The sequence below is a fragment of the Lampetra fluviatilis genome, chromosome 16 (genome assembly GCF_964198595.1).
Source record: "Lampetra fluviatilis chromosome 16, kcLamFluv1.1, whole genome shotgun sequence".
Lineage (NCBI taxonomy): Eukaryota > Metazoa > Chordata > Hyperoartia > Petromyzontiformes > Petromyzontidae > Lampetra > Lampetra fluviatilis.
Window position 1 is genome coordinate 14004393 of NC_136290.1, and position 279954 is coordinate 14284346.

Here is a 279954-nt window from a genome sequence, read left to right on the forward strand (position 1 = left end):
CCACGTGTACACACTCGTGCGCGCAAGTGGTCCACGTGTACACACTGGTGTGCACGTGGAAAACGTGTATGCACACGCACACTGAGATCACAAGCTTAATTTCAATCCGCTCTAATCATTGCTTAGAGCGTCACATAGAGATTCATAAACTCACACCGGGACCCATGTGCTCACAAAGGCCCTAATTGAGGCCCATAGACTCATGAAAAAGATCCATAGACCCACACCGAGGCCCACAGACACACGCCGATACCTATAAACTCACACAGAGACCTATAGACTCACACAGAGACCCATAGACTCACACCGAGGCCCACAGACTCACACCGAGGCCCACAGACCCACACCGAGCCCTATAGACTCACACAGAGACCCATAGACTCACACCGAGGTCCACAGACTCACACATAGACCCACAGACTCACGCCGAGACCTATAGACTCACGCAGAGGGCCATGGGCTCAGGAAGCTCCCAGCACGTGGAGCGAAACATCGGACAACACACAACGGCTAAACACCGTGGGGAGTGCCGCCCAAATCCCGTGCTCTTCAGACCGTGCGTGTCTTCTGTCGAGAACGCCCATACGTGGCGGTGGCTGTTTTAAGAGGGTTTTTTTTAACCCATGGGAGTAAATAAATAAATACGTAAGTAGAATGCATCACGAGAGACGTGTGAGTGTGTGTGTGTGTGTTTTATGTAGAGCCTTGGCAACGGGTTCCAAGCGTTCGGGTTGCCACGGTAACACATTCCTGCTGAGGTGTGTGCGGCTGCAAAACCTCCTGGTCTCATCCATCCCAGATCAGAGAGTAACGATGTACGGTGGGGGGGGGGGGGGGGCAGGTGGGGGGGGGCAGGGGTTGGGTTTGTAATGGCCATGTCAGAAACTCAGAGTAGTCCGTCACCGCTGAGATGCTGGGCTCAAAATCCGTGTTATCAGCCCCCGCGCCGCCTGAGATTGAACTCGATTCTCAAGTGTCGAGAGCTGACGGTCTCTGCTTGTTGAGCAATGCTTTATCGTAGAGACCAATAGAGCTGCTACATAGAGGCGGGCCCATCAACTTACATAGGGACCCCATGGACTTACACAGAGACTTACTCCGAGATCAATGGATTTCAATAGAGACCGACGGACACGTGCATAGACCCGTAGTTGAACGGGGTTGTCTGGCCCTCGGGGGTAATGCCACGGCCATCCCGTGTCGGTGTCGTAATGTGGTAATGCAGCCCAAATCATCCACTCCTTGTCAGCTTGTGCCCAACATCGGTTGTACTCGCAGAACGATTTGTCGGAGAGAGCTGGGAAAGAGGGCTCTGGTGCAAAGCCAGATTGGAGGGTTGGTCACGAAGCCTTCCTTGCCCGAATCCTAATTCGACGCGACATCTCTATGCTACACAACACGGAACAATAACACGCGTGGCCGTGGGTAGTTTAAGTACACATGAAACGCCGTGTACATGATACAACGTTGATGCATTTGCAACGTTCCTCCGGTATTGCTGATACACCGAGTAAATAGGGGCGTATTTGAGCACGTGACAACTGGATTTGATTGGCTCTGTCGGGTGGTGGAGGGTTATGGCGAAATCATTGATATTATACCGAGACGATCTAACAATAAACTAATCCATAAGAGAGGTGTTTGGGTTAGATCGTGTAAATATATAAATGTGTCGTTTAAACCCGCTACCACCCGACACAGCCAATTTGTGAGGTTTGTCTGCGGATGAAGCTGTTGTCGTCACTGGCGTTCTTCAACAGATGCAGAGATTCAAGGCTGCGTGGTCACCACATCGACGTCTCTACATAAGGAACGCACCAGGTGGACTTCTCCACAAATCTGGCTGTTGCCTGATGAAGCTGGTTGTAATTACTGGCGAAAGGTCGTACTCAGATTGTAAATGTTGTGGCTTGGCTCTCCAACACACCGGCGTGCTGTGCTAGTGACGAATTGGCACCTTCTGTTCACGTGACAACCCTTACTAGTTGGCTGTGTCGGGTGGTGGCGGGTTTTAACGACACACTTATATATTTACGCGATCTAACCCAAAAACCATTATGATGAATTATATCGTTAGCGAAAGCCTACGTGTTAAATAAACGAATCGTTAATCATAATATTGGTCGCGAAAGCCTGCGTATGAAGAAACACACATCAAGTGTTTTTTTTTTACATCCCATCAACTCGATTGTCGAAACCGGTCCCAAGGTTGTGCTTGTGTTGAACTCAACGTTGTCGCTTGCGACAGTCCCCACCACGACGCTCGCGATGGTGTTGCGGCAGTGGTGGTGATGATGGTGGTGATTGTGCCGAGCGCGATGAGCCACTCGCCATCTGCTGGCCGCGACGCGGCACCGCGCCCCTTCACGCTGCCTCTTCTCCCCGCGAATGAAGCCACCCCCCACCCCCTCGCCACCCTCTCGCCAGACACGAGAGGCATTACATTTCTCGCTCCATATTGCAGAATCAGAATCTTTACTTAGACTGGATGGACACCATGAGCTATTAAGATCTTTCTCACTAATATGCAGCGCTGAACTATGAACTTTACCAGTTAAGGCACGCCGAGCTCTGTAGAGCTTTATCAGAAGCGACATTGCCACAAACGATGGCTCAGCGGAGCGGCTTATCACGTGAACAATTATAGCAGCCGAATACTCAGGAGGTTTCGCACATGTCCAGTAATATATTTCGCCGATATTCTCCGGAACGCTGCCGAGGCTGGCTTGAAGCAGGGAATATCGGCGTAAGGCACTACCACTCATTTATTTCAGGTAAGACCCAGTGATCTTAGAAGCTCTGTATTAATCGTGACCCGGCCAAACGGCTGATATTGTAGCATTATACAAGTCTAAGGGTATGTTCGTATTTTGGTGCATCTCTCTATAAACCGATTGGTCCGTATGCAGGTCTGATAGCCTTGTAAGTCTACTGGTCTGCTATGCTAGTCTCTGGATCGCCGTGTAATTCTGAGTCGGTCAATATTTCCGCGCGTGCGTTCCATACTCGAGGCGGTCTAATTGACGAACAACGCGGAGGCTCCCTTAACAGACTGCCTTGACCAGCTTGCTGTTTGTTCATATCAATAGCTAATTAAAGTTGTAATCGCCGATATAGAAGCCAGCTAATTGGGGGGAGACGGTTCCCGTGGGCACCGCTGACATCGCGTCTTTGCCCCGACGCTCCTAATTACAGATTAACGCGTGAATGTGTAATCATTATTTAATTAACGATTTAGTTATCCGCGCGCGTCCAAAACGTTACTCACAGCCAGGTGGCGAGATGAGGTGGGTCGAGCGCTCGGCCAGCAAATGACCGCATTCTGCTGATCATATATTTACTTAAAACCCTTATTCCTCAATGACACCGTGACCTTAACAATGGCTATAATCGGCGACATTTCGGGCAATGATCCTTCTTCACGGCACTTAGAGACCTTTCCGTGCCTCCGAGTGCTCCCTAAAAGTTCAGCGGTGAGCCGAGCTGATCCAATTTGAATGATATAGCGCGCGTTGGTCGTGAAAGACTAGGTCCATAAACACAAGTATTTGTGTCACACGTCTCAACAACTTGGATGTCGAAACCGGTGTGCAGTGTTGCTTTGTGTTGAGCCGATGCGGTTGAAACTGTGCACTCCCAGAAGACCTTCTGGCTGATGGGATGTGTAAAAAAAAATACTTTAAAAATTTATTGGACGGTCAGACATGGCAAGGCGCCATATCTTACAACGTGATTGACACCGGGCATACCTTTGGGGTGAGTCTTAATTTTCAGTGCGTCTTTTAATCCGGATAGTCTCTGATTGTGATCATTTATGCCGCGGTTGCTATCTCGAGTGTCGCGTCCTGGAGCAGCAGTGAAAGGGCCTGAATTCAACCCCCCCCCTCTTCCGCCCTCCGCCCCCGGCATTTTCACCCCCCATGGACTTGCTACGACACGCGGGGACCCACGTGTCAAGAGTGTTGATGGCGAGGGCTCGAGGTGACGTTTCCCGCAGGCCACGTTTGACGTCTGTCAAAGTCACAGTTCGACTGCAGAGACCGGTGAACGTGCATGGGGGAGGGAGGGTTACAATGCTCCGTGATTGTTTACCGCAGCCTCTAAATGAGTCGTTGGTATGTTTCTCCGCGAGTCTGAGTCTCTATGAGTCTATGGATTCGTGTGCGAGTATAGTGTATTGTTCTTTATGTCAGTCTATGGGTCTCGATGTAAGTATCTAGTTCGCTATGTAAGTCTGCGGGTATCTGTGAGCGTCTGCGGGTCTCTGTGAGAGTCTCTGGATCTCTGTATGTACAAGGTGTATGGCCAAACACAGCCCATTGACTGACAATACGTGGAGTTGATTATAACACAAACATATGCAGCAGGTAACATATACATCAATGCAGATAGACTTAAAAATCCATAGCTGTAATCCTCTGGCCATATTCCAGCCCGATCCTACAACAACCGCTCTTCCCAGACAGTCAAATGTCTCATCCATGTGCAGTGGATTCACTGAGAGGAACACACTAACTCAGGAGAGCAACACGTTTATTCTATGAACCACAACGGGATAACGACACAAACTGGGCCAGGACAGTCAGCGCACTGCCTGGCCCACTCTGCCGAGCACGAAGACCGAAGACCCAGGGGACGACGCAGCACGGAGTAACTCCATTCCAGCAGACAGCCCCGACCCAGCCTCGGGTCCTACCTTTTAAGCCCCCAGCGTGGCCTGGCTCCGCCCTCGGCCACGCCCCCTTCTGGAACCTACCAGAAGGTTCTGGGCCATACCCCACGTGTCGCTTATGTCACCGTTGGCCCACATCCTTACCCTGGCCTATCACGTGCCCTTGCCAGCCAACCGGGCTGCTACGTCCTCAGATGCCCCCTCTCTGCCAGCCACCAGAACTACGCCCCCTAGGGACCCGCTCCGTGACATTGCATGCCCTGCTGGCAGAGAGGGCTACTACACTCCCAGTGCCCCTCTCATCAGTAACTGGCGCTAGGTGCCGTCGTGACCCATTCAATGTCACTACACATGTATCAACCAACCAGGTTCAACATCTGCTTAGCGTGCGCGATATGACCAGGTCGGGCGCATTATGTGTGATAGGTAAAAGGTACAGCCCTGCAATGCCTGCTCACGCCACTGCTGGCGGAACAAAGGCGTTGGTCCACACTCCCCACGCTGGCCGCTCCGTCTTGGACGAGGTAGGAGTACCCACACTTTACCCCACCACGTGTCGCGAACGGCGGTGAGCCCGTTACAGGACTGCTGCTTGGACACCACAGAGCCGGCGAGGGGTGCGGGGCTGGGATGTGGAAGGAAATTTCGCATTGTATAATAAAGCACCGCACCCGGAGACTGAATCGTCACCGGTGACCTCGACAATGCAAGTCCAGTGTTGCCGACTGACCATTACCGCACGGCAGGGGTTAGCATGGAAATGAGGCTCACAAGACGCGTCACTCTGCTCCACGGGAACGACAAAGAGAATGATTTAACACCGTGGGGGATTGTGTGTGGAGGGGGTTAGGGGTAGCAGGCGAGAAGGGAATTGGGTGTGGGGGGGGGTGAAGAGGTGGTGGGGTGAAGAGGTGGGGGTGGAAGGGGGGGGACGAGGTCTGGATTGACCGGGGGGGGTAGTGGGGGAGGGGAGTTGATGAATCCACTGAGCCGAATCGATGTCCGCTTTTTTATTTCATTTCCGGCCTGACAAATTGAAAGCGGCGAATGCATTCAGAATTTAACGAAGCCGAGGAAGAAAAACCGCGTGCACGCACGGACCCCCCCCTCCCTCCCCGTCAGACCCTCCAGCTGCTGCACGCGTCCTCGGCGCTATGGAAGCCGATGGGGCCACCCGCCAGAACGATTCGCACGGATGCCGACGCACGGCGCGAAAGAAGTTCGACACGTGCACACACCCGTACGGACAACAAAAACGCGTTTGCAAATTCTTAGCACCTCCGTCCTCGGGATTGTACCTCCCATGGTTTTGGGCGACCCTTTCATCAACGTGACCGGTTTTGAATCGGGTAAAATTCCTCAAACTCCGAGTCAACTTTGGTTCGTACTGAAATCAGATGCACACGAGTCACAGTGCCCGGACAGAAGCCGGTAACTTAAACACCTTCAATGTAATTCGGGTGGCGTCTCGTTGAGTTGAATGCATTGTCTCTGGTGAGCGACTCACCACACTCGCCATACTCGTCATGAACATCGCATTACAATTACGGAAACATATATATTGCAGACCGACGTTTCGGGCAATGATCCTTCAGAGAAAAGGGAGCAGTGCTCCGCAATGGTCGAGGGTGATCGATGTCTAGATACTGTGTGTAAATATCGGCACTGGGAAGACAAAGGTGGACGGGTATGGTGCTGGCGGCCACCCACCCCTTCATGTGGCGTGCCGCACTACGTAGGTGCTCGACAACAGCACTTGCCACGCGTCTGATAGTGCTATACGGGGGCTCTTTGTCTTTGTATGAAGAGATGAATGCTTGGAATTGTACATACGAAGTGAAACGCATGGATCGGAGAACTGACGTAACTTAGAGACGAAAAATTTACTTTTAACTGAATACAAAAATATAATTGGCCTTTGGGCAGAACACACCACGGCTAGAAGGCGTGGGATGATCGGCGGTCGAGACGAAGGAGGGAGTGGGGGGGAGCCAATGGGAGCGAGCAAGTCCTGGAGCACACTCTGCGCGGAGAGAGATGGAGCGATGGATTCAGCTCGTGTGTGGCAGCTGCGGGTCGGATCGCATTTCGCAGTTGTTGCATCATCGCAAGACGGCTGGGAGATAGCTTCATGCAGCATGGCTGGCGGTGGTGATGATGGTTTTGATGTTGATCATGGCTGGCGGTGATGATGATGATGATGATCATGCCTGGCGGTGGCGATGATTTTGATGAGGGGTGAAGTGCACATGCACTGCGTGTCCATGAGTACGCGTGCGCCGCAACGAGCAATCAAGGCGCATGGATAATTCACGACTCTATTACGACCACAATCTGCTGCTCCGAGCTAATTGTCAGGTCCGGTCCATTCCGTGTCAATGTGTAAATCCTCACGGCGTGGGGACTGGGGGGCGGTGGTGTTGTGAGGGGGAGAGAGGGAGAGTAGGGGGTGGGTAGGTCTGTCAGGGGATGATGTAAATTCATCAAAAAATAATCTGGCAGCTCTTTCTGTTGGACATCAAAGGATTCATGTTCGTACCGATTGCCAATTAAGATAATCTTACAAGTAGAATATATATACACTTACACTGCATCTCATTGCCGTAGGGGCAAAGGCTGAATGTATGAAAACCCGTGTTTAATGCGAGATGAATGATGGAGATAACGCACCCGAGAGGACATCCACCGGGGAGATGGAACGATGAAATCGGCTCGTGTGCTACAGCTGCTGCTAGGGGTGGATTTGATGATTTTCATCGCCGGACCGCAAGACTAGTCGATGTCGCGGGGAGGCCCTTATCCAGCAGTGGATTGAGACCAAGGGCAGGGACGTGAACTCTTGGATGAGTATTACAGCCCCATCACTCCCTAGGAAGTCTGCTAAGTTGAGGGTGAGGGTTGTGCAGTGCTGATGAAGATGATGCTCCCGTTTAGATGATGATCATGATGATGGTCCTGTCTTGATGTTGATGGTCCCGTTTTGATGATGTTGATGATGATGATCCCGTTTTGATGTTAATGATGTTGCTGATGCCGCTTTGATGTTGATGATGTTGATGATGTTGATGATGCCGCTTTGATGTTGATGATGTTGATGATGTTGATGATGCCGCTTTGATGTTGATGATGTTGATGATGTTGATGATGCCACTTTGATGTTGATGATGTTGATGATGCCACTTTGATGTTGATGATGTTGATGATGCCACTTTGATGTTGATGATGTTGATGATGTTGATGATGCCACTTTGATGTTGATGATGTTGATGTTGATGATGCCACTTTGATGTTGATGATGTTGATGATGCCACTTTGATGTTGATGAGGTTGATGATGCCACTTTGATGTTGATGAGGTTGATGATGTTGATGATGCCACTTTGATGTTGATGAGGTTGATGATGTTGATGATGCCACTTTGATGTTGATGAGGTTGATGATGTTGATGATGCCACTTTGATGTTGATGAGGTTGATGATGTTGATGATGCCGATGATGTTGATGATGTTGATGAGGTTGATGATGATGATGATGTTGATGATGCCGTTGATGTCGCTCGATGTAAATGCGCGTTTGAGGTCAGCGGCGGCGGCGTTCTCTTGAAAGCCGCGTTGTCATGGACACCCCCCCCCCCCCAGAGCCCCCACCCCCTACCCCGCCCCGCCCCGCCCCTCCCTCCTCTTACATCCGCGTCCATCCCAGGTGGGGGGCGGGGGGAGGAGTGGAATGAGCGCAGGGAGGGGGGGGTGAAGGGTAGGGGGCTGGGGGGGGGGTAATTGGGGGGGGGGGGGGGTGAGCGGCTGTACAGAAGACCAGATTTAGAATCTGTATTTATTACTGGGTGAATTGGATGATCTATAAAGCCTTTTTCACAGACGTCCAGTAGGGCCAGGTGAGAATGTTACGACAAACAATACAAAAACACAACAGGAGTGCAAAGTATAGGCAAGGTAAACACATCACTGAATAAATATATACAAATAAAAACTAAACTTTAAAAAATATATTTCATTGCCAAAACAATACGTTTTTGGCACCCACATTCAACGTGCGTTTGGTTATAGCTCCATCTCCTCGCTCTGACGCATGGAGGGAACGCGCCCGGGAGACGAGAGGACGTCTAGCGCAGAGATGGAGCGACGGAGACAACGCGCGCGTGCAGGCGCTGCAATGCTCGATGGATCGTTGAGTCGACGACCGTGAGAGGTGACGATGACTCGAGGGAGGGTGAAGGCTTGCGTCCAGCTGTAGATAGATCATAGCTGCCGCCGCCGCCGCTGATGATTTTGAACTCAGGCCACCTCCTCCAGCATCCTCGACTCGTGGCTCCGAGAGCGCAATGTGGGACCATAACGAGTCTTAGGAGACCCCCCTCCCCTCCATCTCTCTCACCTCTCTCTTGTCACTCTCCCTGGTCTCTCTCTCTCTCTCAGTCTCCATCTCCCACGAGCCCATCCGACTTCTCCTGCGGACAGATGCCGTCTGTGGCTCAACCATTGAGGAGCGCCGAGCCGAAATCACCATTTTTCGTTTCTTTTTTTAACAAATATCGACCAGAAAGAGACATTGTCTATGAAGTTGCAACTCAGCTGGGATTGTACATGATGATGATGATGATTTGCATTCTGTTACTGAAACCCTTAGCAGGATCCTCCTGAAAAGAAGCCACGAGACTCGGTGAGCCTCTCCTAGGTTAACACGCGTAATAATACATTAACAAATGTGAATACATGTCTCGAAGGTGACAAGTATTGCTTCAAATAAGCGTGACTGCTGAGGAGACACTGCATGTCGAAACCGGCCTAGAGTGTTTGCTCGTGTTGAACTATCGTGGTTGAAATTATGCATTCCCAGAAGTGCGTCTAGCCGACTTGATGTGTAAAACATAATCACGTGGATGTACAGACATGTGAAAGTGACGTATTGTCTGCTTATTTAGTTTGTTCCACAAATGGTGCAAGCTTCATAAATCCCCCCGCGTGACCCTGTCTACCCAGCAGTGATAAAAATGGCACACCACAGGCAGAAACTCCTTGGCAGGGAGCATGTGGTGGGGTAAAGTGTGGGAAATCTTCCAAGACGTCTCTGGCCATTGGTGAAGAGCAGCCCATAATACATTACAGCAGAGGTTCTTCTCTTGAATGTATCGCCATCGCGGGCTCTTCTCCCAGCAATGGTAATTGCAGGGCTAAGCCTCTAATTGTGTTTGTAATATGTTACTCGTGAGCAAGACCGAGCTTCTCCACACACATATTCCCGCACTCTGAGCCTGAATCCACGTCCTAACCGCCTCGCGAAAAAACAAATTGCAATGCACTATAATGACACGTTGAGAAGAGGCGTAGGGGGGAAGAGGGGGGTAGGAGGGAGGTGCGTTTTTTGACATCTCTATAATCACTGACCATCATCCCGAGATACGGCAGCAGCAGCAGCAGTTGCAGCAGTCTGCACCGCGGAGTTATCGTCTCAATTATCCGAGCAGAGAAATTACTGTGCAGGTTAAAAAGTCGAAGAGCCATTGACCACAAAACGTTCGTTGCGAATAAGTGGCCTGGCGGCTCCGAGGTCACGAAGGTCACCGCCCAGATGCCGGGGAGTGACTCCAGGTGTCAGCCGTCGATGACACAACCGGATTTCATTCTTCTTGAATTTTTCTCTAAAAAAAATCCCCCCCGATGTTACCCCGATTGTGCTACCGGCGCCACGTCGCACCACGAGACGAAACCTTGATTCGGATCTCTCGCAGAGGACCGCAACCAACAACTCCTTCGTGTTGGAGAACGGCACACGGAAGCAGATGCCACAGAGCCACATCTCAGATCCCTTCACGTGACACTTTGGTGCATACACAGTAGGGGGCAGCGTCTCTCCCACCCGCTCTGCGTGAGAGCGACGTCCCTGCCGTGACGGTCACGCCGACGTGGGAGCATTGTCTGAGTGCTGCCATTACGAGATCATCAAGGTGGCTCGGAGGTCAGAGTGCAGAGTCAGCATCGCTGAGATGCTGGGTTCGTATCCAGACACGCATAGAGACCCATAGACTCACATAGAGACCCCATAGACCCACATAGAGTTCTGATTTAACAGCGTTCTCAAGTGTAGCAAGTTGGTGGTCTACACTCGGACACCAATGACTACGCGATAAAACCCATCACATTAACTTAAGTTATACATTCATTTAATTGAATTCCAGGTCTGAGATTTGTTTTAATCGGTTTGGCTGTTCTGCGACGAGCATTATTCTCTTATGACAGAGCGGATGTTGAGAAAGTGCTGCCCGCTGCTCTGCGTGTGGCCCAGAGGTATCACTTGAAGAAGAAGGGATCTCAGTGCGCTATGGTAGCGAGATGTTAAATACCGCGGCTGGCACGCAGAAGGTCGTGGGTTCGATCCCGTCCCTGACGCCTGTATATTTGGAGCTTGCATGTTCTCCCCGTGGTCGCGTGGATTTATGTCCGGGTCCCCTACTCGTTAGGCTGCAATACATTTCCACATGATAAGCCACTTCGTTGAGCTATTATGTGTGGTCAGGTCGCTTATATATATAAGCTGCATAGCTCAGTGGGGCTTACCTAATAAAATACAAAAAATGTTGAGTTTAGTCTTGCTCTGTCATGTCCGCTTCCGCGGGCCGTTCTCTGACACGAAGGAGCGTGGCACTTCACCGTCAACCGCCGAGTAAGACCGCGCGTGTCGCCGGCCGTAAGGTTCACGTGGGGCGCAATAACTCGGCTCCGCGGGTGACCGCACGGAGCGAGCGATCATCGCCTCTGGGGCCACGAATGTCAGAGACAGCTCGGAGCTGTTAAGGAAGAAATTCCCGCCGCCGCCTCCTCATCAGCATTCCTGCGGCGCCCGCGTGAATTCATTACGGACCGCCACGCGCAGAGGAAAGGGGAAGTGCCAATTTTGTGATTTATTTTTGGTCGGTCTGTGGAATTTTTTTGTTTTTTACGGAAAACAACTTTGTTTTCCCAATCACCTGATTGCTTCTGCTGCTGGTAGTGGTCGTTGTCCTAATGTGTGTGGGGCAGGGGGAGCATGGTATTTGTATTGGGTAGAGCGGTGGCACAGTGATTGGCGCACTGAGCCCTGAACGCGGATACCCACGTGGGGCCACCGGTATTCGAGCCACAGCAGTGGCGAGTGATATCGCCCAAGCGGCCCCGGACTGCATCCACTTCACCAAACACGGCGGTGCGCCTACTCACCCACCACACTGCCGCTCACGACAACACTCACCCACTCACCACCACACTGCAGCTCCACTTTGGAATTCCTTTCTCCCATCATCATCATCTTGTTCCCCCCAATATTTCACAATAACAAACTTAATTGTTCAATTCTACAAACGCTATGAGTTTGAGGGCCTTCGAGGCCCTCTGCCCAGCAACCCCGATACAAAATATATAATCATCAATCCCCCCCCCCCCAAGCCCCGCCACGTGGCATTTGAGACAAGTATAAAGACAAAGGCGCTCTTCGCGTCAAGCGGACCCATCCCGCTTCATAAACGATCCGTCGATCAGCGCATCTCACTGATGATGACCCTTCACGCGGGCATCAAAGCCGGTAAAGGTCAGCGCTAAAAGGACACTCTGCCCCGGGGGGGCTCCACTGGTTGGCGTCGTTTTGTTTCTGTGAGGTTATTTAGACGTGACCTATATATTAAAACACACACATTAGGCCGCAATCACTTGCAGGCCTTCTGTCAATCCACCGCTGAGTGAAGGGCCTCCCAAACCTCCCGAGCCCGCCGCCACCTGTCACGATCCCGCGATGTGATACAAAGAACAATTTTCATAACACGCAACCATTTTTTTTACAATCCACTCGGCTCCTGGGCGCGAGCCGGTTTCGCCGCTCCATCTCCCGCCGTTGGGCGTTCTGCTCTCGGACAGCATTCCATTCATTGGCTGCCGCTCCGTTATTAGTCTTGTACGCTATGTTGAACCTCTTTCGCACCGTACGTAGCTAACGGTGCTCATCGGAGAGTCTCGACCAGAGGCCATCACCACAGGACCTGCTGGTCGTGACGCGTCATGCCCAAGCCCCCCACCCCCGACTCGCCCCCCGCCCCCCACTCGCCCCCCACGTCTTTATTTAACTCGACAGTTTGGCTCTGTAAGCCACGCGTCCCTCCTGGCTCTCAATGTAATTCCAGGCGTGCACCTTTCCCCATGACCTACGCGTCACATTGATAATTCTCACTCGCCGTCCTTCTACATTCCACTGCTGGATGCATGAAGGCATCCCTCCCCACACCCTGTTGGTCACGTGATTGTTGAAGTGGGGGGGAGGGGTGCAACATTGGATAAGTTCGTCACTGATGTTAGCCTTGGCCGAGAATCAAACTCCGAGTGTGTACGAGCCGCTGTATGTGCGTGCATGTCTTTGTCTATGTGTGTGTGTGTATGTCGATCTACGTGTAGTGGGGAGCGGTGGTGTAGTGGGCTAGCGCACTGCGCTACGAACCCGGCGACTCCGGTTCGATTTCCGCTCACGGTAAACACCTGCGACAATTATCTGAACCGGTCCCGGACCTCCCCTAGATCGACTCAGCCTCAAATGAATATTTGGTACCATTGGGGAGACAAAGACGGTCGCGCGTGATGCTGGCCACCCACCCCCTCGTGTACCGTGCCGGCCTTCATTAGGTGCTCGCTAACAGCACTTGCCCCAACAGTCTCTTCAGGCTACACGGGGGATCTTTGTGTGTGCGATGATGTGTGCACGTTCGTCTATCTCTCTCTGTGCCCGTGTGAGCGAAATTGCCATCGCTCTGTTTGTGAAATCACATCACCACCCCGCGCTCGAATTAATGGTAAAGGGTAAAACAAGGGAAAGCGCAATAACACGGGGGGCTGCACGGCCAAGATGACAACAGGCTGCAGGGACGAGGAGGGGCGTCGCTCTGGCGAGGTGGCGAGTATCACTCACCATAGCACTCACCACGTCACTCTCTCTCTCTCTCCACGCAAAACGTTAAAAGGCTCACACGGCCTTCTAGGATCGCATCTTTGTTGCGATGTTTTGGTTGTATTACGTTAATGAAAGATGACCAGGAATAATAATAGTAATCATGGCTTGGCTTCGCGAACGAAGATCTAGGAAGGACATCCACGTCTTCTGCAGACAATCTGGTGGCTGAAGAGGCCTATGCGGGACAAGCAGGTCCTGCCACAACAGCTGCAAGTGAAGATCTGATCTGGGATGGGTGCGGAGGGATCATAGTTCTTCCTCCTTCTCATTTTGTCCTCCATACGGGCCCTGCGGGTATCTTCGAAGGAGGTGGCCTGGTCGACTGTGTGCCACCAGGAGTTGCGATCAGCTGCTTGTGTTGCCCACTGACGGTGATCGATGCAGCAAGCAGCGAGGGACTTCTTCAGGGAGACTTTGTATCGCTTTCGTGGTGCCCCTTTGTCGCGATGGCCAGAGGGCAGTTCCCCACACAGCACAATCTTAGGTAAGCGGTGGTTCTCCATCCTGGCGATGTGCCATGCCCAACGAAGCTGTATCCTCACCATGATCGTCCAGCTTCATGAAGACCAGCTTGGACAAGTCAGACATAGCAACGATCTCTCGCAGCCCTTCCCGATTGCAAACGGCGTGAAACAGGACTGTGTTCTTGCTCCCACGCTGTTCACCATGATGCTCCAGCAGGCCACAGAGGACCTCGACGACGCTGATGGCGTATACATCCGTTTTCGTCTCGACGGGAGCGTGTTCAACCTCAGGCGTTTGCAGGCCCACACAAATACCATATAGCAACTGATCAGGGAGCTGCTGTTTGCTGACGATGCCGCCCTCCTTGCTCACACAGAGGCAGCTATGCAGCTAACTACGTCCTGTTTCGCAAAAACAGCTCAGATCTTCGGTCTTGAAGTGAGCCTGAGGAAGACTGAAGTTCTTCATCAGCCCGCACCCCATGAGGAGCACCATCCACCAAGCATCTTCATTGAACAAACCGAACTGAAAGCTGTCCACCAGTTCAGCTACTTGGGATGCGTGATTTCGTCTGACGCCAAGATCGACAACGAAGTCGACAACAGGCTGGCCAAGGCAAACAGTGCATTCGGCAGACTATACAAACGTGTCTGGAACAACAGCAACCTTAAAAGAGACGCGAAGGTCAACGTCTACAAAGCTGTTGTGCTGACCACTCTCCTGTATGGCGCCGAGTCCTGGGTCATGTACCGTCGTCACCCTCCTCGAGCGTTTACATCAGCGCTGCCTCCGCACAATCTTCAACATTCACTGGAGTCAGCGGAGGTCATCAGCATCGAGGCCATGGTCCTCAAGATACAGCTTCCTCAAGAATAATATTAATATTGATAACGGATTGGCAGATACCTGTGTGTGTGTGTGTCTTTACGCCACGTGATGCAGGCCGCGAATATCAAGTCGGCTGATACTCACGACCCCTCCCAGCCTCTCCCCTCATCCCCTTATTACCTCAACCCCCCTTAGCCCCGCCCCCTCATCCCCACGCCCCTCCCTCCCCTGGGTGAATTACCGCTCGGAGCCGTCACAAGTCAGTAATTATGGTGGCGTCGGGAGATCGCCTCTGGGAGAGGAGTAATTAGCGGCTGGTAATTAGACAAGATTTGGGTGACTCCGGCAGAGACAGCGATACGCGCGTGTGTGTGTACACAGGCGAAGGCGCACACCAAATACAAAGGTCCCCCGTATAGCCTAGGCAGGCGCGTGGGGAAAGTGCTGTTAGCGAGCACCTGTGGAACCAGCCGCGGTGGCACGAGCAGATTGGGTTTGGTCAGAACCACTCCCTACCGCCTTTGTCTCCCCCCATTGCTGGTGTTTGCACACCGCGACAGGTGCTGGTTAAAGGCCGAGTAGACCTAGGGGAGCCCCGGGGCCTGTTCGGATATTCGTTTGCTGTGCCACGGATGTTGGCTGTGATCGCAGCTCGCTGACCGCTGCACTACCAAAAACAAAGATTCCCCGTATAGCCTCAGCAGACTGCTGGGGCAAGTGTTGTTAGCGAGCACCTACGAAGGTCGGCACAGCACACGAGGGAATTTGGTGGTCATCACCGCGCCCGGCCGCCTTTGTCTCCCTCGTCGCGATGTTCACACATTCACACGTGCATTCACTGCTTCTGATGGAGCTGTTACTCCTGCTGCCGCTGCGCTAAATAAACCGCGTATACGCAGAAGCCACCACAGCAAACCTGTTCTTACAGGGGAGGGGAGGGAGGGAAGGGAGACGCAGTCGGGCACATTTTTGGGGGGCTCGGTGGGGTGCAGAGCGCGTTGAGGGAGGGAGATAGCGGGGGGAGGTAGGGGGAGGGGGTGAGAGGTTGTAAAGAGGGAGAGAAAGAGAGGAGATGAAGGTTGGGAACAAGCGAAGCGAGCGAATGCGGAGCCAGTGATGACAATTCCACTCGCGCTCAATGCACGTGTGAGTTACCGAACGAATGAAATTGAAGGAGTTAATGAAGGAGTGGACGAATACACGAGTGAATGAGCCAACGATTGTGCTTGCGTGTCGGTATGTGCACGTGCTGATGTTGTGCCTGGGTGTGCGTGGTGGGGGTGGGAGCGGTGGAGCAGCGATTAGGGCGCTGCGCTCCAAAGTCGGCGATCCGGGTTCGATTCCCACTCACGGCCAACATCAGTGTTGATTATCTACACCGGACCTGAGCCTCGCGTAGGTCGACTCAGCCTTAAAGCGAGTACCTGGGACAGTGTGCGTATACACCAGCAATTGGGGTGCCAGGCGTGGTGCTGGCCACCCAATCCCCCCCCCCCCACCTCGTGAGCCGTGCCAGCCTTCATCGGTGCCACTTGCTAACAGCACTTGCCCCAACACGCAGTGAAGGTTATACGGGGTTCTTTGTTTGCGTACGTATAATTATAATTAGGAGAGTGAAGTGATGATGATGGTGGCGATGATGATGATGAAGCATAACTAGTTATTACTATTGCCATGAATATTCATGAATCGAAAATTTACTGTCAGAGTAGTTTTCATTATTAATATACCACCAGTGTTAATTATTTACGCACACACAATACAAAGATTCCCCATATAGCCTTCGCCTTGATTGAGGGCAAGTGCTGCTAGCGTGCACCCATGATGGCCGGAACGATACACGAGAGGCTGGGTGGCCAGCGCCATGCCCGACCGCCTTTGTCTCTCTAGTGGCTATGTTTACACACCAAACCAGGTACTCATTTGAGGCTGAGTCGACCTAAGAGGGCTCAGCACCGGTTCATATATTCGTCCCTCGTGTTGGCAATGAGCGGGAATCGAACTCGGGACGCGGGGTTCGTAGCGAAGCGTGCCAGCCGCTACACTACCGCTCCCCCTACACACGCGCGCGCACACACACACACACACACGCGCGCGCACACACACACACGCACGCGCGCACAACAGTAGCGAGGAGGAGAGCAGCTCCGACGGGCACACCTTACACAGTTTCGTTCCAGGCTAAATCCTGAATTAAAACAAATGCGTGTTTATTAGGCGATAATTGACCGCGAAAAATGACATCGCGGGAGCGGTGGCGCAGTGGTTGTCGCACGCTGCTACTGTTGCTGCTTCGCCCGCGGACCGCCGCGTTTGATAAAAGGAACCCGGCGAACCTGAGTTCGATTACGGACAACGCCGACCAGCGGTTGGGTAATTGAACCAGTTGCGGCATCACTCCACGCTCGCCCCCTCGCCCAAGCCGCTCACATTCACCAACCCGCATCATTGACCAGCGCGTGGGTGATGTATGGCGCCGACGACCGCCCCCCCCACTCGACCACAACCGACGACAACGGCGTTGGGGGGGGGGGCGGGGACGCGGGCTTCATGGCACCGACGATGTTCAACCGTCGACCCCTTCCGAATCTTTAAGAAGCCCACCACCTGGCCTAGAACTCTCCGGCATTCAATAGCAGCATGCACCCCGCGTCTCTCCTCCGCGCCGTTCAGTGGCCGATCCAGCCCTTCGTCGTCATCATCATCATCATCGTCGATTCATCCTTGAAACGAGCACCCCTGGAAGACAAAGGCCGTCGGGCGTGGTGCTGGCCACAATCACCGCCTCTCGTGTGTGTCGTCCCGGCCTTCATCGGGGCTACTCGCTAACAGCACTTGCCCCAACAGTCGATTTTGTTTCTCCGATGTATCTCTTTAGCTACACAATGCGTGCGCACACCGATGGCATGCCCTGCAAAGAGTGTTCATCGCACGTCCATCGTACTTACGAATCACTATTGGCGTGATGTTTGTTCTTCTTTGTGTGTATTTACGGAATGTGCGCTTGTTTGATGCACATTAGACAAGCCATGTCTATTATTAGAAGTAGTAGTATTATTATAACAGGCAGAGCTATCAATTATTTAACGCACAGCCAGTACGCTCTGGGATTACGCGCAGTAATAGTAATTAGTGTTATTAATCATACATGTGTGATGCAAAACAACATTTGTTGGCCGCAGTCGATAACGCGACCGACTCCCTGAAGCTTTGCGAACAACAACTTACATGGGTCTAACTCACATCGAGGGTTCGTTACACCTCCCCACTCCCATCACGGACGCGTTGTATCCAATTCCGGATTTCAAAAATCTCAAGTCCTCGCGATCCCTGCACCACGACGATCCGCCTTTCCTCGTTTAAATGTCTCTGTTGTGCGCACGCTACACGCGCCCGATAGTTGCTATACTCCACAACGACGCTCAACACTAGTTCGTGCCGCTTGCGATAGAGTTTAGCGTCGCACTTGGGATCCGTTTGTAATAGAGGGCGTTTGCCTCAAAGCACCTGCACGCTCACCAGCATCGCGTGGTTCAAACAAGGATCCCTCTGCTGATGAGACACTGCGTTTTTGTTGCGTTGAACCAATGCTGCTGAGTTTCTACCCTCCCCAGAAATCCGTGTGCGGCTGATAGGGTGTTCAGGAAACACGTGCACATTTGACGAACTATTGTGTTGTGGTTCCATCGTAGGCGCACTCACGAAGCGTCACGAAGTGTCACGATGTGCACGCCTAGGGAGCGGTGGCGCAGTGGTTAGCGCAATGCGCTGCGAAACCGACGACCCTAGTTCCGCTCGGGACCAATATGAAATAGCGAAGATTTGAACTGGTCCCGGGCCTCCCCTAGATGGGGAGGTCTTAAGCGAGTACCTGGTGCGGTGTCGAAACATCAGCACTGGGGAGACAAAGGCGGACGGGCGTGATGTTGGTCTCCCATCGCCTCTTGTGCCGTGCCGGCCTTAACTAGGTGTTCGCTAACAACACTTGCTCCAAAAGTGTGCGAAGGCTATACGGGCGATATTTGTCTTTTTTGTCTGTGTTCGTGACTGCACTCAAAAAAACCCATCACGTTAAATTTGATTTTGCACTTTGGTTGAATTCCAGCTCCGAGACTTCCCAACGCACGTTTACTCAATACAATGAAAATAAATAAATGTAGTTCCTGAAGGAGCTTCCCCTACGCGGAGCGAAACGTCGGACATCGTGCCAAACAACGCGCGGCACATCACAGAAGCACGTGGGAGATTTGCAGCAGAGCATCACATCCACCTAGTGGGGGGAATCCAGGGTGTAGCTGATATACGAGATGCGTCGCGCCTGTGATCCAGCACCGTGGAGAGTTGGTGGATCACACACAGATGGGCTGTGGAACTCCCTTATCGTCGGTGGTCATCGAGGAGGAGGAGCCGTACCCTGGCTCCGCCGGGAGAAGGCGGTACGGCGAAGATGTGGACTCCACCTGTTCAGTCTGCACGGGGTCGAGTGTTGAGCCCTGGCACGCGTGGGTTTTCTCCGGGTGCTCCAGTTTACTCCCACTCGTATGAACACTCATTGATTGGCCGATAACAATACCTTCATATATAGAGGATCGTAGAGCTTGGGGAAAGGGGCGTGAGGGAGGGGGGTTTAATGCCAGATCACTGCCTGAGAGGGAGTATTTGACTTATTTGGTATTTATTTATGCTGACAATAAGTCAGTGATATCCTTCTCAAGAGGCCATTGATGCTCATCTCCTGAACCAGTGGTGTAAATTCCACATTTAAATGGCGGGGGCGAGTCTTTACACAGGACAACTACTGTTGGCATCTCCATAAAGTGGTCCTCATGTTATCCACCCCGGAGAGATGATGATGATGGGCTGAGTCGACCCCGAACCAGGAGTGGAACTCGCAACCTTCCAATCGCCAGCCACTCGCCCTGCCCGAGCCACCTGGCCGATCGGCTTATACAATTACGCTCTGAAGTTTCGCAAATCCGGACGTGATCCACCAACCCCTTTCCTCCACGTCGTGAACTTCCTGCACCAAACACAAAGACTCCGCATATAACCTTTAGCAGACTGTTGGAGCCAAGTGCCGTTAGAGAGCACCTATTAAGGTCGGCAGGGTGTGGCCGGCACCACGCGTGGCAGCATTTTTCTCCCCCGTGCTGATGTATACACACCGCATCGGGTACTCGTTTAAGTCCGAGTCGACCTAGGCGATGCCCAGCACCTGTTCAGATATTCGTCACCGTGAGCGGGAATCGAACTCGGAACACTACCACCACCACATCTTGCCTTTCGAGGTCAATAGGTCAATGGAGTGACCATGGCTCGTGGGTGAGGGTGGCGATGGTTGGAGGCCGTGTTGTTGTTGTTGTTGGTGATGCCAGTTTGCTCTGGCCGTGTGCGTACGCACATACACACGTGTACAGAGGTAAAGGCGCAGCCCTGCAAGTGCTCGCTCGCGCCACTGCCGACGGAAGAGCCTTCCATACTACAGATAGTCCCACGTAGAGCGGCATTTGGCCTCCACGTCCACGTTGGCACAGAGGTCTTGAAAGCGCTGGGAGCACCCACACTTTACCCCACCGCTCGCCATCCGCCAATCGACGTCACTGTGATGCACACACAAACCCTGCTGGCGCTGGAGACGCGGAGGTGGATTTAAGAACCAAATTTTTCAACTTCCGCGCTGGGAGATCGAATCGAAGTTCTATACCTTCACACAACTGCAGCATCACACACATATACAAAGATCCCCCGTGTAGCATTAACAGACTGCTGGGGCAAGTGTTGTTATCGAGAAGCTATGGTGGACAGCACCACGCTCGGTCGCCTTTGTCTCTCCAGTGGTGATGTTTACACACAGCACCAGATACTAATTAGACGCCAAGTCGAGCTTGGTGAGGCCCAGGACCGGTTGAGATATCCTTCACTGGTGTTGGCCACAAGCGGGAATTCGCCACTAAGCGGCTGTGACGTCCCCAATGCACTTGTGCCAGGCTAGGTGCATCTAAAGCCCATCGTTAAAGTGTGGAAGGCTGTCTGTAAGAAGGTGACGGTACAGAGCCAGGGGTTATGGGTTCACCGAGACTACTGGCAGCTGCACCACTGCGCCAGTTGTATCTGGCCTTGTGTGTGTGTGTATACACAAACACAAATATTCCCCATATAGCCATCAACAGCCTGTTGGGACACAAACACACACATATATATACTGTGCACACACACACACGCGGGTCTGTCTCTCTCCAACTGCTGCTGCGATTACTTCAACCGCTGAACTTCCTCCAACTGCGCATCCTCTCTCGTCTGCCACACCACCTTCAACCGCTAGACAGCCTTCATCTGTTAAACCTCTTTCAACCGCTGCACAACCCTGCAACTGCTGCACTTGCTGCGCGTGATGGCTCCAAGGACACCACTGATTGTCGTCGCTTCTGCGCTTCTATGCGTCGCTTCCTTCGTCCCTGGACCCGGTAGGACTTGCCACTGCAGCGCTGTACTCACATCTGACGATACGTCGTCCCTCGATGCGTGTCCACGATAACAGTCCCGTCCGTTATGCACAACACCGTTATAGCGGGATGGTTATCGTAGCGTAATTTATCCGAAATATTTGGGTAGCTGACAATAAATATTCACGATGTCGATCTGATCTCTCAACAAACTTAAAGTTGTATATTTACGTGTGTGTATGTATACGTGTCATTGGGGGGAGCGGTCAACGCGAACCCGGCGACCCGCGTTCGATTCCCGCTCACGGCTAACACCAGTGACGAACATCTGAACCGTTCCTGAGCCTCCTCTAAGTCAACTCAACCTCAAATGAGTACCTGGTGCGGTGTGTAAAGACCGCCACTGGGGAGACAAAGGCGGTCGGGCGTGGTGCTGACCACCCACCCCCGTCTTGTACCCGGCCGATCATAGGTGCTCGCTAACAGCACTTGCCCCAAACGTATGTCGTTGTGTATTAATTGACACCCTGGGCATCCTATACAAAAGAGATGCTTCATCTGAATGGACCATCCGGGTGAAAGACATTCAACTAAAGTCCTTCCCCGGCGCGTGCAGGTGGCGTGTGCGGCTCGACTGAGATGAACGGCACCCAGACACCGCAGGCGGATTCCCTGCTGCAGCAATGCATAAGTAAGGACATGTTTGTCGCCTCCATCCCGTTCGTCAGTCCGTCCATCCGCTCCGTCACGGGCAAAACCTCGACACGACGCCGTCGCCAACGATGAAACAAACGTAGCGAGTTTAACACATCATTTACCCTGCTGCTACTGCTGATCTCCTGAACCAGTGGTGCACAAACGCAACACGTTCCGTGTCAATAACTCTGTGATATCATAATGCAGGAGTGAGGTGAAAAGAGATGGTGGTGATGGTCACGATGATGGTGGTGGTGATGGTCGCGTTGATGGTGGTGGTGATGGCGATGATGGTGGTGGTCATTGTAATTTCCCACGACCTATGCCAATACCACTACACCTCTGCAAGTAATCAGACGATGCTGATAACCTCTCCACCCAAATCCTGCTCCCTCCCCCTAGACATGACAACCATAAACGCGCAGTTCTGCAGCGTGTCCGAGGCGTGCTGCATTCTCGGCGTGGACCAGACCGGCTGGATCGCCGCCGCCGTGGGCTGGTCGCTGGCCTTCCTCGTGCTCATCGTGTCGTGCGCCTGCCAGCTCCACTCCATACACCCCGAGGCCTCCAAGCGAATTCGCCTGCGGGAAGGGGGCGCTACGAGCTAAGGAGAGAAAGGCCAGTCCCGTCTCCAGCAATTCCACCTTTCCCTCTGACAGTGCCGGATTATCCTCGTAGCAAAAGTGGCTACAAATGCTACGGGCCCCGCACTTTCAAGGGCCTGGCGTTAAATGCTTTCAAGCTATCAATTTCGATTCCGTGATTCTGCAATTGCTCTATTACTATAATACTATACCGCCTTCAAATTTTATGAATGACTGGATGTTTAAGGTAAGCGATTTGTCGTATTATCTGGCTGTATAGCAAATTAGGAAATGCAATTACGTTACTATGCAAGTTACAAATTTGTGCTTTAATATTTGTGATTTTGTTTTATTTAGGGCCTCTTTATAACATCATGCTACAGGCCACGCACTAGCTAAATCCGGCACTGACCTCTAACAGACCCCCCACCGCACCCCCCCCCCCCCACAAGCCCGCCGTGTTTGTGTCCACGTGTGTGTACATGTCAACAGACGCTGTTTTGACAATACGGTGGCTACACAACAGGCGAAGGCCTGCAACTGCTCGCTCACGTAAACGGTGGCAGAAGCGCTTCCACTAGAGGCCGCTCTAGAGAGCTCCCTCGAGCAGGAGGGTACTGGCCACACGTCTTAGAAGTGGCAGGAGGATTCACAATTTATCCCACCACGCGCGCAGCCTGCCGATCTGCATATACCTGTGATTACGCTATCAATTACAATTATACATGATGATGATGAATTATAGCAGCATCATTCGCTGAATTTACAATGGCACTGTGATTGAGACGCATGATGAGTGGCACCATCACAATTCTAATCGACTCCACCAGGTCCTATCTTGTAGTTATTTACCCAGGAAAGCCTCGCAGAGTCTCAAGACTCCTTTTCAAGAGGGTCCTGCCACACGTTGGTCGTTCGACATGTGGCGTGTGGTGGTCGGCTAATATTAAAAGCAATATGATGATGATAATTGATGACGATGTAAGTGTAAACACACACCCATGGCAATAAATCTACATCAGTGTGATGTGTCCATGAGTAGTAGAGTAATAATAATATTCATGTGTTGTTTTATATACCGTGTCGTCATTCGTGCAAATTGCATCCATCACAATCGCTGATAATCCATAAGGTTAAAAGGCAGCAGTAACCACGCTACAAAAAATTATCCAAGCTCTGCGATTCTCGAAACATCAATGAGTGTTTTACAGGTGGGAGAAAACCGGAGCACCTGAAAAAAAACCCAGGTGCTCGATCCCATACAGAAGGGGGCAGATGAAGATTAGGGCCACACACTTTGCTGCACCGCCTTCTCCTGGCTCGCCAGAGTACGGCTCCTCCTCGTCTCCCACCCACGGGGAAGGGAGTTTCGCGACGTTTGTAAGCGGTGATCCACCAACCCTGGCTGCTGCCTCCACAGCGCTGGACGAGAGGCAGTCACGCGCGGCGTCAGGCCGCCACCACCACCGCCCGGGATCTTATTCGTGCGCAACTGCAAACCAAGCGACCGCTCGATTTTAAATGCGTTTAGCTCGCTAGTCTAGGTCAGCTCACGCTGTCACTCAATGACAACACTTGCATTTTGATCTGGGGGCTCTATCGCTTCTCGTTGTCGTAACTCACGCTTTTGGTTATCAGGTTTGAACGCGCGATGACAATACATGTAAAAAAAATCAGTACCCGTACGGTGATGTTTTAGACGCCAATATCAGTTCACGCGTGCCTGTGTTGTACTATGTAACAGACATCGGCGGCCGGGCGTGGTGTTGGCCACCCACCCCCTTGTGTGCCGTGTCGGCCTTCATGTGCTACTCGCTAACAGCATCTGCCCCTAAAGTCTGTTGTGGCTTTCAGGGGGATCTTTGTATTTTGTGTGCGTGTGAGTGGGAGGTAAGGAGACCAGTTCATGTACAGGAATGAGATGGATAGAGAACATTCCCCACCATCATGGTGGTGGTGGTGGTGGTAATGTTGGCGGTGTGAGGCCTTCATCCAGCAGTTGAAAGTCCATGTCTGACAATGATTATTGTGATCATGGTGATGATGCTGATGGCGTGAGGAGGCAATCATCCAACATTGCTGTTACCATGGCTCACAACTATTAAATAAGGATCAGGACACGATGATTGTGGCATTGGGTAAGAATCAATTCATCAGCGGATAGACCATGGCCCATAATAATTATGAAGATGACGATAATAATGAGAGGATGAGCATGTGATGACAAAATGGGATCATGAAAATAATGGTGGTGGTGGTGGTGGTTATTATTAAGTGAATAAGAACCCAAGAGTATGGATTCCTGCAGTCACGAAAACTTCAAATCAAGATGATTATTAAGTTGTTGAGGCGGCTGGCGATGATTGCGCAATGCTACGCCCCCACTTTTCACCCAGGCAACCGGAGTGCAGCAGAGACTAACAATTTCATATTTAAGGATCACAGTTAAGCGGCAACACACTGCATATACTATTAAAACGAAGAGTAATGCCGGCATGAGGAGGCCTTCATATAACCATAATTACTAACCATAATTTCCACCTCTTCGCAATAACATCAATCTTAATTGTAATAGTTTTACACAACACACACACACACCACGCATGCGTTGTGGGCTGCCCGCGTGTTTGGGTGTTTGGTGTTTGCTGTACCTGGGGATCGCTGCTCTTGTAGCCAAAACGGCGTGTGCCAGATGTTCCCCGGTACCTTCCGACCTCAACCGGTCCTCCTCCCGCTCTCCCGACTTCGCCCCATGACGTCTCAATCGAGGCGAACGGGTTTTTTTTGTAATGTTGTTGTTCCTGTTGTTGGGCGATTCTGCAACACCGAATACGAAACTCGCAACCACCAAATCACCACGCGGGCATGCGCCGACCGATATCACGCGATTCATAATCGAGCCTTTGGTCAAATGCGTGTCGTTGGCACCTCCTCCATCCAACACAGCCAACGAATAAAGTTGTCGAGTGAACGAATGTGGCCAATTTATGTATTTCCGCTTCACCAGCAGCGCGAGCGGTGAGTTGGTGAGCAACCCACAAGGTTGATCATTGCTGATGACGACGACGACGATGATGCCAGGTGGTCGATGATTGCATCGCGGGATCGTGGGGCGGCTTTAGAAGTCGGGTGGGAGGGGCAGGAAGAGGGGAGAAGGCTTCATACAACAGTGGATTGATCATGGCTCACGATGTGGCCATGGCTTACGAGAGGCACGTGGGGTGGAGCCCCCGTCATCGATTGCAGATGAGTAATGCGTCCACTGCACACGTGGTATTAAAACTCAATTACGTGGCACGGACTGTGATGTATTCCTAATTGGGCATTGATTTAGTTGAATATTAAATTATCGCATTACCTTGTATTATCATGTTGCGTCTCCACTTATTGCAAAATGTTAAAACTCTGCACCCACGTGGCATTGTACGGTACTATCCTGCCCCCTATTTGACAATGTTGTGCACTGCACGTCGGTAAACAAAAACAGTACCACCGTCAAAGAAATATGGAATTTCCAACACTGGCCGTCTGTTATCATTCCCTTCGAACGACGCGTCCTGCGTTTTGGAGACTAATTATTGTTTCAATTCCCATCGTGTCCAGCTTTCGTAGACTATGACAACGTATTTGAAAAGTGCGATAATCTCCATATATATAAAAGTCAAAGTTGTGAATGTGTCTGTTCAAAATGTTTAGCGTACTTCCCGACATGCAACAAACTGGAAATTTGCCATGTGGGTACTTCCCAGACTGTACACCATGCAAACATTATAAAAGTACACTTTTTGGGGTGGGGGGGGCTCAAGAATGCATATATTTTTTGCACGGCAAGTGAGCTGACGTCAAATTTGTCACGTGACCCGCGCATGTGAAAGCGTAACGTATTGTAGTGTAGTGGTTAGCGCGCTGCGCTACGAATCCGGCGACCCGAGTTCGATTCCCGCTCACGGCCACCACCGATGAGGATTATTTTAACCGGTCCTGGGCCTCCCCTACGTCGACTCGGCCTCATACAATTAACTGGTGTGGTGTGTGAACATCGCCACTGGGGGGACAAAGGCGGCCGGGCGTGGTGAATTAAGTCCCGGGCGAAGCCGGGGTAGTAATTCTACATTTGAAGCTTTCGTGACTGCAAGGATTCATACTCTTAGGTTTTTTTCTGTAAAGTCACGTAGGTAAAAATAAATAATAGAAATAAAAATATTTTATTTTTATTTCTATTATTTTTTATTTATGTAAAAATTCATATTATATTTATATATTTTTTATTATTTATTTTTACCTACGTGACTTTACCGGGGTAGTAAAGCTAGTTATAAAGGAAAAGGCACAACGCAAGTTTTTTACATCTTTACTTATAAAGTATATTTTACTTTAAAACTGTAAACAACACACACACACTATTGCGAGCATCACGCGGGCGTGTTACACAGGCCAGGCCACAGTAAATATTGAGCTCAAGTGTACTGAGAGTGGAGCAGAATGCGATTCACACAGCCAGAGTAGACCCGCCTCTAGCCAGCATCATCATGATTGTTGTAGCCGGTTTGCTACGGGGGTACTACCAGCAGGCACCACGGGCAGCCTGCACCGCGGGCAGCAACAAATGTTATAACGATCGTCGTCAACCACATCATAGCCGTCATCTCATATATAATAAAGTGACTTTCATTAGAGCTTCACAGTGCTTAACACAACCACCGCTTCCATGCTGTGATATTAACAGTCGTAATAAAAAAACATTCAGGCAAAGCGCTCACTCATCCCCACAGATCGAAAGAGCGAAACTAACGAGCCAGCGTCACGTGATGGCTTTCTCCCCGGCTCGAGGCCAAGATGCCGGCGATCACCGAATTTCACCAAAAATGTTTTCCAGTTTCGCTGCGAGACAGACCGGAGGAGTAGGTGGCGTGACTATCAGTGACAACCGCCATGGCCAGAGGTATCCTGGACGTGATGTGCCGGTGGCAGGAACACTTTCCTGGGTTACCCACCGACTAGACCATGATGCAACAAATTATTTTATTGAACATTCTGCAATAACTTATGTCTTCGAGCAAATAAAAGCGACGTCATGCGACACCGTTTATATATTACACGCTAACGTGACATGTGGGGTCAGTTCCCGCTACGTTGTATTTTCAAATCGATCCGAACCAGACAATAAAGTTCGTATCCTAAATGTCGTTTCTAAGTCCAATTTGTCAGATTCTTCAGATTAATACAAAACTCGGGAACACAACCCTACAATGTCGTGCTTTCCCGATTAAACACATCTATTGCTCAACAACCGCACACGATGGATACGTAGACAGGCGACAGCGGTGGCCGTGCGGTGTAGCGTACGCAAGTTCACTGCTCCGAGCCCGTGACCGGGTCGGTGTGTGACCCGAGCATCACGCGGCGTCTCAGCTCAGTCCTCACGGCGTGTGCGTCACCGGCATTCGCGCGTTCAGGACTCGAACTGCCGCGCTTGTGATCGCCGTCATTGTCGCAGCTATCATCAAGGACACCGTGGTCACCATCATTATTGTCATCGCAATTGCGATCGCGATTGCGGTCATCACAGCGGGAGTTGCCGCCACCACCGTCACCACTGCCACCACTGCCACCACCGCCACCACCGCCACCACCGTCACCACCGTCACCACCACTGTCACCACCGTCGTCGAGGTCACAGCAAAGGTCGCTCTGATTAAATCCAAAATTCTCGGCAGCCACCAGCGGGTCGCTGTCCCAATCCACCGGCTCGTCGATGAGAGACGACGGAAAATCGGCCGCAGAAGAGAAGCCCCAAGCGCTGCGTGGCCAAGTCCCTCTGAGACGCGACGCCTTGCCGGTCAGCAGGCGTTCACCGACGTCCTCACCGCCGCCGCGATCGTCGCCACGGTCGCCAACATCCTCCCCTTGAGTCGTAATGAAGCGGCGATGGCTCCCGGGGATCGGCCCATCCGCCTCGCCCGGCCCACCTGCGTCGTCCGGCCAGTCGGGCGCCCAGTTCTCGGGCACGCGTTGCGCCGGCCGGCGAGAACTTGGGTGGCCGGTGGGATGGCCGTCGGGAGTTGGTGCAAAGCGGGAAGACGGAAGCACAAATGTCGGCATTTCTTCGGCATCATCGGCATCTACGAAAGAAAAATGACGTAAATGATCACACTTGTTTTATTTTTTCGCTAGTTTTACCCAGGGTAGCCTCACCCCTCTTTCTGGAGAATCCTGATAAGTCTTCACAGGACAGGGCAACGATTGCTATGTTTCCCAATTAACCGATTTAATAATGATGAAGTTATTTATTTAGTCAGTGAAGCCTCGGTGAGACTTGAGACTTCTGGACAGGAGAGTCCCGCTACACCGAGATGTTTGGCCAAGTCTATTATGGAGTGCTGATACGTGTGGGAGGAAACCAGAGTGCCCGGAGAGAACCCACGTATGCGAGGGGTTGGGCGGTGTGGTGAGTGGGGGGGGTGGTAACACTCAATCTCCAACAATTGCCCAATGCTCTGTGTCTGCTATATCGGGCTGGTTGTCAAACTCCACGAGTGTTGATGACTCAAGCGAGGGAGAGGAGTGGTCCTTGCCGAGTGAGAAGGGGGAGTCCTCGGCCTCCTGCTCGGCGCTCGTGGGCTCGGAGCCCTTGGCGGTGCGGGAGGTGAGAGTCATCTCCTGCAAGCGCCGCACCACCTGCTCCTGCCGCTCGGCCGTTGCGCCGATCCTGACCGGGGAATCGCACACGAGACGAGAGATAAAGAATCAGAATCTCTATTTATACTGGATGATTCCGATGAGCTATAATGATCTTTATGTCTAGTAAAAGATCAAAGATCCCCCAAATAGCCTGAACAGACTCTAGGGTGCAAGTGCCGTTAGCGAATACCTATGAAGTCCAGTACGGCACACGAGGGGGTGATGTGGTCAGCACCATACCCGGCCGCCATTGTCTCCCTAGTGGCAATGTTTACACACCTTACAAGGTACTAATTTGAGGCTGAGTCGTCCTAGAGGAGGCCCAGGAATGGTTAAGATAATGGTCACTGGTGTTGGTGGCCGTGAGCGGGAATTGTACTCGGGACGCTGGGCTCGTAGCGCAGCGCACTAATCACTGCGTCATCAGTTCCCAAACTCAGAAACATACAGACACACACAAGCCACATGGGCTAGAAAGACGACAACAATATCAGTCCCCTCGGGTGCCACAGACTCACCAGTCGTTCTCAAACAGGCTGCTGGTCCTCTGCACACTGAACGCAGGCAGCAGGAACAGCAAAGTCCCGCAAGGAAATGCGAGGAGAGAAGAACACACCGAGGAGTTAGGCAGGCATGCATTAGGCTTTGGCCAAAGAGAATGAGTAAGGTACTGTGACTGTGTATTTCTACGTGCAGTGTGATGTGGCAAACAAAACCCGGTCATATGTTTGTCAGCAGTGTTGGCTGTGGGCAGGAATCGAACCCGGTCCGCCGGGTTCGTAGCACGATGCGTTACCCACTGCGCTACCTTACGTGGGAGGTAGGAACACTCTACACCAAGTAGCTCCCAATGGCATGGGGTGGATAGCCAAACTTAACACACTGCTAAACCGTCACTTAATTTTAAAATTCCATATGAAGGAAAGACAGGAGAATGGAGCTCACGCATTGCCAAGCGGCTCTAAGTGGGAGGCCAGAGTCTTCAACGCCACCTCAGTCTCCGCCAAACGTCGCTCCAGCTCCTCCAGCTGCCGGTCAGCTGCTCACCAACACACTCAGAGATATTAATATGTATATAGGGATACACGCACACACATCACACAGATTGTTCGGGAAAGTGCTGTTAGTGAGCACCTATGAAGGCCGGCAAGGGACACGAGGGGGTGATGTGGTCAGCACCATGCCCGGCCACTGTTGTCTCCCTAGTGGCAATGTTTACACATCACACCAGGTACTCATTTGAGGCTGAGTTTACCTAGAAGAGGCCCAGGACTGGTTCAGATAAACCGTTACAGATTATATTTTCGACTCCCGATATCTTTGACTCCAAACATATACGTACATTTAGGTTTGCACACAAGCAAGCACATATTAGCATATACACATTCAGAATACCATGTCAACAAAAATACTTACATCACTAAAAAGTATTTTCATTCGTCAAATGCTGATATATGACAGAACATGTAATCCATGAGATTCAAAATTAAATGTAGCATCATCAGAGCCAAATGCCAAAATTGAACAAGCATCATTCAAAATCAGGACCTACTCAGATCAGTATTTACATATTGGTCTGAATTTGAAAAACAGTTGTGCAGTCACATAAATTATTGTGATGAAATGGATCTCAGGGATCACAAAACCGGATTGGGTCAGAAATTAAGGCACAAAGAAAAGGGCAAGAGTGGTATGCATCTCAGATAATCTGAACATCGAGTCCTGTATGGCTAGGAGGTGTCGTAAGAAGGGAAGAATCCCACATGAGAAGAAAGATGAACATTGGAAGCACCAGGGCAGAGACCGAGAGGTCAGTCCCAGAAAGAGATGGTTTGAAGTAGTGAAACAGCATATGAAGGACTGTGGAGTGGATGTGGAGATGATGGCCCAGGATTGGAATTGAGTGAAGAGGACCAGGGAGGGCAACATTCCAGAATGAAGAAAAGTGGGACTCACTTATTTTTCGCTGCGAATTTCCCTCCTTGTTCAGCACGGGTTTGATAATGCCCCGAGGCTCATTTTTCGAAGCGACCTGTGAATTCAATTTACACATGAAATCTCATATTGCATTGGCTATATACCACTGCTATAGGATTTATCAAAAGCCATCATTCTTAACACTGCTTTATAACAGAAATATATTTAGCAGGCTTACGTTAGGAAATTACAATGTTAGAGCAAGGACTTTTTAAGGCAGGGCAATTTGCAAAAAATGTTTACCTCCTACATATTTTTTGTTGTAAAGGGGAGCTTTTTGGTATGTGTTTACACATAGCTTCCATTGCTTTGCCTTGTTTAAATCGAATGCGTAATGGTTAATCGAGCTCCTGCAATATGAAAGTGTAATGCAACAAGTATTTTATACATAGGCTGATTTTTTTCAATTGCATTACTTGCATACACATACACACAGTGCATGTAATATGTGCAAGTGCCTCTACATTTGTAGGGGCATGCAACATTATCCGTTCGTATACAAGCATGTCTGTGTCTCTGTCTGTGTATTTATGTCTGTGTTTTTCTCTCTCCGTGTCTCTATCAATTTGTGTTCCGCCTCCCTCAGTCTATGCATGTCTCTGTCGCTGTGTATGTGTCTCAGTATCTCCATGTCTCGATCCGTGTGTCGTCTCCCTCAGTGTAACTTTCCACGTCTGCTGCCACTGTGCCTCCGTGTCTCTCTGTGTTTCTCTCTCCCAGTGTTTCTCTTCCCCGCATCTCAACTCTCCCACGATTCTCTCTGTGCTCGTGTCTCGTGACCTCTCTGACACCGGTCGGCCCCACGTAGTTGTCACATCTCCGCTCACACCCACCTTGAACAGAATGTAAACGATGTAGATGAGAATGCCAAACCCGTACACAGGCAGCACTTGCTTGATGAAACTGGTGCTCGGCCCAGAGTTGGTCCCTCGACTTTCCTTGGACCGCGAAGACCCCTTCGTGTTTTGGGGGGCCTTCGGGGTTTGGGGGGTTTGACGGGGAGAGGGGCCTTGAGTAGGAGGCATCCCCTGCGGCTGAAGGGACGCATCTGAAGAACGGGGATATGAGTGACGCAAACACAAACGTCGTCACCATCAACACCAGCTGTTCCAACTGTTAGAGACCGGCTTCTTCCTCTATGGTCCAGACCAGGAATTGATATCACCTGACATGACAAAAATATGTCATTAAATAGCCAATAAAAGCTAATATATTTTAAAATATTTTAAACGATTAACATAAATATTATTTCTGGCTTTAATGCCTGTTAAAAAAAGTTTTACCTACTCATGTCGTACTCAATTGTAAAATATCTGGCACGGGTCCATGGATTTGGGGTCACATGACCACAAGTGGGCAACTTCACAGTTCAAATTCACCTTAACGATGCAACGTGGCATTCGTAATATTGGCTGCGAAACCCTACGCGTTAATTACGTGCATAGTTTTTGAAAATGTGGCTTATGCATGGAGTTAGTCAACGGTTTGACAGACACCGAATATGCACCATCAAATCAAGTGTCAGCTCGTCCAAGAACCTCCGTCTCCACCGCGGTATTCTGAGTATGTCTCCTTTATCAAGCTAGTTGGGCACATTGTTATAGGCGTAATCGGTTCACACACATTGCTAAATTAAAAAAAAAACACGTTTTAATGAAATGTACGGTACTCGTAATGGCAGAACTCCACGACTCCAAGAAGTGGCCCCGCAGCTTGCCATAACGTAAGGGACCGTGGTGATTTACAGGCAACGTGAGTTGAGCGTGGACAATACGACCGGTAAAAAAGATTGTTTAATAATAGTTTTTTTACTTTAATGATAGAATATGGTATTGTCATCAGTATGACATACCTACACCAAGTTTGCAGTCGATACGACATTGGGAAGACAGTTGAAATAGAGTTACAAGATTTGAGGATACGACAACAGAGTTAAATAAAAGCGTGTACGATGTAAAAAAATATATATTTAATGATATAATATAGTCTTGTCATCAGTATGACACAAGTATACCAAGTTTGCAGTCGATATCACATTGTGAAGTGTGTAAAAATTGAGTTACAATATTTTTTTAAGGATACAACAGACGGAGTGAGTTAAATAAAATCTTGTAAAATAATAATAAATAAAAAGTGCCTCAGCATGACGATCTTCGTAAAGTCTCCGTGGAGTGTGTACGCTCGATGCTGTGGAAATGACGGGGTGGATTAAGGCTCTCAGTTGATTTATCGTCACAATATAAACAGTAAACAAAATAAAGTCATACCAATATTTCATATCGGCACTGATGGTAAAGAGGGAGCCCCCATTTAAGTGAATAATTAAACCTACGAATTCAACTTACGAAACCTTTCGTATTTACGAGATAATTAAGGAATGCCTTTGGGCGATGAGTGTGTGCGCACTGGTGGCGTTTACTGCGTGTACAGAGAACGTCTTGACATTTAAATATATTTGCATTTTATCTGCCTTGACACAAACCTGATTTAGCAAAAGCAAACTCGCGAATGCCACTGAAATAAACTAATAACAACGTTAGTAACAGTATCCAACACAACTCACTCACTCGCAGTGATTATTACAGTGCGAGACTAACATTTAAAGCACTGCAATTTCGTTTACAATTTACAGGACAAACACACAGCTTAGGATACACAATTCCCTTTAGTTTTCATTCTTCATCAATGCAAACCCGAAACAAATCTCACGCGAAGTGTTTGAATCGCACGACCCGAGGAGGATTTAGGTGCCTCTTAACAACGAGGCCTACTCCGCAAATCCCCTCACGTGACGCCTCGCCCTCGCCTGAAGCGGTCGCCCGAGCCGAGCGCTCAAAACCCGGGGGAGGGGGATAGCGCGCGGGGGGCGGTCGACCGCCACACTAACAACCCCGTAGACTCCCCCCCACACACGATCCCACGCACCAGCTCCTTCCCGCTGTCGGAGTCCCGGCAGGAACGTTCGCGCGACGATAACGTAGACAACGCAGCCCAGGAAGGAGGCTACCAGCATCGCGGGTCGACCCATGTCCACGCTCAGCTCGCCGGCCACCCTCGGCTGCGGGCCGTGACGTCGTCGAGGCAAATCGCGGGTACACCCCCCCCCATCACCCCCCCCACCTCACCCTCACCCCCCCTTACCCCCCTCACCCCCCCTCACCCCCCCTCACCTCACCCCCCCCTCACCTCACCCCCCCCTCACCTCAGCCCCCCCTCACCCCCCCCTCACCTCACCCACCGCCTCACCCCCCCCCTCACCTCACCCTCCCCCTCACCTCACCCCCCCCCTCACCTCACCCTCCCCCTCACCTCACCCCCCCCCTCACCTCACCCTCCCCCTCACCTCACCCTCCCCCTCACCTCACCCCCCTCACCCCTCCTTGGGAATGGGCGAATTTTATTAACTCACTCTGTCTGTTGTCGTTGTCGCATCCTCAAATCTTGTAAATCTAATTTTAACCCACTTCCCAATATAGTATCGACTGCAAACTTGGTATACTTATGTCATACTGATGACAATACTATATTCTAACATAAATATATATATATTTTTTTAAACATTATTTTTTATAAGTTATGTTTCGGCTTGGGTGTAATTGTACACGCACAACTGACGTTGGCTATAATTGACCACGGTCTCTTACGTTATGGCAAGCATCGGGGCCACTTGCTGGAGTCGTGGAGTTCTTCCATTACTAGCACGGTACTTTTCAGTAAAGCGTGTTTTTTTAAGTAAAAAAAAAAGCTTATTTAAAAGTTTTTTTTAAATATTAATCATTTTGTTATTTTAGTCAAGTCTGCGTCTAATTGACGAGGGCGGAAAGCCTGAGGTGGTTTTCCCCCAAGTGTCCCGTCATCTGCGAGGCTCTCTCTGATGAGCGTCGGCGATGAGCACTGAACCCGATGGGAGCCCGAGGCTGGCGTTCGACGTTTTTTATTTAAAGTTTAGTCGAAGCAACAATCTGCGGGATTTTAGTCACGTCCTACCTAGTCTGTGGATTGTATTCTGTTATTCTCTTTGTCTAGTCGACAAAAGTCACTCATTTATCTGCTCTTGGTTATTAAAAATACGCAGAACTCCATTCCAACTACCACAAACTGAAACGTTCGCATATTTATTTTTACATACAGAAATCGTCGCTGGACTTGACAAGGGTCAAGGAGCCGACAGCACCGGCGGCTGGGGAAGGGCCCATTAAACATGCATCGTCGGGCCAACGTTGACCCAACGTGTCGACCAACATTGGCCGAGAGTTCCATATTTACTGACAGGCGTTCCAGAATGTGGAGGGGCAGCAGAGGGGGATGAGCGACCTGCCACGGATGGGGACATCACGATGCGGAGATACTCAATGAGAGGCGACACACAGAAAGCGGCGTTTTAAATTGACGATTCGTCTCATCGCCAATGTATCATCTAACCCAGCAAGCAATGCACAGTTTCAGCATTTATTTCCAAACGGGCAGAGGAGGAACCAGGAGTAACAAAATCTTAATCTAGAAGTAAACACAATATCTACCACAGACACCAGATAACACGGGTTGACGGCTCACTAAACCTCATCTGGAAACACTGACGGTGATAACACTGATTATTATTATTAATATCATAAGGAACATGCGCACGCTCGTCACATCATTCAAATTGTTCAGAAAGGCGAGCGGGCTTGGACAGCAGCAAGCGGCGCGGCCACACGGAATGGTGCCCGCTGGTCGAGAATAACTACTGAGTGGCAGTCAAGGGATGGAGCGTGTCCGGATAGGATGGGAACGTACCCCGGGGAGACGGAGCGATGAAATCGATCCGTGTGCAGGTGCTCGGTGGGTTAGTACGTCTGCAGGATCTTGAGAGTGATGGTAGTGGTCGTGGCTTGGCGAGGTATTCATCCAGCAGTGGATTAACCATGGCTGCAAACAACGATGCTGACGGATAACGATGATGTCGTAGAGTCATCAAAAAAGAATTGTAACTGTTCTTATTTGAGTTAACTTTCATAATACTGTCCACTAAATTAACTCAGTTCACCCTTATCATAATGAACGTGTCCTACATCCAGTACATGAGTAGTGCCACCTTCCGCACCACTTCACAGACACAGCGACTGCAGTACATGATACTGGTATGAACCTCCTGGTTACACCAGCCCACAGGGGATTATTGTGTCCGTCCGTCGTGCAGGGAGGGGTTGGGTGGGGAGGGAGGGGCTGGGTGGGGAGGGGAGGGTGGGGAGGGGCTGGGTGGGGAGGGTGGGGCTGGGTGGGGGGTGGGAGGAGTGGGGCTGGGTGGGGAGGGGCTGGTCACCCCGTGGTGCCCTTATAAAACTCAACGTTTAACATACTCACACTGGCTTGTGCCCGCCCTCACAGTCGGGCATATTTGCGGAATACACCACGCCGCCGTTGACCCTGGCCATTGACCGAGCAACCCAACGTTCCTACCAGCTCTCTCCGCAGGAATGTGTTTTGGCGATGCAGTGGTGCACAAACAATATATTTTGTATGCGCTATGAAGGTCGCTTGCTCAAAACGTCGCCTCGTAAATTGCCATAGATCATCACTGCATACATATATGGCACACGACCATCGAGAAGAGTAGCGGGCGGCGCTGTGAGCTGGACCATTGGAGACTTCACGTCTCGTCTGGGCTGTAGACGCGGAGCAGCAACTAGACTCTCACATTCAGGGGTGTCGAGCCAGAAGACAACCGCGTCAGGAGCAGAGGAGTGAGTCGCCGTGATGTCTCCTTCGTATTTGTGGATGGGGCATTGCCATGGTTATACGTTGTACCGTCTGTTCTGGATGACCACAGTCGCACCACTACCGGAGAGTTTTTAATGTTTCCATTTGTGCATCGTCAGGACATCCTCATCTGCCACGGTCTGTGCAGTGGGTGCGCTGTACGGTGGACCACCGGGGATCTTCTTCTGCGTTGGCTCTTTCACGATGCTGTTGTGCTGTGGGCTGTCGGGGTGAACTGTGCCCAGTGGCGGGTGTCGTCGTCGTTGCGAGGAGCCACGAGACGGCGCTGTCGGCCTGGGTTCGCGGTCAGCGGGAGCTCTGGGAACTGCCAAATCGGCTGATGGATTATTAAAACGCTGCATTCAAAAGTGTCTCTTAACCTTTAACTGCAGTCTTGCACCCCATCGGTTCTCAATCCTTAACAGTTGTTACAACGTTAATAAACACGTAGAGGGTTTGATGAAACAAAGTAAGTTGAACTTCCGTGCCCGTGTTGAATTTGTGTTTCGATGATTTACCTTCTAAAACAAATCTGGCCATGTCTCAACACCCCTAGAAATGGCATCTCGCAACCCCAGGGGTGCGTGCACTCCAGGTTAAGAAGAACCACGGATTTAAAGGAATAACAATATGATAGACGACGTTTCGGGCAATTGCGCTCCTTCACAGCACGTGCCGAATGTGTTGATTTTGTTTTGGTTATTTGTGTTCCACTGTCAGCGCAGCATCAATAACATGTGATACTGCTCTGCCGAGTGATTGGCTCTGACACGTGCTTTTGGGTTATACCGCGTGTTGTTCGGCATGATGACCGACGTTTCACTCCGCGTGTTGGGGAGCTTCTTCAGGATCCGAATGCAGTTCGTCCCTTGACTGCCATCTGAATGTAGTTCGGTTCTTTATGAAGCTCCCAGCACATGGGGCGAAACGTCGGACATCGTGACGAACAACAAAACACGTGGTACAACTTCCGAACACGTGGGAGGAGCGTCATAGCAGCACAACCGAAGATGTATTCCAAATTAATGTTGTGATTATCGTTGTGGTCATCACTTTAGACAGCATCATCAGAGTGGTGGTCATTAAAATGATCATAATCAACATCGTTGTGATCATCATCACCATCATCGTGATACAAATCGTAATCTCATAGTCATCGTAAATATTGCAAAACGAACATTCGAATCGATTTCATCAATACACAGTTAATTGTATAAGAGTTACAATAATGCAGATGATCATCATAGGTGATGCTGTTAATGCTGCTGTTGCTGGTGATCATGATGATGATACATTTCCATGAGTTTGGACTTCTCTTCAACACATGATGAGTATCCCTTGAAGCGATACAAGCAACGTGTTCGCGCGGAGATAGAACCACTGCACCGTCAAGGAGGGATCTCGAGTTCCGGGCGTCACACGAAGCTTTCTCTAGTCTCGCTGCATAGCAGGAACGCGTCCCTCAGGCGCGGGGTCACGAGCTGCAGGGAGTCGAGAGGGCCCAGCGACCCAGGGCACGCGACGCCCAGCCGACGGACAGCTGCCTGCACACAGCGACAGCATCATCGACATCATCATGGTCATCATCATCGTCATCATCATCATCGTCGTCATCATCGTCATCATCATGGTCATCATCATGGTCATCATCATGGTCATCATCATGGTCATCATCGTCATCATCATGGTCATCATCGTCATCATCATCATCTTCATCATCAAGGTCATCATCATCATCATCGTCATCATCATCGTCATCATGGTCATCATCATCGTCGTCATCATCATCATCATCCTCATCATGGTCATCATCATCGTCATCATGATGGTCATCATCAGCGAGCTGTGGTGGCGAGATGTTGACTACCTCGCCTGGTATAGAGGAGGTCGTGGGTTGCGATACCGACCCTGACGCCTGCTGCTGTGTATTTGGACTTTGCCTGTCTCTCTCCCCGCAGCATCACAACTATCATCATCAGCAGCAGCACCAGAATGATCATCATCATTACGTTTGTCATCGTCATCAATGTCGACATTGTAAACATCATCATCAGCAGCAGCACTCATCACCTTCGTCATAATTTAGTAGCAGTAGCAGCATCACTTAAGCATCATCGTTATCGTTCGATGGTAGGAGGTTGGTTCGGTCAAAATCACGACTCTATTGTACTTTGCCCCTGAGTCTTGGGTCCCTGCGTGAAGGGGGTCTACAAAGGGGACCCTGTGTCCACGACTCCGCAACCCGGCTGGTCTCACCAGGCAGGCTAAGAGGACCCCGTCGCTGTGGCTCCGCTCTGCCGGCACCCGGCACATGACGGCGAGTCGCGACACACCTTGGCCAGCACACAGCCACGCACAGGCAGTGGGGTCAACAACAACAACAACAAACAGCACCGCCTACAGCAAACAACAACAACAAACAACACCACCTACAGCAAACAACAACAACACAGCCATGCACAGGCAACAAGGGCAGCAGCAACAACAAGCAGCACAAACAGCAGCAACAATAACAGAATCAGAATCTTGATTTAAAGCTTTCGTGACTGCAGGGATTCATATTCTTGGTTATTTCGGTAAAGTCACGTAGAAGGGAAAAATACAATAATAAAAATAAAACAATTAAATTCTCACGACGTTTCGACTGCAACACAAGCAATCATCATCAGGTGTGAAAACACAGCAAGATAATTGTTTTTCACACCTTATGATGATTGCTTGTGTTGCAGTCGAAACGTCGTGAGAATTTTATTGTTTTATATTTTTATTATTTTATTGTTTCCCTTCTACGTGACTTTACCGAAAAAAAAACAAGAATAAGAATCTGAATCTTTAGACTGCAGGAGGAATCCGATGAGCTATGAAGCTCTTTGTCGCAGATGCCAAGTAGGGGCGTGTCAGCAAGCTACAACAACCAACCCCGACCCACCCACCCACCCTCATTCACACTGTTCGCACGGCCACCGCTCATCCAGCAGTGGATCATACTAATGAATGATTATTGTCGACCATCGATTACATCCGAGATGAACGGCGGTGCGGCAGGCGCTGGGGCTGCGAGCGAGGCGCGCGAGTGCCACGGCTGCCCTCTGCTGCCCCCGCTCGCACGCCGCCGCCTCCCCCGGGCTCGCGCTCGCAGCCGGCTCCGCCTCCAGGCAGCTCATCAGCAGCACCAGGCCTGTTCTCACACACATAGGCACGTATGTTAATACGTACCGTGCGTGCGTGCGTGCACAGCCTGTTGGGGCAAGTGCTCTTGTTAGCCGAACAGCTCGGCCGCCTTTGTCTTCCCTGCTTACACATTGCACCAGATACTCATTTAAGTTGACCTACTGGAGGCCTTGGGGCGGTTCAGATATTCGTCGCCGATATTGGCCGTGAGTGGGAATCGAACCCTGCTCGCTGTGTTCCTAGCGCAGTGTGCTAACCACTGTGCCACAGCTCCAAAAAAAACACAGAATTACAGAGAGATCCACAGACGTACACAGAGACCCACAGGCTTGCACAGACACCCATGAACTATTAATTAAATATGAACCTGGCCCAATGCATCTCCCTCCAAGTTGAAAGCGGGGGGGGGGGGAGGTAATAACCGATCGTGGAGTAAAGATCACAGAGATGAGTGGGGTGCTTAGTTTGTAAGACAAAGCGAAATGCAGGACCCTCCCGAATCGGAGTTTGGAGACTCCCTCACCTTGGCAGCTCATGACCTCCGCGCGACCCCGCTCGGTCACGGCCAAGTTCGCCAGAACCGTCACCACCTGTGCAGCACAGGACGAAGGGGGCAGCACTCAAGAGGTCCGCACAGATGGATTCACGATCCAAATCGCTAAATGCCATCTCCCGTCACCGCCCACCCCAACCCCTGGGAAGCGTGCACTCTGTAAAGACGACTTTGCATTGTATTTGAACGGAAGTAGATTGGTAAGGGTGGAGAGGTGGCTACCCGAGTACGACTCCCGCTCACAGCCAACATCGGAGACTGAAATCTAAACCGGCCATGGGCCTCCCCTAGGTCAACTCAGCCTTAAATAATTACAGCACTGTACGGTACCTCGTGCGTTGTGTAAAACATCACCACTGGGGAGACAAAGGTGGCAGGGTTTGGTATTGGTCATCCAGCCCCTTTGCGTCCCGTGCAGTGCATAGTAGGTACTGTCTAACAGCACTTACTCCAACAGTCTGTTAAGGCTACACGGGGATCTTTGTATGTGTGTGTGTGTGTGATGGGGAGTGCACGTGTGAGTGTGCAGGGCTTTAGTTTTTCTGTGTGAGTGTGTGCGTGTTTTTGTGAATTTGTGCAGATTCGTGCGTGTGTGTCGGAGAGTTTCTATTCACAATCTATTTGGCTGCGTCGGGTGGCGGAGAGGGGTGGGGTACACGACACCATTCGGCATTCGTGCGATCTCCACTCACCTGGTCCTTGGCGTAAGGGGAACACGCGGAGCCGACGACAGGACCGCCCCCCTTGGCTTCGCGCGAGGAGTTGAACCCCGGATCGAGGTTGGTCTCTCCGCCTGATCCCGCGGACCCTGTAGGCGGCCCCCTCGCCCCGCCGGGCCCCCTCGCCGACGCGGGCACGAGTGGGTCACAGCGCATCGTGCGTCGGAGCAGCACGCGGGCCGTGCCGGCTTCGAGAATTGCGTCGCGGGCGGCAGGGCCCAGGAACGAGATGCTCGCCAGGGCTGCGGCGCCCAGCAGGAACACCTCCCCGCAGGAGGACTCCCCGCACAGCTCTGAGCGCGTGGGGCGGAACACGACGCGCGCTCGCCTCACTGGCACGGGGCCCTTCGCACCGCCAGGGCTCTCCAACGATGACCGGCGACATTGGAAAGCGTTTATCGGAATCGGTTACGGGTTCTCAAAGTCCGGAAACCGGGAACCAACCTTTCCAGTGGTGCGTGAGCGACGGATACACCGACTTATCGGGCACCGTGGCCAAACGTTCTAACCACACGGCGGCAGGCCAAAGTCACCGCTTGGTTAAATTTCTCAGATAAAAGATAAAGGCCCAGCCCTGTAAGTGCTCGCTTGCTCACGCCACTACGTATGTACGTTGAACTGTTTTCGCACCGTACGAAGTCAACCGTGACTGAGGGGTAGATTGGATAGTAAGAGTAGGATACCACGCTTTAGTCCATGGGGCCCGATGCGAATGAATGAATGTTCACGTGTCACCTGTGAGCGCCCGGACCACACGCAGCGCCTGGGCCCCGTCCAGACCGGGGCCCTTGACCGAGGGGCCCGAGGCCGCGTGCGGGGCCAGCACCTGGGCCAGCACCGCGGCCGCCTCGGCGCGCACCGCCTCCGAGTGCTGCCCGCGGCCCTCGAGGACGTGGGCGAGAGAGCCCACTCCGTCCTCCTGGGACACGTGGGTGAGACACGTGAGGGTGAGACGCGCGTGGGTGAGACAGGCTGGGGTGAGACGCGTGTGGGTGAGACACGTGTGGGTGAGATACGTGTGGGTGAGACAGGCTGGGGTGAGACCCGGGGGTGGAGCACGTGGGTGGAATCGAGACCACATCGTCCCACCTACTCCCATTGATTCACTGGCTGCCATGACGTTGCCCTAACAATGCAACACATTTATATTTACGCGATCTCACCCCCCCCCCCCCAATAAAAAAACATGTATTGTGGATGATATTGGCCGCGAAAGACTGCTACGTGTTAGACTGAATGTAATTCCGAGCTCGCATCTCTCAGTGCGCGCTTCCCCTATAGTCCCACGTGTTTTGTCAGTCCCCTACAGAACCGCGTGAGTGCCTCCCTAAGGGATCCCCTTTATATCCCCCTACAGACGCTGGGAAGTACCCCTCAGGAACCCCCACTCATATAGACCCCCCTGGAATATACCCCTAACCATGTGAACCGCCTCTCCCTTAAAGCATGCACATCCCCTTGAGCTATCCATCGCAGACCCCCCTCTCTGCGTGACCCATGACGGACCCCCTCTTTCAATATCTCGGGGGGGGAGGGGCGGGGCGTAAAACTCATCGAACTTCACCTTGATGAGTTCGTCCCGGCCCAGGGAGACGGAAGCGAGTGACGCGAGTGTGCGGAGCGAGGCGGCGAGCGCGTGCGGGGGGCAGTGGCGCGCGCGCACGAGGCGGACGAGCGCGCGCACCCCTCCCTCCTGAGGGGGGCGGGGGGAGGACAATGTGGTGGAGCGGGGGAGGGGTAAGAGGGGGGTGGGGGGTTGGCACCAACGCGCGCGCGCCCACATCCCTCCTGTGCATTGATTGATGATTATAATTGGCTCGCTCTGTGGATGGTAGCGACGGCAGTTGTTGTTGTAATCGCAATGATTGTTGCGATCATCGTTTATGTTCTCATCATCATCATCATTATGCGCATATGCACGAATACACGTGCGTGTACACAAATAAATATATAAAATACAAAGATAAAGATTCCCGTCTGGTCTTCATAAACTGTTGGGGCAAGTGTTGTAAGCGAGCAGCTATGAAGAGGTCGGCACGGCATACGATGGGGTGGGTAGCCAGCACCACGCCCGACCGCTTTTATCTCCCCAGTGCTGATGTTTGTACACACTGCACTAGGTATTCATTTAAGGCTGAGTCGACCTAGGGAATGCCCAGGAGCAATCGTCACTGGTGTTGGTCGTGAGCGGGAATCGAACTCAGTCACACAGCAGAGAGCCACACACACTGGGTCAGTCACACAGCAGTGAGCCACGCACACTGAGTGAGTCACACAGCAGAGAGCCACGCACCCGAGCCACGATGTGACACATGTGGTCGCCTCCTCTGGCCAGAGCAAGGAGATCTCCCAGGGAGGCGATGAGAGAGCGTGGCCGAGAGACGTCCCCAACCTTCCTCACCAGCTCCTGCAACACGCGCACAGCTCCCCGTCAACCCCGGACCCCTCGCATCGCGGTCCTGTACTCGCACACGCCCGTGAGGCTGCTGGCGCTCTCGGTTTACAAGTCGGGGGGCCACCACCGGCGCCGAAGCCGAGGGGACCGGACACACGAACGACGCGGGTTCCATTCCCAGCCTCAACACCTTTATCACCCCCACCCCCCCCCCCCCCCCCCCCAGTGCCGGATGAAGCTAATGCGGTTCTTGTAGCATATGGTGTTATAAATGTGCCCTAATTAAACGAAAAACACGTAAATATTAAAACGCACATTTTTTACTTGCATAGTAAAGTAATTGTATTTTTTCATTTGCTATACAGCCAGATAATATAACAAATCGCTAACCTTAAACACCCGGTCGTTCATAAAAGGCGAAGGCGGTATAGTACTATAGCAATATAGCAAGTGCAGAATCACTGCACCGGAATTGATAGCTTGAAAGCATTTAGCGCGGGGCCCTTGAAAGTGCGGGGCCCGTAGCTACTACATGTGAAGTAGCTACATGTGTAGTAGTTACTACTACATATTACATTTGTAGTAGATATTACATATGTAGTAGTAGCTGCTACTACATATGTAGTAGCTACGACATATGTAGCTACTTTTGCAACTAGGATCACCCGGCACTGCCCCCACCCCCATCATGTGGGGGAGGGGAAGCATGCGTCACCTAGGAGTTATGGAGGAGTTTCGGGGGGGGGGGCATCTCTTTAAGAGTGACTCACGCAACCGGGAATCAAACCGTACCTGATCGACTTAGGAGACTAACGCTCAGTCGTCCGCAAAATTATTAGTCACGGTTGTAACTTGGATGTCGTACCTATAAATACCGCATTGCATGCATCCTGATACTATTGGCATTTGTGTCCATCCGTGAAGCAGACGGCGCCTGTTTATAGCTTTAATCCCCCTCACCCCGCCCCCCGTGGTGTTTATCTCGGCGGCCGCGGGGTATCGAACCGCAAACCTCTGCAAAGAACGGCAAAGGCGCAACCGCTCGGCTCATGCCACCACATCCGCTATGCCCCTCGCTATGGCTGGGACCACGCGGGCGTGGAATGCTTTGATGTCGTCTGCCGGCAGAGTCGCCCTTGAAAAAAACCCCGATATACTTTAGCTGAATCGGCTTTGGTCGGGGAATGCACTGCTGGATATTGAGTGACACGAGGGCTGGTGAGTGGAGAACTCGGAGCAAAGGAGGAGGCTGAGAGAGCAAACTCGGGGCTCATTTAGCGTGGTCACAGTGGCTCGCTGATTCCCTCCTTCCTCTGTACACAAAGAGTTCTCCCGTTATCACCAAGCGCCTGCCAGATCTCGATATATTGATATACGGCAAAGATCCCCCGTATGGTGTCCACACGCTGTTTGTGGAAGTGCCACTGGCGAGCACCTACGAAGGCCGGCACGGCACACTAGCAGGTCGTGTGGTCAGAACCACGCCCGGCCGCCTTTGTCTCCCGAGTGGCGATCTTTACACATCGCACCAGGCACTCATTTGAGGCTTCGTTGACCTAGGAGAGGCCCATGATTGTTTTCAGATAATCGCCACAGGTATTGGTGGTCGTGAGCAAGAATCGGACTCGGGTCGCCGAGCTCGGAGCGCAGTGCCAACTGCAGCACGAAAAGTTGACATTATTAGAAAGCCACTGGAGCCATGCACTTTTAAATCATCCAGACTGAACACTCATTTCTTAAGAAGTGCTTTTTGTGTTTAGTTTGTTGTCCTTCCCCCACACCTCCGATTAGCACGGTTGGCTACGTACGGTGCGAAAGAAGTCCAACATGCATGCATAAATACACAACACACACGGAACACATAAAACACACACACAAAACAATAGATTGTTGGTGTCTGTTTCACCGGTGTAAGGTGAACATGATGGATTTTGAAAACGAATCTGTTGTTTCAGTAAAGTAATTGATTTTCAGAGTTGATTTACACGTGTGCATTGTTTTCTGTAACGCAAGGAGTTTTGAGCCGATTGCTATTTGCTTCACTTTGTCATAACTTAGTGTTTTTACTTTACGTATTTTTGCCAACTTAGTGACACCAGATGACTCGTGCGAGTGACACTCTTCGTGGCCTCCAGAGTCCTCGCCCGGCCAAACTAAATAGCCCTGAACTTGAACTGCTTATAGGGACCGAGGGGAGGGGCACCACGTGGAGCGAAATGTCGGACATCGTGACGAACAGCACGCGGGCACAGCCAGAAAACGATTCAGAAAGCTACACAGCAGCACAACACAGCAGCACAACACAGCAGCACAACACAGCAGCACAACACAGCAGCACAATACAGCAGCACAACCCAGCAGCACAACACAACACGCAGAAAATCAACGCGAGGGAGATCATGCAGACGAACACAGCACACAAAGCGCAGAGGAAGAACACACGAAGCGCACATGGGGAACAGCACGTACAGGGGGAACAGCACGCACGGCACGCAGGGGGAGCGGCACACACAGTGACACGGCACAGAGGAACACAGCACACACGGGACGCAGGAGGAACAGCACACACGTGGAACATGACCACCTGTATGAATGAGACCTGTTGCTTCGGGTGCTGCAGGGAATCAACGCGGGAGACACAGAGAGTGATCATCGAGCAACAGCGATACCGCGAGACACAGCCTCTGTTAACACGGGACAGCTGAGTACGCTTTGGGCCTGCTGTCCCTCTGTCCGTGTCCTTATATCTCACTCAGAGACCCATAGACTCGCAACGAGACCCGCAGACTCGCACCAAGACCCGCAGACTCGCATAGAGACCCAGAGAATTGCACAGAGACCCAGAGAATCGCACAGAGACTCGTACAGACTGCGTTTTGCAGCGATTCAGTCGTCTGAGCCCGGTTACGAATGACCGCAATGAAGAAAACAGCATCGAGTTAGAGGTGGCTCGCCACGTAACTCGACTAAATTCCCATTGCTGAGCGATTCAATACAAAGATCCCCCGTGTAGCCTGTAACAGACTTTTGGGGCAGGTGCTGTTAGCGAGCACCTATGAAGGCCAGCACGGCACATGATGGGGGGGGGGTGGCCAACACCACGCCCGGCCGCCTTTGTCTCCCCAGTGGCGATGTTTACACACCTCACCAGGTACTCATTTGAGGCTGAGTCGACCTAGGCGAGACCCATGACCGGTTCAGATAATCGTCACTGGTGTTGACCGTGAGCGGGATATCGAACTCGGGTCGCCGGGTTCCTAGCGCAGTACGCTAACCGCTCCCCACACTCACCCACCCGCACTCACGCGTGGGTGGAGTCGTACAGGAGAGGTGAAGCTTGCGAGCAGAATGTTTATTATTCTTATTGTCATTTTAAAATACATATTTCATTCATATTTGTTTTAACGAAAGCAAAATCCAGAGACATGGAACACGCGATACGGAGGGTTCGTTATCGCGCGAGCCGTGCGGACGAATTAATCTCGTTGGACTCGAGCCTGGTTTTTAAATGAAAAAGAAAGAAAGGTAGAGAGGAAGGGAAGGCAGACATAAGGAAGAGGGAGATACTGACGGTGAACAGAGAGTTTTCCTTTAAGTATCCGTTGTCATTTTTACTCAAGAATTCCATCCAGATTTGGCTATCGGCGTCACGAGACGAAGAATCCGTTCGTAAATCTCACAGAGCAGCTGCCAATCCTCCGCGTAGTTAGAGAACGGCCCGCGGAAGAGGACCTCAGAGAACCACATCTGAGATCGCTTCTTCTTCAAGTGGCCTCTGGACACGCAGTCGGCACCACACATTGTTGTTGACGTATTGATGATTGTTGTTGTTTTATTGTAACTCTCTGTTCACCTCCAAGGCGCGTCCACTACCCGGAGACAAATTATTAGGTCCACAACTCCCACGCTTCCACCCCCTCCCCTCCTACCCCACCCGCCTGCCCACCCCCTCCCTCACATCCCCCCCCCCCGACCCCTCCCCCCACGTGCGCGCACGCGAAAGGTCATGGAGCAGTGATTGAGGGGCCCAGGAACGGAGCGTGCGCGCTCAGGTGCGGAGCCGCTGATGCATGCGGACGCACACGCGCGCACGGGGAGGAAGTGGGAGGTGGAGGGGGGGTAATGGGGGAGAGGGGTGGAAGGAGATGTGTGTGGGTGTGTGTGTGTGGGTGTGTGGGTGGGTGTGGGGGGTGTGTGTGTGTGATGTAGTGTAGCGGGTAGCGCGCTGCGCTATAAACCTGGCGGCCTGGGTTCGATTCCCGCTCACGGCCAACACCAGTGACGATTATCTGAACCGGTCCTGGGCCTCCCCTAGGTCGACTCAGCCTTAAATGAGTACCTGGTGCGGTGTGTAAACATCACCCCTAGGGATACAAAGGCGGCCGGGCGTGGTGCTACCCACCAACCCCCTCGTGTGCTGTGCCGGTTTTCATAGGTTCTCGCTAACAGCACTTGCCCCAACAGTCTTTTAAGGGTACACGGGGGATATTTGTCTTTGTGTGCAATGCGGGTGGGGCGGTAGTGCAGCGTCAGCGCGCCGCGCTACGATTCCCCGCCACGGAGAACATCCCGAGCAAATTCCTCAAAAAAAAAGTTCCACTCAGCCTTAAGTGATTACCCGCTGCGCTGACACGGGTTATCAGTGCTGGAGGGAGGGAGGCAAAGGCGGTCGGTCGTGGTTGCTGGTGACCAACACCGCTCAATTCGTGCGCCGGGGCCGCTTTCGTAGGTGCTCGCTAACAGCACTTACCCCACAGGGTATGTAAGTCTATGCGGGGGATCTTTGTCTTTGCTTTGTATCGGGTGGTACTGGAAGAGCGCGCTGGGTGGAGGAGGACTCGTGCGTGGTTTGGTGTCCGTGTGCTCGGAGAGAGAGAGAGATGGGGGTGGGGTCGTTGTTTGTGAATTGTGAGAGATGCGAGATGTGTATGGAGGGGGGGGGGGATTCGTGAGGATGGGGGGGGTGTGGTTGGGGGGGGGTCACAACCAAATAAAACACGTGGTGGTGGTGGTGGGGGGGGGGTGTGCGGTTGGGGGGGGGGGGGTCACAACCGAATAAAACACGTGGTGGTGGTGGGGGGGGGGGGTGCGGTTGGGGGGGGGGTCACAACCGAATAAAACACGTGGTGGTGGTGGTGGTGGTGGTCTTTTGGCGTCTCCACTCGCCCAGAACGAGCACAAATAATTATCGACAAAGTTAAACTGGGAAACGAGTCCGAGTCCTTCCTGACGATGGGGCTAGCGTGAGTGCGGTCAAGAGGGAAGGCTGGGGGGGGGGGGGGGGGGGGGGGAGGTGGGGGGGGGGTTTTGTTGAGGTTATTGTTGTTATTTATAAAGGGGAGCTGTCCACCTGCTCGGGGTTGGCGAGTCGCGTTCCCCTGCACAGGCCGCGGAGTTCTCGTGCCCGGTGATGTTGGTGGTGGTGGTTGATGGTGATAGTGACGAGGAGGGTTCTGTTACGATGGGATGATGGTGTGCACACAGCGCGGTTATCATGATGACCCTTATGATGATGTGGTGATGAGGGTGTGAAGCGCGCCTTCACTTTGACCTCTCCACACCCCCCTACCACTCCCCCCCCCCACCGCTCCCCCCACCGTCAGGGCGAGGGGGGGCGGAGGGGGGCGGTGAGATGGGGTCAGGGGTGAGTCGCTTGACGCCGTGAGGCTGCCGCTGTAGATCACGTTCGCGCGTGAGAGACGGCGTCTTTACGAAGCATTACAACGCAGGCGCACGCGCTGTGTATATATATGACTCTCTCTCTCACACACAGGCGCACACGCAACGACAACGATCGCCCTATAGCCTGAAAAGACTGTTCGGGCAAGTGCTGTTTGCGAGCACCTATGAAGGCGGCACGGTACACGAGAGGGGGTGGATGGTCAGCAGCCACCCACGATGGCCGTGATCAGGAATCGAACTCGGGTCGCCGGTTTGGAACGCAGCGCGCTAACCGCTGCACCACCGTGCACGCGGTCACTCACAAGACAAAGACCCCCCCGAATAGCCTTAACAGACTTTTGGGGCAAGTGCTGTTCGCGAGCACCTATCAAGGCCGACACGGCACACGAGGGGGTGGGTGGCCAAGCATCACAGGCGGCCTCACGCACTCACGTACTCACACACTCACGCACTCACTCACGCACTCACTCACGCACTCACTCACGCACTCACGCACTCACTCACGCACTCACTCACGCACTCACTCACGCACTCACGCACTCACTCACGCACTCACGCACTCACGCACTCACGCACTCACGCACTCACGCACTCACTCACGCACTCACGCACTCACTCACGTACTCACGCACTCACTCACGCACTCACGCACTCACGCACTCACTCACGCACTCACGCACTCACGCACTCACTCACGCACTCACGCACTCACTCACGTACTCACGCACTCACTCACGCACTCACGCACTCACGCACTCACTCACGCACTCACGCACTCACGCACTCACTCACGCACTCACGCACTCACTCACGCACTCACTCACGCACTCACGCACACCCCTGACCATAACTCATGGCACAAGCGTGCAACACGAGCACGTGCAACTTGAGGAAAAAGCTCCACTTACGTGGCGATGCCGAGCCTACTGTCTGCTATGAAGAAGGACCATTGTACGAAACGTCGCCAAGTGTCTACTCTGTTTGCTTGAAGGGCCACACACGCACACTGTGTGTTGTTGACGAACGTGTTGAGTTGTTTGTTGCAACACCCATCCCACCCACTCCACCCCCTCCAGCCAATGCGAGAATTGTGAAGAGGGATGTTAATGGGCGCCAGTTCTATATTAACAACATTACTTATTTTAATTCCTGAGTACAAAAAATATAAATTCAAGAATTTATTTCATTGCAGAATATAAATAAATATGTTAAAGTTTTGACCAAACATTCAGGCCGTGGTGGTTGTGTTGGTGGCGGTGGTTAATGCGTCGTAATTACGGAGCGTTCGCCGCTGCGCCACTTAGGAATGTCATCACAGCATTGTTAAGTTGACAAAAAAAATTATTATGTATAAAACGCGATGAATTAAATAAATTAACAATTATCCGTAATAATTAAATAACCCCCCCCCCCCACGCCCCGGACTTCTAATTGAACTTATTACTCGGACGGATGAGGCGCGCGCGCGTTCTGTAGTCCGGCTGATGCTGATTGGACCCGGAGTAATTACAGCAATTATCTTCCTCGCCCCTTCTCCCACACAAAAGACAAATGCAAAGATCCCCCATATAGCCTTAGCGGACTGTTGGGACAAGTGTTGTAAGCGAGCACCTATCAAGGCCGGCATGGCACACGAGGGGGTGTGGAGGGCCAGCACCACGCCCGGTCGCCTTTGTCTCCCTGTTTTACACACCGCACCATCTACTTATTTGAGGCTGAGTCGACCTAGAGGAAGCCCAGGACTGATTCAGATAATCGTCACTGGTGTTGATGGCCGTGAGCAGGAATCTAACTCGGGTCGCCGGGTTCGTTGCGCAGCGCGCTAACCATGACACTATGCACACACCAAAGACAAAGATACCCCGTATAGCCTCAACAGACTGTCGGGGCAAGTGCTGTTAGAGAGCACCTATCAAGGCCACACACATATATATACACGCGTACAAAAAGGTTACGAACGTGGGATTGGGCAGGACGCGTCACGGCTATGAGCGCCGATGGTGAAGATGAATCACGGAGCGGCAGCCAAGGAATGGAACGGTATCCGAGAGGACGTGCGCCGGGGGAGATGGAGCGATGATGGAATCAGCTCGCGTGCAGCTGCTAAGACGCTGCAAGTTGGCACGGGAGGGAACGCAGGTGGTGCATCAGCCAGTCATCTCAATCACTGAGTGGCGGTGACATCGCCAAAGTTGTGCCACTTGCGCTTTGAAAGCAGTACGCTAAGCATGGAAGACTCTCTGGCAAGAGGACGTCACATGACGGATCCAGGTTCCGTGCGTTGACTTACTGAGATGACTAGCAGATGCCCCACCTGGACTTCACACTGTGCCAACTCTCTGCGTTTTACCCGCCCTCTGCTCCACTCGTTGTTCTGAGCGTCGCTCATCCGCCCTCCGTCGTTGCTGAAGGCCGACTGCCTCTAACTGCCCAGCAGCAGCATCCTTCACGAGCCTCCTCCACAGAGGTCGATCTTGACACCGCTCGTGCCGATTATCAGCAAGTTCACTCACACAAGCTCACAACTACATCGCTCCCCGTTCTCATCCTCTCTAACCTGTTCCGTCATTTCCACCTCCTTACATCGTCACACACAACATCATCATCATCATTATATCCGTATGAACACCATCAGCAGCATCAACTACACACCACTATTACCACCACCATCATAATAATCCGACTTCATAACGATATCATCACAAACATGACCATCATCATCACCGGAAGGTTAGCACGACCACCAACATCAGCTCCACACCAGCGTTAAAGTCCCAATGCGCGGGGTCACGGGGTCACGGTGACCCCCCCCCCACACCCCTCCCCGCTCTCACCTGCGCCAGGTGCGTGAGTGCCGAGGCGAGCATCCCACTGAAGTCTCTCCCCACCTGCGTAGCGACGCGACCCAACTCGGGCCCTAGGGGATCCGCACCTCCTTCTCGGGCACATCTTCAAGACAGGAAGAAGACGCGGAGGGGGAGCAGGTTGTGATGGGTGGGACACGTGCGCGGGGTGGAGGAGCAGGTTGTGATGGGTGGGACACGTGCGCAGGATGGAGGAGGAGGTTGTGATGGGTGGGACACGTGCGCGGGATGGAGGAGGAGGTGGTGATGGGTGGGACACGTGCGCAGGATGGAGGAGGAGGTTGTGATGGGTGGGACACGTGCGCGGGATGGAGGAGGAGGTTGTGATGGGTGGGACACGTGCGCAGGATGGAGGAGGAGGTTGTGATGGGTGGGACACGTGCGCGGAATGGAGGAGGAGGTGGTGATGGGTGGGACACGTGCGCGGGATGGAGGAGGAGGTTGTGATGGGTGGGACACGTGCGCGGGATGGAGGAGGAGGTGGTGATGGGTGGGACACGTGCGCGGGATGGAGGAGGAGGTGGTGATGGGTGGGACACGTGCGCGGGATGGAGGAGGAGGTGGTGATGGGTGGGACACGTGCGCGGGATAGAGGAGGAGGTGGTGATGGGTGGGACACGTGCGCGAGATGGAGGAGGAGGTGGTGATGGGTGGGACACGTGCGCGGGATGGAGGAGGAGGTGGTGATGGGTGGGACACGTGCGCGGGATGGAGGAGGAGGTGGTGATGGGTGGGACACGTGCGCGGGATGGAGGAGGAGGTGGTGATGGGTGGGACACGTGCACGGGATGGAGGAGGGGGAGGGGGGAGGACATTGGAGTGGCACCCAGAGGCATTTAAATGGTGCGTACTGACTTTGCAACTGCTTCCGGTTCGAGCAGAAGGAAGGAAGTGGTGGCGATGTGTGGTCGCATTATTAATGGCAGTGCATGTGGCCTCTAAACAAGGCGCCTCGTTGGCGGCGTGAGTCTCACTCACCTCAGCCCCAGGCTTTCTAGCTTCCGACACGAGTCCAGGAGGCGAATTTCATCCTAAACATACAGCATCATCATCACCTCCAAATAAGCGACACCAACATCACAATCAACTCCATGCCATTATCATTATCACCACCATATCAGCATATTTACTATTAACACCTCCATAATGGCATCATCACCATTATCATCGCCATCATCATGACGTTCTCATCAGTATCATCATCACTCGCATCATTGCAATCATTATCTCCATACCATCATTACCGCACACATCATCCCTTAAGCACCAGCATCATTACCATCACTATCACCTCCATAACAGCATCATGCCCTTAATTAACTCAATGTCAGCATCGTCATTATCATCACAATCATCATCACTCGCATCCTCACCAGCATCATCATCATCACCACCGTCATCCTCACCAACATCATCATCATCGTCATCTTCTCCAACACCATCATCATCACTTGCATCCTCACCAGCATCATCATCACCATCGTCATCCTCACCAACATCATCATCATCGTCATCCTCTCCAACACCATCATCATCACTTGCATCCTCACCAACATCATCATCATCGTCATCCTCTCCAACACCATCATCATCACTTGCATCCTCACCAACATCATCATCATCATCATCGTCATCCTCTCAAGCACCATCATCATCACTCGCATCCTCACCAGCACCATCACCGGCAGCTTCAGCACTAACATCATCACCGTAACCGAGGCGCTGCTTACTGCTCACCCACCTTTCCCTCCCTCCCCCCTCCCGCCATCGTCCTCTTTCACCCCCACCCCCCTCCTTCCCCCCTTCCCCCGCCCCCTCCCTCCCACTCACCTGGGCGCATTGACTCGACGCGGCTGGGGAGGTCGCGCGCATCTGCGTCACGGCGGCGCGCGCGTGACACGCGAGGCGAAGCGCGCCCGCGTGCACGCGCCTCCACGGGGCCCCTCCCCTGCTCGCCACCACGGCCCCCCCCACCACCACGGCCTCCACGGCGGGGGGGTGGTGACCCCCCCCCGTCCTGTGCGAGCGCGCCCCCTCGAGCCGACGGAAGAGGCGCGCGAGCTCGGCGCTCACGTGGCGCGCGCGACGCATGAGAGCGCAGCACGCGGGGGGCGCGCCTGAGCCCCCGACGAGACCCCCTGAGGAGCAAACCCCTAGGGGGTGGGAGGGGGGGGGCACGTGGTCTGTGATGTAACACTGCGTGTTGTGGTAGCAGCGAGGGTTGGTGGATCACACACAGATGTGTGTGTGTGTGTATCACTGCCACCGCAGCTGCAGCATCCCCAGAGCATTTGCTCTGAAATATTGGCTCAGGAAGGTGGACATGAACGAACAATGTGGAAGAAAAACTGAAAAATGTGCGAGGAAGCATGGAATGAGATGTGGGGCCTGCAATTTACATCGAAAGAGACAGAGAGATGAGCACGTGGATTCACAGCGCATGACCAAGCTGGAGACAATTTAGACTTCTCGTATAAAAAAAACCCACTAAGTCGGCTTGGGCAGGACACGTCATGGATAAAAGGGATGAATAGTGGCCGGTGGTCGAGACTAAAGATGGAGTGGCAGCAAGAGGAGGCAACTCGCCCGAGAAGGCGCCCGCGGCGGTTGTGATCAGCTGAGATCACGTGCGGGAGTCACGTGGTTAGTGGCACCGTCACAAGGCCGCAAAGGGTGACAACGACGCGGGGAGGTCTTCGTCGAGCAGTGGACAGAACATGGCGACTTATTATGAATGCAATAATCATCATAGTAACAATAATAATTCACTATAATCGTGTGTTGAAACAATAGTGATTTATAAATACAATGTATAATTATATATAATAACATTCACAATGTTTTTTATAACTTCTATAATGATATTTCCAATTGTATATATGGTATCAACACCTTCAGCATCACGATCATCGTCATCATCATTGTCCACTCTTCGTATGAATCGTCATCATTTGTTACCGCTGGTTGAGTCCGTCGAGCGGCAATGCCACTGACGACAGCCGCCCGGGTGATCGATGGCGAGAGAGATGAAGACAAACACCCACGATGAGAATGAAGGATGATGCCATCGATACAACAACGAGGTGACGACGGTGGTGAATGTATCCACGTGAAGACGAGATGAACGAATAGACAATGACTATGCCAATAGCGAAGGTGTCTATATGACATTGTTGATGACTATAACGAAACAATCCAGGTGAGGATCTAATGTTGATGATAACGATGATGTTGTTGCAATCGGTAGTGGTGGTGGGGTGGGGATGATAGGGAGGGAGTAGATATCCCCTCTACCCCTCTCTCCTCCTCCCCCCCTCCCCCACCCTGACCCCTCCTCTCAAATCCCCGCGGGTCACAGTGGGAGAAATCGATCCCGGGTAAGACTGGGTGAAACTCATCTTCCTCCCTCGGGGAACGGAATGTTGCGCAGTTATTGAAGAGCAGAACAATGGAGACAACTTAATATTGAGATTGGTTCTGCCCGGGGTGACGCCGCTGCCGTCACGTCGCCCCCCCCCCCCCTTAACCTTGTCCCCTCCACCCCGCATCACCCCCCCCCTCCTCCATCTCGCCCGAGCTTGGTGTGTGTGCTGGCAGGGAGGGGGGGGGCGCGCGTGAGTTGAGCCGAGGTCACCACAACTCACGAAGGTAATTCGTGCCCCCGCGATCCCACTTTGCCGAATTGGGCCGGGCAGGTGGGGTGGGTGGGTGGGGGGTAAACAAAAGACAATAGACCCGAGCCCCCACCCCCACCTCCTCTAATAGTTGTGGATTGACAGGGAGGAGGCAGGAGCGTTGTTTATTACCTCCACACACTCCCCTCGGCTGCAGCGTCGCTCGAAGTCACTGGTGCGGCACGCGTCGCGTATCGAACGTTCCGCTCCCATTCATTGTGGCCGCACGTGCTCCTCTCGCGCGGCCGCTGCTGATGATCATCATGATGATGATGATAAGGATAACTTCCTGAGTATGCAATGATGATGATGATGTTAATTATACCAATAATGACGATGATGGCGAAGATGATAACCACCGTTATGATATCAACAATGATGTCGACGACGATGATGGCGAAGATGCTCATTATTGAGTGCTACTACTGCTGCTGATAAACATGCTACTACTGACGATGCTGCTGCTGATGATGGCCACTCACCCGCCTGGATGTCCCCATCCTCCCAGCTCCGGGTTCCGTCTCCGCCCAGCGCCTTCCCGTCCATCGTGGCCATCGCCTCCGCCTGCGTCTCCACGCGCAGCTCCGCGAGCCACTGGCGAATGGGACTCGCCTCCGAGGGGGCCCTCTCGATCCCCTTCCCAACCCCCATCCCCCTCATGCCTGCAACGAGACGACGAGGGGGACGGGACCCAGTCTTAATCGGGGGGGATTCGGTAACCGCGGAACGCCGAGCCCATGAGCCCAGACAGGGCATCTCCCTCGTCACGGCCGCCACACACGGTTACGATGTCTCTGCGTGGCCACTAGCAGTGGATCATAATCAGATCAGAACTTGACACGTGTCGGGTTTATCGAGTGCTTTCCTCTTGGTGGCCGTGTCAATAGATCGGTGCGGCTCAGGTTGTTTTGCTACCTTAGGTGGCACCGATGCTTGGACTCACCCAAGAACCGCGTTGGCACCTCCTGAGATCTGGGTTCGAATCCAGGCAGCTGCCCGCCAATACAACGAGATTCCCATTACTGGTTGGTAATCAAGGAAAGCGCATTTAACATAATTTGTAATTTATATCTAAATTCTGGAGTGACTCTAGAGTGGGTGAGGTTTCAGAGTCCTGTGTGAGTTGAGGACTGCATAAAGTGGAAGCTGTTAGGGCGTGCTTTGTTTAATAAACAACAACCAACCGCTGGTCACCACAATAGCACAACCACTTACTCACCACCAAAGACAAATATTACCGGTATAGCCTTCACAGACTGTTGAGGCAAGTGCTGATAGTGAGCGCCTATGAAGGTCGGAATGACACACGAGGAGGTGGGTGGCCAGCACCACGCCCAGCCGCTTTTGTCTTCCAAGTAGCGATGTTTACACATCACACCAGGTACTCATTTGAGGCTGAGTCGACCTATGGAAGGCCCAGAATCGGTTCAAATAGTCGCCACTGGTGTGGGTTTTGAGCGGGAATCGAACTCAAGTCTCCGGGTTCGTAGCACATCGCGCTAATCGCTGCGCCACCGTTCCCTAGCACTACCACCACTATCACCAACACCACCCAGCGCTCTCGGGTCACCTACTATCGCAATCCACCACCACCACTATTCACGGTAAACACCACGACCACCACCTCTACTCTCAATCCACCACCACTGATACATCACCGACCAACATTCAACCATCTTCAACTCCTCACCACCACCACCGCCCCCTGGCCATCACCACGACTCACCAACACCTTGGCTGCCACCACCAACCACCCAACATTCACGACGGCACACTTCAACCATCCACCCTCCCACACATCTACCACTCACCCGCAAACTCACCCCCACGCTCACCCCACGCTCACCCTCATGCTCACCCGCACACTCACCCGCACACTCACCCGCACGTTCACCCGCACGCTCACCCGCACGCTCACCCGCACGCTCACCCGCATGCTCACCCACACGCTCACCCACCCGCACGCACGACCATACTCCCCGCATCTATATTCAGCCGCGGGCCGCTCGATACTCGGGTCGCGTCCAGAGGGCCGCGGAGAAGGGGAGTCAAGAAGAGTGCGGATTAAACTCCACATTGTTTGCATAAAAATGATTAATTTACAATCAAATCACGATGTTCCCTCTCCCTCCCCCATCACCATTCCACCTCTCCCCACTCCTGCCCCCCACCCCCCCCCATTGCCTTGTAGTTACTGACGATCGTATACTATTAATACGACTATTAATATTATAATTATTGTCTCAATTATCGTTATGAATTGTGTTTTTTTTTATTTTTCCGAGCGACGCGGCGCAGGCGCCTGATTTAGGTGACGATTTGATTTCTCTTCCACGGGGGAGGTCATGGGGGTCACGCAGCCACCTCCGTGCCGCTTCCATCCCATTCAGGATCTGCCATTGTGCGCGTGGGCGCGCGCGGCGTGCGTGGGATCTTTTGTTTTACACTCGATACGTCTATTTCGCAAAGCGCCGCGTGGAGTGATCCTGTTCATTTACATATCCCTATTCATCGTGGAGAGATATACACACACACACACGTGGAACATCATCTGAACGAGATCGTTGTGGGGTGAGGAGAGGGCTTTGTCCGGTTTTATCGGGCACAAAGTGCTCGACCTCCCAAACACGAGTGGGAGAAACAGAGAGAGAGGGAATCGCATAAAGACGCGAGGGAGACAAATTGAGTGGGCTAATTTTTTTCCGTGTGGATAAAAGGGGTTGTTGTTGTTGGTGTCAGCGTCGTCAGCGTCATTGTTGTTGTTATTATTAGAATATCGTCAACAACAGCATCATTATCATCAACAACAGAATCATCAACAACAACATCATCACCAACAACAGTATCATCATCAACAACATCATCATCATCAACAACGTCATGATTGGTGGCAGCCGCAGCAGCTGCAGCAGTCAGGATTGTGGCACCTGCATGCAAGATGATGATGATGATGATGTCTTTCGCTTCATCGTATCTGCGACGGAGTGGCTGTGACGTCATCGTGAGTCATGATCGATCCACTGCTGAATGAAGGCCTGCCCAAGCAGTCGACATCTCTTACGATCCTGCGATGCCAACGATCCACCTAACGCCAGCGCACACGAGCTGATTTGTCATCGCTCCATCTCCCCGGTGGACGTACTCCCAAGCGCCTTCCATCCTTTGGCATCCACTCCGCCGCCAATCTCGACCACCCCCTCTCGCCGTGACGCGTCCCGCCCAGAGCCCACTTAATCAACTCAATTCGACGTCTTCCCTAACCCCTGCTGCATCGATTTCGTTCGCAACAGAGGCTCTAAACTACACCGAAAAAGTTGGGTTCGTGACAGACTTAAATATATATTAACGACTCTGATCGTCTTATTAGCCAAGGCAAAGCGTTGTTCCATAGCTTGGCTGCTGCACTTGGCAACAGCCCGATCAGTCCACAGACAGAGCCTTGACCTCGGAGTCCTTAGAAGAAGGGGATTCGAAGATCTCAGGGACCACGTTACAGAGTCAACACGGATCTGTTCCTGTCGATATGTTGGGGCTCACCCATTATTGAGTGCCTTGTAGGTCAGCAGCAGCAGCGGGATCTTATAGTCCACTCGAAACTTCGCTGGTAGCCAATGCACGGTTGGCTACGTACGGCGCGAAAGAAGCTCAGCAAACATACAGAAACACATGCACGTGTGTGATGTGCTCCGAAACGGCGTGCGTGCAAGGCAGTGGTTTCAGACTCTGTCTACTTGACAGACCTGTTCTCCACCTGAAGACGGCTGCTGGCGTTGTGGCCGAAACGTCGTGAGAATTATTTTATTATGTTTTATTTTTATTATTTTATTCTTTTCCTTCTACGTGACTTTACCGAAAGAACGAAGGAGATGCAGTGGTTCCTCTTCTTCACCTGGGGGTGCGAGATGCCATTTCTGGGGGTGCGAGACGTGGCCAGATCTTGTTTTTAGAAGGTTAGTAATTGAAACAAAAAAATAATCACGGGCACGTAAGTGACAACGTACTTTTGTTTCATCGACCCCGATGTGGATTTTAACATTCTCAGTCGCTTTAGCGCTTTAGCGACTGAGCAGTCAAGGTGGTGAGCCGCTGGTGTCAGGACTCTAGCAGCTGCCTTCTGAACGCGCTGGAGTCTCCTCCACAGGCTGAGCTACTTTGTTCGTCGTGTTCTCCCGCAAGGGCGCCAACAACACATGTTATTTATTTATTATATTTTTCCTCTCCAAGCTAAGCGAGGCTGAATGATGACATCCGCAGCGAGGGACGATGCCAGCATCTCCCGGCAGCTGCCTCGTGCGCCACTGGGGAGGCTCTCATCATTATCCCCCAGCTTGCCCCCCCCCCCGCCCAGATAGGAGATCACTAAATAAATAAATAAGCTAACAAATAATCATCAATCAATCACTCGGCTAATCTCGCAACATCTAAAAGCCATCGAGCTCGAGCCTGCACAGAGGTCCGAGTTTTGTTAAACCATCATCGTGGTGAGCTGACACTTGGTCCACGCCATACTTGTAGAATATAGGCAGGTCGATTTATATAATATCATGATATTATTATGGATAGGTGAAACCTTGTTACTTTACCTTGTATTCTAGTGGTAGTGCCTTACGCCGACCATCCCTACTCTACGGCAGCCAGCGTTCTGGAAAACATCGAGTGGGAAATTAATCCCTACACAGACAAAGACAAAGATCGCCCCCGTATAGCCTTAACAGACTGTTGGGGCAAGTGCTGTTAGAGAGCATCACCTATGAAGCACACACACACACGCAGATTACTTATGTGTACTGTATATAGGAACAAAGAGATACACGCGAATAAAATTAACCCACGCTGGGAGCGACGCGCAAGGGTTAAGGCTTTGACACAGCAGCGACTCACGTGTCACGGCTACGGGAACGGAGTGGAGTTCGCGTTGAGCAGCAGCAGTAGCAGCAGAGGCGGGCACGCTCGTTTACTGCCACGATCTTCCAGGGCACGAAACAAAACTCGCCACGACGATCAGAGACGGAGCGGAGCCCCGAGTGGATCTTTGTCCCGTAGCGTCACGAGTTCGCCGCTGCGTAAAGCGATGGGAGCGCAGCGCAGAAGAGGGTGAAACCCCCCCACCCACGACCACCACGCGTCTCCTCTCTCTCTTTCTCGCGAGGACACGGGAGCCCCTCTCTTTGAATAATTAATTAATCTCCCCGGTAACCGGAAACCCGTCGGCCCGTGCAGCCGCTGATTCCCGAGTGGGGGTCCTCGCCCCGTGCCGCTCGCTCGCGACAAAGGCCTCGGCTCCGCTGGGAACACCGGGAGGCACGCGGCACACCCCGTCACTTGCGCGCCGCAGCGTGTTGCACCTCGGCGCCAGGTCTTCAAGGTCGCTATGGAGAGCCGTCAAATTTGCTTTTGCGTTGCGTGATCGCCTGGGCTGGAACGTATCCTTGGCACACAAGGGGGTCCGACTTGCGTGTGCGGGTTGTACCGCGCGTGTCCGACGTTTCGGAGCACTGCACGACGTCTCGCATCGGCCTCCTGTTGACGATGATTCTGATGCGGTTGACGATGTTTCTGATGCGGTTGACGATGTTTAGGATGTGGTTGACGATGTTTCTGATGCGGTTGACGATGTTTAGGATGTGGTTGACGATGGTTTCCAGCCTGGTGTCATCGAGGAGAAGGAGGAGGAGGGGGGGAGGAATGTCAAAGGCAGGAGGTGTGCGAGTTTTGGGTCCACCTGATGTGTGTGTTTGTGTCTGTGTTCCGGTCTTTCCCTAGGTCGACTCAGCTTCAAATGGCTACATGGTAAACATCTACACGAGAGAGAGAGACAAAGGCGGCCGGGCGTGGTGCTGGCCACCCACCCCCTGGCGTGCCGCGCCAGCCGTCGTAGGTGCTCGCTAACAGCACTTGCCCCCATAAAAGTTTGTTCAGACTATATGGGCGATCTTTGCCTTTTTGTGTCTGCATGCAGGGAACGTGGCCAGAATTGTTCATTTCAAAGCCAGGACAAGGACAGCAAGAGACGAGTGAATACAGACAAAGTAAACGCGTCCTCGTCATGTTTCACATCAAAACTAATGAAACAAATTAAATCGATGGGTCTTTTCGTTAATTCAATTAGCCGTGCGGGCATTCCAGCTCAGACGCATCGCGTCCAGAGCGGAGACGCAGGCGCCCCAACGCACAACCACCATCCCCTACACCACAACCACCACCATCCCCTACACCACAACCACCACAACCACCATCCCCTACACCACAACCACCACCATCCCCTACACCACAACCACCACAACCACCATCCCCTACACCACCACAACCACCATCCCCTCCACCACCACCACAACCACCACCACCATCCCCTACACCACCACCATCCCCTACACCACCACCACCATCCCCGACACCACCACCACTATTCCCTACACCACCACCCCACCATCCCCGACACCACCATCCCTCCACCACCACCACCATCCCTCCACCACCACCACTACCATCCCCTCCACCACAACCACCATCCCCTACACCACAACCACCATCCCCTACACCACAACCACCATCCCCTACACCACCACCACCACCATCCCCTCAACCACAACCACCATCTCCTACACCACCACCACAACCACCATCCCCTACACCACAACCACCATCTCCTACACCACCACCACCACCATCCCCTCAACCACAACCACCATCTCCTACACCACCACCACAACCACCATCCCCTACACCACAACCACCATCCCCTACACCACCACCACCACCATCCCCTCAACCACAACCACCATCTCCTACACCACCACCACAACCACCATCCCCTACACCACAACCACCATCTCCTACACCACCAGCACCACAACCACCATCCCCTACACCACTACCATCATCCCCTCCACCACCACCATCCCCTCCACCACCACCACCACCATCCCCTCCACCACCACCACCACCACCACCGCACCCATCCCCTCCATCTCCACCATCTCCACCACCATCCCTTCCACCACCATCCCCTACACCACCACCACCATCCCCTCCACCACCACCACCACCGCACCCATCTCCTCCACCACCACCGCACCCATCTCCTCCACCACCACCGCACCACTCATGCTGTTGTTTCCCATCCCCCAACTGGCCCCCACCCCTACTCCCGCAACCAGGCTGCTTTTAAAAGGGTAATGAGAGAAGAGAAGACCCCATGGCGCGAGTGATGCGCATCTCCTCGTCCTCCTCCTCTTCCTTCAACAGTGGCCGCGCCTCTCTTCCTGACAACGCCACCCCCCTCGCACCCCTACCACACACTCACCCCTACCACACACTCACCCCTACTACTCACTCACCCCTACCACACACTCACCCCTACTACTCACTCACCCCTACCACACACTCACCCCTACTACACACTCATACCTACTACTCACTCACCCCTACCACTCACTCACCCCTACTACACACTCACCCCTACTACACACTCACCCCTACCACACACTCACCCCTACTACTCACTCACCCCTACTACTCACTCACCCCTACCACTCACTCACCCATACTACTCACTCACCCATACTACTCACTCACCCCTACTACTCACCCCTACCACTCACTCACCCCTACCACACACTCACCCCTACTACTCACTCACCCCTACTACTCACTCACCCACCCCTACTACTCACTCACCCCTACTACTCACTCACTCACCCCTACTACTCACTCACCCCTACTACTCACTCACCCCTACCACACACTCACCCCTACCACACACTCACCCCTACCACACACTCACCCCTACTACTCACTCACCCCTACTACTCACTCACCCCTACCACTCACTCACCCCTACTACTCACTCACCCCTACTACTCACTCACCCCTACTACTCACCCCTACCACTCACTCACCCCTACCACACACTCACCCCTACTACTCACTCACCCCTACTACTCACTCACCCCTACTACACACTCACCCCTACCACTCACTCACCCCTACTACTCACTCACCCCTACACACTATCCCAACCCCTACACACTATCCCCTACACACTATCCCAACCCCTACACACTATCCCCTACACACTGTCCCCTACTCTCTATCCCCTACACACTGGTGCAACAAGGGCAGTCAACAATGACGTGGCCTTACACGGAACAATATATACATAATAGGTGACATTACGGGCAACGACTCTTCTCCATGTATGTGTTATGAATAAGGGTCGTAACCCGAAACGTCGCCTATCACATACGTTTCCTTCGAATGTGACACACGGTGACATTGAAGAATGTGTTGTCATTCCTTTGTATTAATCGTGAGCGAGAAATCGCCAAACGATTCGTTCGGTCACTCGCGACTCAACCTCAAATTCACTCATTCACTCACTAGTTACTCATTCGTTCACACCGTCACTATCTCATGAATGTATTCACTGTCATGAACTCACCACTCGGTCATTCATTCACTCACTAAAGCATTGTCCACGCATTCAGCCATTCAGCGATTGACTCGCCAGTAAAATATATATTTATTCGGTCATTCGCTCACATATTCCTCTGATTCACTCATATCATTCCCGTCAATCATTCACTCAAGCACTCGCTCATCCAGTGATTGACCCAGCCACTCACCCCTCACTCATTCAAGTCACGCTTTGCACTCACCGTTTCCGCAACTCGCTCACTCATTCACTCACCGTTTCCGTTACTCGCTCACTCATTCACTCACCGTTTCCGTAACTCGTTCACTCATTCACTCACCGTTTCCGCGACTCACTCACTCATTCACTCACCGTTTCCGCGACTCACTCACTCATTCACTCACCGTTTCCGTGACTCGCTCACTCATTCACTCACCGTTTCCGTGACTCGCTCACTCATTTACTCACCGTTTCCGTGACTCGCTCACTCATTCACTCACCGTTTCCGTGACTCGCTCACTCATTCACTCACCGTTTCCGTGACTCGCTCACTCATTCACTCACCGTTTCCGTGACTCGCTCACTCATTCACTCACCGTTTCCGTGACTCGCTCACTCATTCACTCACCGTTTCCGTGACTCGCTCACTCATTCACTCACCGTTTCCGCGACTCGCTCACTCATTCACTCACCGTTTCCGTGACTCACTCATTCACTCACCGTTTCCGTGACTCTCTCACTAATTCACTCACCGTTTCCGTGACTCTCTCACTAATTCACTCACCGTTTCCGTGACTCGCTCACTCATTCACTCACCGTTTCCGTGACTCGCTCACTCATTCACTCACCGTTTCCGCGACTCGCTCACTCATTCACTCACCGTTTCCGTGACTCACTCATTCACTCACCGTTTCCGTGACTCGCTCACTAATTCACTCACCGTTTCCGTGACTCGCTCACTCATTCACTCACCGTTTCCGTGACTCGCTCACTCATTTACTGACCGTTTCCGTGACTCGCTCACTCATTCACTCACCGTTTCCGTGACTCGCTCACTCATTCACTCACCGTTTCCGTGACTCGCTCACTCATTCACTCACCGTTTCCGTGACTCGCTCACTCATTCACTCACCGTTTCCGTGACTCGCTCACTCATTCACTCACCGTTTCCGTGACTCGCTCACTCATTTACTCACCGTTTCCGTGACTCGCTCACTCATTTACTCACCGTTTCCGTGACTCGCTCACTCATTCACTCACCGTTTCCCTGACTCGCTCACTCATTCACTCACCGACTCTCACCGCTTCCCAGTCCCAGGCCTCCGTGTGACCGCGACTCCCGGCGGAGAAAAAAAAACTCTTTACAGCCAGGAGTCCCGGGGGGGGTGGGGGAGACAGGGGGGGGGGGAGACAGGGGGGGGGGGGAGACGGGGGGACAGGGGGGGGCAGGGGGGGAGACAAAGCCTCCCTTGTTGTTGTTCCCGTGGCTGCTTTATCGACTGTCGGGCATGACGTTGTTGGTGAGCGCACATTGCGTTCGAGGGGATGGGCTGAGTGAGGAGAGGGGGGAGGGGCATGGGGGGGGGTGTTGAGGGGGGGGGGTGTTGAGGGGGGGGGGGTGCCACCACCTTTGTCTCACCAGATTGTGTACTTCCCCCGCGGACTGGGCAGTGGAAGTTAAACGGTGAAGGCGCAGCCCCTGCAATTGCTCGCTTCCGGCGGAAGGGACCTCCACTGGTGAGAGCTCCAGAGAGAGCCACGTGGCCCACTGCCCCACGCTGTCCCAGGCGTCTGGGACGAGGTGGGAGCTCTACCCACACTCTACCCTGGCGAACGCGACCTGCCGTGCTGCGCTTCGAACCCAGCCACCCGAGTTCGATTCCCGCTCACGGCCACTGACACCGGTGACGATTATCTGAACCGGTCCTGGGCGTCCCCTCGGTCGACTCAGCCTCAAACGAGTAGCTGGTGCGATGTGCAAACATCGCCACTGGGGAGACAAAGGCGGCCGAGCGTGGTGTTGACCACCCACACCCCATGCTTGTGCCGTGCCTGCCTTCATAGGTGCTCGCTAACAGCACTTGCCCCGCCAGTCTGCCCAAGGCTACACGGGGGACCTTTGTCTTTGTGTGTCTATGGAGAAGGTTAAGAACCATGGCTGAGGAGCAGATGTTGGGGCCCCTCACTCCCTCCCCTCCGCCCCCTCCCTCCGTCCTCTGCGCTACCCCCTTGACTCCCGGCTTATCCCCTCTTCTCTCCGAGCCCCGCATTCAGGGTTCCTGGCACCCATCCCACGCGCGGCGGCAGCCGACGCCACGACGCGCGTCTCGATACGCGCGGAATGTCACCGACTCGCCGCTCATTCATCCTCCACTCATTCAGTCGTTCTTTCAGCCACCGGCTCGTTTACAGTACTGGTGTATCCGTTCAGCGATTTATCCGCCTTTCAATCGCTAGCTCACGCGAGCGCGCATTCGCTAGCTTTCCACTTATTCAATAAATCAGTCACTCAACACGTGAATTCAGTAACTCATGACCGATTAATTAATTAGTTCAGTCACCAACTCGTTTGCTTGGCCACCAGCTCATTCACTCAGCCATTGACTCATTTGCTCAGCCGCTAAATCATTAATTCAGTTATTGACTCATTCACTCCAGTCAACCCACACAATTCCGCATTGGTTGATTATGATCATCTTGGCAACATAGACGTGAGACGGTTAGAGCATAGCACGACACAACAGTGAATACTACAACTGACAACGTTGGTGATGGTCACCCATCTAAGAGCTATCCAGGCTCAACCCCGCTCAGCTTCCGAGATGTTTGGAGGCGCGGACGCATTCCGATTGATGCTTGGCCAGGCCAGCACATCCGGAACGCCGTACGGTGCTTACAATTCAGGCGATAGAGATGAAACATATCAGACTCACTCACTCACTCGCCAGTCTCCGCGACTCACTGTGTATCCAAGAAGACCACGGCTCTTCGCTACAAGTAGCAGACACTCCCCAAAGTCCCGCCACATCGTCGTTCGGGCTACGCGCGCCTCCTTTGTCTCCCCGCGAGCCTCTCTCTCGTGTCCGTCTCCTGTGCGAAGTCAAAGCCCCCACGCGTAGCCGCGCCGTGTCCAGGGCGGTGTTAATTAGACGCCAATTAGCTCGGTGGCTGCGTGAGAACGGGAAGCTCCGCTCCCACGCTGATTTAACCCAACTGGCCTGCAAATGAGCAGCAGATACCGACTCAAAGCATATGCAAAATCACAAACATCGATCTGTCTTTCCAAAAACTGTACACATACATAAGACCATCGGCCTATTGGCTTTCCACGCCTATATCATATCAGAGCAGCATTTGCTCAAACAAGCAACTCCGGGGGGTTTATTTGGAGCGCCCTTGCCAATAACATCTGGGTAATCCAGGAGCATTTGTTTAACGAGCTGAACTATGCTGATTGCACCCAGATGGGTCGAATCCGGTCCAGAGTTTGCTGTACTGATGACACCTAGATCACGAGGTTCAACTGCAATTCGCTAACTACTGCGCCACCACTCCCCCGACATAATGATATATACGTGTTGCTGTGTGAGGGTGGCGTGTACTGTGTGTGTAGTGTGTCCATGTGTTCTGCGTGTCTTAGTGTGTCCTGCGTGTGAGTGTTGTGTACAATGCAGTAATGTGATGTGTGTCCTATATGCCTCTCTGACGAGCAGTATGGGGGGCATGGGGGGAGCAGTTCTCATCTTAATGTCTGGCCTGAGTCAGTGGCGAAATTCCACATTCCCATTACGGGGACAAGTCCATCCATCTCACAAATGATGACTTCCAAGTGCACTGGTGGGCGAGCTTGGGCAAGACGCGTGGCCAGAGGATGGGGCGATGACCCCGGCGGTCGAGACTGACGTCGGAGTGGCAGTCAAAGGAGAAAATCGCGCCCGTGAGGATCTCCTCCGCGGAGATGGAGCGATGAATTAAGCTGAGCTCTCATGGGCCATCGCTCGGCGGCTCACTGCATCGCAGTAGCGTGGTGAAGCTTTCATTCAGCAGTGGATTGAACGTGGCTGCTGCTGATGATGATGATGATGATGGATAACGATTGAGACGATCGTAGTGGCTTGCTGTTGATGGTGGTGGTGGTTGTGGTGGTGGTGGTGGTTGTGGGGGTAGCGATGCCAACTGGCCACACCCGGATTCCTGTGGCATGCAGCAAAGGTAGGGACTTCCGAAACGTGCGCTTCGCATGACTTTTGATAAATAAAATATTTATTGGATACTTTTAATTTACACGCAGCATCATCGTCGTCTTCTGTGTTCGCGCGCGTGCGTGCGCGTGCGTGCGCGTGTGTATTTGGAAGGCATGTGCATTAGACTCAGCATCATCAGCACACGTAGCCGTTTTATATAATCACCCGACACAGATACGACTATTCACAGTCTATGACATGTAGTATTGTTATTATCATAATTAATCATGATCTATATGCATGTAATAGCGATGCGCGTAATGCACCAATGCTGCACACATATTTGCACGGGACTACGGGTTTTATATATATAATTGCATGTCATATGCATACACAGAGAGAGAGGGGGGCAGGGCAAGCAAGCGAGAGATGGTGTACATCACATTCAGAACGGGGCACCGATTTTACACATGACACCTTCGCCAAAGTAAACACCGCAATCGCTGCAGGTGATCACGTGGAGAGGAGTGCACGTCTCGGAGTGACTTGGCGTTCGAGAACGGAGCTTACCCCGTGGCACGAGAGGTGGGACATTTTTGGCCAAATGACAATACCACCGGACACTTTATTTACCATTGAGGACGAACGAAATAAATAAAAACCTCACTGAGTCTCAAGACTCGCTATTTCAGGAGGGTCCTACCACATTGAAGACGTTTGACCTTGAATTCCGCTCTTTAGAGGTTTCATTTCGTGCAGCGGGTCAGGCCCTCACCCCACACTGCCGCCGGCTGGCCCACTGTTACGGCCATACCCCGATAACGCGGTGTAGCCTGAACAGACTGTTGGGGCAAGTGCTGTTAGCGAGCACATATGAAGGCCGGCACGGTACACGAGGGGGTGGGTGGCCAGCACCACGCCCGACCGCCCTTGTTTCCCCAGCGGCGATGTTTTGTATACACCTCACCAGGTACTCATTTGAGGCTGAGTCGACCTAGGGGAGGCTCAGGACCGGTTCAGATAATCGCCACTGGTGTTGGCCGTGAGCGGCAATCGAACTCGGGTCGCCGGATTCGTAGCGCAGCGTAGCGCTAACCGCTACACTACCGCTCCCCACCCTCAAAAACAGAGACACAGACACGCACAGACACACCACACAGACACGCACAGACACGCACAAACACGCGCTCGCCACGGCTCGGTGAGCACTCATGCCTCCGTGCTCTCATCCACGCGCCCGGACACGCGCGTGGATGATGATGATGAAGAGCCCCGCGCCTGCTGCATCTCTCACACGCGCACACTCCCATCGGGGACACGAGCTCGTGGCGGGTGGCGGGGGGCGGCTAGGGTGGTGTTGGTGGATGGTTGGGTGGGTGGGGCGCAGATAGAATAAAGTCGCAGATATTTAACAACAGAGAGAGAGAGAGACGGGAAGAAGGAGGCACGGAACGCAAACGACTTCAGCAGCCACCGCCCCCCCCCCCCCAGGTTCAGACCGCACGCGGTGGGAGCGACCCCGGCTTGAGGCTGGAGGCGGACGAGGAGGAGGAGGGGGAGGCGATCTCCCCCGGGCCCTGGGAGCCTCCCCGGGGGATCCCGGCGGGGGAGGAGGAGGAGGAAGAGGAGGAGGAGGAAGAGGGGGCCGCGCGTCGCTTTCGGCCAGGCGTCCCGACGCCCACGTTGGTGCGCGTGCCGCTGAGCCGATGGAGTTTGTCCGTGAGGTCCGCCAGGATGCACGTGCTGAGGCCCACGCAGCGCTTGGACACCGCGAGGTCCCGCTCGGGGCTGCGAGGAGGAGGGGGCGGCGGGGTGCGGGAGGGGATTAGGGGAACAGACGAAGTGACACTTGGAGGTGACACTGATATTGACTTTATGTTTTAAACGTGCTACACACTCGGCAATACCACTGTCTTAAAAGAAGGGCCATTGCCCGAAACGTCGTCGATTATAATTGTGGTTTGTGCTCGTGCACCACTGCCAACGCAGCAGCGTTTTTATACCTTGCACTCCAATCGTGGTGTTGTACTGTTTGTTATTGTAACGTTCGGACCTGCCCCTACTGGACGTCTGTGAAAAAGAGCTTTATAGCTCATCGGATTCCACCAGGATAGCGACATATTCTGCTTCTGATTCAGAGCGTTGGTTCTGAAAGAGGCGCCCTCGTCCGCAGAGCGCCCCACGCGCGTCACGCGACTTGCGTCTCATCTCAACACAGCCGAAGGGGGCACCCCCAGTGGCAGCTGTCCACGTGTCGGTAGGGGTATGGATCAGGGCCCGGCCTGCAAGGCGGGCTTTACTGCGCCACTGCTACTTCTGTGTGTGAACCCAATTGTGCCATTTGCGGATATTTTTTATTATTTGGCAAACTTGAACCGTGACGCCGGCACAACAGTGGCCTGCTCTGGCGAGTGACATCACGGAGAGAGGGGGGGGGGTCTTTAACGTCTGCTGTGAAACACACGGAGCTTCGTTTTTACGGTGAAGATACCCGCCAGTATTTTCCAGGGCGCGCCTACTGGTATCGAACTGCGAACCTCCGACGGAGGAAGACAGCGAGGTGTGGGCTTTCACCTGCCATCCCATCCCAGGGGCTCCGACTCCCACTGCCCCCCCTCCTCCTCATCGTTCTCTCGCTGCTGCTGCTGTTGCTGGTGCCCTCTGCCGTCGCTGGAGGAGGGACGGAGGTAGCCGCTCACGAGCGCGCCCAGCAGCCTGCCCGCCACACCCGGAGGGCCTCCCTGCTCCAGCACGAGCCTGGGTGGCGGAGCGGACGAGTGAGTTCGTGGGTGAGTTCGTGGTTGAGTGGGCGGGTGGGTGAGCGTTCGTGGATGGGTGGATGAATGAGTGGGTGGGTGGGTGGGTGGATGAGTGAGTGGGTGGGTGGGTGGGTGGATGAGTGAGTGGGTGGATGAATGAGTGGGTGGGTGGATGAATGAGTGTGTGACTTGGGTGAGCTTTCGTGAATACGTTAGTGAGTAAATGGGGTGAGTTTGTGAATGAGTGGGTGGGTGGGTGAGTGAGTGAGTAAGTGGTAGCGCTGCGGTTAGGGCACTTTGCTACGAACCCGGGTTTGATACACGCTCTGGGCCTCCCCTAGGTCGACTTAGCCTCAAATAGGCATCACAAGACCATGGTATGCTAATCTTCTCTGTATCATTCCAATTGTAGTATATATACTGCCGGAGCAAGAGAGGGAGAGACAGAGAGAGATACTGAGAGAGAGAAAGAGAGAGAGACGGAGAAAGAGACAGATACACACAGAGAGAGACAGAGTGACACAGAGAGAGAGACAGAGAGACACAGAGAGAGGCAGAGTGAGAGAGACACAGAGACAGAGTGAGAGAGACACAGAAACAGAGAGACACAGAGAGACACAGAGAGACACAGAGACAGAGAGAGACACAGAGAGACACAGAGAGAGGCAGAGTGAGACACAGCGAGACAGAGAGAGACAGCGCAACAGAGAGAGACACAGAGAGACACAGAGAGACACAGAGACAGAGAGAGACACAGAGAGACACAGAGAGACACAGAGAGACACAGAGAGACAGAGAGAGACACAGAGAGAGACACAGAGACAGAGAGAGACACAGAGAGAGCCGCACGCGCGCGTGTTGTGTGCACCTTGGAGGCGCGGCTCTGGAGCCGCTGAGCCGAGCCGAGAGGACGAGGCAGGCGAGGAGGAGCGACGCGTGGCGCGGAGACATCGTGAGCGGGGACGGCGGCTGCGGATGCTGCGGCGGCTGCTGCTGTTGCCGGAGTGATACAGCAGGGCTGTCGCGACACCAACAGGGCGATGCATTTGTGTGCGACGCGATTCGACGCGACCACGGTGCGACATCACGCGACATCACGCGACTTGGCGAGATGCGACGCTCAGTCAGTGAGATAGCGCGGTCGTGTGCCACGCGGTGCGACACCCATTGCGAAGTAGGCTCATTTCCCGAAACGTCGCGTATCATATACGTTACCTTTTTAAATGCCACGGTGTTTTCATTGCTAAGTGTGTGGGGGGTTGTGCTTTTGTGAATTGTGCACCGCTGCCAACGCAGCAGCAGCAGTAGCAGCAGCATCACCAGACGATGTGTTTAAGCGCAACGTAACGGCAGGTAGTGAGATAGTGCACGATCGGCTATGTACGGTGCCAAAGAAGTTCAACGCACGTTGCGACTGCCGTTGTCGGTCGACCCGAACGCACTCGCGGACTCCGTGGCTCGAGCGATGTGCTCGGCACGTGCTGCCCGCAGCGGCGAGGGTTGTTAGCGAGCGCGTGCGAAGGTTGGGACGGCGCACGAGGGAGTGACGCGGCTCGCAACCCGCACGGCCGCCTTTGTCTACCACAGGGCCAATGCTCACACTCCGCGCCCAGTTAAGGCTGAGTCGACCTAGCTGAAGGCCAGGATCGGTTCAGATATCACCCTTCACTCATTTCGGCCGAGGATGGGAAATTGTATCGCGATGCGCTAACCACTGAGCACACCGCTCTCTCTCTCCGAACACGCAGCGCACTCGGTGCGTTGGGCGCTGTCGAGGAATCGCCGCCAGCCCTCGACTGCGCGCGCACGGAGCGATGCGTGTCCGTGAATCTGGATGCGAGCCGTCACTTCGTTTTAAAGGGCACGGGTCGTGATTTACCGAGCAGGGGAGGGGGCAGTGTGGGTGGGGGGTGGGGGGTGGGGGGAAGGAGGTGGGCAGCGAAGGAGAAGGAGCGACCCCCTGGACATGTACAGCACGCTTGTCATCCACTGCTGGATGAGTGTCTCCCCCGCGCCGTGCCGGTTGGTTGGTCACAGAGCGCAGTCGCCGATAGCACGAACCAGGCTCACGAACCAGGCCCAGACCTGCTGAGCTTGCGAGATTGAGCGCGTTCCGGTGACTTGGTCATTCGCCTACTTATCCCTCTTCGAGCGCTACGACCGGAGCTGATATTGCCGTTAACTCCACTCATTGATTGCTCCTCCACTCGGGTCCACCACATCGACTCTTTCATCTCATCATCCACCACTGCGTTCAACCAGCACCACACTGCAGGTCACAACAACACACTCACTCAAGCACTCACTCACCCTCTCACTCAACCACTCACCCACTCACTCACCACACTGCAGGTCACAACAACACACTCACTCAAGCACTCATTCACTCACCCTCTCACTCAACCACTCACTCACCACACTGCAGCTCACAACAACACACTCACTCAAGCACTCACTCACTCACCCTCTCACTCAACCACTCACCCACTCACTCACCACACTGCAGGTCACAACAACACACTCACTCAAGCACTCACTCACTCACCCTCTCACTCAACCACTCACCCACTCACTCACCCACTCACCCACCACACTGCAGGTCACAACAACACACTCACTCAAGCACTCATTCACTCACCCTCCCACTCAACCACTCACCCACCCACTCAACCACTCACCCACCCACTCAGCCACCCACTCACCCACCCACTCAACCACCCACTCACCCACTCAACCACCCACTCACCCACCCACCCACCCACTCACCCACCCACCCACTCACTCACCACACTGCACCTCACTGCTCTCTCTCTGCTGTATTCCTCGCGCTGCTCCCCTCTGGGATTCCCTTCCCCCATCGTCGTCGTCATCACCATCGTCTCTGGCCCCCCAACTCTTACAGAAACAATAACCTCCGCTCAGTTCAAGAAACGCCTTACACTCTTTGTCGATTTCAACTATTATGATAACGGTGCTGTTTGTGACTGCCCGCTTGGCGTTTTGGGCTTTTGAGCCCTGTGCTCAGCGACTTTGAGTTTCAAACAACAGAAATGCACTAAGAGCGCTCCGCCTTCGTGCATTGTGCAAAACACGACTCCGCATTTGCTGGAGAACTGCGTCGTGGTCCTATCGTCTTCGAGAGGACCACGATGCTACGGTTGGCACGGTTGGCTGCGTACGGTGCGAAAGAAGTTCAACATACATCAATCTAACTATGCATACACACACATCTATATATACACACAGCTATACAGACACGCATCTATACGTACATCAAAATAATCTCGATGAAATATGACACCAACTGAGAGCAGCGGCAGCAGCAACAATGATGCGCACACGCTGGGCCGGTTTCGCTGTAATCAGGACTCATCAGCACAGATGCGGTCACCAATGCTCGCTGCTGCAAAGTGTGCCTCTGGGCGTGCGTTGGAGGCGTCCTCGCGCCCACACGGCTTGGGCCCGGTGGCTCCGGCTCATGCCAACGAGGGTCACGCCGCAAAGCGCGAGACGAGGTCAGCATCGCAGAGCAGGACAAGATCGCGCAGGGCCTCAAACCGCGAGTGCCGAACATCTACAATCCTTCCGTGGAAGCAGCGATGACAGATTCAGTGATCAGTGATTTAGCCGATCGACGGCTCGTTTTGGGAATCTGGTGAAGCTCTTTCGATATCGACTGATGCTGATGCACCGAGACGGACATTGAGAGGGTGAGAAAAATCACGGGGCTAGCGAGCAATGCCTCCTTCGCATCTCCGCCTCTCCACGTAAAGACCAAAATGAAAGTTAATTCTCACACATCCCATCAGCCGCACGCTCGAATACACAGCCCATCTTACACATCTGGGCGTGCGTAAATTCAACAAAATCGACTCATCAATTGTGTTACGTTCTTACCCGTCCCTTGCTGGACATCTGTGTTAAATAGCCTCGTAGCTCATCGGATTCCTGCAGTATGAATACAAATCTTGATTCTGATTCCCGACCGGTTTCGACACAGAGTCTCGACATCCGCAGCAGAGTCGGGCTCGCTCGAACCACCGCTGGCGAACTTCCGCTCTCACAGGCGAGGATCATCTTCTCATTACGCTACGGGGTCAATGGAAGGGGTCAGGATCATTGACCTATTGACAAAAAAAAGTCCGGGGTACTTTTAATTTTCTGAGAGATGTCCTCTGTGGCTGGAGGTGAGGGCATTTGCCACGTGCCTGCCAAAGATCCGACGGAAACATTTGATGTGGATGAATAAGAAGAGGCTTTACCCGTTCAAACACTAATTAGATGCCCTATTGCACGGCATCAAGCCTGCATTAACCAAACACACTTGCGGCAAAACGTACAACAAACATGCTCTGCTCATGTATGTATTGTTTTTAAAACTAATTGGCCTATCACCTGTTTCATTGCTAGCAAGGGCAAAGCCTATTCTTATTTTTCATCATTTTGAAACTGGCAAAGAGGTCCCATCGATATGGAAACCTTTGTTGTCAGAGACAGCACTGAGGGTCTGGACCGAGCGATCTCTTGCTGCTCAAACGAGCATCGGGGCATCGGTGATCGTCTCCTGTCCACAGCCCTGCCGAGCTCGTGGTGTAAATTCCACATTCCTATGACAGGAGGGGCGAGCCTATCCCATACGACAACCATACACTGCTGACTTCGCCACAACGTGGTACTTACTTTATCGATCGCGTAGGTTTGATGGGCTGAGACAACCCCCTGCCAACCAGGATTGTATTGTGTTATTATAATTCGCCTTTGGGATAATCATCGACTAACATCAGTGGCGACCATCCTGCACTTGACCCGCCTGGTGAAGTATGGCGAAACAACCCGTAGACCGACATGGCATGGCGTGGAGGAGGAAGATGCCTTCATCCAGCAGTGGATTACCCAAGCACTGAATGTTGATATCAGTAATATGAATTCATGCCGACGGTCAAATCACCCTGCATGCAACTCGTGGGATCTCGGCCGCTGAGCGGGGATGAGCCTGGTTCGATATCGCCACGGTTGACTCGAGTACACGCAGCGTCCAGGAGCTCGCACGAAGACGACGTGGAGACGCATCGAACGTTGTCGTTGTGACGGACACGCCACGTTGTGGCAGAAGAGACGTCGTAATAATAGATATATATATAGTTTTTTTGTATAAAATATATTCATGATATTTGCGATCCCATCTGTAAGTATACGGTAGAGCGAGCGGCTCGCAAGCGGAAGCCTGCGAGTAATCTCAGATCATCATCCTATCATGGTGGATAAAACGAGTAACTACTTTGCGCTACTTTTCAACAAGTGGTTGTCGCCTATGGAGGAAGGATAACCTCGCCCCCATCAAAGGAATGTGGAAATTCCATCACGAGTTGAGTGAACTGAAAACGGAGGGAGATGGCCAATGATTCACTGCTCAATGCGAGACAAGAAACCACTTTGGCTTACGTGGACCTGGGCTTAGAGATGTGCACAGGTGTGCACAGGTGTGCACAGGTGTGCACAGGTGTGCACAGGTGTGCACAGGTGTGCACAGGTGTGCACAGGTGTGCACAGGTGTGCACAGGTGTGCACAGGTGTGCACAGGTGTGGGGAGCGGTAGTGCAGCTGTTAGCCCGCTGCGCTACGAACCCGGCGACCCGGGTTCGATTCCCGCTCGCGATCAACATGATTACTATATTTAGCAGTCCTGGGCCTCCCCTATGTCGACTCAGCCTCACATGAGTAACAGGTGCAGTGTGTCAAGATCGCCACACAAGGGAAACGAAGGCGGCTGGACGTGTTACTGGCCACTCACCCCCTTGTGTCCCGCGCCGAACTTCCTCGGTGCTACTCGCTAACGGCACTTGCCCCAAGTCTGTGAAGGCTACACGGGTGGTCTTTGCTCAGGGGTGTGTACAGGTGTGTGTCAGTCTCACCTGATGGCTGGGCTCGGCTTGGGTGCTTCCTTCTCCCGCTTGCCCCAGGGCAGGCCGATCTCTCTGTCTCTGTCCCGCATCACGCCACGGGATATTTATACCGAGAGAGGCTGGGGCGTGGAGGGGCTGGATGGGTTGGGATGTTGGGGGGGGGGGGGTCGCTGGAGGAGATGTGGTTTTGTGGGGGGGGGGGGATGTTGGTGGTATTGGGGGGAGGGGGGTAAGGGGGGCTGCTAACATGATGCGGGGGAGGCATGGTATGCGCGGGCGAGGAGACACGTGTCTAATTCGCGTGTCTCTCTCGCGTGCGTGCGCATTGCGCTCCGAACACAGCCACTCCTGTTCCCTTCCGGGCCACGGCGAACATCACAGCCATACATCTGCACCGGCCCTGATCATCTCGCTATGTCGTCCTGCTACGATGTGTAAACTTCAGTACTGGGGAAACAAAGGCGGCCGATCGTGAGGACAGGAATATTCTCTGGTCCCTGCACTATTTAACATCTTCTTTCATCACGCCGTTCGAGAGGTTGCGCGTGGCTGTAAGAATCTCCATCTGATACAAAACGCACGGGAGGCTGATCGATGCCCGGGTGCGGTTAAGGGATGACTCCCCATTGATCAACCAGGTTACGCATGCGGATGATCTGGTAAATTGCTGCTTACTATGATAAAAGTCGGAGATTGCGCCGTTGAACCTGGAGCGTGACACTAAGAGATTGGGCCTTACCATCAGTCCCACAAAAATATAGCGCCTGCCTGGCGCACTTGATGTCATCAAACCCTCCACCACCTCAACTCCCCACGAGTGACGAGGCACGTGTGCAGAGAGTGGAGGAGTTTCCGTATCGGAGCAGTGTGCTCCTGACTCGCTACGGTTTGACAGCAGAGTTCTTATTCCGAATCAGTCGAGCGGAATTATCTTGTCATCGGTCGCGCGCGTAAATAACGCTGCTGCGTGGAAGCCACGCGGCCTGTCGCTCTCTGCGACGCTACGGGTCATCTCGGTCACGGTTATGTCCTCTCTTCTCTGTGCTTGCGAAATGTGGAGGAGCTCACAGATCTCTGAATTGATCTGGACGCAAACCCATCGATGAGCTCCTTCGGCGAACGAGGCTGCGTTGCCTGGGTCACGTAGCCCACAGAGCCAGCCACCGCGTGCCCAGTCAGATTCTGTTTGGCCCGTTACAGGGGGCTAAACGGGCGCGGCACGGGCTAGAGAAGAGATAGAGTGATGTGGTACAGGAGGATGAGGAGCTGAGTGGACTTGCCGATGACTGGTACCAGCGGTGTCAAGATCGGCCTCTGTAGAGGAGGCTCGTGAAGGACGCCGCTGGGGAGTTGGAGGCAGTCGCCCTCCAGCAGCAACGGAGAGCGACGCTGTTTTTGTGAGTGTGTGTCGCGGTTTCCATCGTATCAGTATGTTTATGTGCCACTGTCAATGATTGTGTCAGTGTAAAGCTGTTTAGTTTATTTCACGTGTATATTAATGTGCATATACATGTGTATATTCACGTATATATTCGTGTGTGCTACTCTCATTGTGTCACTGTGTGTGAAATTGTAGCTCGTTGTGCTGGTGTGTATATTAGTGCGTGACGATGTGTGTGTATATGTCACTGTCACTCTGTGTTAGTACGTATCTGTGTGTGTGTGTCACCGTGTCTAGAGTAGCGGTTAGCGCGCTTCGCTACGAACCCGGCGACTCGAGTTCGATTCCCGCTCACGGTCAACACCAGCGCCGATTATTTGAACCGGTCATGAGTCTCCCCTAGGTCGACTCAGCCTCAAATGAGTACCTGGTGCGATCTGTTAACATCCCCATTGGGGAGACAAAGGCGGCCGGGTGTGGTGCTGGCCACCCACCCCCTCGTGTGCCGTGCCGGCCTTCATATGTGCTCGCTAACAGCACTTGCCCCAACGGTCTGTTCAGGCTAGACGGGGGATCTTTGTCTTTTTTAGTCACCGTGTGTCACAAGAAGTCGTCTCGTGACGTCAAGTCGTTTAGACAATGCTCCCTCGCTCCCTCCCCCCTCGCTCCCTCCCCCCTCGCTCCCTCCCCCCTCGCTCCCTCCCCCCTCGCTCCCTCCCCCCTCGCTCCCTCCCCCTCGCTCCCTCCCCCCTCGCTCCCTCCCCCCTCGCCCCCTCCCCCCTCCCCCCTCGCTCCCTCCCCCCTCGCTCCCTCTCCCCTCGCTCTCTCCCCCCTCGCCCCCTCCCCCCTCGCCCCCTCCCCCCTCGCCCCCTCCCCCCTCGCCCCCTCCCCCCTCGCTCCCTCCCCCCTCGCTCCCTCCCCCCTCGCTCCCTCCCCCCTCGCTCCCTCCCCCCTCGCCCCCTCCCCCCCTCGCCCCCTCCCCCCTCGCTCCCTCCCCCCTCGCTCCCTCCCCCCTCGCTCCCTCCCCCTCGCTCCCTCCCCCCTCGCTCCCTCCCCCCTCGCTCCCCTCCCCCCTCGCCCCCTCCCCCCCTCGCTCCCTCCCCCCCTCGCCCCCTCCCCCTCGCCCCCTCCCCCCTCGCCCTCTCCCCCCTCGCTCCCTCCCGCCTCGCCCCCTCCCCCCTCGCTCCCTCCCGCCTCGCCCCCTCCCCCCTCCCCCCTCGCTCCTCCCCCCTCGCTCCCTCCCCCCTCGCTCCCTCCCCCCTCGCTCCCTCCCCCCTCGCTCCCTCCCCCCTCGCTCCCTCCCCCCTCGCTCTCTCCCCCCTCGCTCCCTCCCGCCTCGCTCTCTCCCCCCTCGCTCTCTCCCCCCTCGCTCCCTCCCGCCTCGCTCCCTCCCCCCTCGCTCCCTCCCCCCTCGCTCCCCTCCCCCCTCGCTCCCTCCCCCCTCGCCCCCTCCCCCCTCGCCCCCTCCCCCACCCAGCCATCAATCCTCATAACTATCGATTGACTCTCTAAATCAAATCGGCAACTGGCATAACTCCCCCCCCCACCCCCTCCTTCCCCTCTTTCCACGTTGCCCGCATCGAGACCGCACCGGCCAAAAGACCATGGGGCAACGTAATGACATTAGTCGCGCAGGAAATAAGATGACTTCTCTACGAGCCGGAGACATGTTTCCTCCTGCGACACTCTCATCCAGTTATATAACTCCTCTTCTCACTGCAGGATAGTTGCCGTTGCATAGACAGCAAATTCTACTTGGACGGTATTCTACAGATTTGAAGAGGGAACTTTTTTTAGTTTTTTTTGTTCTGTCGGTGCATTTAGAAACGCGCGCTGAGAGTATTTGCAGTATTCTTGGTTCTTTCGGTAAAGTCGCGTCGAAGGGAAATAATAAAATAATATTAATATTTAAAAAATCTCACGACGTTTCGACTGCAAATTTTTCAAATTTTCTTGCTGTGGATTTCACACCCTGATGATGATTGCTTGTGTTGCAGTCGAAACGTCGTGATAATTTGTATTGTTTATTTATATTATTTTATTATTTCCCTTCTACGTGACTTTACCGAAAGAACCAAGAATATGAATCCCTGCAGTCACGAAAGCTTTAAATCAAAAGTATTTGTAGTCTTTGGTTCGTTCGATGAAGTCACGTAGGTAGGAATAATAATAATAATAATAGTAGATCACGACGTTTCGATCGCGGCGCAAGTAATCGTCATCAGGTTTGCGTTGCGATCGAAACGTCGTGATCTATTATTATTTTTTCTACCGACGTGACTTTACCGAAAGAACCAAAGAGTATGGATTCCTGCAGTCACGAAAGCTTCAAATCAATATAGAAAATATTTGGTTGCGACACGTTCCCACGTGATAAGCCACTTCGTTGAACTATCATTTGTGGCCAGGTCGTTGTTGAAATAGCTCAGTGGGCCTTACCTGTTAAAATTAAAATAGTTTAGTAGTTTAGTTTAAAAGAAAGTTGGGGGTGCGTCTTATAATCCGGCATATATGTGCGCGTGTATTTGTGGACGTCTTATAATCCATCATCATCAGTACCATCATTAGCATCATCAGTATCATCATCAGAATCATCATCAGTATCATCAGCATCACCAGCATCACCAGCTGTTGCCTATCCGATGTTATTTTTGGTTGGTCCGCAATGCTGTTCCTGAAAAAGCTCACACACAGCACGTGGAGCGAACCGTTGGACAATGTGCCGAACAACAACAACAACAACAGGGGGCAAAATAAGAACACAGCCTACCAGCGAAAACACAATCAGCCATTGTCTATCCACTGCTGGTCAGTAGCTGAGATGGGAGACTGCACGGACACATTCCAGGCGTTGTAGTAGTTGGGAAGTGAGGTGGTCAGGAGTTGGCAGCGAAGCGGTGAATTCATGAATCTATCTGTGCGGAGTTTAGTATGTGTGTTAACCCCTCTCACTCACAGCCAACCTCTCGTCATGTAATACCGCAGTAGCAGCACCCTCTTGAACATGAATCTTGAGACTCGGCGACACTTTCCTGGGTAAACGAGGAGCCTTGTTATTGTATTATTATTATAATTATTAACTCGAGCAGTGAGTGGGCTGCGGCAGGCCCCTCGCTAGACGGTTGACGGTCGACGGCCAACACTCGTCACTGTTGCGTGGCAGCCAGGAACTGCGAATCGCGCAACAAGGAGATGGAGCGATGATTGCTCAGAGCGAGTCGCATGGCCTGGGTTTGATTACTGCATCGCAGGATCGCGAGAAGTGGCGACGGCCTGGGGAGGGGGGCATTCATCCAGCAGTGGATCGACCATGGCTGATGGTGATGTTCTTGATGATGGTGATGTTCTTGATGATGGTGATGAGAGATTGCGAGGTTGTCACGACAGTGATGTCCGTGAACTCCCACGTGCGTTTCTCGCCACTGGGCTGCCGCAGATCATTAACAGCAAATGCAGACCGAAGCTTTAAGCAAACGAGGAGTGATAATTAGACAGGGTCTGTTTCATTTTAACGTTTAACTCGAATGATGACACGAAGTGTACAGCTCCTTTCTCAATCCACTGCTATACGAAGGCCTCCCCACACGGCGTCGTCCGAGGATGGTTTGACCATACTTCACCTCGCTGGGTCAGTGCGGCTTGCTCGAAACGGTGCTGCAGGTATCAGCTCGCGACAACAACTTCGCCACCTCTCAGAGGCCCGGGCCCATCGCGCGGTGCTCCCAACCACTGCACCACCGCTCCTCCCAACTCCAACGCATTGGACTCGAGCGCAACAACGGTGACGAGCGAGTGGCAACTTCCTCGGGCGCCAGAGCTCATTGGGCGTGACTCTGCATTCACGCAGAGAGTCCTCCAGGGGTCTTAGGCCGAATATTAATTAAATAAATAAAGAGTATTTAAAGATTAATTCGAAATCAATGGAATCAGTCTCATCTGCACGTCACCGCGTGCGCCCCCAGACTTCCCATTGTCCCCTCCCCACCCTCACCCCCCACCCTCACTCACCACCCTCACCCCCCACCCTCACCCCCCACCCTCACCCCCCACCACCACCCCCACCCTCACCCCCCACCTTCACCCCCACCCTCACCCCCCACCACCACCCCCACCCTCACCGCCCACCCTGCGACTTGCTCAACCCATCCCCCATCCTCCACCACACAGCCCCCAGCCCCCCTAATTTGCTCAATGGAGTTCATCCTCGGCGAGAGGAACTTGCGCCGATGCGGATGATGATGACCGTGCTGATGATGACCGTGCTGATGATGGCCGTACTGATGATGATGATGACCGTGCTGATGATGACCGTGCTGATGATGACCGTGCCGCTGATGACCGTGCTGATGATGATGATGATGACCGTGCTGATGATGATGATGACCGTGCTGATGATGACCGTGCCGCTGATCATGATGATGTGCGTAATGTGAACGCGGTGTGGAAAACGCGAGCTGAGATTAGATGGATTTCCATTGCGATAGACGCAACGTCGATACAAAGGGATCGAATGAAAATGCGTTTGCATGGAACGTGACTTTTGCGAGTTAACGCGTCCGGGCAGCTATCCGCACGGACCGTGCGCGCGTGTAGGGGTAGTTGGGAGCGGTGGCGCAGCGGTTAACGCACGGTGTTACGAACCCGGCGACCCGAGTTCAATTCCTGCTCACGATAATCAACACCAGTGACGAGTATCTGTACCGATCGTGGGCCTCTTCTAGGTCGCCTCCGCCTCCAAAATTAGTTTATCTTGGTTTGACTCTCGCCACTCCACGAGTCTTGCTTAACGCCAATGCTCATCGATAGTATCGGTCTGGAGAGCCAATAGGTTGATGGGACTACAACGACCAGCAGTTCCTGAAGAACCGCGCCGTCTATAAATTGAGCAAATGTGAACAACCGATGGACAGCATTGAGACAGCTGTAGACCGGTTTCGCAGACATTGCAGCGGTGAGCATCGGTCACTGTACTTTAGTGAAGATTCTCCAATCAGGATGACACCGGTGCACGACCGTCTTTGTCTCGCCACTGCACGTGGGTTGGTCGCAATTGCTCGAGTCACGGATGGCGACTGAAGACAAGGTGACCGCAATGCACTTCTTCGGGAGCGTGTGGTTCCGCACAACGCGCAGCGCGTCGTGCGCATTGTGCACGTGGCTGTGGATTGTGGGAACTCCTACCCAGAATGCTTTACAGCATCGCATCGTTAGTTTGTTTGCGTTGACAAGCACACGGACACACAAAGGAAATAATTTCGCCATATAGCCTGAGCAGACTGTTGGATCAAGTGCTGCTAGTGAGCACCTATGAAAGCCGGAACGGCACACGAGGGAGTGGGAGGCCAACACCACGCCCGGCCGCCTTTGTCTCCCTAGCGGTGATTTTACACACCACACCAGGTACTCATTTGAGGCCCAGTCGACCTATGGGAGATTCATGACCAGTTCAAATAATTGGAAGTGCAGCGCGCTAACCACGACACTACCGCTCCCCACACGGGACAGACACACGGACACAGGCACACAGAGATGGACAACGACACGGACAGACCAACACGCAGACACACGCTGGCACGGAGGCAGACAGCTTGTCTGCAGGGAAACACATTGATAGAGTCGGCTATCGGTTTCCTTTATGAAATGGATTTACAATTTATTTCAGATTTATAGACAACGGACAATTGTAATAATACAAGTCCGATATAATCGCACCCTTCGCATGTTCACAGCATCTCATTTGTATAGCATTGTTCGTAATTAAATAAAAAACATATTTATATCCAAGGTTGAACTCATCAATCCACCATCGGATTAAGGCCTCCCCACGCCGTCACGTCGGTCCCGTGGGATTTTCGACCATACTTCACCACGCTGGTCAGTGCGAGCTAGTAACGAGAAGGGGGGGGGGAGTGTTGACACTATTTGCCACTGATGTGGGCCGCGGCCCGGGAATCGAATTGGAATCCGCCAGGTTATTAGCGCAGCGCGCTAACCACTGCGCCACCGCTCCCTCTTCCCCAAGGACCCCCCTCCCCAAACGTCACGGGGGACAACACTTCCAGGAGTTTCAATTGTCCCCAGACCAGGATGGCTCGCGAGCACTTATCAATGAGGCCTTGAGGCCGCCGCTAACACACGAGCCGGTGGTGTGGTCAGAAACACGTTCGCCAGGCCACCTTCACCTCACCTCCGCCGTTGTTCACACTACACACCAATTACTCACGTTATTTATTTTAGGCCGAGTCAACCTAATGGTTGAGGCCCGGGTTGTGCTGTTGTCGGTCAGCCCCGGGCCGCCACCTGAGCGATCAGTTGCGCAACCGAGTTGAACTCGAAGTCGCACAACTTCAACGTTGTCGCTTGCAACTGCTTTGTCCACGTCCAAGCGAGTGGTTGCACAACGCGGGAAATGAAACAGCGTGCTATGAAGGATCGTAACGACCAATCACAGGTGCGCAAGCGCGCAGCACGTGACGGTGAAACACGTGGTAACAAATTGCCGATGCGTTTCGATTGCGGTTGAAGAACTACTCGCAACAAGTTGCAGAGACGTCCTGCGTATAATCGATTAAGCTGCAATGCAACTCAATGTTGACCTGGCCATACAATTGCCAGTGACTGATTGCGGAACACATAACAATTATTGTGCCTTTCTGGAGGCAAATTGATGCCAATCCGAGCACACACAGGTTACACACGAAGACAAACAGCGCCCATATAGTCGTATACACTGCAAGGATAAACTTGTAAGTGCTGTCAGCGAGCATCTATAAAGGTCACACACAATCAAGGGGGACCCAGCAGCGGGAATCGAACTCGGATGTTTGTTGGTACCGAGCCTCAGAGCCTCTGCCCAGCGCACTGCGCCGGGTTCGTATACACAGCACGCACAACAAGACAAAGATCCCCCGTATAGCCTGTAATAGACGGTTGGGGCAAGTGTCATTCGCGAGCACCGATGAAGGTTGGCGTGGCACAAGAGGGGGTGGGTGGCCAGCACGACGCCCGGCCGCCTTTGTCTCCCGAGTGGCAATGATTTTCACACCGCACCATGTACTCATTTGAGGCTGAATCGACCTAGGGGAGGCCGATGACCGGTTCAGATAATTATCACTAATGCTGGCCACGAGCAAACATCGAACTCGAATCGACGAGATCATAGCACAGGCCGCGATCCGCTGCCCCCCCCCGCCCCCCCCCCCCTCCTCCACTCACACCACCGTCTCCCTGTGGGGATCAGCTTCCGGCAGCAGCAGTTTCTGCGGCTCCCTCAATCGGGGATCATCCCCCGTCTCGGCGGGGCAGGAGTCCCCGTCGCTTCGCGCCACCGTGAGGAGCTCCTCGTGGCCCCCCGCGCCTTTCCCTGCGCCCCGCGCGGCCGCGGCCTCCCTCCGAAGTTGTCGCCGCACGTTGAAGACGACGAGGACGCCGAGCGCCACGGCCGCGGTGCGGAAGCCCAGCATCAGCGACACTACTGTGTACCTGTGCGTCGCAGGGCCGAGGGGGGGGGGGGTAGGGGGGGTGAGGACCGGGGCATCGAGACACGGGGACCGCCCACACCCCCTCCTCCCCCCCGTTAGAGACAAGAACATCATGGCGAGCTCATGGCGCGGATGACCGTCGTGGTGAAGTATGGTCAAAACAATCCCCAAGCTGAACTGTTCTATCAAGCGGGCAACTCTTCCCGAGCTACGAGCCCTGTTTCAGAGGGCGGCCTGACCACACGCGTGGTGAGAGCTCCTCATTCAAGCGCCTCCTCCATCTCGTGTTCAGGTCCCGGCTCAAGAGCTTCTTCAACTCTTCCGACTGCGAGGGTTGGCAGCGGAGTGGCGTTTTGTCCGTTCCCGTGATGGCGTGGTTGCTGGTGATGGTGTAGCTGCGGTGATGGTGGTGTCCGATGATAAGAGGGGTTGGTTGTGTGGTTGTTGCCGCGTGGTTGTTGGTGGTGGTTGCCGCGTGGTTGCACGAGCGGGCCCAACCGGAGCGCGCGCGCTCCGCGCAGCACGGACGTTTCAATCAGAGCCAATGTCCTGCCCCGCATAATGAATCAACTCATGAAAATACATTTCTGTTCAATCAGCGAGCTTTAATTGAACCCGGCAAAGGAGCAGAGGTCATTGCGTGCTGCCAATTACAGGAGAGCGGAGCGCTTGAATACCGGGAAAATGGGGGGGGGGAGGGTACTTGTGGGGGGTGTGGATGCGGACGGGAGCGAGGGGAGGGAAAAGGGTGAAGGGGGGGGGGAGTCGGGGGCCGGGGGGAGGGCGAATGCGTCACAGAGTCATCATGCGCAGGGACACGGGGTCGCGATGCGCACCCACCCCCCCAGTCCCTGTCCCCCATCACCCAACCCCTCCCCTCCCCCTACATCAGCCAACCCCTCCCCTCCCTCCACATCACCACTACCCCCCCCCCCCCGTTCAGCTCCAACTCCAGACCTCACAAAACCAGCCGAGTCCTCGGCGTGCTAGAGACGCCACTTAAGATCGTCCGTGGAACCTGTCAAGGGTCACGAGATATCCATCGCTGACGATCATGGGTTAGGCACTGCTCACAATCAGGTTTTTTTAGGGGGTTGGAGCGCGTAAGAATAAATGTGTCCATTAGCCAGCCGCCACCCAACACAGCCAATGAGTAATTATTGTCACGTAAACAGAACGCGCCAATTGATTTGATTGCAGCCCACCGGTGTGTTGGAGAGCAAATCCACCACATTTACAAGTTCAGCACCACGTTGTGCTGGTAATTACAACCAGCATCATCGGGCGATTTTGCTAGAATTGTGCTGCTGCTGGTGGCAGTGGTACTGCTGATGATGATGATGATGAAGCCAGTGTCGCAGCTACAGAGTGATATAGTCCAACTCCTCATTAACCTCCTTACGTTCCTTTCTTGAAGCCTCATCACCACTTCCCTCCGCTCTCCCCTCCCCTCCTCCCGTCCCTCCCCTAACCCCGTCGTGTTCCCCAAGCACTCCTCCCCTAACCCCGTCGTGTTCCCCAAGCACTCCTCCCCTAACCCCTTCGTGTTCCCCAAGCACTCCTCCCCTAACCCCGTCGTGTTCCCCAAGCACTCCTCCCCTAACCCCTTCGTGTTCCCCAAGCACCCCTCCCCTAACCCCTTCGTGTTCCCCAAGCACCCCTCCCCTAACCCCTTCGTGTTCCCCAAGCACTCCTCCCCTAACCCCTTCGTGTTCCCCAAGCACCCCTCCCCTAACCCCTTCGTGTTCCCCAAGCACCCCTCCCCTAACCCCTTCGTGTTCCCCAAGCACCCTTCCCCTAACCCCTTCGTGTTCCCCAAGCACCCCTACCCTAACCACTTCGTGTTCCCCAAGCACCCCTCCCCTAACCCCTTCGTGTTCCCCAAGCACTCCTCCCCTAACCCCTTCGTGTTCCCCAAGCACCCCTCCCCTAACCCCTTCGTGTTCCCCAAGCACCCCTCCCCTAACCCCTTCGTGATCCCCAAGCACCCCTCCCCTAACCCCTTCGTGTTCCCCAAGCACCCCTCCCCTAACCCCTTCGTGTTCCCCAAGCACCCCTCCCCTAACCCCTTCGTGATCCCCAAGCACCCCTCCCCTAACCCCTTCGTGTTCCCCAAGCACTCCTCCCCTAACCCCGTCGTGATCCCCAAGCACCCCTCCCCTAACCCCGTCGTGTTCCCCAAGCACCCCTCCCCTAACCCCTTCGTGTTCCCCAAGCACCCCTCCCCTAACCCCGTCGTGATCCCCAAGCACCCCTCCCCTAACCCCGTCGTGATCCCCAAGCAATCCTCCCCTAACCCCTCCGTGTTCCCCAAGCACTCCTCCCCTAACCCCGTCGTGTTCCCCAAGCACCCCTCCCCTAACCCCTTCGTGTTCCCCAAGCACCCCTCCCCTAACCCCTTCGTGATCCCCAAGAACTCCTCCCCTAACCCCTTCGTGTTCCCCAAGCACCCCTCCCCTAACCCCTTCGTGTTCCCCAAGCACTCCTCCCCTAACCCCTTCGTGTTCCCCAAGCACTCCTCCCCTAACCCCTTCGTGTTCCCCAAGCACCCCTCCCCTAACCCCGTCGTGATCCCCAAGCACTCCTCCCCTAACCCCTTCGTGTTCCCCAAGCACTCCTCCCCTAACCCCTTCGTGTTCCCCAAGCACCCCTCCCCTAACCCCTTCGTGATCCCCAAGCACCCCTCCCCTAACCCCTTCGTGTTCCCCAAGCACCCCTCCCCTAACCCCGTCGTGATCCCCAAGCACCCCTCCCCTAACCCCTTCGTGTTCCCCAAGCACCCCTCCCCTAACCCCTTCGTGTTCCCCAAGCACCCCTCCCCTAACCCCTTCGTGTTCCCCAAGCACCCCTCCCCTAACCCCTTCGTGTTCCCCAAGCACCCCTCCCCTAACCCCTTCGTGTTCCCCAAGCACCCCTCCCCTAACCCCTTCGTGTTCCCCAAGCACCCCTCCCCTAACCCCTTCGTGTTCCCCAAGCACCCCTCCCCTAACCCCGTCGTGTTCCCCAAGCACCCCTCCCCTCGATCGCTACCCAGCAGCGTGTCCCCTGCCGACTCCATCATGGGACCTCCTCCCCTTGCCAGCATCAAATTATAAGAATAGGTGTTACCCTTTCTGGCAATAAAACAGTTGTGTTGAGATGTTAAACACTGCATTAAGATGTACTTGTGGTGAACATGCAAACAAATAAAAAACATGCTGTGGTAGTATATGCATTGTCTTTGAAACTGACTGTCTTCTCTCTCGCTCACCTGTCCCCTCCCTCTCTCACCTGTCTTCTCCCTTTCTCACCTGTCCCCTCCCTCTCTCACCTGTCTTCCCTGCCGCACCCCCCCCCCCCCCACCTGTAGGATTTGATGTCGTAGAGGCGGCAGGAGCCCCGACCGCTGCAGCCGCTGCTCGTCCACTTGAGGCACGTGGAGTCGATGGCGGCGCCGAAAAAGATGGGGGCAGGGATCCCGGCTGCATCGCACACGCGGCAAGTAGCTCAACACCCCCCCCCCTCAACAACCCCCCCCCCCACTCAACACCCCCCCCACTCAACACCCCCCCCACTCAACACCCCCCCCCCCACTCAACACCCCCCCCCCCTCAACACCTCCCCCCTCAACAACCCACCCCCCCCACTCAACACCCCCCCCCTCAACAACCCCCCCCCACTCAACACCCCCCCCACTCAACACCCCCCCCCCCCACTCAACAACCCCCCCCCACTCAACAACCCCCCCCACTCAACAACCCCCCCCACTCAACCCCCCCCCCCACTCAACCCCCCCCCCACTCAACCCCGCCCCCACTCAACACCCCCCCCCCCCACTCAACACCCCCCCCCCACTCAACAACCCCCCCTACTCAACAACCCCCCCCACTCAACCCCCCCCCCACTCAACCCCCCCCCCCACTCAACCCCGCCCCCACTCAACCCCCCCCCCCCACTCAACAACCCTCCCCCCACTCAACACCCCCCCCACTCAACACCCCCCCCCTCAAACCCCCCCCCCCACTCAACACCCCCCCCCACTCAACACCCCCCCCACTCAACAACCCCCCCCCACTCAACAACCCCCCCACTCAACAACCCCCCCCCACTCAACCCCTCCCCCCCACTCAACCCCCCCCCCCCCACTCAACCCCGCCCCCACTCAACCCCCCCCCCCACTCAACAACCCCTCCCCCACTCAACAACCCCCCCCACTCAACAACCCCCCCCACTCAACCCCTCCCCCCCACTCAACCCCCCCCCCCCCCCACTCAACCCCGCCCCCACTCAACCCCCCCGCCACTCAACAACCCCCCCCCCACTCAACAACCCCCCCCCCCCACTCAACAACCCCCTCCCCCACTCAACAACTCCCCCCCCCACTCAACACCCCCCCCCCACTAAACACCCCCCACCCCACTCAACAACCCCCCCCCCACTCAACAACCCCCTCCCCACTGGTGGTGAGGGGTGGTGGTGGTGAGGGGTGGTGGTGGGTGGTGGTGGGTGGTGGTGGGTGGTGGGTGGTGGTGGTGGTGAGGGGTGGTGGTGAGGGGTGGTGGTGGTGGGTGGTGGTGGGTGGTGGTGGGTGGTGGTGGGTGGTGGGTGGTGGTGGTGGTGAGGGGTGGTGGTGGTGAGGGGTGGTGGTGGGTGGTGGTGGTGGTGGGTGGTGGTGGTGGTGAGGGGTGGTGGTGGTGAGGGGTGGTGGTGGTGAGGGGTGGTGGTGGTGAGGGGTGGTGGTGGTGAGGGGTGGTGGTGGTGCGGCCCGAGTGGGGGGTGAGGGGAGGGCGGCACTCACCCAGGGTGCGAACCACGAGCATCTGGATCCCGATGGCGAACGCCTTCAACGACTTGGGGATGCAGCTGCAGAGCCACAGAACGAGGCCACCACGCGGTGAGCGGTGGTGGTAGTGGTGGTGGTAGTGGTGGTGGTAGTGGTGGTGGTAGTGGTGGTGGTGGTAGTGGTGGTGGTGGTTACACTGGTGGTGGTGGCTACACTGGTGGTGGTGGTCGTGATGTGGGTGACGAGGTTCGTGCTCGCTGAAGTGGTGACGACAAGTCACACCGCACGTAGCCGACCGTGCTCATCGGAGGTGCTGGGGCAGGACAACAAACCAAACGCAACAACAACAACAAGCAGTTTTAACGAAATTAGCATTCAATCTAGATGATTTAAAAGTGCATAAGCTCCCAAGGCAGAGCATTCCAGACGGCCGCAGAAGCGCGTCTGAAAGCGCCGCGCGATGCAGCGGTCTGTGACGACACCGGCGATGCTGACGATGATGCGGATGGCGCCTCGTCCATACCGCAAGAAGATGAGCTGCGTCGCGGTGAACCCCATGGAGCCGGCGAAAGAGGCGAGCACCGAGGCCACCATGAACTGGAGGAAGGCGGTGGGACACTCGGTGCCTCGCTGGCACTGCCCCAGCACGGCCGAGGCGTTCCCCCACGCGGCGCCGCCCACGCACGCGCACTGCTCGAACGCCTGCGTGCAACAATGACAGAGGATCTAAACCTTCACCCGCTCGCACGTGCAGCCTTGAACAGCGCGCCCGGGGAAAGTGCTGTTTGCGAGGAGCGGTGCTGTAGACATGCCCTGCCTGTGAAGGCCGACACGGCACACAAGGCGATGGTGGCGTGTGGCTAATATCACGTCCGGTCGCCTTTGTCTCCCGATTGGCGAATTTTTTTGGGGTTTGTTTACGAATCGTGCAAGGTTCTCGTTTTAAAGGCTGAGTCGACCTGTCCAGAGATTGGCCAGCTGGTCGAGGCTGTGAGTGGGAGCCGAACTCTGGCCGCCGGGTTAGCGCGCCTATTTCAATGTTTTATTCATTTCTCAATCATGGGCAGTCCTCTGCCTTGAACAGCCCAAAGGAACAGGAAAAAAAACCCGGAGAAAAACATGACCATAACCCGACCGGGTTAGCGCGCAGTGCGCTAACTGCTGCGCCACATATCCTCATCATCACAATCATGGAACCCACCTGCATTTATGGAACGCACCTGGGTGCGCGCACACACACAGGTCTCACTTGTACCAGCCACAATCATGGAACACAATTGGATTGATGCAACGCACACAAAAAACATACCTGGGTGCACACGGACTGCTGGAACACCTGGGTAAAGGGCCGAACACCTGACTCATTATATTTGTGTATGGCCTCGCTTATTTACCCAGACAAGTATCACTGAGCCTCAGTAGTCTTTCTCGGGAGGGTCCTGCCCAATATTGTTTGCAGTAGGGGGCGATAACTGCTGGGGTGAATCAAACCCCGATCGAGTAACCTGCGGGATCAAACGTTGCAAATCACATTTGCAAAAATGGTTGAATCAAAGCGCTAATCTTCTGCTTCAGCCGCCGTGACCGACGCGGCGTAGGGAAGCCTTCTCATCCAGCAGTGGATTGGCACAGCGCTGGCTGCACGAGGAGTCGTCGATGTACCACCACAGGACGAGCGTCCCCTCCTCGACCCATCCCGTCTCTCAGAGCCACGCGAATATCGCCACCTCGTGGCCACTCAGCCAAACCGCACCCCCCCCCCCCCCACCAGGACCCCCCCCCCCCCCCACAAGAACCCCCCCCCAGGACACCCCCCACCGCCCCCCAGGACACCCCCCCCCCCGCCCCCTCGCCATCAGTCATGGGCAGGGATCCGCAAACTTGCGGCTCTTCAGGACTGCTGCGTGACGTCATTTATTAAGGACCCCCGCCGTCACGTGTTGACCACCACCACCATCGTCTCGTGTTCACCACCACCGTCACGTGTTCACCACCACCATCGTCTCGTGTTCACCACCCACCCACTCACTCACCCACCCACCCACTCACCCACCCACTCACCCACCCACCCAGTCACCCACCCACTCACCCACCCACTCACTCACTCACCCACCCACCCACTCACCCACCCACCCACTCACCCACCCACCCAGTCACCCACCCACTCACTCACTCATCCACTCACTCACCCACCCACTCACTCACTCACCCACCCACCCAGTCACCCACCCACCCAGTCACCCACTCACTCACTCACCCACACACCCACCCACCCACTCACCCACCCACCCACTCACCCAACCACTCGCTCACCCACTCACTCACCCACTCACTCACCCACTCACTCACTCACTCACCCACCCACTCACTCACCGTGGCCTTGCCGCTGCCGGACATGGTGGCGCAGCCCGCGAGGCAGGGGGACACGTAGGTGAGGTTGTTGACCCCGCACACGGGGTCCCACTCCCCCAGGGGGCAGGGGCAGGCCGCGTTGCAGGGCTCCACCAGAGACTCCGCCAGCAGCGAGCGCATGGCCATGGGGACCCTGGGGGGCAGGCGGGAGGGGGGTGCGGGGGGAGCAGCACCATAAGCGGCGTGGTCATCATGAGTGGATAGACAAGGGGATCCTAGAGGAATTTACGCAGTCACCCACCCACTCACTCACCCATTCATTCACTCACTCACACACCCACTCACTCACCCACTCACTAACCTACCCACTCACCCATCCACTCAGTCACCCACTCACTCACCTACCCACCCACTCACTCACCCACCCACTCACCCACCACTCACCCACACACTCACTCACCCATTCATTCACGCACCCACTCATTCACCCACTCATCCACCCACTCAATCACTCACCCACTCACCCACCCACTCACTAACCTACCCACTCACCTATTCACTCACCCACTCACTCACTCACCCACCCACTCACCCACCACTCACCCACCCACTCACCCACCACTCACTCACCCACCCACCCACCACTCACCCACCCACCCACTCACTCACTCACCGACCCACCCACCCACCCACTCATCCACCCACTCACCCACCCACCTACTCACCCACTTACCCACTGCTTTTTGTGTGTTGTCCTTCCCCGCACCTCCGTATAGCACGGTTGGCGATGTACGGTGCGAAAGAAGTTCAACATACCCCCACCCTACTTGCCCACGCACCCACTCACCCCACCCACCTCCTGGACTCACCCTACTCACCCACCTCCCTCACTTGTCCACTCACTGCCCCTCCCCACTCACCCTACTCACCCCCAGGCCCACTCACCTAATACTCACCCACTCGTCCACTCACCCACTGTTGTCCACCGTGAGGCCCACGACCTGCGCCTCGCTGCACCCGAACAGGAAGTAGGTGAACACGAGGAGGTAGGCGGGCAGGTCGGTGAGCAGGCCCATGACGGAGAAGCCCATCAGTGAGAGCTTCAGCTTCTTGCTGATCATCCCGCCCGCGAAGATGCCCAGCGCCACCACGGGGATGTTCACGGCACCTACACGGGACAACACGGAGTGGTGGTGGTGTGGAGAGCGGTGGCGCAGCGGTTAGCGTACTGCGCTTCGAACCGGGCGACCGGAGTTCGATTCCCGTTCACTGACATGGACTCAGGCTGAAGTGAGTGGTGTTGCTTCAGCGGTGGCAACGGTTACGTGGTGGACCTGGGGGTGAGGATGATTGATGATGATGCCGGTGATGACGATGATGACGATGCTCGTGATGATGGCGTTGTTCATGAGAGTGACGATGACGGTGACGATGGCGAGGGTCGCACCGATCATGAAGTTGGCCTTGGAGGCGGTCTCGCCAAACTGCTGCTCGATGTACTTGGCCTTGAAGGTGTAGAATCCCACGAGCGCGTTCACGTTCATCACGGTCGTGACCATCATGCACACGTACACGCGGTTCCCCAGCAGCGTGCGCATCGACGGACCCAGCTCTGGGCACGCGCGCACAAAAGGCAAAGGTTCCCCGTATAGCCTTCACAGAGTGTTGGGGCGAGTGTTGTTAGCGAGTATGCGTTGTGCGCGGTACGTGCACGCGCGCGCGCACTGTGTTTACGCTCGAACTGGGGTCACGAGTCGATTGATCGACTCGTGACCCCTTCGCTATTGACCTCTGGATCGCAAGTTCAGTGCGTGAACCATTACACCACCACTGTTGTTCACAGTTCACGCAACTCTAGCGAGCTCTGTTACTCATTCCTTTACTTAGGCCAAGATGACCGGGTCACGTTCTTCTTGTTGTCGGTTCGACCGGGTCCACACCTCAACACGTAGATGATCGCTTGCGACTGATTTGTCCACATCCTAGCGCTTAGCTGCGCAGGAAGGAAATTAGACAGCGCGTAATTCAGGGTCTTGATGACCAACCATAGTCGCACACATGTGAGCAAGCACGTCATGGAACACGTGGCTCAAATCGTTGAGCAGACTTCCCTGATGGCTGTATACATGGTGACCTGTTTGCGCAACCGGTTGCAGAAAGCCATTGAGTTGCAGCGCAACCGATTGCTCCGACGTGGAACAACCCACCTTTCGCCATCGCTTTCACGCCGACGGATTCGGGGGCTTTGGTGTCACCCCTAGGTGGCCCGCGCAGGGGTTCGGCATCCGCTTTCTCATTGGAGGTTCCCGTAGCGGGGGGCTCCAGCTCCGCCTCGCGCGCCATGAAGCGAGGGAAGAACCAGAAGGGGATGGCAGTGGCCAGCACCACGGTGCCCGAGATGAGAAAGCCGAGCCACCAGGCGCCAACCCAGCGGGCATCGCGGGGCGAGATTGTCACGTCCGCTGTGAGGAGGAGGGAGCAGGGGCACGGGGGGTGATGGGTGGGGTGCCGAGGACGAGTTCAGTTCGCCAGGTTGAGAAGCAGGTGGCGTGTGTCTCAGACGGGTGAGAGCCCGAAGCGATTCGTTGTCCATTTATTTACCCCGAGTCAAGAGCCCACTTGGATGGACATTGGTCTGTGTCACGGACATGACAAAGGTTTTTGGGTTATTACCAGCGAAACGTCGTACTACTCAAAATGTTAAATGATGTTGATTCACTCTTCAACACACCGGTGGGCTAAAGTAGTGAACTATTTGTCTTTTGTAAACGTGACACTTGTTTTACTGTTTGGACGTGTCGGGTGGTGGAGGGTTACGACACATTTATAAATAACGCGATCTCACCCAAAAACCTTTATTATGAATAATATCGGTCGCGAAAGCCGACGTGATAAACTGTCTGTGTCTTGCTTAATCATGTGGAGGGGTCCATCAAGGTTAGTAATTCCTTGTGATTGACGTCCAGTTCATAGCCCATTGAGCTTCTAATTGCTGTCTGTGACAACCCGGCTGAGTGCCCGACGGTATTCAACCCCCGCGTGGGGATCGAGCTGTTTTATAGAGTCAGCTGAGCGCCCTCCAGGACCGTAGTCCCGTTTGTGAACCAGCGCCTTCAAATTTTACAACATCAAAAAAATCCCACGCTCGTGTGCCCCCCTCGGGAACAAGTACACAATGATCAGTGTCTCGGCGTGGCCACTGAATCGAGAACCACTTTATTGGGGAAGCCAACAGCGATACTTATCCTTGCCGTGGGAACGTGGATTATCTTGGCACAACGGAGACGATGGGAGGTGGGGGCATTGCACGGTGTGTGTGGCTCATCTCCCCCATTTGCTGCCAACCCGAGCCATTATCCACGTTCCTATGACGGGTCCAAGCGTGCGCGGCCCCCGTACCCATGTTGATGAAGCCGATGTCGACGAAGACGCGAGCACAGAACGCGCCGAGCATGAAGCCGAACGCGGGGCCCAGCAGCCCCACGGTGTTGACGCAGCCTGCGGGGGCAGGGCAGGAGGGCGACGAGGGCGGTGATGGTGATGATGACATCTCAACGTCTCAGTCAGCTCAAGCCTCCCGTGGCCACCACCACTCCGAACCCCTCCCCTCTCCCCGCCCCCTGTGAGAACAGACGTCGCTCCTCCTCCTCCGTGCAGCTCTCTTCTGCTCGCTCCTTCCGTCTCTCTTCTCCATCTCCTCTCACCACCACCACCACAGCCCTCTCATGATCACCAACACGTTGGCCCGTTCATCCCGTCTACTCATCCCCTCCTCCCTTCTCTCTCTCTCTCTGCCGCCGCTCATATTGAGCCGCACTCTCCTCTCTGTCCGTCTCGAGGACTTCCATCACGCCCCCCCACCCCCTTCCACTCCCCTTGCCTCTCGTGTCTGCTGCCCTTTTGCGCAAACGACTCCACTCCCCTCTACGTCGACTCAGCCTCGAAATGAGTCACACATGCGGTGTGCATCAAACATCATCATTGGGAAGACAAAGGCGGCCGGGCGTGACCGTTCGCGAGCCGTGCAGGCGGCCGTTCACACGTGCTCCTCGCTAACACCACTTGCCCCTACGGTCTGCTCGAGGCTATACGGGGGATCTTTGTCTCTGCGTGCGTGGCGTGGGAGTCACCGAGGTAGAATGCGGTGTTCTCCTCGCGTACGTGGTCGTCGAAGAAGGAGATGCCCAGGGGTCCGATGGGGGCCTCCCCAACCCCCCGGAGCGCGTTGCCGATGAGCACGAGAACCCAGAGGTAGGAGCCACTCTCGCGGTCGCACCCGGCTGGAAACATCATCACAATCATCACCACCATTATCACAATCATCACCACCATTATCACAATCATCACCACCATCATCACAATCATCACAATCATCACCAGCATCATCACAATCATCACCACCATCATCATCACAATCATCACCACCATCATAATCACCACCATCATCATCACCATCAACATCACAATCATCACCACCATCATCATCACAATCATCACCACCATCATTACAATCAACACAATCGCCACATTCATCATCACCATCAACACGATCATCACCACCATCAACACAATCATCACCACCATCACATTTATACCGTCATCACACTCATCATCACCATCGCCGTTAATACACAACTCAACACATTCGCCAATAACCCTGTGTGTGGCCTTAAAAGATAAATACGTATAATGATCGACGTTTCGGACGATGGCGTTTCCTCGCCACGGTACCTGGTGCAGGCCGCGTGGTTTCTTCCCGGGCCAAGGTGACTGAGAGGGGCTCTGATGGCAGGAGCGTCCCCTCGCCGCCTCCCTCGTGCTCGAGCGCACAGACGGCGCGCACGTGGCTAGAGTTTCCGCCGCCGGCGATGCTCTGGTAGGAGTACCTGGTGCACACGCGCACACACACAAAGATAAAGACAAAGATCTCCCATGTAGCCTTAGTAGACTGTAGCGGCAAGTGCTGTTAGCGAGCACCTATGAAGGCCGCAACGGTACACGAGGTGGTGGGTGGCCAGGACCACGCCGGACCGCCTTTGTCTCCCTAGTGGCGATGTTTACACCCTGCACCAGGTACTCATTTGAGGCTGAGTCGACCTTGGGGAGGCTCAAGACCGGTTCAGATAATCGTCACTGGTGTTGGCCGTGAGCGGGAATTGAACCCGTATCGCCGGGTTCATAGCGCAGCGCTCTAACCACTATACTATCTCTCCCCCACGCACACACACACACGCACACACACACGCACACATGCACGCACACACACACGCACACACAAACACACATACGCACATATACACATACGCACACACACGTGACCCGAGTTCCATTGCCGCTCGCGGTCAACACCGTTGTTGACAATGATCTGAATCGGTCCTGGTCCTCCCCTACATTGACTCAGCCTCAAATGAGTACCTGCAGAGATGTGTAAACATCGGCGCTAGGGAGACAAAGGCGGCCATGGGTGGTGCTGGCCAGCCACTCCCTCGTGTGCTGTGGCCGCCTTCACAGGTGCTACTCGCAAACAGCACTTGCCCCAACAGTCTGTTAAGGCTACACAGGGGGGGGGGTAATCTTTGTCTTTGTGTCAGAGCGGTGGCGCAGCAGTTAGCGTGCGCTGGACTATGAACCCGACAACCTCACCCTATACCCACGCACTTACCCACACACTACTTAGAACTTCATAACAGTTTAGTTTTTCGTCCTTCCCCCGCACCTCCGATTATCACGGTTGGCTACGTTCGGTGCAAAAACAAATACCTACAAATGGCCTCGAGTGGGAATCGCAGCGCGGCGCGCTAACCGCTGCACCACCGCTCCCCCCCCCCCCACCTCCATGCTAACCTGCCCATGAAGAAGTGCGGCATGGCCATGAGCAGGGTGCTGAGGCCCATGAGCGTGCTTCCCACCGCGATGATCCGGGGTCTGTGGAAGCGCGCGCCAAAGAAGCTCACGAAGGCCATGACCAGAAGATTCCCTGCACGCACACAGAGAGAGAGAGAGAGCGCGCAACAGGAGTCGGCTCCCTTCACCTGCCGAGGCAAACTCAACACGTTCGTCAATACCACTGTGTGGCCTTAAAGGGTACATTTATATATATAATAGGCAACGCTTTGGGCCGTGCCCCTTTCCACGGATCTATACGTTCCTCTTTGTGTACCTCTGTAATTCCGAGCATGCACCTTAGGCATGAGCTAAATATTAAATAAATCATCACTATCAATTGCAGCCCGTTGTCAATCCACGGCTGGACGACGGCTGACACCCCCCCCCCACACCCCCCCCAGCCCCCCCCCCCCTTTAATCTCAAGCAGCTCACCGAACTCAAATCCACCGTCAATCATCCCCGCCACGGAGCTGGGCAGGTCGAAGCGACGCTCGATGGAGGTGATGGAGCTCTTCATGTAGCTGCCAGCGAACGCCTTGGAGAAGTAGAGGAGAGACAGGCAGACCAGGAACACCTGGAGGGTTCGGGGCGGGGGGGGAGCACGCAGAGAAGAAGGGCCATTGCCCGAAGCGTCGCCTATTATACATTTGTTTATTTTAAATCACAATAAACGCATGTTCGGGTTAGATCGCGTAAAAATAACCGACCACCACCCAATACAGCGAATAAGTCTGATTTGTCACGTAAACAAAACACCTTTATCATGAATAATATTGGTCACGTAAGTGTTATTTTAAGTCCGCATGGTGCTGTTGATGAATGTTGTCGAGATGGTTGTTGTTGGTTGTTGTTGGTTGTGCATGTTGCACCACCACTGCCAACACAGCCGCAGCATCACCACCACGACCACCAGAGGCACAAACTGTGAATGTTTGTATGTTGAATTTCTTTTGCACCGTACGTAACCAACCGTGCTAATTGTTAACTGCATTGTAATTCATCTTCTTCTCGACGACTCCAATAGTTGTGATTTCACGTTTTGTAGTATTGCCTTGCTTCCAACTTGAACCAGTATCTCACGGAGAGAGGAAGATTCTTGCCCAAATGGCAGCTGACCAGCAATGTTCCAAGCGAGCCGGACTCAAGCCTGCGAGCTTACGAGACAATGATTGTCGAATTCGGGTCACAGTGCTGCTTGCGTTGAGCCAATGCTGAAGAAGACAAAAAAATGCGTCCGCAGAAAGAATGCCGTGCCGCTGATGGGATGCGTAAAACAATACTCGTCTGTGTTTAGATAGGAGCGGCACATGTGGGAAGTAAGCGTTGTTTAATGTTTAACGGACATGCCGCTGAGTGCCCGACCTGACACGGCGTGCAGGAGCGAGGGTGAATGGTAATAATGGTGAATGATTAAAGTCATTAAAATGCAATGGAGTGAAATCCTGGGGAAGAGACCTCCCGACTCGAGTGAGAGGCACCGCGGACGAGCCAAGAGGGCGGCAGCCGCAGCAGTCGCTGGAAGCGACATCCTCCGGGGGGCGTGGGATGAGTTGGGAGAGGCCACGGAGAGGAACTCCTGGGCAGCGTCAAAGCTGTTCTGGCAAGACATCCGACGCCTCAGGAGGGGCCGACGGGACGTGACCGAGGCTGTTCTCAGCGCGGGTGGCGGCGTAACATTTACCTCGACTGAAGGAGATAGTCGGGAGGTGGAAGGAGCACTTTGAGGAGCTCCTCAGTCCGGTGGACATGCCCTCGTCTCAGGAGGCAGCCCTGAAACAGCAGCTGGGGGGGGGGGGTCAGATCCACCACGGGGGCCGTCGTAGCGGCAAAGTTGCCGGGGTGAACGAGATTCGCCCAGAGTTGTTGAAAGCGCAGGGCAGTGTAGGAGTGTCGTGGTTAACGCGCCTCTTCGATGTTGCATGGAAGACAGGTACAGCACCTCTGGATTGGCAAACTGGGGTCGTGGTCCCCACTTTTTTAAGAAAGGGGACCAGAGTGTGTGCTCCAACTACAGAGGGATCACACTGCTCAGCGTCGCAGGTAACGCCGATGCCAGAGCGCTGGAGAGGGGGCTTCGTCCGGTGATCGAGCATCAGAATCAGGAGGAACGATGCGGATTCCGTCATGGTCGCGGGACAATGGACCAGTGTTTGTTCCCTCTCACAGATATTCGAGGGATCATGTGAGTATGCTTCTGCAGTCGACCTCTGCTTTGTAGACTTGTAGAAGGCATGTGACCTTGTTCCCCGCAGTGGCTTGTGGGAGGTGCTGCGGGATGACGATGCAAAGGTGCCGCTTGTGTTCCCGGAGTGAGAGCCGTGTCCGTGTTCTCAAAGTCGTTCGCCGTGGTGGTTTTACTCCGCCAGGGGTGCGTCTTGTCTCCACTCCTGTTTGTGGTTTTCATGGACAGGACATCAAGGCGCAGCCCCAGGTATGGAGAGTGTCTGGTACGGGGGGGCATGGAGGTGGGGACGCTGCTTTTGTCAGACGACGTTGTCCTCTTCGCCTCGTCAGTCTGGGATCTCAGCGGGCACTCGAGCGGTTCGATGCCGAGTGCGAAGCGGCTGGGATGAGGATCTGCGCCTCCGAATCTGAGGTCGTGGTTCACTCCTGCAGATCGAGAAGAGCCAGTTGAGGTGGTTCAGTCGCCTGGTAAGGAAGCCACCCGGTAGTCTCCCTCTGGAACTCTTCTGGGCAGCAGCAGCAGCAACGTCCCACTGGGCGAAGAGCCCGCGGCCGGCCCAGGACCACGACGATGCTGCTGCTGCTGGCGGGATGACGTCGCTCGGCTGGCCTGGACACGCCTGGGAGTTCCCCAGGAAGAGCTACAGTCTGTGTATAGTAGTGTATAGTGTAGTGTATAGTAGTGTATAGTGTATAGTGTAGTGTATAGTAGTGTGTAGTGTATAGTAGTGTATAGTGTATAGTAGCTTAGTGTATAGTAGTGTAGTGTATAGTAGTGTGGGGTGTTGTAGTGTATAGTAGTGTAGTGTGTAATGTATAGTAGTGTGTAGTATTGTATAGTGTATAGGAGTGTATAGTGTAGTGTATAGTAGTGTATAGTAGTGTATAGTAGTGTATAGTGTAGTGTATTGTAGTGTATAGTGTGTAGTAGCTTCGTGTATAGTAGTGTAGTGCATAGTAGTGTGGGGTGTTGTAGTGTATAGTAGTGTATTGTGTAGTGTATAGTAGAGTGTAGTAGTGTATAGTGTAGTGTAAAGTAGTGTAGTAGTGTATCGTATTGTTGTGCTGGAGTCCATCGCCAGGGGAAGGGAGGAGTGGACCCCCACTACTCAACAAGCTGCTGTAGTGTATAGTAGTGTATAGTAGTGTATAGTGTAGTGTATAGTAGTATATAGTAGTGTATAGTGTAGTGTTTAATGTAGTGTGTAGTGCTGTAGGGAGGTTTGGACCCCCACGACTCAACAAGCTGCTGCCGCGACCCTCACCAGGATAAGCGAATTGAGAAACGAACGAATCAAATTAAACACAATGAATGCCACTTGATTTATTTACTTTGTCGAGATTATTTATCTAGTGATCAGGATGAATCAATGGAACGGAACGGGTCCGAGAGGTCTTACACCGCGCGGAGATGGAGTGATGGAATCATCAGTCCCGTGTGCAGGGTGGATCCTCACACACGGGGGATCCGTGAGACATTGCGACGGCGTGGGCAGGAGGCGTACATCCAGCAGTGGATTGACCATGGCTGCTGCCGCTGCCGCTGATGATGATGGTGGTGATGATACAATGGATGGCGGCACTGGGAACGCGACCGTTCGAGTTGGAATCCCGACCACGGCTACCATCAGTGGCGAGTATTATCGGAACGGGTTGTGAGCCTCATCCCCTAGGTCGATTCAGCCTTAAATGAGTGGACGGCGGGGCGTGTATATATGCTACAAACTTCACTACTGGGGAGACAAAGGCGGACGGCCGTGGTATTGGCCACACCACCCCCACGTGTCCCGTGCCGGCCTTCATAGGTTCTCGCCAACAGCACTCTGCCCACAAGCCTGTGAAAGGCTATACGGGTGATCTTTGTCTGTGTTCGTCGGTGCATCAGCTGTGGAGTGTTCCGCTGAGTTCGTCCCCGTGTCACCGCGACCAGACGAGACACCAATGAAGCGGAGACATGCACACCTATAGCCTGTGGCAATGATTAATGATGGCGAGGAATGGGGTGGGGGTGAGGGAAGGGGTGGCGAGGAGGCGGGGGTCGCGTGGCGCGAGAGTTCAATCTCCCGAACCCGATGATCCCAGTTCGATTCCGAAGCAAGGATTGGTAACGCATTAAAAAGAAGTGGAAAATTCGCCTCCTTTCCCGTGTCTGTCCCTCCAAATGACTACACGTCTGCAAAGTAGTGTTTGTTCTACTGGACATCTGTGAAAAAAGAGCTCCACAGGTCATCGGATTCCTCCAGTCTAAATAAAGAGTTTGAGTCTGCTTTAAACGACCCCATCAGACAAACGGCTGTCTTCTCTGGGAGTGCATAACTTGAGCAGCATGGGTTCAACACAAGCACAACTCCACACCGGTTTCGACATTCAGCGCCTCATCAGCGTGGCCACATTCGCTTGAGCCAATGAATGTCCCGGTGACCTGCCAGATGGCCACAGCCAAGCGTGCTCTGCGTGAGATGGTATAGATGGTAGCGGAATAGAGTAACAGATAAAAACAGGCGATTGAAGGAAAACAATCTCAACACAGATGTCGATAACACTGCAGCCATAAAAGGAAAAAAAGATATAAAGTGACGTTTCGGACAATAACCCCTTTCACAGAGCACAGTAATTCACAGCACCGGAGTCATTCGTGTGCTTTACTGCACCGGCATTGCTACCTCCACCCCATTTGCCCGCCATCCCCACAATAAAAACCACGCACACAACATCACAGACATGAGTTTCATTCCAGGGGTCATTGACTCCAGACGAAGAGCTATTGGGCATTGGTTAGCCCACTGCGATGTGAACTCGGAGACCTGAGTTGAATTACCCACGACAACTAAACATCAGCGGCGAGTGATGGATCTCGATGTCGAATTCAAAAGACGCACACGAACTCAACAAAGACAAAGGCCCCCCGTGCACCCTGCACATACTGTTGGAGCAAGTGCTGTCCGGGGGAGCACCTATTGAGGCCGGAACGACACACGGGGGGGTTGAGTGTGGCCATCACACCACCCGGCCGTCTTTGTTTCCCATATTTACACACAGCACCCGGTACTCATTTAAGGCTGAGTCTACCTAGGGGATCCCCAGGACCAGTTCTGGTATCACTCGCCACTGACGTTTTCCCTTGACGAGAATTCGAACTCGAGTCGCCGGCGCTAACCACTGCGCCACGACTCCGCCCCTTTCAAATCCCCAACAACGACCTTCAATCGGACTGGGTAATGACTCGACAATAGGCGACGTTTCGGGCAATGACCCTTGCTCACGGCATAAAGAGCAGCCTGTCTCGGGACGAACCCCCGTACGACTCGACATCGTATTGTGACGGTATTGTTATGAACAACATTATTGGCCATTCTCTCGCCACTGCTGGATGAGGACCCCCTTCCTGCTCCCACGAGGCACGTGGTGTCCTCACTGCTCCAATCTGCGAGGTCGACGTGTCTCTCGTCAGCGACTTCACCCGTGAGCCACTCGTGACACCGTCTCTCACCACGAGATGATTTGCCCGTTTGCCACTGCCCAATTGGGGCGCCGATGGCCTTCGTTCATTTCTTTAGAACCGCCCGTGGCTGTTGCTGTTGTTGTTGTGTTTACTTTGCTGGCATTCCCTCCGCACCTCAGCTTAACACGCTTGGATACGTGCGGTGCGAAAGAAGTTCAACATACGTACCGTTACACTTTTTTTCCAAAATATAGGTCTTTTTGGGGTTGGATCGCGTAAATGTATAAATGTGTCGTTAAACCCGCCACCACCAGACACAGCCAACTAGTAAGTGTTGTCACGTAAACAGAACGTGCCAATTCGTCACGAGTACAGCACACCGGTGTGTTGGAGAGCAAAGCCACAACATTTACAATCTGAGTACAAACACACCGGTGTTACTGTACTAGTAATGAATTGGCATGTTGCATTTACGTGACAGACCTCACTAATTGGCTGTGTCGGGTGGTGGCGGGTTTAACGACACATTTATACATTTACACGATCAAACCCCAAAAACACCCTCTATTACGGATGATATTGGTCGCGAAAGCCTGCAATTTTTCGTTTAGTCACGAGCTGCGGTGGCGTTGTCGTGGCTGTCGCCACTCTGCACTTGCAATGTGGCAGAGGTCAAGGGTTCGGTTCGATCTCCCGGCACGGCTGCTTTGGCGAATGGTGCAAGAATCTCAAATCTCTCCCCCACCACCACGACCGCGACCGCGAGGCGGTGTCGGCCAATTAATGAGTGTTTACATGCGGGAGGAAAGCGGAGGATCCGGAGAACTCCCCCGCGTGTGAGGGGGCAACGCGCTATCCCATACAGACCTCGTGGCGAGACAGCGCACGGGAAAGGAGTTTCACAAATGTTGTGCAGTGATGTGAGTTACCAACCCTCGCTGTTGCCCCACAGTGCCACGTGCATAGCCACCACTGCCCGACAAATGGCAGACCATAAATGTATATACATTCCATCGATGTATAAATATAAAAGAGACACATATAGAACTTATATCCACGCACACATCATAAACACAGACACACACGGACTTACACAAATACACACTGACGCACACAAATACAAATATCTCCCATGTAGCCTGCACAGACTGTTGCGGCAAGTGCTGTTAGCGAGCACCTATGAAAGCCGGCACGGCACACAAGGGGGTGGGTGGCCAGCACCACGCCCGGCCGCCTTTGTCTCCCCAGTTGCGATGTTTACACACCCCACCAGGAACTCATGTGAGGCCGAGTCGACTTAGGGGAGGCCCAGGACCGGTTCAGATAATCGTCACTGGTGTTGACCGTGAGCGGGAATCGAACTTGGGTCGCCGGGTTCGTAGCGCAGCGTAGCGCAGCGTAGCGCTAACCGCTGCACCACCGCTCCCAACATACTAGAATTGACAGACACACATATAAAGATATAGACCCCAGTTTATAATCACCTTTGCACAGGTAACACAGTCTGATAAGGGCTGTAAATATAAATCAGGGGTGAGATCGCTTACGCAGTCAATTACAATGAGACTGTGTCCACGGCTTATGCAACATGAATTTTATAAACGAACACTCAGGTGCCATAGGTCGACCAACAAAACAAACATTAACAGGCTACTATTACCATCAGCACATTTGTCTTAATGAGAAAATAAAGATAATATAAACCTGGTGTGCTCCGTGTGGTGCAATCAAGTACGGACTGATTACGGTCGACATCTTCATCATCAGCAGCAGCAGCCGCCGCCACCACCATGGTCAATCCACTGCTGGATGGAGGCCTCCCCAAGCACCATGATCCACCCCAATATACGTGACAAACATGAGGTGCCTCTGACCCAAATCGTACCAGAATCACAACACGTGATCACAACACGCAACCTGCAACACGAAATTACCAAGCGTCCCCCACTCCATGGAATACTGCAAGTGCAGCCTCCAACTCTCATCATTCACTCTGTCTCTATTCTGGCCTCTCTGCGTGCAATGCAGAAGGGCCCGTTGCCCGAAACGTCGCCTCTTATATGCGTTTCACTTCAAGGCCACACACACGCGGTGTTGTTATTGACACGGAGTTGTTGTTGTTGTTGTTGTTTGTGCACCATCACTGCCACAGCAAGAGCAGCCGCATCAGCAGGCAATCTCTTTAATATCGATGACAACTGTGGCTCACCATCGACGGGTTTCGAGTTCAACTCCCGAGTAGGCAGTTGACTAAGCCCATAATCCTTCTTGGGGGTCGATACAATAAGTAACACTTAGCATCAACAACGGAAACAGAAGTTGCCCTTTGGATAGAGTCGCTCCCGCCACAGTAACGTGGAATTTCCATCACTGGTTCTGCAGGGCTGTTAACAAGAGATGAGCAACACAGCCTCAATGCTCATTGGAGCAGCAGAGCATCGCGTTGACCTTTGACGATGACCAGATCTCGGAAGCTAAGCAGGAGTTGAGTGCTTGAGAGGACGCTGGCCATGCATAACAGGTGTTACAGGCTTCGGGGCTCCGCTGTGGGCATCCGAGGGCGTTGCAGCGAAATCCACGTGAGCCGGGAATCGAACTGGGTTCACCAGGTTCGTAACCACGTAACGGCTCACCGCTGTTTTATACGATGTGTATGTATATATACAGTACACACAGATCGCCAGTATCGCCTTTCATTGAGTGGGAACGCAAGTGTTGTTAGCGAGCACCTATTAACGCGGGCTGTGCACAAGATGTGGAGCAGTTCCCCACTACTTGGCCCGGCCGACTTTGTTTCCCCAGTGCTCATTTAAGGCTGAGTCGACCTAGGGGTCGGGCAAAGAGTGGTTCAGATATCACTCAGCTATTGCTCGAAAGGAGCGACGCAGAAGAACCCTGGGATTTGGTCTCCCACGAAGCTGCTCGTGGTCCACCCTAAGCCGCGTCCACCGCACAAACCACGGTAGCAGAAGCGGGCCCCTGACGATGCACAAACGGAGCATTAAAAACTCTCCAGTCGTGGTGCGGCTGTGGTCATCCAGCACAGAGACGGCGCGACATCTAACGACGCCCGATCCGCAAACCCGAAGGAGACCTCGCAGCGGACCACTCCGCCACCGCTCCTGACGCGGTCGTCTGGCTCGGCCACCTGGATGTGACGTTGGGGTCGACGCCCTGCATCGACACCAGCCACGCGCAAGAAGAGAAGTCTGCTGGGTAGCCGTGGCCGGGATTAGAACTGAAGGGGGCTGCAGTGTGGGGGAGATGGGGGGGATCTGGGTTACGGTGGCGGGGGGGGGGGTCAGGGCTACGGTGGGGGTCACATCCCGGGAGCTCGCGGCCTCACCCGCACGGAGGCGAAGCGCCGTGTCCTCTCTGCGCCAGGCGAGCCGACGCTCTTCTCCTCGTGCGCCGCCTTCATCTCGCTGCTCACGCAAAGACAAAGATACCGACAGGGAGGCTTCAACAGACTGTTGGGGCAAATGCTGTTAGCGAGCACCTGACTGATACATCAATGTCATCGTCATCATCACGGTGTTGATCATTGTTCCCGAGACGATCATCGTTGCTTTTGGGAATGCTCATAGACATCGTCCTCATCATCATCGTTGTCGTCATTATCTTGAAGGGATTTAAAATCAAGACATGCCTGACGCGTCATCAGCAGCAGGGTCATTGTCATCATTGTTTCTGACAACACACTCATCATCATCAAGTTGTAAAATCATTATTCACATGATCATCGTCTGGGCAATGTGAAAAATCAACCCATTCTGACTCACCATCGATATCGTCATCTTCAAAATCATTGTCATCATCGTCATATTATTATTTCATTTTCCACTGACACAATACTCAGCATCATCATCGACATCGTAGTGGGAAAATAAAACTGGCATCATCATCAACAGCCATCATCGTCCACATCCATCACCATCGTCACCATCATCATTCACATGTTCACCAGCTAGATGCCCAACATGGAGGTCTGCTGCTACTGCTGCTGCTGCTGGCCACGACGGGACGACCTCAGCAGACAGACAGAGTTTGTGTCGTGTCGCTGTTCCTCCTCCTCCGTGAAGAAGCGCACACCACAGTATGTTCACTGTGCGGCCCATAGGTTGATTTTCACGTGCTCAGTCGCACTGCCACGGCTCGACTTCGATGCATCTCCGTGGGTGTTTGTCTGTGTCGGTCGAGATGTATCGGTGCGTCTCGTGGCGTAGCTCTGTGTATCTCTGTTCGTGCAGGTGATGCGGGCGGTATTCAAGCGAGGAAGTATAAGAGAACAGAAGATTTAATAATTGCTCATCTGGTTAATAATTAGGAAGTGTAAAGAAACTACATTGCCATCAATCTCGCACCAGCATCCACCTGATTGCATGTGAGTGTACAGGCGAGTGAGTGTACAGGCGAGTGAAAGTACAGGTGAGTGTACAGGTGAGTGAGTGTACAGGCGAGTGAAAGTACAGGTGAGTGTACAGGTGAGTGAGTGTACAGGCGAGTGAGTGTACAGGCGAGTGAAAGTACAGGTGAGTGTACAGGTGAGTGATTGTACAGGTGAGTGAGTGTACAGGTGAATGAGTGTACAGGTGAGTGAGTGTACAGGTGAGTGAGTGCACAGGTAACAACAACAAACACAGCTTAGTGCCGAAGGTATCAAGATCGGCCTCGAAGCCAAGTTCTTTAGCACAGTACTTGTTATACATTTGTTTATGATACTACAATTTGCAACCACTTTTTTAGGTTAAGATGTGAATAAATGCGTGGGCTTGTGTAAATGTGTTTGTTATTTAATTTATCAATAATTTAAAAAACATAACGGATTCTTTCGTTTTTAACGGATTTTAGAAACTGTTATTTTAGCGTTTTTTTAAGATTCTCAGTTTTGAACGGATTTTGTATACAGGCTTTTTTGTTATTTATTTATCATGCGTATTTATGTTTGTGTTTATCTGTTTTTGTGTTTGTGTGCATGTCCATTGTGTGTTTGTGTGCATGTCCATTGTGTGTATCATTTAATTAAGAGTACTGTACACTGCCGTAATGTTTAGTTGGACTTTGATGGGTAGAGTATAAATGTGTGGTATAGTAGAGAAGTGTTTGATGAATATTGAAGTGTGCGGTGCAGCTTGCTCTGTGTGTGTCGCAGCGAGCCGTAGTGCACTGTGTGCAATCTATTGTGCGGACCCCCTTGGCACCCCCAGCAGCCCGTGGCGTGCTGTTCAGCGGGGCCACCCCGTGAACAGCAAGAAGAGCACGGAACAGACTTCCACGCCCTGCGTCTGCAGCACCGTGCGCGTCGCCTCTGCCATCTTCGGCTGGGCCGACAACCCCCAGCTGCTCGGCTGCCTCGGCAACTGCTCTGGGAGGTCGCTGCATGAAGTCTCCGTGCAGTGGCCATGACATTCAAGATGGGCTCCTCCTGCTGGTGTGTGTGGAGCGGACTCACGCTCCTGCTGCCACCCACTAACTCTGTTCTATTGTTTTTACCCATTGTCACTCGGCCCATCCAGCTCACTCAGTCACCTCATCCATCGCACACAACACCCTCCTTCCCCCCCCCCACCTCCCATAATTTCTCAAATAATTGCACTTCCCGTATTCTGTGCATTCTCTTCCTCCAATCTACAGAATTCTACAATTTCATATTGTTCGCTTCAAAGCTTAAAAAATACTCATAGCCACGCCTCACTACGTTTAGGACAGCACTATTATAAATACATTTTAAAACTATTCATATTAATATTGTTGATTTGGTCAGGTGTTAAAACCAATCCTGGCTCCATTACTGCCACATCTTCTGCATCACTCACCTTTAACTCAGACAGACGTGGTCTTGGCATTGTCCAGGTCAACATGAGAGACCTCACAGCTAAATTTAAATAATAAAAATTGAATTGGCTGTCTGAAACATGGCTCACCTCGCATATAACTCATAGCCTCGGGGAAAATGAAGGATATCATGAAGAGGAGGAGGAGGTGTGGCAGGACATGTGAAAAATAACCTACCTTGCATACAACTAACTACTGTATCCGACCCGGGTTCATTTGAATATATCACACTCATGATTTATTCGCCAGGTAACCGACATTTTACTTTGATGTGTTGCTATCGACCACAAAATAGTACATTTCTAATTAATCCCCGGATAAAATTACGTTACCCATTCCAAAAGGTGAATTATTAATCAGAGGTGACCTGAATTATAATTGGCTAAACGTACCACATGATGCATTCGACTTTGCAAACGCGTACAATCTACATCAATTGAGTTGCTTCAACCACGAGACCCAATATAAACAACTCGGATCGTTTGTCCATACTTGATGTCCTATACTAACACATCTACCCAGTACATCTTCAAAAGTGGGAGTCGTCGGTAATCATCTCAGTGATCGTGCCATTATATTTGGCATTCGGCGTCCAAACATAAGTAAAATAAACTCATAACATTATCATAAAACGGTCTTTAAAACATTTAGACCTTCAAGCATCTAAACACGACGCTCTCCATTCTGACTGGGATACGGCGAGAAAAATCCCAGTTTTTGAAAGTGCCTGGACATATTTAAGAGCCAATTCCAAAAAATAATTGACAAATATGCCACTTAAAATAGTTCAGATTAAAGGATGATAGTCCACGTTGGTTTTAATCGAACATTCCTGAATGAACGAAAGCTCTAGATATAGCCTGGAATAAAATCTCCCTGATTGGATTAGCTACAGAACAATAAGACATGTATGCGTACTCGCTAAGGAAAAAATGCAACATTTTCTTACCACCAAACTTTGCTAAATTCACAAAAACCACAAGACTTGTCTACAAAACGTTCAACTCGGTTGAACACTAAAGGGAAGCTAAGTACTACTCTTTGTTTTTTTCGGTAAAGTCACGTAGGTCAAAAATGTAATACAATAAATGAAAACAACTAAATTAAATCACGAAGTTTTGGGCGCAACACAAGCGTCCGTCATCAGGTGGGAAAGCATGGCCTACTGCTGATGCTGTTTTACCTACATGGTGACTTTACCGACAAACCTAAGAGTATGAATCCTTGCAGTCACGAAAGCTTCAAATCTAGAAGCGAAATACTCTTCCAAAAAAACCCTGATGGGATGACAAAACAAGACCTTGTCAATGGATTTCATTCTCATTGTGGATCAGCAGGGCACATCTTTGACAGAACAAGTCAGAGTGAAATATCTCCGAATACACCACCGCTGTTCACACCACTCACTCCTTCCTCTTCACACCCCAACCCTAACGACGTGTAAGTGAGAAGTCATCGTCCATACGTCTCCTGCAATCCCATATCTGAATGGGACGTATTACACGAGTTGGCATCAATTACGACATCGTCATCCGCGGAAGCAGTTGTCTGCATGCATTTGCAGTTGTGGCTGTGGGTAAATCTCATTCGTAAACCTCTCACACGCATTTGCGAGCTCTCACCGAAGGTACATTTCCCCTGGTGGAAAGCATATTTTATTCCTCCAGTACATATATAAATGGCTCAGAAGAAGACCCTAATAATTAGAGGGCAATCTATATGATTTCACAAATTACTAAAATATTCGAACAAAAATACTAAATTCACGAATCTACTGCTACCCAAAGAGTCACAATCTCCTTCCCGGTAAAATTAGAGCGACACGATCGTGGCTCTAATTTCCAATGTGTGACGTAGATGCGCGCATCCGCCTGCTGACGATGTTTCTGAGACAGTTAATGGTTCTAGATTTGAAGCTTTCATGACTGCAAGGATTCATACTCTTAGTTCTTTCGGTAAAGTCACGTAGGTAAAAAATTAAATAAAAATTAATAAAAATTTAAAACAATAAAATCACGACGTTTCGGACGCAACACAAGCCTCCGTCTTCAGGTGAAATTGTCACACTTGATACAGATTTTTTGCTGTGACAGTTTCACCTGAAGACGGAGGCTTGTGTTGCTTCCGAAACGTCGTCATTTTTTATTTTTTATTTTATTAATTTTTATTTACGTGACTTTACCGAAAGAACTAAGAGTACAGATAATGGTTGCAGCGGTGACTTCGAGGAGGAGGAGGAGGAATGATGAATGGGTCTCAAATGAGGAGGGCTTCATTCTGAGCACCGCTGCGTGGGGAATGGTGCACACGCGCACACTCAACACCAACAACTCAACGCCTTCATTCGCGACACTGCGTGTGTGCGTGTGCGTGTGTGTGACCTTAACATGAGCAATTATTTAATAGGCGACGAATCGGGCAATGGCCCCTTTTCAAAGCACGTACATTGAACTGATTACAAGGACTACAGTGATCATTATTACATGTTGTTTCTACTCTGCAGGAATGTGTAGCAACACAATGATTACATTCATACGAAATTATTACAGATTAAGGTCTTAATTACAAACGGCAATGGCTAAGCTGAGGATTTGCATGCAGCAAACAATGCGACCTCCACACCCTCCCTCCCTGCGAGTTCCACCACGCGGGCCCTTCACTCGCCAAGGTAAGAGGAGCGGTGTGCGATCTTCATCGCCACTGTCCACCTCGTTAGATTGTGATGGTGGTGATGACGACTGTTCCATCTACGTGTGTCGAGGTGCATTTGTTGATGGCCGAGGAGCCTGATCCTCGAAACAGCCAGATCCACCCCTGCACGTGGACACTCAGTCGTGCTTCTCATAGTGGGACTTATCACTCACTCACCCACCCACTCACTCACCCACCCGATCACTCACCCACCCACTCACTCACCCACCCACTCACTAACCCACCCGCTCACTCACCCACCCCCTCACTCAACCACCTGCTCACTCACCCACCCGATCACTCACCCACCCACTCACTCACCCACCCGATCACTCACCCACCCACTCACTCACCCACCCGATCACTCACCCACCCACTCACTCACCCACCCACTCACTAACCCATCCGCTCACTCACCCACCCGCTCACTCACCCACGCGCTCACTCACCCACCCACCCGCTCACTCACCCACCCACTCACTAACCCACCCACTCACTCACCCACCCGCTCACTAACCCACTCACCCGCTCACTGACTCAGCCACCCACTCACTCACCCAATCAACGAACCACTCACTCATTCACTCAATCAAATAACCAAATTCCGACATTCAACGTATTTTCTCTGGTAAATATAAATATAAATTAAGGACCAATATCTGGGTTTTCAGACGTCACTGGAAGAAAGGATCTCAGAGGTAGCTCTGTGATATCAGCTTCCGCGGCACGAAGGGCGGCAGTGCTCTGCGTGGAGAGCGATGCCTTCCCCCGCCCTGGTGTCCTCTGCTTCGGTAGTCGGGTGTCTGTTCATTGCTCCGGTATTTACAACCTGTTTGTTTGTAGTAGCCGAGTGGTGAAGAAGATGCCACCATCGCCACCGCATTCACGATCCCTTTTACGACCCCCCCCCCCCGTCTGTTGACGTTGGCTCTCGATTCGTGCCCAAGGTTCGGGACGAACGTTTACGCGATATTGAAAAAAAAGGCATAAAAAAAGAAATGATACCATAAACGCACCCGTCAGAGACGTTCGACACAACAGGCACGCACGCTCATTCCCGCGGAGGTGCAGATATAAAACGTCGCACCTTGATACCATCGGCCTTGAAACATCAGCGAATTTAATCTGTTAAGCAAACACGTGCGCGTTTGCGGAATAGTCAGACACTCCCCATTCATTCCATCCGGACGAGGTCGCGCAGCCTGTGGCATGGATGCCGTGCAGGAGAAGTCCCTCCGTGTAAACACGCGAGCGGCGACTCGCTACAACACTCGGTCAAGGTCGAGCCCGCGCGTGGAATGTACGAGAGGGACATGTGTCTGTGTGTGTGTCAGTGTGTGTGTGTGTCAGTGTGTCTGTGAGTGTGTGTCAGTGTGTGAGTGTGGAGCCAGCAGTGGGGAGCGGTGGCACAGCGGTTAGCGCGTCGCAATACGAACCCGGCGACCCGAGTTCGTTTCCTGCTCACGGCCAACACCCGTGACGATTATCTGAACTGGTCATGGGCCTCCCCTAAGGTTGACTGAGCCTTAAATGAGTACGATGTGTAAATCTCGCCACGAGGGAGACAAATGCGGCCGGGCGTGATGCTGGCCACCCACCCTATATTGTGCCGTGCCTTCATCGGTGCTACTCGCCAGCAGCACTGGCCCCGGCCGTCTGTTCACAGGCGATACGGGGGGGGGGTCTTTGTTTTTTTGCGTGCAGCCTAGTGGCGATATTGGGCCGGGCGATATCACTCCCAGATTTGCGATCAACTCCAGCAGCAGTGGAAGTGCGGCAGCTGCCACCAATGCCCCGTTGTGTCCTGCTGTGGTTTCTTCCGTCTGTTGGTCAACCCGTGCCTTCCACGCAATAGCGGGCGCATGGGGGGGGGCGGGGTAGGCGGCCCCCTTCCAAATCTAACAGCGACTTTCCAAGAACGGTCAAATGCCCTTTGCTTTTCTTGTTTTAGTTTTGATCTTCGAAAGCTCGGAGAGCGGGGTGGTTTGAAATCGTCGGACGATGACACAAGGCGAGTGGCATGGCCACAAGGGGGCCGAGGGTGGCCGCTGCTCGAGGCTGGCGATGGAGCGGCAGGCCACGGCAGGCCACGGAGCCACGGAGTGAATAATCGCGCGCGCCGATACAAACTTCAATTCAACGATATTTGATTTGTATTTTAACCAGTTAAGGCCCACTGGGCAATAGCTAACATTTCGTCACCAAGTGTGATGAGTGAGTCTAGTTGGTGGGGGGGGGGGGGTACAGGACATTGTGGTCTTAATTGGGGGGCCGCTATACCAACAATATACACGATCGTGGTGGTGCCAGGCTCGGTGCACGACTTGCGATGAGAGAACACAACAACACAATAGACGCACGCACGCACATACTGATGGACGCATCATACGCAAGTGCATATATATATACCGTGCGCAATACATGCTGCGTAATCGTCATGAGCCATTGTCTATCCGCTGCTAGATGAGAACCTGGAGGAAAATCCACGCGACCACGGAGAGAGAGACATCCAAACTCCAAATACGCAGGTGTCAGGGTCGGGATTAAACCTCGAAGCTCCTCTATACCAGGCGAGGTAGCTAACATCTCGCCACCTGACCGCTTATCTCGCATCTCACTTCCCCTCCCACTTCGCACTTTACCATTCGCCCCTCACCTCACAACTCTCATCTCACAACTCTCAGCTCACACTCTCACCCATCACCTCACTTCTCACCCCCCCTCCCCCCCCCCCCAACATATCTCACATCGCACTTACTGTGCCCTCGGCTCACCGCTCACCCGGTGAGGCTCACCTCCCTTCTCGGCTCACCTGGCCCCGTCGCTGTTGCTGCCTGTCCGGTCTTTATCGTCTCATCAGCGGCTCGACTCGCTCCTGTGTGTCGTTCGCTCTCGGAGCGCCCACGTGAGCGATGTGGCTCTTGTATTAAGGCGGGGTTGGGGAGGGGCGGGGGAGGGAGCGAGGGAGGGAGGGATCAGAGGCAGGGGTTGGGGGTTAGGAATTTTGTGTCCAATCTTTGGACCTTCGTGTGTCGCGAGTTCTGTTTGTCGCGTGCCGAGGATCGGTGAGCGAGGTACCGGGGTGGCAGAGATGCGCTGCTGCGGCCGTCTGGAACGCTCTTCCTTCCGATATTCGGTGGCCACTGGAGTTACGCACTTATAAATCATCTATATTGACAACTTATTTCTTTAGAACTGCATCTTGTGTCAAGTTTGATGTCCTTTCCCCGCACCTCCGATTTGCGCAGTTGGGCACGTGCAGTGCCAAAGAAGTTCAACAAACATGCATACAACGAGGAGCCGATAAATCAATCAGTCATGATCATTGTTCGTGTATGTGCCATTATATATATGTGCCGTTTACATCCGCCGCAAGCGATATTGACCGATGAACTATTTTTATTAATAAAATCGTCATGAATCAACAGTCATAGTAACCATCAAATACTTAATTCCATTGTCATCATCATAATCATTAATCATTCTTATTCATTCAATCGTGATCATCATACATAATATAAATGTGTCATTAAACCCTCCACCACCCGACACAGCCAATTAGTAAGGGTTGTCACGTAAACAGAACATGCCAATTCGTTACTAGTACAGCATACCGGTGTGTTAGACAGCAAATCCACAACATTTACAATCATCGTAATTATTTATCAATAACTCAGCATCATCCTCATGCGATCAACATCGTTCAGTGTCATTCATCAGTCATCATTGAATCAGCAACCATTGCCAATTATGATCCTCATTCAATCATCATCATAATCAGCGTCATTCATTAGCCACCGTCGTCATCATCCATCGCTGATGTGAATGGGACGCGTTCGTCACTCGTTGTCGCGAAGGTTCGCGGTTAGATCCCAGCGGCCACCCCGATTAATACTGCGGTGGTGTAATAACCGTAAAAATAAAGCAGTACGCGCCATTCGCTCACAGTGGACGTTACAGATCCCGTGGCGCATTTGGCAAGAGTATGAGATTGTGTGCGGGGAGTCGTCCTCGGTGATGACCTCTGTTTGTGTGACTGTCCAAATTTAAAACGCAACCCACAAATTACGTAGCTGGGATGATGAACAATCGTCGACGTGAGAACACTTAATCTAAGTTGTATTGTGGTTGTTGTTGTTGTTGTTTGACTTGCATCCCACTGGTATTTTTGCACACATCGTTGGTGTACGGTGCTTTTTCTGCAATATTTTGCCGTCTTTTCTTGGATTTTCTGTTTGCACATAGTCACTTTAAGATGTTTTCTTGTTCATGTTTTTGTTTTTTGTTTATTGCGGTTACACCCGATTCAAGAGCCGAATGGCTCACAGGGCTATACCTTATAAGTTAACTTGAACTTGAACTTGGCAGGACCCGCCTGAATAGGGGTCCTGAGTCTCTGCGAGGATTTCCAGAGTGTAGCAAGCATCATGGCCAATTATCATCTTCATTATCATTAAATCAATCACTTTATACATTAATTTTCTATGCAATCATCAAACGATCATCAGCATCATCCATTATCAATAATCGATTTTAATCGATGACTGATGACGCGCCTTCCATTCCTTATCCATACCCCCCGCCCCACCACTCCCCACCGCCCGCCCCCACCCCTGCTTCAGAAAAACACCCAAAAACACACTCGTCTCTGCTATGGAGAAGAGCCATTGCCCGAAACGTCGCCTTCAATATATACATGCATATACTCCACTTTGAGGGCGCTATTCTTGTCGACTGTGTGGATGTTGTGCTGCTATTGCTGGTGCCCGCGCGGCACCGCCAACGCAGCAGCGTCACAGACAATCTGTGTCCAAACGGAACACGAAATACTGACCACAGGCACGGGCCCTGACCTCCTGACCCCAGGGCTGAGACACGACGGGGCGGGTTGGGGCGAGAGGGGACACGGCAAGACCGCCGCACTATTGACTCTCGAACGACGACTATTATCGCCTCCTCGTGTCCACGAGCCACGACATGAACAACGATTTGCCTCTCTCGATGAGACACTGAAAGTCGAAAACCGGCGCCAAAGTTTCCTTTCTGTTAAACCAATGCTGCTGAAGACAATTCACTCCCCCACGAGGAAGCGCGGCTGATGGAACGTGTTAAGAACAGTTTTAAGTGAATGCGTGTTGAACTTGTCGCGCATCGTACGTATCCAACCGTGCTAATCGAAGCGAAGGGACAGCGATGGGAAGTTGGGAGGCAAATTGTCTGATTATATATTTGTTTGAAGATACTTTCATCCAGCAGTGGATCGACCATTGCTGCGTAGATAACGATGGTGAGGAGCGCTTGCCACCGACTATAACGACAGCTGGGAGTGGGGGCGGGGGGAGGGGGGGGGGGTTGAGTTGTTTGACCATATTTCACCACGCTGGCCAGCTGTTGCGGGGGCCTGGGTTGGCTCTGACGTCACTGTAAGCCACCATCGTTATCGTTAGTCCGGGAATCGAACTCATGGTGGAGCCGAGTGGGGGGGCGGGGCCCCGTTATTGTAATTGTAAAACAGTAGAAGATTGCTAATCACAGTTGATTAGCATATGTTGGCTTTACATGGAATGCAATTGCAAGGTGTATTACTTAGTAATATGCGTCCAGGCCGCACTAAGCCTGTAGCTGTCAGAGTGGTCACAATAAGTTTTTATTTCTCTCAATGTAAATCGATCACACTGCTCTACAATGTTAAGACGACGTCTGCTTCAGAGATGAGATGTGCTGTTTGTTATGAATTTTGATGTGCTGACTTCAAACATTGACAATGAAAACAACTGATTGGCTACTGTTCCCAAGCTATTTAAGTTTTTACATTTTGCGTCTATGTATGTTGTGTAGATAGTAGAGTTTTACTCATAAATGCTAAACCTAGGTCTTTTCATGTGTTTATGGTTGCTTTGCATGATAACACGTCACCTGTCCTGTTCATGTGACACTTACAAAAATCAGAAAAAGGGTTATATAAATCAAATGTATTATGAAACAAAAGGCAAAAAACTATTATGTATATATAAGTATATTTCAATTTAAAGCTTTCGTGACTGCAGGTATTCATATTCTTGGTTCTTTCGGTAAAGTCACGTAGAAGGGGAATAAAATAATAATAATAATTTATTAGGACGCTGTCTTTATGACAGCCCTGTTCTTCACCTGAGGACGGCTACTTGCGTTGTGGCCGAAACGTCGTGAGAATTTTATCTTATTACGTTTTATTTTTATTATTTTATTATTTCCCTTCTACGTGACTTTACCGAAAGAACCAAGAATATATAAGTACATTGTTTAGTCCTTATTCAGTGTCTACTCAGTGCTTCCTGGCTTGTCTCTTGTATTAATTTAACGGAGCATCTCCTGTCACTGTCCAGCAATAGTCTGCAAGCAATTGTCGTGTCAGTGATTCGGAGACGAAGGTTTCCGGGAGTCACCTACTTTATGAACACCTTCACACTTCACAGGTTCGCCCTCGCACTCTCCCGAGTCGTCTAGCCTAGCCTAGACACAACCCTGACCGTGTGACACCGACAGCGCTGACCGAGACAGCCAACAACTCTCCGGCCGTGCAATATCCAGCGAAGACGACAGCGACGACGAGACGAGTCCACTCCCAGAACCAGCAGCGCTGAGCTCCGGCTCTCAGCTGCTTTTATGCGCCCAGCGCGGCCTGGATCCGCCCTGACCACGCCTCCCTTCTGGAACCCACTAGCAGGTTCCAGGGGCTTCCAGATGGGGTCTTCCATGACCCTTACCCCAGTTCCTCCGCCCTGCCGACACACAGCCGTGTATATGCTCACCGGCGTGTCCACTGTTTGTCCACCGCAGTTGCCGCTGCTGGACAGCAGCCGGCGCTATTACACTACACATTGATGGGCTCCATTTGCCCTCGTAGCGTGTCTCCATTGTTGCAATGTCCTGGTGACATCGCTCGCCATGCTCGTCGCTCACTGCTCCACACTTCGCTGGGAAATATCTAGATGAGAGTGCAAAAAATATATATCTAGTGACATACTCTTTGGTTCAACGAAGTCTACGTAAGATAAGGGCAAACACGTGGTAGGACCCTGCTGGAAAAAAAAGTCTAGAGGCTCGGTGAGGCTTTCCTGTGTTAACAAGTGGAACAATATGAATATTAATAACGATTTAAATGCCGCACCGTGGCGCTCTCTGTGTCCCAAGACACCATGCAGGCTGGACGCTGACTTACACATGCTGACTTACACATGCTGACTCACACATGCTGACTTACATATGCTGACTCACACATGCTGACTTACACATGCTGACTTACACATGCTGACTTACACATGCTGACTTACACATGCTGACTCACACTTGCTGACTCACACTTGCTGACTTACACATGCTGACTTACGCATGCTGACTCATACATGCTGACTTACACATGCTGATTTACACATGCTGATTTACACATGCTGACAGCGATTGTGGCCACAGGGAATGGTCACGGAGGAGAGAGAGAGACGGGGAAGGGGAGGGCGCGGTAAAGTGGCGTGACCGATGAGAGCGCGAGCAACTGCTCGAGTCGTTCAATTTGGACGTTTTGGCCTTGCCGGCGATGGCACCAAAATAAAATGCGGTGAACGTTCTCACCCCGAGAAACAAAGGGTGCTGCGGTGATGTATCGTGGCGAGCGTGTGGGCGAGTATTCACATCGCACCTGCGATCGGCACGGTTGGCTGCGGATGCTGCGTAAAGCAGTCCAGCGTACTCACTTTATGCAGCAAATCTGGCTGTGACGGTCCCACCTGATGACGGAGACTTGTGTTGCCTCCGAAACGTCGTGATTTTTATTATTTTATTTTTTATTAATTTTAATTACATTTTTTACCTACGTGGCTTTACCGAAAGAACTAAGAGTATCAGTCCAGCGTACATAATTGCAATCCAGAGCTCCGCCAGTTCAGCCTCCATTGTCTCGACTGCCGCGCCCGGAGATTGAACCCTCAACCTTTGGTTTGCAGCGAGCCCAGTGTGGAACTCGTTTCTCCGCGGTGTCGTCTCGACACGGATTTTTAAACGACCTCCTCCACATCTCAAGCGGCCTCCTCTCGACGGGCGCGCGTCTCTCGGCCGCCGAACTCACGGGACAAGGGATTTTCAAAAGCTGCGGGGCGAGGTGAGAGGTGTCGGCTACGTCGGCGTCACACGCAAGCTGCCTCTTGCAGTGCTGATTTGACCGTCTTGTTTGAATTTCCGTCTCCCGTAAGCAATCTAGATTTGAAGTTTTCGTGACTGCAGGGATCCATACTCTTTGGTTCTTTCGGTAAAGTCACGTGGGTATAAAATAAAATACAATAAATGAAAACAACTAAATTAAATCACGACATTTCGGGCGCAACACAAGCGTCCGTCATCAGGTGGGAAAGCATGGCCTACTGCTGATGCTGTTTTACCTACATGGTGACTTTACCGACAAACCAAAGAGTATGAATCCTTGCAGTCACGAAAGCTTCAAATCTAGAAGCGAAATACTCTTCCAAAAAAACCCTGATTGGATGGCAAAGAACTATTGACAAAACAAGACCTTGTCAATGGATTTAATTCTCATTGTGGATCAGCAGGGCACGCCGGCTATCGTGGTGGATCTCGCGATTTCCCATCGGGTGCCGGAGGGCCGTTCCGAAATGTAAAGCTTCGTCTTTAAATAGGTGGCGGGGGGGGGAGGATCGCCCTCATTGCCGCCAGCCATCCACTCCTCACCTTCGATCCGCCACTGTGCGAAAGTTTCAATTTTAGTTTCAGCTGCTGCGGTGTAAACACCGAACCCCGTCTCGGGATTATGTTGAACTTCTCCGCGCCACCGTCCGCAGCCCACCGTGGTAATCGGTGGTGCGAGGCAAAGACAACAAACAAGGACACCCTCTAGACAAATTTACCCCCCACCCCCCCTCTTTAAAATTCCCTATCGCCCCCAGCGCCTGCCACGCCTTGGATCTGCCACCGCACCGGCGTCGTCTTACGACGCAGCGATGTTTCCATGGAGCGGATCTCAGAGCGAAGCGCTCATCGAGTTTTTCCAGAGAAAGACCACGGGGTGGGGGGGGGTAAATGACGTCGCAGAACTACTCCCGAACCCTGAACTCGCTCCGGTCAACTCCTTGTTTACCACTGCGGAGTACACGTCACATATTGTGACGTGCCACGCGCACGGGGTTCCATCGCGTGCCGATCAAAGCAAATACACGTGTTGTGTTCTCAGAGCCAGAATTAAATAGCAGCATTTAAAACACGAACGAGATATGACGACCCGTTTGTTTGTGTGTCTGCGTGTGCAGTCATAGTGGGGAGCGGTGGTGTAGCGGTTAGCGCGCCACGCTACGAACCCGGCGATCCGAGTTCGTTTGCCGCTCACGGCCAACACCGGTGACGATTATTGGATCTGGTACTGGGCCTCCCCTAGGTCGACTCAGCCCCAAGTGAGTACCTGGTGCGTGTGTAAACATCGCCACTTGGGAGACAAAGGCGGTCGGGAGTGGTGCTGGCCACAGAGCTCGCTTCGAGTGGGACTTTGGATTTTCGGCTTTAAAAAAGATCACAATTGACAAAATAAATGCTGACGTACATATCAACGAGACACGGCACGTGGTTGTTGTTTGTTGCTAAAACGATGACAGTGGCATGGGCAGCGTGTGACGATCGGGCTGGCTGATCCGGGTCCAAAGACGAGTTGTCTTGTTCGGGAGTCAAGCTGCCCGATACGGGTGAGCGTGTGGGCGAGGCACCCTCCCCCACCAAAGACAAAAGATCCCCCGTATAGCCTTCAACAGACTGTTGGGACAAGTGCAGTTCACGCGGAGCACCTATAAAGGCCGGTACGGCACACGAGGGGGTCGGTGCCCAGCGCCACGCCCGGCCGCCTTTGTCTGCCGAGTAGCGATGTTTACACACCGCACCAGGCACTCACTTTAAGCTGAGTCGACCTAGGTGAGGCCCAGGACCGGTTCAGATAATCGTCACGGGTGACTGAGTTCGTAGTGCAGCGTAACCCCCCCCCCACCCCGCTCCAGCCCCCCCCATCCCCCACGTCCGTGGTGCTGCTCACTCAGCATCACGCCTCGCATCGTCTCCTGGCCGCTTGATGCCAGCCGGCGAGTCGGTGACGAGTCGGCGAGCTGGAATTTAGCCAAATTAAGCGTTAAATCGAATTTCACACCTCCGATTGGCACAGTTGGTTATGTACGGTGCGAAATAAGTTCAGCATACATTCCGTGACGATTGTGCTTGTGCAGTCATTGGTGACCGCTTTGTGGGGCGCTTGCTTACAATGCCCCGGCATCTTAACGGCACTTCACATCGCCTCTCATCTCTGCCATTGCCACGCCCTGCGGCAGTTTAGCCTAGGGGACCCCCAGTGGCAAAACAGTCCCAACATAGCAGCAGCGGATGTGATTTTGCCCGTGTGCTTTTACCCAAACAAGTAATTTGGAGATTATGTTTCCATTATTAGAACAGATTCGTGTTCACACGTGGGCTTTCCCAACGGACATTACACAGCACGCAATCGGTTTCTTTATCGTTAGATCGTGTGGGTATAATGCCGACCCGATTTGGAACCCGTGTGCCCTCCACTCACCTGACACAGGCAAACACATGCAAGCACCCCAATTGTTTCGGGTTTCCCGTAAACAAAAACGCCCGTCAAGTTGAAAATCGAGCGAAAAAAGTTGACAATGTTGTGCAACGTTTCGCCGGAGGTAACCACCGGCAATCATCAGGTGACCGTGACACGGGCACACGCGACGTCTGGTTGCCAAACTGTGCCAGACGTCCTCCCGAGCGTGGCCTCGTGGATGAAGTTATTTCTCACCTACATTTTTACTTCCAAATCCTAAGACGTTACGCGTGCGTCATCGGAATGGGGAAGGGTTCATTAAGTCCTGGCGCCGCTGCGCCACACCGCACCGTCGGCAGACCCCCACCACCCACCCCCCGTTCGATTCCGCGCCCCGCACGGACGAGTGCCCCGTGCCACGTGCGTGGTGTCGGTCCTGGGACGGGATGCGTCTCGGGAGTGCGTCCAGCAGGGGCGATGTGTTGTGTGCTTGCTACTTACAGCTCAACGAAACGACGATCGCAGAGCGGAGGGGCAACAGAAACACCGCATGACAACGAGCCGATGTCGGCGCGACAAGGGCCCCGTGAAGGGGGAGGGGAGGATTGGGCTCGCTGACCCACCCAGGTGGGGACCACGTGCAGGAGGCATGAAGAGTTATATTGGGAGGGTAAGGGGGAAGATAACGAGTATGTACGTCAGTTGAATTTCTTTCGTACAGTACGTAGCCAAACGTGCTCATCGGAGGCGCGATGGACGTGGCCCAGCGGTAGCGCGTTCACCGCTCGTTGCAGAGGTTCGAGCCCGGCGTCCGCCCTGGTTAATACAGCCTCGGAGAGCGTATGAGCCGTGTTTCGACCCGCAGTGTTGTTGGTCGAACGGATCGACGAGACGGAACAATCGGTCCTCAACTTGCGCGGCGGAGGGATCGACGGCCTAAGCCACCGTGGTGCCGGATCGCACGCCACCACGTGCAGCAGCTGCCACCCAACGGCGCCCGGTGACATGGGAGGAGGACCAGGGCCTGCGTCGCTCGCTCTCTCCGCCCGCTGAGCCGCGGCGAAGGATTCGCGTCACCGTTGATGTTCCGAGGGTGCCGTTCGCTCCGCGCTCAAAGCAGCGGTGGGTGGGGTGTGGGGCGTGTGCGCTTGCCTGTGATGTTCATTAAAGCCACCTCTCAGGCAGCAGAGAAAGAACGCGGAAATATTTAATCGGAGTGGCAGGCGCTTCCGAAAAGTGTCCGCTGTTGCCAATGCGTACGTTGCCTTCTGGTGTGTGCGTGTCGAAGAGACGGAGAGAGGTAGGGAGGCTAGCGACTGAGATTCTTCTCGAATTTCCTGGTCTTCGCTCGCGATGACGGAAGGGTTGCCACCTGTCCAGGTTTGACCTGGTACATTTTGAGTATCGGCGTCTGCGTTCGGGTGGCAACAGGAATTGAATTGTACCGAGATGGAACGTTGCTGCTGCAGTCGACTGCACAGTGTTGGCAAGGCCCATGCTCACTGCGAAGTTTGTCCGGATTTTGCGCGACGGACGATAGTTTATAGGAGGAGAGTCCCCGAATTGCTTGGCCACTTCTATTATCGAATTAGACTCGGCCAGTAATAATTCGTTTAACACAACACCTAAACGTCATCAAAATCATTTGAATGTCCTTGTTGGCACGCATGTTCTGCTACTGCCGACAGTTGTGTTTGTGAGTATTTAATATTTTGTGCTACTTTAGTCTCCCACCAATGTTACATCTCGTCTGTTCAACGTAGCATTTAAAACACCAGCAAATAATCCCATACACACCTGTAGATAACGTTGGGAATTCACCTTTATTTAAAGATACTGTTTAAGTTTTTTTTTACCGTTCCAAATCTTACTCTGATTTTTAGTTTTTTTCAAAACTCTAGCAAGTGTGTCAGTTACTCCCGCAATGCATGGTGTTTCATTGTTTTAATAACATGATCGTTTTCACCATTATTTCTGGTCGGTCTTGGTTTTTACATTCAATGCTCTGTTAATTCGCGCATCATTGTAGCCATTTAATCCTATAGCTTCTTTTACATGTTTAAACTCGCTCCTCAGACTTGCACCATCTGACACTGTTTTATCCCGATGTATGCGCGTCTTGATGAAAGAGGATTTATGTGCGGGGCGATGATGCGAATCTGCATTCGGACAGGCATCAGTGTGCGTTCCCTTTCGGTAAACGCTGCCTGTTAGTTTATCGTTTAGGCCGCATCCGAGTAAAATATCCATAAACGGGAGGTGACCATAATACAGGGGGGGTGGGGTTGTTGGGTTAGGTGGAGTTTGCATCTAACCCCCTCAAACCCCCCCCCCCCCCGTATTATGGATGATATTGGTCGTGAAGCCTCCTGCGTGTTAAACCAAACGGGAGCCATTCACCTCCCCGTCCACGGTGAACTCCGGCGCGGGGGGAGTTTGGTTGTCATTGTGATCCTCACTCGGCCCCTGGTGGACAGAGCCTGCAACGAGAGCCCTTGTTGCAGGGCAGGCGGGGGCGACGGACACGACACGGGACGGACGATGGTGTTAGCGACGCAAGTGTGGGTTGAAGCGACGCAAATCAGAGAGCCGTGTTAATAGCGGGACGACGTATATTTGCGAAACGACGTAAAACGGGGAAGACGTAAATGTGGCTATGACTGTGTTATAGCAATGGGTGTTGTGAATCTTGCGTTGTGAAACAATGAGTCTCAGTGGGGCTGACATAGTTGAGGGTTCACGCTGCCCTCCCGACTGTAGGGGTCGCTCCACTCCACGCGTTCCACTCATCCTCTCGCAACCCGCGTCTCTGATTGCGCGATGAGTGAGCCGCGCTTCCAGTGTACAGCGTCGCTTCGAATAGCCCATCCTGGTACAGACTTACCCCTCACCCAGGTCATCCGAACTGTCGATCCTCTCCACGCACTCTCACGTCTCTCCCCTCTCGTCTCATCTCTGCCCCCCTCTCCAATCGCTCTTGCCTCTCCCCCTCCCCTCTCACTCAACCTCCTCTCCCCTCTGGTCTCACTCAGCCTCCCTCCATGTACCCTGCGACGTCTCATCTCACTCTACTCCCCTCCTCCTGCCACTCGCCTACATCTCCCCTCTCATCTCTCCGCTCCGGTCAACCTCCGCCCGGTAGGAGGTTGCTCATCCCCCTCTGCTGGCCCCAGTGTCTGGAACTCCCTCTCGCCCTCCCTCCCCAGCACACCGTGCTGCCGACTCCATGCCCCCCTGCTCACGTCAAGACTCGAGGCCAAATGGGATGCAGCGGTGATGCAGTGGAACCCGGCCACCTGAGCTCGATTCCTGGCCACGGCTAACATCACTGGTGAGTGATATCAGCAGCGCAACACCCCTACACTTTTACAACACCTCTGAACTTTTATATCTGAACTTTTATATCAACATAAGTGACAGTGAGGGGAGACATTCTCCAAACTAAACATTTTATTTTATTTTACCAGATAAGGCTCACGAAGCTCTATAGGTCTTTTTTATAAGCGACCTGACCACACATGATAGGTCAACAGAGTGGCTCATCACGTGGAAATGTGTTGCAACCAAATACTCTCAACGCGCGTTTCTAAATGTGGAGAGAAAAACCGGAAGATCCGGAACAAAAATCCACGCGTCAAGGTCGAGCCCGAACCCACGAGCTCCTGTACTCCAGGCCAGAGAGTGAACATCTCATAGCCACCGTGGCGCCACATTGACCCAGCAGTGGATCGATCATGGGAGCGTGATGGGGACCTGGGGGGCAGCCGATCCTCCCACGGCTTGAGGGGGGGTGTCAATCTGAACGCTGCCACCCTAAAGAATATTCATAATGGACCCCCACGACGACTGGACCCCCGCAAAGTGGCAATCGCTTCCAGTGCGGTATCGTAGCCCCCCCCCAACGTCGCCACTCAGACCCACACGGCAATGGCCTTGGTGGTCTCGCGTGCCTGTGCGCGTGTGTGCGTGTGTGCGTGTGTGCGTGTGTGCGTGTGTGCGTGTGTGTGCCTGTGAGCGTGTGCGTGCCTGTGCGTGTGTGTACGTGTGTGAGTGTGCACGTGTGTGTGAGTGTGTGCGTGCGTGTGTGTGCGTGCGTGTGTGCGCGTGGGGAGCGGGAAAGCAACAGTTAGCGCGTGCCTGCGCGTGTGTGTGAGTGTGCACGTGTGTGTATGCTTGTGTGTGCGCGTGCTTGTGTGTGTCATGTGTGTGTGTGTGTGTGTTGGAGGGGAGCGGTAGGTAGTGCAACGGTGAGCGAACCCGGCAACCCGTGTCCGATTCCCGCTCACAGCCAACATCAGTGACGATTATCTAAACCGGTCCTGGGCCTCCCCTAGGTCGACTCAACCTCAGATGAGTACCTGGTGCGGTGTGTAAAAACATCGCCATTGGGGAGACAAAGGTGGTCGGGCGTGGTGCTGGCCACCTACCCTCTCGTGTGCCGTGCCAGCCTTCATGGTGTGCACCTCGTAAGCAGCACTTACCCCAATAGTCTGTTAAGGCTACACGGGGGATCTTTGTCTTTGTGCGCGCGTGTGTCGTATAGCCGTTAAGGGCTCTTATCTTAGCGTGCGACGTGATTGGGGCCTATTGAGTGAAACGCCGATCTATTTATGAAGACCAAACAATGGGATTAACCCTCGAACTCGTCTCGCGCGGTCTGACGCTCCCGCCGCACGCGAGGTGACCGTGCCAAGGGAGCTGAGGGGGCGGATGAACGGGGGGGGGGGGCATGACCGGCTGAAACGTTGTTGCGCAATCGTGGTGGTTATAAGGGGGTGGTGGTCGTGGTGGTGGTTACAAGGGTTGGTGGTCGTGGTAGGTTGATGAGAATCGTATTGAGTGATAATATGGGTGGTGTTCGAGGTTTGTGGTGGTGGTAAGGGGATCGTGGTCGTGGGTTGGCTGTAGGGGTGAGAGCAAGGGGGTGATGGTCGTGGCGGAGTTTGTGATCAGAGAGGTGGTGGTGGTGATGCTTAGTGGGAACATCGGGGATTGTGGTGGTGGTGGTGGTCCGTTGTTGAACACGTGTCTGCATAGACACGGGTGTCTCTCTCCCCGCATCTCTCCACCCTCTCCGTGCCAATCAGACAATATCTTGCTGTCCTTCCCCACACCTCCAATTATCACGGTTTGGCTACGTACGGTGCGAAAGAAGTCCAACATACATACGGACATTATCCCACCCCATTTGGCTCTTCGGACAAATGCGTAACAGTTCCTGTGCGTGCAGTGCGCTCCGGCGGTTGGAGAGTGACAATGGGGGGGGGGGGGACGCCGCGGGAGGGAGGGATATGATCCGTGAGACCGCAAATTAACCCCCCTCCACCCCCCCCTCTCCTGCTCGCCCCACAACTCTAACAGATCGCACGCCTTCTGCGGAGCAACGTTAACTCGGGCATACGAGACAGAGACGCGTAGACATCAAGAGGCGCATTCGTAGAGACGCACAGTGATATGCGCACACAGACACACACGCTTACCCAAACGCAACATACACCAACGATGTCACGCACGAAGAGCCGACGCACACTGTAATATAGCCAAACACTAACACACACAGAACTACGCAAATACACACACTGGTGCATCAGCAACACAGACGAATACACACCAACAAAACAGACACGCATTTTTGACCCAAACACATTGACAAACACACACTTTGACCCACACACCGACACGCGCACACATATCAAACCGCACACACACTCACGCATAGTCGCGAACACACACAGATAGCCAACCACACACGCAGACACTGACACCCACGCTTTGACCTACACGGACAACCAACTACACTCGCACGGATAGCCACCCACACGCGCAGAGCCACACACACGGAGAGAGGCACATACACACAGAGATACACACAGAGAGCCACACACACGCACGCAGAGATCCACACACACACAGAGCCACACACACACATAGCCACACACACAGAGAGCCACACACACGCACGCAGAGATCCACACACACACACAGAGACACACACAGAGAGCCACACACACAGAGAGCCACACACACGCACGCACAACCATGGCGTGCCATCTCGCGGAGGGCCCCGGCCAGTCGTGTCCGGCCCCCGCGCGTCTCCCCGCTGCGGCCTCGCCCCCCTCGTCCCTGGGGCTCTCCGCGCTCTCCGTGGCCCTGCTGCTGCTGCTGTTGCTGCTGCTCGTGGCGCTGCGATTGTGGAGGGGACCCCGGCGCCTTCCCGAGGGGTTCCCGCCGGGACCCCGGGCGCTGCCCTTGGTCGGGAACCTCCTCTCGCTGGGGGAGCAGCCGCACGTGACGCTGACGGAGCTGGCGAGCCAGCACGGAGCGGTGAGTCGAGCCGGTGGGGAGGGAGAGTCGCGTCGGTCGACACACTGGTCAACGAAGACGGAGTCGTCGTCATCGCCATCATCATTATCATCATCACCATCATCACCATCAACAACCGCCATTCGCCACTAAGTGGCGGTGACGTCACTACGACGCTTGTGCCAGGCTATGTGCACGTTGAGACCACGTGAAATGTCGAACGCCCGCTTGCAGGAGGTCATGGGACAGACCCAGGTGCCACGGGTCGACTGACTGAGATGACTGGCTGATGCACCACCTGTGCCCCCTACTGTGCCAACTTGCTGTGATTTTATCTACCCGGTGCTCCGCTCGTTGTTGTGAGCGTCGCTCCTCCACCCTCCGTTGTTGTTAGAGGGCGACTGTCTCCAACTGCCCAGTAGCGTCCTTCACGAGCCTCCTCCACAGAGTCCGATCTTGACACCGCTGGTACCAGTCATCGGCAAGTCCACTCAGCTCCACGTCCTCCTGTACCACATCACTCCATCTCTTCTCTAGCCCCTGCCGCGCCCGTTTAGCGCCCTCAATCCGGCCAAACAAAAGCTGTTTAGGCATGCGGTGGCTGGGCATGCGGGCTACATTACCAAGCCAAAGCAGCCTTGCCTGCCGGAGGAGCTCACCGATGGAACTTTGTCCACATCTTTCAAGGATTTGTGAGCCCCTCACACAATCCAGCCTGGTTAAACCCAGGATAGATCGTAGGCAGGCCAGCCTACATGTTTCTATCCGGCGAAGATGTTCCATTAGGGGGGTCCACGTTTCGCAAGCGTAGAGAAGGGAGATAATGACTGTGGCCGAGAAGACCTGAAGCTTTGCGCGGAATGACAGACCAGGTAGCTTCCACACAGTGTTTCACAACTGGTCATGGGAAACTCTCCACTCTCTCCACAACTGCCCCGTCACCAATTGGGAGTTGTGGGGGTGGAGTGTCCGATGGTACAAAATACCCAGGCAGGTGCTTAGTTTTGATGGGGCTGATGGTAAGGCCCACCTCTTAGTGGCAAGCTCCAGGTTCAGTAGCAGCGCCTCCAACTCCTCCTCTGAGTGAGCAGCAATTACCAGATCATCGGCATACATAACATGGTTGAGCAATAGGGAGCCATCCCTTGATCGCACCCGGGCATCGATCAGCCTCCCATTCTATCTGTACCAGATAGAAATTCCTCCGGTACAGCTATGGAAGGCTTCACGAACTACGTGGTCGAAATATGTGTTAAATAATGTGGGAGCCAGAGGACATCCCTGTCGCACCACAAGGTGTACAGGGAATGGCTCCGACTCCTGGCCACGTAGTTTACCTGGGCCCGCTCACCATCATGAAGGTCCTTAATGATCGTGAGCAGAGGGTCAGGGACTCCGAAAGCACGAAAAACCCAGAGCTCAGACCTACTGATGGTATCGTCCTTGACCAAGTCAATAAAGCAGAGATGTAGGTCTTGTTGGAATTCCCTACACCTCTGCTGTAGCAGATAGACAGAAGATATGGCATCTGTACAGGACCACCCTTTTCTGAAACCGCATTGGGGCTCCGCAAGCCCCTCGTCAGCGTGCCTAGCAAGGCGATATTGAATAATAATTCTTGAAGAGTGAGATGCCCCCTGTAGTTGTTACAGTCTGTGCGGTCCTCCTTCTTAAAGAGGGGGACCACCAGGGCATCCTTACAATCCTGCGGAAACCGTCCAGTGGTCCAGACTCTTGTTATGATGTCATGTAGGGTAGTCTGTGCACAAACGCCACGCTCCCTCAGCATTTTTCTTGGGAGATCATCTCTGCCCGGTGCCTTTCCTGGTCTCAGGCTCTCGATCGCCTTCAGTGCTTCCTCAATAGATGGCACCTCAGCCAGCCACTCACAGGGGGTGACGACTTCTTCCGATATTTGAGGCACCGCAGCCTCGGCAGGGTCATCCCCACTTTGTCCCACGATGTTTTCCATGTCGAGGGATTTCCCCTTCCCCAGGACCTCACAGAAACGCTCAGCAAATCTGCAAACCTGTTCCTGGGGATCAGATATTGGATCGCCGTTCTTTCCCCTATGGATGGCAATAGGTATGGTGCTGCAGGTTGCTCTTTGATGGAGTTAAAGAGCGATTTGTGATCGCGGGCCATTGAGGCAGACTCCATCTCCTCAGCAAATCGCGACCACCACCCACCCTTGCAGCGCCTCACGGCTCTCCGAACCTCCGAGCGAAGGCTGCGGTAAGCCTCCTCATTTTCTGACGTGGGATGCTGTAGACGATGAGAGTGGGTCTGTCGCTTTTTCTCAGCCAGCTTAAACACCTCCTCTGTCAGCCAGGGTCTCTGAGGAGGTCTGGACCGCGTACCCAAAGCAGCCATTGCAGCTGCATGAGCCACAGTCCTAAATCTCGCCCATTTCCCCTCGACATCAGGAGGAGTGGGGGACGATGCCAACCCCAGCCGCAAGCAATGATGAAATTCTCGCTTTCAACGTTCATAAGCATAGCTGAAACCAGGCCACTATGGGTTTGAATGTGGTCCAGGGTGTACACCCACCACTGGAGTGGAAGAATGGCAGGCGCATCTTACAGATGACAAGTCGATGGTCAGTGGGCAGATCAGCTCCAGGGTAGGTTCTGGTGTCAAGGACATGGGCCCGCATCTGCTGTTCCATCACTATGTGGTCCAGCAGATGGTCTTGCATATCACCATCATCATCACCATCATCACCATCGTCATCACCATCACCATCATCACCACCATCACCACCATCACCATCATCACCATCATCATCTGACGAGATGGACAGCCACGACGAAGACCGCAGACTTCTCTAAGCGCCGCGAACAGAAGAACCCCGCTCCTCTCTCCGCTCGGCGAGTGGAGAGGGCGCGTGGTCGTGGGACTGGGAGGGAGGGAGGGGAGTTGCGTTCATTTTTTCAAATATTAAAATCAGAGGCGCCACCGCTTGTGTTTGTTAGTGCGCAAAGAAGCGACGCTGCCGGAATCTCGCGGAGAGACTGGGAAGGGGAACCACGTGGACTGGAGAACGATGTCATTCTGAACGTCGTCAGGCCGTCGTCAGGCCAACGTCGTCAAGAACGGTGACGGAGGTAGCAGCCAAAGAACGGAACGCGTCCGAGAGGACGTGAGCTGTGGAGATGGTGCCATGATAATTACGATGATGATGACGATATCAGCAGCTGCAATAGTGCTCCAGGTGCTAGGGGTGGATGGATCGTGACATCGCAGGATCGTAAGAGGTGGCGGTAGCTACGTTGCGTCCTTCATCCAACAGTGGATTGGCCATGGCTGGTGATGAGGAGGGGGGGGGGTGAGATGTGTATGCGCGCGTCGCGCGTGGCCACGAGCCACAGCCGCTCAGTGCTGACGTCATAAAGACCGCGTTGTTGTGGGCCATTATTTAATTATTTAGATTATTACTTTGTTATTTTATTGGGGGTGGGGGGTGTAAGTTCCGGGGCTGTGGTGGGAGTCTGTTTCTGACGATGGGCATGGTCACCGCGACCTATCGGAAGTGAGGGAGGGGGGGGTATGGCGGAAGGGTGGGGGAGGGGCGGAACGGGTGATGTGAGGTTAGGAGACCCGGAACATTGGGGGGGAGGGGGGGGGAGACGACGTTGATTATGTAGACAATGGGGTGATAGTGATGTTGATGATGCAGGTGGTGATATTGACGACGATACCGGTGTGAATGGAAAGGGTCGTGACATCCACACGATGAGTGATGATGATGACCACGATGGAGATAACACGGGGCACAAGTCCAGTCTGGTGGCAGAACACGCAGACAGACGGACACGCGCACGCACGCGCACAGACAACAGCCGCCGTTCGCCACTAAGTGCCGGTGACGTCACCACGACGCTTGTGCCAGGCTAGGTGCACTTTGAGGCCACGTGCAGTTTCGAAGGTCCGCTAGCAGGAGGTCACGGAACATAACCAGGTGCCATGGGTTGACTGAGATGACTGTCAGATGCACCACCTGAGCGACTCCCTCCAACTTCCCCAGCAGCATCCTTCACGAACCTCCTCCACAGTGGCCGATCTTGACACTGCTGGTACCACTCATCGGCAAGTCCAATCAGATCCATATCCTCCTGTACCACATCAGCCCATCTCTTCTCTAGCCCGCACCGCGCCGGTTTAGCCCCATCTAGCCGGTAAAACAGGAGCTGCTTGGGCATGCGGTTGATGGGCATGCGGGCTCCATGTCCCAAGCCAACTCAGCCGAGCTTGTCTGTAGGAGCGCACTGACAGGACTGTGCCCACATCTTTCAGGGATCTGTGTTGCTCCTCGCACAATCAAGTCTGGTTGAGCCCAGGATGGCTCAGGCTAGCCTCAATGTTTCAAGCTGGCGCAGACATCTCGCAAGCGTAGAGGAGGGAAAACCGTGGCCGAGAAGAACCGAAGCTTCGAATGGAGCGACAGGCCAGGTAGCTTCCACACAGCGGTGCGCAGCTGATGGAAATATAATGCCACTCGACTTATTCGGAGTGTGACCTCGGCTGCCAAACCGGAGCTGGTCATATGCACACTGCTCAAGTACAGAAACGTCTCCACTCTCTCCCCCGCTGCCTTGTCACTCGTGGGGAAGTTGAGGGAGGGGAGCATGTGATTACGCAAAATACCCAGCCAGGTGCTTGTTTTTGTGGGACTGGTGGTAAGGCTCCAGCAGTTGCATGCTCCAGGTTCAGAAGTAGCAGCATTCGCCAGTTCATCCGCATACATAACGTGGTTGATCAAAAGGGAGCCATCCTTTGACCGCACCCGGGCGTCGATCAGCCTCCCATTCTATCTATGCCAGATGGAAATTCCACGAGTATATCCATGTAACTCGTCTCAAACTAGGCGGTCAAAGAAGATGTTAAATAGCGTAGGGGCCAGATGACATCCCTGTTGCACGCCACGGTTAACAGAACATGGCTCCGACGCCCAGCCAGGCAACTTTACACGGGCCTGCCCACCCTCATGAAGGCCCTTCGTGAGCACAGAGGCGCGCACACACATCACACACAGTCACACACACAGACACTTAACCCAGTGAATGCTGTAATGTTTCATAACTCGTGACATGACCCAGACGGACGAGGAATGTACGCAATGCCCACACTGTGATGAGCGCGCGTGTGTGTCCGTGTGTGTGTCCGTGTGTGTGTCCGTGTATGTGTGCTCGAGTGTGTTTCTGTGTCTGTTTGGCTGTCTGTTTTTGCTTTCATCCCTGTGTGCGCATGTTCGTGTGTGTCTTTGTTTGATGCCCGCTCACGACCAAGATCAGTGACGCTTATCTGAACCGGTCCTCGGTCTCCCCTAGGTCGACTCAGCCTCAAATGAGTGCCTGGTGGGGCGTGAAATCAGCATTCTGGGAGACAAATACGGCCGTGCGTGGTGCTGGCCACCCACCCCCTCGTGTGCCGTGCCGGACTTTATAGGTGCTCGCTAACAGCACTTGCTCCTACAGTCTGTTAAGGCTATACGGGGCATCTTTGTCTTTGTGCCTTCATAGCGGTTAGCGCACTGCACTCGGAACCCGGCGACACGGGTTCGATTCCCGCTTACGGCCAACACCAGTGCCGGTCGTGGGCCTCCCCTAAGGCGACTCCGTCTTGAATGAATACCTGGCGCGGCGTGCCGGCACGTGCCGACATTCACAGTTGCTACTCGCAGAAAACATTCCCCAAACAGTCGCTCAAAGGCTCCACCGGGCGATATTTACATTTGCCATTCTGTCTGCGCCAGTCAACCTCGTTAACCATTAACCCTTGCGCCTGTCCGATGACCTGCCAGCGAACCCTCGACACTTAACACGATGGCTTCAAAGTACACCTAGCCTGGCACAAGCTCTGTGATGACGTCAGTGAATAGCACCTGTTGTCGTTTAGCGGTGTGTGATAGTCTGTGTTGGACTATGGGGAGCTGTAGCGTAGTGGCTAGCGCACTGCACTACGAAACTGGCGTTGGATTATCTGGCCACAGTTAATTATCGGAACCAGTCCTGTACCGAGCCTTAACAGCGACCCAGCCTTAAATGAGTCCCTGGTGCCTGTGTGTAAATATGAACACTGGGGAGGCAAAGGCGGCTGGGCGTGGTGTTGCCCACTCACCCCCGTGCCGTTCCGGCCTTTATAGGTGCTCGCTAACAGGACTTTCCCCAAAAGCCTGCCAAGCCTATTCGGGGGATCTTTGTCTTTGTGTCCGACCGATCACCGTGCCAGCTACCCGACGCGAGAATTCAGTAACCCCCTCATGCTTCAGATGCAGTGGTGTGAAGATGGTTCATCGCACTCTCTGGCCCATATACAAATACACACAGAGACAGACTCTAAAAACTCCCAAATACACAAAGATACCTGACCAGATTGAGAGGAGCAAGTGCTTTTAGCGAACACCAATGAAGGCTGAAATGACATAACAGCCTTTGTTTCCTGAGTGGCGATGTTTACACAGTTACTTATTTGAGTCTGAGTCGACCTAGGGGAGGCCCAGGATCGGTGCAGATAAACGTCACTGATGAATCGAGATGCACGAACCCACACGTCACACACGCCAACACACACGATACACAACACACAACTCACACACTCGTACACGCCACACGCAGCCTCGCAGGCAGCCTCACTCGCACACACGTACACCAACCAACACATTCATACATTCACACGAATACTCTCTCACAACCTCAGTAACGACTGTACGCCATCATCATCATCGTCATCGTCTCGTCCGTCCCCAGGGACGACGATGACCACATGTGCATCGAGAGTCAGTAACCATCGTCACCTCGCGGGGTTGTTCTGTTTGATTCCTGTCGGTTCGCTTCTAAGCGACACACCATGCCGCATAGCTCACACGCACTGTGGGCTCAGGGCAACTCCTGAGATTCAGACGCACTGGTCGACACCGTAACCACTTCGAGCCCGCCAACATACCCACCAACTTAAACACACGCTCAAACACACACAGCAACCGTACCTCTCTATTTGGTGGCATTGATATCAACACAGCGCATGCATCAGGCTAGGTGCACTTTGAGTGAACATGAAGGCCCCTCTCTATCCGGCCAAATCAAAAGCAGCTTGGGCATGCGGTGGCTGGGCATGAGGGCTGCATGACCCAGCCAACGCAGCCTCAGTCGCCTGCCAGAGCAGCTCGCCGATGATGGAGACTGTCCAGATGATGCCGTAAATGGATGGGCGAGTTACTAACGCAGCCCAAAAACCGACGGTGGATCGTGGGCAGGCTGCTGGTGAGCCCCTTCCCGTGGGGCTTCTCGCTCATCCTGCTCCCCCCTCTGCCCCCCCACCCCCCTCTGCCCCCACCCACCCCCCGGGGCAGGTGTACTCGGTGTGGCTGGCCACCATCCCGGCCGTGGTGGTGTGCGGCTACGAGGCCGTGCGCGAGTGCCTGCAGCTGCGCGCCACCGACTTCGCCGATCGCCCGTGCCTCCCGCTCTTCCAGCGCCTCACGGGCATGCGTGGTGGGTCACCGGGGTGGGTCACCGGGGTGGGTCATCGGGGTGGGTCACCGGGGTGGGTCACCGGGGTGGGTCACCGGGGTGGGTCACCAGGGTGGGTCATCGGGGTGGGTCACCGGGATGGGTCACCGGGGTGGGTCACCAGGGTGGGTCACTGGGGTGGGTCACCGGGGTGGGTCACCGGCGTGGGTCACCTGGTCACCGGGGTGGGTCACCGGGGTGGGTCACCGGGTAGGTCACCGGGGTGGGTCACCGGGGTGGGTCACCTGGTCACCAGGGTGGGTCACCGGGGTGGGTCACCGGGGTGGGTCACCGGGTGGGTCACCGGGGTGGGTCACCGGGGTGGGTCACTGGGGTGGGTCACCGGGGTGGGTCACCGGGGTGGGTCACCGGGTGGGTCACCAGGGTGGGTCACCGGGGTGGGTCACTGGGGTGGGTCACCGGGGTGGGTCACCGGGTGGGTCACCAGGGTGGGTCACCGGGGTGGTTCACCGGGGCGGATCACCGGGTCACAGCAATCATCGTGTCCCTCCGATTGCGCAAAAAAAACCCGGCAGGACCCTCCTGAAAATGAGTCTTGAGGACTCGGCCAGGTTTTCCTGGGAAATTACACGGAAAAGTGAAATCGTGTTCTTGGCCACGCAGATGAATGGGCACCACCAACACCGCTGGTTAATGTATCTGCTCTGGGCTTATGGGACTATCCGCTCTCCCGCTTACGAATGCGAACCCAGGCCTCCTGAACGCGCGGTTCGGCCCGGGCTGGGCCGAGCAGAGGCGCCTGGCGGTGTGGAGCGTCCACGCGTTCGGCACGGCGAAGCCCGACTTCGAGAGTCTCCTCCAGGAGGAATGCGCCCACCTGCTGGAGGCTATGGACAAAGCCTTCGAGGCAGCCGATACAGAATCACCATCGTCGTCGTCATCGCATTCATCATCATCAGCAGCAACATCCAGATCACCAACAGCAAACGCGTCGTCATTATGTGATCTATCATCATCAGTAACAGCATGTGCTTCAGTAACACCATCAAAATCCCGAAAATCATCCGATGCTTCACCACCACAATTATCGTCAGCAGCAGCAGCGTCGTCAGCAGCAGCAGCATCGTCGTCAGCAGCAGCATCGTCGTCAGCAGCAGCATCGTCGTCAGCAGCAGCATCGTCGTCAGCAGCAGCATCGTCGTCAGCAGCAGCATCGTCGTCAGCAGCAGCATCGTCGTCAGCAGCAGCATCGTCGTCAGCAGCAGCATCGTCGTCAGCAGCAGCAGCATCCCCTTCATCTTCAACACCGCCGCCAAAGCGAGACCCAAGCGCGGCCGCCGCCGGTGGCATCGACCCGGGCCCTCTCATCACGAGCGCGGTGTCGAACGTCACCAACCTGGTGATCTTCGGCGAGCGCTTCGAGTACGGCGACACGGAGTTCGAGGGCATGGTGCAGATGTTCAGCGAGAACGTGGCGCTGGCGGCGAGCGCCTGGTCCTTCCTTTACAGCGCCTTCCCGCGCCTCGTGGGGGCGCTGCCCTTTGGCTCGCACCGCCGCCTCTTCGCCAACGCGGAGCGCGTGCGCGAGTGCCTCGTGAGCCTCACCGAGAAGTTCTCGCGCGGCCGCGTGCCCGGCGAGCCGAGGCACATGGTGGACGCCTACCTCGACCAGGTGGACGCGGCCGAAGAGGCGGCGGCGTTGGAGGCGTCGTCGTCATCATCAAGAACAATGGCATCAGGATCAACAGAAACTACATCATCATCATCAATGTCATCGTCTAGGTTATCACCGCCACCATCATTGTCGTCTTTATCGCCATTATCACCGCCATCACCTACATCATCACCTACTTCACTACAACCACCATCATCATCCCCACCATCATCATCATCACCTACATCCTCACCACCCCCACCACCATCATCGTTCACGCGAGACAACATGATCTTCACGATCGGCGAACTCTTCATCGCTGGAACCGAGACGAGCAGCAACACTCTGCGCTGGGCCATCCTCTACATGTGCCTCTACCCGGAGCTGCAAGGTGAGCGGGAGGGGTGATGGGGGAGGGGTGGCGGAGGGGAGGGAGCGAGGGGGCCGTGATGCAAACAACAGCGGTCTGATTTGAGTCTCAAGCGCTTGAGACTCAAATTGACACGGCGTGGAGAGGAGACCTTAATACAGCAGTGGATTGAACATTGGCTGTAAACCCATTCGTTAACTGTGTTTTTTTTTATTAATTGAATGACCGATTAAATCTGTGTGTTCTGCTCACGATGCATGAATCGAATCGTGCGTCCAGGTATAGCTCTGGTGGTTGCCTCTGGGCTGATGAAGCGAACACCACGATACCAACGATACCAACGATACCAACATACCAACATACCACGATACCAACGATACCAACGAGAGAGACGTCCATGACGCGTAATAATTACCCAGGAGTTGAACGCGTCCGTGAAGATATCCGCCCCCTTCCTAAATCACCTCCCCCCCCAAATCTGTCCACCCCCACTTCATTCCCCCATCACCCCAAATTATCTCTCCCGTAATCCCGCCTTCTCGCAAATCACACGACACCCCCATCCACCCCGTCCCGAAACCACTCTCTACTCAACCCCGCCCCCCACCCCGGGTCCTCCATGCACCCCCCCCCCGGCGCCCCTCTCCCAATGTTGATGATGACTGTTACAGTTTAGCAGGAGTCAGGCTAACAAATACAAGCGGCGGTGCTTCTGAATATTCTGAATATTTATAAATAAAAGGTCAAAAATAAATGTGGGTACACCTCCCCCTCCCTTCCTCCCCCGTCTCCACTCCCCCAATATCTCCCTGCACATCATCCGCTCCCCCTTCTCTCCATCCCTCCCCTCCCCAGACGATCTGCACGCGGAGCTGACGCGTGCGCTGCGCGGCGAGCGTCGCGCGCTCCGCCTGTCGGACCGCGCGCGCACCCCGCTGCTCGAGGCCACGCTCCACGAGGTCATGCGACACGCCACCATCGCGCCCCTCGGCATCTTCCGCGCGGCGACGCGCGACACCTCCCTCCGCGGCTTCGCGGTGCCCCGCGGCACCGTGGTGGTGGCCAACCTCCACTCGGCGCACCGCGATCCGAGCGCCTGGGCCCGCGCGCACGAGTTCCTGCCGCAACGCTTCCTCGACGCAGACGGCAGATTCGTGCGTCGCAAGGCGTTCGTGGCCTTCTCCATCGGTGGGTGGAGAGGGGAGGGGGGTGGGGTGGGGGACTGCTCGATAGGGGAGGGGAGGGGTGGGTGTGTGTAGTGACTCTTCACTCCTCGCTCTGCTCCACCTCTCTGCATTCCCCAGCATCTCCCTCTCCTCGCCCATCTTCCTCTCTCCTCCCGTCTTCTGTAACCTCACCCCCTCATCGCTTCCTCACCCCGTACCCCTCGCCTCCTCTCTGTTCACCTCATCGCTCACCTCCCACTCTCCTGCCATCGCCCTCCATCCCGTACTCCCTTCCTCTTAACTCCCCGTTACCTTCCCCTTACCTCCACCCGCCCCCCTGGCCCCCGACCGCACTCGCCCTTCCATCCCCCCCCACCTCTTCTCTTCTAACCCTTTCCACTCGCTCTATTCTCCCAGTCTCCCTCTCCACTCTTATTCCTCTCCTCTTTCCATTTTCATCACCGTGCATCTCTCATCTCACGTCATCTTCTTCCCTCATCACCCCCCCCCCCTCTACATCCCTCTCAAAATCCTCCTCCGTCTCTCGACCCAACCCCATCCTCTCTAACCCCCTCCTCACCCCCAGGCCGCCGTCACTGCGTGGGAGAGAAGCTGGCGCTCATGGAACTCTTCCTGTTCCTCGCCTCCATGCTGCACAGGTTCCGCTTCAGCCTGGCCGGGGGTGGCGCGCCCGACCTGCGGCCCCGCCTCGGCTTTACCCTCCAGCCGCGACCCTACCGCGTGAGCGCCACGCGGCGTTAGCGCGGGTGGCGCGGGTGGCCGCTTTTCGGGGTGGCGTGGAGCGGGCGTGGGGTGGGACAGCCACCATCACCCAAAGGGCATCCGTGGCGGAGACTCGGGAACCGTCGCGTTCGGAACGTGGCCAACCGCCAAGGATGGAACGGCCACCCGCTGTGAAATGGGGAACATCTCTTGGGGGGCCACCGGAGTAGGTTCGAGTGAAGGTGCGAGGTGCCAGTCACAGGGTGGCAACCGCGAAGAACTGAACTCTTGCCCGAGTGAGGATGACTGGAGACTCGAGAGAGAGAGAACGCCACCCTTTCTGCGGCGGTCACCGACGACTCCAAGGAGATGGGGTGGCAACCAGGGAGACGGAGCAGTCATCTGTGAAATGGGAACTACCTCCTGGGTGGCCACGGTCGAATAGAGAGACAAGAGGGGTTCCATGTATAGGGTGGCCACCCGGGTGGCAACCGGGGATATGGAACTCTCTATCCCAGAGATGCATTGGGGTTCCACTGAAGACAGAACGACAATTTATACAACTGAACTCTGGTCGCCGGGGACATAACGCAGTTCGCTAACCGCTGCGCCACCGCTCCCCCGCCCCATGTAATAAAGCACACGGGTGCACTTTAGCTGAACGCCCGCGTTGGGCTTGTTCCGCGTAAACTCGGCGTGCATCCGACAGGCAGATGGCTCTTTCATGGAATTTGCCAAACATCCCCGTGGAGCAGGGGGGCCCTCCAGACAAACACGACGCCTCTCGAGACCCGGCAAGTGTCCGTCACGGGACGGCTGCTTCGTGGATGTCTGCAGTCAATTCGCTTCCATGGCAGGCGCGCGTCCTGATTGACGAATGGGCACGTCAGTCGACAGAGGCCACGTCTCGGATACTTGTATTGAACCCCACGCTCGGCACATCGTCTCCCTCGTCAGCCCACTCCTTTATTTACAAGCCGCGACGCGCCGTGCCGCACCCTAAGGCAGGGGTTCTCACACCGCTGTCATTCGGTAATTACTGCATTACCCCCCGCCCCCCCCCCCCATTGGGGCACGATCTATCCACTGCTGGATGGAGGACTCCACAAACCATCATCACGAGCGATGCTGCGACGCCACGATACATTCGCTCCTCCCTCATCGCTCCATCTCCTCCGCGGTAGTGGCGGCCACCCTCGCGGGCGAGTTCCCTCCTTCGGCTGCCATTCCATCACTGATCTCGTCCATCGCCCTTCATCCCTTCTAAGTCGCGCTGTCCCCTGAACCAATCTCGCTGAACTTTCCTCACAGTCGCTATTACATCCGGTCGGCATAAATTATAAAATTATATATAGATACATCTGACGACTGTGTCCCTGTCTCTCTCGCTCTCCCTGCCGCTCGGTGTAAAGCTCATCGTGCTCGCATCGCAACTTTCGTTCGCGCGGCTCACGCCTCCACGACGCTCCGACTGGCACCCTTCTCCAGGCGCCGACGGTGCGCGGGTAGCCGCGCGGCGGCTCAGTGTGGGAGTCGGACAGTGGTGGGGGTGGTGGTGGTGGTGGCGATGCACGCGGCTCAGTGTGGGAGCCGGACAGTGGCGGTGGCGGTGGTGGTGGTGGCGATGCACGCGGCTCAGTGTGGGAGTCGGACAGTGGTGGGGGTGGTGGTGGTGGCGATGCACGCGGCTCAGTGTGGGAGTCGGACAGTGGTTGCGGTGGTGGTGGTGGCGATGCACGCGGCTCAGTGTGGGAGTCGGACAGTGGTGGGGGTGGTGGTGGTGGTGGCGATGCACGCGGCTCAGTGTAATCGCGCACCAGGGAGGCAGCAGCGAGGGTTGGTGGATCACCGCATACCAACGCTGTGACAATCCCCGGTGCCACTGGGGAGGAGCCGTGCCCTGGCTCTGCCAGGAGGAAAACAGGACAGCAAGGGTGCGCCGGCTGTTTCCATCTGTACGGGGATATTATTTCCCCCTCGCACGCAAGGCGCGGGGTTCCTCCTCCCCACGTGAATAATACTAATAATAATAACCACACTAAACGCGACTCGTCATCCATTGGCTTGTTACAAATCAACACCCGCAGAGTCCTGCTACTCCTTGCTGTGTGGCCTCGATCGGGCCCGGCAGACCACTGAGATCCACATCAATTATGGGGGGGGGGGGGTGGTCCTGTGCCCCCCCCCCCCCCAGTGTAACCTAAGAGGCACTATTACAATCGCTATCATCATTACAATCAGAATACAATCGTTAATGTTGTTGTTACAGCAGTTTTGAGTTTAGAGAAATCTGTTATAAAAGCTTAAAAAACGGACACATTTTCATCATCATCATTGTCGCCGTCGTCTTGACATCAGCGTCACTGTTATTGTTTTTTCGTCGTGAACATCGTTCTTGCACCCGACGTTAAAAAACAACCTGGGTTGTAGATTTGGCACGGTGCTGCTGGTACGGGTTCCCCGATTGTATAACCCCACCCCCCCACCATCACTGCTCTCAACAACACGTGGAACACACACACACACACAAGTTCTCTCTCAGTTCTCAACAGCGCTGTCACGCGTTTATCAATCATCAGGCGCGTGAAAGCGTGTAACGATTTAAAATATACATTTAAAAAAAATAATTATCGTTTTAGTTCACAGACGAGATTGGGTAAATGCTGGAGCGTCGCTCGCACACGTGTGGAAGCGTTCTGCACAACCGGTCACTGGTTCCTCGTTTTTCACTGCACAACCGAGCCGTGCCAGTATTGTTTTTCCCACTCTGTAGGAGCCGAGTCGTGCCCCTGACGTCACACGCAATGCGCACATTATCAGCCCCGTCCCTGGTCCTGTTTGGCCTGCCAGCCAGATCCAGTCGTTTTCTCGTGATGCCAGCAGCGCACATGTCACGATTTTGGTTTCGTCTCAGCTTTGCCAACTGATCCAGTGGGGGAAAAAAAAACTACCACCCGTGCCATGCTGGCCCCGTGCTGGCTCGGCTCGGATGTACAAGTGGAAACGGGGTATTGTTGCTGGAAACAATGTGCGACCGCTTGCCAGCACGCACGCCAGTGTGAATTTGGTGAGCTCCCTTTTATTTAGCCATGTTCGCAGTCAACGATGCCCGCTGTAGTGGTCAATGGCCACATCGAGTCCAGTCTGTGGCCCCCCATGTGGTCATTCTCTTAGCCTCGTCCACTGTAAGGGGAATTCCCCCCCCCTCCCCCAATTTATGATCAGTTCAGGCAATCAATGAACTCGGTAAATCTTCAACACGTTTGTAGCCAATGACCGCGTGCAATGCCACTATGAGATCATCTCGGACCGCGTATTCATTCAGACTCTATAGCCTCGTCTCGTCACAGTCAGGCATGTTCGCTCTGTGGTGGTGATGGTGGTGGTGATGGTGGTGGTGATGGTGGTGATGGTGGTGGTAGTGGTGGTTGTGCTGGTAAGTGGTGGTGGTGGTGATGATGGTAGTGATGGTGGTGGTGATTGTGGTAGTGGTGGTTATGCTGGTAAGTGGTGGTGGTGGTGATGATGGTAGTGATGGTGAAAATGATGGTATGATAGTGGTGGTGGTGATGATGGTTGTGGTTATAATGATTGTGATAGTGGTGATGGAGATGATGATGGTTGTGATGGTGGTGGTAATGATGGTGATGATGATGGCAGTGTCGATGGTGGTGATAGTGGCGATGTTGAGTGGGCAGCAGTCGCAGTCCTCGTCACGTGAGTCGACCATCTTCGTTCACTCGTGGCCCTGACGGCGAGCACTCGAGAGCAACCCGACACCCCGCGGCCCATCAACGTGCAAGCGGCCGCACACCGCTGCTGCCTCCTTCAATGTCCAGCAACGTCCACGCGGCCGCACGCTTCAACGTCCACGCGGCCGCACGCTTCAACGTCCACGCGGCCGCACGCTTCAACGTCCACGCGCCGCACGCTTCAACGTCCACGCGGCCGCACGCTTCAACGTCCACGCGGCCGCACGCTTCAACGTCCACGCGGCCGCACGCTTCAACGTCCACGCGGCCGCACGCTTCAACGTCCACGCGGCCGCACGCTTCAACGTCCACGCGGCCGCACGCTTCAACGTCCACGCGGCCGCACGCTTCAACGTCCACGCGGCCGCACGCTTCAACGTCCAGCAACGTCCGTGATAAAAAATAAAATAGAGAAGTCAAACGGAGCTCGCTCGCACACCCGGAGTGCCGTCCGCTGGATGCGTTGCTGCTCGCTTAACCCCTTTGCTTGCTTTTCCTTTCGACATTTTTATTAAAAATAGACCTCTGTGTGTGTGTATTTGTTTGTAATTAGTAAGCAAGTTGTTTTTAATAATGTTATTATTAATAATATCTAGAAAAAATAGTAATCAAAGAAAAACGATGGTGGTAATCAGAGGAATATCAAACGGTATTGCTATTATCGTAGGCGGTATTTATAGGAGGAAGTCATCGTCGTCTTTTGAAGTCATCAGCAGTGCCCGGACGCTGCTCCCACTGCCGACGCTGTTCCTCAAGGCTTGGGCTGCTCCGGGTCGAGATCGAGGTTGGGGTCGCGGTAAGCGATGAGGTCAAGGGGGGGGGGGATCGGGAAGAAAAGCGAGAGCGTAGGATGAGCGGGTGAGCACCGAGGGAGGTCGCTCCTTCTGCTCTGCTGCTCCCATAGCCTCGAACTGGGATGTCTCTCCCAGACATCCCGTGCTGTCGGCTCATTTTGGCCGGGAATCCAACTTGGGTCTAGCTGGGTTTGTGAGCACAGTGTCAAAAACCACAATACTGCCGCTCTCCACGAACTCGGCGAGTTCCGGGTTTTTTTTTTTAACGAGGTGAGAAATCGAGAGACCAGCACAGTCTCAAAAGGCAAGTGACCTCATATACAGACAAATATTCCCCATATAGCCTTTAACAGACTGTTGGGGCAAGTGTTGTTAGCGAGCACCTTTGAAGGCCCCCACGGCATGTAAGAGGATGAGTAGGAAGCACCAATCCCAGCCGCCTTTGTCTCCCCAATGATGATGCACCAGGTGCTCATTTGAGGCTTAGTCAACTTAGGGGAGGCCCAGGAACCGGTTTGGTTAATTAGTCACTACTTTTGACCGCGAGCGGAAACCAAACTTGGGTCACCGGGGTTGTTGCACATCGCCAACCACTGCACCACCACCCCCCGCATGCACACGCGCACACGCGCACACGCGCACACAAACACGCGCACATGCGTACACAGACACGTGCACACAGACACAAACACGCGCACACGCGCACACGCGCACACAGACACGCGCACACAGACACGCGCACACAGACACGCGTACACAGACACGCGCACACAAACACGCATGCAGCGCGGTCCCTTACTGGAAGACGCACGCGTGTGTGCGCGAGCGCGCAATCGGCGCGTCACACGAAAACGTCGTTCGCCTCTTCGCTGAGCGAGGCGCATCGCTTCCTGGCTGCCATTCCCCCGCGGCGATCGCCGGATTGGCAAAGCCAACACGTCGGGCGGGGGGGGCGGGGGGGGGCAGCGTGGGGGACACACGCGGGAGGGATGGCGTACGAGACGGGGAGAGATAGCACGGGAGATGGGGAGAGGGAGATGGACAGAGAGCACAGGTAGCAGCTGGTTAGCTGGGCATGCATTAAAAGCGCAAACACAAATGTTCCGCAAACATGAGGTTGTCATGTTTGGCTTTGCAGGGTCAAGAGTGAAGGGAGGCATGCTCACACCATCATTTCAGCGGAAGCTGTCCGGGTCTGAGTGTGTGCAGGAATGTGTTCGTGTGTGCGTGCCTGTGTGTGCGTGTGTATGTGCATGTGTACGTGTGTGCGTGCGTAAACGTGTGTGTGTGTGCGTGCGTGTGCGTACCGGCCACGGCCTTGCTGCGGCGTGACGCCTCACTAGCGAGTGCGTGTGACATGCTGATGATCCGCTCCTGGTCCTCGCTCACACCGGGGCCCTCCACCTCGCCGCCTGGCGCCACCGCCACCGGCACCGCGTGCCCGCTGCGTCGCGCACATGGGAACGCACGGGAACACACGCACACGCAGGAACACATGCACAGGAACCGCACACGCGTGTGAGTATGAGCGAGTGTTAGTGAGCGGCTGCGAGCGAGCAAGTGTGAGTGTGTGCAAGCGAGCAAGTGTGAGTGTGTGCAAGTGTGAGTGTGTGCGAGTGTGAGCGAGCGAGCGAGTGTGAGTGAGCGAGTGCGAGTGCGAGCAAGTGTGAGTGTGTGAACGAGCGTGACACCTCGAACGAGCCAGCAGGTTTTGGATCTTGGCGACCGTGCGTCTCCGCGCCTCCATCTCCTCCGGGCCCAGGGCCTCCTCCGGCTCCATCTCCATGTAACGTTCCGGGATCACCACCTTGTCTGGCCGGCCCAGCTGGGGGAGGAGAGAGCATCACCAGTACCATCATCGTCGTTATCATCAACAGCATCAACATCATCGTCATATTACCAACACTGTTGTCACCTATACATCATCGCCATCGTTATTATAATATGAGCATTGCCATTCTGGTAATCACAAAGAGACTTATATAAGTATACGGTCCATGGGCTATATCTTACTCGATTATCCTTATGTGAGACTACGGATCCTACGCGAGTCTGCGGGTCTCACCCCGAGTCTACAAGTCATATGGGCCGAGCGGTTTGAGCTGCCGCTGAGCGAAGCCCACACGGACGAGCGGTGCGTGAGCGCAGCTGTTAGAAACAGCGCCACCGCGTCTATTGTGGCAAGCCGTTACGCAACCGCCACGGTGGCCAGAGGGGTCGGTGGGTCAGCCGGCGGGAGATAAGAGGGGGAGCGGTAGCCTCTGTGACCTGGCGGGGGCTCGGGGGGGGGTCAGTGGTCTGAGCGTCTGTCGCGGGCGTGATCCGCGTACTCACCAACTCTGCCCCCCCCACCCCCGGTCGCACGGTACCCGCCCGGAGACGCTGGCCGGTGGACCAATCACGCACTTGCAGCGTGAACCAACATTACTAAAGTGTTTCAATAAAGTGATCTCCCGCTCAGCATTGATCTCCCGCTGCGGATCCATCTCCTGGTTAGGGTCCTGCAGAGCCAGCGGTGAAATTCCACATTCCAATGGAAAGGGGGGGGGCGAGTCTCTCCAAAGGCCACAGCGCCGACACCAAATGTATTTAATTAAGATTAATTACTAATTAAGGTCAAAGGCCGTGGCACGGCACCGGAAGGCGGTCAGCAGCGACCGCGAGTGAGGGCCGAGAGGTCACGGTGGAGCTCACCTCCTTGAAGAGGTCGACCTCGTAACTGTCCGGCTCCACGTCGATCTCCGTGACCCCGTCGCGACCCCGCGGCGCCGAGCTCGCCAGGGTCGAGCTCCTCTCGGCCCTGGGGGGGGCTGCTGGGGGGGCTGCGGGGGCGGGGGGGGCCGAGGAGGAGGAGGACCGGGGGGGGGCACCACCGTCCCACCCCCAGCTGACCGCCGAGCCCCCCGACGGGCGAAGCTCCGACTCCTCGGGGTCCCAGTGCTGCTGCGAGGGGGGAGGGGGGGGGGGGGGACCGGTGGCGTAGCTGTTGAGTGCGCAGGCGGCGCTACGGCACCGGGGCGCCTAGCGGGCCGGAGGGGCCAGCCCCCGGGCTACGAAGGAAGGGGGCGCGGGGGGGGATTGGCGAGGGCCCCACCGTGTCGTTGCTCACGCCAGGGCCCGTGCCAACCGCGTTGTGCCACCTGCACGAACCAACTCCCCCGCCCCTCCAACCCCCCCCGCAACAAACAATCACAAGCCTGTGATAGGTACTGACCGGCGTGGTGAAGTATGGTCAAATAACCCCCGACAACCCACGCGGCGTGGGGAGGCACTCATCCACCAGCAGAGCATCGCGAGTGCCACAAATGGCAATCTTCCGATAGAGCGACGCACAGATGGATTTCGGGAACGTGTGTGTGTGTGTGCATGTGTGTGTGTGCGTGCGTGTGCGCGTGTGCGTGCGTGTGCGTGCGTGTGCTACTTATCTGGGACGGCTTGCTCAACCAACCCCGGGTCACATGACCTCTGCTTGCCTGACCCGCACGGCATCGTGGGTAAGCTTGCATCTCTCTCCGCAAGATGACGCCAATGCGGCGGGGACGGGCCCCCGTCCCCATGGCCGGCACCGGGAATCGAACCGTCAGACTCACGTGTGTGGCACTGTGACCGCATAACCACCGTATAACCACCTGTGCATGCACCACTTGTTGGGGTAGTAGGACAGAGGAGGAGGGGGGGGGAGGGCTGGGTGCTTTGAATGCAAATGCCGAGTCACGAAGTTGACGCTGCGAGTTGATTATTAAACAGGGGTGATGCGATCCCGTGTCGCAATGGGGCAAATGGTAGTGGCTGCAGGCGAATCGATCGGTTGATGCGTAGTGGCGTGAGCGATTCCATGAGTGTAATCGCGATGATTAATCATCGATGAATAGATAAACAAACCAATATATATCAAGAGACAATGAGCGCGTCGAAGCCCTCCATTTGTAAATCCACTGCAAGACGAAACGTGGCGGTACGTCAGGGACCGATAAACCTCGCTGTGACGATCGATGCAGGACGCGCCGCCCGCTATTTAATCCGTTTGGCCGCTTCGGGTGGCGGTGGTGGTGACTGGTGGTGGAGGGTTCCACGACACAATAGCAAAAACGTTGGGCCAGATCATTACGCGGAACGAACCTAAGAAGCGATCCAATAACAAAAAACGTCGCGTCGTTCGACCCCCGATTAATAAAACGCGCCAGCGAACTCGGACGTAACAGAGCAGGAGGGCGCAGCGCCAGGCCGGAGTGGCGGCGCGGAGGAAGACGCGGGAAGGACCGCAGATCCGGATCCTGGATCAGAGGACCCCGGGGGATCGGAGGCTCCACATGCAGGAACAAAGACAATGGAGACACGCAGGGCGGCCGCGTCACTCGCGTCAGAGTCTCACAACACGGGAGGCGTCAAAAACCGTCGCGGTTTCAAAGAAGGAATGAGCAGCGGTGGCACCGCGACAACGGGTCACAGACCATCGCCAAAACAAAAGAAAACAAACAAAAGAAAACAAACAAAAGAAAACTAAATAAAACAAAAGAAACAAACAGGAGGCAGCGGCGGAGCGCAGGCAGACGAACCGTCCTCCTCGCGTTTATTTTGATCATCAGCATGCCCGACGACGCGTTAAGGCTGAGCGGGGGAGGGAGCGAGCGAGCGGGTGGGGAGGGAGGGAGGGCAAGAAATGAGCGGCCGGCTATCTCAGGACACCTCGTTAGGTCGCATAATTAGGCAACATGATTTGGTCGCCTAATTAGGTTGCATAATGAGGTCACCCCTCACCTCCTCTCCCTGCCCTGGCTGCCAGAGGGGGGTGAAAAGGCGGGTGAAGGAGGGGGGTGGGGTTGGACTCAGTGGGGATAATTTGCCAGCAGAGCACACTACGGTCCACAGCTGTGTGCCCCCGGTCGTCACCAACCAGCCGCACCGACCAGCGTGGTGAAGTATGGTCAATAAAGTCCACATGAAGCCGCAGGGTCTGGGGCAAGCGAATATGCCGCCCGTCGCAGAAGTTTCACGGCCCTGGTTGATCCTGCGGCTGCCAGGGCAGTGGGCAGTGACCGGAGGGCAGCGAGGGGCAGCAAGGGGCAGGGGCGTGGCCTCGCCCGCCCAGACGCGCGCTCTAATCGTGAGCCTTGGCTCGACGCTTTAAACCGCAGTGAGAGTCACTGCTTACAAACAGAGGTACAGCCGTGGACGAGCCTGGATGACGGACGGGTGAGAGAGGGGACGGGGGAGAGCGGGGAAGGAAGACGAGGCCAGAGAGAGGGGAGGAGGGAAGAGGGTGCACGGGAGGAGGGGAGGGACAGGACAGGGAAGAAAGATGGGGAGGAAAGAAGGCATGGAGAGAGAAGGGGGAGTTTCGGGAGGGCAGGAAGATGAAGGCAGTTGACAAGTAGAGAGAAGGGCAGCACCAGGGCAGGGCAGTTAAGGGGTCTGGGTCATTGGTTGGAGGCGCGTACGTGATCGCCAATTCACCGCGCTGCTCTCACCCCCCCCCCCCCCCCCGCTTCCCGCTTGCTCTAACCACCTCGGGCGGGAGCTGCGGAGAAGCGGGCGGCAGACCCCGTGCCCACCCCGTGCCCCCGCCTGGGGCCGCTGGCGCTACCCGACACGCGCCGAGGCCGGGCGGTGGCCGGCGCTCTCGCCCTACCATGCCCGGCCAGGCGGAGGGGACCGTCACCCCGGCGTGGGTCTCCCGGTTCGGTGGATCGGTCCGACTGTCGCCGGGGTCGGCGTGCCGAACGGCGACGCGACGTCCCGTCCGGAGTTTAGTCCGTCTCGGGAAATATCGACGAGAAGTTATCGAACCGCCACGCCCCACCACCCCCGTCACGACGGACGACGACGCACGAACGCTTTCAAACCGGCGTCGGGAAGCGCAGGCGAAGAAAAACAACAAGGGCATCACACGGCGGTGACGACGACAACAGCGGTGACGACAAATACAATCGGAGGCCAAAGCACGGGGAGCGCGCGGCGCATGGGGGGGGTGGGGGGGGGGGTGTTTGAGGGCGCAGTCTCGGCCGGGGCGGCTACACTCCGGGGCGGCTACGCGACAGGATCGCAGGAGAAGGGGCGGTGCACGGCTCAGACGCACCGGAGGCCCCGGCTACGGTCCCGGTCCCCCGCCGGAGTCGGACCGATCACACGTTACCGCTCGCAGACCGGTGTCGGTTGTGGCCCCGCCGCATTTTGAAGGCTGCACGCCAAAGGCCACCTGGCTTGAACAATGGCGGTGCCGCGTGGGCTCACGGAGCGGCGGCGCTTCCGTTGTTATTGTTGTGAGGCTCATGGGGTTAATGTCATCAACCGCTGAGAGAGGTGAAATCATCGGGACCGCGAGCCGCTTGGCAACCGGCGCTGCGCGGCTCCCCGCTGGGTTAGGGGTCGTCCGACCCACGACGTCCGACGTTTCGTGCCCCGCGTGCTCGGGAGTCGATTCGGGCAATTTTTTTGTTCTGTTTCGGTTCCGCCCGGCGAGCGCTGCGAAACGTCGGACATCGCGCCCAGCGACGCGCGGCACGATCCTAGAAGCACGTGGGCAGCGCAAACCGCGAGAGCCGGGGCCACAGCGCCAGTGGAGTTAGTAGGGCAGCTGTGTCCTCTACGCCGGCGTTAGTCCGATCGATGTGGAACTCACTCGTCAATAACGCCGTGCGTGGCCTTCGAAGCCGACGGCACGACAACCGACGTTTCGGGCAATGGCCCATATTCACAGCGCGTTATTGACGAACGTGTTGAGTTTTATTTTGGTGTTAGTTTTTGCGAGCGCACCACTACCGACACAGCATTGCCACTAAATGATTTGTCGAATCGCGGCGGAGATGATTTGCAGCGACTGCAGGTTAGGGCAGGACGAAGACCACACGCACGGACGGACAGGCGGGACGGACGGAGGGCAGAGTGGATTGTGGGAAAGCAGAGGTGGTGTGTTATGGGAAGGGTTAGCGGTCACCAGTGCAAACACCAGAGCATCGACCCCGATTCCCAAACCCCAAGCGTGGCCGCATGGGATGGACGGCAGCCCATGATGGACAGTGAACCGAGCGGTAGCGCATCTACCCACTGGTCTACTCGTCAATCTACCCACCTATCTACCCGCCAGTCTATCCACTGACCAGACTACCTACTAATCTACCTGTCAATCAACCCACTGGGCTACCCCCCCCCCCCGTCACCCCCAGTTCACGTGGATCGAGTCAGGCACGTGGATCGCGTCAGGCAAAGGTTCAAATATAGGACCGCAGAGCTCGGGCAACCGGTTTTTCAGCTGCCCTCCTCTGCGCGGCGCGGTCACCCACGGCCTCCCACCCCTCTGCTCGGAGTCTGACATGCAAATTATTTAATTGGGTACAACTGCCCCCCCCAACCCCCGCCCCCCCCCCTTCCCCCCAACCCCCCTACTGCTAACACGACTTGACCTGTCTGTGAAATAGCGGCGGGTTGCTGCGCGATGGCCCTTGAAGGACGATCGCGCGACGACAGCACGGGGGCCAAATGGCGCTAACCTTACAATCCTTCAATCCCACCACCACCACCAGCACCATGCCCGGTGACATTTTAAACCGCCGCCAGGCAGCGTGAAACAAAAACGTGGTTGGGTGAACGCCCGAGTTAGAAACCACGTGACGTGGCCGCACGGCGCGGCACGGCATCGAGGGGGCTCGCCACCCAGACCATTTCATTTGAAGCTCTCACAACATCTCCTGAGCCATCGCTCTCCCTGCAAGCTTCAATCTCTTACATCTCCACCACGTCTCGTGAACCACTCTCTTAAATCCCCCTCTCTCTCTCTCTCCACCATCTCTCACGAACCTCCCTCCCTCCCTCTGACACGTCGCTCGCAAACATTCCCAGGCCTCTGCCTTCGTCTCAGTTCAACGATTCTCACCTCCATGAGACTAACACAACGACCACACTTAGCCAGCGTCATTATCGTATCATCACCTTGACTCCACATCACCCACGCTCTCCCCTCCACTTATCCATCTCTCTTCCTCAAACCCTTCATTACATGCTACATCTTCCCGTCTGTCTGTCTTTATCGTCTCTCTCCGTCTCTCTCCGTCTCTCTCCGTCTCTCTCCCTCCGTCTGTCTGTATCGTCCGTCTCTCTACGCTCAGGCGACCCCCCCCCCCCCCCCGTGCCGCAGTGCAAAGGTCACGATCGCGCGCACTCAAGAGCTGGCGCGGAGACAATGAGTGAACCGAGATCCCAACACAGCGGCAATCATCTCTCCAGCGTCAGTGACACCGATCACAATAGTCGTTAATAATAATTAATAATAATGATAATCAATCATTAATAGTGGTTATGATTATAGATCCCAGACGGGAGTTCTACAGTGAAGGCACCGTGACCCTAACCCCCCCCCCCCGCCGACTCTCTCTCCCCATCACTCCCACCACTCTCTCTGCAACACTCCAAATAATCTCTCCCCAACACTACGAACATTCTCTCTCCAAAACACTCTCTGCAACACTCCCAATAATCTCTCCCCAACACTACGAACACTCTCTCTCCAACACAACCAATAATCTCTCCCCAACACTACGAACACTCTCTCTCCAAAACACTCTCTCTGCAACACTCCCAATAATCTCTCCCCAACACTACGAACACTCTCTCTCCAAAACACTCTCTCTGCAACACTCCCAATAATCTCTCCCCATCACTCCCACCACTCTCTCTCCAACACACCGAATAATCTCTCCCCATCACTCCGAACGCTCTCTCCCCCCCCTCAACACTCCAACAACGCTGGAACCCCTCTCTCTCTCTCCCGCGTACCGCGAGCGAGTGAGCGAGCGAGCGCGTCATCACCAACGTACGTATGCGAACGAGGCGGAGTGCGGGCGTGCGGGGAGCGTGGCCGTGCCACCGGCGGCAGCCCTGCTGTTCGCCAGCGCGCCACCGCCGCCAGCTGCGGTTGCAGCGCTAGCGCCACCGCCGCGCTTGTCCGACGCCGAGCTGAGCGAGCGCTTGCGCTGCCGCTGCAGGGTTCGCTGGTTCCGCTTCATCCGCGCCAGCTGCTCCTCAGCACTCATGCGGCCGCCGCCGCCGCCGCCGGAATAGAGACGCTCCAGGGCGCTGCGGGGTCGGTCCCGCTGGGCGGGCACGCGCAGGGGGGGGACACGTGTGTGAGCGTGAGTGTGTGTGTTGGTGCGGTAGTGTAGCGGTTAGCGCACTGTGCGATGAACCTGGCGACCCGGGTTCGATTCCCCCTCACGACCAACACCAGTGACGATTATCTGAACCGGTACTGGGCCTCCCCTAGGTCGACTCAGCCTCAAATGAGTACCTGGTGCGGTGTGTAAACATCGCCACTGGGGAGACAAAGGCGGTCGGGCGTGGTGCTGGCCACCCACCCCCTCGTGTACCGTTCCAGCCTTAATAGGTGCTCGCTAACAGCACTTACAGTCTGTTAAGGCTATACGGGGGATCTTTGTCTTTGTGTTGGTGTGTGTGTGCGTGGCGAGTGGTGGCGCAGCGGTTAACTCACCGCACCACAAACCCAGCGACCCGAGTCGGACTCCCGCTGACAGCACAACATCGGTGACGATGATAATTATCTGGACTGGCACTGAGCCTCGCCCCTACGTCAAACCAACCTCGAACGCGTCACCGGTGCGGTGTGTAAACCTCGAACGCGTCACCGGTGCGGTGTGTAAACCTCGAACGCGTCACCGGTGCGGTGTGTAAACAACAGGAGCACTGGGGAGACAAAGGCGGCCGAACGTGGTTGCTGACCACACAACCCCCTTGTGTGCCGTGTCGGCTTTAATAGGTGCTCGCTAACAGTCCCCACAGCCTGTTAAACGCTCTACTTGGGGTATTTGTGTCTGTGTGTGGTGAACCCGTTAACACTGCTGCGTGGAGCAGAAATTGCTCCTGAAACTGAACACCGGCACCGGTTATGGAGTTATCAAGTTACGGTGTTGCTGGTTACGGGTTACCGGTTTTTAGGATTATCGGTTACGGGTTACCGGTTACAGGTTACCGGTTACAGGTTACGGGTTTACCGGTTCACAGCCCTGGGCACAACCCCGTACCTGTGACGAGACGTTTGCCTCCGTCTGGCTCCGTCGGAGCGTCACGAAGGAGGAGACGGAGAGCATCTGCGATTGGCCTGCAAGCACACCGACAACCGTCATGGTGCAGCCAGGATCTCTCCACTGCTGGACGGAGACTTCAACCCCAAAGTCGTCGCCATCTCTCTCTCTCTCTCGCGGTCGAGGATTCATCTTCAGCCGAGTTCATTCAGAGTCTGCTAAGACCCGAAATATATTTCTGTTCCCGGCACACCACGTCGAGGAGACCGTTGTGGCTGCTACGAGCGAGGGGAGGTTGCAGGGTACCTGGGAGTGTCGATCTGTAGAGGGAGGACGAGGGATCACTGCTGGCTCCGATGGAGAGCTCGGGCTCACTCTGGGGTGGAGAGAGCACGGACCGGAGACTTGGATCAAACATCGTCATCGTCATCATCGTCGTCGTCATCGTCACCGTCATCATCATCATCATCATCGTCATCATCGTCATCATCGTCATCATCATCATCGTTGTCGTCACCGTCATCATCATTATCATCATCGTCATCATCAACATCGTCATCATCGTCATCATCATCATCATCGTCGTCATCATCTTCACTGTCATCGTCATCTTCATCATCGTCACCGTCGTCATCATCATCATCGTGACTGGCCTCAACAGAACACAGAGTGGGGGACGGACGGTGGGGGGGGCCCTCACGTGGTACTGGTAGTCCCCATTGGTGAGTCCGCCGTGCTCCCGGTCTCTCCGCCGCTCGCCCGACTGCCGCTTGAGCTCGCGCACAGACGTGTGGCGCAGCGCCTGCGTCTCCCTGGGGAGGGGCGGCACGTCGGGGGGGCGCCCCCCCTCGGCCGACGGTGATGGAGGCTGCTCCCCCCCCATGGCCGCGGCGTCGTCGGGGGAGTAGGCGCGGGGGAGGGGGGGCCGTGGGGGGGCGCGCTCCTCCTCCTCCTCCAGGTAGCGCTGAGACGGAGGGAGGGGGAGGGGGGCACGGGCGCTCATTCACCTCTACACACTCACCTCTACACTCACCTGTCAACACTCACCTGTCGACACACTCACCTCTATAAATTCACGTAAAAGCCACCATAGGGTTCAGTGTTAATCACCGAGGCTCACCGAGCCAGACTAAGGCCGAGAAGGAGTGAACCCGGCCGGCCAGGCCGTCCCCGGCGTGCGTGTCGCGCCGTACCTCGTAGTTGCGAGGCGGCGGGGGGGGCTCGTACCCCCGGTCCACGGGTGCCCCCCCGCGGGGCTGGGGGGCTCCGTCGCGGGTCGACCCATCTGTGCGGCGGCGGAAACACGCAGACGGAATCAGCGAGACCTTTCCCTTAAACTCCAGGGTTTCCCGAACACCTCCAATCTCGCAAGATCGAGCTTGGCTCCATCGAACCCTCCCACCAAGGCCCCCCCCCTCTCTCTCCCTGCCGCTGGGTGGTGTTGCTAGCGGTCGCGCGGTGCGATGCTGTGCCATGTGGTGTTGTGCCGTGCTGTGCTGTGCCGAGCGGCGTTGTGCTGTGCGAACGATTTCCCCCGCAAACCACAGATCTGCGCGGCTCAACAATCCTGGTGTGCAGCGTGATGTGGTGGCTGCCCTTCCTGTACAGCAACGACTCCTCCTGGCCCCCGTACGGCCGCCCCCCCCCCCTCCCGCCACCATCCCCATGCTCACCTCGCTGCCCCGCGCTGCCCACGTACTGCAGCCCGCGCAGCACGTCCTCCATGCGCCACAGCTGCTTCTGCAGGCGGGCGGCCGCGGGCGCTCCCGCCGCGGGCCCCAGCCGGGCAAGCTGGGCCGAGGCGGCATCCTGCAGGCCCCGCGCCTCCCTCTCCAGGCCGCGGCGCTCCTGCATGACGCGCTCCCACTCCTGGGGGGGTCACGGCGAGGTCAGGGCACGGTCGCGGCGTGCTCACGGTGGTGGTGACAGTGGTCGTGCTTGTGGGTGCGTGTGGGTGCGTGTGGGTGCTTGTGGGTGAGTGTGAGTGAGTGTGGGTGCTTGTGGGTGCGTGTGGGTGCATGTGGGTGAGTGTGGGTGAGTGGGTGTGTGTGGGTGCTTGTGGGTGAGTGTGGGTGCTTGTGGGTGAGTGTGGGTGAGTGTGGGTGCTTGTGGGTGCGTGTGGGTGCGTGTGGGTGATTGAGAGTGCGTGTGGGTGAGTAAGGGTGCGTGTCCCCGTACCGAGTTGGAAAGCGAGATCTGAGCCAGCAGTTGCACCAGGTCCTCCTGCAGCAGCCTCTGCTGGTACAGGATCTTCTGCTGGTGGGCCGGCTGGCCCCGGAACTCCTGCATCTGCCGGTGCGTGGTCTCCAGCGCCTCCTCCAGCCGCGCCTGCCACGGCGCACGGAGTCACGCTCGGTTTACGCGCAACCGAATTGCCCCCCCCCGGGTCTCCGCAACGCGCAACCGGTTGCTCGCGCGAGGGTCGCTCTCGACTGCCGAGCGTTGGGCTGACGATTGATTTGTTTACCCAGGAAAGCCACGCTGAGCCCAGAGACCCCCACTTTCACGAGGGGCCCACGTTGGGCTGTTTGGGCAATGTCGGTGGGGCCCGTCGGATGGAACGACCTCCCTCCGTAGCCGACGCCGCGTGCGTGCGGGAGGCCTCCATCCAGCAGTGGATCGACCAAGGGGCTCTGCATTCCTCCAGTCGGGCCTTACAGGAAATGCAGACACCCCCTCCCCACACCACCGTTTGGCGAACAAAGCAAAACGGCCCCTTGCAGAAAAAAATGTCGACGATGTGGAGCGGTTGGAAAACAACCGCGGCCGAAACAATCCGTGGACTGTGATTCGGTGTTTGTTTTATTTCTCAAATTGCTTTCGCGACGACGCAATGGATATTTTGCCGGGGCTTTCACTCATTTGTCCCACACGACAGCTCGGTATTTATTCAATATACGCGCATGTGTGTGTGTGTGAAAACGTATGAATTATATTACACACGTGTGTGTATTTATAATTATATACTGCTCACTGTAACCGCTGCTCAATGTGGTCTTGCATTCATCTATTTGGCCTGAAACCAAATCCACTCTCAATACGTCCGTGTTTCTTTGCAAAGCTAGGACCGAGCGCAATCCTTTATTCTGTTAATTTTTTTATTTCTTGCTGTTCTGCTCGTTCTAGCATTGCTTAGTCTCAAGACTCGTTTACAGGAGGGTCCTGCCAGGTGTTTTCAGGCGAGGAGGGCAATGTTGTTTTTGTTGCTGCTGCTGCTGCTGTGAAATCCCACACGGAGTGATCTGTAGGTGGATTTTCAGCACTGGGATGTTTTGGACAATACCGGTGACATTGGGAGGGCGCTCGTTCCGTAGCTATGGGAGGAATGCGGAGAACCCAGAGGAAAGCCGTGCCGAACAGGGGGAGAGAATGTACAAACTCCACGCACTCACTCACACTCTCACGTATATTTTCACTCACTCACACTCATAGCTTGCAGACCATCGGGAGAACATAGAAACTCCACGCAGAAATGCACCCAGGTCAGGAGTCGAACCCACGAGACTTGCTTATCGCATGCACTCTTCGCTGCAACAGTCGCCGTTTTGATGGGCGACGAGGGTTGCGTTGAGACCGGAGCGCGTGCCTGGAGGAAGGTTTCTGTGACAGGGTGCCCCCGCCCCCCCCCCCCCCACGTTCCCTACGCTGACGCCGGTGGCCTTGTGGCGGCGGCGCCGAGTTGGCGGGCGGCAGTGCGGTGAGCAGCGCTCACCTTGTCATCCTGCAGCTGCTGGAGGTGAGTGGTGAGCGAGCGCAGTGACTGGTCCTCCTCGCACAGACGCCCCAGCCGCAGCTGTCGAAGGCACACGGCGTTACCAGAGGTCGAGGGGGAGGAGGGTTACGTGGGGTCACCAGGGGGTCAACCAGGGAATAACATGAGGTAGCCCCTGCCGCGGTGGTGGTGATGTTGACGGTGGTGGTGATGTTAGCGGTGGTGGTGGTGATGTTGGCAGTGGTGGTGGTGGTAGTGGCGGTGGTGGTGGTGGTGGTGATGTTGGCGGTGGTGGTGGTGGTGGTGATGTTGGCAGTGGTGGTGATGTTGGCGGTGGTGGTGTGCATCTGTGGTGCGTATATTTTTTGGTTGTTTCAGAGGCGAGGGTTGGTGGACCGCGTGGAAGTTCACGAGGCTCACGCCTGCTGCTGGGTTGCGTGCGATCTGGCCAGGAGGTGGCGGTACAGCAAGACATTTAGACACCGGCCCAGATTTAGAGCAGAGTTTGAATAGACATTTTTCTGCAGGAGCTTTGAGTGCGTTGTGAAGACCGATAATGACGCTGATAGCGATGACGATGACAATTTTGATTTGAAGCTTTCGTGACTGCAGGAATCCATAGTCTTTCGGTAAAGTCACCCACGTGACTTTACCGAAAGAGTACGATGACAATTATTTCAACTCAACAACGATTACAATTATTCAACCACCCATCCCATGCTGACTAGGAACAATAGCACAAAAAAATGCCTCAGACATTCCAATCTCGTTGCATCGCATCTTGTCTCGACACGTTCTCCAAGGGCACCCCCCGGTAGTAGCTGTCCAGCAAGCGGGTGTGAATCCTGCTCGGAGGGGGCGACGATTCCTCCCGTGCATAACCCCAATTGAGCGGATGTAGGAATAAGTACAATGATGACGATAATGACGATGACGACGACGAAGATGATGATGATCATGGCGTTGATGACGATCATGGCGTTGATGACGGCGATGATGATAATGGCGATGACGATGATGACGATGATGATCATGGCGATGATGATGATGATGACGGTGACGATGATGACGACGATGATGATGATGACGATGATGACGATGATGGCGATGATAATGATGATGGTGTTGAACAGTGGCGATTGCTGTTGACGAACGCCGCCTGTAACCGGCCACGCGGCGGCCCTCACCTCGATCTCCTTGTCGTCCGGGAGGTGGACGCCGGTGGGCGAGGAGGGCGCCGCGGACATCTGCGGGGCGACGCCAACAGAATGCAGCCATGAGGACAACCGGTCAACCCTCGCGGACCGGGAATCGGTACGGCCCGCGAAGTCTCACGGCGACTCACCGAGCCTCACCGAGCCTCACCGAGCCTCGCAGCTCACGTGCAGCAGCGCATTGTGTGCATGAATGCGTATGTGTGTGTTTGCATGTGTGCACATGGCCTGGCACAAGCGTCGTGGTGACGTCACCGCCACTTAGTGGCGAATGGCGGTTGTTGTTGTTGTTGCGTGTGTGAGCTCCTCCGGCAGGCAAGGCTGCGTTGGCTGGGTCATGTAGCCCGCATGGCCCAATCACCGCATACCCAAACAGCTTTTGTTCGGCCGGATCGAGGGGGCTAAACGGGCGCGGCATGGGCTAGAGATGAGATGGAGCGACGTGGTACAGGAGGATGAGGAGCTGAGTGGACTTGCCAATGACTGGTACCAGCAGTGTCAAGATCGGCCTCAGTGGAGGAGGCTCGTGAAGGACGTTACTGGGCAGTTGGAGGCAGTCGCCCTCCAACAACAACAGAGGGCGGAGGAGCGACGCTCACAATAACGAGCGGAGCGCCGGGTGGCTAAAGCACAGCAAGTTGGCACAGTAGGGGGCACAGGTGGTGCAACAGCCAGTCATCTCGGTCATCTCAGTCAGTTGACCCGTGGCACCTGGATCTGCCCCGTGACCTCCTGCCAGCGGGCGTTCGACACTTCACGAGGCCTCAAGGTGCATATGGCCTGGCACAAGCGTCGTGGTGACGTCACCGCCACTTAGTGGCGAATGGCGGTTGTTGTTGTTGCGTGCGTGCTTGTGTGTGCGTACACGTGTGCGTGCGTGTATGTACCGGTTTGCTGGAGAGCGAGTAGGTGGTGACTGAGTGGGGGAGGGAGCTGTAGGCACCCGGGAGGGAACGACGGTCCTGGCTCTCTGGACTCTGCGATGGCCGCACATGATGACAAAGACAAAGATCCCCCATATAGCCTTAACAGTCTTTTTGGGCAAGTGCTGTTCGCGAGCACCTATGAAGGCTAGCGATGTTGCAGCATCGCATCAGGAACGGTCCAGATTATCTCTGCTGGTATTGGCCCTGAGCGCAGCGTGCTAACCACTACACCACCGCTCCCCCACACTCGTTCACCCATGAGTCATCAGTTGCGCTTGATGTTCAAACGCTCACACTAGGACCTGTGAATCAAGCGGTGAGTGCCGACTCTGCTGGCACTGGAGGTACAACATTCACCACAACGGGGAATTAAACTGCAATGAAATAGCAACCTCTCATCTATTTAAATCTGTCCACATCTGTCTAGGTTTCCAGACAATCCTGTTTTCATGTCTGGCTTCAATCCAACAGAATTATAATCAGACTCTCTCCCGTTCTCTCCACACCCTCTAATCTCCCCTGACACACTGTCCCTCCCCACACTCCACCTTGGAAGTGGAAATTAAAGACACGAGCCACAGTGCTGCGATTGTGGCCGTGCAACGAAAACGACGGACCCATATAGTAACCCCAACGAGACGCATATAGATACACAGAGACCCATAGAGACTCACATATACATAGAGACCCACAGAGACTCGTAAATAAACATTAAAGACGAGCCGTCAGTGGCTCATGGAGTGCGGCAATCGGTCAGGTGGGGACAACGATCATTTTTAAAACAAATCTCACTGGGGTTGTCAAGGGGGCCCCAACTTGTAGCATTGGCCACCAGGCTCGTCATGCTACTGCAGGCCGTGGCAGTGCGACTGTGGCCATCCAACTCAAGTTGTCGACCCACACAGTAAACGCCCTGCGGTCTGCGCTCCTTCAACAGACAAGAAGGAACGGCGACAACGACACCAACTCTCTGTTTGCTGAAGCCCTCCCTTTCTTCATGGCCTGCAGCAGCAGCAGCAGCAGGACCTCCGCATTGAGCGTCCAGCTTCCGGACATCCCACCGCCCCCACCGCCTGTGCCGCGGGTGCGCCGTGCGCGTGCGAGAGCAGCGTCGAACCTTGTAGGCCGCCCCCGCGGGCGCCCTCCTCGCCGGGCCGGCGTCGTCCTGGCTGTAACGGCCGGCGGCCACCGCCACCCTCCCCACGGGGGCGTGCGGGGACGTGACGCCGCGCGACGACCTCGCGGCCGCTCCCACAAAGGGCCCGGCGCCCCGCTCGACGCCGGGGGATGCGGGCACCTCCGTGGGCGAGCGAGAGGGGGGCGCGATGCCCTGGCGGAAGAGCTGGCGCTGCTGCCACTCGTAGAGGCGCCAGACGGTTCCCTCCTTGCTCGAGCGCTTGTCCTCGTCGTTCATGCCGCGCAGAAGGACGCGGTCCTGCGCCAGGGGGGTCGGCGGGTCGGAGGCCACCGTGGGGTCAGAGGTGCGGGAAGAGCGAGGGGTCGAGAGGTCAAGACGGCCGAGTCGAGGGTGCGGTGGCGGTGCAGGCTGTGAGCAAACCAAGCAGGGCGTAGGGCCCCAAGGAGCTTTTGGGGGGGAGGGGGGGTGGTGGGGGGGCTCCAGATTCTCAAAGAATAAAGAGGGGAGCTGAGTGAATATCGAATGGACACCGTTCTAAGAACACGGCCTGTGATTGGTAGATTAGCTTCGTGAATTCCGTACGCCACCAAGTTGTGCAGCTCGTCCCGCGCGTCACACTGGTCGCCCCCACAATGGTGACGGTGGTGATGATGGTGGTGGTGGCGATGATATGGATAATGGCGTTGATTATGAAGGTGATGATGGTAGCGATGATGATGATGGTGTTGGGTGGGCAGCAGTCATCATCACCGCAAACGAAATGCATCGGCCGCGTCGCACCCGCTCAACGAATCCATCTGTGCGGCGTGCGCGGGCGGACTCTGACCTGGGCGTACTTGTAGTCGCCCGGCCGGGCGGCCGCGTTGGCTCCGTGCTGCGCCGCGTGCCGCTGCCCCCTCCCGCCCCCCCCCGCCGCCTCGGGGGCGCCCCCCACGGCCCCCCGCACCGGCAGCGTGCGGGTGCTGTAGGCCGGCGCCGTCGAGGCCGGGGCGGCAGGGCCGGGGCCGGCCGCCAGGCGCGACGGGAGCGCCGGCTGGGATGGTCGGGCCTGGTCGGTCATGTCCGGCCTCACCTCCCGGCGCAGCCTCGGCATCGTCTGGGTCTGGGGGCCGCTGTGGGGGGGGCGGGAGGGGGGGGGCGGTCAGGATAGAATGGAGAAGAACCCGCCGCCAACTTCTGTGGTGACGTTGACGGTTTGTCCGTTGCGAATGACACCACGAGATCCGTAACGTCCACTGCGAATGGAGGAGACGGGCGCGTAGCACCCCCGCGATTACAACCAGGGCGGCCGCTGGATTCGAACTGCAACGAGCGAGAGATTCGCCGACGGTGAGGATTCACTGGGCGGCCGCGTCCCCTGAACTCTGACCCCTCAAGCCTCGTCATCGACCCTACCTCTGCCGGGCTGGGTTGGGGCCCTGGCCGTGGTTGCTCCGCGGAGGCCGCGACACGATGACGGGCTGGTGGGGCTGCCTGGGGTCGGGGCCACGGGGGGGGTGGGCCCCCTCGGAGGAGTAGGGGCCCCGGGCCACCGTGCCGGCGGCCCTGGGACCCTCGCCGTGGCGGGGCTGCACGCGGACGTACGCGCAAACGCACACGCGCACACATCCACACAGGCACACACACGCAGAAATAACCACGCAAGCACACGCAGGCACCGGCCGTACAAGCACATACCTGCGGGTAATTGACAGAATTCAGAGGCAGGCCATCAGGATGACGAGTGCTCGCTGGTTCACTTCAGCCACCCGCTCACTGGCGGGCAGTCAATTCCTTTCCGCTCTTCTCTCGCTACGACTGCCATGGTCACCGTTCACTAAACTTTACTGATTCTGCGTCGTCTCATCCACCACCACACTGCAGATGGATGAACTTCTTTTGCACCGTACGTAGCCAACCGTGCTAATCGGAGGTGCAATTAGCACGGTTGGCTAATCACATCATAAAAATACACTCAACACCCACCCACCCCCTCACCCACCCACTCACTCCCTCACCCACCCACCGACCCCCTCACCCACCCACTCACCCACCCCCTCACCCACCCCCTCACCCACCCACTCACCCCCTCACCCACCCACTCACCCCCTCACCCACCCCCTCACCCACCCTCTCACCCACCCACCCTCCCACTCACCCCGTCACCCACCCACTCACCACCCTGCTGGACTCCTCACTCCGCTTTCTGCTTCTTCCCCTACACCGCTGCACTTTGGAATCCCCTCCTCCCATCGTCACCATCCCCCAAGCCCTCACTGTCCAGAACGCTAATCTATTATCTATTGCCACAACCACTCTGACAGTCCTCTGACAGGAGGTGCCGTACCCTGCCTTACCAGGAGAAGGCAGTACAGCAAATGTGGATTAATCTACCCTCTAACGTGTGGGTTTTCTCTGGGTGCTCCAGTTCCCTCCTACCTGCAAACATGCATTGACCAATAACACCTTCATCATTATAAGCCTGCAGAGCTTGGGCAATTGTTGCTACTGTCAGCTCAGGCTACTGTGAGAGTCCGAGCCAGAGGGGACGAGAAAGGCCTTGAGCCTGGACTTGAAACAGGGGCTGCTCGTTGGCCACCGATCCCAACTGCTCGCCCGCCTGCTCACCCGCATGCTCTCTCGCTCACCCACACGCTCGCTCGCTCTCTCGCTCACCCACTCTCCCGCCCGCTCTCCCACCCGCTCTCCCGCCCGCTCTCCCGCTCTCCCGCCTGCTCTCACCTGCGCCACCGTCACCCTGACATCGCCACCGCCGCTGTCGCTGTCCGAGAGCCGCAGCTCCCTGCGGCCCCCCCCCACCGCCCCCGGCCCCCGGCCCCGCCGCGGGGGCCCCCCCTCCCCCGTTGGAGCGCGGCGCCCTGCGGGGGCTGCGCGGCCCCTCCCCCCGGCCCGCGCCCCCCCCCGCTCGCGCCGCCGAGCCCGTGGTGGTCCCCCCTCCCGTTGCGCGCCGGCTCCTCGTGGTGAAGCCGCTCCGCGTGCTGGTTGGGGCCGCCGCCGCCCTGGCCGTTCCTGCGTGGGCGGAGCGGCGCGCGTCGCGAGATGCTCTCCGTGGTGCCGATGGTTGGGGACGGTGCGGGTGGTGTTGGCGGTGGCGTGGGTCGTGGCGGCGGTGGTGGTGTGGGTGGTGATGGTGTGGGCCTTGGTGGTGTGTGCACGTATCCTTCACAGGTGCTGCTCGCTGACAGGACTTGTTTAAGGCTATCGAAGGGACCTTTGTCTTTGTGGCAGTCAGTCGGGGGGCTGTGTGCTGTGGGTAACATCTGGCGCTGGGTGAGTTGGGGGGTCGACTCGGCCCATCATCCATCCATCCCTCCAGGGCCCATAAAACGACGGCCATTGTGTGGGGAACTCAACGATGGCGTTGTCCTATGGATATACACATCCCCGGCATAGGAATGTGGCTCTACGGGGCTGTGAACAGGAGATGAGCACCGGTGCCTCGACGCTCAGTTGAGTCGGAATGATCGCTCCCACTCGGGCCGCGTCGGGTTTGTGCAACAAACTATACTTGCGTCATCGTCATCATCATCGTCATCATCATCGTCGTCGTCATCGTTGTCGTCGTCATCGTAATTCTCATCACCGTCACCATCGTCATCATCATCACCGTCACCGATTGCCTTCATCATCGTCGTCGTCAAAGTCGTTGTTATCAACATCATCATCGTCGTCGTCGTCATCGTTGTTGTCATCATCGTCATCATCGTCATCATCATCATCATCATCGTCATCATCATCATCATCGTCGTCGTCATCGTCGTTGCTGTCATCATCATCATCGCCGTCGTCGTTGTTGTCATCATCATCATCATCGACATCATCGTCATCATCATCATCGTCATCATCATCATCGTCGTCATCATCATCGTCGTCGTCATCATCATCGTCGTCGTCATCGTCGTTGTTGTCATCATCATCATCGTCGTCGTCATCGTCGTTGTTGTCATCATCATTATCGTCATCATCATCATCAACGTCATCAACATCGTCATCGTTATCATCATCGTCGTCATCACCGTCGTCGTCGTTGTCATCATAATCGTCGTCGTCGTCATCACCACCGTCGTCATCGTCGTCACACCGTCTCGCGAGGTACGGCGACCGGTGTCTCTCACCGGCGTGGCTGAGACAGTGCCGTGTGCCCCAGCGCCGCCATCCAGTCCTCGGCGTCCCTCTGGCTCTCAGCCGCCAGGAAGTACGTCCGCCTGCCCGTCTGCTGCGCCTGATAGTGCATCACAAAGTCGCGGCTGTAGTAGTAGGCGCGCTGGCCCGTGGGGCTCATCTGGGGGGGGGGGGGGGGGGGAGATTGACGGCGTCACACGTGGAGACTTGATTCCCACGCACGCACATGGCCAAAACGTAAATCTCATTTGCAATTTTTTTGTGAAAAAAATTAATTATTTCTGTTAGAATCAGGGATTCATGTTTGTGGGGTCGCTGTGTAGATTAGGTGGCACGTGACTATCACCAGTAGCCGAAGTCGCATCGGGAGGTCTACTTGACGTGGCTTGCCGGATTATATTAATATCCCCGGTTATAATCGGAGTCGTAGCAATGATAGCAGCAACAGCGGCGGCTCTCTAGCCGGGCCGGTGGTGTCAGGGGCAGCGTCTGTGAGTTTCACTTCCACGTGGCAGCCAACTCCCAAGAGGGGTGGATAACATTGAGTACCACGTTGTGCGAGCCAAGTCGACGGGCGAGTTTATCGTACGGATGGACATCCCTCTGCCAAATGAAAGTGGAAACGCTCTAAAGTCGTCTGGCCGAATCCTCCACTGTGAGCGTCTCTGCGTGTGGGAGGAAACCGGGGAGCTCGCAGAAGCCCCGGCACCACGCGCACCGATGGGGATACTTGCTGTACTGCCCACTGTCGGCATCATTGGCCGTCAGGTGTGAAGAAGTTCGTGTGTCGCACGGCTTCCCATCTCAGAGTGACCCACCAACCCCGGACGGCAGCCGGCAATGGCTACCCCGACCGGCACGAGTGATTCTTATCCCTGTGTCGCTGCTGCTGCTGCTGTCGTTATTATCATCATCATTAGCATTGCCATCAATCGTCATCATTGCGAGCGCGAGCGGAGCGATCGCGACCTCAGCCCTCGTCGCGCACGATCCCCGGGTGGAGGAGGCTACAGTGTCCAGCCCCGGGTTTTGTCTCAGGCGGAGTCACTGGTTGAGTCACTGGAATGCGATGATCGTCACATCGTCGAAAGTAATACCGTGGCCAATCCGATGCACACAGTGAGACTAGGAAACCCGGACTGGAGCGTGTAGCCTCCTCAACCTCTCCAATAACAACCACGTTGAGCGACGATCAGAGACGTCACGTGGACACCCACTGTCCCACCGCACCACCACCACCAGCTACCACCACCCAGGTTCCCCACCACCAACACGACCACAACGAACCTCGGCTCCCCACACGAACCAAGCGCATGCAATCACGCCACCCAACGGAAATCACGCAACGCACACGCGTGTACAAACGCAATGTGACAACACGCAGGCGCGCGAACCACACACGTGTGCGCAAGCACGGCAACTCCCAAGCATGCGTGGAGTGGAGCAGAAACCACCAGGCCCAAGCACCGGAAGCGCCGCGGTCGATCCATCGATGATTTTTGCCGCGGGGCGCGCTCGTGGTTGAATGGCCGTCCATTGATTCGCTGCGGGAATTTCCGTGCGGTGAGGTTGCTTCGTCACACTCGCGATGGTTTTGTTTTAAAACAGGGAAGGCGTCGGGGGTCAGAGGACCCATTCATTCTTGAAGAGACACCTCTAGCGGGCATGCGCACGCGAACACGCTCGCCCGGGCCGCTCCCGTCACCACGAACCGGGACGCGCGGCGCCGCTGTTTGCCTGCCGGGCCAAAAAAATATTCTCCCTCCAGTGACCGATTAGTGCCGCTATGATGCGGGCAAGCGACCGATTTATTTCGTTTGCATGCCGCTTAGAAGCGGTGGGCGTCGCGTGGCCGCGGGCCGCGTAACGGGAGGAAGCAGTGAGCCGATATCTGGCTGGCGAGTCGGAGGTCTCTCAGACTTCGCGGTCAAAAGGTCAAAAATCGGGAACGGGTCAGGAACGGACAAACTGTGGGGTTCAACTCCTGGTTGGGGAAACGGGGAGGGGGGGGTCGACTCAGCCCATCATCCTTCCTTCCCCTTGGGTCGATAAAATTAGCACCACTTTGTTGGCAAGTCAACAGTGGTTTTCTTACGGCAAGACTTTCCCCCTGCCATAAGAATATGGAATCTTCACCACTGGCTCAGGGATGTGAACGGAGGATGAGCCGGAAGGATGTTGACTTCGTGTGACTGGCGGAACGGCCGCCACCATCGGCGAGTGTGACGTAGCGACGGCGATGGACGTGCGGGATGGGAGGATGGGGGGATGGGAGGATGACGATGGTGATGGGGGTTGCATCTGCAGCCCGGGCGTTACCTATGGCCCCACGGAGACTCCGTGGCGGCACTCACACAGACAGCCGGGGTCGACGGCTCGGCAAAGGAGTGCAGGACCGCCCGAGGAACACACGCGCACACACACGCGTACATGCACACGCACACATATATGCACACACGTACACATGTGTAGGGACATCGCAGACACCACTCACATGAGGGTGCAGTACCGGCCCTAGAGGGCTCGGTAAGCGCTGTCCGACAGTGCTGAGTGGCACCACGCTCTGCGTGCAGTGCCGACCCCTACAGGATAAGGTGAGGAGTGCCGGCCATGGGAATGGGGTTACTAAGGGCCGTGGCACTCTGCTTGACCCTGAAGGACACGTGACCGGTAAAGTCAACACAGGGCCCCCAGGTGGGGGCTAGGGGTGGTCACGTGTCAGGGTTGAGAGCCTGCTAGAGGATTCTATAAGGTGGTCGTGGCTAAGGGCGGAGCCAGCCACGCCACGGAGGATAGAAGCCGGGTGCCCGAGCAGGACCGGCTGCTGTTGTTCATCCTGAAGAATCTACGTCCTACAAGAGTCACCAACACGTGGACAAGGACCCAGGCCAGGGTCCGGTCCGTCGTAGCTGCTCCAGTGTAATTAGAGGAGTTAACCTGGTGGGCCACCACCATATGTTGTTAATGTGTTCAGGGGTAGTACCCCGTGTGTTGGTTTTAATAAATGTGTTGCCTCCAAGAAGTGTGTCTGCAACTCAGTTGAACCCACTCCACATGTACATACACACGTGCTCATACACACTCACGTACATACACACACACGCGCACGCACATGACAAACAAATTGCCCACCGATGGTAGAACAATTTGAATCAAGAGAAAACAAAGTCTTGTGCGGTATATTCGTGTGTGTGAGCGTGTGTGAGCGTGTGTGTGTGCGGACGTGTGCATGAGCATGTGCGTATGCGTACTATGTGTAACATGTCTAGACTGTCATCTCATGTCTGCATGGGGAGCGGTGGTGCACCAGAGTTCGATTCCCGCTCACAGCCACCAACCCCAGTGACGATTATCTGAACTGGTCCTGGGCTTCCTCAAATGAGTACCTGGTGCGGTGTGTAAACATCGCCACTGGGAAGACAAAGGCGGCCGGGCGTGGTGTTGGCCACCCACCCCCTCGTGTGCCGTGCCGGCCTTCATAGGTGCCACTCGCACACAGCACTTGCCCCAATGGTCTGTTAAGGCTATACGAGGGATCTTTGCCTTTGTGAGCAGAGGTGGGGGGAGGGAGGCATCTCTAAGCGGAATGGGGGGCTACCCCCCCACCCTGCCCCCCGCGCCGAGCTCGAGGGTGGCTCACCTTGAAGGCATACTTCCTCGTCACGTTGTCCGGGAGCTCCACGGGGGAGATCTCGTAGCTGGGCAGGAGAATGCTGCCCTGGAGCTGCTCCTCTTTGCTGTCTGTGCGTGGGGAGAGGAGGAGGAGGAATAGGGTATGGGGGGAGGAGGAGACACAAGGAGGAGGAGGAGGAGGTGCAGGGAAAAAGAAGAGGGGGAGGGATGAGGAGGTGAGAGTTGCATCGTTTGCAGGAGCACGTGACTATAGCGGGGCTTGGTCACTCATCGTCAAACTCCCTCACCCCCCTCCCCCCCCAGTGTCACCACTGAGATACGGAGGTGGTGGCATGGGAAGACGATCTCGCGACACTGGAAGAGTGGAGAACTACACGTGGTGCACATCATCATCAAACGGGTCTGAGGGCGACAAGGAGGGCGCTAGCAAGGGACTAGGAGGGCGATGAGAAGGGTGATAGCAGGCGATGAGGAGGCGTTAGCGGGCCGTGGGACAGTGGGGGATTGTGCGGTGGCTGGCACTTGCTACCTTTGTAGTAGAAGAGGCAAAGGTCAGACAGCACGAACCATCGCCTCTTCCACAACTTCATCCCGGCGCTGTCCTGCAAGACAAAGCAAAGATCCCCCGTGTAGCCTTCACAGACTTTTTGGGGCAAGTGCTGTTAGCGAGCAGCACCTGTGAAGGACGGCACGGCACGAGAAGTGAATGGGTGGCCAGCACCGCGCCCGGTCGCCTTTGTCTCCCCGGTGCTGATGTTCTCACAATGCACCAGGCACTCATTTAAGGCTAAGTCGACCTAAGGAAGGGAGGTCCAGTTCCGGTTTAAACATTCATCAGCGATGTTGATCATGAGCGGGATTCGAACCCGGGTCACCGGGGTTCGAGAAGAGCGGTGCGCTAACCGCTGCGCCACAGTGCCGACGCTCCCAGTGGCCCACACGGCCCGCGAGAGCCGGGGGGTGCGGGAGGGTGCCACTCACCTGCTTGAAGAGCCACCCATACTTCACCACAGGAGCCTTGGGGTTTCTCGCTATCACGGCGGAGCCCTTCCCAAAGGGCTGGGCCTTCTTGGAGATCTGGGAGAAGAAAGGGGGGGGGGGGGAGAAAAAGTCTTGTGACTCTTATCTAAATGTGAGGATGAATCGAGTGACGAGGCAATACAGGTGATGGCGATGGTGATGATGTTGATGATTGTGATGATGATGTGATCGTGGTGGTGATCTTGATGGTGGTGGCGTGCTCTCACCGCGCTGTTGGTGTGGGTGGTGGTGGTGGTGTGTGGTGGTGGTGGTGGTGGTGATGATGGTGATGGTGGTAGTGGTGGTGTGCTCTCACCGTGCTGGTGGTGTGGGTGGTGGTGGTGGTGGTGGTGGTGATGGTGGTGGTGGTGGTGATGATGGTGATGGTGGTAGTGGTGGCGTGCTCTCACCGTGCTGGTGGTGTGGGTGGTGGTGGTGGTGGTGATGGTGGTGGTGGTGATGGTGGTAGTGGTGGCGTGCTCTCACCGTGCTGGTGGTGTGGGTGGTGGTGGTGAGCGTCGTGTTCGTGGTGTCGCTGACCAGACTTCCCGGCCGCTCCCCTCCCCTCTCTTCGTATGGCCTACACAAAGACAAAGATCCTCCGTATAGCCTGAGCACACTTTTTGGGGCAAGTGCCACCAGTGAGAACCTCCAAAGGCCGACACGGCACACAAGGAGGAGTGGGGGGGGGGTTGGTGGCCAGCACCACGCCCGACCACCTTTGTCTCCCCAGTGCTGATGCTTTTGCACATCGCACCAGGCACTCATTTTAGTCCACCTAGACCCAGTACTGGTTCACATATTTCGTCACTGATGTTGGCCGTGGGCAGGAATCGAACTCAGGTACCGGGTTCGTAGCACAGTGCATTAAGCCCTGTGCTGCTGATACACCCACACAAGCACGCACGCACATTACACACAGGTGTAGCTGAGACCCACTCTCACACAAAGATCAAACATAAAAATCCCCGTATCGCTTTCACAGACTGTAGGGGCAAGTGCTGTTAGCAAGCCGCCTTTGTCTCCCCAGTGGCGATGTTTACACACCGCACCAGGTACTCATTTGAGGCTGTGTCGACCTAGGGGAGGCCCAGTACCGGTTCAGATAATCGTCACTGGTGTTGGCCGTGAGCGGGAATTAAACTCGGGTCGCCAGGTTCGTAGTGCAGCGCGCTAACCGCTACATGACCGCTCCCCACTCTCACACACACACACGCACACACTCACGCACACACACACACAGGCGTACCTGAGACCCACTCGCACACTCACGCACGCACACACACACTCACGCACGCACACACACAGGCGTCAGTGTTCCAGCGCGCGTTCCCCAGGTATCAGTTTCTGCGGCCCGGCCAGAGCTTTCAGCACAAGCAACAATGGGCGATTTGTGGGGGTCTCGTTACGCAAAGCATCCCCCCCACTCCGCGTCAGGGAGCGCGAGAGAGAGACACAGAGAGAGTAACAGAGAGAGACACAGAGAGACACAGAGAGACAGAGAGACACAGAGGGAGTGACAGAGAGAGACTCAGAGAGAGAGAGACACAGAGAGACAGAGACACAGAGAGAGAGACACAGAGAGACTCGGAGAGAGTGACAGAGAGAGACACAGAGAGACAGAGAGAGACACAGAGAGAGACAGAGACAGAGAGAGACTCAGAGAGAGAGACACACAGAGAGAGACACAGAGAGAGACACAGAGAGACTCGGAGAGAGTGACAGAGAGAGACACAAAGAGACAGAGAGAGACACAGAGATAGACACAGAGACACAGAGGGAGTGACAGAGAGACACAGAGAGAGACAAAGAGAAACAGACAGGCAGAGAGACAGAGAATCAAAATCTTGATTTAAACTGCAGGAAGAATCTGATGAGCTATGAAGCTCTTTTTCACAGATGTCCCGTAGGGGCGTGTCAGCAAGTTGCAACAACACAGAGAGACAGGCAGAGGGAGATGATTATAATGATTATGGTGATGATTATGATGATTCTTCACTTAAAGCTTTCGTGACTTCAGGAATTCATATTCTTTGGGTCTTTCGGTAAAGTCACGTAGATAGAACAATATTTTATTGTTCTATCTACGTGTTCTATCTACGTAACTTTACCGAAATTCCCAAATATATATGATTATGATGATGATGGAGATGATGGCGCTGATGATGGTGCCGCTGATGGTGCTGATGGTGCTGATGGTGCTGCTGATGATGATGGTGAGTGACGGTGGCGACGTACATGGTGTCGTTGAGGAGGAACCCCGCGTTCTCCTCCGCTGCGTGCCCCGTCTCCGGGTGGAAGAACGTCGTCACGCGCTCATTGTGGCTGTCGCACACGCAGCAGACAGACGCAGCAGACACACGCAGCAGACACACGCAGCAGACACACGCGGCAGACACGTGAGTATACACGGAGACACAGAAACATGGAGACACAGAGACACGGAGACACAGAGACACGGAGACACGTGAGTATGCACAGAGACAAGACTGGGCAGCAAGTTAGACATCTCCATGACACTGCTGGGAGACCACTCAGTGTCCACCACTCACCCACACACCTACTCACTCGCCCAACCACTCACTCACGCACTCACCCACACACCTACTCACTCGCCCAACCACTCACTCACGCACTCACCCACACACCTACTCACTCGCCCAACCACTCACTCACGCACTCACCCACACACCTACTCACTCGCCCAACCACTCACTCACGCACTCACCCACACACCTACTCACTCGCCCAACCACTCACTCACGCACTCACCCACACACCTACTCACTCGCCCAACCACTCACTCACGCACTCACCCACACACCTACTCACTCGCCCAACCACTCACTCACGCACTCACCCACACACCTACTCACTCGCCCAACCACTCACTCACGCACTCACCCACACACCTACTCACTCGCCCAACCACTCACTCACCCACTCACCCACACACCTACTCACTCGCCCAACCACTCACTCACGCACTCACCCACACACCTACTCACTCGCCCAACCACTCACTCACGCACTCACCCACACACCTACTCACTCGTCCAACCACTCACTCACGCACTCACCCACACACCTACTCACTCGCCCAACCACTCACTCACGCACTCACCCACACACCTACTCACTCGCCCAACCACTCACTCACGCACTCACCCACACACCTACTCACTCGCCCAACCACTCACTCACGCACTCACCCACACACCTACTCACTCGCCCAACCACTCACTCACGCACTCACCCACACACCTACTCACTCGCCCAACCACTCACTCACGCACTCACCCACACACCTACTCACTCGCCCAACCACTCACTCACGCACTCACCCACACACCTACTCACTCGCCCAACCACTCACTCATGCACTCACCCACACACCTACTCACTCGCCCAACCACTCACTCACGCACTCACCCACACACCTACTCACTCACCCACACACTTACTCACTCGCCCACTCACCCACACACCTACTCACTCGCCCAACCACTCACTCGCACACTCACCCACACATCTACTCACTTGCTCAACCACTCACTCACGCACTCACCCACACACCTACTCGCTCGCGCTCTCAGTCGCTTCCTCCTTCGCTCGACCGCTCAATAGCTTGGACGGACGAATGCCAACCCCACATCATCCCCCCTGGCACTCTCTCTCTCACTCGCTCGCTCACTCCCTCCCTGTCATTCACTCGCACACTCCCTGGCCACCCTTACACTCCGACACGACACTAATGAACTCGCGCGCACGACCACTCACTCACTCCCTCACGAACTCGCTCGCCCGCCTCTCACTCCCATCACCACCCTCCGTCATCCACCACTCAGCCCCGGCGCCCATCAACTCAGGTGCACGATCGCTCGCTCGCTCTCTCTCTCCATCTCTCTCTCCCTCTCGCTCCCCCATCTCACTCCACCGCCCCTGCCACCCCCATCTCCCCCCCCCCGCCGTCACCACCCTCCATCACCCCCGCTCAGCCCCGGCACCGGTGAGCTGGCCGTCTCGCCCGGTGACAAATCCTCCGCGTGAATAATTGAGACGGCGGGAGGCTCGCCACCCGATCCCGAACGAGCGGCTAAACGGCGCGACCGCCGCGGCGGCGCACTGCGGTGATGGCACCCCCCCCCCCCCCAGCAAGACGAGCGGGCACGGAGAGAACAGGGGGGGGGCACGGAGAGAACAGGGAAGGGGGCACGGAGAGAACAGGGGGGGGGCACGGAGAGAACGGGGGGGGGGGCACGGAGAGAACGGGGGGGGGGGGCACGGAGAGAACGGGGGGGGGCACGGAGAGAACGGGGGGGGGGGGCACGGAGAGAACAGGGGGGGGGGGGCACGGAGAGAACGGGGGGGGGCACGGGGGTCGCGTTGTGCCGCGCGTCGTGGTGTGTGCACCACCCTACACACTCCACCCTGCACACTCCACCCTGCACACTCCACCTGCACCCTACACACTCCACCCTGCACCCTCCACCCTGCACACTCCACCATGCACACTCCACCCTGCACACTCCACCCTGCACACTCCACCCTGCACAGTCCACCATGCACCCTACTCACGCTACCGTGCGTGCTCGTTTTGGTTGGATTCCCGGGGAGACCCGGCCCGACCGGCCCCGCGCCAACCCCGCGGGGAGACGCACCTCACACACAAAGACAAAGATCCCCCACGTAGTCTTCAACAGACTGGTGGGGCAAGTGCTGTTAGCGAGCAACCAACGAGGGGCTGGGGTGGTGCTAGTGGTTAGCACCACGCTCGGCCGCCTTTGTTTACCGAGGGTTGATGTTTACACACCGTACTAGATACTCATTAAAGGCTGAGTTGACCTAGGGGAGGACCAGTACACGTTCAGATATTCACCACTGATGTTATCCATAGCCGGGATTTTGCCTCTGGTCGCTGGGTTCGAACCGAAGCACGCTAACCACTATGCCACCTCTCACCCTACACACGCATATGCTCAGACACATCAGCGAGCACTGCAGTTCGCAACTAAGTGACGGTGACATCCCCACGGCGCTTGTGCCTGGCTAGGTGCACTTTGAGGCCACCATAAATGTCGGGAGGCTTGCTGGCAGGAGGTCATGGAACAGACTCAGATGCCAAGCGTTGACTGAGATGGCTGGCAGATGAACCAACTGTGCTCCCCACTGTGCCAACTTTTTACGTTTTAGCCACCCGGAGCTCCGCTCGTTGTTGTGAGCGTCGTTCCTCTGCCCTCCGTTGTTGCCGGAGGGCGACTGCCTCCAACTGCCCAGTAGCGTCCTTCACTAACTTCCTCTAAACAGGCCGATCTTGACACCACTGGTACCGGTCATCGGCAAGTCTAATCAGCTCCACATCCTCCTGTACCGCATCAGTCCATCTCTTCTCTAGCCCGTGCCGCGTTCGTTTAACCCCCCTCTATCCGGCCAAACGGAAACGTCTTGGGCATGCGGTAGCTGGGCATGCGGTGGCTGGGCATGCGGGCTCCATGGCCAAGCCAACGCAGCTCACTGATGATGGGACTGTGTCCAGATCTCTCAAAAGGTATGTGAGCTCCTCACAATCCCGTCTGGTTAAACCCAGGATGCATCGTAGGCAGGCCAGCCTGGACCTTTAAAACGTGAACAGATGTTAATTTAAAGGGCTCGAGATTTTGCAAGCATGGAAAGGGAGGGCCACATAACTGTGGCCAAGAAAACCCGCATGATAGTTTGAAGTAACCGGTCAGGTGGCTTCCACGCAGCGTTACGCAGCTGATGAATAGATGGTACCGCTCCACTGACTCCGAGTGCTGCCAAACCAGAGCTGGTCGTAAGCGTACCCGAGACCCAGGTACCGCATAACCACACACATACAGAGGTAAGACACACACGTGTCCGCGCAGAGGTAAAGAGGAGAGAGACACAGACAGAGGCAGAGGAAAGACGTACCCACACAGACACGCTGAGACATGAAGATAAAAGGTTTCACCCTTTTTGGCAATAAAACAGGTAATTAGATGTTCAAACACCAACTAGAAACCTTTTACAAGGAACAAAAAAGATGTATCTATTTGTTATTTGAACATGTTAACGCCTACTTTATTGCCAAAAATGGTAAAACATTTTCATACCTTGATTCTGGCAAAAAACATCACAAAGTCGAAGATCTCCCTGAACAGACTTGTGGGGGAAGTTCCTATGGCGAGCACCTAAGAAGGCCGGCACGGCACACTTGGGGTGTGTGTGACCAGCACCACGCTTGCCCCCCTTTGTCTCCCAAGCGGCGATGTTTACACAGCGCACCAGGCACTCATTTGAGGCTGAGTCGACCTAGGGAGGCCCAGAACCGGTTCAGACCGTGAGAAGCAGGAATATAAACTCGGGTCGGCCGGGTTCGTCGGGCAACTGTGCCACCGCTCCCCACAATACACACAAAGACAAAAGTCCCCCGTATAGCCTGAACAGACTTTTGGGACAAGTGCTGTAAGCGAGCACCTCCGACACACGAGGGAGTGGGTGGCCAGCCCCACGCCAGGCCGCCTCTGTCTCCCCAGTGGCGATGTTTACACACCGAACCAGGTACTCATTTGAGGCGGAGTCGACCTAGGGGAGTCCCAGGACCGTTTCAGATAATCATCACTGGTATTGGCCGTGAGCGGGAATCGAACTCGTGTCGCCAGGTTCGTAGCGTAGCGTAGCACTAACCACTCCCCAACACACACACAGACACACACACACAGACACACGCAGTCACAGACACACATGCACGCACAGACACGCACAGACACACGCGCAGACACACATGCACGCACAGACACGCACAGACACACACACAGACACACACACAGACACACACGCCCAGACACACACGCACGCACAGACACGCACAGACACACACACAGACACACGCACGCACCCACGCACGCACCCACGCACGCACGGACCCAGACAGAACCACACTGGTGAGCTCGCAACCCGCCCAACCGGTTTCACGAGGCAAGACAAACACAGAGAGAAGCACACAGACACACACACACTCCGGCCACCACTACACCCCATCATCACATCCTCACCATCACATCCTCATCATCACATCCACATCTTTATATCCACATCGTCGCATCCTCGTCATGACGTCAACGTCATCACGTCTCCATCATCAGCATCGTCCACTTATCCAGATGATCAACTGAAACACACTCGCACAACATGCACACAACTCTGTGTGCTGACCGGAACGCTGAGTCCTCCCAGCTCGCCCCCTACAGGCAGCGCTGCGCCGCGGGTCACTCTTGCACGGTGACACCTCCTGCGAGCCCAGCAGGTCTCCCCCCCCCCCCCCCCCCGTTCGCAGCTGGTTACACAATCCGTGTGGAGACACCAACAACGACGACACGAAGTGGCGGTGACATCACCACGGCGCGTTGTGCCAGGCTAGGTGCACTTTGAGCCCACGTGAAGTGTCGAAGCTCCCCACTGCGCACCGCTCCTCTGCCCTCCGTTGTTGCTGGAGAGAGACTCTGCCACCCCCCCCCCCCCCACAGTAGGAGGATGGTGTTGAGACACCACACCCTCCATTACCGCCAAACACAACACAAACAGAACACACTGACCAAATATTTAACGCAGTCGATTCTCAAATAAGCATCGTTTACAGAGAACGCCAGGGAGTTAGTGGAGAGGGTAGAGACGGATGAGAGGGTATAGGGAGGTGTGGGGAGAGGGAGGAGGTGGTACGAGAGGGTACAGAGAGAGGGAGGAGAAGGTACGAGGGATAGCAGAGAGTACGAGAGGGAGGAGGGAGTACAGGGAGAGAACGGGAGAGAGTACGCAGAGTTGAGGGTACGAGTTGAGAGGAGGGCTACGGTGAAAGGGGTGCAAGGGATTAGGAGGAGAGAGCAGAGGGATGAGATGTCCAGGGACCCCAATGGATGTGAGTCATTCACTCGGGCGCCTGTACAGCAGCGGACAGGAACTAACTCAAGAGACGCAGACAACACGCGCGTGTCTGTGTCTCCTCTGCGCACAGACACGCGTGCGTGTGTGTCTAAGCGTGTTTCTTTGTCTTGTTTCTGTGCGTGCGTGTGTCTGCGTGAGTCTGCGTGTGAGTCTGTGTGTGAGAGTCTACGTGTGAGTCTGTGTGTGAGAGTCTACGTGTGAGTCTGTGTGAGTCTGTGTGAGTCTGTGTGTGAGAGAATCTGCGTGTCTGCGTGTGAGTCTGTGTGTGTGAGTCTGCGTGTGAGTATGTGTGTGAGGTCTGCGTGTGGGTCTGTGTGAGTCTGTGTGTGTGAGAGTCTGCGTGTGAGTCTGTGTGTGTGAGAGTCTGCGTGTGAGTATGTGTATGAGGTTTGCGTGTCAGTCTGCGTGTGAGTCTGTGTGTGTGAGGTCTGCGTGTGGGTCTGTGTGAGCCTGTGTGTGTGAGAGTCTGCGTGTGAGTCTATACAACGACGCCCGAACACGACCTTTACGATACTGCTATGACGCACTCATACACACACAAACACACTCATACACAAACACACTCATACGTACACAAAGACAAAAATCCCCCGTATAGCCTTAACATACTGTTGGGGCAAGTACTGTTAGCGAGCACCTATGAAGGCCGGAACGGTACACGAGGGGGTGGGTGGCCAGCACCCCTTTGTGTCCCCAGTTGCGATATTTACACACCGCAACAGGTACTCATTTAAGGCTGAGTCGACCTAGGGGTGGCCCAGGACCGGTTCAGATAATCGTCACTGGTGTTGACCGTGAGCGGGAATCGAACCTGGGTCGCCGGGTTCATAGCGCAGCACTACCGCTCCCCACATACATACACACACACATACACACACAAACACACGCTCATACATACACACATACATACACACACATACACACAAACAGACACTCATTCACACAGAAACACAGAACCACAAACGCACGTTCAAGATAACAAGAACAACGATCTCCCCCATGTCCTGACACAACATGAGCTGCTGCTGCTGCGTTGGTAGCGGGGCACACGCAGCAGTCGACACTCAACAATACTGCGATAGGCGACGTTTCGGGCAATGACCCTTCTTCACGACGCTACGAAGGGGAGTGGAGTGGTCACCGCACACCATGCCCGGCCGCCTTGGTCTCCCCAAACCCATTCTCACACTCACTCACCACTCTCACTCACTCACCACTCTCACTCACTCACCACACACACTCACCACTCACCAGTCTCACTCACCACTCACACACACCCACTCACCACTCACACTCACTCACTCACACTCACCACTCACACACACTCACCACTCACACACACTCACCACTCACACACACTCACCACTCTCACTCACACACTCACCACTCTCACTCACTCACCACTCCCTCACCACTCTCACACACTCACCACTCACACACACTCACTCACCACTCACTCACACACACTCACTCACCACTCACGAACCTGTTCACCACCAGCCGCTGACGCTCCTCTCATTCCAAGCATTCGCTCCGAGTCGTCACGGCCCCTCGTGTCGAGTCGTCACGGCCCCTCGTATCGAGTCGTGTCGAGTATCGACTCAGGAAACGACCTGCTCAGCGCCGCTGCTGTGCCCAGTGACTCTCGCTCGCTGCCTTCACTGACTCGGGCTGCCCAAAGCGATGGAAGTCCCCGTCCCCCACCCCGCTCCCTCCCCCCTCTCGGTGGGTGGGAAGGGGGAGGGGAGAGGGAGCCAAGGGGCGGATGATGCTGCTGCTGATACTGCTATTGTGACCACAAGTCATTGTTCAGCTTCTTCATTCATCAGGGGCTGCTGCTACTGGTGCTGTTGCCGTTACGGATGCGGCTGCGCTTACCGATGTTTAACAGCCTTACTGCTGCTGCTCTTACTGATGCAGATGACGCTTACTCGTACACACACGGCTGGTGATGGGGGTCGGGGGGCGAGTGATGGTGGTTCGTAATGGGGTGGGGGGGTGCGGTGGGCAGTGATGGGGGTTGGTCGGGGGAGGGTGATGGGGAGGGTGATGGGGAGGGTGATGGGGAGGGTGATGGGGAGGGTGATGGGGAGGGTGATGGGGAGGGTGATGGGGAGGGTGATGGGGAGGGTGATGGGGAGGGTGATGGGGAGGGTGATGGGGAGGGTGATGGAGGTCGTTGTTATTGGGTGGGGGTGAGTGATGGGTGGTGATCGGGGTGATAGAGGAGAGAAGAGTGATGGAGTGGGAGATGCGGTGGACGTGAGTGATGGGGGAGGGTGATGGGGAGCGGTGGCGCAGTGGTTAACGCGACGCGCTACGAACACCCGGTTTCCCGAGTTCGATTCCCGCTGACGGCCAACACCGGTGGCGATTATCTACAACGGTCCTGCGCATCTCCGAGTACCTAGTGCGGTGTGTAGTACACATTGTAGTGTGTGGTACACATCATAGTGTCATGGTAAGCCTTTTCGGGAGGCGGCGGGTGGGGTGCCCGGGTATTCGCGTCCCCACGAGATGCACGCGACCCGGGGAAGGAGAGGCCTGCCTGTCTACTCGTGTGTCTGCCCGTCTGCCACTGTTTTATTTTATATTTTAGCAGGTGAGGCCCACTGAACTATGTAGCTCCTTTTCAGAAGCGACATGGCCACAAATAATATCTCAACCAAGTGGCATCATCACGAGGATATGTAGAGTGGACACATTCTCTAAACGCGCGATGTTGATTATAAATGTGCAGGGAAAACCCGGAGGGCCCAGAGAAAAATCCACGCGACCACGGGAAGAGGGAGAGAGAGACACGCAAACTCGAATATATACAGCAGCAGGCGTCAGGGTCGAAATAGAACCCACGACCTCCTGCACACCAGGCGAGGTAGTTAACATCTCCTAGCCACCGTGATGATGAGAGAGACACACGCGCAAACTCCAAATATACATCAGCAGGCGTCAGGGTCGAATCCACGGCCTCCTGTACACCATGCGAGGTAGTTAACATCTCCTAGCCACCGTGATGATGAGAGAGACACACGCGCAAACTCCAAATATACAGCAGCAGGCGACATGGTCGGGATCGAACCCACGACCTCCTGTACACCAGGCGAGGGAGTAAACATCTCGCCAACGCGCCGCCCTTCGTCTCCTTGTCTCTGCACCTCCCTGTGTTTCTGTTTCTCTATCGATACGTATATGTCTATGTATATCATTGTCTGCCTATCTACATGTATTTGTATATATGTGTATGTCTCTACAGCCGTCTGTCTACTCCTCACAGATAGATTCATTAATCCGTTGCTCTAGTGCCATCTCTCGGCCGCCTCGTAGCCCAAGCTGACTCATCACACTCGGCTGATGGGATGTGTAAAAAGAACACTTACACAGGGATAGGAATGAGAAGGAGACAGAGTGTCTATTTAACCTGCGACTTATATTCACCACAAGGCAGTAAATGAGTATTGCGCCTGTTTATAATTGAAGCACCAACTCGAACCAGGCTGAAATCTGCTTAGCTTTCCAGATCCCACGAGTCCAAGCAGAGTGACTAAGTCTCCATGTCAAACCACACACACACACGTGTACAGCACACACAGGTGTACAACACACACGTGTACAACACACACAAACACACGTGTACATCACACACACACGGCCATTGTGAAGTATGCAAAAGTAATTCCACCAGCAGTTCCTGCAGAACTGCCATTGTGTGCCTCCTCTTGCCTTGGAGGCCACCATTCCTCATCGATCTGAGCGCAACGTGACCCACTCACACCGGCAGCAGCAGCAGCAGCAGCTGCGATGCAGCGACAGACACACTGTGGGCCGGCTTCACCCGAGTGAAGACTCATCAGCAACAGCCGCGGTCTCCATCCGGCCTCGTTGTCAAGGTGTGTGTCCGCGTTCATCGCCGCCACCGCACCGCCCGTCTCACGATGTGCGTCGCGGGGTTTCTTTCGTCTCTCGCGGCGCCTCCGCCGTGCACGCGACCCAAGTCGCCAGCGAGCGAGCGAGCGAAAGTGCCCAGGCGAGAGGCGGCAGCTGACGCAGTGGGGGGGGGGGGGGCGGAGATTGACAGCAGCGCTCATCCGCACTCTCTCCCGTCCAGGTGGTTTACCAAACGGCCTCGTTCCAGGTCGCACCCAGTCATGAGACTTCTCTCCCCTCTGTCTCTCCCCTCTGTCTCTCTCCCCTGTCTCTCCCCTCTGTCTCTCTCCCCTGTTTCTCTCTCTGTCTCTCTCCCCTGTCTCTCCCCTCTGTCTCTCTGTCTGAGACACTTGGAGGATGTCGAATCCGCTTCTGTTGAACCGGTGGTTCGAGCGAGCCTCACTGCTGATGAGGCACTGAAAGAGGAAGCTGGACCAATTGCTGGCTGATAGAGTGCACCCTCTAGAAGAAGGAAGGCCGTGCGGCTGATGGGATGTGCGAACGTATTCATATAAAAATATATACGCGTTTATTTAATCATTTACTCGGAGGGAAATATGAAGGTAAAGTGTGACACGAGGCAGGGAATGCCGGCGCGGATGAGGTAGGAGTCCAGTGTCCAGTGGGTCCCGGTGGGGGTGAAGCTGGGTACGTGTGGAGGTCCCGGTGGGGGGTGAGAGAGGGGGATCATCGGTGTTGCGTGTAGGGGGGGTGGGAGGGAGGGGGTTCATTACACGATCTGCCCGTGTCCCGTGATGCTCACAGAGCGCCGTTGTTTCTCTCCGGTGAGGGAAGCAGATAAATCACGAGGGGGTAGAGACGCGAATTCTCACTCGGCCACTCTCGGCATCCAGGCTCCCCCGTGAAGGACGACCCCGGCACCCCGTTCAGCCATTCACACCCCGGGGGGTGGGGGGGGGCTCAAGTTTGGGGGGGGGGGCTCAGGTTTGGGGGAGGGTCATACACAAATTTTTAATTTACATTGTGCACAGTTTTCTTTTACTCTCAAAGAGAGAAAGAATGATGCGAGTGATTTGAATGGGTGTGTGAGTTCGTGGGTAAGTGGTTGTGGTTGGTGGGTGGGTGAGTCGGTATATGAGTTTCGCGTGTAGGTGAGTGATTGGGTGAGCGAGTGTGCGGGTGAGTGTGTGCACGACGGAGTGAGTTGATTGGTTGTATGGGTGAGTGGGTGATATCTTGTGCCCTGCAGTGTGGTGGTTGAATGAGCTAAGTGGTTGTGTGAGTGAGTGTGTGGGTGAGTGTGCGCGCTATTGAGTGGGTTCAGTGGGTGAGTGAGTGTGTGGTGGTGGTGGTGGTGTTGGAACACAGTGCGGATGAGATACGTGACGACCGGCGAGGAGAGGTATGGTCACGGAGCCAAGGGTAGCGGGAGAGACCAATCACGGATTCACGAACACGCGCCGTGAGATCGCTCGCCCCTAACTCACTCGCGGGCATCCTGGCTGGCTCGTCACCGCGGATCTCAATGGCACCTGATTTACCGCTCGCTGCCCCGGTGGAGTTTGGCTTTCGCGAGGTTAAGAAGACTGCACAATGCTCCGTTTTAGCGGCGGCAGCAGCAGCAGCAACGAGCGAAGTGAACTCACGCGGAGCGCCGTGAGCCAAGCGAAACCTCGGTGCCAATGTTTTTCAGCAGCGTTCGTTTACAAGTTGCGAGTTCGATTTACAACGCGGATTTGTGCGGCGTGTAAATGAGACCGCATCCCAAGAGAGAGAGAGCGAGAGGACGTCTGTGTGATTCCTACGGCTCTCTGCGTGACCCCTAAGGCTCTCTGTGTGAATCTAAGGGGTTCTGTGCGAGTCTACGCGCCTCTACGTTGCCCGAGCACTGTGCTGCTGTACGCACAGCACTTTAGTGATGCCTTGACAAGTGCCAAACCCTTTCCCATCACCAGGAGACCCGCCCCCGCCCCCACCGCAACACCTGACTGCTTCTGCAGTTCAAACAAAGCTCCTTCGCTCAGTGCCGCCCCTTGAGATGAACACCCCTCAACGGCTCTCTCCCTCTCCCCCTCCCCCTCTCTCTCTCCCCCTCGCTCTCTCCCTCCCAACGGCCCGCACCGTCCTGGGGCTTCCAGCACACACAGCTCATCAGCGAGCCCACCACCTCCAGCACCAGCACCATGCCCCCGGGCTTCCAGCACACACAGCTCATCAGCGGGCCCACCACCTCCAGCACCAGCACCATGCCCCGGGCTTCCAGCACACACAGCTCATCAGCGGGCCCACCACCTCCAGCACCAGCACCATGCCCCCGGGCTTCCAGCACACACAGCTCATCAGCGAGCCCACCAACAGACCGAGTCATCGACACGGGTGGAGGAATGAACGAGTGAAGTTCACGGCAACAGGAGCCGCGCTAGTGGCTCTAGGAGAGTGACAGGGAGGTGACTGGCAGCCGGAGAAGCTGCGAACCTCCCAGGCTCATCGAGGTCACGGCAGTTCCTGCACCCCCCCCGCCACCTCCAGACCGTTACCCAGGTAGCCCCCTCCACCCCCCCCTTGCCCCCTCCACCTGCCCCCTCCCCATAATGGGGGGGGGGGGGTCTGTCGGAATCTCGTCCGCTAACGACGACTTCGCACAGCCGCATTAGGGGCGACCTCCCCGCCCGCTGACAGCAGCAGCAGCGGGGACACAACAGCAGCGGTAATGATCTGGCAGGCGGCAGCGGACATTCCTCACCGACTTTACCGGAGCGAGGCCGTCAGCGCCAGCTACGGCCCCCCACGCCCCCCCCCCCACCCCATGGGCCCTCACGGCGCGCACGGCGAACCCCGAGAACTCAATCCGCCAGGGCTTCATACGGACCCACAGACTCGCTCAGAGACCCACAGACTCGCTCAGAGACCCACATACTCGCATAGAGACCCACAGACTCGCATAGAAACCCACAGACTCGCTCAGAGACCCACAGACTCGCATAGAGACCCACAGACTCGCATAGAGACCCACAGACTCGCTCAGAGACCCACAGACTCGCATAGAGACCCACAGACTCGCTCAGAGACCCACAGACTCGCATAGAGACCCACAGACTCGCTCAGAGACCCACAGACTCGCATAGAGACCCACATAGTCGCATAGAGACCCACAGACTCGCTCAGAGACCCACAGACTCGCATAGAGACCCACAGACTCGCATAGAGACCCACAGACTCGCATAGAGACCCACAGACTCGCATAGAGACCCACAGACTCGCATAGAGACCCACAGACTCGCATAGAGACCCACAGACTCGCTCAGAGACCCATAGACTCACTCAGAGACCCACAGACTCGCATAGAGACCCACAGACTCGCATAGAGACCCATATACTTCCATAGAGCCCCGTAGATTCACATCGAGACATATACACTTAAAGAGACCCATCACACGGGACACCCATACACACCCGCATCGAGAACCACATACTCGCATAGACACCCGAATACTCAGAGACTCGCATAGAGACAGACTTAGAGTCTCGCCCAGAGGGAGGCCTTCACGTCAGAGACCCACACAGTCCCGCACACGCGTGGCCTAGTTGCTGGGTCTCTGCGTAGGCCGGTGACTGGAGCGTGGACTGTGGGCAGCCACAGCTCTGGATGTGGGGCCGTCTCGCCACACTCTCAGCGCTAGCCAACGCTACAATCAGTGGGGTGGCTACCGAGTGTGCAGGCGGTGCAACTGCGCTGGGAACCACAGGGCGGGCTACAAAGAGAGGCGGGGTGAGCGGGGGGGTAGTTCATACTTCTGTCGTGTGTAAATAGCAGCATCTACAAGGGCAGGTCGTACAAAGATCCCCCATATAGCCTCAATAGACTATTTGGGGCAAGTGCTGTCAGCGAGTAGCACCTATGAAGGCTATTGGCACTGTGGCACAGGAGGGGGCGGGTGGCCCAGCACCACGCCCGTCTGCCTTTGTCTCCCCAGTGGCGATGTTTACTAGACACCGCACCAGGTACTCGTTTGAGGCCGAGTCGACCTAGGAGGAGGCCCAGGACCGGTTCGGATGAGTCCGTGACTCGCCGGGTTCGTAGGTGTTCTCAGCTCGGTCACAGATGACTGCACAAACAACAACAACAACAGTTTAACACGTAGAAGGATTTCGCGACCAATATTATCCACAATAGAGGCTTTTGAGTGAGATCGCGTAAGTGTTGTGTCGTTAAACCCGCCACCACGCGACACAGCCAATTCGTAAACAACAACCCCACCGTGATATTTAGTTGAGGCTTTTATCCTTAACTTGATTCCCAAAATCCCACCTCCGAGAACGGGACACCACCTCCGTGTGGATGGCATGCGACATCTACCCTGTAACAGGGTACACGAAGGCCCAACCTTATCCAGCGGTAGGGCGAGCGGCTCGCGATGCCAAGGACACAAGTTCAAACCCTGGTCAGGGGCGGTTGTCACGGGACAGACCAATGTGCTATGAGTTGGTAGAACCGCCCCCGTCATAGGAATGTGGAAAATCCGCCGCTCGCTCTCTGCAGGGCTGACTCCGACGCGTTGTGTTGAGGCTACACACTCCAGGCCACACTCTGAAACTGAAACATTCAACTGAAACTAAACATAGCTGGGCACTGGCTCGCACCCAAATGTAAACACCTGAGGAGCCCAGAGGAGCCCAGTGGAGCCCACAGGAACCCAGCAGCCGCGGGATTCAATCCCCACTTCGAGAGCCAAACACAAACATCGCCGTGCAGCATCCCACTCGCAGAGAAACCACCACCATCGCCACCACCATCGCCACCACCATCGCCACCACCACCACCATCGCCACCACCACCACCATCGCCACCACCCAGGGCGTATTCTCTCATGCACCCCTCGAGGAGGGGGGTACATATATTCCAGAACCTTGCCACCACCACAACCACCACCACAACAACAACAACATCCGTTATTCACCACAAAGTGGCGGAGATGTCACCACAGCGCTTGTGCCAGGCTAGGTGCCGTCACGTCAAGTGTTGACGGCTCACTGCCGACCGGAGGTCACGGTGAAAAAAACCCTGGTGTTACGGGTTTCCTACCCGAGATGATTGGCAGATGCACCACCTGTACGATTTGTGCTCCCAACTAAAACCACCACCACCGCCGCCACCATCACCAGCACCACCAGCACCACCACCAGCACCACCACCACCATCACCACCACCATCACCACCAGCACCACCAGCACCACCACCACCACACGTGTGCACAGTGCACAGCGCGTCTCCACGGAGCGGGGGGAATCAATAGAGCGGCTTTTGTGCGTGTCGAGTGAGTGGCGCGTTATTCACGACACAACGACCCTCGCTCACTCGCTCGCTCTCTCCCCAGGCACTCTCAGCCTCCCATCCCCCACGCCAGCATCACCTCTCTGGCTCGCCATCACCGCGCCATCACCTTCCCAATCACCACACCATCACATCCCCATTCACCTTCACCACACCATCGCATCACCTTCACCGCGCAATACCACCTTCACTGCATCATCACCATCACATTACCATCACCCTACCATCACCCATCACCTTCACCGAATCATCAGCCGTCATCCCGCCATCACCTATCATCTCGCTATCACCGTCTCATCACTTCGACATCATCTCGGCAGCTCTGTCCGCCTGTCTGTCACGCGGGAGGTCACGATCATTCTCGTCAAGTTGATCCGATACGAGAACATAACTTCACACTAAAATTCCGTTTGTGTCGCACCGTCTTTATAAACCTCCCGAGCGCTTTGATCGAGTCCATGAGGCATCGCTCGGCAACCCCGCAGGGTGCGACCCCGCACCTCCGATGAGCACGTTTGCCTACGTGCGGTGCGAAAGAAGTTCAACTTCGACACACGCGCACGCATCCGGAACAGCGTCCTTCTGCTTGCGTGGGCCCGACCCTGTGGACGTCCAACCTCGTCACAATAACGAGGGGACCTCCGGACCGCCCAACGCAACACAAACAGAACTTCAATCGGCACATCAGCAGCCCGGCATTTACAGCTGGAAGATTAGTATCGCGTCACAATAGCGCGCGGTTGTTGTTATTGTTGTTGTTGTTGACGTTGTTTACATTGCATGCTTTTGTATGTACCGTACATGGGACTTGATTTGAGAAATTCAGGCCTCGAAGATCGATTCATTGAGCGCGGTCACAGGGGGGAGCCGTACGCAGGCGTGGCTCTTCGTTCCATTGCACCAGGTAAGGCCCACTGAGCCACGTGGCTCTTTTTTCAGAAACGACCTGGTCATCACAAACATCATAGCTCAACGAAGTGGCTTATCGTTTGGAAATGTATAGCAGCCAAATACTCTAAATTTTATTTCCTAAATGTGTGTGGGGAGGGGTGGGGGAAACTGGAGGACCCGGAGGAAAATCCACGCGACCACGGGGATAACATTCAAACTACAAATATACTGGTATCGGGGTCGAAATCGAACCCACGACCTCCTGTATCCCAAGCGAGGTAGTTAACATCTCCTAGCCACCGCGGCGCCCCTTCTCCCTCGGCTCGGGCTACATCGTCTCTCTCTCTCTCTCTGGCGGGGGGCTCCGGCTAACGAGAAATATTCATCGCTTGACACGAGGGGCGACCGCTCGGGCGGTCACGCAAGGTGACATCGCGCGGTGCTGAGCGGAGAGCCGTGGCCAAGTCTACCGCGCCAGCAGCAGCAGCAGCGGAGAGAGAATTAGAGAGAGAGAGGGAGGGAGTGAGAGGAAGGGGTAGAAAGAGAATTATAGGGAGAGGGGGAGAGAGGGAGAGATAAAGAAAGAGAATTATAGAGAATGAGAGAGAGGGAGAGATAGAGAGAGGGAGAGATAGGGAGAGGGATGAACGGAGAAAGAGAGGGAGGGGGGGCCTCATTAACCGCGAGTGGCCAAATCGCCGAGCTTCATTCGGCCCCCGCGATGCCAGGAGGGGGTGACAAAAGGGTGAGGTATGGAGCGGGGCCCGGGGTAGGATGTGCATCTGCTGCAAGGTTGGCCTGGGGTCAGTGTCGCTGGGAAGGCAGCGATGGAAGTCCAGCCGAAGCGGGTTCCCCATCGCTGTCCCGGGGATCATCAGAATCTATTTTTATACTGGAGGAATCCGATGAGCTATAAAGCTCTTTTCAAAGAGCATCAGAACGTTACAATAGTGATTCGGCAAGCCACCTCCACCTCGCCTGGATTTGTAAATCCATGCCTCTACATTTAAGTTTTTTTTTATATTATTAATGTATGATTTTGATTCGTGATGATGATCAACAGCCAGGGTCCAACCACGGCTGGACGAAGACCCCCCCCCCTGAATCCGCTTTTATATACAATGTCCCGGATCGCTGTGTGGACTGTGGAGTGGGTGACTCGTGACTCGTAGTAGCCACAGCCCACGACGAGAGATAAACTGGATAGACGACGTTTCGGGCAATGGCCCTTCAGAAGTCTTATAAACCTGTTTATAGACTATAGGATTACCGGGTACAATGATTTAGGGTTATCATGGATGGGCGTACCCCGGTCATGCATTACTACCAACCCCGCTTGGCAGCGTTCCGAGTGAGAAAGTAAGACCTGGGTGTGTGTGTGTGAGCGTAAATGCCTGTGTGCACCTAGCCTGGCACGAGCGCCGTAGAGACATCACCGCCACGAATAAGCGAATGGTGGCTGGTGCGTGTGTGTGTGGTGAGCGCACTGCCTTTGAACCTGGCAACCTGAGTTCGATTCCAGGCCATGGCTAATATCAGCGGCGAATATCTGAACGGTTCCCGTAGCGCACATCGGTCAATTCTGTCTCAAACAAGTTCCTGCTCAGTGTCACGAGGGCACTGACATTAGCCGTGAGCCGGAATCGAACTCGCGTCGCCGGGTTCAAAGTGCAGCGACCTAATCGCCCCACCACCGCTCCCCACACACAAAGATAAAGGCCCCCCGTGGAGTCTACACAGGCTGAGGGAGCAAGTGCTCTCAGCGAGGACCTATGAAGGCCTTGACGGGGCACGGGGTTACAGTGTGGCTAGCACCACGCCCGGCCGACTTTGTCTTCCCCATCCCGATACTTACACACCGCACCAGGTAAACTTGGGCAAGGTCGAGTCGACCTGCGGGGGAGGCCCAGGACCGCTTCAGATATTCGTCCCTGAAGTTTGGCGGCCGCGAGCGGCAACTGAACTCGGGTCGCCGGGTTCGTAGCGCCAGGCGCTAACCACAGCGCCACCGCTCCCCATTCACGCGTTCACCTTATCGACCCGTGACGCAGGGAGGAATGGCGGGAGAGGAGGTGGAGTGCCGCTCTTTTTAAGGAGACCCGGTGTGGATCCCTCCCTGTGCACCCTCACACCCTGACTCACTCACTCACGTAGTCACTCACTCACGTAGTCACTCACGTAGTCACTCATACACTCACTCACGTAGTCACTCACTCACGTAGTCACTCACGTAGTCACTCACGCAGTCACTCACGTAGTTACTCACACACTCACTCACACACTCACTCACACACTCACTCACACACTCACTCACACACTCACGTAGTCACTCACTCACGTAGTCACTCACGTAGTCACTCACACACTCACTCACACACACACTCACACACTCACACACTCACTCACACACTCACTCACACACTCACTTACACACTCACTTACACACTCACTCACTCACGTAGTCACTCACTCACGTAGTCACTCACGTAGTCACTCACGCAGTCACTCACACACACACTCACACACTCACTCACACACTCACTCACACACTCACACACTCACTCACACACTCACTCACACACTCACTCACACACTCATACACTCACACGCTCACTCACTCATACACTCACTCACACAGTCACACACTCAGGGTTCGGCCTGCCCGTGACGCGTGCTCTCTCACTGTGTGCGTACGCCGGGGCCACTATAAATAGCAGCCGTGTACCCAGGTCCAATCGTACTCACGTCTACGCACTCATAGATATGTGGATGTGTGTATATACATACAAATATAAAAAATACACACAATCCGAGTCTCGCTCTCTCATCATTCACGCGCATTCACACCGGGACGTGAATGCAATCGCGCACATATTCCTGCCCACATGTGCGCGCACACACACTCAGACAAAGACCCCTATAGACATAACAGACTGTTGGGACAAGTGCTGCTAGCGTGCACCTATGAAGGAGGAGATGGGTGGCCACCACCACGCCCGGCCGCCTTTGTCCCCCCAGTGGCGATGTTTACGACACACCGCACCAGATACTAATTTGAGGCTGAGTCGACGTGGGGGAGGCCCAGGACCGGTTCAAGTATCCACTGTGATTGTTGGTCGTGAGCGGGAATTGAACTCGGATCGCCGGGTTTGTAGCAGAGTGTGCTAACCACTGCGCCACCGCTCCTCATATACATCCACACAAAGAGCTTCTATAATAGCCTTCGCAGACTTTTGGACGCACTCATTTACGCACTCACTTACGCACTCACGCACTCACTTACGCACTCACGCACGCACGCACTCACGCACTCACTCACGTACTCACGCACGCACTCACGCACGCACTCACTCACTCACGCACGCACTTACGCACTCACTCACGTACTCACGCACTCACGCACTCACTCACGCACTCACTCACTCACTCACGCACTCACTCACTCACTCACGCACTCACGCACGCACGCACGCACTCACTCACTCGCTCTTTGTCCCGTATCTTGACGGGGCGCGTGAGATTGTCCACGTGCTATTTTCACAGCGCTCGGGAACACTGTCACGCACGCACTCCAACACTCACGCACGCGCAAAGACAAAGATCCCCCAAGTAGCCCACACAGGCTCAGGGGCAAGCGCTGCTGAGGGAGGAATCACCGATGAAGCCAGGCACGACATGGTGGTGTGGCTCGGAATCACGCCCGGCCACATTTGTCTCCCCAGTGCTGGTATGTACACGCCGCACCAGCTACTCATTTGAAGCTGAGACGATCTAGGGGATGTTGGTCGTAAGCGGGAATGGAACTCTGATCGCCGGGTTCGCGGCGCAGTGCGCTAACCACTGCGCCCACCGCTCCCCGTTAGAAACGCACACGGACATGCAAACTCATAGACACTCACACCGCATCTGTGTGTGCGAGCAGATCTCAATTTCAGCCGCGTGTGTCGGAGTCAGCGATCTGTAACAATCTTTACGCATCCGGCACATCACATCCAGTATACTTCTTACGATGATTGTGGCTACGAGTCACCAGGATTAGTTAAGCCTACAACCAAATAAAACCGGTAACCGTTTTCGCAATCAATTACCGGCTTGGGGAGGCCTATATCCAGCAGTGGATTGACCATGGCTGCTGATGATGATGATGACATTGAAAGAGCGGTTTGTGTTTTCGCAGCGATGACCTCACTGACGCGACTGTGAATGTGGACTTTGCTCTTCATTTGGAGAAGAAACCTTTGCTGTTGGACCCACGGACTTGCCGGGAGGCCCATAAACGAGTAAACAGCCAATAGAATGGCATGGAGACTATGTCACGCTTTGCATAGATACAAAGGCTCACCCTGGTCGCTTGGATTTACACCTGGTTAAACAAGTAAACTTAACTTGGCTTACATTGAGACCCATATATTTTAATTGAGAACCATAGACTTCCATGGAGCTTATAGATTTGCAAAGGGCTCGTAGACTTATATAGCGACTCATAGGCTTGTATCGACAACCATGAACTTTGCAAGAAGAACCATAGAGACCCATAGACTTGCATAGTGACCCATAGACTTGCATAGAGACTCATCGATTTGCACAGTGCGCTAACCGCCGCACCTCCTCCTGGCTTTCGAAGACACCGCTAGAACCACCATCACCCGCATCAGAAACATCGTCAACAGCAGGCAGATGCCGCACAGCTCCCTCGTGAATGGAATATTGAAGACGGAGCCACAGTGGTGCGATTGTGGCCATGCAGCCCAAACTATGAACCCGACGGTAACCCCACAGAGATCCACAGACTCATCGAGATACACAGAGATCCACAGACTCCTAGAGATACACAGAGATCCACAGACTCCCTCCCACCTGATGACGGAGACTTGTGTTGCCTCCGAAACGTCGTGATTTTTATTTTATTTTTTATTAATTTTGATGTTTTACCTACGTGACTTTACCGAAAAAACCTAAGAATATGAATCATTGCAGTCACGAAAGCTTCAAATCTAGAATCCAGGCAAAGTAGTTAACATCTCGCCACCTCTCCCCTCCCCCTCTAAGACCCCCGGATTACCGACGCCCCCCCCCCCGTGCTCGATTCACGTTGCTCGAGAGACAGCGAGACACGCCCAGAGCTCCATTCCATGCATTCCTCACCTGGGTGAGAGCGAGAGAGCGGCCTGGGGCTCAGTGAGCCAAACTAAGGCAGCTTCTCATGAATGCCGCTCTGGGCATCGCGACTGTCGATATTCGCTGGGGACTACAGCTCTCTCTCTCTCTCTTGCAATGTGTGCACGCCTCGAACGAGAACTCTGCGTGGTGGTGCGTAAACATCCACACTCGGGAGGCAAAGGGCGGCCGGATATGACGCTGGCCAACAACCCCCTCGTGTGCCGTGCAGATAGGTGCTCGCTTACAGCACTTACCCCTCAAGTCCGTTAAGGCTATACGGGGGATCTTTGTCTTTGTACATTTGTACAGACCTTTGTCAGTCCCCTGCTGGATGAGTGGCCACCCCACGCCGTGGACTTGCAGAATAGAGACCCATAGACTTGCATAGAGACCCATAGACTTGCATAGAGACCCATAGACTTGCATAGAGACCCATAGACTAGCGCAGAGCCAATATCATTGCATAGAGACTCATAAACTTGCATAGAGATCCATAGACTTGCATAGAGACCCATAGACTAGTGCAGAGCCAATATAATTTCATAGAGACCTACCCACGTCCATTTCTCTCCTCCGATTAGACGGTTGGCTTCGTGCGGTGGGACAGAAGTTCAACATCCACACGTTGCGGTAGTTTGACGACATTTCACCACGGCGATGAAGGCGTGGGTGCAGGGAGAGAGATGCGGGACCATAGAAGGACACGGTCCAACAATTTATTTTGCTGCACCGTCTTCTGCTGCTGCAAGGCCCCGCAGCAGCCTATAGCACCTGTTTTGCACGGTGGCCACCCATCCGAGCGCTTTGCAGGCTGAAGGTTGCTCGGCTTACGCGATCACGTTTCAGCCGAGTCGATCCGGGGATCAACGACCATGGGAAATATATTCCACATCTGTAACACCGCATCCAACGTGCACCTTCGCCGTGGCTGCTGGGCACGTGACACCTACTACCCCAGTCGAGTGTTCACGTTGGGATGTTGTTGAACTCGAGGAACCAGCGTACGAATCTCACTCGCAAGCGTGACCTGGGGCGTGAGGCTGTCAGCAGCGTGGCTATGATCGCTGCTGCTGCTGCTGCTAAGTGATCCCAATGGAGCAATTTGCGGTGTTGTTTTCGAATTTGGCAAATTTGGACCCTGCTGCCGGCACATGGTGGGCGACTCTTTCGAATACTTACACAGAGCCACTTACCACCACATACACCTACCTACACACAGACTCCTACCTACACACAGCCAACTACCTACACACAGCCACCTACCTAGACACAACCACCTACCTACACACAGACTCCTCCCTACACACAACCACCTACCTACACACAGACTCCTCCCTACACACAGCCACCTACCTACACACAGCCAGCTCCACACTCAGCCAGCCCCACACTTATCCAGCCAATGTTGATGCATTCGAAGGGATTCTGTAAGCCCTACAGAATCCCTTCTACAGCTGTGCCCATGGAGATGGGTTATGGGTGGGGAGAGATTTACGGGGCCGGGGTCGGGGGAGTGGGAGACGGAGGGCGAGAGGGAGGGGGGAGACGTGGGGTAGTGGGAGACGGAGGGCGAGAGGGAGGGGGGGGAGACGTGGGGTAGTGGGAGACGGAGGGCGAGAGGGAGGGGGGGAGACGTGGGGGAGGGGGAGAGAGGGCGCGGCGCAACGACCACGCCGTGCGAGACGGCGAGCGGAGCGCCCGGGAGCTCCACGGCAACAGATCCGAGTGCCCCGAGATCGCACCGAGCCACTGCTGGTGAACACAGCCACCACGCAGACACGACGCCTCCTTCTCATCGTCGTCGTCGTCATAATAATAATAGTATTACGTATTTATTTACACATCCCATCAGCCACGCGGCCTTCCTTGTGCAAGTGCATCTTGTTAGCGCCGTTGGTTCAATGCGAACAGAACTCCGAACCAGTTTCGACAGTGTATCGTCGGCGTTTAAGGCTGAGTCGACATAGGGGAAGGTCGGCCCGCGAACGGTTGTCACTGATGATCGCCGTTCACGTGAATCTATCGCGGGTTGGGGTGTTCAAAGCGCGGTTCACACACACACAGGTGCGCGTGTGTGTGTATATACCCACGCGTGCACACACACGCGTGCACATACTTGTACAAAAACAGCATAAAGATCCCCTGTATAGCCTATACAGTCAGCTGGTGCAAGTGCTGCTCGTGAACATACATGCACAGACACGCACATACGTGCACACACACGTGATACGTGCACACACACGTGCACACTCACACGTGCGCACTCACACGTGCACACACACACGTGCACACGCACACGTGCGCACTCGCACGTGCACACGCACACGTGCATACGTGATCCGTGCACACGCACACGTGATACGTGCACACACACACGTGCGCACACGCACACACGTGCACACACACACGTGCACACGCACCTCGACGGCACTTGCGCGCTCCCTCACCGTCTTCACGCGACTCACGGCTCCGCGTCTTTTGCACCCCCCAAAAAAAAATCTCTCAACATTCCACTCGGGACTCGACAATGATGGGGGAGGAGGAGGAGGAGCAGGAGGAGGGAGGCACAGAGAGAGAGAGAGAGGCGAAACACACAGAGAGAGAAAAGAGAGAGCGCGAGAGGGATGGAGGCGAGGGCGAGCGAGAGAGACGCGTACACTCTCTGGCAGAAAGCAGAGAGAGGGAGAGCTACTGGCCAATTGGGAGAGAGTGCGATGGGAGTTGTTCTGGACAAAGGGTCTCGGAGATGGGGCCCCAGGCATGGATCATGAATATTGACGATGCCCGCGTGGGTAGGTGGGTGGGTGGGGGTGGATGTGGGGGTAGGGTGGTGGGTATGTGGCCGGGCGGGGGGGTATTGTGTGAGCCGGGGTCGGGGTGTGGTGGCACGACAATTTAACAACAACTGCTCCCGCTGCAGGAGAGAAGGCGACGTTTTCAAAAACAAGAAGGGGAAGAAGCGTGGAGAGGATGGCGCCGTGGAGCCATCCCTCTCGCGCGAGACGCACTGGCTTGACTGCTAAGCAAAGTGTAGAATGTTCAAAACTACATCGGGTTTGATGAAACAAAGTAAGTTGTCAATTATGTTTTTGTTTCGATGATGTACCCTCTAAAATAAAGTCTGGCCGTGTCTCGCACCCCCAGGGGATGCAGCGTGCACCCCCAGGGGATGCAGCGTGCACCCCCAGGGGATGCAGCGTGCACCCCCGGGGGATGCAGCGTGCACCCCCGGGGGATGCAGCGTGCACCCCCGGGGGATGCAGCGTGCACCCCCGGGGGATGCAGCGTGCACCCCCGGGGGATGCAGCGTGCACCCCCGGGGGATGCAGCGTGCACCCCCAGGGGATGCAGCGTGCACCCCCAGGGGATGCAGCGTGCACCCCCAGGGGATGCAGCGTGCACCCCCAGGGGATGCAGCGTGCACCCCCAGGGGATGCAGCGTGCACCCCCAGGGGATGCAGCGTGCACCCCCAGGTTAAGAAGAGGAACCACTGCTCCAAGAGACGAGGTGTTCCAGCAGAACACGCGTGTCGGATTACACGCGTGTTCTGGTGGAACAAGCAGACGACTTCACTCAGCTAACCCAATACCACCACGCGTGGTCAAGCGGAACACGGCTAACATCAGTGGCGAGCGACATCGATGTATCACTGAGCGGCATTGATACGTCTATGAGTTCAACCTCAGCTCCGTTGCATTAAATAGAGCATGATGAGTAAGAACAATCGTGCACACGCAGTGATTCTGTGAGGCGTTCTACGGCGTTAAGGTAGCGCTCATGCCAGACACGCAGGGAGCAGTGCATCCACAACCGAAGAGCCAACCAGACACTCACCATCATCTCTACCCCTCACCAAACTCGCCATCATCTCCATCCCTCACCAAACTAGCCAGCCAGACACTCACCATCATCTCTACCCTTCACCAAACTCGCCATCATCTCCATCCCTCACCAAACTAGCCAGCCAGACACTCACCATCATCTCCATTCCTCACCAAACTCGCCATCATCTCCATCCCTCACCAAACTAGCCAGCCAGACACTCGCCATCATCTCCATCCCTCACCAAACTCGCCATCATCTCCATCCCTCACCAAACTAGCCAGCCAGCCACTCACCATCATCTGTACCCCTCACCAAACTCGCTATCATCTCCATCCCTCACCAAACTCGCCATCATCTCCATCCCTCACCAAACTAGCCAGCCAGCCACTCACCATCATCTGTACCCCTCACCAAACTCGCCATCATCTCCATCCCTCACCAAACTAGCCAGCCAGACACTCGCCATCATCTCCATCCCTCACCAAACTAGCCAGCCAGACACTCACCATCATCTCTACCCCTCACCAAACTCGCCATCATCTCCATCCCTCACCAAACTAGCCAGCCAGACACTCACCATCATCTCTACCCCTCACCAAACTCGCCATCATCTCCATCCCTCACCAAACTAGCCAGCCAGACACTCACCATCATCTCCATTCCTCACCAAACTAGCCAGACACTCGCCATCATCTCCATCCCTCACCAAACTCGCCATCATCTCCATCCCTCACCAAACTAGCCAGCCAGACACTCGCCATCATCTCTACCCCTCACCAAACTCGCCATCATCTCCATCCCTCACCAAACTAGCCAGCCAGACACTCACCATCGTCTCTACCCCTCACCAAACTCGCCATCATCTCCATCCCTCACCAAACTAGCCAGCCAGACACTCACCATCATCTCCATTCCTCACCAAACTAGCCAGACACTCGCCATCATCTCCATCCCTCACCAAACTCGCCATCATCTCCATCCCTCACCAAACTAGCCAGCCAGACACTCGCCATCATCTCCATCCCTCACCAAACTAGCCAGCCAGCCACTCACCATCATCTGTACCCCTCACCAAACTCGCCATCATCTCCATCCCTCACCAAACTAGCCAGCCAGACACTCGCCATCATCTCCATCCCTCACCAAACTAGCCAGCCAGACACTCACCATCATCTCTACCCCTCACCAAACTCGCCATCATCTCCATCCCTCACCAAACTAGCCAGCCAGACACTCACCATCATCTCTACCCCTCACCAAACTCGCCATCATCTCCATCCCTCACCAAACTAGCCAGCCAGACACTCACCATCATCTCCATTCCTCACCAAACTAGCCAGACACTCGCCATCATCTCCATCCCTCACCAAACTCCCCATCATCTCCATCCCTCACCAAACTAGCAAGCCAGACACTCGCCATCATCTCTACCCCTCACCAAACTCGCCATCATCTCCATCCCTCACCAAACTAGCCAGCCAGACACTCACCATCGTCTCTACCCCTCACCAAACTCGCCATCATCTCCATCCCTCACCAAACTAGCCAGCCAGACACTCACCATCATCTCCATTCCTCACCAAACTAGCCAGACACTCGCCATCATCTCCATCCCTCACCAAACTCGCCATCATCTCCATCCCTCACCAAACTAGCCAGCCAGACACTCGCCATCATCTCCATCCCTCACCAAACTAGCCAGCCAGACACTCACCATCATCTCTACCCCTCACCAAACTCGCCATCATCTCCATCCCTCACCAAACTAGCCAGCCAGACACTCACCATCATCTCTACCCCTCACCAAACTCGCCATCATCTCCATCCCTCACCAAACTAGCCAGCCAGACACTCACCATCATCTCCATTCCTCACCAAACTAGCCATACACTCGCCATCATCTCCATCCCTCACCAAACTCGCCATCATCTCCATCCCTCACCAAACTAGCCAGCCAGACACTCGCCATCATCTCTACCCCTCACCAAACTCGCCATCATCTCCATCCCTCACCAAACTAGCCAGCCAGACACTCACCATCATCTCTACCCCTCACCAAACTCGCCATCATCTCCATCCCTCACCAAACTAGCCAGCCAGACACTCACCATCATCTCCATTCCTCACCAAACTAGCCAGACACTCGCCATCATCTCCATCCCTCACCAAACTCGCCATCATCTCCATCCCTCACCAAACTAGCCAGCCAGACACTCGCCATCATCTCCACCCCTCACCAGCCAGCCACTCGTGCCAGCTCCACCCCCTGAACGTCACCGCGCCCCCTTCTCCCCTCCCAGTGTTGGGCCTTGAGGCTCAGCGACGCGTGACTCATCGCTGGCGAGGATCCACCTGTCCTTGACGGACACGTGGAGTGGGGGGGGGCTGTTTATTCCGTGCCCCCCACTCCACCTGTCCTTGACGGACACGTGGAGTGGGGGGGGGCTGTTTATTCCGTGCCCCCCACTCCACCTGTCCTTGACGGACACGTGGAGTGGGGGGGGGCTGTTTATTCCGTGCCCCCCACTCCACCTGTCCTTGACTGACACGTGGAGTGGGGGGGGGCTGTTTATTCCGTGCCCCCCACTCCACCTGTCCTTGACTGACACGGGGCTGTTTATTCCGTGCCCCCCACCCCACCCTCCTTCCTCTCCCCACCCCCCTCCCCTTCACTCCTCCCCACCGACCATGCTCTGCACCGCTAAGGCGCAGCACCTGCAGGTCGTTACGAGCGGAACGCGATTTCTTCACGGGGCGTTGCCAGAATGGATCGGGTTGGTGGATCTCAGGAGGAGGAGGCGGAGGCGGTAGTGGTCATGGGAGAGGATGAGTGGACAAGAGGAGGAGGATGGGGTGAGGAGGGAGGAGTAGGAGGAGGTAGTGGTCATGGGAGAGGATGAGTGGACAAGAGGAGGAGGATGGAGTGAGGAGTGAGGAGTAGGAGGCGGTAGTGGTAGTGATGGAGGAGGAGCTGCAGGAGGATGATGAGGTGGTAGTGGTGGTGATTGGGGAGGAGGAAGGGGGTGGGAGGTTGGGGGTGAGGTGTCATTGTTTCTCCTGCTGGTGAATCTCAGGGTGAGTCAAACTCACTGATTATTTGTAAACACCCACTACTCGGATTCCATTAAGAATGAAACCCAGAGACTCAACGCCTAATACATAGCGATCCAGAGACTTTAGTAGATTTTCTTAACATACTCATTAAATGCTGAGTCGATCTAGGGGAGATCCATGAACTGGTTCAGATATCAATCGTCACGATTATCATTCATGGCGGCTGGGAATCCATCTCGAGTAGTCAGGTACGTAACGCAAACAGTAACACACAACACGTACACAAATGTAGAGATCCGCCGTGTAGGATAACAGGCTGAGTCAACCTCTAGAGGCCCAGGACCGGTTCAGATAATCGTCACTGGTGTTAGCCATGAGCGGGAATCGAACTCGGGTCGCCGGGTTCTTAGCGCAGCGCGCGAACCACTGCACCACCGCTCCCCACGATGTACACAACAACAACAACAACAACCGCCATTCGCCACGAAGTGGCGGTGACGTCACCACGGCGCTTGTGCCAGGCTGTGTGCACTTTATGGCCACGTGAAGTGTCGAACTCCCGCTGGCAGGAGGTCACGGGACAGACCCAGGTGCCATGGGTTGACTGAGATGACTGAGATGACTGGCCGATGCACCACCTGTGCCCTCTACTGTGCCAACTTGCTGCGCTTTACCCGCCCGGCGCTCCGCTCGTTGTGAGCGTCGCTCCTCTTGCCCTCCGTTGTCGCTGTATATACAAGACAAAGACAAAGATCCCTAGTAAAGCCTTAACGGACTGTTGGGGCAAGTGCTGTTAGCGAGCACCTATGAAGTTCGGCACGGCACACGAGGGGGTGGGTGGCCAGCACCACGCCCACACATCCATGCCTATTCCACTGCCCTCTCTCCTACGAACAGCCAACAACATAACTTGGCACAACCACGTGAGTTCAATAGAAAGCCCCCTGGCCCCCCACCTCCTGCACCCCCCACTCTCCACCTTTACAGACGCCCCCCCCCCTTCCTCGCTACACGTGGCCCGACTTAGAGCCACGTCTCAGCCGATTGGTTCACGACTTCAAAGTTGTTGATGCGTAAAACGCATAATAAATCTACAGCCCTTCGCCCATCCACTGCTGGATAAAGAAGACTTCACCTCCCCACGCCGTGTCGGCCGTTGGTGGGTGACGAAGGTGGGGGGGGGGCGTTGTTTGACTCTACTTCACCGCGCTGGTCGGTCAGTGTGCGGGTCGAGTCTAGAACCGATGTAAGAAGCCCGTGGCCGGGAATTGAACTCGTCCGTGAGCTGGCTCGCAGTGCAGTGCGCCAACCGCTGCGCCACCGCTCCGGCCAGGAACAACAGCAGGTCAGGGTAACAACAACAGCGGACGGAATGCGCCCTCGGAGCTGGGAGCGTTTCATGTGGAGCGCTGCGTCTCAGCGAGAGTCCGTGACGACACAAACACGAACCACGTGCACACACACCTCGCCCCTCTCCCCACCCCGAAACCCACCACCCACCAACAATAGATCACCACAGAACTCTGCCCCCCTAACTCGACCCCCACCATACCAACGTTGAGCCAGGTGGTGGTGGTGGTGGTGTTTTTTACGCTGCACGTGGCTGCCTGTAACCCGGCACTGTGGATGTTGTTGAGAAACTCTCTTCCCGCGGGCATGCCTCGAGGATGAGCCGTGCCCCTGCTCGCGAGGAGAATGCGGTGCAGCAACGTGTGGACGACTTTCCATCCGTACAATCTGTGTGGGTGCTCCGGTTTCCTCCCACATGCATACACACTCATTGATTGGCCGATAAGAAAAACTGAATAACCCACAGAGGGGAACGCAGAGCTTGGGCAATCGTCGGTAGCGCCGGCTCGTCACCGCGTGGCTGCTGCTGCCTTCCCGCTCGTCTGTGATTCCTCCTCCTGGAGCCTCTGAGTCGTCCCCTCTCTCTCTATGAGTCGCCGTCTCTCTCTATGAGTCGTCCTCTGTCTCTGAGTCGTCCTCTCTCTCTGAGTCGTCTTCTCTCTCCCTGAGTCGCCCTCTCTCTCTGAGTCGTCCTCTCTCTCTGAGTCGTCTTCTCTCTGAGTCGTCCTCTCTCTCTCCGAGTCATCCTCTCTCTCTCCGAGTCATCCTCTCTCTCTGAGTCGTCCTCTCTCTCTCTGAGTCATCCTCTCTCTCTGAGTCATCCTCTCTCTCTGAGTCGTCCTCTCTCTCCCTGAGTCGTCCTCTCTCTCCCTGAGTCGTCCTCTCTCTCTCTGTCTCTACGAGAGCGAGTGGTGGATCCCGTGCGGCGGTGGCGGCGCAGCGCGGTGTGACGAGTCAACATCATCACTACACTCTCCTGAGTGTGATTATAATTACTACACACTCCTGAGTGTGAGTGTGTGTGATTATAACCACTACACACTCCTGAGTGTGAGTGTGTGTGATTATAATCACTCACACTCAGCAGAGGCGACGTCGTGTTGGGCACACGCGCTTTAGTAAACGCTGCACGGCGATAGAGAGACGTGGGGGGGGGGGGAGTTGGGTTTCCAAGCGGCCAGCGAGGGTCGATAAACTCAATTCACGGGATCTGGTTTCCCCCGCGTCTCTCCCCGATTGACAACTCCCCCTGTACCCCCCCCCAACGCCGCCCCTGCCGTGTGCTGCCCCCGTGAGAGTTGTGGGCGCTGTTGTCATAACACGGGAAGTCGTCGGCGTGCTCGTGAACACGAGGAGACCCATGGCGCACACACACACACAGAGACACACACACACACAGAGACACACACGCACACACACACAGACACACACACACACAGACACACACACACACAGAGACACACACACAACAACAACAACAACCGCCATTCGCCACTAAGTGGCGGTGACGTCACCACGACGCTTGTGCCAGGCCATGTGCACCTTGAGGCCACGTGAAGTGTCGAACGCCCGCTGGCAGGAGGTCACGGGGCAGACCCAGGTGCCACGGGTCGACTGACCGAGATGACCGAGATGACTGACTGATGCACCACCTGTGCCCCCTACTGTGCCAACTTGCTGTGCTTTAGCCACCCGGCGCTCTGCTCGTTGTTGTGAGCGTCGCTCCTCCGCCCTCCGTTGTTGTTGGAGGGCGACTGCCTCCAACTGCCCAGTAGCGTCCTTCACGAGCCTCCTCCACTGAGGCCGATCTTGACACCGCTGGTACCAGTCATCGGCAAGTCCACTCAGCTCCACGTCCTCCTGTACCACATCACTCCATCTCTTCTCTAGCCCGTGCCGCGCCCGTTTAGCCCCCTCGATTCGGCCGAACACACACACACACAGAGACACACACACACACAGAGACACACACACACACACAGAGACACACACACACACAGAGACACACACACACACACAGACACACACACAGAGACACACACACACAGAGACACACACACACACAGAGACACACACACACAGAGACACACACACACACACACAGAGACACACACACACACACACAGAGACACACACACACAGAGACACACACACACAGAGACACACACACACAGAGACACACACACACAGAGACACACACACACACACACAGAGACACACACACACACACAGAGACACACACACACACACAGAGACACACACACACACACAGAGACACACACACACAAAGACACACACACACACACAGAGACACACACACACACACAGAGACACACACACACACACAGAGACACACACACACACACACAGAGACACACACACACAGAGACACACACACACACAGAGACACACACACACACAGAGACACACAGAGACACACACACACACACAGAGACACACACACACACAGAGACACACACACACACACAGAGACACACACACACAGAGACACACATACACACAGAGACACACACACACAGAGACACACACACACACACAGAGACACACACACACACCGCACCTGCCATCGGACTTTAACGATCGCGGCTCAGAGAGAAACAGACACGGGCCCCCGCCCCCGCCACCCATGCGATTTGTCCGACGTTTCGCTCCACATGCTTCTTCGCGAACTGTGGGGGCCGTGCTAAGAACCCCCCGCACGCCTCGGTTCAACGTCGCCGTGAGACTTTCGCCCAGGTCGACTCGAGCTGGGATGAGCGGTGTGGTCGAGCGAGGAGCGGTGTGTCGGCATCAACGCTGGGAAGACAAAGGCGGCCGGGAATGTCGCTGACCGCACCCCTCGCGCGCTGTCCCGGCCTTAATAGGCGGCGCCTGATAACAGCCCCTTGCCCCAGCAGTCCGTACAAGGCTACCCGGGGGTCTTTGATCTTTGTCTTTGACCTTTGTGGGTTTCAGGGTGCGCGTATGTTGTGCGCCAGTGGGCGTGCGGGCGTGTGTGCGTCCCTGCGTCTACGTCTCGGCGTGTCTGTGCATTTGTCTGTGTATGTGTGTTCGTCTACCTGTGTGTGTATGTGTCTGTTTGTGTATCTACATGTGGCTGGTGTCTTTGTGTCGATGTATATATGGGTTGACTCCGCCTCAAACGAGTACCTGATGGTACGGTGAGTACACATCAGCCATGGGGAGACAAAGCCGACCGGGCGTGGTGCTGGCTACCCACTCCCCTTGTTTGCCGTGCCGGACTGTGCAGGTGCTGCTCGCTAACAGCACTTGCCCCAACAGTCTGTCGAGGCTATACGGGGGGTCTTTGTGTGAGTGTGTGTGAGAGTCGTGGGCCGAACTGCGAGGAATTAAAGATTGCGTTTCGCCACGCCTCGTGAGAGCCTCGCAACAAACCCACGGGCAGACCCGCTTCTGCCTCCCTGCAGCACGGTAGCCGACTACGTCATACAGCACCACAGCGGCTGTATTTAGTTCGCCAGCATCATCAGCCACCAACATCATCAGCTCATTCTACTGAAATATGGCTTTGCCTACAAACACCTTACAGTTCACCATCATTGGTTCAAGCGACCCTGACTGCTGTTGTCGAAACCCGCGCAGAGTTGTGCTTGTGTTGATCCAGCGCTGCTGAAATGATGGCCACTCAGAAGGAAGACCGCGTGGCTGACGGGATGTGTCAAGAGTGTTAGTTTCACGTGGACGTACAGACGCGTGTGTATGATGGCCTTGCCAGACCGATATCATCAGCAACATCTGTCGCAGTAAACAAACCCGTGGACCGGTTTCGACCTTCTGCGTCTCATCAGCAAAGTCGGGCCGGTTAAACAAATGCCTCTGGGTTGCCAGATGTGAGGGGGAGGTGGAGATGGGGCGGGGGTGAGAAGAGGGGAGCGGCGGTGGTAAACTTGAGTGGGGACCGAACCGTGAGTTTTCACGGGCAAGGTGGAACGGGAGTGAGTTGTGGAGTGAGTGTACGTAGTGTGTGTACGCGTATGATTGGCGTAAAGAATGCGTGAGTCAGTAAGTAAGGAGTGCTACATTCCTGCCCGCTTGGGTCAATTTTTATTTTAATCAGGAAGGCGTGGGACGTCAGAGGGCCACACACACACACACACCCCTAACCACACGTCCTCACACACACACACAGCCCTAACCACACGTCCACACACACACAGCCCTAACCACACGTCCTCTCACACACACACACCCCTAACCACACGTCCACACACACACACAGCCCTAACCACACACACACACACAGCCCTAACCACACGTTCACACACACACACACACACCCCTAACTACACGTCCTCACACACACACACACCCCTAACCACACGTCCTCACACACACACCCCTAACCACACGTCCACACACACACACACCCCTAACCACACGTCCTCACACACACACCCCTAACCACACGTCCTCAAACACACACACACAGCCCTAACCACACGTCCTCACACACACAGCCCTAACCACACGTCCTCACACACACACACCCCTAACTACACGTCCACACACACACACCCCTAACCACACGTCCTCACACACACACCCCTAACCACACACCCCTAACCACACGTACTCACATACACACACCCCTAACCACACGTCCACACACACACACACACAGCCCTAACCACACGTCCTCACAAACACACACACCCCCAACCACACGTCCACACGCACACACACAGCCCTAACCACACACACACACAGCCCTAACCACACGTTCACACACACACACACACACCCCTAACCACACGTCCTCACACACACACACACACCCCTAACCACACGTCCTCACACACACACCCCTAACCACGTCCTCACACACACACACACCCCTAACCACACGTCCTCACACACACACACCCCTAACCACACGTTCACACACACACACCCCTAACCACACACTCACACAGCCCTAACCACACGTCCTCACACACACACACCCCTAACCACACGTCCTCACACACACACCTAACCACACGTCCACACACACACACACACACCCCTAACCACACGTCCTCACACACACACACACCCCTAACCACACGTCCACACACACACACACACCCCTAACCACACACACACACACCTAACCACACGTCCACACACACACACCCCTAACCACACGTCCTCACACACACACACAGCCCTAACCACACACACACCCCTAACCACACGTCAACACACACACACAGCCCTAACCACACGTCCACACACACACACCCCTAACCACACGTCCTCCCACACACACACACCTCTAACCACACGTCCTCACACACACACACCCCTAACCACACGTCCTCACACACACACCCCTAACCACACGTCTTCACACACACACCCCTAACCACACGTCCTCACACACACACACACCCCTAACCACACGTTCACACACACACACACAGCCCTAACCACACGTCCACACACACACACCCCTAACCACACGTCCTCACACACACACACCCCTAACCACACGTCCTCACACACACACCCCTAACCACACGTCCTCATACACACACACTCCTAACCACACGTTCACACACACACACACCCCCCTAACCACACGTCCTCACACACACACACACACACCCCTAACCACACGTCCACACACACACACACACCCCTAACCACACACACACACACCTAACCACACGTCCACACACACACACCCCTAACCACACGTCCTCACACACACACACAGCCCTAACCACACACACACACACCCCTAACCACACGTCAACACACACCCCTAACCACACGTCCTCACACACACACCCCTAACCACACGTCCTCACACACACACCCCTAACCACACGTCTTCACACACACACCCCTAACCACACGTCCTCACACACACACCCCTAACCACACGTTCACACACACACACACAGCCCTAACCACACGTCCACACACACACACACACACCCCTAACCACACGTCCTCACACACACACCCCTAACCACACGTCCTCACACACACACACTCCTAACCACACGTTCACACACACACACACCCCTAACCACACGTTCACACACACACACACCCCTAACCACACGTCCTCACACACACACACACACCTAACCACACGTCCACACAAACACACTCCTAACCACACGTCCACACACACACACCCCTAACCACACGTCCACACACACACACACAGCCCTAACCACACGTCCACACACACACACCCCTAACCACACGTCCCTACACACCTACACATCCCTAACCACACGTCCACACACACACCCCTAACCACACGTCCACATACACACAGCCCTAACCACACATCCTCACACACACAGCCCTAACCACACGTCATCCCACACACACACAGATCCCCAGAATAGTCTGTAACAGGCTGCTGTGACAAGTGATGTTAGCGAGGAACTATTGATGACAGCACGCCGGACGAGTAGCGTGGGGAGCACCACGCCCAGCCGCCTTTGTCTCCCACCAACACTCACACACGCGATACCACGAAATAAAAACGCAAAGATCCCCCGTGTGACCTTCACTAGCATCTCGGGGCAAGTGCTGTTAGCGAGCACCTATTGAGGCCGACACGGCGCACGAAGGGGTGGTGTGTGTAGGATCAGGCGCGCCCGTCTGTGCCTCCCCCTTGCTGATGTGCACGCAACGCAGCGGGTACCGGTTGTTGTAAGTTGAGTCGTTTCAGATATCACTCGCTGCTCACGCTCGCCGTGGCCCCGAATGGAACTCGGGGTGAGCGGGTTGGGAGCGCATTGGGCTGACCCACGACGCAACGAATCCTCGTCAGTGCCTCCGCACGCACTATCTCTCTCGAAAAAGGCAAAGATCCCCCAGATAGCCTTTAACAGGCTGCTGGGGCAAGTGCTGCTTGCAAGCACCGATCAAGGTCGGCACGACGCGTGGGTGGTCAGCACCACGTGTTAATGATGTTTACACATCGCACCAGATGCTCAATTTTAAGGCTGAGCTGACCTACGGGGATGGTTCAGGACCGGTTCAAATATCGAACTCGGATCGCCGGGTTCGTAAGCGCAGCGCGCTAACCACCACACTACCGCTCCCCACTAACACACGCTCACACACGACCCCACACACGCACATACACTCTCTTACATAAATCACTCGCGGAAAATAACTCGACACGCTCACACGTGCGTGTGAGCCATTCTAATTACGCGCACGCACGCGCACGCACCTCGTGTCCTAGTGTGGATGAGGGCGCACGTGCGCATTCCTGTGCGTGTGGGGAGCGGTAGTGTCGTGTGTGGGGAGCGGTGTAGGCGTCGTGGTGAGCGAGCCGTGCCACGATCCCGGCCCCCCGAGTCCCGCTCAGAGGCACACACACGCACAAGTGCAGAGTGTCTGATTAACACCCGTGGACTCGGTCCTGGGCATTAAATTAAAACAAAAGTAGCTGGTCCCGTGTGTAAACATCATCACGAGGGAGACAAAGGCGGCCAGGCGTGGTCCTGGCCACCCGGGGGGGGTCTTTGTCTTTGTAGGGTGGTGTGTCCCACGTGTGCTGTACTACCCTACACCGTCGATTGGTGCACGAGCCTCTCCTAGATCGACTCAGCCTTGAATGTGGCATGTGTGGGAAGCGGTGGCACAAGTGGTCAGCGCACTGCGCTACGAACTCGGCTACTTAGAAGTCAGTTGTGAATGTCCTCGATCTTAAATGAGTACCGAGTGCGGTGTGTCTGAAACTCAGCACAAGGGAGACAAAGGCGGCTAGGCGGTGTTCTGTTTACACCTCCCCTTCCCATTCGCTTTACTTACATCAATAGGTGCCCGCAAACAACGCTTGCCCCAAAACTATATAGGTCTGCCAAGGGGATCGGGTGTGTGTATGTTGTGTGTGTGTGTGTAGGGTGTGTGTGTGTAGGGTGTGTGTGTATGTAGGGTGTGTGTGTGTAGGGTGTGTGTGTATGTAGGGTGTGTGTGTGTAGGGTGTGTGTGTGTAGGGTGTGTGTATGTATTCGTGCTGGAACCATGCATCGATTATGTTGAGAAAGCTAGACGTTGTTATGCCCACCCCTGCCACATGAATGTGGAATTCATACTGCAGGCGCATGCATGTGGACTGCCTGTGGACTTTGTTTACGAATGTATCCGACTCACGTTTTCTGTTCCGGCCGCTAGAGGCCGCTACATTCACCACAAGATCAATTAATTGTTTCATTGAATCGAATCAGGACGACATCGGATTGCGTTTCTCATTTCGTCGGCTCGGGTCACTCTACCCTGGTCTCTGAGTTGCCCCTCCTCAGTGCCCTGGTCAACAGACTGATGGGCCAGTGCTGTGAGCGAGCGTCGATGACGGCCGGAACAGCACGCGAGGAGGGAGGTGGGGGGCCAATTCCACGCCCGGCCGCCTTTGTTTCCCCAGTGCTGATGTTTTGCACACCACACCTACTTGCTCATTTGAGGCTGTGTCGACCTAGGGGAGGCCCAGGACCATTTACGATATTCGTCGCTGGTGTTGGCCGGGTTCCACGCTGCGCCAGCGCTCCCCAAATCGACGCGCAACGACAACCGCCCTTCACCACACCCCGTGGCGGCGACGTCACCACGACGCCTGTGCCACGCTAGGTGCACCTTGATGCCACGTGCAGAAGCGTGGAAGGCTCGCTGCGAGCAGGTCACGGGACAGACGCACACACACACACATATATACCACACAGACAGAGATCCCCGTAGAGTCTTGACATATTGCATTAGGGATAAGTGCTGTTAGCGAGCACCTATAAAGGCCGGGACGGCACACGAGGGGGTGGGTGGCCAGCACCACGCCCGGCCGCCTTTGTCTCCCCAGTGGCGATGTTTACACATCGCACCAGGTACTCATTTGAGGCTGTGTCGACCTAGGGGAGGCCCAGGACCATTTACGATATTCGTCGCTGGTGTTGGCCGGGTTCCACGCTGCGCCAGCGCTCCCCAAATCGACGCGCAACGACAACCGCCCTTCACCACACCCCGTGGCGGCGACGTCATCACGACGCCTGTGCCACGCTAGGTGCACCTTGATGCCACGTGCAGAAGCGTGGAAGGCTCGCTGCGAGCAGGTCACGGGACAGACGCACACACACACATATATACCACACAGACAGAGATCCCCGTAGAGTCTTGACATATTGCATTAGGGATAAGTGCTGTTAGCGAGCACCTATAAAGGCCGGGACGGCACACGAGGGGGTGGGTGGCCAGCACCACGCCCGGCCGCCTTTGTCTCCCCAGTGGCGATGTTTACACATCGCACCAGGTACTCATTTGAGACTGAGTCGACCTAGGGGATGCCCACGTACACATACGGACACGCACACGCGGGGGGCGACTTTGACCGCGCTGCGTCTCTGTGGTCGCGGTCTGTCTGCGTCACCTTCGCCCGGCTTCCACTGAACACGACAGAGCCATGTGGGTGGGGGGCGCGGGGAGAGTGAGGGGGGTGACTGCGGCTGTGCTCAACAAGTCGGCAGAGGCAGCCGCAACACGGACGGAGCCGCAGCCCCGGGGGCTCCAGCCTTGAGTACAAGACAGGCGCACTCACTATCACTCACACAACAACCAAGGGCAGATGCAGTACATTATTGTGTTCCGACTTACGAACGTATCTACTTACGAACAGGTGTCGGGAAATATGTATGTTCGTAAGTCGAAGACTCTGAATATGTATTTACACTGGAGGAATCCCATGAGCTATAATGCTGTTTCACAGACGGCTGCCCGTATTGCCCCTCGCTCTCGCTGTGTGCCGAGACGTCTTGAAGCCGGACACAAAGTGCCCTGATCCCCCCCCCCATCTCCCTCGCCCCACCTTTCAACAACTCCGCTACTGCCGCAACACAATTGCTTCGCCAATCATCCCGCCAGCGCTTGCATCGTTCACAACCATTCTGCTGTTCCCCATTCTGTCGACCGCCGCCCCCCTCCCCTCCTCGCGAGCGGCGCCCGGGGCGGCCGACTCGCCCGCCCCACCCTTGGGCGGACCACAATGATAGCAGAGACCACAACAGAGACCACAACAGAGTTCTAGATTTGAAGCTTTCGTGACTGCAAGGATTCATACTCTTAGTTTTTTCGGTAAAGTCACGTAGGTATAAAATGAAATTAAAATTAATAAAAGTAATAATAGAAATAAAATAATAATACAATAAAAAATCACGACGTTTCAGAGGCAACACAAGTCTCCGTCATCAGGTGGGACCGTCACAGCCAGATTTGCTGTATCAAGTGAGGCAGGGATTCCAAGATGCAAGTTCTGATGACGGAGACTTGTGTTGCCTCCGAAACGTCGTGATTTATTATTATTTTAATATTTTATTTCTATTACTACAATTATTAATTTTAATTTCATTTTTTACTTACGTGACTTTACCGAAAAAACTAAGCGTATAGACCACAACAGAGATCACAACAGAGACCACAACAACCTCGTTCCCCTCCACCCACGTGTCGCTCGCCGCCCGATCGTCACGCGCGGCGGTTCCCCATCTATTTCCCAAGGGGGGTTTCGCGTGCCACGAGGATGTGGAATGTGTTTGTCTGCCTATAGATAGACACCCCGGGCCATGTCAGGGCTCAGCCTTGGCCTCCTCGTACCCCCCACTGCCGACTCCCCACCTCCCTCCCTCCCCCCGCCATACCCGCATCACATCACCTACAGCTGTACACACAGCGTGGCCCGGAGTGCCGCAAATAAAGGGCGAGTTTCACAGCGGGATTGTTAATTTAATCATTATTATTATTATTATCACCACGCTCAGCTCGGCACGTGTGGTATGCGCCAGGCATGGTCCAGTTGTCAAATGGCTACCTGCGAGTCTCGAGACTCGTTCACAGAATATCAGAATCAGAATACGGAGTCATGCTGGAGGAATCCGATGAGCTGTAAAGTTCTTTTTCACAGGTGCCCACTGGCTTTGAGGAGGCTCGTGCGTTGTTGGGATGCCGCCACCGCGGTGTGACGCTGCTCAGCTGCGCGCCGGACTTTCAATTTCAGAGGTCGCCGGTTCGATTCGATCTCCCGGCAGGTGGAATAATGGAGCGAGATTCTTAAACCCTGCGGCTGCCGTCGCCTCTAGTCCACGCAGCAGCATCACTGAGTTCACCGCAGTCGATGGTGGGTTCATCGTCTGTAGTGTGGGCACGCCCATCTCCTTCCATACGTCTGGCCAGCGCGGAAGAGTAGGCCAAATGCCCTCTAGAGGGCCTCTCTAAAGCTCCTCATAATTGACGACATTCCGACAGCAGTGGCATGAGCGAACACCTTCAGGGCTGCACCTTCACCTATCCAATTGTGAGTCGCGTGACTCATTTTCCAAGTGGGTCCTACTCTGGGATAGCCGAGCTCAGGGGAGTTAACTCACCCACCCACCCATCACCACCACCACCGTCACCGCCACCGCCGCCTCTCCCCCATTACAACTGCAATGGGCCTCCTCGTCCCGCCACGCTCCATTCCGAGCCCCCGAGTGGTTGACCCTATCTGCCGATGAGATTCCGAGCGGCTTCCGCGTGCTCCACTCACGGCCTCGGTGCCTCTATTCTTAGGGCGTCCTGATACCACATCCGCAACGACAACAACACACAGACACACACACACAGACACACTATTCCCAGGGACACCACGGGTGTGAGGTCACACTGTGTACGGGTGGAGCATGCCTGCAGCAGGCGAGGTGCGGACCACAAAGCTATGGACAGAAATTCACGGAATTACAAAAAATCCAGGACCCACGGGCAGCCTGCACTCATACCGCACAGGCAGACTATTGCCTACTCCTCCATTTCCGTGACGACTCAGAGATCTAACCCGGGTCGGAACTCCATGCCACCACTCACCCACCGACCCACTCGCCCACTCGCCCACCCACTCACTCGCCCACCCATTCACTCACCCACTCGCCCACCCACTCACCCACCCACTCACCCACTCACCCACTCGCCCACCCACTCACCCACTCACTCGCCCACCCACTCACCCACCCACTCACCCACCCACTCGCCCACCCACTCACCCACTCACTCGCCCACCCACTCACCCACCCACTCACCCACCCATTCACTCACCCACTCGCCCACCCACTCACCCACCCACTCACCCACTCACCCACTCACCCACCCACTCACCCACTCACCCACTCGCCCACCCACTCACCCATTCACCCACCCACTCACCCACTCACCCACCCACTCACCCACTCACCCACTCGCCCACCCACTCACCCACTCACCCACCCACTCACCCACTCGCCCACCCACTCACCCACCCACTCACCCACTCGCCCACCCACTCACCCACTCACCCACTCGCCCACCCACTCACCCACTCACCCACCCACTCACCACACTGCAGATCAACTCACGTCTCTCTCTCTCTGCTTCTTTCCTCGCACCGCTCCACTTTGGAATTCCCTCCTCCCATCGTAATCGTCGTCTCTTTGCCCCCAAGCTCTTACAACAATAACCTCGCTCAATGCAAACAAGGTTTTACACTCGTATCTACATTACATCTGTGACAGTGCTGTTCGTTCCTGACCGCTTGGCATTCTCGGCCTGTGCTTTGCAACTGCGATTTTAGCTCCCCTTTCTCTCTCTCTCTTTCTCTCTGCTATCTTATCTTCTCCTTCTCCACTCTCCCGAGGCTCTCTCTTATCTCTCTCCACTCACCCTGCGCTCTCTCTTATCCCTCTCCACTCTCCCTTCTCTTCTCCTCTCTCTCCGCTCTCCCCGCTCTCCCTTCCCCCTCTCGCTTCTCTTTCCACACATTGAGGGGGGGGGGTGGAGAGGGGCGGTGGGGATGTCGCGCTAATAAAACAGAGAGGCGCGCTCCCCTCCCTTCACCCCTGCCACGCAACTGTGGACATCACCCGGTGCCCGCTCGGGGCCGATCCCAGGCGCGAGTTCCTCTCCCTGCGCCCGAGGGAGCCAAGCGCTCTGTAAACTCTCGTTCCGCGTGCCACGGCTCTTGCCTCGCCCTTCTTACATCAGCCCGCGTTGGGAGCTGAACGAGCGAGCCCGACCCTGGCTGATGGGACACTGAATGTCTAAAACCGGGCCAAGAGTTTTGCGAGTCTCGAAACAATTCTGCTGAAATGATGCACAACCCCAGAGGGGTTGGATGTGTACAGAAGTAATTTCATTTATTAACTAGCAACGCGAACGTCCTTTGGACGTGACCGTCCTGGCAGCCAGCCAGCCAGACTGCAAAACTTTTTTATTTTATAACATAATACGAATTAAGATGTGGAGAGATGGATATTACAAAGAGAGACCTCTGCTGATTGATTTTGTTAAGCAAATTCAGTTTTGCAATCCACTGGGCCAATGAGGATGTATATTTATAATTGGCATTGTGGCAGAGGTGTGCAGTTGGAGGCACCCCGGCCACCCTGGTTAATATTGCCTCTACGTGCGTCCCGACCAGCACGTTCCAGCGCGCCGCCTGCTTGGCAGGGGACGTTGTAGACCCCGTGGCGTTGCTGGAAGGAGGGTCGAGCGAGCCATTGGGTGCCAGCATCACGGTCACAATTTTTTGCCAAATTTTAATAACTTGCTGACAATGTTTTATGTATCATTTCATTGGAATTACCACGTAGCAACATCGCCCCCTACTGGCGGTAACAGGGTGGTGGGCAGCGCAGTGCCCTACAGCTTGAAGCATCCTGTGTGAAGTCTGTATTATTCTCACCCTGTTCTGCAATTATTTCCTCCGGCATCTACACCCTACTCTTACCCCACACCTACCCCACGCCTACCCCTACCCCACACCTACCCCACGCCTACTCCACACCTACCCAACGCCTACTCCACACCTACCACACACCTACCCCTACCCCACACCTACCCCACGCCTACTCCACACCTACCACACACCTACTCCTACCCCACACCTACCCCTACCCCACACTTACCCCACGCCTACTCCACACCTACCCCACACCTACTCCTACCCCTACCCCACCCCTACCCCACCCCTACCCCACACCTACCCCACACCTACTCCTACCCCTACCCCACACCTACCCCACACCTACTCCTACCCCACACCTACCCCACACCTACCCCACACCTACCCCACACCTACCCCTACCCCACACCTACCACACACCTACCCCACACCTACCCCACACCTACCCCACACCTACCCCACACCTACCCCACACCTACCCCACACCTACCACACATCTACCCCACACCTACCCCACACCTACCACACACCTACCCCTACCCCACACCTACCACACACCTACCCCACGCCTACTCCACACCTACTCCTACCCCTACCCCACACCTACCCCACACCTACCCCTACCCCACACCTACCACACACCTACCCCACACCTACCCCACACCTACCACACACCTACTCCACACCTACCCCACACCTACCCCACACCTACCCCTACCCCACACGTACCCCACACCTACTCCTACCCCACACATACCCCACACCTACCCCACACCTACCCCTACCCCACACCTACCACACACCTACCCCACGCCTACTCCACACCTACTCCTACCCTTACCCCACACCTACCCCACACCTACCCCACACCTACCCCACACCTACCCCACACCTACCCCTACCCCACACCTACCACACATCTACCCCACACCTACCCCACACCTACCACACACCTACCCCACGCCTACTCCACACCTACTCCTACCCCTACCCCACACCTACCCCACACCTACCCCTACCCCACACCTACCACACACCTACCACACACCTACTCCTACCCCACACCTACCCCACACCTACCCCACACCTACCCCTACCCCACACCTACTCCTACCCCTAACCCACACCTACCCCACACCTACCCCACACCTACCCCACACCTACCCCTCTTACCGTTCCCCCTGCGACCCCCCGCACAGCCGCGCAGGGGATGATGCGAGCCCGGTGGGGAGGGGGTCAGGTGGGGGAGGGTGGCGTCATTACTCACTCTATGAAGAAGCTGGCTCCTTCAGGCGTGAAGCCTTCCTCCCAGCCGCGGGGCAGGTCTGCCGGAGGGGGATCAGGACAGGGGAGGGGGCAGGGGGGAGGATTGGGGGAGGGGAGACCAGCAAAGTTCAAGGGCAGCAGGGTAGAGGGGCAGCAGGGAGGGGGAGCAGGGAGGGAGAAGCCAAGTCAGAATGGCCCTGGATGCGAACTCCCGTGTCGCTGTGTAAGAATCCGGTCCCTGGGGGGTGGGGGGGTGTAATTGAGGCTGGGCCCATGCCATCATCAAGTCCAATGGACATCATCAAGTCTAATAGACCAATAGACTTGATGATGGCATGGAACGCGACACTTGAACGCGTCTGCTCGTCTCCCGCGATCTCGACACGACGACTACATCTTGACCTCGCTTCTCGGTGAGACACGGTGCCATCGCCTTCACGATTCCCGCTCGGCTCTTGAGAAGAGACGAAGAGGAGACTTCAGAACCAGTGGGATGTATATGAATGGAGCACGCTCTATGCTCGAGACACACACAGGCTGGAGCGATGGTGCAAGAACTGTAACTCTATGAGTTTGATTCCCGGCTACGGCTAACATCAGTAGCGAGTGACATCCGAGCCGGGTTCTAAGGTACCCGCTTTCACCGACACGCGCTGGCCAGCGTGGTGATGTATGGAACTTCCCATCATCGACACTGCGTGGGGAGGATCATCATCGAGCACTGGATTGACACACACACAGCATGTTCTTCCTATGTACTTGCACACATACACAAAGACAAATATCCCCCGTATAGCCTTAACCTATTTTTGGGGCAAGTGCTGTTCGCCAGAGCCCATTAAAGGCCGCCACGGCACACGCATGGGTGTGTGGCCAGGATCACGCCCGGCCGCCTTTGTCTCCCCATCGTTGATGGCGTACACACCGTAGCTGATACTCATGGGAGGCTGAGTCAGATATTCGCCACCGATGTTGGCCGTGAGCGGGATTCGAACGCGGGTCGACGGGTTCGCTAACCACTGCGCCACCACTCCCCCGCCGTGTTATACCCAGCCAGACACATCCAGTATTGATCAATCACACACGCGCACACAGATACCCGTGATGATGATGAATATTGATATGCGTGGTGATTAATATTGATGTATATATTACGAGTATTGATGAAACGCTACATCCGTGGGGTGTTCTCAGAGCGTTTTACATCACTGAACGATATTGGCGAGCAGCGATGCCCAGGGACAGTCAACAGCAACATCCCAACACATCCGTCAATAGCACTGGGTGGTCTTTACATAATAATAATAATATGTAATAGGTGACGTTTCGGACAATGGCCCTTCTTCAGAGCACATGCCAACTCGAGTATCTAAAAGGGCACCCCCTGTGGCAGCTGTCCCTATGCGGCAATGGGCGACTCAGGCACTTGGCCTCAGTCCGCCAGAGTAGCGGGCGATGATTGCTGCCGTGTGCAATTCCCATTGAGTACTGCATAAGACAAATATCCCTCGTATAGCCTTGACAGACTATTGGGGCAAGGGCCGTTTAAGTAGCGCACACAGACACATATGCACAATAATGTGTGTACACAAGCTATCAATATGCCTTGCAAACGAAATTCTACGAAGCTATAAACCCTTAACAACTCTGGGGTATACATTTTATATTTTACAACCTGCTTTCATTGGATAACCTATTGCCAGGGATATCACGCTTTGAGTGAGAAACTCAACAGCCATAGCCAGCAAGTGAGCTCGTAAATCACGACACACATTGGCTGACAACGCATACTCACGCCTCGTTCCCCATGTGTGTCTCTGCACATTAAAATATATGCAATGGTTTTGACACATCCCATCAGCCAGACGACTTTCTAGAAGCGTGTAAGGGACGTTGCAGCGTTGTGGGATGCAATTACACGAATCACGCTCGACAAAGCAGCATTGTTATTGAAAGTGTAGATTTGTTAGCATCATGGCTTTAACAGCACAGCGCAAACCATGGGCCGGTTTGAACGTTCAACGTCTCATCAGCGGAACAAGTGCTGGTGAACTTGCCAGAATGGTTATATGATAGGGCACTACCTCTGTTAGATATGGCTCACGGTTCAACGCATACATCTCTATCGATAAACAACACAACCTAATCATTCGCGTCTCTGTGGTGAATGTAACTAAATCAATAACGCGCTTTCTTTCCGCATGCATCTCTCAACACATCAACACATAAGTACACGGTGTTCATTTGTTTAACGGCGTAAAGACGATCCCCTTGTACCGACAATATCCATCGCACCCCAAGTGTATCAACAGCTTATACATCACCTGCGGCCCAACGATCTCTTCCGGTCGGCGTCAATAAACTCTCACAACAACAATAACAACAACGACATCATTGAATCAAATCCTCGCCGACTGCTTCCCAGGCTGACGCTCCTCTCTCCCCGACCTCGAGTCGCCCCGTGACACTGCCTACACTGCCCACACCACCACGGACAGTGGATGAACATCGCACGCTAACAATGGGGAGGGCGAGGGGCGTTCGATCTCAATCTTTGAACCCTGCAGCCTAACGCCTGGAGACGCCTTCGCGCCCAATTGTGCCATAAAACTCACCACCACCACCGCCACAATCGACGCCCAAAGTCCACCGGCAGTTGAAAGCCAGCAGGTTGGGGGGTCACGGCAGGGCGCATTCAAATCGCAGGCCGCAGTGGGTTGGTCGAGCGGCCACCGTGACGGCCGCCGAGCCCGCGCCCAGAGCTCATCGGTTTGTTGCACGCGACCGGTTGCGAGCAGTTGCGTGCAACCGGTTGCGACTCGCACTCGTCAGGACAGGATCGACACTGAAGTGGATCGTGACAGTGACTAAGCATGGCAGTAGCAGTAGCAGTGGCGGTAGAAGAGTGACAGGGAGGCGACTGACCACCGATGAGCGAGTGGGTAGCCGGATTAAATCGGTGAGTGCTGGATCATCACTACATGCATTGAGTGTGTTTATTATGATTCGACCTCAATAGGAGCTCGCTAACAGCGCGTGTCTCACCTGAGCGGCGGCGATGCCCCGTGGACACGGGTTCACTGGTGCGGGGGTGCAGCCACGTGGTACTGCGCGTGTCCTCACTGTGCACACACACGCACGCAGAGTGATGCACACGTCAGCCGTGGTCTATCCACTGCTGCACGAAGGCCTCCCCCAAGCGCGCCGCCACCTCTCCGCTGCCTCGAGACGCGACAACAAAGTCACCGAGCTCCGGGACGCGACGAGCCGACCTCATCGACTCCTCCACGGACGGACGCCGCCCCCTCCCCTGCCTGCCACTCCGTCACCGGTCTCGACCCTCAGCCCTTCGAGGCGTGACGGCGTCCTGCGCGAGCCCCAACCACCGTCTCTTGCCGCACCTCTCCGTGTGGTTCCGAGCAGACACCCCCACCGCTCCACGCCTCTTTGCGCATCGCTCGGGTGTTGTTCCATTCAATTGTTTCTGTCTCATGTCAATTTAGATTTGAAGCTTTCGTGACTGCAGGGATCCATGCTCTTTGGTTCTTTCGGTAAAGTCACGTAGGTATAAAATGTAATAAATTACGACGTAGCTTTCCCACCTGATGACGGACGCTTGTGTTGTGCCCGAAACGTCGTGATTTATTTTATTTTATACCTACGCGACTTTACCGAAAGAACGAAAGAGTATCTATCTCATGTACTTTGTTAGAGACGTCTACGCGAGTGCAAAGACAAAGATCCCCCGTATATCGTTAGACGGACTGTTGGGGCAAGTGCTGTTAGCGAGCAGCACCTGTGAAGGCCGGCACGGCACAAGGTGGGGGGGACGGGGTTGAACACAACACCACGCCCGGCCGCCTTTGTCTCGCCAGTGCTGATGTTTTACACATCGCACCAGGTACTCATCTGAGGCTGAGTCGACCTAGGGGAGGCCCAGTGCCGGTTCAAAATGCCTCACTGGTGTTGGTCGCGAGCAGAAAGAGTTGCCGGGTTTGCAGCAGAGCGCGCTAACCACTACGCCACCGCTCCCCTCACACGGACACAAAACAAAGACAAAGATCGCCCGTATAGCCTGTAACAAACTGTTGGGGCAAGTGCTGTTAGCGAGCACCTATAAAGGCCGGGACGGCACACGAGGGGGTGGGTGGCCAGCACCACGCGCAGCCGCCTTTATCTCCCCAGTAGCGATGTTTACACATCGCGCCAGGTACTCATTTGAGGCTGAGTCGACATAAGGGAGGCCCATGACCGGTTCAGATAATGGTCACTGGTGTTTTCCGTGAGCGGGAATCGAACAAAATCGAACTCGGGTCGTCGGATTCGTAGCGCAGCGCGCTAAGCGCGACTACATTACCACTCCCCACACGCAAGGACACACACGCAGAGACTCACGCACGGTGAGGCACACGACCACGCTTCTATTGACACACTTAAACACGCAAGGCACTCGTAAACACGCGTACAAAGACACATATTTACACACACGCTTCAACACAAACCCACAGACTCACGGTCACATCCTCACGCACCCGGCGCATTCCTTAATGTGCAACCGCTGCGTACGCACAGGGGTACAGGCACGCAGTCTCATAATCACGTGCACTCTCCATCACATCAGCCACAGCCAATCCACTGCTGGGTGAAGGTCTCCCCAAACCACCACCGTCACCTCCCGCGATCCACGTGGCCCTCGCTCGAATGCGCACACACACGAGACGGTGTCAGAATCGTCTCCTCGGCGGACGTCCCACTCGGATGTGTTCCCTTCGTCGCTCGGCATGCGCGTTAACGCACTGTGGTGTCATCCTCTCTCGCGCGCACAGGCACACGCAGACTGTACACACACACAGCGCGCACAGGCACACGCAGACTGTACACACACACAGCGCGCACAGGCACACGCAGACTGTACACACACAGCACGCACAGGCACACGCAGACTGTACACACACACAGCGCGCACAGGCACACGCAGACTGTACACACACACAGCGCGCACAGGCACACGCAGACTGTACACACACACAGCGCGCACAGGCACACGCAGACTGTACACACACACAGCGCGCACAGGCACACGCAGACTGTAGGTTGTACACACACACAGATCCATAATACAGGGTTTTTTTGGGTGAGATTGCGTAAATATATGAATGTGTCGTCAAACCCGCCACCGCCCTACACAGCCAACTAGTAAGGGGTTTGTCACGTCAACAGAACGTGCCAATTCGTTGCTCGTACAGCACACCGCGAATCCACAACGTTGACAATCTTGGTGGATTCACGTGGGGAGGAGGAGGAGGAAACCGGAGCACGCGGAGAGAACTCACGCCTTGTGCGAGGGGGCAACACTCTATCCCCGTACAGATGGACACAGATGGCGATTAGTCCACTCGCTGTGCCGCCTTCTCCTGGCGAGCCAGGGCACGGCTCCCCCTCGACGCCCACGGGTCGAAGGGAGTTTCACGACGTCTGTGAACGGTGCTCCACCAACCCTCGCTGCTGCCGCTGCTGCTGCCTCCACACGCAGCGCTGGGTCATTACAGCAGCCACGTGCAGCGTGGCCACCACCACTGCCATCCGGCTAAATTAAAATTGCAATCAAGATGGCATGATGTCCGACGTTTCGCCACACGGGCCGGTATCAGCTGCTGCTGCTGCTGCTGCTGCTGCTGCTGCGCTGCTGCTGCCTCCACACGCAGCGCTGGGTCATTACGGCAGCCACGTGTAGCGTGGCCACCACCACTGCCACCCGGTAGAAGTCCCCGTGTCCCCCCCATCCCCCGTGTGAGAACGGATGAAAAGATCCCCCGTATAGCCTCATACCCTTTTGGGACAAATGCTGTTAGCGAGCACCTATTGAGGCCGGCACGGCGCACGAGGGGGTGGGTTGCCAGCACCACGCCCGGCCGCCTTTGTCTCCCTCAGCGGCGACGTTTACACACCCCACCAGGTACTCGTTTGAGGCTGAGTCGATCTAGGCGAGGCCCAGGACCGGTTGAGATAATTGTCACTGGTGTTGGCCGTGAGCGGGAATCGAACTCGGGTGACCGGGTTTCGCAGCGTGATACACCACCGCTCCCCACACACTACCGCACACACGCACACTACCGCACACACACACACGCGCACACACACACACGCGCACACATACACAACACTATCCGTATCTGTGTTCTCTATTTGCCCGAGTGAGACAGCATTGAGATGAATGACGCTATTAGCAAATGAATGCACTCGAGTCAACACGTCCGCGGTGTGACTATAACCTGGCACCCCGCGTCATCGTCATCTGAATTAATCGCTCCATCTCCCCGCCGGCTGTGACCACGTGGGCGCGTGCCGTCACTTGGCTGCCACGCCGGCGTTATTGTCGACCAAGTGCCACCCACGTGGTAACGCGTTAACTCTTTGCATATGAGCCGCGTTGTGCTGTTTGTTGCTGGCCGATCGACGTTATGTGCTCAGTAACTGTAAACCTCTTTACGTGCCCTGGCCAATCGCATTGAAACTAAACTATTTTTTTTATTTTACCAGGTGAAGCCCACTGAGCTATGTAGCTCTTTTTTCAGAAGCGACCTGGCCACAAATGATAGCTCAACGAAGTGGCTTATCATCATCACGTGGAAATGGATAGCAGCCAAATAATCTGAATGGGTCACATTAATTCCAAAAATTTGTAGGAAAAATCCGGACCCGGAGAAAAATCCACACTACCACGGGGAGTGAGACCCGAAAACTGCAAATATACAACAGCAGGCGTCAGGGTCGGGATCGAGCCCACGACCACCTGCAGACCAGGCGAGGGAGTGAACATCTCGCCACCGTGGCGCCCCCAGCAACTGGTGATGCATCAGAGTGATGTACATGATTCGTGTTGTTCTGCGTGTGCTCTCTGCTCCGTGTGTTCCCCTTCCTGTCTCCCGGCGTGATTCCAGGCATGCACCTTACCTCCCGTGCTTCTTTGCGCACTCGGGGTGAGATGGGGCACGCTCTGTTCACGTGACACATTTTACTCATTGGCCGTGTCGGGTGGAGGTGGGTGTACGACACATCTACATTCACCCCATCTCACCCAAATAACTTCAACGTGAATCCTTTGTCGCTGTTAATGATTCGTAAAAAAAAACGTGTTGGCCGTGGCACTGCACGACGAGGCGGGTCGAGTCAAGGACAAAATGCAGGGAATGTTGCGCAAAAAGGCAGCAGACAGGGGGGGGGGGGGGGAGTGGCACGGAAGGGGCAGGGAGGGGGCAGTCTGCCCGGGTAAACGTGATGGTGACGATGAGAGGATGGTGGTGGGATGATGATGATGAGAAGAGAGACGGAAGGAGCGAGCAGAAGAGAGCTGCACAGAGGAGGAGGAGGAAGGGCGTCAGTTCTCACAGGGGGCGGGGAGAGGGGAGGGGTTCAGAGTGGGAGTGGCCACGTGGTTAACAGGAGGCTTGAGCCTAAGTACATTGGCGTGTTGAAGTAAGTAACAAATACTATGAGACCCAACAAAGAGACGGATCCCTTGTCTCGACCGAGAGTAGGTCCCAGGATCGATTCAGATATCACTCCCCACTGATGTTAGCCGTGGACCGGAGTCGAACGCAGGCCTCCGGCTTCGTAGCACAGTGCGCTAACCACTGCGTCACCGCTCTCCACATAGACACACAACAGCATCAGCCATTCGCCACTAAGTGATTGTGACGTCACCATTGCGGTTGTGCCAGGCTAGGTGCATTTTGAGGCCATGCTAAGTGTCACGCACAAACAGGTACACACACGGATGAGATCAAACACACACACGTCTATACACAATACACACACACAAACTCACACAATAAACACTGATACAAAGGCACACCCAAACACACATTCACTCCCACAACCCCTCTCACAAACTCACAACGAATACAAAGATCCCCCATATAGCCTTTAACAGACTGTTAGGGCAAGTGCTGTTAGCGAGCACCTATGAAGGCGGGTACGGCACACGAGGAGGTGGGTGGCCAACGCCACGCCCGGCCGCCTTTGTCTCCCTTACTGGCGATGTTTACACAGCACGCACCAGGTACTCAATTGAGGTTGAGTCGACCTAGGGGAGGCCCAGGACCGGTTCAGATGATCGTCACTGGTGTTGGCCGTGAGCGGGAATCGAACTCGGGTGGCCAGGTTGGTAGGGCTACGCGTGCTAACCGCTGCGCCACCGCTCCCCACCGTGTGTGTACACACACGCGCAGGATCCCATTCGCCCTTCACAGCGAATCGCGCGCATTCCGCAGCGCGCAAGCGCATTGATTAATCATCAACCGCGCACTGTTAGTAAGCACGCGGTCCTGACAAACACACAAACACGGGCAGGTGTGCGTGCGGGTGTGTATGTGCTGTGTGTGTATGTGAGTGTAGTGGGGAGCGGTGTGACAGTGGTTAGCGCGCTGCGCTACGAACCCAGCGACCCGAGTTCGATTCCCGCTCACGGCCAACACCAGTGACGATTATCTGAACCGGGCATGGGCCTCCCCTAGGTCGACTCAGTCTTAAATGGGTACCTGGTGCGATGTGTAAACATCGCGACTGAGAAGACAAAGGCGGTCGGGCGTGGTATTGACCACCCACCCCCTCGTGTGCCGTTCCGTCCTTTATAGGTGCTCGCTAACAGCACTTGTCTCAACAGTCTGTTAAAGGCTATACGGGCGATATTTGTCTTTGTATGTGTTAGTTTCGTGTGTCTGTTGGTGTGTCTACAAGTGTGTGTGTGCATCATACATGCTGGTGTGTGTGTGCATGTGCCGTGTGTGAATATATGTAGGGGTATGTGCGTGTGTCTAGTTCTGCATGTCTCTATGTTGGAGTGTCTGCACACACACACACAGAGGTGTTCAACAAAGACAAAGATCCCCCGTGAAGCCTCTAACAAACTGTTGGGGAAAGGATTGTACGCGAGCACCTATAAAGGTCAACACGGAACACGAGAGGGGGGTGTGGCCGTAACTGCCCCCGGCCGCCTTTGTCTCCCCAATGCTGATGTTTACACACCGAACCCCTACTCATTTAAGGCTGATTTGACAAGTACACACACACCTGCACGCACACACACACACGTGTGCACACTCACACACGTGTGCACACAGTTGAGGTGAGTATGTGTACACACCTGTGCACATTCTCAACTCATTGAACCACACACACACACACACGCGTGTGCACAGACATACACACAGGTACACACACCTGTAGGAACAACAACAACCGCAGTTCAGCACTAAGTGGCAGAATAGGTGCACCTTAATGCCACGTGAAGTGCCGAAGGCTCGCTAGCAGGAGATCACGGAACATACCCAGGTGCCATGGATTGACTGAAATGACTGTCAGATGATCCCCAATGTGCCAACTTTCTGCGTTTTAACCGCTCGTTGTTGTGAGCGTCGCTCCTCCGCCCTCCGTTGTTGTTGGAGGGCGACTGCCTCCAACTGCCCAGCAGCGTCCTTCACGAGCCTCCTCCACAGAGGCCGATCATGACACCGCTGGTACCAGTCGTCGGCAAGTCCACTCAGCTCCACGTCCTCCTGTACCACATCACTCCATCTCTTCTCTAGCCCGTACCGCGCCCGTTTAGCCCCCTCTATGCGGCCAAACAGAAGCTGCTTGGGCATGCGGTGGCTGGGTATGCGGGCTACATGACCCAGCCTCGCTTGCCGGAGGAGCTCACTGATGGGACTGTGCCCAGATCTTTCAAGAATCTGTTAACTCCTCACACAATCCAATCTGGCTAAACCCAGAATAGATCAGGCTAGCCTGAATGTTTCAAACCGGCGCAAAAAAAGTTATTTTAGAGGGCTCCATAATAGCGCAAGCACACAGAGATAGACAAAGAGGGGAGCAAAATTGTGGCCGAGAAGACCCGGAGCTCAGCACGGAGCGACAGACCGGGTCAGCTTCCACACAACAGCGTTACGCAGCTGACGAGAAAATAATGCCGCTTGAAAGATTCGTAACGAGACCGCGGCTGCCAAACCGGAGCTGGCCATGAGCCCACATACACGCGCACACAAAGAGAGCAACAACAACAACACACGCACACAAAGACAACAACACACACGTAGACACACACAACTCACTGCATGAAGAAGACACGACCGTCACTCGTCACGTCGTAATACCAGCCCGGCGGCAGGCTGTCCCTGCCACTGAAGTCGCCCGCCATTTCACGCGAGACGAGGCTCGGGGCTGACGCCGGCCCACGGGGGCGGGGGTGGTCAGAGGCCCAGGTGGAGGTCCCGGCCGCCGCTGATGTCGCTGCTGATGTTGATGACCGTGTGAAGGACAGATACCTTCCCTCTCAATCTCAGCGGCTTCCCCCCCCCTGTCACCCCCCTTCCTCTCCCCGCCCCCAACGAGGGGCTCAGAGCGAGACAAAGTCCAACGTTGGATGATGTCGCCTCTTGCTACTGCTGCTGCTGCTGATGATGATTATGCTGCGATAATGTCCCGGCAGTCGCTGCTGATGCTATAATGGAACGGTCCGGCAAGCGCTGCTGATAATGAAGATTGATGCTGATGATGATTTCGTTCCTGGTTATGAGGCTGCTGCTGAGGCTGCTGTTGTTGCTGCTACTGATGCTTCCGCCGCTTCTGCTCTTGCTGATGTCGCTGCTGCTGATGATGATGGTGATGACGATGATCGCACAGCCGCTCACAATAGTCCAAAGCGCTTCCCCCGGCCTCGCGAGAGCGCGCGTGGAGCGGAGCCGCGACGCACCGAGCTCGCAACCGTCCCGTGACGATCGCCCCCCCCCGTCTCCCCTCCCCGTCTCCCCTCCCCTCCGTGGACCCCTTTCTCTCCCCCCGCCTCCCCCTCCGCTCCCCGAGGGGGTGACTCTAGTTGAGGGGTGGGGGGAGGCGAAAAGTAAATTGGGGGGGGGGGGGGGGGCACAACCAGAAATCCGTAAATGAAAGTCGGAAGAGCGCCGCGCACGTCTTGACGCACCGACTCGGCGCTCAGGCGCGCCGCCAGCCCCTCCGCCTCCTCCCACAATACCTGCCCCCCCCCCAGACAAAGCGAACACGTGCCCCTACAGAGACAAAGACGACCCCCCCCCTTCTACCGCTCTCGCTAACCCAGTAGAGCCTCGACGAGGAAGGAGCGGGTGCCGTGAGCGTGCGCCGAGCAAAGCCGGCACGGTGCGCCACGGAGGGGCCCGGCGGACACGTGGTGTGGCCCCGTGGCCCCCACGTCGCTTACCGCCCGACGGTATTCCCCCGGCGCTGACGTTCTACATATCGCGGCTGTCGGTACTCGTTTAATGCCGAGTCGACCTAGGGGAGGCCCAGGACCGGGGGTTCAGACGCACACGCTCGCTCACTCGCACGGAGTGCCCGCGATTGGCTCCGTGCGGTCAGATGCTCCGAGCGCCGAGCGTTGCCGGAGCAACCGCATCAAGAGCTGAGCAGTGTTTGGAGAGCGGTGGTGGGGGCTGGGGGAGGGAGGGAGCGAGGGAGGGAGCGAGGGAGGGAGGGAGTCTCGATGCGAACATAAATGCGCTCACGATGCCGCCCAGTGGCGCAATCTCGTTCAGTCAGCATCATCAGCACGATCACCATCTTCATCAGCAGCAGCATGATCATCATTAGCATCATCATGAGCAGCATCAGCAGCAGCCGCATGATGATGTCTGTGTTGAATTTTAGTGGACTTTATTATTAGTGTAATCATCATCACCATCATCCTCATCATCACCAAAATCAATATCCTTATCGTCGTGTTGATCAGCATGATGCCTCCTCGAAAGTTTTCAGTGAAGTTTATACCGTCATCATCATCACCCCTTGTTATTAGCATCAGCATGACGGCAAGACGCGACTTTATCATCACACCATCATCACCATCACCGACATCACCGTCGTCATCATCATCATGATATCTGGATAGGGCTTCACTGGCCTTTATTATTACAATAATCAACATCATCACGACGTCTGATCTGCGTTTTCCTGACATTGATGATCGTCATCATCATCCCCCTTTGTCGACATCTCCCGGAAGGCGCCCGACCTCGCCACATCTCGGAAGCTAAGCGGGCATGAGCCTGGAGAATGTTGATTGATGGACAGGCAGCATCGATGTTGATTGATTGACAGCCTGTCATAAGTGTAGACCCTCAATCAATTCACTGCTGACGATTGCGTGATTCGGAACCGCTAACTGCTTTCGGGCGGCGTCGCGGGTAGCGACCTGAGTTCAATTCCCGACCCCGGCTAACATCAGTGGCGAGTCAAATCTGATCCGGTTCTGAGTGCCTCTCACCCTCCATCAACCGGCAGTGACCAACGTGGTGAAGTATGACCCCCAATGATGACGGCACAGCGCGGAGTGATCACGGCGATGATGAATGCTGACGGTGCGTCAACGTCTCCGCCAGCGCCCTCCCCACCCCCTTGGGTCACCCCCTCGCTGCTGCCCACACGCCTCCATGTAGGTCACGCTACGCGTGGGTCCTTAGGGGACACTTGGGGGTCGCAATTGTTCACTGCACGCGTACAGTGCACGGGGTAACCACGCGTGAACGCTGCGGCTCTCTTTCTCTCTCTGCCCCCCTTACACACCCCCCCTCGCCTGCTCCGCTCCAGCTACATCCCCCCACCCCACGAAGCTCCGAGTACTTAAGCCTCACACACACTCGGAAGGTGTGTCCCCCATCTCACGCATGCGTTGGTGCGTATAACAACTAAGTGGCGGTGACGTCGCCACGGCGCTTGTGCCAGGCTAGGTGTACCCTTTAGGCCACGTGCAGGCTCGCGCGCGGGTGCGCCTACCGTCACGTGCTGTATAGCAGGTGCGCGCAATAATGCAAAGTACACAGGCACATGCACGCGCGGTGCACGTGTGAATGTGCGCGCGTGGGGAGCGGTGGCGCAGTGGTTAGCGCACTGCGTTATGAACCGCGGCCATGGAATTCGACTCCCGCTCACAGCCAACATCGGTGACGAATATCCGAAGCGATCCCGGGTCTCTCCTGGGTAGACTCGGCATTAAAAAAAATTGTATCTGGAGCGATGTGCATGCAACATGAGCAGTGGAGAGACAAAGGTGGTCCGGCGTGGTATTGGCCACACCGGCTCGCGTGCCGCACCGGCCTTCGTAGGCGCGACTCGCGAACTGCACTTGGCCCCGACGGTCTGCCGAGGCTATCCGGGGCGGGGGGGACCTTTGTCTTTGCGCGTGCGTGAGAAAGTCTGCGGGCGCCCACGCGCACGAGGAGGCATCTTAATCCGTGGCGCCTCGTCAGCTCAAATAGCCGCGCGGGTCACACGATTCCCCCTGCTCCCCCTGCTCCCCCTGCTCCTCCTCCCCCCGCTCCTCTCGCATCGCGGGGATTCTTCGGCATCATCCATCAGAGGAGCAGGGATCAGTGTCCCCGAGACACGGCTCTGCATTCTCGCCACCATCGTGACACGCAGCAGCAGCAGCAGCAGCGCAGCACGGGCGAGGGTGCCCCCCCTAGAGCCCTGACAGACTTTTAGGGGCAAGTGCTGCTGTTACCAAGCCCCCCCCCCCCCCCCATGAAGGCCGGCACGGCACACGAGGGCTTGGGTGGTCAGTACCCTGCCCGGCCGCCTTTGTCTTCCGAGTGACGATGTTTTCTACGCGTCTGAGGCTGAGTCGACCTAAGGGGAGGCGCACAACCGGTTCGGCTAATCGTTGCTGGGTGTTGGTGGTCGTGAGCGGGAATCGAACTCGGTTCGCCGCTAACCGCTGTACTACCGACCCACAGACACGCACACGCGCAGAGACACATCGAGACGACGCAGACGGGTTGACAGAATGAGACCAGGAGAGAGGAATCGATCCTCTACTCACCCAGTGGTTCTCAACCGGGGGTACGCGGAACCCCTGTAGGGTACTTGGCAAGGTCACAGGGGGTACGTGGGGTGATTTATAAATGTGTGTGAAATTATATCACACCGTAAGAGTCATTGGTGCATAATTACGTACGAATCTTCCAATAGAATATACCTGTGAACCCATACGGGTTACCCGCGTTCCTGTACAGGCGAATTGAGTTTGCAGGTCCAGACAGCGTACAGCCGTTTCAATGCGGACAAACACTTTGTTTGTGTCTATGTGTGTGTGTTCTCCCTTGTGATGCGACTCTGTAGGATGAACGTTGAGATTTATAAAGGCACGGGGTGACCAATGAGGTCTGAATTGGTCTGTAGTAAGGTTGGCACTGGTAAGGGATTAACATGATTGTAATATAGATGCATATTAAACCCATATGGTGAACGACACTAAAGTCCATTGACACAATGCGGCTTTCCCAGAGTAACGAGCGTCAAAAAATAACGATAACCTCACAACACGGACAATTTGTTAAAATAATTATTGACGTTCATTAATTCAAACTTTTATTTCTCAGAACCGTGCTGGGGTGAGACGAGGGCGCCACTCAGGTGAGACAACTTTCCATGAGGCGGGTAACGACGGTAGCACCACGCAAGGCTGAGGATAGCCACTCTGCTCGGCACATCCAACAACCACAACGACAACAACAAAGATGCCCCGTGTAGCCTTCACAGACTGTTGGGGCAAGCGCTGTTAGCGAGCACCTTTGAAGGCCGGCACGGCACACGAAGGGGTGGGTGGCCAGCAACCACGCCCGGCCGCCTTTGTCTCCCCAGTGGCGATGTTTACAGACCGCACCTTTTACTCAGTTGAGGCTGAGTCGACCAAGGGGAGGCCCAGGACAGGTTCAGATAATCGTCACTGGTGTTGGCCGTGAGCGGGAATCGAACTCGGGTCACTGGGTTCGTAGTGCAGCGCGCTAACCGCAACACTACAACAAAAACAACCACAACAGCGACCACAACAACATCCACAACAACCACAACAATAACACGTCGCTTGCTGCCGGTGGCGGCTGCCACGAGGGGGCGCTACCCCCCCATGGAGCAGAGCCACGTGGCACCCATGTGGTCGGGGCCTCACGATTCATCGTTTACATCGATTGCAGTCGACGAGGTATGACGGTGCAGCCCTGGCGTTACTTTACCTGACGTTACTTAACCCACCGTTACTTTCTCTGACGTTACTCGCCCTAGCGTTACTTTAATTGACGTTACTCGCCCTGGCGTTACTTGTCCTGGCATTACTTGTCCTGTCGTTACTTTACCTGGCGTTAGTTGCCCTGGCGTTACTTCCCATGGCGTTACTTTCCCTGGCGTTATTCGCCCAGGCGTTACTCTTCCACGTCGACCTGGCGTGTTGGCAGTGACGAGCCCCACTCGCCCCGCCTCCTGGGCAGAGGTGGGGGGGAGGTGGGGGGAGGGGGGAGGGGGTAAGAAACCCGCCCCCATCGGTTCAACTGCCGCGCCGGGAGATGGCACCGAACCGGCCACGACTGCATTGCGAGTGTCCGATCCACGCCACCCCACTCTGCGGCCTTTGGTTCCATTAATTCACTTCGCTCCTTGCAACATGCGGGAGGCTTTCGCGACCAACATCATCCATAACAGAGGTTTTTGGGTTAATACTGTTTGGTTCTTTCGGTAAAGTCACGTAAGTGAAACATTTAAAATAAAAAATAAGAATGAAAATAACTACATTAAATCGCGACGTTTCGGAAGCAACACAAACTTCCGTCATCAGGTGGGACAACCACAGCAAAAAAAAATGACTGTCGTGGGCAATTTTTTTTTATTTTTTGTTTTTTTGCTGTGGTTGTCCCACCTGATGACGGAAGCTTGTGTTGCTTCCGAAACGTCGTGATTTAATTAGATTATTTCTATTTTTATTCTTATTTTTTTCACCTACGTGACTTTACCGAAAGAACCAAAGAGTATGGATCCTTGCAGTCACGAAAACTTCAAATCTAGAAAGTGTTTGGGTTAGATCGCGTTGATAGATATAATCACCCCCCCCCCCCCCACATTGTGCAAGAGCGCAGAAGCGTGGTCACCACATCGACGCCTCTAGATAAGGAACGAACCAGGTGGACTTCTCCACAAATCTGTCTGGCGCCTGATGAAGCTCGTTGCAATTAATGGCGAAACGTCGTACTCAGATTGTAAATGTTGTGGCTTGGCTCTCCAACACACCGGTGTGTTGTACTAGTACACTATACACTACACTATACACTACACTATACACTACACTATATACTACACTATAAACTACACTACACACTAGTGCTGTACTAGTGACGAATTGGCCACGTTCTGTTTACGTGACAACCCTTACTAGTTGGCTGTGTCGGGTGGTGGCGGGTTTAACGACACATTTATACATTTACGCGATGTAAGGGGCCGTCCATAAATGACGTCACGCACCTGGGGGGGGGGTCAGACATTTGTGAGGATGTGTGACGAGGGGAGGGGGGTGAGAAAAGTGACGTCACATCAAAATGCGCAACTTTAAATAAATTTAGACAACACGTTTTACTTAATTAAATATACTTTTTAATAAATCAGAGAACAGTGCCACATTAAATACGCACTACAATGACAATAGTTTGAAGCGATTTGAAGCATGTTTTATTTTTTTGGGGGGGAGGGGGCAGAGCTTTGTGACGTCATATTTTAGGGGGGGGGGGGTCTGACTTTTTGTGACGTCGTGTGACGAAGGGGGGGGGGGTCAAAAACCGTCCAACATCGCGTGACGTCATTTATGGACGGCCCCAAACCCTAAAACCTCGAGGATGAACTTCGCTCCTCGCTATCATCGCGCAGCGACCGATGGTCCCGGTAAGCACCAACGGGGACGAGCGGCGCGTCACCGAGGCGAGAATGACGTCATCTTGTGACGACAGCAGCGCCGCCACCGCACAGCGACGCCAGGGGAACCACGGAGTGAGAGGAGGAACCACGGACTGAGATCAGGAACCACGGAGTGAGAGGAGGAACCACGGACTGAGATCAGGAACCACGGAGTGAGAGGAGGAACCACGGACTGAGATCAGGAACCACGGAGTGAGAGGAGGAACCACGGACTGAGATCAGGAACCACGGAGTGAGAGGAGGAACCACGGACTGAGATCAGGAACCACGGAGTGAGAGGAGGAACCACGGACTGAGATCAGGAACCACGGAGTGAGAGGAGGAACCACGGACTGAGATCAGGAACCACGGAGTGAGAGGAGGAACCACGGACTGAGATCAGGAACCACGGAGTGAGAGGAGGAACCACGGACTGAGATCAGGAACCACGGAGTGAGATCAGGAACCACGGACTGAGATCAGGAACCACGGAGTGAGATCAGGAACCACGGACTGAGATCAGGAACCACGGACTGAGATCAGGAACCATGGAGTAAGATCAGGAACCACGGACTCAGAGGAGGAGGAACCACGGACTGAGATCAGGAACCACGGAGTGAGATCAGGAACCATGGACTCAGAGGAGGAGGAACCACGGACTGAGATCAGGAACCATGGAGTGAGATCAGGAACCACGGACTCAGAGGAGGAGGAACCATGGAGTGAGATCAGGAACCACGGACTCAGAGGAGGAACCACGGACTGAGATCAGGAACCACGGAGTGAGATCAGGAACCACGGACTGAGATCAGGAACCACGGACTCAGAGGAGGAGGAACCATGGAGTGAGATCAGGAACCACGGACTGAGAGGAGGAGGAACCATGGAGTGAGATCAGGAACCACGGACTGAGAGGAGGAACCACGGACTGAGAGGAGGAGGAGGAACCACGGACGAGCAGGAAGGCAGCAGCAGCCTCTACGTATATGACGCGGTGCTAGTGCCGTGGTGGGCGTGGCTACGTGGACGCGAGGCGGGGCTGGCAGGTCGAGGCAGGAGCCTCCAGCACAACGCGAGTCGGTAGGTTTGGTCGCTGGATCGTGGTTTTCACTGTTCAATCACAGAATATATAATTAGATAATATCATTATATTATTATATAATATTATTATATTACTACTGCACTTGTGGGGGCACCGGCTGAGGGGAGGAGCGGGGGGGGGGGGTAAGGGGGTGGGGGTAAGGGGGTGGGAGGAGGGGGGGGGAGCGGGGGGGGGGTAAGGGGGTGGGGGGTGGAAGGAGCGGGGGGGGTAAGGGGGTGGGGGTGGAAGGAGCGGGGGGGGTAAGGTGGTGGGAGGGGAGGAGCAGGGGGGTAAGGGAGTGGGGGTGGGAGGAGCGGGGGGTAAGGGGGTGGGGGTGGGAGGAGCGGGGGGGGTAAGGGGGTGGGGGTGGAAGGAGCGGGGGGGGGGTAAGGGGGTGGGGGTGGAAGGAGCGGGGGGGTAAGGGAGTGGGGGTGGGAGGAGCGGGGGGTAAGGGGGTGGGGGTGGGAGGAGCGGGGGGGGGGGGTAAGGGGGTGGGGGTGGAAGGAGCGGGGGGGTAAGGGAGTGGGGGTGGGAGGAGCGGGGGGTAAGGGGGTGGGGGTGGGAGGAGCGGGGGGGGGTAAGGGGGTGGGGGTGGAAGGAGCGGGGGGGGGGGTAAGGGGGTGGGGGTGGAAGGAGCGGGGGGGTAAGGGAGTGGGGGTGGGAGGAGCGGGGGGTAAGGGGGTGGGGGTGGGAGGAGCGGGGGGGGGGGGGTAAGGGGGTGGGGGTGGAAGGAGCGGGGGGGTAAGGGAGTGGGAGGAGCGGGGGGGGGTAAGGGGGTGGGGGTGGAAGGAGCAGGGGGGTAAGGGGGTGGGGGTGGAAGGAGCGGGGGGGGTAAGGTGGTGGGAGGGGAGGAGCGGGGGGTAAGGGAGTGGGGGTGGGAGGAGCGGGGGGTAAGGGGGTGGGGGTGGGAGGAGCGGGGGGGGGTAAGGGGGTGGGGGTGGAAGGAGCAGGGGGGTAAGGGGGTGGGGGTGGGAGGAGCGGGGGGTAAGGGGGTGGGGGTGGGAGGAGCGGGGGGGTAAGGGAGTGGGGGGTGGGAGGAGCGGGGGGTAAGGGGGTGGGGGTGGGAGGAGCGGGGGGGGGGGGTAAGGGGGTGGGGGTGGAAGGAGCAGGGGGGTAAGGGAGTGGGGGTGGGAGGAGCGGGGGGGGGGGTAAGGGGGTGGGGGTGGAAGGAGCGGGGGGGGGTAAGGGGGTGGGGGTGGAAGGAGCGGGGGGGTAAGGGAGTGGGGGTGGGAGGAGCGGGGGGTAAGGGGGTGGGGGTGGGAGGAGCGGGGGGGGGTAAGGGGGTGGGGGTGGAAGGAGCAGGGGGGTAAGGGAGTGGGGGTGGGAGGAGCGGGGGGTAAGGGGGTGGGGGTGGGAGGAGCGGGGGGGTAAGGGAGTGGGGGTGGGAGGAGCGGGGGGTAAGGGGGTGGGGGTGGGAGGAGCGGGGGGGGGGGTAAGGGGGTGGGGGTGGAAGGAGCAGGGGGGTAAGGGAGTGGGGGTGGGAGGAGCGGGGGGGGGGTAAGGGGGTGGGGGTGGAAGGAGCAGGGGGGTAAGGGAGTGGGGGTGGGAGGAGCGGGGGGGGGGTAAGGGGGTGGGGGTGGAAGGAGCAGGGGGGTAAGGGAGTGGGGGTGGGAGGAGCGGGGGGGGGTAAGGGGGTGGGGGTGGAAGGAGCAGGGGGGTAAGGGAGTGGGGGTGGGAGGAGCGGGGGGGGGTAAGGGGGTGGGGGTGGAAGGAGCAGGGGGGTAAGGGAGTGGGGGTGGGAGGAGCGGGGGGTAAGGGGGTGGGGGTGGGAGGAGCGGGGGGGGGTAAGGGGGTGGGGGTGGAAGGAGCAGGGGGGTAAGGGAGTGGGGGTGGGAGGAGCGGGGGGTAAGGGGGTGGGGGTGGGAGGAGCGGGGGGGTAAGGGAGTGGGGGTGGGAGGAGCGGGGGGTAAGGGAGTGGGGGTGGGAGGAGCGGGGGGGGGGTAAGGGGGTGGGGGTGGAAGGAGCAGGGGGGTAAGGGAGTGGGGGTGGGAGGAGCGGGGGGGGGTAAGGGGGTGGGGGTGGAAGGAGCAGGGGGGTAAGGGAGTGGGGGTGGGAGGAGCGGGGGGGGGTAAGGGGGTGGGGGTGGAAGGAGCAGGGGGGTAAGGGAGTGGGGGTGGGAGGAGCGGGGGGTAAGGGGGTGGGGGTGGGAGGAGCGGGGGGGGGTAAGGGGGTGGGGGTGGAAGGAGCAGGGGGGTAAGGGAGTGGGGGTGGGAGGAGCGGGGGGTAAGGGGGTGGGGGGTGGGAGGAGCGGGGGGGTAAGGGAGTGGGGGTGGGAGGAGCGGGGGGGGGTAAGGGGGTGGGGGTGGAAGGAGCAGGGGGGTAAGGGAGTGGGGGTGGGAGGAGCGGGGGGGGGTAAGGGGGTGGGGGTGGAAGGAGCAGGGGGGTAAGGGAGTGGGGGTGGGAGGAGCGGGGGGTAAGGGGGTGGGGGTGGGAGGAGCGGGGGGGGTAAGGGGGTGGGGGTGGAAGGAGCAGGGGGGTAAGGGAGTGGGGGTGGGAGGAGCGGGGGGTAAGGGGGTGGGGGTGGGAGGAGCGGGGGGGTAAGGGAGTGGGGGTGGGAGGAGCGGGGGGTAAGGGAGTGGGGGTGGGAGGAGCGGGGGGGGTAAGGGGGTGGGGGTGGAAGGAGCAGGGGGGTAAGGGAGTGGGGGTGGGAGGAGCGGGGGGGGGTAAGGGGGTGGGGGTGGAAGGAGCAGGGGGGTAAGGGAGTGGGGGTGGGAGGAGCGGGGGGGGGGTAAGGGGGTGGGGGTGGAAGGAGCAGGGGGGTAAGGGAGTGGGGGTGGGAGGAGCGGGGGGTAAGGGGGTGGGGGTGGGAGGAGCGGGGGGGGGTAAGGGGGTGGGGGTGGAAGGAGCAGGGGGGTAAGGGAGTGGGGGTGGGAGGAGCGGGGGGTAAGGGGGTGGGGGTGGGAGGAGCGGGGGGGGGGTAAGGGGGTGGGGGTGGAAGGAGCAGGGGGGTAAGGGAGTGGGGGTGGGAGGAGCGGGGGGTAAGGGGGTGGGGGTGGGAGGAGCGGGGGGGTAAGGGAGTGGGGGTGGGAGGAGCGGGGGGTAAGGGGGTGGGGGTGGGAGGAGCGGGGGGGTAAGGGAGTGGGGGTGGGAGGAGCGGGGGGTAAGGGTGGGGCGTCTTAATTGGAGGGTTGTGACGTCACGTCCGAAAAGGAGGAAGCGGCTCGCGCGAGGGAAGTTCCTCGCGACTCGTGGAGCGCGCGAGAGGAGGGAGCGCTCCTCCAGCAGCAGCAGCAGCTACATCAGCAGCAGCAACATCATCATCAGCAGCAGCAGCTACATCATCGCCAACATCATCAGCAATAGAAGTAACGGTAGAATCAGCAGCTACATCGTCGCCAGCAGCAGCAACATCATCATCAGCAGCGGTAGAAAATAAGAGCAGCAGCGGCGACGGCAATCCTCATCAGCATCATCAGCAACACCATCACATCAACAGCATCATCAGCAGCGGCAACATCATCAGCTACATCATCAACAGCATCACCATCAACAGCATCATCAGCAACGGCATCATCAGCAGCGGCAACATCATCAGCTACACCATTCGCTGTATCGGCAACATCAGCAAACAACTTTACGAGTAGAAGAGGGATCTGCAGCAGCAGCCGCAGCCGCAACAGCGACTTATCATTAACATCGTCAACAACATCACCACCACCATCAACAGCATCATCAACAACATCATCACCATCATCATCAACAACACCATCATCACCATCATCAACATCATCACCACCACCATCATCATCAACAACATCACCACCACCGCGCAAGACGGAGGACGTGGCGATCCACGGCTCGAGTCGCACGGCTGCGCGCTGATGGTTCGTACCGCACCGAGCACCCAGCAGCAGCAGCCGCAGCAGCTGCAGATCATTCCCTGCTCACTTTTGGTTTTGCGTGAGACGACTCGTGCGCGCGACGTCGTCAGTAGCAAGGTGTGCTCAGGACCTCGATGCCAGTGTCCAGAGGGCTTCAGGAGTCGGTGTCGTGTCGCTGTTCCTCCTCCACCTCCTCCTCCGTTGAAGGAGCGCAGACGACCACAGTGGGTTCACTGCGCGGTCCCTCTTGTGGAGTTGCATGGCCACAGTCGCACGATCACGACTAGAATCTATTGTACCTCGGTGGGTGTTGATGTATCTCGCTGTGTCTGTATGGGTCTCTCTGTGTGTCTCTATGCGTCTCTAACTAGCTCAATGAGTGAGCCTCTATGGCTCTACGCGTTTACGATATGGTCCAAAGTTTGGTTAGCACGGACCACAATCTCCCTGCCGTGGCCTGTGGCTCTACGTGTCAATCTAGGGAGGAGATGTGCGCATCGGCCTGCTGCTGACGATGATGTCCTGGTGCGGTTGACGGTGCCACCGTTGGCTAGGAGATGTTAACTACCTCGCCCGGTATACACGAGGTCGTGGGCTCGATCCATCTGGGTTTCCCCTCCACATTTAGAATCAACATCCGCGCCTTGAGAGTGTTCGGCTGCTGCTGTACATCACCACGCGATGGCTACATTTGTGATAGCCACCTCGGAGGGCCTTGCCTGGTAAGATTTAAAAATGGTTTAGTTTTCAACGAGGAGGAATGTCCAGAGGCACTTGGAAGTTGTGCCAAGTTGCGGCTGGAGCAGCAGCAGCACCGGCCTTTCTCTACAGGCGGCCAGCAACACGCGGCACTGTCAGGGGTGTAATCGGCACAGAGTGTAACCTTCGTGAGTTGAGCGAGACGATGACTTCTCTAAGAGTTGGGGGAACAGAGACGATGGTGGTGGTGGTGGGGGAAGGAATTCCAGAGTGGCGCGGTGCGAGTGAAGAAGCAGAAAGAGAAGAGAGGTGACCTGCGATGTGGTGAGTGGGTGGGTGAGTGGAGTGAGTGAGTGAGTTACTGAGTGGGCGAGTGGGTGAGTGAGTTGGCGAGTGGGTGAGTGAGTTACTGAGTGGGAGAGTGGGTGGGTGAGTAAATGAGTGGGCGAGTGAGTGAGTGAGACGGTGAGTGTGTGTGAGAGAGTGGGGAGCGGTTGTGTAACGTTTAGCGCACTGCGTTACGAACCCGGCGACCCGAGTTCGATTCCCGCTCACCGCCACCAACTGATCCTGGACATCCCCTAGGTCGACTCGGCATTAAACGAGTACGTGATGCGATGTGTAAACATCAGCACTGGGGATACAAAGGCGGCTGAGCGTGGTGCTGCTGGCCACGCCTTTCCCTCGTGCTCTGCACTGACCTTGATAGGTGCTCGCCAACAGCACTCTCCCCAAGGCTCGTGGTGTGTGTGTGTGTCAATGTGTGTGTCAATGTGTGTGAGTTCCTACGTAAATATGTATGGTTGTGGCATGGGTATGCTGTGTCGTCCCGGCCTTCACTTGGGAGACAAAGGCGGCCGGGCGTGGTGCCCAGACACCGTGCCGCCCTTCGTAGATGCTGCTGCTACTCGCTAACATCACTTGCCTCAACAGCCTGTTAAGGCTACACGGGGGACCTTTGTTTTTGTGTGTGCATGTCGCACGAGATGATCTTAAGGGATTTCCTGGTCTCACATTTTAGTCTCATATTTAACGTTTTTTTGTAGAACAATGTGGTTTTACTTGAATCGCAGTTACGTGCCACTCTCGTTGTTGTTATCTTGCCACGTGTTGTAGCCCAGAAAAGCTGTGCCGAGTCTCAAGACTCTCTGTTTATGAGGGTCCTGCCAAGTTTTTGCATTGGGGGGTGGGGGGCCGGGGGGGTGGTTTGGGGGGCGGGGTGGGGGGAGATATGGCAGCTGCTACTTTGTAATCCCACTTTGAGTTGCTTCGCCGGAACATTTTTCAGCATTGGGGGATGTTTTGACCAATTCCAGTTGCGTTGTATTGTGGGTTTTGTTGTTGTCGTTATTATATATGGTAAGGAAACTGGGGAGCCCGGAGGAAACCCACGCATAACAGGGGGCGAGCGATCAGAGAAACTCCACGCAAACAGACGCCCGAGTCGGGAAGCGAACCCAGGCACGTCTTGCTCCGAGGAGCAAGTTGTTACCACGACACCACCCTGCCAGCCATATGAACCGAAGAAACCACTGCAAACACCTAAATAGCTCTTCTGTAGATACACACAAGGCCTGTGGCCCTCAGCGCCTCTCCTACACAAGTGACTGCGATCATGATATTGATAACAATTATCAATGCCTTCGTTTTAATTCGAATAATGATCATGATATTTGTAAATAATTCGTTGCTGTGTTGGCAATGGTGCACAGGCAACAATGAACAAAGCACTCGACACTTTCCGTGTCTATAACACCACTGTGGGTGTGACCCTATAAGGAAAAGTATCATAGACGACGTTTCGGTCATTGGTCCTTCATCGCACAGAAAAGGGCCATTGCCCGAATCGTCTGCTGAGTTTTGTGATGTTAATGACAATGCTTATTAGCACGATGATGATAATCACCGCGAGGATGACGACGACGATGTGTGGGGTTGACCTCTGACACCCCCCACGCCCCCCACTCCCTGCCACTCCCCGCCACCACCCCCCTCGCCCCGCGTGTTTTTCCAATTTGAGTCTTGGCTGCCGTGGCTCTCCGCGCCAATGCCGGTTGGTCACCCCCGCAGCGCGGGAGTTTCCAGCCCACAGTGGGGGGTGCAGCAGTGGAAATAGCGCTGCACCGCACGCACCGCACGCGCACACCACCGCCACTGCACACACACACACACTCCACAAACTATCCAGTCACTGCACACCCTACACACACGCACCAACACGCACACGGCTGGGTGAATGTCGCCCCATGCCAGGTGCGTCTTCACGATAACAATGCATCACTTCTATAAAGCACCTTCAGAAAAACTCGCAGAGCGCTGAGAAATTAGGCAAGTGACAGCCCGGGCCGTGGGAGACACGCGGGGCCGTGACGGGGGGAGGCCGTGACTGGGGGGGGGGCCGTGAAGGGGGGGCCGTGACGGGGGGGCCGTGACGGGGGGGGGCCGTGACTGGGGGGGGGGGGGCCGTGACGGGTGGGCCGTGACGGAGGGGGCCGTGACGGAGGGGAGGCCGTGACTGGGGGGGGGGGCCGTGAAGGGGGGGCCGTGACGGGGGGGCCGTGACGGAGGGGAGGCCGTGACTGGGGGGGGGGGGGCCGTGACGGGGGAGCCGTGACGGGGGGCCGTGAAGGGGGGGACCGTGACGGGGGCACCCTGGCAGTGTTTGGGGGGGGGGAATGGAGAGGAACAGAAAAAACATATTGTGGGTTTTGAGGCCATGCCTTTAAAATATCGACAGAGGCCGCGTGGCGGACGTGGAGACGGGAGACGCGGTGAGGCTGCGAAACGGTGCGCGGGGGTCCACCAGGTCTCCAGGAAGGGGGTGGTTGGTGCCATCCCGCTTGACGCTTTCGAAGGAGAATCCTGAAATGGATTCTATGCAACGAGGCCGTGAGAGTTGCTCGACCATACTTCACCACGCTGGTCAGTTGCGGCGCATTCAATGGGGGGCACCCAGTATTCGCCACCGACATTAGCCACGGCCAGGGATTGAACTCGGGTCGCCGGGTTCTAAGTGTGTTGACCACTGTGCCTACCGCTTTGCAGTGCTGAATTGTGGGTAATCCGGCACAATTTCAGCAGTAGTGGTTCAACACAAGCAAACTCTTGACCCGTTTCGAGATTCGCCAGCGGAATCGTGATTGACTTGACCCAGTGCTGGTGAACTCTCAGATGTTTGTCAGCAAGGGCCCTCTCTTAGACATGGGACCTAGTTGGACGCAAATCTCTCCTAGAGCAACTCACAATACACAATCATCATCATCATCAATAGTGTCCTTTCGGAGAGCACGTGCAAAAACGTAACTAAGTATAGATACGCATCTTTCACGTATCTGTCCCTCTGCGTAATTTTTTTTAAAGTATTTTTTCATGCACCGCATCAGCCACGCGGCCTTCCTTGTGGGAGCGGATTATTTTCAACAGCACTGGTTCCCTCCAAGCCTCCGCGGGGCCGCTCGCGCTCGCCGCTTGTGCTCTTGGCCGGGTAATCGTGGCCGGGCACTCGCGGATCGTGGCTGTGCCCGAGGGGAGATCGGCGGAGGCAGACGGAGCGTCCTGGTATTTGCGGAGTAGCAGCCGGGGGAAAGCTGGGGGAGGAGGCAAATGTACGGGAGTTTGGGTTGGCGACGCGTCTGGCTTAGCACACCCACCTTAGTGGGCGGGCAGGCGGGCGGGCAGGTGAGAAGGTTCGTGAGTGGTCGGGGTGACCACCTTTTTCACCACAGACCAAACCCGGACATGATTGTCAGGCAGCACTGTGCTGGAGTAAACTGTTGTCTGGTTCTACTCGGCAACACCGGTGCCAGATGTGGGCACAAGCCAACTCCTGCCACCGCCCGAACGCAGACGCCAACTCCCGAGATGCCCGCAGTCAAACCCAGGCTGGTGGTGGCCCAGATGGCCAGGGGCTGTGATGTCACCACCATCCTGTCATGGATCGCTTGATGATAAATTAAAAGTTTTTTATTCTCGCCAAACGAAACTTGCTAGGCCGTCATTTCGGTATTTGTGACCCTTCCTTAGCGTCAGTGTGGATTAAATGAAGACAAAGTTAAGAAGCAGACAAATAAAGGAATATCTCTGTTGTGCAATGCATTGTATTATCACGTGTTGAGCTAGGGACCGTTATCTAACAGGGAGGGTCCATGTCTATAACATTGGCCGTTCACCAGCATTGGTTCAAGCTAGCCGGATGCTGCTGATGAGACACTTTATATTGAAACAGGCCAGTGATGCTAAAAATATGCACTCCCAGAAGGCCGTATGTGTGGCTGATGTGATGTGTGCCTCCGATTAGCACGGTTGGCTACGTACGACGTTCAACATACATACATACATACGTGTAAAAATAAAACCTAGTTTTATTACGTGGAGGGACAGATATGATGTCTGAAAGAGGCAGTTATTGTCTGCTTATCTATATTATTCCTTTAAGGACGTGGGCAATCATCCCAAGGCAGGACCCTCGCTGTCACGGGGAGTCTCGCGACTCCCCGTGACAGCACCCCCAGCCCCGCGTGCTCTGGATCCGCTTCCTCCCCACGTGGAATCCGTGGCCTGGTTTCCTCGCATTGTGTCCCGGCCGGGATCGCCCACGACCTCGCCGCCGCCACCACCGCCGCCACCACCACCACCACCGCCACCACCACCACCACCACCACCGCCGCCACCACCGCCGCCACCACCGCCGCCACCACCACCACCACCACCGCCACCACCACCACCACCACCACCGCCGCCACCACCGCCGCCACCACCACCGCCACCACCGTCGCCACCACCGCCGCCACCACCACCACCACCACCACCGGGCCGTCAAGATTGCTGGCAATCGCGACCGAGGCAAAGGCGCAGCCCCGCAATGGTTCGCCCGAGCCGCCGCCGCTGTCGGACGGGGGCCTCCGCGAGAGGCCGCTTCTGTAGCTCCCTTGTCGGTAGCCGCGGACCCCTCGCTAGCGGACACCTCAATTCCCTGGGACACCACGCCCCGATCGTGCGAAGATCCCCTCTCCGTTGTAGCGACCTCTGCGAGGGCCGCTCCGAGGGGCCGCCTCCCGTGGCCTCGCGGCCGCCGCTCCGCAGAGGCCCTCGGGCCGCTCTTCGTCCACGCTGGCCAGGACGGCTTGGAAGAGTCGAGAGCAACCCCCACTTTAGCCCACCCACCACGCGCACCGCCTGCCCGACCCACTTGGTCGTGGTGGACCCTGTTGCGCCACTGGGCGGAGAGAAGCTGGGGGGGGCAAGCAGGGGGAGAGGGCAGGGGAATCGAGGCATTTGAGAAACTCCCCCCCCCCCCCGTCATTTCGTCTGCCACGCCAGGAGATAAGAATTGACCCCGCGACCCCTGGATCCGCACACCACTGTGGCAGTGTCCGACGGCTGTCGACGGTTAGTGGCGGCTCTGTCGGTGAGCTGGTGCGGGCCATCGGCCGTGGATTCAACCGAATTCCATCGGTGACGGCAAACCCATCCCCTCCGCCCCCGCGGTGGACTTTTATGGCTTTTGGCACGGACGCCGCCGTTTCCGTTGAGAGAAGTCTGGATTTATTTTTCCAAACGAGATCCCGTGACTCGGCTCCCTCCCTCCCCTCCCTATCATTCATCCCATGGAGTAGAGGTTTTCGGTCTCAATTCTTCGCCGCAAGTTGACGGCGCGCTTCCTGTTTTGCCACGTTCGCTGCATCGTTAATTAGCGATGCGGTAAACAAGCGCCCGTGTCTAGCAGGGAAGCATCACTGCTTGGAAACCGCTCCAGGCGCTTGCTTCAATTGCACCGATACTGCTGATGAGATGCACTCCCAGAAGGCCGTGCAACCGATAAGTCTCGTAAAATTTACTTGAAATCTGGTTCTAAAAAATGTAGTAAACAAGTAGAGTCTCCCGCTCTTACCATCCACTCTGTCTCTCTCTAGTGGCCTCTCTATTTGCCATGAAGAAGGGACATTGCCTGAAACGTCTCCTATCACAGTATATATCACTCTTTTTAAGGCCTCACACGGGGTGTTGTTGTTGACGGATGTGCCGAGTGATGCTGCTGTTGTTGTTGACGTTGACTGCTCGTGCACCACCACTGCCAGGCCACCGGTGGTGGGGCGGGGGGAGGGTGGTGGGGGCGGTGGTGGCCCGTGACCTGGCCCGTGACCTGACCCGTGACCTGGCCCGTGACCTGACCGGTGACCTGGCCCGTGACCTGACCCGTGACCTGGCCCGTGACCTGGCCCGTGACCTGTCCGCGTGGTACGGCCACGCTCGTGGGGTGCAGCACCTTGAGTGGTGGTGACCTCACCGCAGCTTCCCCATCCGCGTGCGGCCTCCCGATCCCCGCGTTGGACTCTGAGCTTCCTGCCCCCCCCCCACGTTCCCGTAAAGTCAAGCGCAGTATTTATTTATTTATTTGATCGATGTTTCGCTCGTTTAAACGCTTTGCCTGGAAGCTTTCTTGAGGTGGAACATCTCGTTCACAAGGCCGTCACGCCACACGTGCGGGAGAAGCATCGTCATCGTCACCATCCATTCGTGAATTTCCTCCATCGTCATCAGCAGCCGGTCACCAATGTCCATCGATCGTCTTTCCGTCACCTGCCAATAATCATCAGATTCACCATCAACCAATCGTCATCATAATCACCATCAGTCATTCACCGTCACCATCGTTGCTTCATCGGCTTGGATGTGAATTGGCGTGCGGCGGGATGAATCTCTTAGCCTCCTGGGAAGCGGTGACAGCCGAAGGGCACAGGAGGTGTGGGTGGTGCTGTAGTTTAACATGGGTTGGGGTTGAAGCTTCATAGGAGACCCATAGACTCACACGGAGACCCATAGACTCACACGGAGACCCATAGACTCACACGGAGACCCATAGACTCACACGGAGACCCATAGACTCACACGGAGACCCATAGACTCACACGGAGACCCATAGACTCACACGGAGACCCATAGACTCACACGGAGACCCATAGACTCACACGGAGACCCATAGACTCACACGGAGACCCATAGACTCACACGGAGACCCATAGACTCACACGGAGACCCATAGACTCACACGGAGACCCATAGACTCACACGGAGACCCATAGATTGTGCGGCGTACCCTTTGGTTTTTTGGGTAAAGTCACGTAGGTTAAAAAAGAAAACAAATAAATTAAATCACGACGTGTCGGAGGCAACACAAGCTTCCGTCTTCAGGTGAAACCGTCACAGCAAAATTGCTGTATCAAGTGATACCGAAAAACCAAAGAGTATGAATCCTTGCAGTCACGAAAGCTTCAAATTTAGAACTGTGCAGCGTATTGAGGTGCGATTGAGATGAGACACCACTGTATGGATCCCCACTCTGTGATGTCGTGGGGCTGTGTAAGGGGGCTGTGGTAATTTGTGCAATCGACTCCGATAAGGGGAAGTGATGAGGGAGGGGACAGCTCTCCCCACTACTCTCCTCACCACTTTCCCCACCACTCTCTCCCCACCACTCTCCCCACTGCCCACTCTCCCCACCACTCTCCCCACCACTCTCCCCACCACTCTCCTCACCACTCCCCACCACTCTCCCCACCGCCCACTCTCCTCACCCCCCACTCTCCTCACCCCCCACTCTCCTCACCCCCCACTCTCCTCATCCCCCACTCTCCCCACCCCCACTCTCCCCACCACTCTCCTCACCCCCCACTCTCCTCACCCCCCACTCTCCCCACCACTCTCCTCACCCCCCACTCTCCTCACCCCCCACTCTCCTCACCGCTCTCCCCACCGCTCTCTCCCCACTGCCCACTCTCCCCACCACTCTCCCCACCACTCTCTCTCTCTCCTTCCCCTGGGTGTGGGAGCTCCCCGCCGTGCTCGCGGGGGCAGCGAGCCTCCCGGTGGAGGTGGTGGTGGTGGAAGTGATGGTGGTGGTGGTTGTGGTGGCAGCATTGGTGCCAGTGGCGGTAGTGGTAGTGCTGGTGGTGGTTGCGGCAGCAGTTGTGGTGGTAGTGGTGGTGGTAGTGGTGGTGGCAGAATTGGTGCCAGTGGCGGTGGCGGTAGTGCCGGTGGTGGTGGTGGCAGCAGTTGTAGTGGGGAGTGGTGGCGCAGTGCTGAGTGTGCTTCGCTATGAACCCAGTGACCCAACAAACCCAGTGAGCCGACTACAGAGATCGACACCTGGGACGAATATCTGAACTGGTTCTGGGCTTCCCATAGGTCAACTCAGCCTCAAACGAGCACCTGGTGTGGTGTGAACATCGCCACCGGGGAGACAAATGCTGCCGGGCGTGGTGCTGGCCACTCACCCTCTCGTGCGCCGTGCCGGCCTTCGTAGGCGCTCGCTAACAGCTCCTACCCCAACAGTCTGTTGAGGCTACACGGGGGACCTTTGTCTTTGGAGGTGGGACCGACGTTGCCGTTCCACCATCGCTCTCTCGTGCTGCTGGCCGTCTCCATTTGGGGTGCGGGGTCCGGGGGGGGGGGGCCCGGGGGGGGGGCCGGGGGGGGGGGTCCGGGGGGGGGGGGGTCCGGGGGGGGGGGGGCCCGGGGGGAGGGCCGGGGGGGGGGGCCCGGGGAGGGGGGTCCGGGGGGGGGGTCCGGGGGGGGGGTCCGGGGGGGGGGGGTCTGGGGGGGGGTCCGGGGGGGGGGGTCCGGGGGGGGGGGGTCCGAGGGGGGGGGCCGGGGGGGGGGGTCCGGGGGGGGGGTTGGTTGTAGTCACCACGATGCTCACCGCCGGATTGCGCTGTACGCCGACGTCCCTCGCGTGCGGTGAGCGGCAAGGACGATCCGGGAGGGAGCAGCACCGGCGAGTGTCCGAGTCGGATCCAATCCACTTGGTGGCTCTCCGCCCAGCTGCACTCCGTGTTGGCAGAAGGAGAGAGCGGCAGAGCAAGGGGAGAGAGAGCGCGTCGCCGATGCCGCATTGAGACAGAGCGGCGCCCTCCTTGGCGCTGTCCCTGCACCGTGAGATTGACAGCGCTGGTGCCGACGATGTGATTTGTTTGACGGTGGTGGCAATCGAATATGAGGAGGATGCATGCGGAGCGACGGGCGGTGATGTCGTTGTGATGTCATGGTGATGTCAGTGTGATGTCAGTGTGACGTCACGGTGACGTCACGGTGACGTCACGGTGATGTCGCGGTGCCACGAGAGAGGAATCTGGGTGGAATGCAGAATTTGCAGAATTTCGCGTTTAAACAAAAACACTGAGTTTGGAATTGATTCTCAGCAGGAGATTATTATCGGCCGCCTCTCCCCAAGAAACCCGGCACACCGCGACCACCGCCGTGCCTCTCGCTCATTTGGACGCAAGCGGAGGGTGCCGCTCACACTTGTAACCGGCGGTCCCGGTTCGGTGGTGGGAATGTCACGTTCCCGCGGCAGGCCCTGAACTCGCTGGCCTCATGGTCAGTCGGGAAGGTTGGTCAAGCCGGTGGTGACAGCACCCCGCTATCTCCGCCACACATCTGAGTTCCTGTTTCAGAATAATAATAAAAAAAGATGCTGTGAGGTATTTACACTCGCACACTCACACACTCACACACACTCACACACTGACACACACACACTCGCACACACTCGCACACACACACTTGCACACTCACACACTCACTCGCACATACACTGACACACACTGACACACACACTTGCACACTCACTTGCACACACTCGCACATTCGCACACTCGCACGCTCACACACTCGCACACTCGCACGCCGCCCCGAGGTCGACTCGGCCTGCTGAGGCGTGCCACGGTGGTCAGGTGAGTGGCACTGCCAACCACTGCAGTGTTGGCAACGTAAACAACTTGCCCGCGTTTGTGGTTGGGTGGCAGCTCCTGTGTATGTGTGAGTGTGTGCATGCGTGTCAGTCGGGCGGAGCGACGGTGCAGCGGTTAGCGCACTGCGCTACAAACCCGGCATCCCGAGTTCGATTCCCGCTCGCGGCTACGGCGCATACGCGCGTCCGTGCACGTGACGTGACGGCATCCAACGCGCACGTCCCCCTCTCCGCCGCGTGTGTGTCACCATCTCTTGCAGGGCGTGCAGGCTGATCGAACCTCCGCCGCCGCCCCCACCGCCTCAGCCGCGCCAGCGATGGGGTCGCCCCCCCGGCGGTAGCAGGCAGCATGGCCGAGTTCGCGGCCCCTCGCGGGAACGACGACGGAGGAGGGGCCGCGGTGAGCCTGCTGGAGGAGCCCGCGGGTGCCGCCGCCGCCGCCTCCTCCTCCTCCATGTGCATCAAGCGCAGGATCTGCGAGTGGGAGGGCAAGGGGTCGGCTGCATCCACGCTCAATCTCCCCGACCCGGCGAGCGCTGCGCCGGCGAGAGCGGAGCGCTCCGTGGCGCGGCGAGACCGCTCACCGTGCCGGCGCAACCTCCCCAAGGAGGCGGCCGGCGGCGTCCTCGCCGGCGGCGCTCGCTCCCAGACTCCTCCGGATCGGCGAGCGGCGGCGGTGCCGGCGAGAGCCGGTGAACTCGGCGGCGCTCGCGGAGACGGAGCGGGCGGCGCCAGCCTCGACCGCCTCCGCCACCAACGCCACCACGACCGCGAGCCGCAGGCCACGCCGCGGCCGGCGCGCCTGCGCAGGCAGCCGCCGGTAACAGTCACCGCCGCGGCCGCCGCCGCAGCCAGCCTCGGGCGCGAGCGGGCACCGCAGCGGCGGGGGGCACCGCCGCCCGTGCTGGCACGGGTGAGGCAGTTCGAGGAGAAAGATCGTCAGCCGCAGCACCTGCGGCGGCCGGCGAGAGAGAATAAGGGCGGCTCGCTCGACCAGTGCCGGTCCGGCGGGCCGTGCAGGCCGGACGGGCCGGGCGGGACGGAGCGGGCGCTCGGGTCGCCCCCTCCCTCGGCCGCGAGGGAGGGGGCGGCGGAGCGGGAGGGCGCGGAGGAGGAGGCCCGCGGCGCCTACAACACGCCGGCCCGGCCGGCGCGGCCCGGCGGGCGGGGCCCCTACGCCAGCCCGCTGCTCGCGGTGGGCGCGGGGAGGCCGGCGGGCCTCCCGACCCCGCGACCCGGCGCGGTCGCCACGGCGACGTACGTCGCGAGGCCGAGGAGGCCGCCGCCCCTCCCCCTGTGCCCTCCGCCGGCCGCCGTGAGCCGCAAGGCGGCCTTCAGGGAGGCCGTGGGCAGCCCCACGCGGAGGTGAGGGCGGCGCGTGGGAGGGCAGCGCGAGAGAGCGAGGGTTGGAGGGCAGCCGTGGCTGGGATGGGCGTGGAGGGGCTCGGGGCGCGTGTTTCGTGGTCGTGTTTGTTGCTTCGCGGTGGAGCGAGTGCTGTGGTGGTTACAGCGAACACGGCCCTTGGGGGAGGGATGCCCTCATCCGGCGGTGGATTGAACCTGCTGACTCCACCCCTGCCGCTACTGCTGCTGTCCCCCCACGCAAGGCCGCGCTGCCTGCAGAAGTCGCTGGAGTATGAAGATGTCTCCGCCGTCGCCGCGGGCAACGGCGTCTCCCACGGCAACGGCAGCATCGGCAGCAGCAGCGGCGCGGGAGGCTGCTGCGTGCAAGCGGGCAAGGTCAGAGGCACGGGCGGGCTGCGTCGCAGCGTGTCCCAGGAGACCATCTACCAGTCGCTGGCTCGTGAGTACTGCCCCCGTCGAGTCTCTGACTTGAAGCGACCTGGCTAACACAAATGACAGTTCAACGACGTGGCTTACCACTTGGACATTTATAGCAGCCAAATGCTCGGAACGGATATTTGGTTGTCCATGTAGAGAGAAAAACTGGAGGACCCGGAGAAACATCCACACTATTACAGGAAGAGAAAAGCAAATTGCAAATATACAGCAACAGGCGTCAGGCTCGGGATCGAACCCACTACCTCCTGCATACCAAGCGATGTAGTAAACATCTTGCCACCGCGGCACCCTATGAAAAAGCAATAACGCAAGGACTAGATACGGCAACGAGCCGCATATAAACCGGCACGAATTACTTAGTTCTGCCGCGGCTGCGTTGGCAGCGGTGCACAAGCACCAGCGAGCAGCACGCTCACCAGCGACGCCGCGTGCGTGGCCGCTCACGGCCACCAACGTGAGCCTAACGCATATCTACACCGGTCCCGGACCATCTCTAGGTGGCCTTAAATGAGTACCCGGTGCGGTGTGTAAACATCAGCACTGGAGAGACAAAGGCGGCCAGGCGCGCCGTTTCCGGCCGCAGCGCCCCGCTCGCGTGCGGCGGCGGCCTCCGCGGGTGCCGCTCCCTAACGGCGCTTGCCCCGACGGCCCGCACGGGCCACACGGGGGACCTTTGTCTTTGTGAAGGTGCGGACAACGTGTACGAGGAGGTCGACGACTCGGTGAGCCGCACCGTCTGGCACTACCGCCCGGCGCGGCCCGCCCCACCCAAGGTGAGCAGCACTGTTCCACACACGCACACGCACGGTTCTACACACGCGCACGCACCATTAGTTTCGTGGTCAAACAGAGAGAATAGGTAGTCATGGCCCCACATGTGCTGGCTCATGGCGCTGCTGGTGGGATGGGCCTCCACTAGAGGCCGCTCTCGAGACGGATTCCCCACGAGAAGATAACTTGGGCACACTCTTCCGCACTTGCAACTCCCCGCACGCACACACACACACGAGACAAAGACACCCTGTATTATAGATGTTTTGGTGAAAACGCGTCCCAAACCTTGCTTTTATAATAGTGGCAAAAGAACGTCCCGATGAGCACCAGACCATCACAGGGGCCGTCACACCGCACCATCACAGGGGCCGTCACACCATCGCACCGCACCGTCGCACCACACCGTCACACCGCACCGTCACACCGCACCGTCACACCGCACCATCACAGGGGCCGTCACACCGCACCGTCACACCGCACCATCACAGGGGCCGTCACACCATCGCACCGTCGCACCGCACCGTCACACCGCACTGTCACACCGCACCGTCACACCGCACCGTCACACCGCACCGTCACAGGGGCCGTCACGGGAACCGTTTGTGCCGCAGTGCGAGAGCGGATCGTCACAGTGGCGCCGATCGCCGGCGGCGGCGGTGGCGGCAGCGCGTGACACTCGCGCGGCACGACGGGGGTGGGGGGGAGGGGGCTGCGTGGCGAATGCCACGTTCCCCGCCCAACGAGGCCGCGCGATGAACCTCCGTGACTTCAACGGCCGCGTTTACTGCTTCTGGTGGGGCTCCACGCGGTTTACCGCCCGCACCTCCCCTTCTCCCTCCCCCCCCCTCCCCTCCCCTCGGGGTGCAGATCCCCCCACGCCCACCCGGCGGGGTGACTCCCCGGCCAGCGGCACCTGAGACCGTCGCCCGGAAGAACGGAGACAACCACGACCCGACGCAGCTCCCGCTGGTGACTCGCTGGGCAGCAGGGGGCCGGCAGCGTGGGCGGCTGGGGGGAGGGAGGTCCAGACTGTGGGGGCAGCACAGGGGGGCGAGCGACCTCCCACTAAGAGAAGGTTGACTCGGGACTTGGACAAAGAGCCTCGGTTTGCCATCGTGGAGAGAGAGCGTGGAGGGGGTGGAGCGAGATTAGAGGGGGGAGGCAGGAGAGTGCGTGGAGGGGAGTGGAGTGAGATGAGTGGGGAGAGGTCGGAGAGTGCATCGAGAGAAGTAGAGTGAGATGAGAGGAGAATGACCTGCACTTTCTTACAGCACGGCACGGATGGATTAATAATGATTACAACGTTGAAGCAGGCTCCGTTCTGCTTGGCTTTAAAGTGCTGGTGAGGTCGGCGCGTTGCCCCGTGACTGGGCCGTGGTGCAGCACACTTTCCGCCGTAAACAAGCCACGCTGACCCGCCTGGCAAACGATGGCCTCCATCCAGCGGTGGATTCACAACGGGCCACGCGTTGTATGGAGGAGAAAATTGGAACTGCATTGTGGGAGCGTGCAATGCGAGGCTCATCTCTCTCCCTCTTTGTCCCTCTCTCATTCTCTCCCTCTCTCCCCGCGTCGCCAGCACGTGCGCAAGATCAACGCCATCTTCACCGCCAAGTTCGGCAAGAAGCGCTTCAAGAGAAACCTGCCGCCCAACCCCGACAGCGCCACGGTGGCGGCCGCAACGAAGGGTGAGGCGTGCCTGGGGGCTCGGTCGCTTGCTCACCCCGTCGCTCGCTCACGCGGTCACTCGCTCACCCCGTCGCCCACTCACCCCGTCGCTCGCTCACGCGGTCACTCGCTCACCCCGTCGCCCACTCACGCGGTCACGAGTTACCCCAGGGTCGACGCAACACCCGGACTAACCTCTCCCCCCCCCCACCTCTCATTACAGACGACAACTCGGACAGTGAGAGCGACACGGAGGAGCGGAAGAAAGGTGAGAGGTCACGCCTGCTCACCAGCACCCCGCCCCTGAGTCGACACGAGTCCCTGTCGCAGCGCTTGTAAACATCGGCACTGGGGAGACGAAGGTGGCCAGGAACGGCCCACCCCCTCGTGCGCCGTGCCGCCCTTCATAGGCGCTCCTCGCTAACAGCACTTGCCCCGACACTCTGTTAATGCTATACGGGGGATCTTTGTTTCCTCCCCCCTGCCGCCCCCCAGTGTACAGGCGCCACCTGTCCCACGTGCAGTCGGTGAAGCAGGCGTCCCAGCGCCACGCGGCGCAGCAGCCCCTGGCGGGTGGGGGGGCCGCCACCCTCCGCGGCCCCCACGCCCTGCTCGAGCTGTTCGTCGTCGTGACGATGGGGCGGGGGCGCGGGGGCCCGGCCGACGAGGAGCCCCCGGCGTCCGCCCCCCGCATCACCCAGATCTTCCCCAAGGTGCGGCCACGGCTCACGAGCCCGGTCCCTCCAACGGCCGAGGTCTCCGTGCGGGTCTTTGAGTCTTTATATGGGTCTATGGGCCTCTGTGTGGGTCTATGAGTCTCCTTGTGGGTCTACGGGTCTCTGTGTGGGTCTATGAGTCTCCTTGTGAGTCTATGGGCCTCTGTGTGGATCTGTGTCTCTAGGCCGACAAGCTGAGCAAGGAAGGCCGGGAGATGGAGGCGCTGCTCACGGCCATCCCACACTTCTGCTTCCCCGACGCCGACGACCCCAATGCCTTCACACCCACCAGCGACAAGATCCAGAGGTCAGGGCCCCTCACAGCCATCCAGAGGTCATGGCCTCTCACAGCTGTGCGCGTGTGCGTCACACCAGTGACGATTATCTGAACCGGTCCTGGGCCTCCCGTCGGTCAACTCCGCCTCAAATCAGTACCTGATAGTATGGTGTGTACACATCGCCACTGGGGGAGAGAAATGCAGCCGGCCGGGCATGGTGCTGGCCACCCACCCCCTCATGTGCCGCATCGGCCTTTGCAGGCGCTGCTCCTCACTAACAGCACTTGCCCCAACAGTCTGATAAGGCTACATGGGGGATCTTTGTCTTTTGTCCCGTGCGCGAGCAGCGAGACCTTCTCCTTCGTGCTCACGAGCGAAAACGGAACGCGACGATTTGGCTACTGCCGGCGAGTGCTGGTGAGTGGAAACCCGCGACGAAGATGGGAGGGAATGGGTTCGTTGAGGTCCCGGGAGACACATGGGTGCAGGATGGGGGAGCAGGCGGAATTGCAGAGGCAGGTCCAGCGGTTGCGGGGTAGAGGAGGTCAATGGGCAGATGTGTGGAATACCTACCGATAGATCTGTGGGTCTCTGTGTGTGTGGGTCCCCGTGTGTGAGTGTGTGGGTCCCTGTGTGCGAGTGTGGGTCTCCGTGTGCGAGTGTGCGAGTGTGTGAGTGTGTGGGTGTGTGAGTCCCAGTGTGCGAGTGTGTGGGTCCCCGTGTGCGAGTGTGTGGGTCCCCGTGTGCGAGTGTGTGGGACTCCGTGTGCGAGTGTGTGGGACTCCGTGTGTGAGTGTGTGGGTCTCCGTGTGTGAGTGTGCGAGTGTGTGGGTCTCCGTGTGTGAGTGTGTGGGTCTCCGTGTGTGAGTGTGTGGGTCTCCGTGTGCGAGTGTGCGAGTGTGTGAGTGTGTGGGTGTGTGAGTCCCAGTGTGCGAGTGTGTGGGTCCCCGTGTGTGAGTGTGTGGGTCTCCGTGTGTGAGTGTGCGAGTGTGTGGGTCTCCGTGTGTGAGTGTGTGGGTCTCCGTGTGTGAGTGTGTGGGTCTCCGTGTGCGAGTGTGCGAGTGTGCGAGTGTGCGGGTCTCCGTGTGCGAGTGTGCAAGTGTGCGGGTCTCCGTGTGATGAGTGTTGGGACAGGAGAGGGCTCGATGTGGCGCGGTGATGGCGTGGTATTGTGGCGCGACGTTGTTGATGTAACGTGCGAGCGCCAGGCTCGCACACGTGGCAGTGGAATGTGGAAATCCCACCCCTGCCCCCACCCCCTCCCCCTCTCCCCCTACCCCATGGGGGTTCAGAGGGGGGCCATGGATTATTACCCATGAGCTCGCCCGCGTTGCATGAAGGCAGCAGCCACACGTGCAGCGCAAACAGAACTCCCTCCTGCGTCTCCGCGGAGGAACGCGAGCGTGGCTTCGTCCGTCAGCCTCCAGACTCCTCGGACCCTTGGTGTCCATCGGCATTCGTTGAAGCACGCAAACTGTGGCCGGCCTCGACCTCGTGGGTCTCATCGGCAGCGTCAGGCTCAGTCCCACACGTGCTGCTGCTTATCGAAAGTGGCGTCGCGTGGCCGTGCGCGGCGCTCTGCACGACGAACCCGGCGAGCCGAGTTCGATTCCCGCTCACAGCCAACACCGGTGACAATTATCTGAACCGGTCCTGGGGATCCCCTAGGTCGACTCGGCATTCAAATGAGTACCCGGTGCGGTGTGTAAACATCGCCACTGGGGAGACAGGCGGCCGGTGGGGCGTGGTGCTGGCCACCCACCCTGTCGTGTGCTCGCTAACAGCACTTGCCACACCAGTCTGTTAAGGCGATACAGGGGTTCTTTGTCTTTGTGTGTACACATGTGAGTGTAATCCTGATCCCCCACCCCACCGCTACCCCATCGGGGTTCAAAGGGGGCCAGAGGTTATTGCCGCCAGGCCGCAGGGACACGGCCACACACTCGTCGCTCGGTTTTTATTCTCGTCCTGTTTTGATTTGTAAGCCAAACCTGATTCCCATTGGAGCGAGCGGTGCACCACCCCGTGTCGGAGTACGGCCCCCTGAAGGGGATGACACAGAACTACCTCCGAGGTCGCGTCACTGAGGCCTCGGGCCGCCCCGTCGCTCAATCCCTCGGCGTCCGTGCTGCTGGCGGTCCAAGTGGCGGCCGTGGCGGCCGTGGTTTTCGTTGAAATTTTAAAAGCTATTGAAGTAAGCCGCGGTTCTTGTGACTGACACGGTTGTTGTGGTTGATGCAGTTGCGGTAGTTGTGAGAAGCTGACAATGGGACGTCTCGCTTGCCGATTGGTTGATGTGCCGCCCCCCCCCTTTCCCCGCGCGTTTGTAGGTGGGGGGCGCGGGTCCCCCGGTGCGGGAGGTCTACTGCATCGTCTCTCACCTCGGCTGCTTCGCTCTCTTCTCCCAGGTGACTTCGCTACGGCCGCGCGTCCGTCACGGACGCAGCGCGTGCACTACCCAGGGACCCCCTCCCTCACCCCCACCCTCGCCCCTGTCCGCCCAGCCGTGTGAACGGGCACAATCACAGTTAGCCGATCGGCTGGTCGCGTGTGGTGGGGTAGAGTGTGGGCACTCCCATCTCTCCCAAGACGTCTGGCCAGCGTGGAAGAGTAGGCCAAATACCCTCTTCACACGTGCACACACACAGGAACAGCAATCATCGCCCCCCCCCCCACCCCTACTGCGATAATCTGGCGGGATCCTCCTGAAAATGAGTCACGTGGCTTTCCTGGGTAAACACGCGCAAGCACAATAACGATACAATTCACACACAACACATTAATTAACCACGATCAAAACCGTCATCATCACCATCGTCGTCACGATCGCCGTCGTCATCATCGCCATCATCGTCATGATCGCTGCCATCATCGTCACGATCATCGTCATTATCATCGTCATTATCATCGCCGTCACCGTCATCGTCTCCGTGCAGATCCTGGACGAGGTGGAGCGCCGGAGGGCCGTGTCGCCGGCGCTGCTCTCGCCGTTCCTCACGAGCCTGTGGGAGCACCGGCGAGCGCCCCCGGCGCCGGGCGCCGCGCTGGTGCTCAGCACCTTCCTGCCGGGCGTCGGGCGCCGCAGGCTAACCCTGCGGCGGCCGGCCGACTCGCGCCTGGAGCACGTGGAGGCGGCCTGCCTGCTGGGCTGCCTGGGCCCGCGCACGCTCGTGCGCACCTTCGCCGCGCTGCTGCTCGAGAGGCGCGTCATCTTCACGGCCGACAGGCTCAGGTGACGCCAGATCAACTCGGCCGGGGGGCTGGGCGTTATTGTTAGTTGAAGTAATGATTTTCTTTCCATTTTTTATCGTCTTTTTTTTAAATATTAACATTTCTTGAAATGTTTTATCATTGTCGTGTATTTACTTTTTATACGCATTACATTTTTGTATTATTATTTTCATAACGTTTTTGTAATACATTTTTTGTACGGTTTGGCTCTGCGTGGCCGCCCCGTTAAATGTACGAATGAAACACGGCACTTTACAGATGTAAACTATTATTATAATTTCGACTCGTTTGGCTACGCCGTCGCCTGGCGGTGTCCGCCGCTCGCTCTTGGGGAGACCCGGAGGACGACTCGGAGGCGCCAGGGGGAGGAGCCGCAGACGAGCCGGGAGGGGGCAGCAGCTGCCCCCTCTGTCTGTTACAAACGGACAATAGATGAGTGTTAATTATGCGGGAGGAAACCGAAGAACTCCGAGAAAATCCACGCGCGCGAGGGGGCAACCCTCTATCCCCGTACAGATGGGGATTAGGCCACTATGCTGTGCCGCCTTCTCCTGGCGAGCCGGGGTACGGCACCTCCCCGGTGCCCCTCGTTGCTGCTGCTGCTGCCACACCACGTGTCGGGGTGCAGGCCACGAGCAGCGTCGCCACCACTGCCTGGCCGAGTGTGGCACCGTGAGTGTTGTATCGTTGATAATGATGGTGGTGGTGGTGGTGGTGCTCATGGTAACGTTGGTTGTGTTTGCTGTTGTTTTTACTACTGCTGCTATTATCACTGCCAATGCTACTGCTGAAACTGCTGCTTCTGCTCGTATTACTGCTACCGCTGCTGCGATTACTGCTCCTATTACTACCTGCAACTACTGCTGCTGCTACTCTTACTACCGTTACGGCTGCTGCTGCTACTTCTATTCATGCTGCTGCTACTACTGTTCCTATTAATATTGGCTGCTGCTGCTGCTACTACTACTGCTGCTACGACTGCTATTAATATCGGCTGCTACTACTGCTACTGCTCCTATTCCTGCTACTCCTGCTGCTCCTGCTGCTCCTGCTGCCGCTACTGCTGCTCATATCCCTGCCTGATGCCGCTGGTGCCGGTGGCGCCCCCCCGCCGCGCAGCGTGCTGTCCAAGTGCTGCCACGCGGCGCTCGCGCTGCTCTACCCGTTTGCGTGGCAGCACACCTACGTGCCGGTGCTGCCCGCCCACATGGTGGACATCGTGTGCTCGCCCACACCCTTCGTGGTGGGGCTGCTCTCCAGCACGCTGCCCCGCACCCACGACCTGCCCATGGAGGAGGTGCGTGCACGCACCTCGCGACGGAACCCGGCGACCCGAGACCGATTCCCGCTCGTGGCCAACACCGGTGACGATTGTCTGAACCGGTCCTGGGCCTCCTCCCCTAGGTCGACTCGGCCTCAAATGAGTAGCTCGTGCGATGTGTAGTAAACATCGCCACTCGGGAGACAAAGGCGGCCGGGCGTAGTGCCTGCCACCCACCCCCTCGTGTACCGTCCCGGCCTTTATAGGTGCTCGCTAACAGCACTCGCCCCAACAGTCTGTTAAGGCTACGCGGGGGGGCTTTGTCTTTGTGTGGGAAGCGGTGGTGCGGTAGTTAGTGCGCCGCGCGGCGAACCCGGCCACCCGAGTACGATTCCCGCTTTACGGCCAGTGGCGGTTATCAGAAGCGGTCCTGGGCCTCCCCTCCGTGCGTAACGCCGCAATTGTCTCTACCTCAGGTGTTGGTCGTGGACCTGGGATCGAACCAGTTCATCCGGCAGGTGAGTGCGTGCATGTGTAAGTGTGTGTCTTAGTGTGTGTGTTAGTTTGTGCGTGTGCGAGTGAGTGAGGGAGTGCGTGCGTGTGTGTGAGTGCATGCATGTGTTAGTGCGAGTGAGTGAGTGCGTGTGTGAGTGAGTGCGTGCGTGTGTGAGTGTGCCTTTATGCTTTCTGTCTGCGTAGCTGTTTTACGCTTTGCAGCGCTGCACCTACGACCATCACCATCACCACCACCATCACCACCATCTCCGCCGCCATCACCACCGTCATCACCACCGTCACCACCAGACACCAAAGCGCGTGACCGTGACGAGACGAGGCGTCTGAAGTCGCGGGGCGACGTCACCTCACCGCTCGGTAGACGGAGGAGGTCCACTCACGTGGCTAGATGGAGTGAGTTCACCGACTGGCCGAGCTGATAATATAAGGGGTAGGGGGGGGGGAGATCAGCGCCCCTCACACCGCCGCCGTCGATGGTCGGGAGTCTCGGACTCCGTCTCCGGCCGCTCCGGCCGAGCGGACGAGGCCAAGGGGCTGGCAACGCGAGGGGCCTCGGGCTCGAGACTCGGGGCGGGGGCAGCCCCCGCAGGCCGCACGGCCCCCGCAGGCCGTACGGCCCCCGCAGGCCGTGCGGCCCCAGCCACGCCGACGGCGCGGCCGTCCCGGTGACGCGTCCTCCGTGTGTGCCAGGTGGACGACGAGGACGCCATCCTCCCGCCCAAGCTGCAGGCCGCACTGCAGGCCGCACTCGAGGCACGGCTCGACCTGGGAGGCCCCGGTACGAACCGCCCCCGCCGCCCTCCCCCCTCCTGCTACCGCTCCTTCTGCTCCCCCTTCTCCCCCTCGACCTCCTCTTCCGCCGGTCGCTTTGGGCGGCCGCATCTTCTCGCACGCAGACAGGGGGCGACTCGAGTGTGCGGGCGGGCGAGGTGGGTGAGCGGGCGAGGTGGGTGAGCGGGCGAGGTGGGTGAGCGGGCGATGGGGTGAGCGGGCGAGGGGGTGTGGGTAGCGGTAGTGGAGCGGCGACCCGAGTTTGATTCCCGCTCACGGCCAACGCCGGTGACGTTCGTCCGAGGCCTCCCCGAGATCTATTCGGCCTCGAGTGAGTGTCCCGCGGCGGTGTGTGAACATCACGGCTAGGAAGACAAAGGCAGCCGAGCGCGGTGCTGGCCACTCGCCCACTCGTGTGCCGTGCCGACCTTCGCACGGGCTCGCTAAGAGCACGTGCCCCAATAACCTGCGTGGGCCGCACGGGGCGGGGGGCCCTTGTCCGTGTGTGTGTGTGCGTGGCAGGCGTGTCCCAGAACTCGCTCGTCTCCGAGGTGTTCATCCGCTTCTTCGTGGAGGCCGTGGGACACCTGCCCCTCTTCATGGCTCCTCCGTCGGTCGTCACCTCCTCCACCTCCACCTCGTCGCCGTCGTCGTCGTCGTCGTTCTCCTCGTTCCGCCGGGAGGACTTTGTCCGGGCGGCCGCCTCCAAGACGCACCGCCGCTTCCTGGAGCTCTTCACGCACACGCAGATGTTCTCCTGCTTCGTGCAGGAGCGAGCGCAGCGCCAGCGCGGGGCCCGGGGTGAGCGCGCTGCGGGGGGGGAGTGTGTGTGTGTGTGTGTACGTGGTGTTATGTGTGTGTACGTGTGTGTACGTGAACGTGTGTGAGAGTGGGGAGAGCGGTGGCGAAGCGGTTAACACCGGTGACGATTGTCTGAACAGGTCCTGGACCTCCCCAAGGTCGACTCAGCCTCAAATGAGTACCCGGTGCGGTATGGAGTAAACATCGCCACTGGGGAGACAAAGGCGGCCGAGCGTGGTGTTGGCCACCAACCCTCTCGTGTGCCGTGCCGGCCTTCATAGGTGCTCGCTAACAGCACTTTCCCCGACAGTGTGTTAAGGCTACACGGGGGATCTGTGTCTTTGTGCATCCGCAGACTTGTTTGACGCGCGCGTCATTCCCTTCCTGGAGGAGGTGGCGGCCGACGCTGAGGCCGAGAGCGGCGTCAACAAGTTCCTGCGCAGTCTCGGTGAGAACGCCGAGCAGCGCGACATCATCATCATCATCGTCGCCATCACCGTCATCGTCACAGTCACCGTCATCGTCACAGTCACCGTCACAGTCACCGTCACCTTCACCATCGAAACCATCACCATCGAAACCATCACAATCCGCAGCATCACCCTTATGATCATCGTCACCATCACCCTTATCATCGTCACCATCATTACCATAATTATCAGCGTCATCATTATTGTGACCACCATCATCATCGTCACAATCATCATCAGCCTCATTGTCATCACCATCGGCAGCATCATCGTCGTCAGCAGCAGCAGCTGTGGCCACGCTCTATCCACTGCGCAATGAATGACTCCCCTTAGTTGCGATCGTCCTTCCCGGTGTCGCGTTTGGAAGGTCGCGAGTTCAACTCCAGGTTTGGTCCATTATCTGTCCGCGGTGGTCCTCGCCATAAGAATGTGGAATTCCACCACCGGCCCAGAAGCACCAATGCCCGAGTACGTCACGGGAGCAGGAAACCACTTTAACTTGACCATCAATTTCCAAAACGCATTCCTTGAATCGAATAAATGTTCCACGTGCTTGAAACCAGAGTTTGTGAAGGGACGCTGTGAACCTTCCTCCCTCCCTCCCTCTCCTCGCCAGGAAACATCGTCAACTTCCCCCTCAAGCTGCTGCCACGCTGAACTCCGACCTGAAATGTGACCTCCGATCTGGATGTGACCTCCGACCTCGGGGTCGTCCTGGCTCCGCCCTCCCCCCACCTCCTCCACAGGTCGCTCAGGATGAATGAACCCCGTGGCACTTTTCCCTGCGCCCGGTGTCGCCGCTGAGCTCCCTGAGCCCCCCAAACCCCCCTCCCTGTTCTCAGTATTGTTTGACTCGTGTCACTTTGCACAACTCTCCCGCTAAGGGGACGACGACGCTGCCACCCCCCTCTCCCCCCCAGGCGGCTGTCGTCCGCGGTTCGCTCGCCACAGGAAAACTTTTTGATACGAAGCGCTGTTGAATTCATCCAAAAGTTTATTTAAATAAAAAATAACATCGTTTCGCTTGGCGCGTCACTTCGTGTGTGCGAGTGTGCGAGTGTGTGCGTGTGTGTGAGCGCCGGTGGCAGTTGCCGGGGGCCGACCGTCGCTTTGTGGTTGACAACCGACGACCGCTGCATCGAATCTGAAAATGAGCGGGCGACCCCTTCGTAGGGACGGAGGAGGAGAGCGGTGGGGGGGAGGTGGGAACCACAAATTTCAAACATCACGCAGCCAGCACATAGACTGGCATCGCAGTGGTGCAAGTCGACATCGGAGCAGAGGCTAGTCGAGGAGAAATCGGAGCTGAAGGGAAAGCAGTGCGAAAAACAGCAAACAACCAAAGAGCAATCGGTGCAAAAGCAACTGCGTTACAGCAGAAATTGAAAACAATGCACATTTACTGGAACGAAAGTTGGCTCAGGCAAATTTTCTTTACAAAATCAAGCTACAGAAATAATGAACGTGGATCTATGACGACGATTGCACTGGTGCGTCAACTACAACATTACCCGCATTAACCACAGCACAACCGCCTCGACCACAACCACATAGCCTGTGTCCTCGTGTTGTGGCAGCGACCCGCGAGATCCCCGAGTTTCGTCACCCGTCTCGTGTCCTTGCTTGCAGCGCCATCTGCTGGGTGGAAAAGTGGGTGGATAAGTTAGTAGGTCGGTGTGTCGGTGAGTGGCGAGTGCGTGGATAGGTGGGTGAGTGGCTGGTTGAGTGAGTGGGTAGGTGAGTGAGTGGGTAGGTGAGTGAGTGTTTTGTGGGGAGCGGTAGTGTCGCAGTTAGCGCGCTGCGCTACGAACCTGGAGATCAGGGTTCGATTCCCGCTCACTGTAAAAACCAGTGACGATTATCTGAACCGGTCCTGGGCCTCTCCTAGGTCGACTCAGCCTCAAATGAGTACCTGGTTCGATGTGTAAACATCGCCACTAGGGAGACAAAGGCGACCGGGCGTGGTGTTGGCCACCCACCCCTCGTGTGCCGTGCCGGCCTTTATAGGTGCTCGCTAACAGCACTTGCTCCTACAGTCTGTTAAGGCTATACGGGGGATCTTTGTTTGTGATGGGTGGGTGAGTGGTTTGGTAGATGAGTGTGGCTGGGTGAGTTGGTAGATGGGTGAGTGGGTGGGTAAGTGAATGAGTGGGTGGATTGGTGAGTATATTGATGGGTGAATGAGTTGGTGGATGAGTGAATGAGTGGGTACGTGATTGGGTGATTGGGTGGCTGAGTGCATGAATGAGTGGGTAGGTGGGTGAGTGCGTGAATAGATGGGTGAGAGTGAATGAATGGGGAAGTGGGTGGCCGATCGGGTTGCCACCGGACCTGGTTTTTCAGGATCGTTTAAAGAGTTGATGCCTACGGCAGCCACTAAGGGGCGCTAATCCGCCGGCGTTACCCTTGAATGGCAGCGCTAAGTTGGGACCCGTGAAGAACAGACAGACAGGGTCCTTGATATAAACATGTGACAATCGGCTGCTGATGAGACATTGAATGTCGAAACCGGCCCATTGCTTTCTTCTTTTAAAGCGATGCTACTGAAACCAGGGAATGTGGAAAACTTTTTAGTTTTCCACATTATTTGGTGACGCTACTGCTGCTGCCGACTGCGGTGGCCGTGGTGGTGCACAAACACAACAACAACACAGGCAACAACACAGTCAACACACAGCACGTTCGTCAACAACAACGACGACACCGCGGGCGCTGTCGTGGTCTGAAGGAGTAAACATCAATCGGTGACCTTGCGAGCGACGCGACCTCTTCCCGTAGGCCACACGCGCGCAGGTGAGAATCCGTCTCGAGCACGGCCGTTTCATCCCACGGTGGAGAGGCCTCGCGACCTCGCCAAGGGGCACTCCACCACACTGAGGACCCCTGATGGGTGCTGCTCGGGGGGGGGGCGGGAGTCCGTGCGCTTTCAACTTGGCAGCCACTAACCCCCCCCCCACACACACACCGTGATGTGTGGGATGAATGATGGGGTGGGTAAAGGTGCGAGCGCCCTCGTCGCCGTTTGAAGCTCTCTGCAGGAATGCTGCGTCCGTTGGCAGCTCGTGAACGTGGGGGACTTCAAGCGGATGGCGACGGTTGGCGAATCAACATCTTTAGAGTCGCGGTCTTCATTGAGACCTCGGCAATCCGATGAGCTGTGACGCTGTTTTTTTTCACAGACGGCGGATCAGTGTCACCGTGTCACAGTCTTCACGCCGGATGATTCCGTCGCTCCATCTCCGCGGCGCACGTCCCGTTCCGATGACGGCCGCCGCCTCGTCTCGCCGTCACGTGGCCCCCCACTCGAGCCCCACTTGATTTGTCTTCACGGTCACTGCGACGTCCCCAGCGTGCGTGCTCTCGTCCACGTGGCCCTCCTCCTCCTCCTGCCTCTCGGCTTCTACGTTGCAAGGAGGCACCTCTCTCTCTCTCTCGTGCTTGTTGCCGCAATTTTTCATCTTTTGTTAAAAAATGTCTTTGTCCCAACATTAATTGGCCGAACATTCCAGACGACTTGTCAGCGTTTCAATTATTTGAGTACGTGCAGTTTAATGCGACCAAGTCACCCGGAATGCCCCACATTTCGCTTGTGTCTCGGGAGCTAAGCACGGCTTGAGCCTGGTTAGTACTTGCATGGGAGACTGCCGGGGAACAGCAGGGGTTGTCGCCTCCGGCTGCGAGGTGACCAGGAGACGGCAGTGACGCCGTAGATTCCTCAATCCATCTGTGCTGGATTTTCACCGAGGTTCTCTGGATTCCTCCCACACGAAGCCAGACACTTCATGGGAATTCACAGCCAAACACCCCAACGTAGCAGCAGCCTGCCGCAAAACGAGTCTCGAGACTCGACGCGACTCTCCTGGATCAATAAGTCACCTTCAGATTTTGACATTGCGATTTATCGTTATGAGATGGAGCGGTGGCGCTGCGGTGGGCGCACTGCGCTCCGAACCCGGCGGCCTGACCTCGGTCCGGAACCACGGCTACCGTCAGTGGCGAGTGTTATCGGAACAGCTTTCCGCCCTACCGGTAGGATTTTCAAGGCAAATGTAGTAAAGTAACTCGCACTGACCAACGTGGTGAAGTATGGTCAGACAATCCCCGTGACTGATACGGCAGCGTCAAAAGCACTCATCCAGCAGTGGATTGACAACTTCGTGCGAGTTGTTATTTTAACGACCTCTGTTCTAATCATTGCGATGGTGTCGGCAGTAACAATTTTACCACCAGTCGACACTGCCTTTATGCCTTTGCCGAGTAAACCACTTGGATAACTTCCGTCTATCAGTGGTATTGCTCTTCACTCTCACTGCCGTACCGATACACACACACACTCCTTCAATATCATTTTTGTTGATGCATCCCATCGGCCGCACGGCATAAACAACACCAAGCACTGCAGTCTGTACGTGGAACATCAGACGCGCTGCGTTCTTCCAAGTGGCGGTATCCCGCAGCGCCTTCAAGCCGACGCTGTTGAGTCGAGCGGTGGACAGAGCGCGAGACGCGGCGGTGCGGCGCCGTGCCGCGGCACGCCCGGGCACACTGCGCTGACGTCAGCACCGCCCGCGTTGGAGGAGGAGAGAGAGCGAGAGGCGGGCACAGATCCGCGGGCCAGGGGAGAGCGCTCCGTGAGAGGCGGCTGTGGATCTCCGCTCTGCTCCGTCCCCACGGCCACCAAGAGGAGGGGGCGGCGGGGGGGGGGTGTTGGGAATACAGAGGTGTGAACGGTTGGTGAGAAGTGCAGGGGGAGTGATGAGGTGGTGATGATAATAATCTTAATTTAATTGTGTACAGCGTCATCCATGGTAATTGCGTCCCGTAACGATTCACATTAATAATTACATATGAGTGTAACATTCGAGCTACTCCCAAGCAAATGAAACCTCTCATAGAAGTTAAGTAAATGGAGACGTGGCACCCAAAGCAAAAGGCACAAACAGCTAAACACGACGCAGCGATTAGTCCGTTGCTGCGACGCGATGCCGTGATGAGGTGCGAGTTGAAATGACACTTTAAGGGCTGTGCATGTCAAAGACAAAGATCCCCTGTGTAGCCTTAACAGACTGTTGGGGCAAGTGCTGTTAGCGAGCACCTATGAGGGGGTAGGTGGCCAGCACCACGCCCGGCGGCCGCCTTTGTCTCCCGAGCGGCGATGTTTACACAGCGCAACAGATACTCATATGAGGCTGAGTCGACCTAGGATCGGCTCAGATAATCGTCACGGGTGTTGGCCGTGAGCGAGAATCGAACTCGGCTCGTGGGCTCCGTAGCGCGGCGCGCTCCCCGCTCCGCTACCAGCTCGTCCCATCACAAGACGCACGAACCCCAATGAGCGGCCACGACATTGAGAGAGAGACGACCCCACCCCACCACTCCGCAGGCGCAGCGAGGGGCAGGCCCGGGCTTGCAAGTGGGGGGCGAGGGGGCGAGGGAGGGATGGGGTTGCGGGGTGGGTCACGCCGTCGCACGCAGCCCCGCACGGGGCTGACGCGAGGGGCTGCTCGCCGCCTGACGCTCGCTCGGGTTGACGAGTCTCTTGCGAGCCGGCCGGCGAGTGGCTGCCTCGGTGGACTTGATGCCAATGTTCGGTTGTCTTTGTAATTGCGACGAAGCAGCGCCATTGCACGGAACGTCGCCTATCACGTATATGTCGTGTGTTGTTGATGTGTTGTTTTCATGTTTAGGCCACAGTGTTATTGACTGATGTGTTGAGCATTTCATTTGAACGTATTCTCGTGAGAGATTGCGATGGCTTGCAGGGAGCCGCCATCCAGCAGTTGATTGATCGTGGCTGATGACGATGATAGTGAATGTTTGATGATGCTGATTGCCGGGAAGGTGATGATTATCCTGCCATCGTATGGACCCCACCGAGATGAAGCCACCACCACCGTGCCAAGACGAGCGCACACATCCCCACTTATTCCCGACGTTCATTAAAATAACGGCGAATTTCCCCCTCCCCCACCCTCCCACCCCAGCCACCTCACACCACACCCACCTCCATCCCTCATCTCAGTCCATCAATTTTTCTTTCCCATCAACCCCCGCCGCCTTGCTCTTCCCAGCCCATCAACCAGCCACACCTCCGCGTGTACATCACCATCAAGATCAGTGTCAGCATTAGTATCAGAATGTCGTCATCAGTATTATATTGTCAATGTCCGTATCATCATCGTCATCGTTATAGCTGCGGTTCCATTCACTGATGATGGCCAAGGTAGAACGCGTTTCCTAAAATACTACCGCGTGTGTGGGGTGTGGTGAGGTCCGTGTGTGTGGTGAGGTGCGTGTGTGTGTGTGGTCAGTTGTGTGTGGGGTGAGGTGTGTGTGTGTGGTGAGTTGTGTGTGTGTGTGTGGTCAGTTGTGTGTGGGGTGAGTTGTGTGTGGGGTGAGGTGTGTGTGTACTGTGAGGTGTGTATATGTGTATTGTGAGGTGTGTGTGTTACTGTGAGGTGTGTGTGTGTGGCTCCGGCGAGTCCAATTCGATTCCAGCTCACAGCAAATAACAGCGGCGAATAATTAATTGAACCGGTCATGAACTTCTCCCGAGGTCGACTCAGCCTTGAATGAGTACCTGGGGCGGTGTGTGTAAACCTCAGCACTGGGGAGACAAAGGCGGCCGGGCGTCGCCACCCATGTCTTTGTGTGCCGTGGCGGTCTTCATAGGGTCTCGCTCCCAGCACTTTCCCCAACAATATGTTAGGACTATGACGATGGATATTGATCTTGATATGTGGGTGGGGAGCGGTGGCGTAGTAGTTAATCCCTCTCTTAAGTCGACTCAGCAGGAAATGCGCGTTTGTGTTTGTAGGTAATAATTATCACCCTTCCTCAACCACTCCCACGCCACCCGGCCCCGTAACGGGGAGTGAGAGGAGCAAGCGGAGGTGGGGATACGTGGGGAGATGTGGGGAGGGGCTCCCAATCCCAGAAAAAAAACCTTGGCTTTGTGTCGTCCTATTCTTAGGTTTTTTCGGTAAAGTCACGTAGGTAAAACATCAAAATTAATGAAAATAAAATAAAATCACGACGTTTCGGAGGCAACACAAGTCTCCGTCATCAGGTGGGACCGTCACAGCCGAATTAGCTGCATCAATTGAGGCAATGATTCAAGATGTAATCCCTTATAAGCAAGTTGAAGGGGGGAGGAGAGGGGGGGGAGCTCATCAGAATGTGGTAGCCAATGAATGGAACGTATCGGGAGGGAGGGGGGCGGGGCTCAAAGACAGCACGGAGTGCTAAGCACAACGCATCGGGAGGGGGAGGGGGGGGGGCGGGGCCAAAAAAATGGACGACGGCTTGGACGCGGTTGCTGCTGCACACGCCAACACAATGGACAGAGAGGGGGAGGGGAGGTCTTATACACATGATAGACAAAAGAACGAAAATGCCCATGTTTATACCAATGCTGGCTGAACAATGAAGAGAGCACTGCAAAAAAATAACTGGGATGTTAACACTCGGTAAAGTAAAGTAAAATAGTGCCTGTCAGATAAGATGGTCCAAAAAAGTGTAATTAAGTCTTTTTTGCGTGGTTGATAACATCTTTCCAATGATTACTAAGTTTGTACCCATCATCACGGTTGAAATTATGTCTGTGTTTGTATATTTGTATGGCTTCGTGTACAAACCTTTGATGGTAGCCGGGAGGTTTGCAGAAAGCCTTGGTCTCGGAAAAGACAATTTCATGAGAGCCCACCGAGTTGTAGCAATGATCGGCAACGGCAGAAGAATCAGTTCTGCCGTGTTTCAGATCTGACTTGTGCTCGCGGACACGATCAGAAACATGACGTTTCGTTCTCATGAAATTGTCTTTTCCGAGACCAAGGTTCTCTGCAAACCTCCCGGCTACCATCAAAGGTTTGTACACGAAGCCATACAAATATACAAACACAGACATAATTTCAACCGTGATGATGGGTACAAACTTAGTAATCATTGGAAAGATGTTATCAACCACGCAAAAAAGACTTAATTACACTTTTTTGGACCATCTTATCTGACAGGCACTATTTTACTTTACTTTACCGAGTGTTAACATCCCAGTTATTTTTTAACAGTACTCTCTTCATTGTTCAGCCAGCATTGGTATAAACATGGGCATTTTCGTTCTTTTGTCTATCATGTGTATCAGACCTCCCCTCCCCCTCTCTGTCCATTGTGTTGGCGTGTGCAGCAGCAACCGCGTCCAAGCCGTCGTCCATTTTTTTGGCCCCGCCCCCCCCCTCCCGATGCGTTGTGCTTAGCACTCCGTGCTGTCTTTGAGCCCCGCCCCCCTCCCTCCCGATACGTTCCATTCATTGGCTACCACATTCTGATGAGCTCCCCCCCCTCTCCTCCCCCCTTCAACTTGCTTTTAAGGGATTACATCTTGAATCATTGCCTCACTTGATGCAGCTAATTCGGCTGTGACGGTCCCACCTGATGACGGAGACTTGTGTTGCCTCCGAAACGTCGTGATTTTTGTTTTATTTTATTTTCATTAATTTTGATGTTTTACCTACGTGACTTTACCGAAAAAACCTAAGAATATGATTCCTTGCAGTCACGAAAGCTTCAAATCTAGAATTTGTGTCGTCCCCAACGACCTCGGGGAAACGAGAGGCTCAGATACCCCGCCTCCTGCCCCCCACACCCCCCTCACAGCCCCGCTCCCTCCCCCTATCTATCGCATCCATCCCGTGGATTGACTGTTTATCCACACCCATTCCCATTGGCACGGTCGCTCACTCATCCACAGGTTAACGTTCACGCGTTCGGCTCAGTGATTGCACAACTATGCCCAGCAAGCATGCCAACGTTGGCTCAAAGTTTGCTGGGAACGCGGTGTATGCCATGCGGCTGATACGCAAATACTGGAGTACTTTAGCCAATAAATAAAATATCTCCAATGTAGCCTTTAACCGACGGTCGGGATGGGTGGTCAGCCAGCACCTCGGGTGGCCAGCCAAAACCACGCCCGACCGCCTTTGTCTCCCACAGTACTGATAATTAACACACCGGAACCAGGCCATGTACTAATTTATCGCTGAGTCGACCTAGAGAAGATTCGGGACCGGTATAGGTAAGAATCGCGGCGCTCGGTACACAGTGTGCTAATCACTGCGCCACCACTCCAGCCCTAACAAACCGCCTGCCCATAATCAGCCATGGTCCATCCACTGCTGAATGAAGGCCTCTTCTAGCCGTCGCCAGTTCTCACGATCTTGCGATGTACATTCGTACATCTGGCTCCCCGTATACAACGCACTCACTTTGTAACAGCACTTAAATAGACTCAACAATCGTCAATAGCACAGTGACCTTAACATAACACATATATATATGATATGCAACGTTTCGGGCAATGTCTCGTCTTCATAGCAAATCCAACAAATAGTGTGTGATCCGTCGATCTATTGGCAGACTTAACGGACTTGTTGGGTTCACGTATGTTGATGCTCATCGGCGAGGTGTAGCGTGCAGAGCAGGAGGCCACCTGTGGGTGTGCCGCGGCGATTGACCTTTGACCGGCATCATCAGCAGCACAATGGGTCATTCACCACCGCTGTGTTTGCAACCTCTCGCTTGTAGCCCGAGGCTCACAAACCAGACTCTGTCTGTCGTGCCTGCATAGCTGCGTACAGACATAGGATATCCCCCGACACTGGAAGTTACGGCAATGCATTCCGTTAGCCCAGTAGAGTCGCACTGAGGAGTCCCAAGACTAGTTTGCAGGAAAGTGCTGCTGCATTGGGGTGTTTGGCCGTGAATTCCCGTGAAGTGTCTGGCTTCGTGTGGAAGGAAACCAGAGAACCCCGGTGAAAACCCAGCACAGATGGATTGAGGAATCTACGGCGTCACTGCCATCTCCTGGTCACCTCGCAGCCAGAGGCGACGACCCCTGCTGTTCCCCGGCAGTCTCCTATGCAAGTGCTCACATAGGCTCAAGCCGTGCTTAGCTCCCGAGACACAAGCGAAATGGGTCGCATTGCCGGTGATTTGGTCGCATTAAACTGCACGTACTCAAATTATTGAAACGCTGACAAGTCGTCTGGAATGTTCGGTCAATTAATGTTGGGACAAAGAAAACTTAACAAAAGATGAAAAATTGCGACAACACGCACGAGAGAGAGAGAGGCGCCTCCTTGCAACGCAGAAGCCGATCGGCAGGAGGAGGAGGGCCACGTGGACGAGAGTACGCACGCTGGGGACGTCGCAGTGGCCGTGAAGACAAATCGAGTGGGGCTCGAGCGGGGGGGCACGTGACGGCGAGACGAGGCGGCGGATCGGGCGTCGTTAGATGTCACGCGGTCTCTGTGCTGGATGACCACAGCCGCACCACGACTGGAGAGTTTTTAATGCTCCGTTTGTGCATCGTCAGGGACCTGCATCTGCTACTGTGGTTTGTGCGGTGGACGCGGCTTAAAATAAACCATGAGCAGCTTCGTGGGAGACCAAATCCCAGAGATCTTCTGCGTTGGGCCTTTCGCAAGGATGAACAAGTTTTAATGCAGGGTGATCCATTTACAGACTCCCCACTGATTTCGAATGCACCTTCCGTACCCTCTTCTCGACAGCTGAGCGAGCATAGTGCAGCGATGGCTCCACATCCTTGATGAGCAGGCGTGTATAAGACCCACTCTCTACCCCACCAGCCCACCCACACTCGACCCTCTCTTGCGCCACACGCCCGCACACGAATCAGCCAAACGAGTCACTGCTGCTCAGACGGTGCCGGATTCAATACGACGCATATTTATTGTAAACCATACGTTTAAAAACAAATCGACAGTGTGATCACAAACATAAACCTATATAAATTTACAGTACAGGAAATAGTGTTACACCTCAAGTACTCTTTTTGTTTTAAGTTAAATGCTTTATCACTAAAGTAACTCGCGGATAGATATATATTTTACATATTTAAAATCAGGGCAACTTATGGAATTACCAGTGGCGTAGTAGCAGTGTGGATGGCAATAGGCTCTGGTCCTGCCCTGGGCAGTCGCCCCGGCCTGCACACTCGATCGTCGCTGCGCCACTGGAGTTCACGGCAGTGAGCAAGAGACATGGCCAAGCGTCGTCTCGCATTCGAAGCTTCATAATTTATACGACTCATCACATCGCTTCAGTCAAATGCGTGTCGTAAACCCTCCTCCACCCCACACGGTTAATAAATACAATTGTCGCACGATGGACAAACGTGGCCAATTGATCGCCGCTTGAGCAGCACCACCGCCGTGACGTCGAAGGCGTCTCACAATTGGGAACGAGTCTTCCGGCGAAAGTTTCAAAGACTTGAGTCGCACGGCAACTGTTCTCGCCGTTTGATGATTTACGGTCGCGGCTCGATTAACAAATCGATATTTTTGTTCCGTTTGTGTCGTTTCTCATCCGTTGGTTTGGAAGCTTGTTTTCGCGTTCCGTTAGCCTCGGCGCTTTGTGAACACAACACGTACCGTATATCATTCGCGTGATAAAATGGGACCTTTTTTACCAGTATCACTTGATTCCTTGCAAAAGGTTTCTATTTGGTGTTTGAACACCTTAACACCTGTTTTTATTGCCAGAAAGGGTAAACGCCTATTAGTATTTTTTCATACATTCGCTTAATATGTTAGCGATTCTTGCACAAAACAGGCATGCGATTCAGCGCGTGTATACCGCGAGAACAAGCGTGGATTTCAGCTCCGCCGAATCAACGGATGGTTACAAAGATAACGTCGATAATCCCTGGGTTATTGTGGCGAAGCAAGAGATCAAATAACGCAATATTAAGCACAATTTGAATTACGATTTGCATCCCTGTCAGTAGAATAAACTTTTTTGAACCGTGCATGTGTATCCATGCCATAACTTTAAATTAAATTTTTTTTGTCAATTAAACACTCAATCAACATAGCGAACGTGACCAGGTAACCGACTGCAAATCATTGCATTTGTTCAAAAGGAAAACACAATACACGCTAGCTGTCTGTTCTGGGAAGTCCGACAAGTATGAAGCTTCCTAAATGAGAGAATTATTTTTGAAAGTGACCTTTAGGCATGCCAACCTAAATCTGCAGTGATCTCACAGTGGCCTCACAGCGAGATCACTGTGGTCTCACTGCAGTGACTGCCATACATTTTGCTGTCACTATCGTAACTTCTAAAAATCTATTTTAAGCTTTTTCTTCCTCAATGAAGAACTTTCGAAACTTGAAACAACTTGGGTGCAGCCGCGAGACAAGAGCTGTTTTTTTAGTGTGTAACATCTTGCGTTACACATTCACGAGCAAAACAAAGGGTCGATCCCCAGCCCCAATGGGCACAAGTTCTCGCACGGGTCCAAGTGCAGATTGTTGCCTATTGTCGGCTTTGGAGACCTATCGTAGGCTGCTGGGGGCCAAGTATAGGCTTTTGGGGGCCTGCCGTAGACTTTTGTAGACCTGTCGTATTGCTGGAGGCCTAGTTGTAGACTGTTGAGGGCCTAGTGAAGGCTAAGACCAAGTGCATGCTGTTGAAGTATGAGTGTAAGTAAACACAATCGGGATTTGCGCACAAAGTCGCTTAATGTTTATGTTGTGTAAGCTGTAGTGTCGGCTGTCACGGTCGTTTCGTCGGGCAAAGCTTGGGGGCAGCCCGACCATCATTATCCTGGGATCGTGCTGTCGTGGAGTCGCGTGGTCTCTTCGAGGTGCGGAGTTAGGAGTGCAGGCCAACCTGCAGGTGACACAAAGACACACACACACAGGTGTTCATAGTCCACTCTAAGAAGCGTCTATTTGCAATACTTGTTTTGTATTTCTCCCACAAATGTCACCCTAATTGTGACGTCGCGTCACGAGACGAATCCATGCGGAACTCTCGCACAGCAGCGCAGTTTGGGAACGACCCACGGAAGCGGATATCAAGAGCTACCTCCGAGTAATTTACTGTTTCCCAAAACGGAATTGTTTCTCTGTAGCGGCCACAACCGGGGCGCGTCTGCTGTGATCCGTGTGATTTTATTCTCATTCGCCAATAAACCAAAGAATCCGTACTATTGGTATCCGCGACGTTATTATAGCACCAGGATACCACCGTCCGAAATTCATTCTATCCCTTTCTAGCGTATAACAAATAATACGGTCAGAAGCTGAACGCTAATGTCGACATTAGCTGCTGGCCACGACTTTGTGCAGTTTAGCCGTTCCTCATCCGTTGAAGCAGCTCAGAGCACAGTGAGTTTATTATAAAGTCCATATACATGCATGAGTAACCACAGTGTTAAGAGACGACTGTGTTGTGTGCGTGTGCCCCGCTAAAGCAAACCTGCTCAGGTGTGCTGGACGAGTGCTGTTGGCTTGTGGGGCTCTCCACGCACGCTCCACTCTCCGCACACGCGTAGCGCCTCTTCACGAAATAATCTGGACGCAGACCAGCACAAATAAAGACAAGGATCCCCCATGTAGCCTCAACAGACCACGGAGAGCAAGTGCAGCGCCTATTACTGCCGGCACGGCACACGAGGGTGGTGTGGGTGCCGGGCGTCTTGTCGACGTTTATCATAATAAAGGTTTTTGGGTTAGATCGCGTTCCGTATAAATGCGTCGTATTTATACTTACGCGATCTAACCTCAAAACCGTTATCATGAGTAACATTGGTCACGAAAGCCGACGTGTTAAACCGTGGACTCACTCAGCCCTGATGTCACCCACACTTCGTCGATGTCACCCACACTTCCTCCACACGGGTGGAAGAGACGGGGGGGGGGGTAGAAACTCCCACAATACCGAAGGTGACTCAAGTCACCGAGTTTCAAACGGGAACCGAACTTAAATTACCCAGTCACGTGGCGTGGATTTGTTTTTTACGCAAACATATTCAGGTAGAGGCGCAGCCCTGCAATCGCATGCTCGCGACTCTGCCGCTGGAAGAACCTCCAGGAGAGGAGAGGACGTCTGGCAGAGGGCCCCTCGGGTCGATGGTATTTGGGGGAGGGGGGGGTTGTATTTCTAACACGCTGCCCAGACGCCTTGAAAGAGAGGGGGGAGCAGCCCACGCTTTACCCCACCTCACGCGACCTGCTGCCCGTTAGACAGATTTTTGACCCCCCCCCCCTCCTCTGTCACACGACGTTACTAAAAGTCAGACCCCCCCCCCTCAAATATGACGTCACAAAGCCCTGCCCCCCCAAAATATATAAAACATCCTTCAAATCGCTTTAAACTATTGTCATTGTAGTGCGGATTTAATGTGGCGCTGCACTCTGTTGTAGGAGAAAGTCTATTTAATTAAGTAGACCGTGTTGTCTATATTTATTTAATGTTGCGCATTTTGATGTGACGTCACATGTCTCACCCCCCCCCCCCGTTACACATCGTCACAAATATCTGACCCCCACCCCCCCTAGGTGCGTGACGTCATTTATGGACGGCCCCTAAGTCAGGCTCTGCCCTCCCCCAAACTCCCCCCCCCCCACGCCCTCGGCCCCACGCCTCCTGCCGCGACCTGCCCGGGCAAGCTCAGGCAGAGCCAGGCACCCCCCCCCCCAGGTCCCACCGCAGTCATCCAGAGTCCCCCACAGGAAATGAGTGTCCAGCCAGAGACACAACACCACCACGCCTCTGCGCACTCTCTAGCGATGTCCCATTACTTTTATAAAGTTTTGTGTTAAATGATATTAAGGTCACACCAACACGCGCGGCGTTGTGGCCGACACGGGCCGTGCTGAGTGTTCTTGCTGCCAAAGCAGCAGCAGCAGCAGCAGATAATGTCTCACGAATTGGTTTAAACTTTACCAAGGGAATGCAGATTGCATTTCCATGTCTGTCCCTCCGCATATAAAAGCATACTTTGACACATCCCATCAGGCAACCAGCGTTGGTTCAGCACAAGCGAAGCTCTGCGCAGACACAGCTCCGTGGAAGGAGTCGGCATTGTCCACCTGCGGGTGACTGTGGATGGGCTGCGTGAGAAGGTCGACTACACACGGGGATGATGGCGATGGACGGGGGGACCGTGACAGGCGAGACGCCGTTACCTGTCAGATCACGATGCGGCTCCCGCTCGCGACACCTGCGGCGATGGCTCCGTCTCGTCGCGACCTCTCTGCCGCTGCTGTCGCGCTCCCCTGTCGCGACACGGCGTCGCGAACAACTCGAGCTGCTGCTGCTGCTGCTGCAGTCGCCCTCCTCCAGCCGCTCTCCGCCGTCACCACCACCAACATCTCCCGCCGACGGATGGACAATGCCGCTGCTGCTGCCGCCGCCGCTGACGATGATGCTCGGCCAATACAATTCGGGCACCTGCCGTGCGTCCAACTTCTCCCACTTGTAGCGGGACCCCTCCTGCTCCTCCTGCTCCCGGCAAGGGGGCGACAGGGGGGTCCCTCTCTCGAAGTCGAACCCCCATCGCTCGCAGTCCCTCCTGGCCAGCTCACGCAGCTCCCTCCGCAGCTGCGAGTCGCGTCGCCCCCCATCCTCGCCCGGACCCCCGAACAGATTCCGGCAAACCGCGGAGTTGAGGGGTCGGAGAGGGTTGCGGGACAGGGGGGGGCCACCTGCCCCCCGATTCGGGGGGGAGATCCCCCGGCAGACTTGGACTGAATGAGCCACAGCCATAGTCCCAGAGGAAATGAATAAACCCACGGGTCGCCTTCGACTGTTGCCAGTCACGCAGGAAACTAACGCAGCGGATGAACGACGGCTTTGGCGGGGGGGGGGGGGTCCCTGTGGTTGACGGGGATCGTCCGGGGCCCGGTTCGAGACCCCCTCTCACTGGGGTCCGTGACCCCCTCTCACTGGGGTCCGCTAGTCGGCGTTGTTTTGTTTTTGGTCTCCGGCAGTCGGAGTCCAGGCGGCGTCTTCACCCACGGGGACGAGCGACGCGGATTATTCACACGTCGCGGGCACTGTGTATAGAAGGTCACGCCGGCCCCTCTTGGAAAGCCTTATCATCCAGCAGTGGATAGACCAAGGCTGGCTGCTTGCTGCTGCTGCTTGCCGATGGGGGTGGTGGCGATGATTTAAAACTGCGCACCAGCGTTGATGGGAGGAGATGAGTCGAGCTGATGGAAGCCTCGCGTCTTCCCGCCAGGGATTCGCTCACAAGTCGTCCGTCACCTGTCAGCCTCGGCCGTCACCTGTCAGCCTCACCTGTCAGCCTCGCCCGTCACCTGGACGATACCTGCCGGGGCGACAGCACCCGGGCGAATACCTCCACACGTATCTGAACGCTGCGTCGCAGCAAACTCAGCTTTTATACGATCCACGTTTGGCGCCAAAACACGTCACGGGCCCCGCCCCCAACCGCACCCCTGCCAGGGCGCGCTTCTCATTGGCTGCGGGGTGACGTAGAGGGAGGCCACGCCCATCACGTGACGTCATCGTGTTGACGTGACTGGGGGGGGTCTCTGGGTGACGTGGGAGGGTGACTCATGGACGGATGGGATGGATCTTGGGGGTGACTCGAGACATTATGTCATAGGATGAGAGTCGTGAGTCATGAATGGACGAGAAAGGGGTGATTATACACACTATGTAACACGATTTTTGTTCCTGGGTAGTGTTGTTTTCTAATTGCTAATGCGTTTTCTCATTGAAAATAGGCACATTTCAAAATATCACTGTCCTGGTCACAAAAGCCGAGTTTGTGGGGAATAGCAACAGCCACTTCCTGTACGGTTGAGGAATTAACAATTAGAAAATAACACTGACTATCCAGGGACAAAAAATTAAACATGTTTTTGTGACACAGTGGATTATAGATGGGATGGAGAGGGGTGACTACGGCTATATATTTGGAGTTTGGATGTCTCTCCACGTGGTCGCGTGGTTTTTTCTCCGGGTTCTCCGCTTTGCCCCCTCTACAATCACAAGCAACATCACGCGCTTAGAGTATTTGCCCGCTACACATTTCCACATCATGAGCCACTTCAGTGGGTAACCATTTGTGACAGTCAGGTCGTTTCTAAAAAAAAACACAAGAGCTTAGTGGGCCTTACCTGGTTAAATATAAAAAGTAGTTTAAAAGAGTTTATATATATTATTGGTTCTTGTTGCAGTCGAAACGTCGTGAGAATTTTTTATTGTTTCATATTTTTATTATTTTATTATTTCCCTTCTACGTGACTTTACGGAAAGAACCAAGAATATGAATCTCTGCAGTCACGAAAGCTTTAAATCAAAAT

At 55.5% G+C, this 279954-nt stretch overlaps 8 protein-coding genes and 1 long non-coding RNA gene across 15 annotated transcripts; 3 read left to right on the forward strand and 6 right to left on the reverse strand.

Annotated features, from left to right (window-relative positions):
• Window positions 1-21337: 21337 nt before the first annotated feature.
• On the forward strand, window positions 21338-23053 carry TMEM213 (transmembrane protein 213). The gene is made up of 3 exons (XM_078863468.1): window positions 21338-21410; window positions 22006-22080; window positions 22488-23053. Exons 1-3 carry the CDS (start codon window positions 21338-21340, stop codon window positions 22691-22693), a joined length of 354 nt encoding a protein of 117 aa, XP_078719594.1. The 3' UTR covers window positions 22694-23053.
• A 3968-nt stretch (window positions 23054-27021) lies between these two features.
• On the reverse strand, window positions 27022-34409 carry LOC144936589 (uncharacterized). The gene is made up of 7 exons (XM_078863814.1): window positions 34253-34409; window positions 32161-32375; window positions 31307-31382; window positions 30296-30389; window positions 29869-29904; window positions 29245-29378; window positions 27022-28791 (listed from the first exon to the last, which is right to left on the reverse strand). The coding sequence occupies exons 1-7, from the start codon at window positions 34353-34355 to the stop codon at window positions 28022-28024; spliced, it is 1428 nt and encodes a 475-aa protein (XP_078719940.1). The 5' UTR covers window positions 34356-34409; the 3' UTR covers window positions 27022-28021.
• Window positions 34410-35167: 758 nt separating this feature from the next.
• INSC (INSC spindle orientation adaptor protein) lies at window positions 35168-65893 on the reverse strand. Of its 7 annotated transcripts, none has more exons than XM_078863812.1 (17): window positions 65830-65893; window positions 61006-61770; window positions 60708-60766; window positions 56607-56786; window positions 56257-56372; window positions 54281-54603; window positions 53429-53481; window positions 52421-52535; window positions 46489-46518; window positions 43803-43916; window positions 43074-43202; window positions 42245-42428; window positions 41483-41802; window positions 40761-40827; window positions 40086-40244; window positions 39323-39399; window positions 35168-38610 (listed from the first exon to the last, which is right to left on the reverse strand). In XM_078863812.1, the coding sequence occupies exons 6-17, from the start codon at window positions 54539-54541 to the stop codon at window positions 38482-38484; spliced, it is 1638 nt and encodes a 545-aa protein (XP_078719938.1). In that variant the 5' UTR covers window positions 54542-54603; window positions 56257-56372; window positions 56607-56786; window positions 60708-60766; window positions 61006-61770; window positions 65830-65893; the 3' UTR covers window positions 35168-38481. The 7 variants fall into 7 exon arrangements, with proteins under 7 accessions (XP_078719938.1, XP_078719935.1, XP_078719937.1 ...); XM_078863808.1 differs by lacking the exon at window positions 56257-56372 and having other exon boundaries at window positions 35169-37391; window positions 38453-38610; XM_078863807.1 differs by lacking the exon at window positions 56257-56372 and having other exon boundaries at window positions 35169-38610.
• A 5523-nt stretch (window positions 65894-71416) lies between these two features.
• Window positions 71417-116294, reverse strand: LOC144936429 (solute carrier organic anion transporter family member 1C1-like). Its single transcript, XM_078863479.1, has 22 exons — window positions 116211-116294; window positions 108219-108297; window positions 99679-99820; window positions 99204-99336; window positions 98091-98245; window positions 97490-97639; window positions 96759-96857; window positions 95567-95821; window positions 94807-94971; window positions 94332-94527; window positions 93381-93552; window positions 91531-91709; window positions 91023-91087; window positions 89589-89706; window positions 85982-86246; window positions 78480-78565; window positions 77393-77461; window positions 76923-76933; window positions 74872-74955; window positions 72888-72961; window positions 72349-72473; window positions 71417-71462 (listed from the first exon to the last, which is right to left on the reverse strand). The coding sequence occupies exons 2-22, from the start codon at window positions 108291-108293 to the stop codon at window positions 71417-71419; spliced, it is 2664 nt and encodes an 887-aa protein (XP_078719605.1). The 5' UTR covers window positions 108294-108297; window positions 116211-116294.
• An 8655-nt stretch (window positions 116295-124949) lies between these two features.
• On the forward strand, window positions 124950-143212 carry LOC144936583 (vitamin D 25-hydroxylase-like). Its single transcript, XM_078863802.1, has 7 exons — window positions 124950-125090; window positions 127175-127299; window positions 129330-130292; window positions 137623-137764; window positions 138496-139788; window positions 140623-140955; window positions 141520-143212. Exons 3-7 carry the CDS (start codon window positions 130008-130010, stop codon window positions 141693-141695), a joined length of 2229 nt encoding a protein of 742 aa, XP_078719928.1. The 5' UTR covers window positions 124950-125090; window positions 127175-127299; window positions 129330-130007; the 3' UTR covers window positions 141696-143212.
• A 987-nt stretch (window positions 143213-144199) lies between these two features.
• PLEKHA7 (pleckstrin homology domain containing A7) lies at window positions 144200-228792 on the reverse strand. Its single transcript, XM_078863801.1, is given in 29 exon segments — window positions 144200-146171; window positions 147510-147646; window positions 147894-148027; window positions 148897-149145; window positions 155013-155288; window positions 156234-156310; window positions 156540-156609; window positions 156934-157197; window positions 157427-157518; window positions 157907-158102; window positions 158412-158561; window positions 159946-160026; window positions 161133-161192; window positions 162047-162136; window positions 163203-163520; window positions 164050-164335; window positions 164619-164791; window positions 165945-166019; window positions 166021-166125; window positions 166127-166232; window positions 167339-167505; window positions 170986-171086; window positions 171508-171580; window positions 171960-172055; window positions 172485-172578; window positions 174237-174323; window positions 218434-218491; window positions 221478-221554; window positions 228542-228792. Coding segments are annotated over 29 exon segments (3867 nt in total). The 5' UTR covers window positions 228628-228792; the 3' UTR covers window positions 144200-146082.
• On the reverse strand, window positions 174815-175434 carry LOC144936422 (uncharacterized). The gene is made up of 4 exons (XR_013637430.1): window positions 175395-175434; window positions 175087-175350; window positions 174955-175042; window positions 174815-174910 (listed from the first exon to the last, which is right to left on the reverse strand). It is a non-coding gene; the product is annotated as an uncharacterized LOC144936422 (long non-coding RNA).
• A 10626-nt stretch (window positions 228793-239418) lies between the features above and the next one.
• On the forward strand, window positions 239419-263786 carry LOC144936579 (DENN domain-containing protein 2C-like). The gene is made up of 18 exons (XM_078863799.1): window positions 239419-240080; window positions 250785-251889; window positions 252132-252328; window positions 253015-253100; window positions 253969-254070; window positions 254681-254789; window positions 254993-255037; window positions 255265-255482; window positions 255671-255792; window positions 256111-256180; window positions 258094-258171; window positions 258700-258995; window positions 260114-260291; window positions 260732-260773; window positions 261462-261549; window positions 262065-262343; window positions 262699-262791; window positions 263430-263786. Exons 2-18 carry the CDS (start codon window positions 250874-250876, stop codon window positions 263468-263470), a joined length of 3060 nt encoding a protein of 1019 aa, XP_078719925.1. The 5' UTR covers window positions 239419-240080; window positions 250785-250873; the 3' UTR covers window positions 263471-263786.
• Window positions 263787-273535: 9749 nt separating this feature from the next.
• On the reverse strand, window positions 273536-279011 carry LOC144936580 (uncharacterized). The gene is made up of 3 exons (XM_078863800.1): window positions 277807-279011; window positions 276095-276189; window positions 273536-275503 (listed from the first exon to the last, which is right to left on the reverse strand). Exons 1-3 carry the CDS (start codon window positions 278384-278386, stop codon window positions 275486-275488), a joined length of 693 nt encoding a protein of 230 aa, XP_078719926.1. The 5' UTR covers window positions 278387-279011; the 3' UTR covers window positions 273536-275485.
• Between the last annotated feature and the right edge of the window lie 943 nt (window positions 279012-279954).

Coding starts and splice junctions, on each gene's coding strand:
- TMEM213 (XM_078863468.1), top strand. CDS start 21,338: ATGGCTCCAAGGACACCACTGATTGTCGTCGCTTCTGCGCTTCTATGC. Junction 21,411..22,005: donor TTCCTTCGTCCCTGGACCCG/GTAGGACTTGCC, acceptor CGGCGCGTGCAG/GTGGCGTGTGCGGCTCGACT. Junction 22,081..22,487: donor CCTGCTGCAGCAATGCATAA/GTAAGGACATGT, acceptor CCCTCCCCCTAG/ACATGACAACCATAAACGCG.
- LOC144936589 (XM_078863814.1), bottom strand. CDS start 34,355: ATGGGTCGACCCGCGATGCTGGTAGCCTCCTTCCTGGGCTGCGTTGTC. Junction 31,383..32,160: donor TCGTTTACATTCTGTTCAAG/GTGGGTGTGAGC, acceptor TTGAATTCACAG/GTCGCTTCGAAAAATGAGCC. Junction 29,905..30,295: donor TTAGAGCCGCTTGGCAATGC/GTGAGCTCCATT, acceptor GCCTGCGTTCAG/TGTGCAGAGGACCAGCAGCC.
- INSC (XM_078863808.1), bottom strand. CDS start 56,784: ATGAGGGGGATGGGGGTTGGGAAGGGGATCGAGAGGGCCCCCTCGGAG. Junction 43,203..43,802: donor TGTGTCACATCGTGGCTCGG/GTGCGTGGCTCT, acceptor CGCCCCCCTCAG/GAGGGAGGGGTGCGCGCGCT. Junction 41,803..42,244: donor TGTGGTCCGGGCGCTCACAG/GTGACACGTGAA, acceptor CCACGCGCTCAG/AGCTGTGCGGGGAGTCCTCC.
- LOC144936429 (XM_078863479.1), bottom strand. CDS start 108,293: ATGAAGGCGGCGCACGAGGAGAAGAGCGTCGGCTCGCCTGGCGCAGAG. Junction 94,528..94,806: donor CAAGGCCAACTTCATGATCG/GTGCGACCCTCG, acceptor TGTCCCGTGTAG/GTGCCGTGAACATCCCCGTG. Junction 91,088..91,530: donor ACGCAGCTCATCTTCTTGCG/GTATGGACGAGG, acceptor GTGGCTCTGCAG/CTGCATCCCCAAGTCGTTGA.
- LOC144936583 (XM_078863802.1), top strand. CDS start 130,008: ATGGCGTGCCATCTCGCGGAGGGCCCCGGCCAGTCGTGTCCGGCCCCC. Junction 137,765..138,495: donor GCGCCTCACGGGCATGCGTG/GTGGGTCACCGG, acceptor ATGCGAACCCAG/GCCTCCTGAACGCGCGGTTC. Junction 140,956..141,519: donor GTTCGTGGCCTTCTCCATCG/GTGGGTGGAGAG, acceptor CCTCACCCCCAG/GCCGCCGTCACTGCGTGGGA.
- LOC144936579 (XM_078863799.1), top strand. CDS start 250,874: ATGGCCGAGTTCGCGGCCCCTCGCGGGAACGACGACGGAGGAGGGGCC. Junction 260,774..261,461: donor CGAACCAGTTCATCCGGCAG/GTGAGTGCGTGC, acceptor CGTGTGTGCCAG/GTGGACGACGAGGACGCCAT. Junction 262,792..263,429: donor CAAGTTCCTGCGCAGTCTCG/GTGAGAACGCCG, acceptor TCTCCTCGCCAG/GAAACATCGTCAACTTCCCC.
- LOC144936580 (XM_078863800.1), bottom strand. CDS start 278,386: ATGGCTGTGGCTCATTCAGTCCAAGTCTGCCGGGGGATCTCCCCCCCG. Junction 276,190..277,806: donor GCCGCATCGTGATCTGACAG/GTAACGGCGTCT, acceptor GTCTGCGTCCAG/ATTATTTCGTGAAGAGGCGC.